Consider the following 288,358-nt stretch of genomic DNA (forward strand, 5'->3'; position numbering starts at 1 on the left):
GACTGACACTATTTCAGAGAGTGTACAATTCAATTGATTGCGTCATATCCACTTTAAAGGTGATTCTGCCTGTCTGTTATATAACTTACGGGACAAACAACATATGAGGAAGGAAAAACAGCCATTTAGCCAGTTAGCAGTTTCTTCTTTCCCCGGTTTGTATTGGTCACTAGTAGTTGATCACGATTATTCATTACCATTTATATGTAACATGAATAAAAGTGTAATATTCGAACCATGAACATGATTTGCATGTCCCATCAGGAAGAGTTTCATCTGCAATTGTGGTAGAAACAACAAGTCCCATGATGCCATGCTGCTTCACAATGCCATCACACTATAAGCCTTTGTTTTGATTGCGGTCGAAGTTACATATTGTACATTTAAATAATTTCTTTGCAGTTTTTAATTCAATTTCACATCAGACGTTAAATTGAATAAATTGAATCCATTGAAATCAATCCCTAATTATTCTATTCTCCTTGGCTTAATTCAGCCAAACTTAATTGAGGTCGTAATTTAATTGGGTTCTGCCAGGAGGGATTAAAAACATACAACAAATCCACTCGCTTCTATAAACGCGTGCAGTCAAGCATCCTGAAAATGGCATTTGATAAGCCCAAAGAGGGAGTCAGCTAAAAAAACAAATCACTCATCAGTGTAAAGTACATAATGATAAATGAATCAATCACTGGTTCTTTGACTCTTCAGTTTAGACACTCTGAAGTGGCACTGTAATAACTCTGGCTTTAATTGTTCTCTAGAGGGGTGACCAGGGCAGCGAATAATGGCCGCTGCTTTCCTCCCTGTGTGTCCGACAAAGATTTCAATCAGCCGTGCCCTGCTCATGCCAGCAGCCGTACACACTGTGTCCCCCAAGCTCTGTTTTACTTGCTTCTTTTCTTACTTAGTGGTTTGCTGCCAAGCCATGCTGTAGTACAGTCACTACAAAACAGATTCAGTGAAACTTAGCTGTTATTTTGCCAGGCAACAGATTTGACTTTTTCCTACCACAGATCGCACAGCATTGCTGCAATGCTGCTTTTAGACATTCTCCGAAGTCTGGACATTATTCTGAAATTTTCTGGAGGGGCTGTCTGTGAAAACGTTAATGACCAAGTCAGTTGCTCACAGACATTTGCTTTGTCAGAGTGAGCTCGTGTAAGAAGGCCAATTGGAGGGATGAGGATAAAAGAGTGGTGCCATACACACATATATTGACAATGTTGATGAAAATGTCAACTTAAGATAGTGAGATTGAAGAGATCCCCCCTCGCCTGAATGTTCAGGAACGTCTGAATCGCACAATCTCCTGCTGCGATCTTCATATGTGAAAAGGCAAACTCCAGAAAAGGCCCGGAAAACTCTGCCCCATTGTAGTTTATTTATATAAGTGAGAAGCTTTGTGCGTATTTGAGCAAGTGTGTGTGTGTGTGATTGTGTTCAAACCTATCCTGGTCTATCTGTGGAGTATGACTCTTATTGCAGTGGGTCATCCTCCTCTCCGAGGGCCAGACAGAGCTAATTACCAGTCAGGAAATGAGTCAAGTCCTCTCTGTAGTGAGGATGATGTTTAGAGGAAATGACCACAGATGACCAACTGAAGAAGAGAAATGACTGAACCTGGGAGTGTGTGTGTGTGAGTGTGTACGTGTTTGTGATCCATGCTTGGCAAAATGGAAACTGTGGAGCCTGCAACCCCCACCCCCCTCTTAGAAATGTGATACTGCTGTCATGACTGAGTCTAAACTTCAAGTCTGAAGTGAGTCAGAGAAATATGTGATGCCCACATGAACAAACAGGGCAACTGAGAAAAGTTGAGTGAGTTGAGTGGCTGTGAGGGACGGCAGACCTCAGCTGCAATTTGTACTGTACTGCACCACTGGGACTTTAAGAAAAGACGTCTACTGTTGACCTTTTTCGACTCTTGAACCAGTTCAGCAGCCAAAACTTCAAAATCAATGCTCAAGTGTTAAACTATTGCATGCTCTACTTTACTTTCACTGGAAATCTAATATTGATGTCATACAGTGACACAGCTTACTAAGATGTTTCGTGAATAAGGGTTACGCATATATTCTAATATTTGTCTTTCAATTATGACACTGACATTGTTATTCAGAGAGTGCACTAAAGACTTTTGTATGACATACAAACGTCCTGTTCTCTTTACCTTTGAGCTGCACCTATCTTATCTTGTTATTGATTGGTTTATAGACATCAGCATTTTGTCAATTCAGCAGATAGTGAAATTAATGAACCGGCCACTGTGATATCATTATGGTATTACTATCAGTATCGCCAAACTATGGTTCAGTTTGAGCTGGACAGAAACAACCTTTTTTTTGACTGAAATTGGTCCATTTGTCCTCATCATGGTCCGAGGGACCTTTCACCTTTCACTTCAGTTACTTCGGGTTGAACTAACCTGAAAAGTTCAAAGTGGAAAACCCTCAGATTATGTTTTATTTAATCCAAAATCACTTGCAAATCAGTTCCACTACACAAGCCACACAGTTGTTTTGCTCCTGTTGTTTTCCAGCTTTCTCAGGGCATTGTGCAGCAGGTTTGCAGCATTAGAGCTGAAGGAGCAGTGCTGATCAGATGAGATATAGTCGGACCTTGCAAGCATCAGTATGTGAGCATGTGTGTGTTATTCCTAATGTGAGGCCCATCATCTGGTCTGCTGCTTTAAAACAAAGGGGCTTTGGTCCCGTTCACTCCCATGGGGAGGCTACCTTTGGCCAGGAGAGAAGGAGGCGAGGGAGAATGAAACCACGCAGCTTGTTGTGCTCTCCGCAGTCACTCCTCCACTACTTTATGGGGAGGGTCAAGGTAGTTAACTAGTGGCAGGCGTTCAGATGGGTTCTGCTCCGACTTCAAACGGGGGAACATTATGGCCGTGCGCGCTCACAGGATATTGCAATGTAAGGCCACTGAGCACGGCTGGGTTAGAGAGGGGAGGCTTTGTGTGGAGGCCATTAGAGCCCTAAACCGGTCCTAATGAAGCCGTTTCCTGTACAAACGGAGCTGCTCAGGGGAAACTGGCTCCAGCTTTTAATAAGGCCCTCTCCCAATACCAGTTAAGATGTTGGTCCCTTTTTTATCTGGGTACTGAGTGGGTTTACCGCTGCCGGTTCCAAGCCCCGAACCTCCCCTTTGGAAAAGTTAATTACGCATGATTAATGGAGAGTTTTCCTTCCAATGATATCTGTGACAGCACAAAGCTGTCGTAAGGCTTGTCAGGCCCAATTCGAGCTGAATAAGTATTTATGTGATCGCATGTGATGGGCCTCCTCTCACCAGCACCAGCCCTCATCAATCAAGCCCTGCTGCTCGCAGTAGTGGGAAATTGGTCTATCAGCGCGGCACACACACACACACCCCACACACCCCACACCCCACACTGCTGCCACCACCGCCGCCGCCGCCGCCACATCCCTCCCTCCCCATTCAATCAGGCCCGGGGCTACAATGCTTCTTTAGCTCTTACTTCTGACCAACGCAGGGGTCATGTGGGGGAAAGTGGGAGCCCGAGCCGAGCCCATCCATTACGGCTCTTGTTTCTCTCGGTGGCAGCCGGACGACGGGATTCTATTAAGAGCTCCGTCTATTCAGCACTGAGATTACACCAGGGCCCTCTCTCTCTCTCCGGAGCACACCTCGCCACCAACCCCCCCCCAAAACCTCAACCCAAAACCCTGTACCCACCCTGGGGGCCTTACAGTCCCCCCCCCCGAACCACCTCCGCCACCGCTGCAGCCACCGACAGCACCAATGCAGCTCAGTCATGCGTCCCCCCCTCCCCTCCTCCCCCCCCCCCCCCCCCCCGTTTTTTACACTTCCCAGTAGTAGTGCTGTTGTTGTTGTTTTTTTCGAGCAGCCAGAATGACAATAATCAGGGAGAGAGAAAGACAGAAAGAGAGAGTGAGACAGAAAGACAGAACAAGACGCTCGGACAAGAATGAAAGCAGACACTCTAACCTGAACCTGTTCCTGGTTGGGATGGGGACACACACACACACACACACACACACACACACACACACACACACACACACACACACACACACACACACACACACACACACACACACACAAACACTGTTCACCTGCCTGGGCAGCATTTGACTTGTGAGCGCTGCCACACTTACACACAGGCCTGCTTCAAAACGAAAACACACACACACTCACACACACTCACACACACACACACACACACACACACACACACACACACACACACACACACACACACACTCACCAAACCCATATGCTCCCTCTCAAACCGAGGACATGGAGCTTCGGCACCTGGCTAAGAGACTTGGAGCCATCTCCACCACAGTATAAACACACTTAGATGGGTAACATCACAAACACGACTCCGCCGTCCTTCCGTTGTAACCCCCCCCCGCCGACACCAGATCAAAGCGCCACCACCCCCCCCCCCCCCCCCAAAAGTTTAAGAAGCTCGTTTGTCTCCTGCCAGCATGAAGAGACTCATCATTTACTCGATATGTGTTAGCACTTGAGAGAGAGAGGGAGAGGGGAGTGCTGCTGGGGTCACGCCCCCTGCCGGGATGGATGGGGGTCTTCCTGTCAAGGAGAAGGAAAGAGACAGCGCTCCTGTCAAACAAACAGAAACTGAATACGTTGCCTTCTATCAGGACGTCCGCAGTGTGTACATACTCGATTGGGCTTGATTATGAATAACCCGCTCTGTGGTATAAACAAGTGGAGTGAAGGCATTCATCAGGGAGAGAGAGGTAAGGGTGTGAAGACGGTGGAATGTTCTCTCCTCCGTTGAGAGGCTGAGGAGAGGAGAGGAGACGAGGAAGGATGTAAAAGAGGAATCTAGGAAGCCTAGAGTGTGATTAAAGAATAGAAAGCCACTAAGACAAGCGACAAAGCAATAACTCTCACTTTCTCACATTGCAGTTTTGACCACTTCTAAATTTTGGCTAAGAAATACACATTAGTCCCATTTGTCATGTTTCACTATGTTTTATTGCCGCCGGTACAACAACATGAGCCTTTCTTTTCTTTTCTTTGCAAAGGGAAAAAACCCAATACTAGCAAGTATATGAAACGTTCTGTGTATCCATGAATTTTTCTCCAACTGCCATGCCTTTAAGAAATATATATTTTTCACTAAATGTACTTATCTCTTCGTACAAAAATATTAACAGGTTTTCAGTTGTAAACACTAATAGAGGCGTTGTATGAGAAATCTTGAGAGACTGAGGAGAGGAGAGGAGACGAGGAAGGATGTAAAAGAGGATCTAGGAAGCCTAGAGTGTGATTAAAGAATAGAAAGCCACTAAGACAAAAGACAAAGCAATAACTCTCACTTTCTCACATTGCAGTTTTGACCACTTCTAAATTTTGGCTAAGAAATATTCATTAGTCCCATTTGTCATGTTTCACTATGTTTTATTGCTGCCGTACAACAACATGAGCCTTTCTATTCTTTGCAAAGGGAAAAAACCCAATACTACCAAGTATATGAAACGTTCTGTGTATCCATAATTTTTGTACTTTCTTTTTAACTACCATGCCTTTAAGAAATATATATTTTTCACTAAATGTAATAAAAATATGAACAGGTTTTCAGTTGTAAACACTAAAAGAGGCGAAGAGGAGAGGAGACGAGGAAGGATGTAAAAGAGGAATCTAGGAAGCCTAGAGTGTGATTAAAGAATAGAAAGCCAATAAGACAAGAGACAAAGCAATAACAGAAAGCAGAGGAAACGAAGAGAGGGTCCTTTGGCAGGGAGAGGGCACTGAGGGTGGGGCAGAGAGAGGTTGACTCTCGCAGCACTTCGCTCCATGGCCTGGAGTTGGCAGCCGGCGTGCGGGGTTCACAGGATCGGAATGCTTCTACAGGGGCAGCACAATCAGCACCAACTTCCTCCGATTCACAAACCGTGGGCCTTGTTCTCCGCCTCCTTTGTTTTGGGCCGGGCTCCGCTGACAGCACGGAGGAAGCAGCCGTCTGACGGTCAGGGGAGATGTTGAATGCGTGTAAACACCGTATCCACGGAGGCAGAGAAAGAAACTGACAAACTTCGGTGTGGCTAAAGCGCCGACGGGCCGCCCGTGCCATCTGCGCGCATAGATGCACACACTTGTTTGTGTGTCTTGGCTGTGTGTTTTTTTTTTACACCCACATTGCCGGCCTCTCCCAGTGAAAAGCACGCGAGACGTTGTGTGAGGGATACTCGGCTCATAAGCGCCATACTCCGTCAGGCCAGTCATCTCCAGCTGTCCCCCCTGCATGAGACTTTTGTCTTTGTTAAATGTTGTGTGACAATGAGATTTTCCAAAGTGCCATCTAGATAAAGAAGTGGTTTGAGGGGAAGAGAGGGGGGGCGGCGACTCCGATAAGAGCCGAGATGGTCTGGTCATAGTCCAGCAGCCCTTCATCACCGCTGCAGCCCCAGATATATCTCCCCTCTGTCTGTGAAGCACTCACATGCACACCTTCATCACTTTGTCTCTCCCGCTCTCGCCTTCATCAACTAACACACACACGCGCACAAACACACCTCGATTCCATCACTGCAGCTCTAGATCCTCAATCGATCCTCGCGTGCACCCACGGCCCCCAGCAGCAGACACCTGCAGGTGATTGATCCCCAAATCAGTCCCTCACAACCCCAGTGCAGTAAAAACCATAACAACCCATCATAAAAGCTGATTTATCTTCACCTAGCCCTGGGCCCCACTGTTAGAATATTAACCCAAAAGTGTATGACACCAGAATGATTGGTTTGGAATTGAATAAACCTGGGGAGTATTGACGTACATGTCTGATGGTTCATATCAAGTCTGAGTGCTGAAATGTGCCAAGTGAGATTGCATTATCTCAGAACACTGGTGCAGACACACACACCCACGCATCAGAGAACTTTAGTTGTTTGCATCTGGTCTTGGATGTACAACGCTGCGTCGAGAGGGCTGTAGGATTCAATGTTGTCTTTGAAATACGTGTTGCTAGATTCGTGATTGCTGCATGTACAAGCTATTATTAAAAGTATACATATTGGATTAGTGTTTAAGTCACACAGGGATTTTTGTCTAACAGCATCCTGCATTTTGAATTTTGAACATTGTATGTGATTCTTTTATATCTTTGCAATGTTGCGAAACAGTATCCTTAAATATATTTTATGACAATAGCAAGATAAGATAAGATAAGATAAGATAATTCATCCCATGTCAGGTATATGTTGACATTACAGAAGTAGATAGTCAGAATGAGGTAGAGAAGAGAACATATAAAAGTCTGAAAATAGAATAAATAGGGCAATAAAATAGAAAATATGATTAATAAATGTACATAATCCTTTCACTACTGATGAAAATATTCGGAGGGATATGCACTTGAGAAAAGTGCAGCGAAACAAGATGATCGCAAGAAGATGTATAGTGTATTTTAATTGTTTTGTTTATGCCTTGATCAATCATGCACAGCAAGTATGAGATATACATATATTAAACATATATTCAATATACATCAATAATTATAACTAAGAGTTTGAAATATTACGCCGCTCCTGTCGAGTCGTTAAAGTTCTGTTTGAAATCAAACCAAAAATACCATATGTCAATTTTTGAATTTTGTTTTCAGGGTGTTTATATGTTTGCATGTGTCGGTGCATTACTCCCTGTGTGTGTTCCTGTAGGAAAAACGGTGCCCGAGCCACATTTTAATGAGAGCTGGATGCCAGAGGCCCGGTGCACTGGCAGCGGCGGCAGCGTGTGCCCTGTACTCAGCGGTGCAACAAGCTTGCAGGTTAAATATAATCCCAGCCTAACTCAGGGGCCTCTTTGATGCTACTGGAAGCCAGTGAAGCCTTTAATGGGAGCCACTCTGTGTCCTTGTGTGTTATGAGCAGGCCGCCTCGGCTTTCCTTCACTTCAGGTTTGCAGCAACTGATTTGTTGTTTTTCGAGTTAATTCTGACTTTAATCATGGCGACATACACCGAGCTGAGCAGGGTAACAAGTGTGTGTGTGTGAGTGTGTGTGTGTGTGTGTGTGTGTGTGTGTGTGCGTGTGTGTGTGTGTGTGTGTGTGCGTGTGTGTGTGGGACACGCTCTCACAAATTGCTTAAGCTTTCACTTACTCCAGAACATTTTCTCACTTTCTCACATTGCAGTTTTGACCACTTGTAAATTTTGGCTAAGAAATACCCATTAGTCCCATTTGTCATGTTTCACTATGTTTTTCTGCCGCAGTACAACAACATGAGCCTTTCTTTTCTTTTCTTTGCAAAGGGAAAAAACCCAATACTAGCAAGTATATGAAACGGTGTGTGTATCCATGAATTTTTCTCCAACTGCCATGCCTTTAAGAACAGTATATTTTTCACCAAATTTACTAATCTCTCTCAAAAATATTGACAGGCTTTCAGTTGTAAACACTAATAAAGAGGCGTTGTATGAGAGATCTCCATTTCATTAGCTTCATTTAATCATTTTTATCTTATTTCTAAAGTCAGCTTACACCCTACATTTCTCCACTGCCCCCTGACTCCCTTTTCTTTTTCATCTCGTATGACATGTTGTAAGTACCAGCACTTCACTTAATCTCCCCGGACAGGTCAGAACAAGACAAGATAACACGGCCTGTCTTGCAACCGTACACCACTTCCTCTCGTCACCGAACCCGACTACAAGTATAGCCTATCGTCCGATATCCGCCAACATTAAAATATTAGCCTTGCAATTAGACACGGGCGTATGAAAAGCAGATCGTCGCGGGCGCTGCAGCGAGAGCACCCGACTTTAAAAACGTGAGACGAGAGCTCAATAAACGTAATGAATGTGTGACACTTGAACGTCTGAAGTGCTCAGTGTTCAGTTCCACACGGCTTTTTACCTCGGGTACATAAAAAGCCTCTTTTAAAGATGATATCTATGAGCGTTTTAGAGCCAATTTGTTCACCCTGCGGCGACCGGCAGCATACTCTAATTACCTCCACCCACCAACCCGCTCACCCACCCACCCCCCCTTTTCCTCTTTTACTTCACTGGACTGGAGTGGGGGGGGGCGGTGGGGGTTGTTTAAGTTTCCAGCCTGTCTCGTGCGCATAAGAGCCGTGCGCCCGCTGAATTTATGCTGGGAAAACGTGACCTCTGACCCCCCGGGCGGCTTTATCGCACCCCGTAGCCTCATGCATACAGTGTGGCCCTGTGTGCACGAGGCTAGGCGAAGGAAGTGTCTGTGATTACCACCGCCTGTGCTACTTTCTATACATCCACCCCCCCACAATTTTTGAAGACCCCCAACTGCAGCCACATTCCAGGTACCGCTCCTCGAGAATGAACACATCGTTTGGTTGCCAATCCTCGTTAAATGAAAATTTGAAATTTTGCATTTCCCCACAAGCTTCATCTTTGCATCCACGCCTTCCACCGGGCGACGCTCAAAGCATTTTTTTTTTAACAGTAGCTTTGCTTTGCTTTGCTTTGCTGCTCTTCATAATTGACTGAGCATGTCCTGTTGCAGTGCCTGGTCACGTCCCGACATTCCTGCTGTCAGTGTTGATTTTAGCCCGAGCAACGACATATCTCATTCCCATCGCGGGACCGCTAAACATCACATTTATTCTGGTAAAACATCCATGATACAGAGATGAGTGTATGTGCACCATTTAATCCAGCACTTCTGCATCTGCACTTCAGATTAGAACCCCGACTGGGTGGATATTTTTTTTTTTTCGGTGGATTTTTTTCATGGAATGGATATAATTCTAAATCCTTTCTCTATTTTCTCTTTCTCTTTATTGATCTGCAGCTTTGGCTCCACAAGCGCATCTTATAATGGAAAAAGAGCCGTTTCCCTGTGTAAAAGGCCCCTGTCACTCCTGCTCTGAAGCTGCTAAATGAGATTAGATAGTTTATGTCTTCTCATAAATCTTCTCGAGCGAGCATCATGTCCTGTGATGTTCCGCCTTGTTCCAATATTGACACTTGTCTTCATAAACTTGATGGTAGAAATACAAATGGCCCTCGTGGATACAAATGGGCTCCTTCACACCACGAGAAGAAAGCCTCCTATTGATAAGACAAGAAGTGTAATCTTTTAGGGTATTACATGAAATAAATGATATATGGAAATCTCTACGCGATGCTCTGGTTGAGCTGTCACTGTAGATGTGGAGAACAGACAAAACAGAACAAGCTGCAGCTCGGGGGGCTTGTTGCTCCTCAGGCCACAGAATTTGTCAAGAAATCATCCCTCTCTCTTTTTTTCTCTTTCTCCCTCTCTGTCGGAATGCCTGGCTGACCCCCGGCAAATGAAAATAATCCAAAGTAATTAGAAGTGAGCTGGTCTAGGTCCTGAGAGCCCCCTGACGGCCGGGTAAACATGGCGGAGGAGGAGGAGGGCCGGTAGGGGGGGGCGCCCCGGCCCAGCAACTAGAGGCAGGAGGGAAGGAGGGAGGTGGTGGTGGGCTTGAGGGGAGAGGGGGGGGGGGGTGTCTGACCTTGTCCACATAAAGCAGTGATTTATGAAGTGCAGGGCACAGCAGCAGGGCTTCTGTCTTCTCCCGCAAAACCAAATTACTGAGGTGGAGATTAACACGCCGCGCTCACAACGGGTCTACTTCCAGAGCCGAGGAAATTTTGTATTTACATTTTTCCCCCTTTTCATTTCCTCTGGTTCTGTTTTAATGGTAATTGGGCTGTATGTGGACACACCATGCCTGTCCCCTGGATATATATATATATGTGGAACTCCGGGCCACACACTTATTGTATTGTATCGCGTCTAATCTTGGCTGAGGGGTTGTGGTAATTGAAGGTGAAGCAGAAGAGAAAAAATGTTGTTCAAAAAACTGTAGGTTAACTGTTCTGTTTGAGCTGCAAATGAGCTTTTTACCACTTGATTGAATCGGCCCACATTTAAAGCAGAAAAATGAAATGTACAAGCAGCAAGGGGGGGGGGGCGCGTGTACACAGAGGCCTGATGGAGACTTAATGCAGCTTTGCGCCTGTGTCAATGGGAGGTCTCGGCCGTCAATGGTGGAACTATTTCATGTGGATTTGGCTGCGATATTTTTCTTTCTCTCCTCTCTTTTTTTTGGGGGGGGTTCTTTTTTCTCTTTTTCTTTCCGCTCTCCTGGAGGATGTGCTGGAATGCACCAGCAGCACACAGGCCTGTTTCCATGTGGCCTCCTCTCAGAGCTCTGCAGCGGGCACACGGCTCTGCAGCAGCTCGGTGCATGGATGGAGTCAGTTTGCAACCCACTCGGGGATCACCCCCTCTCCTTCTTCTTCTTCTTCTTTTTCTTCTCCTCCTCCGGCTTGCATGGGTCCATCTGACATTACATGCATGGCAATGAAGAAAATCGTATTTTTTATACCAGAAATATTGCTGCAAAGTTATTCAAAGCTGGACCTCAGAACAAATGAGAAGCTATCGATCATAAAAAAAAAAATATTTGTGTATGAATCGTTTTGTGTGTGTATGTGTGTGTGTGTGTGTGTGTGTGTGTGTGTGTGTGTGTGTGTGTGTGTGTGTGTGTGTGACTGATCTCCTTAAAAAAAACAAAAAAGCCTGCAAGCAAAATAAGCCACGGGCCCATTATAAGCAATTGAACCTCCTTTTAAAAAAATTTCACAGCACTTTAAAGCCTCGGCACTAAACATTATCTGGATGCTGTACGTTTTAAGAGCCACTTAAATAAGTATGAAATGCTGTGTGGTATATGATACAGTCGGAACTAACATACCCTGCAGCCTGCATGTGTTTGTCTTTGTAATTTGTTGATAAACAGCTTTTTCTCTCCAGCAGCAGCATGTCAAAATCATTATGATAAAGGCGTGGTATAATTCACATTAAATAGATCTGTTTCATCTCACAACATCAGAACAGTGTTTATGGCAGATTGCTGGAATAAATAATAATAATAAAAGGAGCTATGCCTCCTCGAACATCATTCATTTATTAGCAAATGAACAAAGTGTTTTAAATTCCCCTCCATCCAGCTTTTATAGCCGCTCACCTCAGGTGATTATATATTCAAAGCTCCCTCTCCCCCCCCCCCCTGCAGCTGAATCCTTCATGGCGACGTCCAGCAAACCTGACACATTAATGTAGATGTTTGGTGCTGCAATTCACAGAGAAATTACCGAAGTCAGAAAGCTGAACAAGTCAGATTCACAGCTCAAAAGCGAACCACTTAGAAAGTTTGATATTTTTTTTAGCTTATGGCTGCCAATTTTCTTAAATCTGAAACCTACGACCCTTAAAACAAACCTGCTTGTGGGGATGACAAATAGTGCAACTGCTTATTATAGTGTCATAAATAGACATATTCAAATAATATTTCTTTGATGCACAAAGTTTTTCTGAAATGCACAGATTCTGTTTAGAGGAGTTCACTTCATGTCAAAAGCAAAAGCAATCGAATAGTCATGATTAACTGTGGTTTTGGGCAATTTATATGTTCAACTATAAATTTTCTAATTCTTTAGTTTAAAAAAAGTTTCATTCCAGTTGAGCCCGCCCTCTCCTGGCAGGGGAAATAACTGCAGGCATGTCTTCATAGAAGTGGGCCATGCAGGCTCAGGGGGTCCCGCCACAGTTACCCCCAATTTACCCCCACGTGAAGCCACAAAACCCCCTGCGTACTTATCCTCTTTTTTCAGACATTTTCTCCGTATTTAGAAGAGAGAGGAAAAAAAAAAAAGAAAGCAAGAAAAAGAGCTGGAACCCCTCTCTCCTCTCTCCTTCTCTCTCTATCAGGGCCAGAGAAGCCATGGAGCAATCACTTTCCCAGATTACTTGTATTTAATACACAATGCATCATAAAACAAATCCCTCATCCTGACAGGAAGAAAATAGAACAGCTCATTCGACTTGAGCTTTCCCAATTTATGGCTAAATTAAAAAGGCTTCCAACAATGGACAAGTCGAGGGGAGGCAGGAAATCAATGACCGGGGCGGACCGGGGTCCCTGCTCGGTTCTCAAGGAGCTGAGCGAGACGATGGGAGTCGGTGGCGGAGTCCCTAGCATATTTACACGTGATTTTTTTTTTTCCCTGTCCTTCCTTCACATTTGCGCCGCGATTTTTACCCTAAAACAATGGGCATTATCTGGGATGGAAGGTCAATGTCACTTGAGCGAGGCGCGTTATCCATCATCATCTGCTCCCATCAGCCAAAGTCCTGTCCCCTCTCTGAGGCTTTATGAGCTGACATAATAAAGTCCTTCTGTGCGTTTCTTTCTTATCCTACATCCCAGAATAACCCAGGTTTAATCCGTGTTTCTTCACAGTTTCAGGCTCAGCTTTTAGCCGAGAAATGGGATTTAAAATGCACCAGATTCTGCTTTTCCTTTGGGCCGCTGCAGGTGCACGATCACGGGCCAGACCTGAGAGGAGAGTAACGATTTAAAAAAATCAAGACTGATGCAAACACCAACAAATTCAACATTTCCGTTAATATTAATTTATTTGTATTTTTACGATCACTTGGAAAAAAAATTAAACCATAGTTCGCTCATTGTTTATTAAGGGGAGGGTTGGGGGGGGGGGGGGGTGCACGGATATCATTTACCTATTTAACAACCTGCAGCATTTGTTGTGCGCGGCAGAGATAAGCAGGTGATTAGGTCAGTGTTTCCAAAAGTGTGGCGGAGGGACTTCTGAACGGTCCTGGTGGAGTTTCCTCGGGGTCTGTGGGAAACTCCCCAGTGCAGTAGTTACATATGACACAAACACAATTAGAGGAGACTGAGAATTTTCTATTATTATTGTTAGATTTATTCATCGTCTTATTCTGTTCCTAAAATGCATCTCAGCATGTGCATCATTGGATTCTGATATTAAATACAAGTAACACGTTTTTATTTTTTCCACTTGGGATGTTCAGGTTAATAATGTCATTAAACGGTCCATGAACCTGCGCAGGCATGTTGTGTAAAAAAGTTTTGGGAACACGTGGATAACGATTTGCCTTTGATGCTTGTGTCGGTTCATTAAAACGTGCCGCCTGTCTTTGTGCGTGTGTGAGTGTGTGTGTGGGTGTGTGTGTGTGTGTGGGTTCATCCCTTCAGTAGCCCCCCACCCCGACTCCTGCCTGACCCCGCTCACCCTCTCCAACCCCGGACCCCTGTCACTTTAAAACATACTGCGGAGAGGAGTCGCTTCCGACCCGGGGGAGGACAGGGGAGCAAGGGACGGTCCCCGGTGCTCCTCTCTCCGGGCTGCAGGAGCGACGAACGTGCTTAATTATTATTATTGTTATTATTACTATTATTATTATTATTATTATTATTATTATTATTATTATTATTTATTATTTCTTTATATTATATATTATTCCAAAACGTGACAAACCTGGCACAATCTGTCCGGGACGCGCAAAGTAGAGTAGGGGGGCCATACTTGAAATCTCCCCTCCCTCCCCTCCCTCCCTGTCCTCCCCCTGTCCGCTATCATCCGAGGAAGGGGGGGTGGGGGGGAGGAAGAGAGGAAGAGAAAAGTTGAATGGCTACCAGAGGACACCTGGGTGCGTCAGGACAGGAGGGGTGACACGAGAGGAGCAGGACGAGCGGAGGAGCGAGGAGCAGCCACAGTGAGAGGAGTTGCGAGCCGGGTGTCGAGGCACCGGAGGGGATTCAGCTGCGTGACAGTGAGAGGGGGGGGAGATCTGCCGAGACTGCGGTGTCTCCGAGACAATACAGCGAGAGAGAGTGTCCGTGAGAGAGAGAGAGAGAGAGAGAGAGAGACAGAGAGAGAGAGAGGGAGAGAGAGAGAGAGAGAGAGGGGGGATCTACTTTTACGCACGGCGCGGTGTCCGAGGGACGGTGAAGCGTGCGCGCACCGGCGAGGAGTCGACTCGTCCCGCGGAGTGGAGACGAGGAGAGACACCGAAACCAAAACACAGACACACACGCTGCCTCCTTGTTCTTTTTTTTTTAAACTTTTTTAAAAAACCCGGAGAAGAAGAAGGAGCAACAGAAGAGACGATTTTTCTAGTTTTTATTTTTTATCCTCCGCGTTTTTTTTAATCACTTTTCCTCTCGGTGAACGACGCGCTTCTCATCCCAGGAGGTTTTTAAGTGTGACACGGTAAGAGGAAACCACACGAAGAGGCTCCGCTTGTTTTATGAAGCGATTCTGCACCGAGAGCAAATAACCAAACAAGGAAAGCGGCTGTTCTGTGTTCATGTGTTTGTAAACTTAACTTAATTTCCTGAGAAGACCTGCAGCTCGTTAAATTTGTATAGATCCAGTGTTCCTCTGCACAAAGGACTTTCTACAAGCCAAATATTTACTCAGTGCCAGGTTATAGATGACACACAGTGGTGATTCGGTTTTTCTGCTTCTCAACACCATCGGCTGTGTCTCGCGTCTATTTTCTTATCACTCGCGGTTTCCTGCAGTTGATTTGTTTCCCTGTAAAGTTTACAGCCGCTGTGTGATGAATATGAACATGTTAGAAAAAAAAACGTCAAGCTGTTTACGATCCATCCGGAGAAATGTCGCGTAAATATTTCGTAAAATCCACTGACCTCACGATTTGCATAATAATTCACTTCATTGTGTTTATTGTTGTTTTGCTCTTGACGTGTTTTCAATTGTGTTTTGGATCGAAGCAATGCAACAGACTCATTCCTTTATTATTATTGTCATTGTTATTATTTATAGCATTGATTGTTATTGATGCTATTATTGTTGTTGTTATTATTATCATTCTTATTTTAATTAGTTTGAGTATTATTATTATTATTATTATTATTGTTAAGATCCTTCTAATTTGATTATCCCTTAGGCTCATAACAGCAGATATTATAAGTAGTATTGAGAATTTATTCGTTAAATCAGCATTTTCAAAAACGAATAAAAACAAGCAAATATAAAATCTCTTAGCTGCACCTTTTTCTTAACTTTTTCGTTTTATTTCGTTTATTAGTTTGATAATACAATAATTATTAACCAGAGCTGGAAGTGAACTTAAATTTGCTTTTATTTGTTGCATTCCATATATTTATTTCCAAACATATAAACACATCTGCTTTACAGGGGTTTTACCTTCTGGTTTTGGTGCTGATTTATTATTGTCACTATGAATCATGAAAAATACAACACAATTCACATAGTTTTATTGCTGTAATGGAAATGACACAATTCATTGAAAGTTTATTCAGGTTTTTTTTTTTTTTTTTTAAGTAAAAGATGCCCACATATTTATTGCACATTTTATTTAGTTTTCTTATATTTATTGTAATTATTTTGTGGTTTTAAGAGCTACAATAAATTTCCTTTATAAATTAATAATAATAAAATACATATATCTATATAGGCCTATACTGTAGATCATTTTTGCCAACAGTCTCTAATACACATGATTATTTTATATTTTATATAGCAATTACCATGCTTTTTTCCCTCTACCCAAACCTGTGTGTGTGTGTGTGTGTGTGTGTGTGTGTGTGAATGTGTGTGCGTGCGTGTGTGTGTGTGTGTGTGTGTGTGTGTGAATGTGTGTGCGTGTGGGTGCGTGTGTGTGTGTGTGTGTGTGTGTGTGTGTGTGTGCATGTGTGTGCGTGTGGGTGCATGCCACAGACCAACTCCTAACATTTGAGTCTTATTTCTCAGTGGGAGGTATGTGGTTAGTCAGTGTTTGGACACAGTAACCTGGACTGATACTGATCAAAGTCTGATCTCTCTCTCCCTCCCTCCTTCCATCTCTCTTCCTCCCTCTCTCCCTCCCTCTCTCTCCCTCCCTCTCTCTCTCTCTCTGCAGATCTTGGATGGGTCAGGCCATGTGAAATTCTGTGTGGATGCCAGCAAGCCAGATATCGGGAGCTGGCTGAAGCACATCCAGTTCGCCCCAGTGGCCACGCAGCACAACCTGACAGCGTGCCAGATAGATGATCAGGTACGTGGAGACACTTGCCTGGCAGACCAACAACTTCTGCAAAGCACACACGAGTCGAACACGATCTGAAGACACACATGTGGACACGACCTGATGTCCCTCATGGTGCCGTGTCCTCCTCTGGATCCGAGAGAGTCACTCAGATATTTGGAAGCCACACGCTGCTTCTATTCAAACCCAGCTCCGGTGCCAGAAGGCTTCCCTGTGTTTTCCAGGACGGCTGTCCCTGTCTGTGCAGGGCTGCTGTGTTAAAAGGTGTTATTGTGATCTGAATCAGATTGTCCCATGAGCGGCTGGCCCACCCGGCCTTCACTTCACACACACACACACACACACACACACACACACACACACACACACACACACACACACACACACACACACACACACACACACACACACACACACACACACACAGCTCTCTCTCTCCGCGCTGCACCACCAGAGACTCCTCACTATCTGTGCGCCTGTTTTCCTTCTGTAATTGTGCGCTGGCTTCTGCCGTGCAAGGACCACAGGGCAGGATCAGAGGAGGATCGCTCCACAACACTTCCCCAGTACTTCCCCAGTACACCAGCTTGCGATATAAACTCTCAGGTATGCCAGGAATGTCGCAGCGCCTTGCTCACCTGGCTGTGCAGGGGAGGTGTGTGCTGCTGAACGTGTACGTGTGGGCCCAGTGAGCCCCAGTAATCCCAGCACCCAACAGTGGCTAAACTTTATTTGACACGTGTGTTCGAGCTTGACCCGAATGAAGAACCATAATCTGGGTTTTGTCGTCACTTCTCACCGGTGGTCTGCTTGAGTGTCACCCGATGAAATAAAAGCAGAACAAAGTACACGTTTATTACAATAATCCAAATGCAGTGGTGGCCTTATAACAATGTAATTACACTTTAAAAGTCAACTTTATTGTCAATTCTGCCACATACCCAGTGTGAATATATAAGTACACAAGCTACATATAAGTACACAGCATATAAGTGAGTAGGCTAAAAGGCACAGGGTAGATTGGATATTTCCCAGATGATGATTTTGGTTTTGTTGGTCATGAAATACTTTTTACCCAACAACTAAAAGTGAACAAATCTCCTTCACACATCTCCGTTCCTCTACCTTTCCCTGTGCTCTCTGTAAAGCACTGAAGAGAACACACAGCCCACAATGGGAGGGAAGAAGAAAAGATGCTTCCCAGAAGTACTTACCCACTCTCGTTTTAAAAAGAGAGACAATCAGGCAGGGAGAGCTTTCCCCCGAGCTGCCCTCTCCTCGAGGTGTGACTCGCTGTCAACACGGCGGTTCTGCTCGGGTGCCCGTGTAAGGCTCAGACAGGTCACGGACATGGCTATGATGAGGTGATTGTTAAGTATTACACACTGTCACAACACGGCACAATGTGGTGTCTTTAAGCCTTCCGGGCCGACATTGGTGTTTTTGAAAACACACTGTAGCGTCTCACAATGGCTGTCTGTAGGTGCAACATGAATAGACCAAGTGGGGGTGGTCCTGTAAACCTGCTGTCAGTTTGCAGGGCGTCTGTGTGTGTGTGTGTGTGTGTGTGTGTGTGTGTGTGTGTGTGTGTGTGTGTGTGTGTGCTTGTGTGCCTGTGTACATGTGTATGTGCTCGGACTTGTTAGTGTGGGAAGTGTTTCATTATGTATTTGAAGTGTGTGTACACACCTGTAAGTGCCTGTGTTTCTACATGTATGCATGTGTGAACTCTTGCATTTGTGTGTGTGTGTGTGTGTCTGTGTGTGTGTTGTGTGTGTGTGTGTGTGTGTGTGTGTGTGTGTGTGTGTGTCTGTGTTAGCTTTTATTTTAGATGGTTAAGGCTAGGGTAAGAAGTTAGGGAATGAATTATGTCAATAAGTGTGCTCACTAAGATGGAAGTACAAACGTGTTTTTATTGTGTGTGTGTGTACACATGCTGTAGGACTGTGTGTTTTTAGTTCACTGTGGCTCAGATGACTCCCCGTGTTTCTCTGGAAATGTTTAAACACACAGTACCTGATTCCAACAGGTTTTTACTGCCACCGAGAAATTCTGAGTCGCAACCACACATTACACACTGGCCACACATGCGTGCACCGTCACCCGATTTCCACTGAGGGGCCTGACGGAGCAACCTCAAGCGATCTGCTAAATCTTCCCTCAGAACCAATTCTAAATGTCCTCGCATAGTGTCATTCGGCCCAGATGATTTGTTGTGTGATTTATTACGAGAGGGCGTCGCACCACGGCCGCAATTTCCAGGTGTGCTGGTCATTATTTAGTCCTCGTTCCCTCTCAAGCACCAATTTTAGGCCTGCCAGCGTGAGAGAGTAAAACTGGCCTCTGTCCTCTTATTTCTGACCCTGTTCTGTTTATCATAAAACTTTATGAGCAATCTCTGGTAGGTGAGGGGGGGGGGGAGGGAGAGAGAGGAATGAATGAGTGAGGGGAGAGGGAGGGAAAAAAGGCCTGTTTTGTCTTGACTGGAGGAAATGTTGTGGATAAGACTTTGCCTTTCTCCTCTGGTTCTCCCTCTCCGTTTATTTTCTTCTGTCAGATTGACTAGATTGCGTAGCGTACTATAAAAGATCTATGTTTTGAAACCACCTGCAGAAATATGGAAAAAAATAATAGATTATATTTGTTTCTCCGTGAGGCCGACTTTCCCTGTAAATTCAGTATATTTAAGTGCATTTAAATTGGTTGGCTTGAGTTGAATGCCTTTTCTGTTTTATTGCTTTATATATTGGACATTGCGGAGTGGACAGAAACAGGAAAGACTGGAGAGGAAGGAGATGGCAGGTGCTGCAGTTAGTGAAATCTGTAGTTAATTCACCGCGCTACAAATCCGGTTTAATCCCTTCTTTTACAAATAGAAAACAGCTCTCTGAAGAGAATGGGATATTTTGCTTGTTTGGGATTTAATTAGAAACTTACATTTCTCAAACATGCAGGAAATAACAAGGAAACCTGGACAAGTTCATTTGTAACAGTAACATCTTTCATCTGTGGCCTGCAACCTACAGAGCCCCCCCTCTCTCCTGATATTCTCATGTGATTAGATACACTACAGCCTGAGCATTGCTTTACATAGATTCCCTCCCCTTGATCCCCTGTGCTTCTGTCGTTAAGATAATTAGAGCAATTAGTGGTTTAAAAACCCTTTACTGCGCCTTGGACTCTACTGATTCAGTTGAAAGAATAATGGATTAAAAGTGTAATTACCATCATCCAACGAGGCCCTGAAGAGCCTCTCATAAGACAGTGCAGAGGGATATGAGCGTTAATCTCATCCGCTCTATTGATTCTCACTCACTCTGTTGAGTGGAATGAAGTGACAGAGGGGCAAATTAGCAAACCCCCCCCCCCCCTGACGGTCATTCGCTATGTAAACACACTTGAAGGTGGAAGCGTGAAGTGAACCTGACTCACGGAGCTTATTCAGGTTCGGGGAAAAAAATCAGGAATTCATGGTTTTGGAAGAAAAGAGGTGGCTTGTATATCGATTGACACAAACTACATTTTCATATTTTTGCGCTTGGAACAGTAAACATTGATGATTCCTCCTTTACGAGATACCAGAAACGTTTCTGCTTCTTCGAGAGGTCACTTTCCCACAGCTCAGTCCAACACGAGCAGAACGGCGTTGGCTTCTTCACGCGTTCGTCCAGTTTGCTGGAACCAGCTGCGCCATGTGTGCTGCGACTCTTTACTGCTATCGAGGATTCGTGTAGATGCCAAAGTGATGGGAACTGCCAAACACACTGTAGCACGGCCCTGTCAGCAGCAGGGAGGTCACGACACATGTGGACATGCAACATCATGTAAACTGTGTTATTGGATTACTCGTACGAGCCTTTTTGAAGAATATTGTTGCATCTAGGGTTGCAAAGGGGTGGAAAGTTTCCGGTAAATTTCCGGAAATTTTCCGGAAACTTTCCATGGGAAGTTTAGCTCGGGAATTTTGGGAATTTTGAAAAAAAAATAAATACGCAAATTAAACGCTGAGCATAAAAACATCATTCAAAACTCTATTTTAAAGATGTATGGAATGCAGCACACGCTGCACGTTGAGTTTCAACCCTCCACTGTGCATTCTTCCATCACATGGACAGATAACTCCCAGCATCCTTCACACTACAGCAGGGCTGTTGAGGCCTGCTGTAGTGTGCAGGACTAGTCAGGTACGTTTCGATGATATCACTGGGGAAAATATATTAGCATGCTGATTGAGGATTGTTCATCTGTTCATCTAGCCTATTTTCATACGTTTATCCATCAATTGTAAAATATGTTTACAGATGATTCCAATTGTTTGGCCAATTATTTATATCTCTGGCATTGCATTAGTGTTTTTTTACAAACTTTTTTCTCATCTTATTCTACAGAACAATGCCATGTGCACTATCTCATGTGTGGAGGCATTTCACCTCATCCAATGTAGAAGGAAAGGCTGTGTACATTTGCAAATACTGTGCAAAGACCTATGTTAAGTGCCCAAAGTTTCCTCAGGGCTCAAATCAGCCTATGACAAAACAAAATGTTTATATTTATGTCTGTATATGAAAAGGTAAATACAGTTAGTATAAATTACCCACAACATTTCCAGTTTATTCCCGTTTATTCCCGTTAATTCCCGTTAATTCCCGTATATTCCCGTTAATTCCCATGGAAAGTTTCCAACTTTGAATATTCCCGGAATTTTGCAACCCTAGTGCATCTAAAGCTTTTATATGCTCGAAATGTGAAGCTATACTTTACCTTCTTTTACAAGACACCGAGTTTTTGCTCCAAGGGCAGTGCCCAGATCCGAGAGTTCATCTTGGCAGGGCAGCGTCAGTGAATGGCATACCTGTCCAATGAGCTCTGTGTGAGCGAGGAGTCGGCCAACAGGGTGCGACCGGGGGAAAATGAGACTGTGTTTACTTTGCTAATGACTAATGGTGTCAAGGTAACAAAGCAGTACGATTGTGGCCTCTGATCCTCTCGTGGTCATAACCTTTGACAGAGTGTGTGTCTGTGTGTGAGTGTGAGTGAGTGAGGGAGATAAGTGGTCAAAACGTGAAGTTATATGAAGTGAAATAATATTTTTGATGTTGCTTTTGGTAGCAGTGAGAATAAGTAATGACCTTTACGTTGTGGCAGCTGCCATCCACAGCTGGAGCCAAGACGACCGGTTTACAGAGTAACCTGCTATTTTAAGCCACTGTGTGTGTGTGTGTTTGTGTGTGTGTGTGTGTGTGTGTGTGTGTGTGTGTGTGTGTGTGTGTGTGTGTGTGTGTGTGTGTGTGTTTAGTTGTTGTTGGCATATCCGTGACCTGCTTTAAGGAGCACCTCTTTATGATCAAGCAGAGTATGACTCGCTGCGTGTTTGTTTATCTATGTATGTGTGTGTGTGTTTTCACTGTTTATCCATAGCGACCCCTCGTGGGAAGGGGTAGAGCTTTTTTTTTTGGGTAATTCCCGTCATATTTATAATCACCCTCCCGTTTCTGGTCAGTCGCTAACTCTCTGCCAAAATACATCTCCTCATGTAGACAGAGAAACGGAGCTATACAGAGCTACAGATGTGTGTTGATCACTTAAAGAGAGCAGTCAAAGGTCAAACTCAGGTTCTCGCTGATGCTCTTCTCCACTACATCGTTTCTTAATTACCCCCTTCACGTTATTTCTGAAACGTACAGAAATTATAGACTCATGGTTGCGTTCTACCTTGAACTCCTGCTCTTGTGTTTATGAACAAAGTGGTTTTGACAGCGTCCATTAAGTTTTATGTTTCGAGGCCTCAGTCCACGCCCTGGTAGCTTTCCAAAGAGCCTCCCTCCTCCGGCCTCGGTGTCAGTCTCTCCGAGCGGAATCCCTGCAGACGCTCGTGTCTGTTTGAGCCGCTGCCTGATTGTCTCTGAATCACAATATTTTCGTGGCCTTACAGAGGTGACAGACACAGGAAAGAGAATGTGTCTGTTTGCATATGTGTGCTTCGTGAATGTTTGCTCATTTGTGTGTCTGCGGTGGAGACAGACGCAGGAGTTGGGTATGTCAGTGACTAAAGCTGCTGTTGAGAACGTCATTGCTCAGTTCTCTTTAAATTTATAATTATGCGATTAACCCTTCTGTATCAGAACAATAAAACAGCGAAGAGTTCAAGGACTGCAAACCTTCTGTTGGTCCAAAGGCAGATTAAAAAGAAGAATATTCTTTAGGATTTAGACAATCAGTGGTTAATAATTTACATGCAACATGCCTCTCCATGTTTAGATACGTTTTTGCTTCCATCAAATTAGTTACAGTGCATCCATTCATCCTCCGTTATTGCTATCCAAGCGATCTGCCTTGGCCAGACTCTGCGCACTATTGACTTCTGCTCCCTTTACCCCAGTGACCCTCAAGTCTATGAAACTTCCTGTGCCTCAGTGAGTCACAAAAAAATGATATGTATAATATATCATTTGCCAGAAGCTAGAACAATGTCACAGACATTTATAGAATAGTCGACAGAATACATCACGATCTTTTATTGTGACCGAGATATTTATCAAAACCCTCTGCGGAGCCGCAGTGGCTCTAGTGGTCTAGCTGTGCTACGGCCAGGAATTCCCTTAACGAGCGGTGTACCTGCAACCCATGCCTTCCCAGAAGCCCCCAGGAAGGGGGGGGTCCCTTCCTATTGCATTTCTAATGAATTCCTCTGTCATCATTGTAACGACTATGTGGCAGAGGAAACTAATATGTTAAACTTCCAAAAGCATGCCAAAAATAACGCCATGTCTGATTGTTTCACAGAGAAAGGCTATTGTGTGTCCATGGGAAGCGACGCAATCCCAGGCTCTTTCAGCTGAGTCTTTAAAATGACTGACACTCTCTGCATGCACCCAAATACTTAGCAGCAGCGGGATTCCATAATCTGTATGTACTGTCGATGACGTGAAATCTATTTTGGTTTTCTAATTTGGGCTTTTTATGTAGAAATGCAGACTTTTTAAAGTAGGAGCCTTCCCTGGATTTGTGCTGTATTTAATGAGCACCTAGAAGTTCTTAAAATGATCTCACTGTGAGTTTCATCCATCATTGAAATACTCACTTAACACACGGTGCATTTTTTTCAACTGCTTGTTTATTTTTCCAGTTTATCACCATTCTCACTCTCCACACATTTCTTGGCGGCTTCCTGACAACTACATGCATTATGGGAGAGTCCAGTTGGCGTACGTGTGTGCTTGTGTGTGTGTGTGTGTATTCTATTTATAAGACGGTATATTTATTCTGCAGTATGGCTGTTCGCGCTTCCACTTTGTTTCCGTGTAGATGGATGTTTAACGTGATGATGAATTGCAAGTTAATGAGCGTGGGGATTTTCATGTGTATGTTTTCTGTGCGCATGTGTGTATGTGTGTATGTGTGTGTGTGTGTGTGTGTGTGTGTGTGTGTGTGTGTGTGTGTGTGTGTGTGTGTGTGTGTGTGTGTGTGTGTGTGTGTGTAGTTGTAGTGGTGCAAGTATAACAATTCTACCCGACACAACTGTATAGTCAATTTGCATGTGTGTGTGTATTTTAATGGTACCAAGAGCTACCCAAAGTGACCTCCGCTCGTTTAAAGATTTGATTGCTAAGCTCACATTGCAAAAGAGGAAAAAAACTACAACATCTCTACAACATCAATTTTACAAAATGTAAAATTCTGCACATGTGTTTGATCTTTAACTTTAAATCATAACCCCTGTGTGTGTTACAGATCTTCTACAAAGTCACCAGAGAGATTTTCCCCGGTGAGGAGCTGCTACTTTTCATGAAGGCTGAAGAGTATCCATGTGATATCATGGCTCCTGATATTCACGGTACGCACCACACAAATACATAGACAATACATGGTCAAATCTAAAGCAACACATACTTCATTACACAGCTATTTATTTTCCCCTCCCTGTCACCTTGCAGAGGAGAGGCAGTACCGCTGTGAGGACTGTGACCAGCTCTTTGAGTCCCGGAACCAGCTGCTGGACCACCAGAAGCAGCCGTGTGGGATGCCCCCCTCCTCCTTCCTTAACCCAGGTTTGACTTCTTGTGTTTTTGAATAGAGGGACTATTTTCATGTCATTGTAAACAGTGGGTTTAGTGAAGAGTGACAAGAAGGATGTTTAGAATCTGGCTGGGAGAACATGACACTAATTATGTAAGCCTCTGAAAAAGAGATCACAGTAATACACTGTGGAAAGAAGAGTAAAAAAAAACTGGCATTTAGTTTGAAGTAAGTAAAGAAAACTTGTGAAAAACGTTAAAAAACAAAATATTGGTAAATAATTAAATTGAAACCATTAAGACCACTGTTCAACACAGGTAATGCAGTGATGTAAAACTCTGCATGTTATTGCTGTTGGATTCACACCCACAGAAAGAGTGTGAATCATATTTCCCTATATCATCTATGTAATGATATAGACAAATATTAAAGAAAGCAAACATGCACCCAACTATCTCATTCTTTTATTTTTTACACTTTTAAGTTAACTTGCACCACCTGCAGGCTGCATGAATTTAGAATTACATCTGATACATAAGCTTAATCCTAAGAAAGATCAACATTTATTCTTCTGTATAGGGTATATATACGTTTAAAGAGTGGTCATACTTGGATTAATTTTTTGCTGATAAATCTAGGAGGGGACAGTGACGTGAATGCAGACGAACCTGAAGACTTGCGACCGCTCCACCTGTCCAACGGTCTGCACGAGTGTAAGGAGTGTGACCAGGTCTTCCCTGATGCTCAGAGGTGAGTGAGCAGCTGACACGCTCCAGTAGTTTATTTATTGCCGGAGAAATTTTGCAACTCTCATGTCCAGATGCATGCAGAGAGCTGATCGGAAAGAAACTTCTCCGTGCACTGATAAATCCTCTATGTTGTTTTCTCTCTGTCCTTTGCAGCCTTGAGGGCCACATTCTGTCCCACTCTGACGAGAGGGAGTACAAGTGTGACCAGTGCCCCAAGGCCTTCAACTGGAAATCCAACCTGATCCGACATCAGATGTCACATGACAGTGGCAAGCACTACGAATGTGAAAACTGCTCAAAGGTAAAGTGATGACTTTTGATGGGGCTACGTTTTTGTGTATTTGTCTACAGGTCTGTTTTGTTTGCAGAGTAGGTGTGAAGTATTTCTTAATGCTTTAAGAAGCAGATAATAACTCGGCCCGATGTCTGTGTGGTTCCTTCCCTCAGCAGGTGTTCACAGACCCCAGTAACCTGCAGAGGCACATCCGCTCGCAGCACGTCGGGGCTCGGGCCCACGCCTGCTCGGACTGTGGCAAGACGTTCGCTACGTCTTCGGGCCTCAAGCAGCATAAGCACATCCACAGCAGTGTCAAGCCCTTCATGTGTAAGTCACTAAGACCCTACCTATGTAAGTCTCCTCAGTACGTTATAACAATTATAATAACAATGACTGCTTGTGACTTGCCTTTAATGGAACACAATGTTTTTGCAAAACTATATTGTCTGACGTGTTGGTCATGTAATGCTCTGCAGGTCGCTAGAGTAGCTTGTGTTCAGAGTGGCAGAACCATTTCTTTAAAGTCAAGAGTCACCCAGTTACATCTGAATCAGCACTCTCACACACTGCTGCTATGGGGATGGCAACATTTAAACATTTGAATCAATCCCATTTGGTTTAACCTCACAGTGACCCAGCCTGGCCGACTGTTAATGCTGCAGCTAACACACACACACACACACACACACACACACACACACGCAATCCTCAGCCAACTCAGCTAAGACCCAAACACATTTTGACCTTTCACACTTTCAACACCTCAGACCACCGATCTCATCTCCTTCCCCTAAAGCATTATGACCTTCACCCTTTGCCCCTTTCGTTCTCTCCTTCCCAGACACTGCACACCTGCACACACACATGCAAGCTCACACACAAAATACACGCACTCTCCAAACACACACGTACACACACACACACATGTGTATGCATAGGTCGTAGTGACTGCATCTCCACTGCAGACCTCTGACTCTCCTCTCCCGTTCCGCCACATCCACCATTCCTCACAAATAGCAACCACATGTACGGCCCTCTTCCCTGTGCTCCCTCTGAATAGGAGTCCATTTGCTGTAATCAGCAGAAAATATGCAGGTTCGAAAACAGCTAATGTGCTGTGTAAAAAAATAGCGACTACGACATGTCGGCTGCCTGGGAGAAACCATGTGTGTGTCTGAGATGTTTGTTTGTGCGAACGTGTGTACGTATGTTTTGAGACAGTTATACACTGTATGCATGCATCATTCTGTTTGCATGTTAGTTTGCACGGTGTGTTTGATTTGTGTGTGTGTGTGTGTGTATCTCAGATCTTTCCCCATTATTGAGGAGCTCCTGCTGGGTTATTAATTCAGACACTCAGCTAGCCGCTACTTAGCCAACGTTCCACTCCCAGGAATGTGTTTATAATATTTTCTTACAGTTTATTAACAGCTGATGAATGCACATGTGTCGTGAGTCAGGTCTCACACTCAGTGTGTCATGCAGTTGCGTTGTTGGTCTGTAAATGTCACAAGAACATGATTTATGGTGCACAGCCTTTTTTTGTGCAGTTTTTCCCCTTCCCATTTGGCTGTTCTCGTAAATACACACACATACACAGAGAGAGAGATAGAGAGAGAGACAGAGAGAGAGATAGAGAGAGAGACAGAGAGAGAGATAGAGAGAGAGACAGAGAGAGAGAGAAGAGAGAGAAACAGCTACACCCTGCAACACACACTTTTAATAATGATTTTTATTCCGTTAGAATCTTTATTTGTGCTGCGAAACTGTGATACAGTTTTTCAAAGTTGCTTTAATACGTTTAAAAATATTCATAGAATGTCTTCATCTGCCTTGCAAGACAGATACTTCATGAGAAGAAAATCAAAAGAATCCACCAAAAAAGAAAAGAGTTAAGATGACATGTACTCCTGGCCCAAACTATCCTGTGTAGCTGTCCTCTGGGGTGTTTTATGTAAATCTGTTTCCACAATACTTTTTTCCTGCTCTTCCTGTCGATCTCCTTAAATTGCCTCTTGTGCACCTTGAGATTGGAAGGCATCCAAAGTATGCAGAAGTGTAATCAAAGTGTGAGCCTAACCACTTCCTTATCCTCATATTGAAGATCTAATAACATTGTGAAGAAAAATCAATCATCCAGAGCGGCTTCTTGCTGCTTTATGAAATAGTAGGTTTACGTCTATTTGAAAGGTCTCATGAGGAGTTTCTGATCTGTAAAATATCCTATATTATAGAAGGGGTGCAAACAAAGACCTGTTGCCTTTTTCATTAACTATATTCTTGGCTTTTACAAGAGAAGCAATAGGAAAGGGCCTGTGAAAACAATACTCGTGCAGATACCAGTGCTTCGCTATCACCCCTCTTTGTAAATTCAAACAAACCCTCATTTGGTTGTATATCATTTTGACAGATTAATAATGGCGACAGATAATTTGAGACCGGGTATTGTCACTGTACGTCTTCCAGGGTCAGACTGACATAGTGCCGGTTACAGGGGTGGACTGTGGGAAGGTCACTTAGCTCAGGACGACAGGGACCCAGCTATGGGGACAAAGTGAGGCGACTGAGGGGGTGACAGGAGTGGTCCGGAGGGGGAAGAGGGAAGAGGGGCAGTAGAGGACGTGAGACCTGTCCCTGGGAACCGGACTGCAGGATAGGATTCATTCAACTCCGCTTCCTTCACAAACTTAAAATAGAGCCATTGTACTTCATGCGGCAGAGAATGTGTGTGAGTGTGTGTGTGTCTGTTTGTCTGCATGCCTCTGTGTGTGTGATTCAGTTTCTCTGTGTTATGTGAATATTTTGCGAATGTGCCTGCTTATGTGTGTGATTGTTTACTGACTCCCTGGGAGCGTCCCTGCGAGGACAATGGGCCTGGAGATGCCTGGGAATTCAGTTTGATGTGCAGGTGATGAGTGGCAGCAACTGACTCACACCATCAACCAAACAGATTCACTTACAATGCCAGGATCTGGACACACCTCTCCTCCTTATTGTGCTGGAAATCCATTGTCAGAGTATTGATGGGAACACAGGAATATCAGTCAGACTCTATTTCCTCTGCCTCAGCTTCAACCAGGCTGAATCATGTTAGCGAGAGATGTCATATCATGTGATGTTATTGTGTTTTTGTGTCTGTTTTTTGTTGCATACCAATACGTGCTGTGTCTGTCTCTGTGTCCATGCAGGCGAGGTATGCCACAAGTCCTACACCCAGTTCTCTAACCTGTGCCGCCACAAACGCATGCATGCGGACTGTCGCACACAAATCAAGTGCAAGGACTGTGGGCAGATGTTCAGCACCACATCCTCCCTCAACAAGCACCGGCGCTTCTGTGAAGGAAAGAACCATTTCACTGCAGGGGGATTGTTTGCCCAGGGTATGTCACTCCCTGGCGCCCCTGGCTTGGACAAATCAGCCCTGGCGATGGGCCACGGCGTTGCTGGATTGGCTGATTACTTCGGGGCCAGTCGTCACCACGGAGGTCTTACCTTCCCTGCTGCCCCGGCATTTCCTTTTAGCTTCCCCGGTCTCTTCCCCTCTGGACTCTACCACCGGCCACAGCTCATCCCTGCCACCAGCTCTTCTATCAGGCAACCAACACATGCATCTATTGTCGGGCCTGGTGTCGAGCTAAGTAAGAGTCCGCTGCTGCCTCCCAGCCCTGGCTGTCAGGAGTCCCGAGAGCTCCTCAAAGCTCTCCGTAAGGATGGCGGTTCACCTGGCAGTCAGATGGCCGCCTCAGAGCTCCATACTCAGAGCTCATCCTCCACGAAGCAGCGAATCAAACAGAGTGACCAGTCCGAGAGCAGCGACCTGGACGATGTCAGCACGCCCAGCGGAAGTGATCTGGAGAGCACGTCAGGCTCCGAGCTGGAGAGTGACATGGACAGTGAGAGGGAGAGGGGGGCTGCTCGAGAAAATGGAAAAGGCCCCAAGAGGAAGGCCAGTGAGGGAGGCCCCCAGAGCCCCAGCCTGACAGGCAGCAGTGCTGCCAAAGACTTTGCAGGCCCTTCCCTCATCCCACCCTCGCTGGACGAGCACACAGCTGTAACTGGGGCTGTGAATGACTCTATTAAGGCCATTGCCTCAATTGCTGAGAAGTACTTTGGCTCCACAGGGCTGGTTGGCCTGCAGGACAAGAAGGTTGGGCCTCTGCCCTACCCCTCCATGTTCCCTCTGCCTTTCTTCCCAGCTTTCTCTCCTCCAGTTTACCCTTTCCCAGACAGGGACCTCAGACCTCCAGGCCTAAAGGTCGAGCCCCAGTCTCCGCCAGATGATGGCAAGAAGGCCCAGAGCAAATCTTCATCCGAGTCGCCATTCGACCTTACTACCAAGAGAAAGGAGGAAAAGCCAGCTCCATTCGCTCCCTCCAAACCGGAGGCCTCCAACTCTCGTGGTCAGGATCAGCCACTGGACCTGAGTCTGGGAAGCAGGGGCCGCGGACGGAATCCAAGAGAGCAGGAGACAAAGAAGAACCCCGGTTATGAAGAAGAAAAGGTAGCGATGGAGATCCCGAAGGCAGACAACTCCTTACAGCATGCCAGGCCCACCCCATTCTTCATGGACCCCATCTACAGGTATTGTTATTCCCAGTAGCTCAAAGTGAACTCCACCACAAACTACCGTTAACCATTGCGTTATAAAAAAAGCATGAAAAAGATTACATACTTTAAATGGTATAATTTACTATTATATAATTGCCAACTGTAATATTTTGCTGCTGTGCTTGCGATAAGAACTGATAGAAATCTACTATTAGCAGGGTTGAGAAGAGGAGGATGAGCGATCCGTTTGAGACTCTGAAAGACAAGTACATGCGGCCAGCACCCGGCTTCCTCTTCCATCCACAGGTACGTTCTGATTGTAACATTAAACCTACAGCAACAGACCTTTTTCAATGGGTATTTCTTGGTAAGTCGTGCCCATTGGAGTTCACAGTGGCTGTAAATGGATGATTTGTGTCATCTTACCTTGGCGACATCACTGTTATGACTGTTAGCTTTCTAGAGCTGCAGACGTAACAACAGCCTGACAGTAAATCAGTCAATATATATTATCATTCTGTGGGTTTTATGGTCGTCCCAGACTGACCAAACTGGATTAATGAGTATTAGTATGTGGCTCCAGCCGTATCCAAGCTACTGCCTGCTAAGCCCATTGTTGGCTATCTGAAACAGATGTGGCAGAAAGAAAGGGCACCCTGTGACACGTCTTCCCGTAACGTGTCTTTGATTACAATATGAAAAACGATATGCTCTTAAAGCAATGATTTCTGCCCCTGGGTTCTCTGTGCCAGTGTTTCCAGTGCGCGACTCCATAAATATATATATGTATATGTGCGTGCGTGCGTGTGGATACGTGTGTCCATGACATGTTGCGTTGACATTCATTTGTTCAATCTTCCCCTGCGGGTGAGAACGGTCCATCGGAAAGTGAAAACACCACTTTCTCAGGCGTATGATTTTTTTTTTCCTCTTTTCTGGACGTTTCAGGTCTGGTTTTTACAGGCTGTTTCATTTGTCTGATTTATGTCCCCTGTCCAGACTGCTGCATGGGCCCAGGCTGCAGCAGCCACATCGCCGTCCAACACGCCTTAATGAGGTGTCCTATCAGTAGAAACACTAACAGAGTGCTTAAGCCATCTTTATGACTTTATGATGTCTGGACACACAAATCATTCCCAGTAACACCAGACCTGGGTAAGAGGCCTAAACCAGACCAGGCGTGGGGCCCTTCTGTATACTTTTGAGGGGGTTTGTTTTCAGTCACCTGACTCACGTTTGAGCCATATATCAAATAAAAGAGGTTGCAAAGCTGTGGGGACTGGAACTTTTTTCAACCTTTGGTGATTCAGCTTTTTTATTTCCTGGCAGGGAATTTTACTGCTAACCAGTTCTGGCTTAGATTACATACTGGAATTGTATTTGTAGCTGGCTATAATGAGCTTATTGAACACCAGGAAGTGTTGGGAACTGTTAAAGCCTCCTTAAATTCCAGCGCCATAACTTTACAGATAGGCCAATCATTTCTCTTCCAAAGTGAATCGCTGTGAGATCCATCATCCCCTCTATGCCCACATGTGTCCAATCAAAACCTGTTGATTCATGCGCCACTTCCTGGTTTTGACTGTTGTCTCTCTTCCTTCTGCTCCGCCTCCCTCAGTTCCGTTTGCCAGATCAGAGAACTTGGGTAAGTTCCTCCGCAACGTACAGTAGTGCTATGTGTCTGTGCCTCTGCCCAACAGACCAAATCCCCTGATTAATGCATGGGCTGCATAGCAGTTTACAACTGACATCACCCAGCAATGCATGGCTTCAGCCAATCACCACCAAGCACTGGCTAGACTTGTGTCTGTTTCTGTGTCGCTTTTAGGAAATTTTCCCAAGTATTTGTGCGTTGCTTTTTGATCTGTTTACATCTCACATCTACATCTAGATGTGTCTGCTCTCTGATTCACATGAAAGGGTTGAAGAGGGGATTTCCATTCAACTCGTCTGAATATGTGTTTGGGGACTAGTGGGCTCTCGCAAATGGGCATGGAGCTGGATGAGTGGATGAGTGGTGGGGTGGAGGGTGGTGTTCAGGGGGGGGGCTGCTTTACATCAGTGCAAGGGTAACAGTCTCTGTGGGACACATTTGTGTCGGGGGGGGGGGCTGGTTCCTCCCTCCAAACATCTGGTTCCCGATTAACATCAACAATTGAGAGCTGAGAATGCATCTCGCTAATTAAGGCCCTCACAGCATCACTGACATCTGAAGATAGCCAATCAACTGCTGGTCCCAGAGCGACGCTACAGCAACAAGCAAGTTCACAGAGGCTCACACACTGCCTTGGGGGGGGGGGGGGTCTGGAGTGGAGGTGTGTGTATATGGATGTGTGTGTGTGTGAGGTATGGGGCGGTCCTTTTTTACAAAGTAGTGGGGGGGGGGATGTACGAAAACCTTTGAAAAATCACGTTTTTCAAGCACCTAAATGTGCAGCTGTTTATCCTCCTGTCGTTTAATTCCAACATTTCACACACATGGCCTCGTCAGACAGAGGCCTAATGACACTGACTCACCATCCATAAAACCCGAGCAGTGGCAGAAGGGTCCTTTTTGAAGTGTGATCTGCGGCAGACTGTTACTTTATGTTCAATCACTAATACAGCTAATCCGTGGGATTGGACACGTGAACCATTTGCCGCTCCACATCAAACACAGCGTTTGAGGGGTTTAGAGAAACTTCCCAAATACTTTGGATCGTTTTTGGAAAATGTGACGTATAATAAAACATTGCAGAAAAAGTTAAAAGCATTTTTTGGTTTACATAAACATATTCTGACAATATAGCAGTGGGTTCAAACATATTTCCAAACAGGAAAAATATGAATATATCACAATATATTTTGTCAAGTACAAATCCTTTGTTCTTCACCTAAAATTAACAATATAATAATAACAACTAGAGGGCCACATACCTTATGAAACCACATTTAAATACACTAGATCCACAATTTAATTCTGCACAAAATTGCATACACATATACATGTCATGTCTGATTTTCAAAATCCATGAATCATTCGCTGAAATAATCAATTTTTGACTTACTTGAAAAAAAATCTGGAACCGACCCCTGATACAGGTCTGCACCAAAGTGTAATGTTTTTGCCCGATACCTCAACGGAAACATGGAACAACTTGGAAATTGGTTTAGTGGTTTTTGCTAAGAAAGAAACGAACCCAGAATTAAAAATGACATCCTTGGTGGAGGTATTTGCCAAAACCCTGTTACCATGTTAAGTTACAGTAATAATAATAATAACTCTATTTATACTGCACCTTTTAAAACATCCATAAAGAGGACAATTAAAAATCATGAATACAAATATCAAAGACAATAAGCAGATTAATATAATTTTGTTCAAATCAAAGACAGCAAATTAGATTATACAAAATGAAAAACATGAGATAAAATAATACAACATCATCTAAAAGTAACGGCAAAAGAAAAGGACAAAACATAGGATAGACTGACAACGCATTCCATTACAAAAAGACATAAGAATATCTCTAAATGTAAATGCTACAGAGGTAAATGTTGACCAGAGGTGTGAGTTTAAACTCTTAATAGAGTGCAGCAGCAGCACCAGTGAGATGAACTGGGATCAGAAATCCCCCAGTGGAGGGAACAGAGTCGTCTGAGCTCTAAAAAAGTGTCTTATCAGACGGGCTCGATACTGTCGACAGCTTTAGGAACCTTAATGTTCCCAAGAGTTATGGCTTCTCATTGACTGAGGCAGACAAACTAAGCATTCACTCCGGTGCCTGAAAAAGAGCCCAATGAAACACACAGAGCACATTCAAAAGAAATATGAAAGAAGTTCACCTCCCTTTCTCCCTGCAAGCCCCTCTCGCCTATCTTTCAATCCAATCCCCTCCGTCTCTCTCTCTCCCTCTCTCTCTCTCTCTCCCTCACTCTGTTCTCCCTCCTCTCGCCCTTTGATTCATGGCGTGCAGCATTGGCATATTCATAATCAAACGGACCTGACACTCCACATCCTCCCTCAGTGGGAACGTCGACGGCTGCGGCAGGAACTTTACACTCGGCCGTCACTCCTAATCAGCCACTCCCAACGCCAGGGCCCGCCGCCATCCATCAACCCTCCTCTCCTCTCCCCAGACTCTCTTCCTTTCTTTCTTTCTCTCTCTCATTCTTTCTTTCTTTCCTCCACTCCCCTATCGTCTAGTCCTTCATCACTCTTCTTCTCTGATTCTCGTCCTCCTCTCTGGGCTTTTCCCCTCGGTGCGCTCCGTCTTGGCGTGCAGCCCCAGAGTGACAGGGGGTGAGAGCAGGAGATGGAATGTCAGAGTCGGAGCAGGGCTCTGGTGGAGGACCCGAATCACCATTGATTTGCTGCCTTATTGAAATAAGAATAAGAAACAGGCTGAAAATTCAATACACGCAAAATAATGCAAATCTGTGTTTGGCCCCTTAAGAAAACGAAGAGGGGGGAAACTCCTCCGTGTGTGTGTGTGTGCGTGTGTGTGTGTGCGTGTGTGTGTGTGTGTGTGTGTGTGTGTGTGTGTGTGTGTGTGCGTGTGTGTGTGTGTGTGGGACCCCCCTCGCCCCCGCCCCTCCCTCCAGTTCTCCCTTCAATCCCCCCCCACCCCTCCAGCCCCCCGCTCCTCCCCCATCCCGCCCCTCTCAGCACAGCGATATCATTATTACCCATGTCTGGCCCTTGATCAGTAATGTCAACATCTTTCATATTGACGAATGTGCTGTCTGCCCACATTGTGCACAGAATGGTTTACAGCCCAGCAGTGGACATGAATCACTCCTCTATCCCACACACACACACACACACACGCGCAGAAACACAGACATGTATCTGACAACACACACACACAGATACAAACTAAGCACGTACAAGCACACACAAAATTCCCGTGCCTGCACACACTACACACACATGCATTACGAATACATTCTTCTCTTTCACACATATATTTTCTCTTTCACATACATCGATGGTAATTAATCAGCGGCCACCATGCGGCACATAGTTTCTCATTCATATGCTCACACACACACACACACATACGTGCACAGACCGACTGACAAGTATACATATCTCCTCAGAGAGTATCGTGATGAAAGCAAACGTTCAGCTTCATTAGTAGATTGGCTGCGGTCCTTAATCCTATATGTGTGTGTTTATGGGCCCACTGTACGTGGATACATTAGAGACAAGAGTTGGATGAAGTGCACAAAAAAAGTTTTACACCTGCTTTCTAGAGAACAGATGAATAGTGTGTTTTTTTTGGTTTTATATCAAAGTTATGAATCGGTGTCATGTCACGTACACCAGGGATTCGACCTTGTGACGGATGAATCATTGATGAAAGTCACCGATTTCACATCATCTCACCTGGTAGCGTGCCTGTAAACAAGGCTCCTCTTTCAAACCAAAATGTGTATCAAAGGTTTTAATTATATCTTCGATTTAACAGTCAATCACAATCAAATGATAAGATAGCCACAGCAAATGTAAAATATATGGATGTTGTAATCTTACTAGTGTTTGAAACATCCATCTCTAATGATGTATTTAACTGCATCCTGCAAACAGAAACTAAAGCAAGTTAACATTGATATCCTCCAACATTACTGCATGGTACTGATACAACTCTATTCCAACATCAGCCTCTTTGCTTCGCTTTGCATGACGGACTTTGCCATGAGCTCTGAGTGTGTTTTCAGCCACAGCACTAACCCGTCCCTCTCCTGTTGTCTCCTCAGATGTCGGCCATCGAGAACATGGCGGAGAAGCTGGAGACGTTTGGCTCGTTGAAGCCGGAGTCAGGTGACCTGCTGCGCTCCGTCCCCTCCATGTTTGATTTCAGAGCCCCGCCCTCTGCACTCCCAGAAACGCTGCTGCGCAAGGGCAAGGAGCGCTACACCTGCAGGTAACTACAGCAAAGGATTTGGTATATTTTGTAAAAAAAATTATTTTCCCTATTGTAGAAATATTCATTTCATTTTCAGCAAAGTGCTTTCATATGAATCCTCATAGAGGGTTTTTGCGGCTTTTTGTTTTGTATGTTGACATTTGTTACTGAGGACAAGTCATTGTCAGAATGTAATATAGTTTTTATATTACTATAGTAACACAGGTTAACCCTACTTACAATTTCAGATATTGCGGGAAAATATTCCCGCGCTCTGCCAACCTGACCCGCCACCTCAGGACTCACACAGGAGAGCAACCATATAGGTAAGATCATTACTACACACACACACACACACACACACACTTGGGGCAGTGTTTTATGTTGAATTGGTGTGTTGGTATTTAGTTTTGGTGCCGGTGTCACTGAGCTGTTACAAGGAAGAAGACAGTCCAACGTAAACATGAAGCTGAGTATCATTCTCCTCTCATGCTTCTCTCCAGCGTCATGCAAAAGATCCTCCTCACTTCCAGGAAAAGAAAAACACAACACAATACCATATAGGCACATTATCATATAGTCAAGTATCAGATTTGCACAATAGCACAATAACTCCCTCCGTGAAGAACCGCTTCTCTCTCCCCACAAATATGAAGCGTATGCAGCAAAACGCGCTTTTTACAAAACAAACTCTGGAGCAGACAGAGAGACACATTGAGGTTTTCCCAGAGAACACTTGTCTACAGTCAGAGAGGAGTTTAATAGCGTTTTGTCTATGCAGTCGAAAGCTTGGAATAATTATCCCACCGCCAAATAATTTTCCTGATGAAAGATGGTGTCCGTTGTCTGGAGGACAGGACGAAGGGAGGAGGGGGCGGGGGAGGTTGGAAGCTGGGCAGATGAGAAGGGAAGTGAGGAGGTTCAGAGAAAAATTGGGGAGACGATGGAGCGCCGGCAAACGTCCAGGCCCGGCAGCTCAGGTCATTTCTCTTGCGTGTAAAAGGCCAGACTCATCTGTGAGCCCACTGGCTATTTCCTGCTCAAAGTGAGGCTTTCAGTCCAAATAAAAAAGATCACAAGCTTAAGCTCTTCAGAATTCACCAATAATAACAGTAATCATAATAATTTAAAATATTTTTTTGTCAAGGGAAACTTTGCTGTCTTCCCCCTCCGACGCTGCAGAGCTTTTGAGGTGCTGCCGAGGCAGAAGGAACAATGCAGCAGCACTTCAGTGTACATGTAAAAATTAATCTAGCACATTTACTACATTCGGATAATGAGTAAGCCCTGGCCGGCGCTGCTCTGCTTTGTAGTTACTAAGGTGGAGGAATGTTGGCCCAGAGCTGGGAGGAGGCCTGCTGACCACAGGGGAGAGAGAAACGCAGACGCAGGCCTCTGCTGCCCCGGCCTGATAGCCTGCACTCGGCACGCTGGCACGCCATTAAAGATCACCGCTGTTTATTGTAATTCAGTTTTTTTTTTTGGAAGATAACCGGGGGGTTCCTGAGGGACAGCCAATCGAGCGAGCTAATTCCACAAGAAGAAAAGATGTAATCTTCTCGTATAATTTTGCATGAAGAAACTTGGCAAGGTCCTCTAATTTTGCAGGGTTAGGACCAAATCTGTTGCATGCTTATTTTGTGAGAGAAGAATGCAATTTTATTGCGCTGGCTGGAGATAAGAGACGGAGCTGTTTCACCTTAAACAAGCTCCTCCATCATGTCGGGGGCTGTGGGACTGCTGGGACTGTCTGTGTGTGTGTGTGTGTGTGTGTGTGTGTGTCCGACATAAATGTATCTCATTATGTTTCCCACAGAACAAACCAGCGTTTCCCTGGTTCATTGGGTAGCACAGCTGTACTTTCCCTGTTGCCGCTTGTGTACCTTTTTTCAGTTTTTTGTCATTTGTTGGTTGTTTAAGTGAAATGTGTCCACTTTGTCCTGCAGGTGTAAATACTGTGACCGCTCCTTCAGCATCTCCTCCAACCTGCAGCGTCACATCCGCAACATCCACAACAAGGAGAAGCCCTTCAAGTGCCACCTGTGTGACCGCTGCTTCGGCCAGCAGACCAACCTGGACCGTCACCTCAAGAAGCACGAGAACGGCAACCTGTCAGGTGAGAAGAAAAACCTTTGTATATAATAGAATAGAATATAATAATAGATGATCAACTTTAAGTTTTCTCTGCTGTTTCAATTTTTCTTTGAAATTTTTTTCTTATATTCATTGTATAATCATAATCAACAGTTGATAACAGTCCACTTAACCAAATAGGTTAAAGTACAAATATGATACAGGGAAATAAAGGGAAATAAAAGACACATGTGTAAATTAGATAGAAAAGAAACATAATTAGAGGAACTCAGGGCTTTATCGTTGCTTCTGCTACTGGTGTCCATCTTTAACTAATCAACTAAAATTGATACCTTTTACATATTTCTAGAAATCCAATTTTTTAGTAAATCCCAGAATAAATGAGTAAAATATCCCATTATCACAAAGTCCTTTTTCATATTTTATCGGAGAAAAAAGCTGCTTTTCTACTTTTTGAGATTTACAAACACTTGGCTGATTAATATATATCATAATCAACTTTAGAATCACTCTTGAAAGCATGAAACTGCAGGATTTTTTTTTTTTAATGAGCAGCCGAGCTCATGGGATTGATAAGTGGCATCAGCCCGACTCTGAATCAGCAGAATCAGCGGTGACACTTGGCCAGTTGCCGACGGCAACAGTGCAACAGCACATCTGAGTGTAGATAGAGTCTGAAGAGACTTACAAGACAACAGACTGAAAGTATTAGCAGGAGACGCTTTCTTCCCACAGTTAAAATAATAGCAGCGTAGCCTCTTGAACTTGAACAACACTTTGGCAGGTCCGTCATTACCAATGCATTTTTTGAGGCCAAATCTTAAACCCTTTAAATTGTTGTCAAAGATCTCAAAGTCTCCAAAGACACTATTTCCATGAAAGACAATATTTCACGGAGAATTCAGAGGAAATGTGTTTAACTTGATTCATGGCTCGGTTATTCCCACTGATGTCATGGCTCCAGCATTACATCAGTGGGAAGAAATTGGATTCAAACTTTTCTATCACTTCATTAAAGTGTTGTAAACAGCAGACGCAGACAATGCACCAGCACACAGTGTGAAGAGAGCGTGTTTCTATTTAAATATACAGACCGAGAAAAATGGTTTAACCTCATAGTTTCATTTGAGACGATGACCGACTCATTTACAAATGTTTTACAGCAGCGAAATTCAATATCCAAACACACCTTTAGAGATGAAACTGTAATACCTTGTTTCTTCCTGCAGGCACTGCGATGTCGTCTCCTCGGTCTGAACTGGACAGCAGCAGCGCCATACTGGACGACAAGGAAGACTCGTATTTCAACGAAATAAGAAATTTTATCAGCAACACTGGGCAGAACCAGGCGTCCCCGGACCCCTCAGAGGAAGGGTGAGCACATTGTTTGTTTCTGAGGACGACAAAGATGATTATAGATCAATATTAGTGAACCAGGGTCAGATCCAGGGGTCTGACCCATGGGCAGGATCAGGGGGGTTACAGGCCCCAGTTGAAATCAGATTGGCCCTTGAAGTGCCCTTGTGTGGCCTTTTTTTTTTTTTTTTTTTTTTTTTTAAGGAACTAGTCACTTATAGACCATTCTTGTTTTCTTAAGTACACAATGTGCTTGGACAAGGAATTTTTTTCGGGAATTTCATGTTCAATGATTTGTGCCACAGAAAACAAGGAATTACTTAAATGTGCACCTTGCTGAATCGGGATTGGTGCATAGATGTTGGACATAATTTTCCCCTCTGAGTAAATTGGGGCCAATTTATCACCCTTGATTTAGAAAAATGCTAGATCCGCCCCTGTAGCTCCCATTTCTTATATCATTGCCTCTATAAGCACCTCACTACTCTTCACAGCAGGTACAAATGGAACCAGATACACCATAACTTTTATTTCTCTGAAACTGTGCAGGACCTGATAGTCTGACCTACGTTAGTGCAGACTGAACTCTCGCAGTAATTGTGGCTTCATTACCGCTGTTGGACTCCAAAGGCTTGAATAAGAATGAATAATGGGTCAGCTGCTATCAGCCCATTTTAGACGTGCGTTTTTTTATACCACCCAGCCAGCTATCGTTCATAATCACATCATGTTTCAGGGGTCTGGAGTGGAGAGCAATCATCTGCGATGACATTTAACATAATCACCGGTTTTGGAAACGTGCAGGAGCTCTTTATATCAATTGCCTGTTTGGCCACACGTACGAACAGATATCTGCGCGCACGCAACTCCGCCTGCAGCGATATGCAAATAAATTCTTGGAGCCGCGATCGGGGGGCGGATAGCGGCTGAGAGGTCCGCTCAGGTCTCGGAGAGTTTGTTTTCACGTGCCTGGCGTTGGTGTGATCACAGGGGCAGATTGCAGGGGCCAGATACGGATCTCCCAGTCGCAGTGTGCGATCGTGCAGGAGGCCTGTGAGAGCCGGGCCCGGGCGGGAAGAGTGTCAGAGGGCCAGGGGGAGGGGCCGGAGGAGGGAGGAGGGGGGGTGCAGCACATCTGGAACCAACATGTCTGCCTACAGGAAGAGGGTAGAGGGGGTGGGGTCACAGGGTCGGCCCGTGTTTCCTTTCAAAGTGCTTCTCTCCTGACTGCTTCTGATAGATACTTTATCCTCGGCAAATTACCACGTTTGAAAGCGTAATTAGCGAATCTGTTTTCTTAATCACAGAGCTCTCTCTCACTCTCGCTCTAGTAGAGCCTGGTCCCTCTTCTCAGCGCTGAGAGCTCTGTCGAAAGCACAATGTCATCAGCTGCCAATAAAGTCGAAAGGATGATGTCGATCCTAAAATCTGCAAAAACTCCCCCGTTCTACAGTCTCTCGAATGCATCCCTTTCAAACCCAGTGCAGGTATCCTGTTTATAAGCACCCTGTAATTATGTGGTGATGTACTTTTTTTTTCTATCTGTCTACTTCTCCTCTCGGTTCTCATCCCCCGACTCCTTTGTGAGAGAAATGGCATTTTTGGGAGATGACGAAAGACGTCCCAGAGTGTAATTAGTGAATCAGTCTTAATGTGGTTCCAGATGATTTACCAAATGGTGGTTTCCTGTGGTGCTGAGACAGAGGGACAGATTACGACCCGGGCAGTTTGGATAGCTGGCTCTCGCTCCCTCCACGAGGGAAAGAGGAATGGGCCGGGTTGGCATCGCTCTCATAACTCTCTCACCAAATGGGGCTGTCAGCTAAATATTTTGCCTATTAGATGAATCCGAGATAGCAGAGAAAATAAACAGGGAGAGGGGCAGAGCACTCCAGTTAAGTACTGCAACGATCAGCCCGGTGCTGCCGTGGCCGAAGGGGCCCCCGAGTCCCGATGACAAACGGGATCCTGGCTCTGCTCCGTCCCAGCTGCCATGTCTCGCTTCAGATTCATCTCCTTCTGCTGGTTATTCAATGCACGCCATTGTTTTTGAACTAAATATAGAGACAACCCATTTGTTTAAGAAGCACCAGATTTCAATTCTTCATTTGTTATAAAAATGTTGAGTATTTATAAAAAGGTAGCAGTTGTAGTTAGACAACATTGCCCGCCCCACTCATTCGCTCAGAGATACACAGTGACATCAGAGCTAGTTCCTGTGAAGCAGCCGGTCAGTGACAAACAAGACACAGTGTTCAAAAAACAAATTGAAAAGAAAGTAGGATGAAGCCTGTCTTGGGTTCACAGTGAATGAAGGAGGACATGAGGCGAGACCAGTGTTTATTTTAGGTCTGAAAACTCTGGCAGCTGACAGTATGAGACCCAACAAATTAAGAAGACACTTAGAAACATTACGACCCAGTCACATGCATGTTATTTTTGGTTGAGCTTTATCATTGTTGTAACAAAGTGATTATAATTTAATTTTAAAACAGACTGATGGAAGAATGTAGTGATAAATGTCACCAAACGTACTTCAATTAAGTTGAATTTAAGCAAAGTTGAAACAGATGAACAGAAATAAATGCTGCATGTTTTAATATATCTGTTTCCTACCATCATTCTTAATAATTATTATGAGGTATAATTAACATTGACGTAATCAGACAGTCTCTTCACATATATTATTATTAATATTAAAAGGTGATCTGTGCAACTTTGCTATTCAGGAAGTTTGTATCAAACAAGTAGCCCTTCGTACTGCTCAGTACCTTCCAAGTAGCTCTCGGTTTCAAAAAGGTTGGTGACCCCTGATCTAATCAATGTCTCTGTTCCGCAGGTTAAATGGCGGCCAGTTTGAAGAGGAGAAGCCACTGATGGCCAGCCATGGGTCACGTGACCTGGAAGACGAGGAAGCAGAGGAGCTCGGCGCTGATGAAGAAGAAGGAGACGAGCCGAGCAACGCCTCTGGGAAACCGGAAGGGGAGGTGCTCCCGAGCAACCTCAGTGATGATGTCACACAAGAGGAAATGGACTTCACTGGGCCCAACGACTTGAACCTCAACTGCAAAACCTCTCCCAGGGGGTAAGTTTCACACAGAGGCACACGATTAGAACTTTATGTTGTAAAACGGGAATGATGATGTGCTGTCAAAAAGCATCTTGAAAATGTTTAATTTGAGTTTTCTGCTTGCCCACCAGGTATGAGGATGAGGAGGAGCAGAGCAGTTACTCAGCCCTGGATCATATTCGCCACTTTTCAGACATGCGCAAGCTGGAGGAGAGTGAAGTGAGCGATGGTGACGGAGATGAGGACGATGAATCATTCGGCTCTCCTTCTCTGACCGAGGCCGTCAAACAGCCACTCTTTAGAAAATCGAAGTCTCAGGTGAGAGAGACACTGACAGTTCATGTTCATGACTTCATAGGCTGTAAATAAAGATTGACAACTACACTAAAAACCCATGGACATTCTACAGTAACAACAGCTCAGGCACTTAGATCTGTTTTTGTTTGCCAGCTCCTGTAATATATATATTTTTTTATCTGTTTTATTTTGAAAGGCTGCCATTTGTCGGACAGTAGATTACCCAGCATATAACCTGGAGTATGTCCAGTTTGAATTTTCTTTTCTTTTTATAGGACCAAGTGTAGTCGAAGCCTGGGTGTTTATACAATTGCTCTAAACCATGTGAAGGATGACCGCTAACTGGAAGAAACTGGAATGTTGACTAGTTTTTTCAGAGCAAGCCAAATCTATTAAAAACTTGTCGATGATCAATAAATTACAGGTTAAAAATTAAATGAGGCTTTACAGAGAAAATACCATGTTTGCTAAACATAATGATCTAAATCTTTGCCTTTACAGTTTGTCTTAGTTGTACAGTTAATAACTGAAAACGGCTTAGTTAGTTTCACAGCTGAAAGTGTCCTTCCTCCAACATATCCAAAAATGAAGCCAAAATACAAACATCACCATCCTGCACAGAGTCTGCACTTGGCTTCACTTTTGTGGAGCTGTCATGTTGTCCATCTTTATAAACGGTGTATCCATGGTTCACCTCTAGGGTTGCAAAATTCCGGGAATATTCAAAGTTGGAAACTTTCCATGGGAATTAATGGGAATATACGGGAATATACGGGAATATACGGGAATTAACGGGAATAATCTGAAAATGTTGTGGGTAATTTATACTAACTGTATTTACATTGTCATATACAGACATAAATACAAACATTTAGTTTTTGGTCATAGGCTGATTTGAGCCCTGAGAAACTTTGGGCACTTGACTATATGCTTCTGCATCGTTGTGTCATTCTTTACATAGGTCTTTGCACAGTATTTGCAAATGTACACAGCCTCTCCATCTACATTGGATGGGCTGAAATGTCTCCACATTGCTCAGCGTTTTATTTGCGTATTTATTTTTTCTCAAAATTCCCGCGCTTAACTTCCCATGGAAAGTTTCCGGAAAGTTTCTGGAAATTTACCGGAAACTTTCCGCCCCTTTTCAACCCTATTCACCTCCACATTATACATAAAAATTTGAATTAACATGATGACCCGATAATTAAATCTTATCCCTCTCACCCTCTCTCTCAGGCGTACGCCATGATGCTGTCTCTGGCTGAAAAGGACTCTCTCCACCCAGCCACCCACACCCCCGCCACCATGTGGCACAGTCTGGCCCGGGCCGCCGCCGAGTCCAGCGCCATCCAGTCCCTCAGCCACGTATGATGACACCCCCTCTGCGCTTTTCCCTTCACCCCTCGACCCCTCAAAACCTGACCGATGGCACTGGGAGCCCGTTACAGTGGGGCTATCTGCGGGGGGGGGCTGCCCCCCATGATCATCCACAGAGTGACTGCTGAGCAGAACCACAGCCCATCTGACTGCTGAGCCGAGCGCCTCACCCGACGCAGGGCTACTGTGCATGCAGAACCCAGCCCCCCCGCCCGCCCCGGCCCAAGAAAGACCTCCAACAGATAGAGATCAAAAAATTTGTCCCCCTGAGACCCTAAAAAATTGATTTCTTTGCATTAACACCAAACTGGATGTGGTGAAAATAATAATGCTAAAATAATAATAGCTGTATTTATTCTGCTGAATTTCTATGTTTTGCACAGCAAAGGCAGCTGGTGGACATGGAAGATGGATGTGCTGATGTGTCATTGCTTAGACTCCATTGCATTGGCCAGCACATACAGAGCGAGGAGAACATTTCACGCTGAGAGGGGGGGGGGGGTGGTTGTGTCTCTAAGACGGACGGCCCCAGCTACACTGTGCGTAAAAGAATAGGACCCCTCTAATCTGAATAAAATGTATATCACAAGAAATCCCTCTAAACCCGAGACATCCACAGTTGTTTCCCATAAAATCCATGTACTTGATGTTCAAAATCAAAGGTTGTGATTCCAGCGACCTCAGTGCAGATGGAATCCGCTCCATGTAAGGACAGCGCTGACATGGCTTTGATATCACTGAAGAGATGAAAAAAAAAAGGAATTGTTAAACTGAAATCAGGCCAGTTTCCCATCTGCGTTTCCATGGCTGCGTGTGTCCGTACAATCACAGCACTGTGTCTTCCACCTGTTCTCCACTGCACTCCATCCCGCCCGCCTGCGCTATCTGTGAAAGGATTTAAATAGATTGTCTTTTTAGTGGAAGAGAAGAAAAACAACTTTTTGTTTTGTTTTTACTGAGATAAGTAGCCAGTGCTGAAGTTAATTGTTGTTCTGTAAAAGGGCATATGTCTGTTTTACTTTGAAAAAAAAAAATCCCTTGAATCCATCCTAGTTCAGTCAACAATACCACTAAATAGCCTGAATGCTAGTCGTTAGCTACTCCATGCTTGTGTGTCTTTCATTTTTAGACAATCATGACTTCTGTTCTGTTTTGGGGTTTTTGTTTTGTTTCCTTGTTTTTATTTTGGGTGTCGTTGTTGTTATTTGCTGTTGTATGTTGAGAATTGTATTTATTTCTTGGCAAACTGTAGTTTGTTTACTGAATAGCACTGCTCTTAGCCCACAGGTGACGAGGACCTTTCCTCGTCGGGCTATCCCAGAGTTCCAAGGGGTTTGTAGATTACATTCGAGTGCCGGATAGTATTAAACATACGATTCACTCCTTATTCTTCTAATGAAACCGGTCGATGAATAGATATTACTTAGGTTTTTTTTTTATTCAATGACAATTTAATGATTCAGTTGTAAAAAATGGAAAAAAACATAAAGAATGAATAAAAAAAAAAAAAATGAAGCCAGGTATAATTTCTTCATAAGCGCATGATTGGTCTTGGTAAGATCTGTATCTGACATTTTCTACGGTTGTCTGCAAGCTTGTGTGACGTTCGGTTCATGTTAATCCCTTGTGCCAAACTTATGATAAATAACAGATTACTTTTCATTTATTCTCCCGTTTTGAGGGACCAGTTTTTTTTGTTTGTTCGTTTGTTTTTGTCGTTGTTTTGTTTATAATCGATTTTAAAAAGTAATCAAGCAAGTTGAGGTACTTTGTTTTAATGCTTTCTACAATGTAACTGTTATGCATTTCAATTCAATACTGTGGGAGGAACAACTAAGAAAAATAAAGGACTACAATGTGGACTGACATGTCTTCCCGTTGTTTCTCATTAAACATCTTTTTACTCACTTCTTTGTCTCCCTTTATGCTCACACCCTCACCCTCCATAAAGGCCTTCTGGCTGCCCATCACTTGGGCCCGAACAGAGATTTATACTGAGAGACATGAGTCAGAAAACCACCTGGTGCTTTTTTCTGGCGCTCTCATGGCCTCCGAGAGAGAGGCAGAGCTTGAACTCTGCTCCGCTCCTTTTTTTTCCTCGGGGCTTTGGCTCACAGAGAGCGAGGGAAGCATAGAAAAGGCTGCCGAGCGCCTGAATGTGGTAGTGGGAGCGGAGGCAGGAATGTGTCCTCTTTATTTGTGTCCGTTTGTGGGGCATGATGGATGAGGTGGGTAGATGTGATGACCTGGCTCATCGCTCAAACGCTCAATAAGAGTCCCATCCTGCAGCAGGCCTCCCCGTCCCGCGCCCCCCCTCTGTCACATGCTGCCAGCCGACGTGGGCGGACATTGTGGCTGCGAGGGTTGGAGGTTCAGCGACTCCATTGTCCGGCGAGTGGGGGGTTGCAGAATTGGGCATGACAGTGAAGATGGCTGGCGCTGACACTCCACATTTACAGTGCTCTTGGCACCCTAATGGATGGGGTGTTTTCTTAGGGCCTGTTGTCGGCCCTCGGGGCTCGGTGGGGCGTCCAGCTTTGATGAGGTCACCGGGGGTCACGCAGTGCTGATGAGGTCAGCGTGGGTCGTCCAGCTTTGATGAGGTCAGTTGCAATGATGGTAGCGTTGGCGCAGGCCAGGACCATAATGGAGTGGCAGTGATAATGGCCCTTTGTATGAGTTTGGCCACCTGTATTATTTTTGGACTAATTCAAGCCTTTATGATTATGTGAATTTGTGCAACAGCCTCATCCGTTCTTTAAGATTTGTAACAATCTCTTTTAATATCTGCTCATTACAGTTTTTGAACGTGCATGTGGTGAGCATGCATATTTACAAGTCCAACATATTCAGAACAACATTCGAGTTAATTTCTCTTCTTCCGTATATGATTTGGCAAGTGGACTTCACTCTCTTAAGTAGCTTTGATTTTGGTCTTCATTAACTCCTGTTGGAAAAACCTGACTCTCTTTCAGCCAAATGTTGCCAAATACAGTTTGTCTGTAGCTTGTTGTCGAGCAACTATTGAAAGTGGGTTGTCAATGCTTTACTGATAAAACCAGCTGCCTGCTACAGCCAAAAATGACGCTGTGAGAGTAGTGAGAGAGAACCAAAACATTACAATTGAAGGCCGCTGTCATGAATCTGCCACATGAATTCTTGTGGACAACATTTTAGATCGTGGACCTTGTTTTCCTTGTGTTTGGAATTGGGTGCTTTACACTCTGAGTTATCTGATTTCTTCCTGTTTTATTTTGAAACTTCATTCCTCATATGTCTCTTTTGCTTAACTTCCTGTCTTTGTCCTGTTTCCGGCCATGGGATCGCCTGCACCTGTCTGATGCGTTTCACCTGTGTTCAATCATCCCTTGTGTAGATAGTCTCTGTGTTTCCCTTTGTCTTTGTCAGTTCGTCTGTTGACTCATTAATTTCCTCATGTTTCAGTTTTATTTTAATTTAAGAATTTATCCGTTGTTTTTTTGTATTGATTGTCTGTTTTGTTTAGTTCTATTGAAATTAAACTATAGTTCATCAACCAAGCTGTGGTGCCTGGCTCCTCTCAGGCAAACCTTGACAGCCACAAAAAAACACTTGAAAGACTAGAAAACTAGCTGAGTTGTGTGCAAATTTCCTTTTGTTTTGTTTTGTTTTGCATCTCCTAATGCACACAGTCATTTGATAATTGTTTTAACCAATATTTGCTTTTAGATTTTTTATGTCATTCATATAAATGGACAACAGGATTGACATTGTTTCAATCAAAAGAGAAGGATCATGACATTATTTTTTATAATAAAATAATGTGAGAAATAAAATGTTTAATGAAATAAAATATTAACTGAAAAAACATAAAATTCCCAAAGATGAAAAAATAACAATTAACAAACAGAAAAATGTAGCAGTTTGGAAACAATTTTGCAACACAAGGTAGGTTTAAAGTGGCTCCAATAAAAGTTTCCACACATTTGAAAATACTATAGACTGGTATTACTAGTGAATGTCAGTGTTTCATGATATTGAATTAATGTATACTTGCCTGATATTCATTTGTAATTTAGCCAGGTATTGCGTGAGAAAGAGCACTAAAGTAACCATGGTTCAACTGTAAGTTAAATTATCTGTAACTGGAAGAAATAACGAGAACATTTTAATCACCTTGCGTTGGTGCAGAGCGATTATCCAGAGAAAGATTATGCATCATTCTGCAGTTGTAATAAAACTGTCCAAAATTCCAACTGTTCAACGAGGTTTTAACAAACAGGGATTATACCTCGACTGCATCTGGGAACCAACTTGGCGGCGGGACTTTTGCCACTACCCCTCGCTGACCACTGCACCCCCACTGCAGTTCAAATTGCCCATGTAATTACATCACCTACATAAAGAACTTCCCCCAGACAAAAAAGTCCAAAGGCACTGGCTCTGGAAAGAACACCAAAATATTATGAATAGACAGCAGTGTGTATAATGCCATTGTGTGTGGGCAGTGAAGTGGTGCGGGGGGGGGGGACCCGAGTGAGTTTGGCAGCTTGGCGCTTTTACTGCTGTGCCTGCGTCGGTTTGATCAGCGTTGATTAGCGCATGCCAATGTCACCCATGTATCCTCTCACACTTAATCAACACGTTGGGACGAGTTATTGCCGTCATTAACCCACAGCGTCTCATAAAGGGCCTCAGTGTGGATTGAAGTGTGGCTGGCACGGCCTCGGGTGTGAGGAGGTGCTGGATTCCCAAGCTGCCGTGTCCCCACTGTGTGTGTGTGTGTGTGTGTGTGTGTGTGTGTGTGTGTGTGTGTGTGTACGTGGTCGGGTGGGCACACCGTGGGCAGCACTCGGTGGGCCATGGAGCCACTCAGCTAATGGTGCAGCTGGCACAGCCTCAGAATCCATCAGGCCTCATTACAGCTCCTGTTCAGCCACTGTCCGTTTTTCCTTTTTTTTCCTTCCTTCCTCCCCTCCTTCTCTTCTCTCTGTCCTCACCACAACCCTCCCTTCCTTTCCTCTGCCACTCGTCCACGCAGCCGGCCCTGTGTGGCATGTTACTGCCCAGCTCCCCTCGCTCGAAACATACATCAAGCCCCCCGGAGAGGGGGGAGCTATCACAGCTGGCAGCTCTCACGCAGATTGACTTGGCACCCGTGCTGACTCAGACGCCAGGGGAAACATCTTTCGGAGAGGGAGGCATGGATGGGTGTGGGAGTGTATGGCTTTCAAGGAGGGATGGGGAGGTGGAGGGGGGGGTGGTATGGAGGGGTACTTGCAAACAGCTGGCTCAAGTGGGAAGTGTGTTGCTCTGTGTGTGCGAGTGTGGGGATATTCCACAAATCATAACATCAAGTTTTTGTTGTGTTTACAATAATGGTAGCACCTCCTCTGTCAGTGTGTGTGTGTGTGTGTGTGTGTGTGTGTGTGTGTGTGTGTGTGTGTGTGTGTGTGCACCCTCATTTTTATTACCTCTTCCAGCATAATCATTGAATTGTCAGGACCAGTGGACCTCATGGGGACCAAAGCCTTGGCTGTCTACAATGGCAGTCGATGCCCATAATAAGTCCCAATAATGGATAGCAAAGGTATTACGTATTACTCACATTATGGGGATTTGTCATTTTTATGGTGACCAAAAAGCTAATTTTCCTAATATAAATCAAAGAAAAGGTGAAGACATGGTTTAAGGTTGGGTTGGGTTTGGTTTAGGTTAGGGTTTGGGTTAGGGTTAGGGTTAGGTTTGCGTCTAGCTGTGGTACCCCAATGAGTGCTCTGAAGGGCTTGGGCACAGGGGACTGAATGTGTTTAAGAAACTTTAAATGTTCCTGATTCAGGCCATAGTCTGTTAATTAAGATCCCACCACAGCGGGATGGGTCAGTGGTTATTATAATTGCTCAAAGCCTCCATGATCTCTTTCCAGAGTCAATAGAGTCAAATGAAATTGAGGAATGTAGATATAAACATTTATGAGTCATAGTTTTAAAAATATATATATATATATCTAACAAAATAATTATTACAATTTAAGGGGAAGAAACGTTCCAACGTAAGGGTCAGGTTCAGGGTTAGGGTTGTCTCTAGAAATTCAATGTAAGTTGATGTAATGTCCTCTGAAGTTATGGAGATACGTGTTTGTGTGTGTGTGCGTGTGTGCGTGTGTGTGTGTGTGTGTGTGTGTGTGTGTGTGTGTGTGTGTGTGTGTGTGCGCGCGCGCATGCAAGCCATTCCAACTCTCTCTTCCTCTTCTCTTTCTTCTTCCTCTGGTCTTTCCTCCACGCCTGCCTTCTCTCCTAGAAAGCACCAGAGCTAGAGGTTTTGCGGTCTCATTACACTGTTTGCTTTTCCCCCTGCAGGCTACAGCTCATTAGAGTTATTGATGGACACTCCAGTCTCAGACCCAGGGAACAGACCGGGACAGAGCCGAGCAGCCGTACACATGGTTTTAATATGACGAGTCTAATCAGGACAGGCGTGGTGGCAGAAACATTTGAAGTCATCTCATTCTTTGCTCATGGAGTATAGATTAGGAAGCAGCTAATCAGGCCTTTAGCTCCATGTTAGAGGGGGTGGGTGTAGCAGTGTCGGGTTGTGACACTGTAACCTATAAATATAGGTCTCATTATCAGACAGTGGGAAATCTGTATCCTTTAACATAAGCCTGTGTAATTATCCTACTGGATCCTCACAGTTTCTCTCTGTTTTCCATTATGAGCACCATCCAGTGGTGGAAACAGCAATGTACACCTACCTACCTACAACTTCACATTTCGATTTTGATAAACACTTGATTTGAATAAACATGGAAATTGTACTTTACTTTATAGAAAAAGTTGCAAGATGTCAATCTGCTCAAAGACACATGAAACTTATTCAAAAAAAGCTGACACGTCTAAAACCAAAGATACCTTCCGATTGCCGGGTGTGGGAGAGTTCAACGATACAAATCTTTTTTTTTTGCAGCCTCGACATTCAACATTTATTTTTCCAGGCAACAGCCAAACAAATGGTGCAGGACGGGTTGAAATGATTTCCCCCCCTCGTTCCTTTATCTGAGCCGACAGCTTCGTCAGCGCGAGTTCAAAACGCTGCGGCCTTCTGGGAGATCTGGTTCAACACAGAGGGGCCGAAATTATCTCTGGGACGTGAAGTGAAGCCACGGCGGTGAAGTGATAGAATCTCCTTTGCAAAGAGTGGTGTATGCATGATTACAGCGGAAAAAGTACCCGTGATGCGATCTTACCTTTTACGGGCTATTTCATCGCCAGTTTCCTGCCCCAGCCCCCCCCCCCCCCCCCCTCTCTCTTACTCACTCCTGATAAGCCGGCGTGCAGACAGGACAACAGTAGGACATTTTCACTGCAAAAACTTGTAAGTACAGACTTTTTTGTGTGCAATTGTAATAAAACAAATGAAGCATAGAGGTCAATTAAATGAACCGATGATGTTTGAATGAGGGTTTTGTTTTTTCAAGAATCTGAGGGCGCGCTCACACCTTCCTTGTTCGGTCTGAACCCTCTGACTCTGCAGTTTAGTCCAAACCAAATTAACACAAGTGAACCATGGTTTGAATCAATGTGCTATAACCAAAAGAGGTGGTCTCAGTCAGAACCAAACTGAACCATGGTTTGTTACATTGCAATGTGGAAACGTTGAAACAATTTAAAATAATAGAAGAAGAAAAAGAAGTGGATACAGCTCAGGGGATTGCTTGCTTTCTTTCAAATCCAACAGTATAATGTTTGAAGAAAGAGGAAGTTCATTTGGCGATACGGGAAACCTTAAAGATATTACACTTCACAGTTCAAGGGACTACAAGGTTGGGGGTTACAACAGCTGTACTGGAGACACATTTGTCCGTCCAACCAATCAAGGTCAAGTATAGATACAGGTAATGATGAGAGAACGTACATATGTCCGGCAAAAGTCTTAAATTAAAATATAAAACCAAAACTAACAAGATCAAACACAAACAATGTAGACGCATGAGCATTGGTTCAGACTTCAAGTGTAAGAAAACTGTGCACCAGTGTTTTAAGAAGTTGAAATAAATATTGATGAATAACATTTACGCCAAATATTTGAGACTTGACATACTGAAACAGTGTATAAATCCCCCAAAAGTTGTGGACCCTTTGTGGCACTGCTCTTTGCTGTGGCACGCTGTGTGTGGAGGGCAGATCCGGCAGTGCAGTGGCCACCCATGAGCGCCGGGGATGAATGGCCTCTCTGGGCCTGTTTGACTGGAAACAGGTGTGTGTCATCCGAAGATGAAGGCCCGGCCGATAAACATTATTGGAGAACATCTGCTGCCTGTCACAACACGGGGCGAGCCGGAGCGGTCCCCCATCCATCAGCCACACCGGTGAGTGGGTGGTGGTGGCGGTGGTGGTGGAGGGCTCCATCTCCATCCTTTTGCTGTCGGACCCGCTCACCCATCACTCACCTCGCTGGATGCTGGAGACCGGGTGCATGTTTGGTCCAGGCACCTGCCTGCCGCTGCCGGACCACGGCCGCTTCTGGCCGATGGAAGACAAACTGCTCCAGCGCACATGAAAAATGTCTGAGGAATAGCTCTCTCTTCCTCTGACACGACACACACACACACACACAACACACACACACACACACACACACACACACACACACACACACACCTTACACCACTTTTGTACATCAGGTGCCTCTCCCCCCCACCCTCTTTAGACTTCTGTCAGGGAGGGATGGCCTTAATGCTTGACCCTTCTCGGGCTGATGAGCGATGCCTTGTAGTACCAGCCCACCCCTCCCGACACATCCACTCACACAGGATCACATAGGTCTCTGTGACAGCTGGACCTTCTCTCCCCCTCTTTCTACCCCCCCACCTCACTGTGCCCTCTCAACCCACGACAGGATCACACAAATCAGCAGCATGTGAGGCGTAGTCACAGCTCACTGGTCCAACGACAATAAAAACAGAAACATTTTGCAGTATGTTTTTTGGTATTTATTTGGTTCATGGCTCTTTGTAAAGATCATGGAAGAAAACAAAAGGACAACAGGATAAAACAGTAAAAAACGTAATTCATTAACTCAACCAAAACGGATCAATGTAGCACCACACACCATCAGAAAAATAAGCACATCGGGTTATCTCTGATAAATGACCTGAGATATTATACACACAGTCTTTGTACAAGTTCAACCCTCAAATAAAACACACATAATTGTTGATCACAATAGTGATATTGGACATAAAAATAAAATGTCCACGACTGCAGCAAAACGTTCACATATCAACTCTCAGACTTTTCTACAAAACTCCAAAACTCTGTATCGGCTGCTGATTCAGCAGACATGTGCAACTCCATGCAGGATTTGCCAGCAGTATATTTCGCGACCAGCACACTGCACAACACTGAGAAACTCTACAATCAATGGCATAAATGAAGTGTTCTTAATGCAGGTAAATGATGCATGATTATGTCATGAACAGAATCAAGGAATTAAATGTATAATGATGATATTTTTGCAGACATCTGTAGGTAAGTGTACAAACAATTAAATAAGCTAAAATGAGAGATCATCCATTATATTAAAACTGTTAAACTTGGGGGTAGAATTAATCTCTTTAGAATAATCTGTAAACCAAGAAGCCAAAGCTAAGACCTTTTTTTAGGAAATGATGCAGTTTGACAAAGATCACTAGGGGAATGTCTAAAAATCCAGATATTTGTATCAAGGAACACAAAAAGACACTTTTTTGCGAATCACAATGATGAACGCAAAAAAAAATTCTTCTGTGCTCACCTTTCAGTCTGACTTTAAGACATGAAGGTACAATCTGGTCAGGGCTGGGTGATACAATTATTTCAATAATTATCGCAATATTATTTCCATGAAAAGCAATACAACAGAAGTTCACATTAAATCAATATATAGTTTGTGCATTGTGGAAAAACTGGGACGAGGTATAACACTTCAGATTTGTAAAATGTTTTGCTGTTTATGACGTTTTTGTGATTCTCTGCTCATGAAGTTTAAAATCACAACCTCCAATCAGGAGAAAAATTTGTCTTCAAAGTTAAAAGAAATAATAAAGGGACATTTATTATTTTAAAATTATTTTTTTGGGCCATATTGCCCAGGCCTGCTCAGAATTATCAGCTAATCATGCTCCAATATGCAACATACAGAAGTGTGATATGGAAACTGCAGAACAAATATACTGAGAATGGACATTTCAGTAAAAAAGGAAATAACTTCTGTGTGTAGTTAAACTTTTGAAATGAAGCATCTTTGCACACATATAGATTCGGGGATTGTGGAGAAGGCACAGTTGTACTTTTAATATACGTAACCAGGATACTGAACTCTACTGTAGAAAAAAATATATCAGACATAAATTATTACTCAAACACTTTTATACATCTTAAAATACGTATGGAGCTAATTTCAACCATAAACCAAAATCCTCTGCTTGAACATTCATTGGACCACATGTTCGGAGCTCACATGCCTGCACTCCCTGTATGTGCGGATCCTGGTGTTTTACTCTTCAGAATAAGTATATACATGACCCATATATTTCTAAATCCGTTTTAGCTGCTGTTAATCTTCACCCAAAATATGCTCGGCATTCTGCGATACTAACCACCACGTTTTTTTTATGAGCAGAGTTGTAGGGGATGTAAAGTCTCTCTGGTTACAAGAAAGTCTCCGATTCGGTCACGTGTCTCGTCCGAACGGCCCGAAGAAAAGAAACTGAACTCTTAACAACTCATTAAACGTCAAACTGGAGAAGGTAACTTAAACGCTTTCCTTCAGCAGATGTGATGCAGGTATTAGTGTGTATTGCTAAGGAGTCTGTGTAACCCTGAACTATAATCTTACACAGTCTGGGGTCAGTGTGGAGTTCCTGGTCCTCCGAGGGCCCTTCACATGTCAGGTTCACCGGTGGATTGGCTTGAGCGGCGTGCTCGGTGATGAGTGCGGTGCGGCGTGAGTATGATGTAGCGCTTCTTTCTGACAGCTGTTCCACAAAAAAAACATCACCTTTACAGAGACAGGCTCCTTAAAACGCCTCGCACAAGCCAAGTCCTGTCTGTGATTGTCCAGTCAGGACTTTGCACCTTCTGCTATGGGTTATGTGATTCTGCTGCCCGCTCTTCTCCTTCTTTGGGACATGGAGACGTTCAGCAGTCCTGAGGTTTGGTGCTGCAGTGCTGAAAGACAGGGGAAGAAAAAAAGGCAAGAAGACATCAGCACTATTTGGAAAATCAAAAGCAAATGTTCTGGGGTTTGTGGAGGAGAAGTAACTGGTGCGGAGTCTCCCCGTGTGCTCGGCTTTGAGGAGGTGAAACGAAGACAGCCTTGAGCCGGGCGCCACGCTGGGCGCAGATTAAAATAACTGTCAGGAGACAGGAGCGCCGATTGAGGGAGACAGGGTGACACAAAAGGTGATGGGCCTCAGCCTCTCGCACTTCATGACATAGTATTTCACTAAAGCTGGTTCAGCTTTACAGCCTGTGACCCTGCGTGTGTGTGTGTGTGCGTGTAGTGTGTGTGTGTGTGTGTGAATGGCAACAGGAGCCGAGCAGTACCTTCACTACATGTGGGGCCCAGCCAGGTGAGCGGACACAGACATCGGCCAGTCAGCCCATCACAGCGGGCCCTGTGGGAGCACTTGCACGGCAGAAAGCAGTTGGGGCCAAAATGATCCCCATCACAGTCTGAGAGAGCGCAGAGGAGGGAGAGATTAAATAAACACAACTGACTCACACAGTTAAAGTGTATTAAAGTGCATTTTCTAAATGTCTGATAGTTCTTTAATAACTCTACCATCTACTTGTTGAAAGAAGTGCTCCCTTATGGCAACGCCTACCTTTTTCACATCTCCCTCCTGTCCTTCCTGGGGGACAGAGACACCGTCCTGTCGCTGGGTCACATGGGGCCTCACCAGCACAGTTGCATGACTCGGCACAACTCAGTCCAAAGCTGCCAGCTTCACAGCCTAAAGAAGAGAAACGCCAGGGTTGCCAGATGTACGGTACTTATCATATTTGTACGATAATTCTTCCCTCTGTACATTGTAAGATCAATAATGCTAGTATTATCAGTTGTAATCTGGATAGTAAAATATGGATCCTGTCTGTATTCAAGCATCTCTTCTCACGTGACGTCTTTCCAGTCAATCATGCTTGAGCAGCCTAAGCTCATCTTGCGCTCACACTTCTTCTGTATTGGCCAAATGTCTGCTCTCAGATTTCTTTCCTGCTCCTGCTCCTAAAATTGACAACTACCAACTGTAACTAGCTGTTTTCTATAATCCTGAGTGATCTCATTGTTTTGTAGAAGGATTCATTAACCAACTGGAAAAAACGTCTTTTTTCCAAGAAAGTTACATTTAGACCTTTAAAATGTGATGAGCAACAATAAACCATGACTTTTCAATCCTTATTGACAATTAGAGGTGAAAATACAAGACCACACACATATGACTGCACAATCACATAAAAAGTAATATACGAGCAAAAGCAGACACACGTAAAAAAACAGATTTCCTCACATTCGTAAGAGCATTGAGTGATAAAATAAAAGGTGCATTCACATTTCCTCAGACAGACACACACACAGAGTCAGCTCTGTCTCTGGCTGCTTTACAGCTGCTCTGTAATGCTCAGTCATATCTCCTGCTGGGCCTGAAGTGGCCATTTAGGCGCTCACACTGCGGCTGGGAGCCCAGCGAGCAGGCGGGGGGGCACAGGGATGTAACAGGAACGCATTAAGCAGGAAACACCTGTCTCTCATCAAATAACCAGCCTGCCTGCCCACCTACCTACCAACCTGTCTGTCTGTCTGCCAGAACACACACGCACATCTACTATTCATTCATGCTCATATCTGCACATAACTGCAGGATCCAAAGAGCTGCTGGTTAATGAATGCCGGACTGTGATTGTGAGCATGACAGGGTTTCTGCTTTCATGAAGTTGCTGGAGTGTAAGTATCTCAAAAACATAAAATATTTGCAATCTGATATATAAGTGTCTTTATCAGGTTTTCTGCAGGGTCTTAACAAGTTTACATTTCAATCATCTGAATTTCAGGCCTTTAAAAAGTCTAAAACACATATTGTGTACTTAACTATACTTTAAATACTCTAAGGTAGTTCTTAAGTTGTGGCTGCATGCATAGCTTGTAATGTCTGTGTGTTCTGTAGTCATAGACCACATTTGAAAAGGTTTTAGTTCTTTCTTAATATTAGCAGATATAAGTTATTCTGGGACACTGACCTAGTTCTTGAATTTCCCTCATTATGGCATCTTTTATTTCAAAGTAACTGTTTCATAAAATCTAATTCATCCTTTTAAAAATTTCACATTTAATCCTCTGCCTATTGCACATGCTAAAATGTAATGTTGTGTTTTTCTGGTTGTTCATATGTACTCACGTCTTTGGCATTGCGACCCATAGTAGCCGGGTGGACATGCACATTGGCCTGTTACGTGGTCACATGACTGACCCACTTTACAGTCACACGTTTGGGCACAGTTCACTCCGAAAAACCCTGAAGGGCATTCTGGGAGAAACAGAAAAACAGTTCAAGGTTAAAAATGGCCAGAAAATCATGTTGTATTTCATTTATAGACTATCAAATGTTTCACAAAGACAGAAAAATCATATCTATTTTAAATTGTATGTGAGGCCAGAAGATGAATTGTTAGTTGAGGTTTACATACTGTGTTGACAGGAGTGGCCGTAGTATCCGGCTGTACAGCTACAGGTGCCAGTAACACAATCACACGTCCCATTGTTGGAACATGAACAGTCCTGTGCACAGTCAGGACCATATTTTCCCTGTGAACAGGCTGAACACACACACACACACACACACACACACACACACACACACACACACACACACACACACACACACACACACAAGACACACACACACACGATCTGGGCTGCATTAGAGGCACTAATGAAGAAACAGTGATCATAGAAAACATGATTGGTCATAAATGGCAACATTTGTTAATACCACTAAAATCAAAGGTGGTTGTAAAGATAATGGCAATTATTTGTATTTATTAGCTATAAAATAAGGGTCTGTTGATCTGTTTGCATAATTTAAAACATTTAAACACAAAATATGGTAAAACAAAGGCAGGACTGGCCCATAGTAACAGGAACAATATTGCAAAACAAGATTTTCAATGGGCATAAGAGAAAAATCGAGAAAATGACCCAGGTTTATTGTCTGTTTTGATTTTTTCGATTTTCCCATGAGCAAAATAGGATTGTGTTTCATTCTGATGTGTTCTGTTGTACCTGTGTCACAGCGCGGTCCAGTCCAGCCCAGTCCGCACCTGCAGGACCCAGCCACAGGGTCACACAGACCCCCGTTCTGACAGCTGCATGTGTTCCTGCACTGTGAGCCATAGCGCCCTCTGGGACATGCTGAAGAAACAGTCAGGAAACACCCCAAAACTTCAGTGCCTTTTGCATGTTCTTCTTTCACACACACACACAGAAATTGCACTAACCACATGATGTTTATTTAAGCAATAGTTCATTAAAGAGATGGCAAAGTAGTCTCATTTGGCGCTGATATAAAAGAATAATCATCTTTCTCTGGGTAATTTAGATCAGGAACACAATAAGCAGGCCGTCTTTGATTTCCCTGTTTATTTATTTGCTTCCTTGCCAGATCCATCGACACGGAAGACAGAGAACAAGCTACTTATAGGTTTCTGTAAACATTCAACAAGAGCAACTTAAGAGGTGGTATGTCCGAGTGAAAGCAGGAGGAGAAAGAAGAGAACATTTAGTGACAAGCGGCGCTGGAAAGCCCCTCTCGCAATCCAGCTGAGTTGCTGATAGAGGGAGAGATAAAGAGAAACTCTGCCTCTGTTTCCCGCGAAAAAGAATCCCTGTGATCATCGGAGGCCTCGCACTGAGGAAATGGAGAATTTATTATGTAAATATACAGCGAGAGAGATGTTGAAAAATACGCCCGAATTTGTGCGGCGGATTCTCGGATTCTAGTGAGGTCGTCTATTTCTGAAGAACTCATTAGGGCCAATGGTTCTCACTGATGCACGTCAGCGGCACTGGTGAGTCTTTTTATGCTCATGAGAATGGTAAGAAAAAATAAAACTAAAGTTCGACATCCATCTCAAAGCCAAACTTTTTGTTTACTGCATGATAGTCTTTAAATCTATGATAAAAAAGTAATATACTTAATACCTCTCTTTTACACATTGGCTAATCCTTATCTTTTCTGCAAAAACATTGCCTCTGTAATTCTTCTCTAGTGAGATTGTATTAAAATAATTCACAGGGGAATAATACACATGAAGTTAACTTATTATCATATACATAAGGACTATTATTCCCATTGAAAAGTTTAAAGTCACCTTGTTGGCAGGTCTGTCCCATCCGGCCCGGGGCACAGATGCACCTCCCTGTTGCCGTGTGGCACTGCCCTCCTTCCCCACAGGAGCACGGCTTGGCACAGTCCTTCCCATAGTACCCACTTACACAACCTGCAGAGAAAATCACACTTTAATTCATGCAAAACTACAAATCAGCAAGGTAAGGAGATGTCATAGGCCTTGGGGTTCACTTCGGCCGTAGTTGACCAGAATTCTCCAGTGCGGTGAAGATACCGTGATGATGATCGTCCCTAAAACACCAACTCCAAGCACGAATCATAAAGCTGGTGCAGTGCAGATCCAACAGGTGTCAGGATTTCTAACTTACCCGAGCTGCAGTCGGCTCCGATGAAGCCCGGAGGACAGTAGCAGGTTCCCGTCCTGAAGTCACAGCGACCGCCGTTGACGCAGCTGCATCTGGATTTACAGTTCGGCCCAAAAGTTCCAGCTCGACATCCTGAACACGAACCGTGATGACAAGAGGGAGAAAGATGAAGGAAGGAATCTGTTGTGTCGTTTTGTATCTGATCCAGCTTTACTGTTTACTGTTTTGGATGGACTTCAGATGTAAAAATATCTAAACATTTTAATGGGTTAAAACTGTAACATCTTAAAACAATTGCAGATGAACAAAGGAATTACATGTAAATATTTAATTCAATGGCAAATCTACAAATTGGGTCAATGCGCCCACAATTTCCTCCAGACTTCCCGTTTAATTAAAGAAAAAAAACTCCATGTTAGTGGATTTGACATGGACCAAACTAAAAAGTCAAAGTATCATTTATTTTATCCTCAAAAAGAAGGAAGTGTCAATGTGTCGTCCATCATTCTATACAGTTGATGATAAGCCAAATCCCAATACCAGTCGGTATACTTACGTAGCCCACAGTTTGCCCCGTAGTACCCCGGTAAGCAGCTACATGTTCCCGTCACAGGATGGCACTGCTCCCGGTCACCTGAACACTGGCACAGCTGGCTGCACATCTGGCCGAACATGCCAGCAGGACACGCTGAGAGAACACAGTCAGAAACATATCACAAACTCTAGGTGTTACGTAGAAGGATCCAAAATTCGAATAATGCACATCATTGCATTACAGCTTGTTTTAATTATGACAGTTGACAGGACTTTCAGTAGTTAGTGGGAACAAATACAAATTCCACTTCACTTTCCTTCTTCAGATTCCTGTGTGAACACACTGGGACCTTCAAATACAGACTGGTAACAAAACAAAACAAACACTTTCCCTGGTGCCCGGACCCAGATGGACGCACAGGGACATTCTTTCACACACTTTTTTTTCTCCATACATGCGTATATATACGCTCATCACAATAATGAATGGGGTCCGCAGACACTCGGTCATAGCGAACAAGATGAATCTGTGAACCGAACATGTTTTGGGGTGAGACCGCAGCACTCGGCTCCTCAATCAGACAGCGGCAGGCAGCGCGGGGGACAGATAAGAAAGGACTCCAGACTAAAGAGGCAATTACGGCGCTGTCATTATGCATGTCTGCCTTCCAAAAGCCCTTATCCGCTGCGGAGGAGACAAAAACAATGCCTTCTGTTTTACTTGGCAACCGGTGTGTAACATTTATCAGATGTCTGTGGAGTGTGTGAGGAGAGGAAGGGAGCTGAGGCGGAGGGGAGGTGGCGGTGCAGACGGAGTGGTGAGGGGCTGAGTGTAGTGAAGGCGCTCGTATACAGTTCTAAAGGGTATAGTCTAAATAATGAAACATTAGCATAAAGTCCTGTGACAGTGAGGCTTTAGTGCTGTGTGTAGAATACATTTCCTGGAATGCAATAAATGGTAATTTTCCCCTTGAGGACACGGTGGAAAAAAGGAAATTTTAATTAGTATTAACAGAAGGATTCTTGGTGATCGCTTCCATCCCATGACGCCTTTTCTTCCTAATGGAAGTGGTGCATTGTGTGTGTGTGTGTGTGGGGGGGGGTGTTTCTCTCAAAAGGGAACGGATGTCGGCCAAATGGTTTTATATGCATGACAGTGATATTAGCCATGTGTCAGGGCTTTCTCTATGAACACTCACACATAAAAGACACAACACACATAATGTTCATTCAGAGTATTTAAGATGCCTTCGAGAAGCTGCTTCTCACCTTACCATTAAAATACAAACTAAACCAGAGGAAATAAAGCTTATATTTGTGTAACTCTCTCAGAGAGCTCAGACCTAAAGGCCTCATTTAAATTCACGAGAGATGGAATTGGATCTGCACCATAATGCTCCAATTTATAAATACCAGTCCCTTAAACGCGCCTGTTTTTTATTCCTATCTCACCTATCTAGTAAAAGCAAAAAAATAAAATCACCATTGCGGCTAAAATTGTTTGGGTTCTTTCCTGACCCACACCGCATCCTTCCACAAAGTTTCATGATAACCCGTCCAGTAGTTTTCTTGCATAATCGTGTTAGACAAATGCAGAACCTTGCTGGAGGTATTCAAGTTTTGTTTTACGATGGGTGTATTATTCTTACTTTTCTCACAGCCGGTCCCTGTGAGTCCAGCCGGGCAGCCACAGCTCCCAGTCTCATGGTGACAGGACGACCCAGCCGGGCACTGACACCGCCGGGCACAGGAAGCACCGTAGGACCCCGGCAGGCAGGCTGAGGGGGGTCACACAAACGCGGGGTACACACAGTCAGTTCCCCCCTTGTTTAAAGCTGCTCCATTGTAAAGCTTCATTCAATTGCAATTTCCTCAGTCCCACACACACACTCACGTTTGTCACACCTGGCTCCCCTCCAGCCTGGCGAGCACTCACAACGGCCGGTCACATGGTGGCAACCCGCACCGTGGACGCAGTCGCACCGCTGCTCGCAGGCCTCTCCGAAGAATCCCTCTGAACAGGCTTCAGAGGAAACACACCAGCAGTGACGTACAGCAGGAAACATTAGAACCAGAAAACAAAGGTTTTCAACATGGCAGAATAGAGGGTTTGTGCTCATTAGGACTAAATGCACAAAAAGTTTTGACACAACAAGTTTAATAAATTCAGGAGTAAGTAAACTTTCTCTTAGGTTTGGTTGTTGCTGCACAGAAATACAACAAAGGTGTAAGGAGAGAGGAAGGTTACACTTCTTCAAGGTTATATAGACACAAGGTGGAATCTGTTGGATGGCATTTAATATATATATATATATATATATATATAAATCTTAATGGGATAGGCAAAAAACTGATTCGATAATACTATATACTAATACTATACTGATAGATTCAGTCGATATAAATATAAACTCAGATTCCTATGAGGTCACAATTGACCTTTGACCCTTGATCAACCAAATCCAATCATTTAATCTGTATGTCTAGAGTGAACATGTGTGCCAAATTGGAAAGGATTCACCTGCAGTGTACTACGGTGAACCTTTGACCTTCAAATTCCAATCACATCGTCCCTGAGTCAAGTAAATGTTTATGCCAGATGTAATAAAATATGTGTGTTCCTTGTGTATTACGATCACAAGGATGTGACCTTCGAAAACAAAAGTCAATTGCTTTCATCTTTGAGTTCAAGTGAATGTTTGAACCAGATTTGAAGTCATTCTTGAGATATCGTGTTCACAATGGAAATGGAATGGACCCGAAAACATAATGCCTCCAGCCTCTGGCTCCCACCAGCACGGAGGCATAAAACTGAGAAATGAAAACGGTTATGCTGTTATATGACAGTGCTGATGTAAAGCTGGGGAAGTCACCTGACTGACACAGCTCTCCTGTCCAACCGGGCTGACACACACACTTTCCAGTGATCTTGTCACACCTCCCTCCGCTCGCACAACCACAGACCAGGATGCAGTTCGCTCCATAACGTCCTTCCTCACACTCTAGGAGAGAAGAGAAGGAACCCTCAGACGGAAGTAACACTCAAGAAAGGATGTATTGCACAAACTCAAAACGCTTTTTAGCAATGTCAGTTTGTAATTGGCAGCATGGTGGTGAAGGGTCCACCAGTTCAAACCTATGGGCTGTCTGGGACATTTTTCTCTGCAGGGAATTAGACATTTCTCCTCATGTCCACTAGGGTTTCCTCCTGTTTTTTTAGTTATGTGGATGTGAGTCTGAATAGTTGTCTGGCGTAAAGCTCCTTTCACCTAAAGTCCGCTGTGATTGGCTCTGTCTTTCCCCATGACCCTGAAAGTTTAGCTAAAGGACAAATTGGAAGAAGGACTCACCTAACTCACAAGCGTCTCCTGTCCAGCCGGGGGGGCAGGAGCAGCGGCCTGTCACGCTGTCACATGGGCCCCCGTTCTGACACAGACACTGGCCAGAGCAGTGGTCCCCATATTGTCCGGCAGGACAGGCTGAAACACACACACACACACACACACACACACACACACACACACACACACACACACACACACACACACACACACACACACACACACACACACACAGTACAGACAGATAAAAGAATGCACATTTTGAGAAGAGAAATGTATACACCAAAAACAATTGATGATTCTAGCAAATATTGGTAATGAGAATAATATGCTATACATGTCAATATCTTAGATTCCAAGGCCCATGTTTTATATGAGGATCAGGATCAGCTTTATGGGCCATGTATGGAAACACATACAAGGAATTTGACTCAGTTTTTTCCGTTGCTCTCAACGTACATACACAGAAATAGACAAATAAACAAAAAAGGACAACATTTGTTTGCTGTCATTATTTGTAGCGGATCCCAACTGTGAATGAAGCATACAGGAAATATTCAAATTGTCTCATGAAGAAGAGCAGATCTCAACAGAGGAGGTGGATTTTTTAACCTGTCATTGTGTGTTTAGCTGTTCTACAGAAAGGTGCCTACACTGGATATTAAAGTTGACATGAGAAGAAGCAGCCCTGCAATTAAAACATGTTTTCAAATGAGGGAGGTGGATTCACATGGATTCACATGGACCAGCTGACTTCTGAACTTGTGATGAGGTAGTGAGTTTAAGGAGTACATAGTGGTGTATGCAATAACATCTGTTTTTACATTTTCAAGTTGCAATTCTTTGAGTTGAGGTTCGAATTTAGCTTTTTTTCAGATGCTTTTTGATTTGCAGCTGTTTTCTTTCAATCATGTACTTTTGAACAGTATGAAAATCAATTATTTTGTTAGAATCCATGACATTTTATCGAGAGGTGCAGAATAACCAAAAGAAAAACCCATTAAATGTTGGTGCAGATCAAGAATATATATTTATTTACACTTACATTACTAGAGAGGCAATTGTCTGACCTGGAAATAATTCATGTATCCCAATGACAACAAAGCAGGTAACTTATATCCCTCAATGTGTGAGATTTGATGCAGCTTGACTGAATTGAAGGCAACTGTTGGGTCTTGGTGGAGGTGCTGTGCTCTACTGAGTCTAGCTTGAACAGTGTCAGTGATGCATTTAAAAAAAAAGGTTGTTGTAAAGAGTCAAAACTGCATCACCTCTTCACAATAATGTCACAGAAAACTGATACAGACCTAATGTTCACTATCATTTGCCAAAAAACGTCAAGAATGTTAAATATAACATATAAATGAATGAAACCAAAAGGTAAATGTTGATTTAAAATGACTAAGTAAAACCATCTTAAATTTTAAATATTAAATATATTTGACAGTTTCTTTCATCATCATTGTGTAGGTAAGTCATATATGTATGTGATATATCATTCTGTGAGACTGAGCGATGAGCTACTCACACAGTTGGCAGCTCCCGCCGGTCCACCCGGCCGTGCAGCTGCATCGCCCGGTGACGTGGTCACACCTGGCTCCGTTCTGACACTCACAGGTCTGACTGCACTGCTCTCCAAAGTGACCCCCCGGGCATTCTACCCACACACACACACACACACACACACACACACACACACACACACACACACACACACATGAATACCTTCAAATGAGCTGCAGCTACATGCACTGAAAACGTACAAGGGGCGTGAGGGTTTTCAGCACCCATATTGTAAACGTGCTGATGATCAAAGACCACAGTGACATTTGGAATCTAAGGAAGAGGAAAATACGCTAATGACAGAGATGCATCATTAAGTCATGCTCTCAGCTTTGTGCTGACTCTGGCTCTGGTCTAGTCAGGACCACAAAATGACTGTGGCGAGAGGAAAAGTCTTGAATAAGACTGCAGAATGACAGGCTAAGAAGTTTAGTGGGCATTTCACTGAATTCATTAAAACAACGGCTTGAAATCCTCAGGAAACTTCAGTATGAGGACGACGATTGGTTCGCCGCTAAAAGTCGTGTTCTTCCTCTACTATAATGTTGATCACTATAAACACGTGGGTGCATTTATCCAGAATAGACCTCAATTAAACCTCGTATGCCGGAGGGCACCCTGGTCCTCCCTCCTTTCTCCTCTCTCCGCCCTTACCCATCCCTAAAAAAAGTAATCGGCAATGTCTCATTATAGAGATAATTGTTCACAAACACATCTTAGTCGTGTTTAAGGAGAGGATGTCGTGATGGTCTGCAGCGAGGGCCTCCCTCACACCCCGTTTTAATGATGTGGCTTCCATTACCCAGAATGCAGTGTGGTCCTGCCCAGCCGGCGGTGCATAGGCAGGCTCCTGTGATGTGGTGGCAGCGGGCACCGTTCCTGCACTCGCACATCTGGCCACAGTCAAGACCGTAAAAGCCGTCCGGGCACACTGTGGGCCGAGATAAAACATCCGACTGGTTAGAACTGGCAGCTTCACACAAAAAAAACACAAAAAAAGGGGGAGGAAAAGGTTTAGATGCCAACTTTTTTCTTCTCTTATTTAGTTCCTTCTCTTCCCTCCGCCATCTCTGACTCTCTTCTCCTCCCGGTACTTTCCCTCTCTGTCGTACCACCTACTGAAAATACCGATATCAAATGGCAGCACCACGCTGCGGCTGTTCATTTGCAGAGCGTCTGCGTTCGTTAAGTGAGCTCATGTCCCACATATGCGGTGGATCTGAGCCACATCAAAGTCGGCGGCGGCTCGGAGGCCGTTCCCCTTTCGGGGGGTGGATGGGGCACAGAGAGCCGGTAATAAGAGCACCTGCTGAGTCCACAGGCCCCACCGATACACTGCAAAACAAAGCCAGGTTACCGTTCCCTGCTAACACACACACACACACACACACACACTGTTACGGTATCGCCGCCGATGCAAAGAGATGCCAGTGTGAGAATCTGTTTCCCATTCTCCTGGAGAGATTGTTTAAGTGTGTGTAGAGTCAATTGACACTCGAGAGTTTGGTAAACACAGTGCCTCCTATCCACCAGAACCTGGCCAGAGGCTGAGGGATGAACGGGCCGCTCCACCGCTCACATGTAAATATTGTCTGTGAGCACGACTCTGCCAGAGCAGGAAAGAATGACTCTGTTTATTTCACAGTGTTTTTTTGACAGCTCAATTTGTCGCCCAGGAGATCACGGCCTAACTCGAGAATTATACTTGTGTTTTGCAATGATGGGATGTAACAGTGTAAATTAATGTTGTTACTGTTCTTAAGTACATTTTTCATTTATTTGTTATTTATTTAAAGGGTCAGTGTTTAGAATTTACTGACATCTAGTGGAGAAGTTGCATGTTGCAGCTGAATACCCCTCATCTCACCCACCCCTTCCAAACATGACAGAGAACCTGTAGAAGCCTTCAGTTGTCATAATAAACTCAAAAGGTTTAATTTGTCCAGTTTGGACGACAGTGAAAAACATGGCGGACATCGTAGAGAGGACCTGCTCCCGTCGTAAATATTAAGTATTTAAATATAAAGGGCCCATTCTAGGGTCAAGGAAACAACAATTTGTCAAATTTAGATGAAACAGACTATTGATAAAATCACCACGATTATTTTATATTCAGTTTCTACCAAGAGATCCCATTCACTTGAATCTCACACACCGATTTTCAGGTACATTTCACTTTTACTCCAATACGTATACAAGCAAATATCTGTAATGCTTACTCCTACATTTCTACAATGCATTGCTTGGCATGTAGATGTAGTTTTCAATAAATCAATACACAAGGGGAATTGGTTCAATGACCCGATCAGAGAGGTCAGGTAATATTAGACCCCGCCTCCAGCAGCAGCATTAGGGCACGGTAACACGTGTGTATATATCAGTGGCGAACCTTCTCCTCCCGTTCACTACCTATCTGTGCGAGCTAGGAAGCAAATACAACTTTCACTTCCTGCATTGGGGCAAATTGCTGCGTTACATGGGGTTTAGCTTTGTTGAACCTTGACCTGCGATATTGACTTTGCGTTCACTAATGTGTGACCAGGCCCTCACTGGCAAAGAAACACCCAATATGGATGCAGTGTTTTCATCACCTGCAGCATTTTTTATATGTATGACAGCATCTGCAGTATTCTTATATTAAGCAAAATATACAGTGGGCACAGTTAATGATGTGATAGACCGTTAGGGAACAGGTTACACTCTACAAGTACTTTTACTTTAAGTTTGTGTAAAAGAAAGTACATACTTTTTTACTCAAGTAGTAAAGGTAATGTGGTACTTTTACTTGAGTCCATGTTTGTCTATTTGTTTGTACTTTTACTTAGATAGAATATAAGCCTGATGATGGTTTCCCAATTATCTCAGTGTTTTTGTTTTTTTTAATTGACCACCTCTTCTATCTGTTTAAGAAAAGCAGTGTCACTATGTCAAAAGATGAGAACCCAAATTGGGAGTGCTACAGAGGCGGAGCCAGTGGGGAGGGAAGGCGGGCACTGGCTCCCACTGAAATCTGATTGGGCCCTGAAGTGCTCCTGTTTTTTCAACGGTCTTAAATAAACATTTGTCAAAACTAACAATAAATGTGACTTTTTAAAATATATTAAATGATGTGTGGCTTTGCTCAAAGCAATAGAGCAGACAGTTACTTAAATGACTTCTGCATCTCATTGAATCAGGAACAGTGTCTGGACGTATAATTGGCCCCTCTGTGAAAACTGTGACCTCTTCACAGCCCCTGATTTAGACAAATCCTCGGTCATCTGTACAGAAATGTGCTTTTAATGTGCTCTCAATGCCACAGCGCTGCACTCAGGGTGTTTCCCTCTTTACAATCTATACATCATAGCTTCCTTCTCCTGCTCCAATTGATGATGCTGTCCCCACTTTCTTTCTGCCTCAAGGCCTCAAACTGGGAAAAGAAAACGTATCTTTCCTCGCTCAGCAGTTCCTGGCATGGCCATCGTCTTGTTCCCACGCTGACAGCATGACGTCTTCGCCTGCCTCTGTAGTGGTTAAGCTGCGACGTTATTAAAACTAGCCCACCGAGGATGCTGTCATCTTAGCCCAGCTGTACATTAGATCTGTAGTAACGCTTAGGCCCCAAAAAAAGAAAACATGGGTTTATTGTCTGTTGTTTATTATTAGGATAGCAGTTGCTGACACCATGGCAACAAGCTGTCTCTCTGATAAATCATGTGTTTAGCGATGAAACAGAGGCTCAACACGTCTCTGATGTTCGAATATAAACATGAAACATCTCACAGGAGTGATGTTCCCTTTAATGGCGACTTTACACCAAGCCAACTAATCAAATCAACATGTTAAAGCAATTTCCGTCTTTTTTTGGTTCTGCGGCAAACATTCCCTACGCTAGATCTTCAGGGACGATCCAGACACATCCGAATTGCAAAGTTTATTATTTGTTTATGCCAGCAGGGGGCGAAGGGTTTCCATATTAACCACAGTGCATCAATCTGTCATCTGATATTAGCACCGTGTCTGCTAGTGTTTGTAAATGTGGACTCTTCCCTCCAAACTTTGTTTATAGGTAGGCACAGATGAGACGTTCCAACACACACAGATGTTCAAACACAGACACACACACTCACACACACACACACACACTGTGCCATCGCTGAAAGACTCTCCAGACTAAATGAGGTCTTTAAGACAGGAGGATTATTTCCAGATCTCTGGTTGTGTAAGAGCCACTGCTGTCAGCCCATAAAGCGAGTCCAGGGACCACACAGCCGGAGAGCGCAGACCACAGAAACACAGCGGATAGAGAGAACACAGAATAGAACACATCCTGGTGCTATTCAGGGCCTGCAATGAAAGAGGTCAACACAACAACAACAACAAAACAATAAGCCGGCTTCCTCGTCAATAACGCAGCTGTTGGATTGCCGGTCGAACCCGGGTTTTTGTTTGTTTTACTGCTGTTTTGCTGCAAACATCAAAGTGGTGGATCAGAACTGCAGCAGCAATCCAACGCTATTTGAACAAGAGGTCTGGTGTGCACGGACGCATTTCAGCACAACAACGACTCGACTGAAATGTTCAGAATCAGCCGCAGCGAAACAAGGCTTTTTGTTGCACCGTAGCAACGAGCTCTGCGAGTCCTGCAGCGGCCGGTGATTTTCATGAGCGATGAGATAGAAGCCAGAGTGGGGATGAAAATTGCCCGCGCAGGAGCAAACATTGAAAAGTCATTTGAATTCTGCGAAACAGATGAAGTGGAGAGATCTGGTCCTTCTCACGGCGCAGGCCTCTTCCTGACTTCTCCTGAAGGAAGAGGCCCCAGCAGAAGACTGAGAAACGGGACACCTCTGTTTGAGGGGAAAAGGCCTTCGGCAAAAGAGAATCTGGTCGGACCGATAGCCAGAACTTCCACAGCAATGACCAATCAGAGTGACGTCTGCGTCTGAGGCCATAAGAGTGTTATGACTAGGGATGTGAAGCCCTGTTCTAGAGTGACACGGCCGTGATTAACGATGCCCCACCGATTCGGAGGTGGTAGGACTTTTCTGGGCCTGGTCGTACAATTCCAGTAAATCTTACACTTTGTAATAACAGGAGGCCACTCTGAGTCAAAAGACTATAATCAAGAACAAATCTATTATACTGTTGAGACTCTCTCACTGTTGCAGTGTCTCACTGCTCAGGACAAATATCGTAATGATGAGAGGAATATTGGTGACATGAAGGGGTTTGCTATGTAATGGCACATGAAAAGACTTCCTGTGGAATACTGTTCATCTGTCCCAAAACAATTTATATCTGGGGATATGTGTTTACTTTAAATGTTTTTTTGCTCATGACGTTACACAGACGATGAGATGATTCATAGAATCTGTGTGAGGGATTCAATCAAACTTGGGCAGAGGTGAAGACAATCAGAAAAGCATCCTGCAGTGCTCTCTAGTGTATCAAAAAGATATTGTCACACTGTAATGGAGAGCAGCAGTGTTGCCTTGACAGGGAATGTGGTTAAATAAGTTAAGTTAAGTTCAGTACGGATAACTTAAAAAAAACATTTACTTAATAAACAGTTTTTCATATTTTGTTACATCCAATGACATAATACCCTAAAACAATTAGTTCACTACCTGCAGCAATTCCTCCAAACTGACAAGCTCGAATGTTCAATATTGTTACTTTAAAAATGGCACTTAAGAACCGACTGATTATCAGAACACTTGCTGATAGTAAAAGATAGAACGTATATTAGCTCCGACAAAATGCATATACGGCATACTGTAAAGAAAAAATGCTGGTTTTCTTATTTAAAAAGTTGAATGGGGAGCAGTTGTGAGCAGGTTTCTTCAAGTGATCTGAAGAATCATAAATGTTCATGTGAGGTTTCTCTCCAGAAATCCAAACTATCAAAATGCACCACTTCACTCCCTGAATAACACAACTGGAAGTTCTGCTCCTAAAATGAAATGTTTACAAATGGACAGACAGACAGACTGAGCCACTGTATCCCTCTGCATTATATGACATATCTATCCATTAATTCATCCATCCATACTGCTTATCGCAGGAGGGCTGGAGCCAATCCCAGCTTATATTAGGTGTGACGGTGGGAACCCTGGACCAGTCGCCAGTGTATCGCAGGGCCAACATTGGAGACAAACAACCATTCACCAACGATTCTCACATTCACACCTTCGATCCAGTTAACTAGCCTCTCAATGACTTTGGACTGTGGGAGGAAGCTAGGGTACCTGGAGAAAACCAACGCAGACACAGGGAGAACATGTAAACTCTAAACAGAAAGACTCTGTCCTGGACCTGGATTCAAACCAGAAACCTTTTTGCCGTACAGAAAATGTAAAATTAAATAGAAAATGCAGACTCCTTGCATTACATGAACAGCTTCTAATCATTTTGGTATATCGTGCAGATTTCATGTGAACTGCAGCTGTGGATTATTGAGAAATCCTATGATCTGTGCTAATGATAACAAGTAAATCCGTTAATTTCCCACCCTGTAAACACAACTGTGTGGTGTCTTTCTGCTGCTTACTGGTGTAAAGTTCTGAGTTATGGGGCCATTTCTCTGTTTGCCACTGACTGACAGAAACACAAATATGTCTTGTAATCTAAAATATCAGAGGGCACCAATTCGCTATCAGGTGAAGTTCCATACACAGAATACTATATCCCCCTCACTTTATATACTGGATGGATTATTAGCAAAACCATACTTCCTAAATTTGAGGTTTTATACTTACAAATAAATAATGGATGGCTTCACTTTTCTAAGCAGGAAAGCCAATAACTCAAACAAAGGAAATCTTACTTTTTTCACACGACGTGCCGGCGTATCCAGGAGAACATGTGCAGGCTCCACTCACATGGTCACAGTGGGCTCCATTGTGACACTGACACTGCTGAGCACAGCCCTGCCCATAACTGCCATTCACACACTCTGTGGATGACAGTGATGTGAACATTATAAAACAGAAAACTTATGATGGACGGTTATCAAGATTATATTGTGTAAGAATGATTTTTAGTCTTACATTTTTTAACCAAAGTGCAGTCTGTTAGAAACCATATATACAGTCTGATGTGTTAAGCTGTGGTGCTACATATCATGTTGCTCATCCCACTTACAAAATTCATCACAGTCCCAGGATCAACTGCAATATTAAACATAATACAATAAAATTAAAGATTCAGGGATTCTATATACCTGCACCCATGGGGGCAGCATTCATCAAAATATATTGAAGAGGTCAACTTACTCTCTTCACAGTGGTCTCCGGTGAAGCCCGTCTCACACACACACTGACCGGTGACCGGGTCACAGCCCACAGATCTGTCCTGGCACTGACATCTAGTGGTGCACCCTTGGCCCCAGTAGCCAGACTCACAGGCTGTGAAAGTCCAAAAGTGTTGCAGTGAAATGTATACACATATACAGATTTTTACCCAGAGACTCTATAAGACTGCAATTTCCTAAAATATAATACAAAATAAAAAAATAAACAATCAAAAGGAGGTTCAGTATATTCTAAGGGTAAGTGCAGTTCTCACATGTTGCACAGTCGTGGCCTGTTTTGCCAAGAGGGCAGACGCAGTGTCCAGTGTGTGGGTCACAGCCGGCGTCAGGGTGGCATGAACAGTGCATGAAGCAGCCGGCTCCATGGTAACCTGGAGGACACTCTGGACACAACAGACATCCACAGGACACACACTTTAGTAACAAAGTGAAAGTAAAAAATATCTTTACAAAGCGGACACGAAAAATGTACATCTGGATCCATTCACTTATTCAAATAAATCTTTGCTTGAAGCACACAGATGTGAATAATTCGTTCAAACTATAGACAATATATAAAGAGCGATAACATGTTTCAACTTCCTCCCACTATCCAGAAATTAAGCAAAAATATCCCGGATACAAACAGTACACTTTTATTCGGAGCCCGAGTCTGTGTTGCAATGTGGGGACGGAGCCGTATTAGCCAGGACCCCTCAATACACATGCTCGACCAAGTCTCAACTGTCAATCAAGATGTTTCACCTCGGTTTTATAGTATCAAATAACAATTGAAGAAACATCTGTGTGATAAGAACTAGCTAAAGAGACAGAAACCATCTTTGAGAAAGTCTCATGTGATGTGATCTTAATGATTGGTCCCTTTCCCATCCAAAAAGTAGGAGAAGGCGGGACTTATGATCTATATTTTAGCCAGCCACCAGGTGTCAATCCAGACGCTTTGGCTTCACTTTTGGGGAGCAGTCATGTTGTTCATCTTAACAAACAGTCTATGGTTAAAACTAAACCTAAAATGACAACAGGAATCCCATGCTTTTTGTCTCAAACCTCAGTAGAAACTCACTGTTGTGACAGAGGTCTCCTGTGAAGCCCGGCGTGCAGTCACAGCCTCCAGTCAGCTTGTTGCAGGAGCCTCCGTTCTGACAGCCAGGACAAGACGACTGGCATTTCAACCCCCAGAATCCATCAGGGCAGTCTGCGGAGCATCAAGTGTCTTTTAGATTAACTGAGCAGTAATCCACTTATGTTAGTAACGTCGCTGTAAAGCCCTAAAGCTTCTTATACCTAAATCATTTGGGAGAGGAATGTTTTATGTGACACTGGGCAAGTGAGCTTTTAAACAAAGGACAACTTTCTGATTGGTTTGGTTAAGAGGACAAGGGACACAAACACAATGGTGTCTTTGTGGCTGGAGATAATACTCCAAGCTGGTAGCATGTCAGTGAGTTCAAATTGTCCCTCAACACATTTTCTTCCTCCTATAATCTGCAACACGATCAGGTTAAAATGTCCAAAAGCTCTGGAGACATATTATGATTTTATAGTTATTCCCTTTGAGGCACATGGAGTTTTTTTTATGTAAAAGGTCTCCAAGGTAAGCACAAAGTCAAAAGTAGGGCTGTCAGTTTTTATTTGAATAGTTAACATTTGAACTGTATGGACCTGTTTGACCATCTGTGGTAGTTTGCTTTGTGATTCAGCAGAGGGCGCTCACTGTCACCTCCACCTATTACACGCCTGTTGGACCAGTAAAGTAAGCCAGTAATGTTAAGTTGTTACTGGTAAGAGGAGGCACCATAGACTAGCAGAGCAATTTCAAATGTTCAACTTCTCGACTGCGTGCACGTGGGGTGGGGGGGTTTCAGGTATGCGGTATATAGCAATTATCATTATAAACAAATTTAAACAAGATAGGCCTAGTCTGTTAAACATTTCTCCTGAAACTCCTGAAATGCCAATACCTTGAGTTTCATGATGTCATGTCCTACCCATTTGCATACCTAGCGGATATTCTGAGACACCCCCTAACAAAGTTAGGTAAATCCAGATTGGAGGCCAATTTTTTCTACGTGCGCTTGAACTGGTTGACCAATCACAACAGAGTGGCCAATAAGAGCAGACTGGGCTTTTTCAGGAGGGGGGGCAGGCTTAAAGAGAGTTTCAGACAGAGGCTGAAAAGAGGAGCTGCAGCATTTGACAGTGTGAGGAAAGTGATGTGTTAACTTAACATTAAAGCATTAGAACCTTTTCAAGTAATAAACCAAACTGAAATCGTGATACTGAATATAAGCAGAATATTTTTCCTTTGAAGGACAATGAACTAAGCATACCTTCCTGACAGGAGGGTCCTGTCTTCCCAGGGGGACAGATGCACTCTCCGGTTATGGGATCACAGAGTGTTCCTCCACAGTCACAGGTCAGATGACAGTTTTGTCCATAGCTCCCAGCTTTGCAAGCTTTAACAATAAACAAAAAAACATGAATTAAAAAAAGTGGAAAACACAACCGTCCATTGTAAAACCAGAAAAACCACAAGAAAGGGTTACACAATATTGCACAATGGGCTAAGGGAGAAAACTACAGTCGAGAAATTCTCACTCATTTTCTGTTTATTTATTCAGCCTCTGCAGTAGTAACTCAAGTAAATCACCCCTGTCATGACCTGGCCACCAACTTAAGATCAGTAAAAGTCAGAAACTTTGGAAGACTCCTGTTTTATATTTGGCATCGGCAAACTCTGCAAGCCCGGGCCTGGGCCGTGCATTAGCGCTGACACACTGTAACTCAGTCATGTTGTCTTAATCCACTCCACAGAGACACAAGGTCACATTTTATACCAGAGGCTCCCGAACAATATTCAGTATCACTTTAGATCAAAACACAGAGGGTTGAACTTTCCTTCAACCAGCAGAGCAAACAGCCGGAGGACGCCCTGCTGCTGAGGAACAACTCGTACTAACAGGAGCACCTGCATTGACCAGGTGAACTTTTTTTATTTCAAGTACTAAATCCACTCAATCCATCAAAGGTAACAGAGAGTGAATAGAAGGAGAAAATAAAGGAGGATTTATTGGCCATACGCTAAAAAAAGAAAAAGATTGTGACACATGGGAAGAAATTGCAGGACCTCATCAATAACAATTTCTGTTGTCAGTTTATCAAAAACATTTACACAAGCATGAAGTATGCAAACAAATACCAGACATGCAGACACCTGCATGCACCAGTGTGCAGGGTTATAGAGTATGTATTCACAGTGGTGCTCTACTATATAACCACAAGAGAGCGCTGTGGAGTCAAGGTTGATGGAGGACAGTAAGAACTGTCCATCAACACTGTTTCGGAAACATTTGAAAAGAAAAATATGACTTATGGATGAACGCCAGATGTAAGAAAAATTTAAACATAAATTAGACCTAAAATAAGTTGACTCGGCACTTCCCCTACACAGCACTTGTATAGTTTAAAGCACACAATGTTATTTAAACTGCATTGCAGCAGCTTTTCGCTCACCGAGCTGACATCTATCTCCATGAAGTCCCGCAGGACATCGCTGGCTGCACTCTCCGCTCCTGGGGTCACATGGTCCCCCACCTGGACAGTCACATGGCCGCTCACAGTCTGCACCGAAGAAGCCAGGATCACATTCTACAATAAGGGAACAGAAAAACACAAACAGAGAGCAAAAGAAGATTAATACAACAGAGAACCTCAAACCAAACGTTTTGCAAAACCTTGGAGAGTAGACAAGCACTTGTGTTGTTCAAACCAGGGAGGATTCTGAAATCTCTGTGGATGATCTCAAGCTGATTCTCTATATATTAAATAGAGACCTATAGACCTTTATAGACCTATAAAGTTTATTTTCCACAAGCCAAGGAGATTAACCAGAATCTTAATAAAGTTTGAAGCTGTGAAATGGTCATTACAGCAATATGTCTACATCAGTTCTGGGCTGAAAAGTGCACGTTAGGCAGTTGACCTGAAATTGTTTTCTCTATTTAAGTAGACTCAAATCTTAACCATTTCATTCCTGAGGCCTTGGATACAGATGAACACGTTGGTGTCCCGGTGAAGTGTTCCTACCTTTCTCACACTGGGGGCCGTGGTGTGCAGCTTTACAGAAACAGCTCCCCGTTTTGGGGTCACAGCCAGAGGAATGTTCTTGAACACAGTCGCATTCCTTGGAACAGCCTGCGCCGTGCGTCCACCTGGGACAAGCTGAGGGCCGGATGGGATGGATCGGTTGAAAAACGGAACAAAGGAAAGGCACAGTTAGGTCGCTGTACAGTGGCGAATGGTGTAAATAGGCTCTCACATAAATGCTGATCAAACTGCACGACTGACAGAAAAAAACGACTTCATAAACGTTTCTTTCGAGTTAGGCAAGTGAGTTCATTAAGAAAAAATGTTGAAATATCGCATTACATTTATTAAAACAAACACACCCGACCATCGTGTTATCATAGCGCCAGACCTCTGCTAGTCCAAGTCATGTGACCGCAGACTCCTGTTTCTCTTGAACATCATGCAAAATGATGGTGCATCATTCATCCCTACTATATCGTTATAATCACAGATCTAACTTCAGTGCAGGCCGGCTGCTTGTGCAAATGCTTTCCTGCAAAGTTTGAGCTGTAAAAATCGTGATGGTGGCAACTTGGTGGCCCCTGTTATTGGAGATTTTCTGCAACTACATCACATAAACTGACACGTTGAACAAACATACGTAGAGTGTAACGTAAGACAGTGTAAACTCAAACACGGCCATGTCCTCATTAAGTGCTTAAAACAATCACATTTTGCCAGGACTGTCTCTGCTCAGCAACAAAAAGCTGAACTCCACTCCACCCTGTCCCTCTCCACATTGGCTTTATGTTAGGTGCAGCTGCAGGCTCTGGTTACACCCTCTCCACCCTCTGTACGTCCCGCTGCAGGATGGAGCAGACAGCTGTGAGAATCTGATAATATTCCTCGTGCACATTCCTCCGTCATTCGGTTTTTGGTGTTAGAAGGGTGAGCAGCCTCCACACTGAGACGGTCGGGAGCAAATCAAAAATCAAGATGTCCATCCGGAGGCTCAGGAGCAGCCCTAAAATGCTGGGAGATGTCAATACGGTGACAGAGGAGCTGAAGAATCTTTATTACAAGAGGCTGCTGCCGATAGAGAAACATTGCGCCTTCCATCACTTCCACACGCCGAGCTATGAGGACGCAGACTTTGACAGCAAGCCAATGGTGCTGGTGATGGGCCAGTACTCCACAGGAAAGACAACTTTCATCAGGTAAGATTGTGGTCTCCCATTCTTCAGCCATTAAAAAATATGCAGATTCCTTGCATTTTGTGCATGTGATTAACCCTGTGTTGGAACAAAGGATGATGACGGTGGTGCTCCACGTTGTTTGTGTCTTCAGGTATCTCATAGAGGAAGATTTTCCTGGTAGCAGAGTTGGGCCAGAGCCGACCACTGACTGCTTCAGCGCCGTCATGTACGGAGACGTGGAGGGAATCATCCCTGGGAATGCCCTCACGGTGGATCCGAAGAAACCCTTCCGCAACCTTGGCCCTTTTGGAAATACTTTCCTCAACAGGTGACTCAATAAGACACAGAAGCAGAAAATGGAAAAGGGGGAGAATAAGAGGAGTTCTATCTTATGTCTTCCAAAAGTCACCGATTACACTTTTGACTTAGTTTTTTTCCCTTTCTGTTGTTCACAAGTGTTTTTTGGATGCAGGTTTCAGTGTGTTCAGATGCCAAATCAAGTGCTTGAAAGCATCAGCATTATCGACACACCGGGGATATTAACTGCAGCTAAGAGAAAGCTGAGTAGAGGTGAGATACTTTGCTAATTTCCTTTTCAGTGGCAGAAGCTATAAAGGGGCCTGATGTCCACGTATTCAAGTTTTAGACAGAGTTGGAAAGCATCATTGTTGTCAGGGGGATTTAAATTCCTGAAAAGAGGAGTCATCGTAGATGCAATAAAATAACAGGATCTTAGTCCAACCGATGAAGTCAGAAGAACAACAGACAAAGGTAATGTGACATTATAGTTGGGAGGAGACGAGGAGTAAGTTAAGGAGCTGCCATTGCTTTGTGTAATGGATGTGTTAATCTATGGGTGTAACTGAAATGGCTCAAAACCTCTTGAGGCCTCCCAACAGTCATTGTTGATGAAAACCCTGAATTTTCTTACTCCATCCCCAGGCTACGACTACCCGGCAGTGCTACGCTGGTTTGCAGAGCGTGTGGATCGAATCATCCTGCTCTTCGACGCACACAAACTGGATTTCTCCGACGAGCTGACCCGGGCCTTTGGGTCTCTGTGCGGCTACGAGGACAAGCTGCGTGTGGTGCTCAACAAGGCCGACAGGGTGGACTCGCAGCAGCTCATGAGAGTGTACGGCGCCCTCATGTGGTCACTGGGGAAAGTGTTTCGGACCCCAGAGATCCTGCGGGTATACATCGGGTCGTTCTGGTCCGAGCCCAGGCAGATGTGCGACCACTACCAGCTGATAGAGCTGGAGGAGGAGGATCTTCTGACCGACATACGGAACCTGCCGCGGAATGCTGCAGTACGGAAGCTGAATGACCTGGTGAAAAGGGCACGCTTAGTACGGGTAAGAGATTGTGTCCATTGCATATAGCCAAAAAAGTTTTGGCCCACATACCACGTAGAATGATGGTACTTGGACAGTCCGCTCCTCTTTGTCAGATCTGGGCCACAAGTAAGCCATAGCCATTCCGCATCACAACCTAGGAAGGCCCGAATTTGATTTGTGCTATTTGGGCCATATTCACCATTTAAAACTCTTCACAACCAGATTACAACTCGCCTAGAGCAGCACATGATTGCCAAAAAAGGACAACATGTGTTTTGGGCTATTTTGTTCTATTTTACAAGCTGACTTCTTTAGGCCCAAATCCATTTTGTAGAGGCCACAAGAGGATCAGTAGTGCTGTATCATTGCCTGAAGTGGCCCACATCTGTATTCTATCTGGGATAAATATTTTTAAAAATACAGCTGATTGATGATCTTGTGTCTCATTGCAGTTTTGCTCCCTTCCCAGGCTCATGCACATATTATCAGCTATCTAAAGCAAGAGATGCCGACCATTTTCTGCAAAGAAAGCAAGAAGCACAACTTGATTTATCAGCTTCCTGTGATTTTCAAAAAGATCCAGCAACAGCATCGAGTTCCAGCTGGTGACTTCCCCGACTGCACCAAGATGCAGGTCAAACACTACGTTTCAATTGCTGTATTAAGAACATATATGTTTTAACCTCCCTAAATATGTTCTGTGTGTCTTACATGTAACTGCGTTCATTTACAGGAGAAACTTATGGGTCACGATTTCTCAAAGTTCAAGACCCTGAAACCAAGTCTGATGGCCTCCCTGGATAAACTCCTGACCACCGACATAGCGAACCTGGTGCCTTTACTTCAACAGCAAGAAATAAAGAAGAAGAAATCCCTCCCCGGCATGTTGGACGGTGACTTCTTGGGAACGTTCAGGCGAGAGCATTACAGGAGAGATCCTTTCAAGGAGCTCCCCAGAGACGATGATGGCAGCGAGGCCGATTTCGACGAGTGGATCGTGGAGAAGTACAAGCCCAAGTACGATGAGATTTTCTACAACCTCAGTCCGAACGCGGGCAAACTGAGTGGCAGCAAAGTCAAACAGTGGATGACGACCACGCTTCTGCCGAGCTCGGTGCTCGCTCACGTCTGGAGGCTGTCCGATGTGGATGGAGACGGCATGTTGGACAATGAGGAGTTCGCGTTGGCAGTCCACCTTATTGAGGGGAAGCTGGAAGGCCACTGGCTGCCCAGAGAGCTGCCCTCTCACCTGGTGCCACCGTCAAAGCGCCTGAGTACAGCCAGCGAAGAAGAGTGAACGTGACATCGAGAGGTGGTGGATGACTGAGGACATGTCCCCATTATATGTAAAATATGTAAATCATTTTCTATATATAATCTAATCAGAGGATAAGTAAATCAGCATGACACCAAAACATTAAGTTCATGTTTGATGGTTCTGATCACTGAAAACTTTTTTTAATCTCACATTTCACTTCAGAATTTTGCACAACAACAATACAGCCGTAACTCTAACCTTCAACTGGGTGGAGTTTTCATTTAGGATATATATATATATAATTACTCTTACAAAATAATAATGTATCTATTTTTAATTGCCATTAAACTTATAAAGATGATTAGCCAGCATTTATATTTATTGTTTGTGATATCATCATCATCATCATCATCATCATCATCATCATCATCATCATCATCATCATCATCATCATCATCATCATCATCATCATCATCATCATCATCATCATCATCATCATCATCATCATCATCATCATCATCATCCTCATCATGGTACTCACGCAGGTGGCAGAAACGACCATATAACCCTGGAGAACACAGACAGGCTCCATCCAGACGATGACAGTGTCCGTTGTTTGGGCAGTTACACTTTCTGGTACAGTGCCCCCCGAAATAACCTCTTGGGCAACCTGTGAACATGAATAATGACAGGAAACATAGTCATAGTTCTGGTAGAATTCCTGCTTCAGTAAAACAAGCTCCACTGGAAGAAAAGCAGAGGATGATGGTTTAAAAAGGTTAGGCAAGATATAATAAATCTTAGATATACTTTTCAAAAAGGTTTCACAAATATTTAATCTTTTGGCACATCAGCGCCATATAATGTCTCAGTGTCCTGATTGTCTGTTTCTGAAGAAAGAACCACACGCTTAGAAGAAGTTGCGTCTATAGCCTTTATGTTTGGTAGCGGCTGATTGTTGCATCTACGTGCTATTCAAAGGGGTTTCGTAGTTGAGAAACATTGAGATAGGTAATCAAGATGGAGTGGGACTTCAGTGAGTACCTCTTCTCTTTCCTAAAAATACATATAGTTTTCTTTTAAAGTATTTCTTTTTGTAATATTAGGCCAATTCTGTTTTTTTCTCATTAAATTGTGACTTCATATTCATAATATTCTTACTCTTAAAATGAAAAAAACGTAAATTCGAAGTGTTTGTGTTTATGTCTGCTTAAAGTGTGAGTCTATAGAGGAAAGAGTGTACGAACCATCCTCGCAGAGCAGGCCCTGTACCCCTGGGGGACACAAACACTTCCCAGTCACAGGGTCACACACGCCTCCATTCTGACAACGGCACAGACTGTTGCAGGCCTGGCCGTAGGTCCCCTGTGGACAAGCTGCAGAGAGCAAGAGGAGGTGGGATTATATGAGGAAGAAAAGCACTGGCATATCAGAATCAATTATTGGATCAAACTGTGGGAAATTCAAGGTCTAAGCACTGGTGGTAAGAAGTCAGTCAACACTTCCTCCTTATCCTGTCTCTCTCCATGTGTGTGCTCTCCTCACACTCCTAATCCCTGTGGCCTTGTTAGACATTATAACATGAACCATCTGGCTGTTGAAGACGTGTTACAATCCCTCACATTAATGTGTTCTTAAATTCCATGTCACATAGCAGCTTTATGTCACTCCCTGGAAAGATAAGCCAGCTGTAATAATTTGTGGGGTAACTGCATCATGCAACCACATGTAGACAGAAATTGAAAATAAGGATGACTACGGAAATTAACAAGCAGAAAGGGTTAGTTGAACAAGAATGAACTAGTCAAGTCAACTATGGGAAAGCATTAAATCAATCCTAACCATATTTTTATTAACCATGTTGCCATGTTAATGCAGATGCATCACAACAATAAGAAAGCTGATGATCAGACTGTATATAAAGATGGACAAGGCATCTTCACTGCTCTCCACTATCCAGAAAATGAAGCCGAAATATCCTGCATGCGAACGCCACCATGTTACGCAATTGGACCCACAGATTGGACAATAGCAATTGAGGGATTGAGCCGTTACAAGCGATAGACCAATCAATCTTGACGTTTCACTGCTGATTTCTAGCATCAAAACACTAATTAAATCCAAACCTAACAGAATGTTTGGTCCTTGGACCTACATCAGTGTGATGAGAACTACCTAAAATGGAAAGTTACTTTGCATCTATTTTGACTTTTCAGTTTGGTCAACGTCTCCTCCACTAACATGGAGAAGGTGGGGCTTATGACCTGCACTGTAGCCAGACATCAGGGGGTGGTCGAGACGCTTTGGCCTCCCTTTTATAAAGAAGTTACAGAAATCTTTTTTAAGAGATTAATTTTGAAGCAGATTGTAGAAAGAGAGGCTAAAACTTAACTTGCTGTATTCCCAGTTCATGAACCTTCAGTGTAAACTAATTTATTGTGTTCCTTGTGGCTATAACTTCATAAAATAAGGTGGAGATGTGACATCAGTCAAATCGTATGAGACAAAGAGGTAGAATATTTTATTTCATTTTTAATGGTCATTGAAGGTCCGAAGCTGTCACCATGTTTTGAGCAGTTCATAGTTCTTTATAGATCCCTATGTGATTACTTTACAGTGGCAATTCCCATATCTGTGCTTCAGGCAGTAAAATTGGACATCTACTCTACCCCACCTGAAAATGCTGCCCATGTCCAGACACTTCCCCTTCAGGGTGTGCATCTGAATACCACCACCTGAGGTGCGTGTTTCTAAAAGTGACAGATTGCTTCTAACGGGACCTCATCCCAAGTGGCTCTCCTCACATGATTACGAGCCTGACTCCTGTTCGGAGCAAAGACAGACATTAATCATGGAGCCTGATGGGAACAATGGAGCTTTGCTTTAGTAGTGGACATCCTTGGCCTCAGGCATGTGCTCTCGCTGTGGGCCCGGCTCGGCCTCGCTCCAGTAGCAGACAGATTGATTCACCCGGTGCTCTTGTGTTCAGGAGCCCGTAAACAAGCCAGCCTCCCACGCAGAGGAGCCGACAGGTTTTGATACATGGCCATGGATCGATGCACAGGGGGAGCGCTCACATCTCCACAGCTTCACCACATCATAGCTCAAATAGACCTATAGAAGAGGCTATATTCTGTGGGGAAAACCAGCAATACTGTGTGTGTGTGTGTGTGTGTGTGTGTGTGTGTGGATACTGTCCTGTAATATTATCTACATTTCAAGTGTATGATCTGGACCTAAATTATTTATTTTGGTCTACTATCCATGCATAAGTCTTAGCCAGTCACTTATTTTATATGTTCTACAAAATGAAATTTTGTTATAAACTTTTACAGATATAGTTTAGTAGGACCATTAAAATAACTTTTCTGGCTTAAGGTTTGAGACCCATTCTTATTAAATATGAAGCTATTCAGTTGGCTTAGCTTAGTATAGCATAGGAAAGGCCCTAATCTTCGTCAGTGCAAACATAGCAAAATTAAAACTCAACATTATTTGTAATAATGAATAATAATAAGTGCAAAAATAGCAAGTTTCTTGTCATTACCAGGTTACAAGCAAGTGTAAAAACCACAAATTGTTGTTCACGTCTAACCATTTGAGAGAATGTAAAAAAATGTATTTCTCCCTTAATGTCGAACTATAAAAATGGTGCAGTCAGCTTATTATGACCTGTACTTGTGTTTTATTGTACAGCAACATCTAGTGGTCATGTGAGACAGCATCAGTCTTCTGTACAAATGCCCCAAAACGATATTTTTATATTCAAGTGGTAAAGCTTTCAATCGGCTGCAGTTATTATGAGGTGGGTATTGTAACTGAGTCCATGTAAGGAGGAGGCCAGAGTGGAGGACTGGAGTTAAACATGGGAGAGACTGCTGCTCATTACAAATCCAAACAAACAACCAGCATTTTTTAATCTTAAATACATGTTTTTTATATTAAACCAAGACAATGAACATCCTCTTTCTGACAACAAACCCAAACTATGACATTTCCCTGAACCTGACCACATTGTTTTTGTGCCTAAACCTGACCAACCTTCACCTGAGTAATCCATTTTTCAACAATGATTTTTAAGAGTTTATATGTAGCATATCTCCTGCTGCCAGGCCCTTATTCAAGTTACACTCCTGTGCTTCCAATCTGAGGTTAGCGACAAATTCACAGGAATGTAGAACGTCTTTGTATAAACTGGACTTACTCATGTTGCAGATGGTCCCAGTCCATCCAGGTGAACACTGACACCTGTCTCTGGTTTCACTGCACTCTCCGTTCACACAGTCTTCACAGCTCGCACTGCAGTCATCCCCAAATGAGCCGTCTAGACACACTGAAAAAACATATGAATTTATAATATGAAAACAATCAAATAACGTCCATCTGATTTCTCATCTTATTTTCATCACTTGCATGTTTTACTGCACCTATGTGGCTGTCCAGCCTGAGTTCTCCCCTGCGATCTCTCTGCATCTGGGATCCTTTTTCATTGTCTCCAGCATCACTGCCATCATCATCATCACTGGGATAACGGGAGTGTAAGGCTGCTGTGTACTGCAGGAGCTGAGGAGCGTTGCGGAAGAGCAGATCTGGTAATCTGTGGACCTCCAGCTGCTCTTCGTCATCTTCCTCCTCGTCCTCCTCTTCTTCCAGTTCTCTGCCATACAGAGCTGAAGACACAGATTGATTGATGACAGGTTAAGATATGGCTTTTCTATCCAGGAATAACTAGAGTCCAAACGTTACTCACAGATACAGGAGTGCTGATCTTGCTCCAGGCGGAAGCCGAGTCGACAAAAGCATTCATATGTTCCCAGAGTGTTGACGCAGTAGTGTTCGCAGCCTGAAGTATCTGCCAGGCACTCATCAATGTCTGTCAGAGTAATTCACAAACATCATACCGCTGAAGAAACGACAGAGTAATAATAGCTCAGCTCAATTGTAATTGTGTTTAAGTTTATCCAGGTTTCACACAACTGTTGAGCAGAGCTGCGTTCAGCCTAGAAAAAATGCAGTCAAACGTTTATTTAACAGTTCTTTGTGATCATAGACTGTATATAAAGTGGATGAAATGACAACTACCAAAAATGAAGCCAAAGCATCTTCATTGCCACCTGGTGGCTGACTGCAGTAAAGGTTATAAACCCTGCCTCCTCCATGGTAGTTTTTGAGACATGGACCAAGGTTATTTCTCCTGTAAGTTTGGTTTTAATCAGTTATTTGATAATCTACAAACATGGTGAAACCTCAACCTTCCTTTTTATTTATTGTGAGGGAGTGGAAACGTGTCATCCATCTTAATATACAGTCTAGGGTTGTGAAACACAAGCAACCCTAGCAGCTGAGACGACCATTTTTTGTCTCAAAGGGATTCAAAATGGATTTAATACTTCAAAATATGCTCATTGTAACAGTTTTTAGTTTAGGCTGCTTTTAACAACTTCAATGTTGCGACAGTAAATAGCTGCTGTCACATGATAGAGGACATTGGTAATCCATTGTGTGCCCTGCCTTTTTTATTACAGCAGGGTTTTTATATATGTCGCTGATGCTTGGGCAACACCTCGGACACACCCACCAAACAAGAGAAAACATATCGAAATCGGTTGCACACCGTTTTTTGAGCAAACATGTCTTTCAAAATGTTTTGAGATTGAACGCACCCTGTTCAAGCTCAGGTCGGGCCTTGTCATTTTTCTCCACCCAGATGAAGATTTGACAGTTTCACTTCAGAGCATTTTTTTTAATCTAAATTCTTCCAAATGCAGATTATGTTTTTTGTTGCATTACTAATCTGCCAGTTGCTCTCGATTGTGCAAAATCTGCTCTTCAGTAAACAAATGTGTTTCTAATTTTCTGCTCTGAGACGGCTTGAAAAGGCTCAATATCGGAGTAATTAGTTTGTATATGCGCTTTGGGACTTTGTGTCCTGCGCAGCTGTGTCACAACATAGTAAACACTTAGAAAATCACCAGACCAGGCAATCTGCTAACAATCCAACGGTGTCTTACCATCGCAGCCGCAGCCGTCTGGGTTGAGTCTGTGGCCGGCTCTGCAGCTGCACTCGTAGCCGCCTGGGTAGTTTCTGCAGACGTGACTACAGCACGACTCCCCACTGGCACACTCATCACTATCTGAGGACGGCACACAGTGGTACAGGGTTTCAGGAGACAGACGGACAAATAAAGAAACCAAAAGAAAGTGAATATCGAAGAAGAGTGAAAGAACAAACAATACAACGACGATGGAGAACAAGTCCGAGAGGAATAAGAAGAAGCCACAGACAGAAAGGAGAAATTCTTACCCACACACGTCTTCCTGTCTCGGTCCAGCTGGTAACCGTGGTTGCAGGAACAGAGCGGGCCATTGGTGGTGTGCTCGCAGCGATGAGAGCAACCTCCATTGTTCTTCTCACAACTGTTGACGATCTCCATCTCAATGCCTGGAGGACACACGACCACAACCATGACTACAGTGCGGACACATGAGGACAATGTGGGGGGCATTTCAAGGACTATTTTGTCTTTTAACTGCTGGGTAAAGATGATAAGAGATTGAACTAAACTTAAACTTTCTAATTGCCTGGCAATGTAAATCATATATGTGCTGAATAAATATATACAGTTTATAAGCTTTCCTTTTGGGGGGGATTCTCTGCCAAACACGACTGTCATGAAATCTGAATTTCAGAATCAATATTCTGTGTTTTATCAGGTGTGTTTTAAGGAGGTCTGTATGTTAAGAAATGCTAATTGAGTTACTGCTTCATATCCATTAGGCATTGTATGTATGTATTTATGTTTTTGTTGTATTCAGAAGATTAATAATGTTTTGGAAAAAATGGTGGGGTTGAGAAAGGACATGGTCATTTGCCATTGGAATTTGTGGATTTGAATTTGCACTTACGGTAGCACTGTTTGCCATCAGCACCGAGTTCAAAACCTGGGTGACACACACAGCTGAAAGAGCCCAACATGTTGACACACCCATGGGAACACTTGGCACGGCCGGAGCTGCACTCATCCATGTCTATAGGAGAGAATTAACACAATACATGAATGCACATATTTACATTCAGAGAGAATAGGACCTGGGTTATGATTCATACAGCCAAAGAAACATGTACATTGACATTTCTGCCACACACACACACAAACACTCTCTCTCTCTCTCTCTCTCTCTCTCTCTCTCTCTCTCTCTCTCTCTCTCTCTCTCTATATCACACACACACACACATACACACACAGACAGACTACACACTTTTTAAACAATTTATTGGATATTCATTTCTCGTTCACGGATAGTTTGATTGTAAACCAAATGTACCGCATGAGAATAAATAACAGAGACACATTAAGACTTCTTAATTCTAAGCAGATTCAATTATGTTCCTTCTCCATATTTTCCTCATTTCATTTTCTCCTTCCTCCTTCTCCTCTCTAACTCAAGTTGCAATAAAAATCTGGCAATCCTCACTGAGTTTGTAATTGTGTTCTTTGTGTGTGTGTGTGTGTGTGTGTATGTGCATTTATCCCCATTATGATGAATAAACTGATGGGAATGTGTGTGTGTGTGTTTGATGTGCAATTCCTCACCTTCACAATTCTTGGCATCTCTAGCCAGTGTAAAACCGTGTCGGCAGCTGCAGTGAACCCGGCCGTCCTCAGAAAGACACAGCTGGGCGCAGCCTCCATTCCTCTCCTCACAGGGGTCCACCACTGACACAAACACAAACACACAATTAAGATTAAAGACAGGTCAACCCAGCAGGTGATACCATGACCCTACTGGTTACTTCCTAAGATTTTTGACACTAGACTGACGGTCTGAATTTTCCACATGCATTGTTTTACAGGTTTTTCCACACTTTGTGAATGGGTGAGAACTGGGGTTGTGATATGTGATCTGAAGATCCATTGCAGGAGGACAAATCTGAATTCCTTTTCTTGACTCTTTCCAAAGCTGCTTGTTACATTCTTTCTTTTTCCTGCCTTACACACTTTCAGTAACCACGTGCGCTGTATTGTGGTCCAATCTAAAACAAGCAGAAGCCCCTAAAGAGTCATCTGCTGTCCTGCAGCTCCATTCTTGTTTGATATATTCATGCATCTGTTGGTAAAATGACTTACCTTCACAGTGTCTCCCATCCCTCTTCAGCTGGTAGTCCTTCCGACACTCACACTTGTAATGATTACTACCCATGTCCACACACTTGTGCTCACATCCGCCGTTCAACACTGAGCAAGAAGTCACAGCTTAAAGGCAAAACACACACACAGAGAAAGTGTAAATAAAGACAAGCTATACAGCTTTTGAACTCAGATATAACTGACATTGTTGGCAGCCTAAAACAGCTTTGCAACTCCAACTCTGCCGCTGTGTAATTATTGAAAATCCCAGGGTAAGACTGGAATGTGTCAAATGATTTTCATGCTGGGTCCAGTGGGTACTGCTGGTTACTTCCTAATGATCTTTCCATCCCATTTCTCCTGTGATTTAATGAAGTGCCAAATATGAATATCAGCCGTGTGCCTTGTGGGTGCTCTAAACATAGACACAATGACACAGACGGGCTGTAAAAGGGAGAGAGCGAGTGGTTTTAAACCCTGATGACTTCTGCAGACACAATTAACTATCCCTTTAACTCCACTGCTATCCCTCCATCTCTACCTCCTTTACATCAAGTATTCAGACATTAAACCAAACGGTAACCAGGGCGAATAGATTATCAGCAAATAACAATTTTCTTCAGTACTTACTTATTTACTGGTCCTAAATATTTAGATCCATCTTAATGAAATAAATCAGAAATGTCCCACTTGACACTGCAACTCATTTGAGTTTTACCGTGCTAATCCACATGTGGTGATATTCATTAAGTATGTTCCCTCACAAAAAACACAAGGTGTGAGTCAAGTCTCCTGAGGGCAAGCAGGGACCAGATGTTCACTCCAGATGTGAGCAGGTCATTAGCAAATCTCAAATGCTCACGATCAAAGTTGGGAGTTGTGAAAATACACAAATAGCCTGGAATCTCGAAGGAATGTAGACTTGAAAAAAGTGGAAATAGTGGATGTCCAATTTGTGAGTTGTATGCAGTGTTTAGTTAAAGCAATAAAATACACAATAATAAACATAAATATGTCTGATTTGATTATTGGCTATATTGAACAAATAGTTGAAGGAAACCAGAAGAGACTTCATGTTGATCATGAACATGAATGTTATGTCGAATTATGTTTCACAGTCGAGATGTGTTTCCCCAATTTTTTATCCCATCCCACAATCTCTCAGTGGTTAGCGCTAGGACAAGGTTGGCTTCAGGTTAAAGTAAAGGGAAACAGAATTCAACACAACAAAGAACATATCTCAAAATGTAACTAAACTTATTCCTCTATGTAACTGAGGGAATTTTGGAAATATATATATGAGATATAATTGGAATATAAACTTACGGATGCAGGTCCGACCATCAGAATGCATGCGGAATCCTTCGCTGCACTCACAGTGGTGAGAGCCCGGTGTGTTGACACACATCTGCTGGCATCCTCCATTGAGCACCTCACACTCATTTACATCTGCACAAACAGATATGTACAGTTTATTAAGACCAAAAAAATGGTTTGTTAATATGTCTGTCATGAGTGTGGCCTAATTAAAAATCCATATAAAATGTGTCTTGCCCTTTTTGTGTTAAAAATTGGAGCATTGCTTCGGTCAATTCTGGGCCAAATATGCAATTCTTGGCCAAATATGCTTATATCAATAGAAGGTTTAAATGAGACGGAGTTTAGAAATGTGTCACATCCTTTATAAAACAGTGTATTCATTTTTGAGTCAGTCTGATCAAAGATTCCCTCAAATAAAAGAAAATGAAAAACAGAATTTTAGTATTACAGATTTAAAGAGCTGTAACTGATTGATTACATTTGCTATCCTTGAGTGTGTGAGATTTGGTGCATGTCCATGTTCAAGCCTAACTATCACCCCCTCCCACTATTTAATAGTTAAGGACAAAAGAAAATGCTTATATCGAAAAGTGTCTATACATTCTATCCATTTCGTCTTCTGGCAGCCAATGTGTCAAAGTGCCTCTGAATCCCCACTCTTCACTGAAACACAACATTGACCCTTTGCTCTGCAGACTTCTCTTGGGAAAAATACACATGAGTATGATGAATGGCTTATCTCCCTCTCGTACTATGCATAATATTTTATTTTACACAGGGGAGAGTTCCTCCGCAGAGGTATGTCTGTGGGTGTGTCAGACTGAAGCTCATGTTCCCGCAGAGACAGAGGCTAGTTGAGGAGACACGCTACCTGGGGCAGCTAATTCAAGGATAATCAGACTTTACTACACATCTGGACAACACATCACACGTCCTCCGGAAGCTTCTTCTCTCACAGGTGATGAGAGAAAGGCTGCGTGAGAGGGCCAAATGATGCAGTTTCTTTTTTTTATTTTTAGAACATGTGGTTCGGTTTATTTCTGCATGAAGCGCTACCATCGTTTAGGTCAAAGCTCTTCCCACGTAAAGTGCATATACTAGAAATAATTTTCTGATAGTTTAGGCATGTGTATGTGTGTATGTGTGTGTGTGTGTGTGTGTGTGTGTGTGTGTGTGTGTGTGTGTGTGTGTGTGTGTGTGTGTGTGTGTGTGTGTGTGTGTGTGTGTGTGTGTGTGTGTGTGTGTGTGTGTGTGTGTATTCTTTCCCTGAACTAAAAAGTCTCTTTGGCAGACCTATGGGAACAGGCATCTTCAAAACGATCTCAAGACTATTTTTAATTCGTTTGTGTAGGAACTGAAGGGAGGGGAGGGACAAAGCTGAGGCCTTTCACCATAAAAATAATCCTTTTCATATACTTCACATAGATTAGTATGATCAGATTAAAGGTATTTACCTTATCAGACTGAAACAGACATTCCGGTGTGTTTTTGGAAAGCTATGAACTTGGGTCCAAAGATTGCGTCGGCTGCTTAACAGACCTCTTAAATAGCCGAAATGCAATGTATGAAAAATTACACCAGTTGAGTAAATCACTCACAATTATAAATATACCACACACATTATGAGTAATAAAGCAAATTCAGTTTCATTTAATGAAAATCACTGACTATGAAATCTTCTTTGCAGATAAACCAGGAAGGATGAACACATGGATTTTAAAAGCACTGCACACAACATCCAGCACACAAACAATAAAAAGGGACAGTATAATTGTAGAACAGTTGGAGGAGGACTCACTAATGACAAGGCATAATTCTGAAGTAGCTCCAGAGCACTAACACGGGTTAAGCAAACATTCATGAGCGATCGTGTCATTATAGGCTATTCACACATTGGCAGCTGCGGTAGAGGCACCCTGGTATACAAAACAACAGACGCAAGGGGAGGTTTGTCAAGGTTAATATACTTATTGGGCTCCTTGTGTGAAAGGATTTCAGTGGGAGACACACAATGGCTGCTTTTTACCACAGGGTGAAGTGGTGTGTGTGGCAGTGGGGGTAGGAGGGGCGGCGGCGGTGTCGGAGGTCGAGGGCCATGAGCTCTGAATGGTATCGTGTGACACCGCCTGGCCCGGAGCGGAGCTGCTGAGCGAGCATCCCACAAGACAAAGCAGCAGATGAAACGTACGGGAGCGCAGCTTTGGTGGCGGAACAAAACAAACAGGTGGTCTTCCAAAGAAACGCAACAGGGGCTGAATTTACGCAAAAACCAAAGGAGGATCTGAGGCACTGGAGCTGGCGTGACAGCAATTGTTTAAATGAGTGTCAAAAGCACCATTGTGGCTGTCGAGTGGTCTCACTCATCTTTCAGTTTCCAGGATATAATAATGGTTTTAAAAGTTCCTAACACACCTTCTAAAAAGATCTCTTCCACAGGTGTTTTCTGCCACAGTTCAAACCCACACTTCACCGTCTTTCCCCATAAATATGACCACACACACTATTCATACAAGACATTGTTAAGTAGGAAGTTCACAGCTGTCGTTTGGCTTCCGTCGAGGTGACAACTCAGACTTAAATTATCACAGAGTGACAGTTTCGTGTCTTAAAGGCTAAAAGTTGAGGGAAGAGCATTTACACCTGTATCTTTAAGTAACAAATGGTGCTAAGTTTTCAACACTGACTCTGCATATTCACGTCAGATTAGACGGACGGAGTGAGAAAGCATGGGGTCTGAGAAGGTTATTAAAAACCTGTGAGCCGCATGTGTGTGGTGGTGGGGGGGTTCAGCAATTTACAGCCTGGAGTCTAGACAGTTAAGTCGGCCCTCAGTAGGTCAACCTTGGTTTTTTGGTCTAAATCGAATGACCTTAATGTTCATGGATTCAGAATCAGGGTTTATTGGCAAAAATGTTTACACATACAATTAATTTGTTTTGGTGTGTTTGTTCAAGTATGAATATAAAATATATAAAAATAGGAATTTTCTTGCAGGCAAAATAAATGTGTGCTTTACATTTAGTAAATTAACTAAATGTAATTCTTTACTCATTAAACATTAGCAAAGACTTTTTAAGGTAATCCGGATTGATAACATCCACTATAGCTTGAAATATTGTTATTGCCTTTGTTGGCATATTAGTCTGATGTTCTTACCTAGACCAATCAGCCAATGAAAGCAACTAGTAATAGCCAATCTTTGCCCAGCTTGTGTGGGTAGAGCATTGATTGTTTATAAACATGCACGACATGATAGCTCCCCAAAAGTGAGGCCAAAGTGTCTAGATTGCCACCTGGTGGCTGGCTGAAGTATGGAACATAAAATCGGCCTTCTCCGTGTTCTTGAGGAGATGCACGTTATTTTAGGAAGTTCTTAGCACACTGATGTTTAACATCCTGATTAACAGCAGAGAGCAATGGGAGCTTGCTACCTCGACTCCATACACAGTTGCTATGTGCAGATTCTGGCTCTAAATATGCACCATGGCAGCATTCTTAGCTGGGGGTTTTTGTATTCATTTCTGGATAGTGGAAGGAAGTGGAGACACGCCGTCCATATTTATACAAGGTCTATAGGGTAAACAATAATAACGCAAAAAAATACCAGAAAGTGCCCGCTAGGCATGTTATAGTATGCATTACATTTGGTGTTTTGTGCTGGTTTGGAAAAACAACAGGTATCTTTAACATCAAATAAATTCATTCACATTTTTGACTGAAAAATGATTGTCCATTCATAAAACAGTACAGGAAGCCCTGGCCGGGCAGAGCCTGCTACCATCTGTCTGTACACTAGCTACATCCAGATGTCAGTCTTACCGTGACATGTCTTCCCATCTGGCTCCAGTCTGCTGCCTTCGGGACACTTACAGTAGTAGCTGCCGATAGTGTTGCAGCAGTAACCCTCACAGCCGCCTTCATCCACTTCACATTCGTTAACATCTGAAAGGAACAGGATAAAAAGGGCAGTTTTACTTACATAAAGCAATGCACCATATTCACAACACTGCTGCTGGATCGATTGTGTGGACAGACAGGTTTTTGGCCCTTTCAGCTAAACTTTCTTCTTCTCTCTTTGCGGGTTTCGTTCAGTTCTTTCCCTTATCATCAGAAACAAAAGTAATGGAACTTGAACAGTTTGTTTTCCGTGTAGATCATGAACCTCCTGACTTTTGAATTACTTTGATGTTGCTAAACTAGCAGGCAGTTGATAGTGAGTCTGTTGCCAATCTTTTAGGACCGGTGCGCTCTTGGAGGCACGTAAATGAATCAGCAGATTCTTATAATGTTTTCTTTCTCCTTTGGAACTTTCACCTGATTCAATTTATTAAACTGCTGCTATTGGCCCTGTGGTTCTGGTCCATGGGGCAGAGTCACAGCCGAACCTTTCGCAGATGATACAGTGTTGTATGTTTGGAAAAATGAGCGGTGAAAGATAAATGCATTGCACTCCCTGGGAAGAAAGAAGGAAGGAAGAAGGCAACAGAGGAGAAAGGAAAAGTTATTTAGTGTTTTGTCCCCATCTGGTACAATATTTAATGGAAGCACTGAGCCGTTATAGTTTGTTTGCCTTTGAATAACAGGAAATTTCAGAAGCACAACTGGAAAGACTGGAAAGACAGAAAGAGACAGCTGGCAGAAGGAGATGGGGTTAAGTTTGTCAGCTTGTTTGTGTAGATTGAGAGCACATGACAACTCAAGGTCTGCCTTTAGAATCACAGTGTATCAAATGCAATCGCATGCCTATGGCTCTTGTGCAATAAACAAGGAAGTGCATCTGATCATTACCAAGACTCTAATTAAAGTTTTTACAATTTTGTTCAGGGTTTGTTGACACGATATGTCTTTTTCCTTTAATCCCCTGGTGTTTAGGTATGCAAATGTTAATCTAAAGCATACACAGGTAAATGTAATGCCAATAATGAATAGCAAGTATAGATGCACATGCACCCAAAGACCCCTCTGGTAAAAAACCTGAAAACAATTTCTGGTTTAGATTTTAACATGCTAAATGAGCAGACTCAGAGCATTACAATCCCCCTGTCGGACTATTAATTTACTTTTCATGTAACGTCTACTCTGTATTTTAAAGGTTTCTTATCAGATCTGTAGGAAACAGACAAATAAGTGTTGCTAAAAAACATTTAATAATGTCTCTGTGTATATATGTGCACATGAATAAACCATGATGAACCATACTATGTGATTATCTACATACGTGAACGATATTGCTTGATAATTGTAGCAAACCCTGGCATTTAGTCAATAAGGACAAAATTGTCCCCCACTGACTGTGTGAGAGGGATTACTAATTATCTACTCAGATCATTTTAATAGACGAGAAGCAAAGTACAGTAGTTTAGAACAGTGATGCTATAGTTATTACAACCATATGAATTCCCCACATATATTTTCCATGAAGACAGAGAGATACAGATGTATTTTTCTTATAGAGGATGAACAAATGAAGAAAAGCAACTGAAGTAGCAGGACACACGTTTCTCTCCCACAGTGGCAATTAAAGGGAAACAATACTATGTTTCCAGATCTATTGGCAGTGATTAGAAGAAATATGGTGGTTTGGCTTCTGCAGAATTCTACAGGACCTCAGAAACTAAGGATGGGTCGCCATATTTATTTGTTTCAGGCCACACCCACACTTGGTTTCTAAGGGCAGGCAGAGTTATCTGGGTCATCACACTTTGTTTCAGGGATTTTGCTTCAGGTTTAGCTTCTGCTCTTTCTCTTTCTTTGATTTATTTGATAAGCGTAATTGACAGTTTAGGATTGTGTCCATTCCTCCTAATGCTTTTTGTTTACTTCACCAGAGGATAAATAACTGGCAGAGTAGTCTCCAGGTCTGCGTTGCCCTGATGTCTGGACGTTTACAAGCCATTACTAAAGCAGACTTTCAGCATTCAGCACATTCTCTTTCACTAGGGGGGGATCTAAGAAACTATCACACACACACACACACACACAGTTACACACAGATAAACAATCCTGTTCTGCATTTTTCATTAACTCATAGGGAGGTGAAACGGGCCCTTAACCTCAGGGCCCTGCCCCCTTACACATCCCCACTTTGATCCCACAGCTCCTGAGAGACCTAATGAGCTCTCCATGTCAGCTCAGGGTCATTTGCTATCACTGCCAAATGCCAACTAGACAGACAAAACAAATTTGAAGAAACACTCAGTTCAGAACGTCTGGATAACATCATGCTTAAAAAGGCAGAAAGTCAAATGTTACTCACAGAAAGACATATTTGTTATCATGTCTTTTTATTTCAGACCAACCTTAAGTTATGACCTGAACCTAAACTGTAACCTCAAATAAAACTGTTATCTCAATGAAACCTAGAGTACACACAGAAATCCATTAACAGATTTCTCATTTTGTGGTTTGGCCTTGCCTGAAAGTCATCGGTCACGCTCTGTGTTTCTGGTCTAACCAGACCATCATCAAGTGAACATCGTGCTAAACAAAGAAGAATGGAAAGCGCGGACTTGTTAGTACAAAGACTTGTGCCAAACCTTCACCAAAAGGATATAAGATATATAATCATTTTAGATACTCCAGGGCTTGTGCTATGAAGATACAAGGAAATATAAGGAGATTTATGCATTAAAAATTGCCATTGTGGTTCGTCAGCAATCAGTGTGAGGGAGGTGAAGAGCAGAGATTATAAAACTGATTTATACAACAGCAATCATCACATACATCCATCTGGTAGATTTTAAAAGATCATATCAGTAAAATATGCTGAACTACGGAGCTTTACACTGCTGAATGAGTTTAGCTCGAAAGATTTGCTTTGAAGAGAAAGCTTGGAAGACTCCACGTGGTAACTGCACACTTTTTGAGGACATGCAATGACATTTTCAGACCAAGGAAAAAATACGTCCTTGACAAAGGGATGAAGAACGATTTCCAATTGTTTCCTGTTGCTTAATTAACCACTTTCTTCTAAGTTCTGTTAGCGTATCAACTAGGGCAAAGTAAGACTTAAACACAAAGATATAACATTAGAGGAGATATGTATACTTGATTTTTTGGGGTGTTACATTTGAAAAAGATGGTGGCAGGGGCTAAAACCTTATTTTAAGAAACCCTTAAGTGAAGTCACCAACACTCAAACTGTTTTCTTTTTCTACCAGCAATGCTCTCTACTTTTTTATCCTGAGCTTTGGACTACTTCTCTCACTGTTGTTCATGAACAACCTTTTCTAGAGTAGAAAAGTAATCATAAATACCTCCAGATGGGGCACGGTGTTAAAGCTTCTCTGAATGCATAACAGCACCTCTCAGATGCTCACGGTGTACCATGACCTGGAGTGGTTAATTGCTTTGGTAACACAGCACATCTCAACGCATGAATGAATACTCACATTCATGCATGCATTTATATCTAAACGATCCCATTGACCTCACCAATGTCTTTCATCTTTCAAGATAAAAAGGCCTCAATAGTCAAAATATGGCAGTTTCAAAACAAGTCAGGTTTTTTTTCTCTCTCTAACAGCTTGACACACTCTAAGCTGCCTTCAGCGATACAATAGAGTCCGGAGGGGCTGTATGTGAGAAGGTTAAATTCCAAATCAGTTGATCCAGACATTTTCTAGAACTTCTCCTGTCCGCAAAATGTCTGAGTGAGCCAATGTGAGAATACAGCAGGACAAATGCTCGAAAATTTCCCAGCGAGTGAATGGTGTTGATGATGCTTTGAAGAGAAAACAAATATGTCAGGATGAAGAAGAGGAACCATACACGTAGATGATGCAGACAAAGATGTCAAGCAGGAAGGACAACAAGATTCTGGAACTTTTTTTTGATAGGGAACAACGTCGGTGTCAATGTGTTGTAAACAAAACAGCAAAATGTATGCATCTCCTGAGTGCTAGGCACCACCTCTCATCTGAAACATTTTCCAGACATTTTCCTGTTTTTGTGAATGCACCTCCTGCTGACCCAATTTTCTGGAGTTCATGTCTTAAAACACGTCATGTGTCTTACACACTAAACACTCATCCTTATAGGTATTTGGGGGGGAAATTTCCCATTATTCTGTTAACTATATATGTTCCATACATGATGACAACATAGAAACCTGACATGCTGTCAACCAGCATTGTTGAGGTATGCAAGCACATAGTTTATCAAGATGTAATATCGTGCTGTGACTCTCCCCTTTAGCTCCAAAGCCCCTGATACCAAAACACCTGCAGCCTTTTGCTTGATGTTTTCCATGTGCACCAGCTCTGACTCCCTCATGTGGCCTTTGAGTCTCATACCTACAAATCTGCATCATCAATCTTCATTTCCCTGATGGACTGACACGATGGACCAAATGTAACCCTTACCTCAACGCAGAGTCATTCTTTAATAAATCTGGAACACCAGAATCCTCCTCGTATATTGGACATTGTCTTTATCCATAACTTTTTGACCCATTTATCCCACTTTATTTGTATTGTCTTATAATGTCTTACCTGCCAATCTTGAAAACTATCATATGTTTTAAATGAATTACATGAGATCATTGATAGCTCAGGAATGGAAAGTGATGGTCTCCTCTTGGTTTATGAATAGGGGTGATAATGGTTTCCCATCAGTAGAGAGAGGACAGCTGCTTGAGTGCTCTGGTGTTCTCAGACATCAGCCTACGAGATCCAGTACCTGTTAATCTCATTAGGTGTTATTAACATTACTTGTCCTCTACAGAACAGTATTGCCCCTTTCCAGTCTCTCCAAGGACCAATGCTCTTCCTCTCTAAAAGAAAAAAGATGGAAGTACAAGGACATTACATAAATCAACAAATGTCCAACTAAGTGTCCAATCCGCTGATGTTAAAGATATTAGACAAAGAAAAGTCAAGATCAATAACTGAATCCGCAGACCTCAGTTGCATGGTGTATTTCTCAACTCGGTTCAATAGACGTGGAGGCTTTGGATCTCCGACCTCAGTGGTTGTAAGTGATACTCAGAGCTCGAGGGATTCACTGTTTCTTCCTCACTAGGTGGAATTTGAATCTCTTGAATTTCCTACATTCTCCAAGTCCCCGTTCCCACATTTCTACTGTAACAAAACAACACAGAAAAGGAACGCAGCTTACCAAACTAACATTAATTTGTCTATTTCTATTATCGCAGCCTTCAACCCTCATAAAACTTGTAAAGACTTAACCAAAACCAATCATCTTTCAATTGTTTTTCATTTAACCGAAAATGACACATGACCAAAAGTGGAAAACACATTTGATATTTCAACATGAGGTCCACAAAGTTGGACAAAATAAAACTGTCAGGAACAGGAAACGTTCTTTCCTTGATTCTTCTGAACATCAGAGGGATTGTTGCAGGAGAGCCAGATAATAAATCTGTAAAAACACAGCTGCAATAATTCAACGCAAAGATGTTACACCTGATGATTTGATTGGTTCACTCCCATCCAGAGATACATTCATTAATCTGATTTGGAAGATGTAATGTGAGGCGATATCATAAGGCGGTTATGAAATACTATGTATAATGCGGCAACTGCATTGCTTCTGTGATCTGCCTAGTTACTATTTTGTGCACAAGGCTCAATGTCACGTGTGATTGGTTTGGATCTAATACATTTTAGAGACATTCGGTATCACCAGAGGATGAATCTAACTGAATTTGGTGATCTCCTGACTTCCCCTCTTGGGGATTATCAGTTCATATCAACCATGCTCATTCCTATATCTATTATTTAAACCAGTAACAACCGCTGCATATATTTGTACTGCATTTGTCTTGGGACAGTAAGTAACTGCCGATCACTTTATGAGCTGAAGCTGAAGGAACCTGTCACACAGAGGAAAGAGAGCTGCAACAATAAGCTCAGTAGGAAATAGAGAGGAGACAAAAGTGGGACTGTTTTGAAAATGTTGCACTGAATGAAATGGACAGAAAGAGACACAATCAATCATGGCTTTTCAACCTGGAGAAAGAATGGAAGTCGTCATTCGGTCATCAATCAAGTACACAAAAAACGTTTTGGATAATATGGTTGCATGCTTTTACCAGCTCCCTCACTCCAGCAGCTCACATGTTTCCCATTTGTCCTCGCAACACAGAAATTATACTCTAACATTCTAAGGATTTTCAGAGACTGCCTTCAGCTCACTGTAAACATATCTTTATCCTCCTTTTTGTTTTGGTGTAGCATGAATAAAGTTCACCTAATCTGGTATTCTGAAACACAAGTTATTCAAAAATAAAACACAAGTTAATTACAATATCTTCTTCATCTGGAGTAAAATAGCTGGAACAGCTGACCTGAATGTCCTGTTTGAACTCTCTCTCCTATGTCTCCATTATAGCGTCTGTCAAACTTGGTCCCTGTACATCTGGAAAAGCCATCCCTGTTTAGATCCCCAACAGATAGGACAGAAAATGTCTTGCACAGACAGGATGAAGCGTGGCTGTGAATTTGTATTCCTCGCGTTCAACTTGGCATCGCAAAGTAAAAGAAAAAAACTTAACAAATCAAGATTAGGTTTGATTTCATAGACATGAATTCACCAGGATTTTTGTCTATAATGATTGTTCTGTAAAAATGTCCCAGGAAAATGTATTTTATCTTATAGGCTTAATCCATGTCTGCAACATGAAATAACATTTAAGTAAACCCTGAGTCTCTCTTGTTTCTGAGAAACAACATGTACCACACACACTAGTTCAACAGCTGTAACAGTTACATCTTCTTGTTGAAAAAAGAAAAAAAATGAATCTTCAACCAAATGTTTGTCTCAAACAGGTAAGAACATACACTGTACATAGAGATGGACGACATGTCGATATATCATAATTCTCGTCTCCTCCATTTTAGTGGATGGGACGTGGACCAAACTAAAATCCTATAAAACAGGGTCGGGACCTCGCTATGTGATCATAATTGTTGATCTGGCTCAACGTGTGCAAGATGGTGGTGTTTGTATCCAGGATATTTTGGCTTATTTTCTGGATCGTGGACGAAAGTGGAGACTAGAAAGTTAGCTAGGTCACATGATTAGCTAGTTCAGCTATGATAGTTTTTTTAAAACAACAGAAGGATGACAATAAAACTACAAAGAGCTCATACAAAAATGTACTGTTGATGAATGTCTCTATTATCTTTAGTTAAGTAAAGAAGCTTCCACTATGCCCATTAAAGGATCCCAACAGTGACCTCTTGTTCCCAAACCTATTTACCCAAATCTAATGCTAACACTATAGCCGGAGTTCAAAGAGGATGAACTGAGAATGCTCTGCTGCTACTGTAGGAATCTCACAGTGAGTCTTGGGAACACGTGGTCAATCACACAGACCATTAGCTCCGACCCAGTCAGCATTAACCTGGTAAACAATGGTGCCTTAATGCATTTGGGGAGACCAAGGTCTGTTTGTTTAGTGTGTGAGAACTTCCCTGCCATATGGCAGCCATTAGGGCTCTAATGAGCTTCTTCCTCTGATAGCGATGCTTAGCATGTAGCTCCGCTGCTTGTGTCCTCCTGTCAGCAGGCCAAGTCTGTCTTGGCATCAGGATTCCAACATCCGAACCCATAATGACAGACTTGAGGAATGAAAACAGGAAGAGGAGTTACACGGGGTAAACGACAATAAAATAGTGCCATCTCAGTCTCATTGCTTTTTAGAGCGACCTTTGTTCCTCTATGGGGAGACTCACACCAAATGTCTACCATTCATATGCTTTGTTTTTATCCTTATACATCCTGTCCTTTTGCACTTAGGATGTCTTCATCCTGACCGCGTGATGGATTCACTATTCGTCACGAGACTTCCATGTCGGTTATAAAACAATAACCTTGTAGGTGGAACAGCTGTGGCTGATGTTGCATGTGGACAAAATATGTTATTGCAATTCATCGCAGCCACCTGGCCTTTCAAATCCTCACGGAGGAACGGTATGATGTTATCTATGCAATTTCCAGTATGAATGATGCTTATTCAAATCTGGTGAGAGGAAAGATTTGACTAACTTTCGTTGCTTTCAGTTTTCTCCTTCGAAGTAACTTTGGATGCTCGGGGTGTCTCAATCAAAACAATAGGAAAATACCTATTTTGATGATGTTGTGAATCACCTTGGGACTATGGGAGCTATTGTCTTCAACTCCATTGTGGATAAAAAATCTTCCTTAAAATCATTTATTAGTTCATTTATTATATATATATCTAAATATCAAGTTTTATTCATGTTACGCGGAAAATGGCAATGAATCATCCTGATCCATTACGAGTGACCAAAACAAGCCAGAGAGCCAAAGCCCCCGTGGCTGATACAACACAATAAAAGGTGATGAAAGAAACCTTAAATAAAAATTTGTTTGAACATTGTTGAAAAACATTTTGGATGATGTAAGTAAACAAGTCAAAAAAATATATAACATAGGTCTTGTCGATTTAGATGTATTCATTTAGCTTCAACAGCTTGACATTGACAAAAGAAATTAGTTTAAAAAACAGCTTAAAAAAGGACTTTACTTGGTAAAGTTATAAATTGTGTTATTACTGTATGACTTATCAAATTTCTCTTGAACAAACTTAATTATTTGTGTTTCAGTTTTTAGGTCAGCTTTTAATAGCTGATCATACTGCATATGAGTATTCACACTAATAAGTTATCATATACAGGAATATCTTCGAAATACATTTATCCTAATGTTTTCACTCAAGGAATAAAAATACAGACGACTGGTGATTAAGTTCATATTATGCCAGAATAGAAAACCTTAAAGGGATCTGTTCAGGTCTGCAGGCTTACACTGTAAATCGAGTTTTCAGTGAACCTTTTCACTCACCTCAGATTCAAAAGAGCACGAGAGCAGCTGTAGCCAAAGCAAAGAGAGAGCTGTCAAAGGTAATCATGAGGTCTGCTCTGCAGCTCTTACTGAAAACAAAGAATGGCATGACACACGCACCTCCAAACACTCAGCACCTTAGTGTCTAGCAACTAAACTTTGGTTGAATAAATCTTTGAAACTTGACCAAGACAAACAGTAGAAGCCTTGCCTTCATTACAACCACATGGTTCCCATCATATGTTAACTCTGCTGCACACTTACATGGTTCAAGCCCTTTAATCTGTAAACTGGACATTTACATTGTAGGGTGCAGTATCCTGTATCACCAAGTGAAACCATGAGAGTGCGGTGCATGAATGAGATTATGTCTTCACCTCGTTTGTTGACTAAGACATAGCCTGGAAATAAAGCAGCACTAAAAATGTGTCTTTTTCTCTCGTAGCCAAAGAAATATGAGGGGAAATAGAGGTTCAGGTGGTTCGTGTTTCTCAGGAGCCAAAACAAAATGCTTTATAATTCACGTGGAGTTTTACAGTGGACCTAAGTGCATGGTCAGACTGGGAGAGGATAAACTCAGAGTATGGTATGTTAGTTAGCAGAAGGGGGGAGGATTCACTCCAAACCTGTAAAAGACATCACTGTTCCCTGAGAAAAACCACAACAGCTAGCAGGACATGATTTTTTTTACATCTCGTTTTTCATAAAGGAATCCGGCTTTACACCACCATTTTTTACCAAATTAAATCTAGCTCTAGATTTATTTACTTTCCTTCAGCTATATTTTTGTTGTTACTACACCTTGAAAATTTGACTCAACAGCATCTTTGAGCCTAATTACTTCCAGAAATCTGTAAGAATATAGTTTCTTTCCATTTTAAAAGACAAATTCTTTCACCGGCTCTCAGGACCAGCCATGCTAGTAAAATCCTTTTTTTCTATCCAACAGAAAGTCACAGGGTTGTATAAAATTACTGCCAAAGACATGTGGAAGAGAGGAGATCAAATCTCAGGCTAAGGAAATCGGATCTATAATATAAAAGACCAAGTGAGGACATATCGCCATCATTTTTACAAGAGTTTTCCCAAAATGCGATTGTTTCTGATCCAAATAAAAACCACATGCATGGTGTCTTCAAATGGAATTCAGATAATCGAATGGAGAAGTTGTAGCAGAAAAGGATAGTGCACAATGTGTAAAATCCCAATAGAGAAATCACAGGGTAACGAGCTGAGCCCACGTAGTATAAATAACAAGAACACCTTTCTGATATGAACACTGTTCTGTTTCAGTGACAAAAATGAAGATATAACACAAGAGACTGTGAGGAAGAAAGCTTGGTGGTTTTAAATCTGAAGCACTGAGTCAGCATTTCTATTTATTCAACTCCTTCCCTCTGAATATCAACAACCCTGTGGAAAGAAGCCACATGTGGCTCTGACTCCTCACTGAATTTTAGTATACTATAGTCTACTACGGACTTCAATACAGTCAGAGTTAGCTGCTGTTGTAATACAACTATTACGTATGGTGAGACAATAATTAATGGCCCTTCACTGAGGACTAATTTCAATAATTAACCAAACAATACCAATCATACAGCAGTAATATGTGAACAGGAGATGTAATATTTATTGCTATAATGACACAAAATCTGTAATCATGTCTTGGCCTCCATAGTCACCTCTCCTCTTTCTATTGTTGTACTCCATGGGAGAGGTATGTGACATTTCGGCTGCTCAATTTTATTCAAAGTTATAGGTTAATATACTCACACATTTCAGTAATTTGTGTAATTGTGGCTCCACTTTTGTACAAAACTGACCAGACAATTTTTTTGTAGTTTGGCTCGTTTTGTCAGGTATGTTTCAATTTCATGTCGGCCCCCTTTCTATTGTTGTACTATATGTGAGGGGCTATACATTTGCACAAAACGGATACATTAAACATACTCAAATTCAAGCTGAGAATTGGCACTTCAATGTTACATCTATTATTTTATGTCAGATTGAAGGTGCTGATGACAAAACATGTTTTTTTAAAACTGTCAAAATACGCTATGGAGTGTATATGCTAGGGAGTGGTTTACATGAAAAATACACAGAGAACATTTGTTTAATTTAGTAGAGAGTTGGACCCGTCTTGTCCAGACATGAGTGTTTGAGGAGAGAACTGAGACTATGGGAGACAGGCCATGGTCTTTAGGAATTGAACTCGATTGTCATATGAAAAAAGACAATTACCATATGAGACATCAGGATTTACTTGCAGAGGAACTGACTGATAACAGTCCACAGCCCATTTACTGGTAAAATAATTTCTAAAAGGAGATGTAGGGCACATCCACGTATTTTTTATTATAAAGCAGATTTAGGTGTTATATAAATATTGTGAAAGTAAGCTTTTAAAAAAATTAGCTGTCAAGGTGTTTGTATTTTGTGAGATGTCAAAGCTATACAGTCACTACCCTGAATCATTCCCCTAACATGGCCCACCCAGACCAAGCGGGTATTGTCATTGGTTTTAACTTAATTATCAACACAACACTAAGAGGTCATCCTGTTGCCGAGTTCACAAGCTGCAAGAAAAATGTCAACAGAAATGTTGCAAAGGTGTTAAATGTCAAGAGGCCAATAAATCATTGGAACACCTTCCCAAGAATAATACTATGATGAACTGATGCCTAAAGGTTGTTTTTTTTCAAACTGGAGAATTTTATTCATATTTAACTGTTGGTTCCGCTTTCCAGCACTGACTGACATTCACAATTCAGATTTACCAAACTACAGTAAATGCTGAACTCTGAATGGAGGTTGAATGCACTGATTGTAAGTCGCTTTAGAGCAGACATGGGCAAAGTACGGCCCGCGGGCCGTATATGGCCCGTTGGGCTTTTTAATCCGGCCCGCCATACTTGTCCAAGTAAAAAAAAAAAAATTTAAAATTAAATTTAAAAAAATATTTTTTTTTAATTTTTTTTTGGGAAACTAACAATTTTGTAGCACTTAAATGGCACGTACTTATAGAACTTTGTAGTTTTGCTTTATTTTTGAAGAAATCGTACTTTCTTGATTCTTGTTGTTCTGGGTTTGAACCCTCGGGGTTGAATGCACTTATTGTAAGTTGCTTTGGATAAAAGCGTCAGCTAAATTAAATTTGCCAGGGAGTGTGGTGTATAGGGCTCGAAAGGGCACATGATCTCCCTTCACTTTTTCCCTTTGCCCTGTGAGCCCTTCTGTAAAATGAGAGGATCAAGGAAACAAAAAGTGGACAATGAGTGCCGAGTGTTTAACACGGAGTCGACAACAAAATACTTTTTCACTGAAGTCCAATCGAAGGCTGTATGGCTGATATGCCGAGAAACTGTCGCAGTTTACAGAGAGTACAACATCAGCCATCACTTTGCTACGAAGTCAGTCAACGCAAGAACGGGTTGCTGCAGCTCAGAGGTTGGCGACTTATTTACAGACTCAGCAACATTTTTTTTCACAGACAAACTGCGATTAAAGAGTATTCTACCAAGGCATGTTTTTTGGGGGGCATTCGAAATAGCAAACGCTAGCAAGCCTTTCTCTGAAGGCGGGTTTTTGTTAAATGGCCTTGCAAATAAGTGCTATGCTACTTGGTAAAGGCAAAATCCTTTCATGTAATGATTTTTAAATGTCATTTATATTAGTTCACAAAAACACTCCATCCATCTGTTCCTGGCCCGGCCCCTCTGTCAAATTTTGGAACCCATTGTGGCCAGCGAATCAAAAAGTTTGCCCACCTCTGCTTTAGAGAGAAGCATCAGCTAAATGACATGTAAATTAATGTTATGGAAATGCTTCCCTCAGACAACAGCCAACCAATCAGAAGAGAGGCTCAGAGATGAGTTAGCTCTCCAGAGAGAAGTGACAAAGAGGATATGTAAAATTATGTGATGGTTATTGGAACATGAAACCACAAATTTATCATATTTCTTTGAAGATCAAAACCTCAAACAAACTATCAGAAAATTGTAAAACACGGGCCCTTTAAACTAAATAAACTCTTGTCAATGCATGAGCGTGTTCACTATTGGAACTTCCTCCTTTTTTCTTAAACGCGAGAAAATTCCTATTAACCGCTGACGTCATTAGCTGTCTTATTTCATTGCTACAACCTCCAGTAGAACAGGATCCAGTCTCAGGCAGTGTCCATAATCACTCTGCTATAATGTGCTTTGAAAACAACCAGGCTTCTTTAGTGAGGACCAGATGGTTTCTGTCCTCACACTGTTGTGTGCCTGCAAACTCTTAATTTCAAGCAGACCCGTGCACCAATTTAGCCAAAGCAAAGCCTAATCTGAGGCTTAATAGAGTGAGACAGAGTGGCATTCACAAGCAGGGGTAAATGTTACTATTACAGAGCAGGCTCCAGTGTCGAGGCGCATGCTTGGGATGTGTTCAGGCTGTTAATTACCTCAAAGTGTCAACACCAGAGCCTTAGTGTCAGTGGCTGAAACACATTTCCATGGATGGTGCCTTATGTCTCATATCAGAGATTGGAAGCAGGTGGCCGGTCTACCACCGATCTACCACCGCAACTTGGCAGAAACACCAATGAGAGTAAAGTAAAAAAAAGCCAGTTGCCGAGGAGTGCTGAAAGGGGGTAGTATTATGGGCAGGGAGTCCTGCTTGAACTATTACCAGACCCGGATTGTTCTTTAAAGATCCCCCGTCCGATGGAAATTCCGTTTTCAACCCTGTTAACATGTCCATATGGTGTTTTTAATATGGTGCAAAACATGAGCAGTAAACGCCATGGCTGAGTATTTCCATCTTGGCACTGCAGTGACCCATTGACAGTGTCAAATGGATAACACCAAGAAATAGGTTTTTGCACTTTTGGATTCCAAAAGGTGATGGGTTTTCTGAATGGATAAAAACACAAGCTCAAAATGTTTTCACTATTTATTCTATGACATGAAATAAATCAATACCCTGCTCAAAGATGTAATGTCTCTTAAAAGAGGTGGTTGCCAAATAGTGGCTAAATGGGACTGCTGAGGTTGTCAGAGACAATAAAGGCCACCATGCCAAGGACAAAAACAAATGAACCAACTGGTCTGCCTTCGACACTTTGTGTTCATACTCATGTTCTTCCAAACTATCATTATGAGGCTTCTCTAGAAGAGGTTAGTACACCCACAAACTCATTTAATGTCTCCACTCAGTTCAGATCAAGCCTATTTTACCTTCTATAGAAAGGTAGGTATTTGTTAAGTAGTTGCACTAGGGAGCAGATAGGCCTTGTTCACACCTGGAATTAACATGTGTCCTGGCGGATCCAATCACACACGGGCAAGTTGTAGTGAGTTGGTAACTTAACATGTGCCTCCAGTTAAAGTGCACCTCCACATGTGTCTCAACAATAAACAGATTTGGAGCAAAAAACTAATTCACTGTTGAATGCTTTCACACTACAATACAAGAGACATTATATGGTAAAGGATGGGAACATACAGGAAACATGTAATAAATCTGAAAATATCTTCATGACCAAACCGCAAAAGTGAAGTTGCTTTAACATATTACTCCAAGATAAATCTACAGAGGTCAATTCCTGCTTCTCTGTTGTTTCTGCTCCTTTTCCATCATACATGGAACACGACCAGGTTAGTGATAAATCTGTCATTGTGGAATGTAAAAGCTCACAACATAAATTCAATAGTGTACAGTGTTCCCTGGTGACATCCTGGTGGCTCAGTGTGCAAATACAGTTATCCAGGTTTGTAGGTCTCTCTTGGTAATCGTGTCAAGCTGGAATGTGCCACACATGCCTCTTGTGCGGAACAAACAGTTTCCTGACCTTGTTGATCACTCTGTCTATCAAGGAATAGATGAAGGTTTAGGGTCATTGCTTAGTTTACGGGTCAGGAGATGAAGCAAATTTATGTAACGTGGGTGTCTGACTGATATAGTCACAGTTTAAATGTAGAGCCATTCAAAAGACTTCGAAGTCATTAAAAGTCTGTGATTACCTCTGATATTCAGCGAGTACACTTTAAATATATCAAGAATACTGAACAGAGTTCGGTGTATTTGATAACAGGCTTTGTTTTTACATGTAAACCACTTAATCGCTCGGACATGGAGCCCAACAGAATTAATCAACCACTAGTGTCTGCAGAGGGCGCTGTTGCTAAGAGTTACACAGCGTTGCTTTAATATTGTGGCTGATTCGTGCATATCCATGATCGCCTGTTTTGAAAGCCTCAGAAAATTGTTCAGAAAATTCTCTCACAACCATCTTCACTGATAAGTCTCACTTTGTCACCTTTGCTCATGGTATATAGTTCACGATACAAATATCAGCATATTAATTCTCATATTTATTTAGAGTTTTGCAAGTAACTTGGCTTTCAGTGTCATTATAGATATGTACTGCCTATCTTAAGAGCAGCCACTAGTTCTTATGTTCTCACGTTTGTTCTCACCAGGGATACTACCAGGGAGGATTTTCACATCAGTGCTCCCTTTGTTTAAAGTCAAGATTTTTTGAATGCTCCTAGTATTCCTTTAGCAGTTGGAGAACATATTTCCACAGTAGTGCAGACAGGGAAGCTTTCTTGTTACTACTACACTTTGTGGTACACTTAAGTCTTACTGTGAAAAGTATGCAGTATTATGTGTAATTGTAGGCAAATTTCCTTTAAAGGTTTCTGGTTTGACTTACAATTTTAGGGTAAATCAGTTTGAATTGAAGAAATATAGGGGGGGGGGAGTAAGCTTTTATAGTTCATATAACTTAGGTTGCAAGATTTTGCAAGGATTGTGGATATTTATCTTTTCAAATTAGTGTAGCTGTCAAAATATCCTTGATACGTGCTAAAACCTTCGCAACAGAGAATTATAAGTGCATATTATCAATGCCTATATTTGCCTCTGCATTTATCAAAGGTGCAGTTTTAGGAACCTGGCTGAAAGCGGGAGGTTGGCTGTTTCCTCGTATAATGACTCTGGCAGAAGAGTGAGGATAAATCTGTCTAGGGAGAAGAGCGAGGGAAAAACGTTTTGCAAAAAGTGCAAACTCTGAGTTCTCTGCGCTATGGTGGAGCCAAGTACAGAATGTAAAAGAGTGAAAGCAAAAACCTGTAACTCCGATCAGTTCTAAAAAACGTATCCGCTCTCAATCTGTCACTGCGAGGTGTGAAAGCCAAAGAGGCCGTGTCAAAACAAACGGATAGCAGCGCTGCCTCTGACAAACCATGACGCGTTCCTGTGAAAAGTCTTATTGAGAGCGAGGACTGTTTACAACCTGTAGTCGACAGGTCCTTCCTCCTGGGAAAGTCTGTGTGTTTGTGTGTGTGTGTGTTTGTGTGTGTGTGTGTGTGTGTGTTTGTGTGCGTGTGTGTGTGTGTGTGTGTGTGTGTGTGTGTGTGTTTGTGTGCGTGTGTGTGTGTGTGTGTGTGTGTGTGTGTGTGTGTGTGTGTGTGTGTGTGTGTGTGTGTGTGTGTGTGTGTGTGTGTGTGTGTGTGTGTGTTTGTATGTATGTTAGCAAGCAAGTGGGGGGGTAGGAACCAAATAGTCTCAGTTCACCATTTTATCTCTTCCAAAACACTAACCACTGTCTTCCTGTTTGCGGGTTGAGGTAGACTGCAGGGTTTGGAACTCTAGAATCCTGAAGCATCAGCAATGTGATATAAAACTTATTTCGGAGTGCAAAAGCAAAGCGCATATTGTGGGTCAAAGTTCACCAAAGTTGAACTCAATGCAACGCCAGGCTTTGATATGTCTCAGCACAGGAAGGAAAGGTGAAATTCACCTCCTTGCTCGAACAGATGACGAAGGTTAGCCGCTCAAACATTTGCGAATTTGTGAGTGTAAAATAAATACAAAGAGCAGCCACAATAAAACCTACTAATGTTGTGGCTGGATAGTGTATAAATAGGTCTATTATTATTATTATTAGTGACTAGGAATCTGTTATTTTTCTCTCTGTACCAAATGAAAGCCAAACTGCAGATATACCCTTATTAACATGCAGTTTTTACAGAGTGAAGGCTCAGCTGGGTTAGCCACAGCACTCCAGGCTGTAGCCTTCAAAGCAAACCAATCCTCCCGGGTCCTCTGAGCACTTCTTCTGCCTTTAACTAGCCAGAGACCCCCGCAGAGCAGCCTCGTCCAATCAGAGCGGCACTACAGGCTCATTCTTGCTTTAACAAACTGAAAGCAGAAGGCCTAAACCGGGCCTATTAAAGCTTTAGAGGACGTGTGTCAGACTAATAATGCTTAGCTCAACTCTCGCTCCATATCGTACATGAACGCCTGTAAAGTGAAGGGAGCATGCAGGTTTGGTGGAGGGGAATTACAACTCACCGTACTGGCATCTTGTCCCTTTGAATCCCAGTGAACACTGACATATCTGGTCTTCAGTCTGTGAGCATCGGCCTCCGTTGAAACACGTGTTGGCAGCACACACCCCTGCAGACACCACATATCATACTGTGCATACCATAACGCTGCTGATGATATAAAAATGTATGAAGCCTGTGTGTTTGTGTGTCCATCCAGTCAGTGGCTTGGCTTCTTTCCTGCCAAATGAAACTGACAATCTTACAGTTCAATCATTATCCTAAATATCTTATTGATATATATAAATAAGCTGCAATGCAACATCAGAACTAGGCCTATGTGATCTATGTGTGTAAAATACTCACTATGCAGACAGCCTATCTCTTCACCCCTCTGAGTCCAACCTGGGCAGCACTTGTAGACTGTGTGGACGTCCATGCTGTACCTCTGCCTGTATGTTGTGTAGTATGCTGTCCTGAGGAGGAGAGGTGATATTGTTATGGTCACATAATATCATTACCTGGCAGTGTCACTATCTAGCGAATCACAAAAGAAAGATATGTTTTTAAGATAATGCATTGTCAGTGGTATGTAACTATACATTTTATATCAGTGGTTTTAGCTTTATGACTAAAAGGTTATGATCTCTGATTTCAGTGAGCAGATAAATAAAATAGGGAGGTTCTCTTCCTTGATCCAACTGTCATTCACAAAGAGATTGAGCTCCATTCATTCCAGTGGAGCTTATTAATGTCAAGGTCAAATGCATTTGAACAAGGGAGACTCACAGTTGGAGCTACATCCATATGTGTAATATGTGTAATATCCATCACCATTCACTGTACTGTTGCTCATGGATGATGATCAATTATAAACTGTTGGAATACTTTTGCTCTTACCTCCTCTCGTATCCCATACACCATCTGTGGTTGGTGCAGCCCTGTTTCCACACCTTCACCATGCGGGTAAAAGCCTGGACACATGGCTGAGGGGCCCCCAGCATGGACATCTCCTGATCCGCACAAACATTTGGCCTGTGCATGAAGAAATATAAAGAGAAAGAACGAGGGACAGTGATGGGCAGAGGAATTAAAAAATATTATTTAAAAAATAAAAAATCAGCAACAAAATTGAGAAAAAATAAACAACTTTGTTCACTGTTTTGATGACTTTCAATACAAGCGTGTCAGTACTTAATTTGTCTTTACTATAAATAATATGTTGACGCACATAGTCGACTGAGTTTCCAAATGTTCTACACATGTTCAGTTGTATGAACATCACCTCATCAAACACTGTGTTTGTCAGATAATTACACAGCTTCCTGTTTGGGCTAATGTGCTTGATTAAGATGCTGGGGGGAAAAAACAGTCCAAGTTTTTTGGACGCTGCCCACAGCACCCAATAAACAACCAAATAAATCCTGTGGGAAATTAAGTCTGTGTTCTCCAGAACTGTTTGCATGTTCATGTGCATGTTCATTAAAGAGCCAAGAGGTTTGTCATGCAGGTACATGAGTCAGTTATAAGTAGTCTGTGTCCATCTGTGTTGTGAGTGCAGGTAAACTGTCCAGAAGTGTGTCCTCCTCCACAAAACCATCTGGATTCAATACACAGCAGCCTGAAGTTAATTAGAGGAAGTATTCAGCTCCTCCGCTGATGAAAACGACTTCTTCCATCCTGTCCAACACGCTCTATTTATATGTGGAAACCTCTGCTAGAGTAATAGAATATTCATAAAAAAAAATTACATTCCATTGGAAGCTATTAGGCAGAAGCTTGTTATATCAGTGCTGTAAAATACACATTCAACCTAATGGGGGGCCTGAAAAAGCGACTCCTAGTGGGCGTTGGACAGAATAAAATGTAAAGTAGCTTAAAGCAACAAAAAAGTTGAATCAATAGTTCAACTTGAGCTTTATGTGAATATTTGTTATTTTGAGTGCAGACTATGACAGGTTGTTTTTGTCTTATTTCAAAGAATGCAAAAGTAAGAAACTAAAACATTCTCATTCACCACCTCAATACAATATTTTAAAGTGCAAATAAAAGCGGTGGAAACCAAATTAAGACACATTACTTACATGTCCGGTTGCAGCTGCAGAGATGATGCGACGTGCACGGTGCTGAGTGATATCACGCACAGGATGACGGTATGTGGGAGCATGATTTCAGCCTGTTAGAGACGCGGGGAGAAGAGAAGTGCTCGGTCACAGTCGGTGCAGCCTCTGAGTCCAGCATCAGATGAAGTGCAGCATCCTGACGTTTAAGTTCCTCCTGCGACAGGACGAAGTTCAGACTCCACGGTTGTGTTTGGATGTTTCCAGAGATCCGGGCGTGATTTCCCTGAGCACCGGTGGGAGCAGACTTGTCTCATGTCACTCGCAGCCTTTGAATGGCTCCGTCTGAGACGCACCACCCACTATCACTGCGGGGGCCAGCTCCTCAAACCCCCGGCCGCAGCAACCTGTGCTCGCTCACAGATTAACACAGATAGCAAGGCTATCTCCTGAATAAACATGACGTGTGATAACATGTAAAATAGTAGGAGCCTGTTTTAAAATGGTTTTCCTGTAAATATGTGGTATTGAAGAATTTAAAAAAACGAAAGGAAACCGAAATACATTTGCAATTTGTATAACCGAAGTAACGGCAGAACTATGATTTTGTTGCATATATTTTATTGTCAATGATTATTAAAGCATGTCTATCTTTATAGCTTTATATCTATCTTTGTATCTATCTATCTATCTATCTATCTATCTATCTATCTATCTATCTATCTATCTATCTATCTATCTATCTATCTATCTATCTATCTATCTATCTATCTATCTATCTATCTATCTATCTATCTATCTATCTATCTATCTATCTATCTATCTATCTATCTATCTATCTATCTATCTATCTATCTATCTATCTATCTATCTATCTATCTATCTATCTATCTATCTATCTATCTATCTATCTATCTATCTATCTATCTATCTATCTATCTATCTATCTATCTATCTATCTATCTATCTATCTATCTATCTATCTATCTATCTATCTATCTATCTATCTAGCTCCTAAATGGTGGAATGAGCTCCCACTCGACATCCGTACATCTGAAAGTTTACACATCTTCCGCCGAAAACTAAAAACACACCTCTTCCGACTGTACCTTGAATAAAAAAAATAAATAAATAAAAATAAAAAAAAAACGAACCACTTTTGAAACTAACACTTTGGTAGCACTAAAATGGCACTTACTTATAGCACTTTGTAGTTTTGCTTTATTTCGAAGAAATTGTACTGTCTTGATTCTTGTTGTTCTTGGTTTGTACCCTCGGGGTTGAATGCACTTATTGTAAGTCGCTTTGGATAAAAGCGTCAGCTAAAAGAAATGTAATGTAATGTAATGTAATGTAATCTATCTATCTATCTATCTATCTATCTATCTATCTATCTATCTATCTATCTATCTATCTATCTATCTATCTATCTATCTATCTATCTATCTATCTATCTATCTATCTATCTATCTATCTATCTATCTATCTATCTATCTATCTATCTATCTATCTATCTATCTATCTATCTATCTATCTATCTATCTATCTATCTATCCATCTATCTATCTATCTATCTATCCATCCAACCATCCATCCAACCATCCATCTATCCATCCATCCATCAAGCAATGTCTCTTTTTCAAATTCAGTATTAGCTTATTTCAACTTTTTGTTGTAAAACAAATAGAACACGTTATTATACATATATAATGTAAGAATTCTTGTCAAATACATAAAATAAAAGTGAAACACATATATGATATACACTAAACAAATGAAAAACCATAAACATGAAGAAACATCCACATAGTATTATTATTAGTACCTTGTATACAGATAAATTAGGTATAACATTTGAAGCACATCTAAAGCATTGTAAGTCACATATAGTAGAGTAGTGACATACAGAGGAGATGTACAGAAATAAAGTGAAGAAAAAAGTGCTGATGCTTGAATCGCACCTAACACCTAAGACATCATAGGAATCATTCCTGGCTAAACACACTGGAAAAAAGAAAGCTTCAGATTGAGAGCAGTTTACGCACACAGTAATTGAAAATCTCTCCTTCTCCACTCTCGCTCTAAATGTGCGAGAGACCTTGACTCCCATTCATTCCCCCAGGGCCGGCCCTGGCAATATAATTAATTAATTACACCAACGATAGATAAATAGATGACATTTCTGCTTTTAATTTCAGCGCTTGGTGCCAGTGACGTCACTTCCTCCCAAGCTTTGCTGCTTCCTGTTTGGAGTCCGGGCAGAGGAAGAAGAAGAAGAAGGAAGAGAGGAGCCTCCTCTCTGTCATCAACACGAAGTGATGCTCGACAGATTCCTCACCTGCCACACTCACACTTAACCCCCCCCCCCCCTAACGGAGTCTTCACACTGATCGTCGGTCTCTCAAGGGACCGATACACACACTGTCCCTCGGAGAGGTCGCTGTCCTCAGCAACAAGGTAAGAAACCGAAGCTAACGCGTTAGCTTGAAATGGCGCTAATGTGATGCGAAACCAAAAGCAACCAGAGATTTGGGGTTTTGTCAGATAACCCGACAGTCGTTTAAACCACGGAGATGGTCAACAGTAGTTTATGAATACGTATAACAATAACGACATTGGTTAATGTGGCGTCACAGTCTAAATTAACCTTAACATCAGTCGATATAAATGTCCTCTGGTACGAGCACCAGGCTCAGGTCTGCTCTCACCCAGGCTGAAGATGAACCGGTTCCTGTAGCCTCCTTTTGCTTTCATCTATCACAAGACACTACATTGGTGTCACATGATGTGTTCTCCTTGTCTCCCTCCTCACTGAAGCTCATCAGCTACATCAGTAATAACCATATCCTGACTAGATCCTTGTTTTTGTGTGTCAGGAGATTCTCACAGCATTGTACTAAAATGGGTCAGCAGATATGCAGCACAGAGCATCAGAATGAAACTATTAGAACACCTATTGTGATCATTTCCCCGACAAAAGTTAAACTCTGAGTTGCTGTGATAATTCCTCAGATCGAAATGAACGGAGCAGCATTCCCTTCCCCCACGTCAGAGATGGCGGAGATGAACCGTATCCAGTACGAGCTGGACTACACCGAGGGGATCAGCCAGAGGATGCGCATCCCTGAGATGCTCAAGATGTCCAACGACGACCCCAACTTTGGATCCCAAGAGGTCCCCCGCAGCGTCTTAATGCAAGTCCCAGAGAGAATCGTGATTTCAGGTCGGTTTGCTATCAAATGATGTGTGGTTCAAAGTCCTTTATTGCAAACAACTCATTGGTGACGGTCCGCTGGCTTTGATCCAGCTGTTATTTGGCTTAGTCCCAGCCACTGGCAGATAACCCAGTGGCTCAGGACTTTGTCCATCCCGCTCCTAGAGGCACATGACACGCATAAGTATTATGAATCATACTTAAGACTTGACATTACACAAAGACGGTCTAAAGGCTGCTTTCCAATCCGCTGTATCATTCTGTCAACTCGCACAAAAGCACCTTCTGACATATGGCCTTATAACAGCAAAAAAACGGATCCTACTTAACTGGAAGAAGAGAGAGGTCCCTTCATTTAAGCATTGGTTGACTGATTTGACAGAGACCTTACATTTGGAGAGAATTCGATTTATTCTGAAAGACAAGTTGAGGGACTTTGATAAAATCTGGCAACCTTTGGTCTCTCATCTCGAAAGAGAATCTGATTGGGTCCCTAGTTGGATGCACTCCTTAGGGGGGGTGGGGGGTGGTACACACTTTTGTCTTTTTTCTTTTCTTTTTTGTCCTGTCCTTTTTGTTTCATCTGTTTTGTTGATGCAGGGCATTGCTTGTTTACTTGCTATTCTTTTTTGTCATTAGTCTTTTTTGTCAGGGATTACTTTTTCACCTTCTGTAAAAAACATAGGAAACATAACTGTCAACTGTTAATTTCTCTGTTATGTGATTGGTTTCCCAATAAACATATTTGAAACATTCTGTCAACTCCACTTTACTCTTTTACTTCTACTTCCACCAGGAGACAGTGGTGATTCCCAGTACTCCAGACCTAGAGATCTCGACCTTATCCAGTCTACACCACTTGAAGCCCTTTCCCTGAAGACCCCACCCAGAGTCCTCACCCTCAATGAGCGACCCCTGGACTTCATGGAAGAGGAGCAGCGGGGAGCTCCGGACAATGAGGAGGTGGTAGGTGATAAATCAAATATAATCTCTCTATTACAAAGAAACATAGCCTGAATAAACCAGTTGTCAATTTTGCATCTAGCTGCGGCCACAAGGACGAGTGCGACGGGAACGCTCGGCCAGTGAGAACACACCCGTCCGTCAGATCAGTCAGACGATGAAAAATGATTCAGCGTGAGTATTGGCGTGGACATGGCACCATTACACCTGCGCTAGCTCCCTCTTATCTCCTTCATGCATGCGCCAGCACGCTGCTTCTTTCTTTTGGTTTTGTGCTCTGTCCCTTTTGTCTGTGTCACACAGCTGTTTGTTTGTTGTCACTAGTGTTGTAAGCTGCTTTGTTTTTCAGCTATTTTTCAGCTTTGAGTGTCAATGCAGCTTTTTTCGTCAATGACACTATTCCATTAACTCACAATTTAAAAGTAGTCTCCTCACTTTTCATTTCCTAGTATTCCCATTTGTAATTGTTGTAAATAACTTAAATTTTCGGGCAAAAAGGGTCAATTTAGCTATTTAATGTATAAACACATAAGACCACACTTCCGTCTTTGAAAAACTGGAGAACATGAAAAGAAGCATTTTCAAGACAGAAGCTGTTCAGTTGTCAATCCAACCAAGAATACTTTTTGTTTAATTTAATTTTGTCCTACTCGTAGTCCTAGCTTTGTTGTTTAGGTTGATATTTTAAAGATATTAGAGTGGGTCTTGGTTTTTGTCCTAATTAAGAATTAGATAATTCTGCTTTCCTTCAAACTTGAAATTTTTTGCTGCAGATTTCAAATTTGTTTGTCGCTGCCTTTAGCTCGTGTCCCCTCTTCCATTTCTGTTGTGTGTCCGCATTGTATTTTATGTTAGTAAAGCTCTGTCAGTTGTGGGCAGGTTTGATCTCTTGCTGATGTTGCAACATTGATTTGAGTTCATTTCCCTCAGTTGAGATGTTTACAAGTCAGTAAACAGTTTCTTAGGAAAGTTTCTTTTCCTTATTTCTCTTTCCCCCCCTTCTTCCCTCCCCTCTTTCCTCTATTATTCTTCTTTTTCTTCCCTGTTTCCTCTGATTGGCTGCCCTTAATGGTGGTCACTGAGCAGTGCGACCCTGCCCCCCCCAGCCACTATCCACACTTGTCTCCCTCTCACCGTGACCGAGGACGAGCACAACCTGTACAGCGCTAGCGGCGTATTATCTTTCCTCCAGTCCACCACACGTCGGGCCTACCAGCAGGTCCTGGAGGTCTTGGATGAGAACCCTCGCAGGTGACCCCCCAATAACCCGGTCATATTTTCCTTTAAAGGGGGGGTGGAATGGTCTTACCAGATATTAGAGTACAGTGCAGACTTTTATAATACAGACTCTTGAGCTCCCGATGTTTAGAGGGTTTCACGTCGTGTTTCTGTTATGTAGCTTGGCACTTAATCCTTTTACAAGTTTGGGAGTGTTTGTGTAAAAACCTCAGGCATAATATGATCACTTTCCACAATTTTCTAACTCGCCGTAACAATATTGATACAGTGTCTATTTTAGAGTAATCTGTAGATGTTTCCTCATCACCAGCTTGTTTCAGTTTTGCCTGGATCTTTCGAACTCTTAAATTTAGATTCGTCATCAGAAATACCAAACAAAAAACTGGTCCATTTAACGCGAAATGGCGCAGCCAACCTTTGCTTGAAGCTTTTAAAGTGCTCATGGGTCAGGATAAGCCAAAATAAATAAAACAGTGGAAAATAAACTAAGACAGACTGCAGAACATGGGAGTTAATTTCCAAGCAAAGAGAACCTCAAAATGCTCACATGCACATTCCTCTGAGTTTTGCAGCTCAATGAACTTTTGACTGTTTGCCCTCCTGAGGACTGGAGAAGGTGAAAGCAGAAAGAAAACTGGAAAGTGCTTTTAGAATTTTTTTGTAACCTTGAAAAGGATTACAAAACAAAAATTAGTCTGTTGATTTCCAGGATAACACAACGTTTGCATGTACGCAAAAGACGAGGCAGGTCGTGTCTTTGTGTGTGCAGCACTGTACCATGTGTGCTTCTCTACCTCTCTTATTTTTCCCTCTCCCAATCCTGTCTTTCCCGACCTTTTCAGCAAACCATCTCTGCGAGGGGGGGCAGCTTCAGGCTCCAACCCCCTGCATGAAACCAGGTAACCTCACCTGGCATCTTCAATCTGTTCCCCTCTCATCTGCCTCATCTCACACTCTCATTTCAAGATATCAGATCAAACCCTAGTAGAAAAGCAGCCTATACAAAGTGTGTTGCATGTGTAAATGTGCTTTTTAAGAAATACACTCTGCTGCGAATGGTTGAAACATGTTCATTCTTTCCCCAAGGCTTGCACTGTCATCTTACGAAGCATCACTGGATGCCGGGCCTGATGATATGACTGTGGTTGATGCAACAACGCTTCGACGTCAGGTAAGTTCATTCGAAATTCCTTATCTCTGTGTGTAGGAGCTAAACACCAAACCCATGTGAATGATTGTTTTTGTTCCTTAGCTCATCAAGTTAAACCGGAGACTCCAACATCTGGAGGAGGAGAACAAGGAGCGAGCGAGGCGAGAGATGATCGTGTACTCGGTCTCCGTGGCCTTCTGGCTCGTCAACACTTGGGTGTGGCTGCGGCGTTAGAGCCGTTGTGTGTTTCTGCAATCACCTGGACAAGAGAACGTACATATCCTTATTCTATGTGTCAAACTTTAGCTGCCCGCTGCACTCCGGCCCTGTGCGTTGAAGACCTTGATTCAAGGCCTTGTTGGGCACAGGGCTGATCTTTTTGATTTTTGTTTATTTAATACATGTACAGTTTTATTTTTTTACTCTTGGCTTGTTCTTGTCTTTTCTGTTTTCATGTGCTTTGTTTTGTATTAGAGATCTTACTTCTCAATGCTAAGCATGACTTGTTGTAAATAGTTGTTCATGTCACTCAGAGCTTGGAGAGGAGTGATCCAGAGCTACGGCGTAGTTTACCAAAATAAAGAAGTGGGGGTGTTAAGTGTTGAATATATTTAATGCGAGTGAGAGTCGTATGTGACTTGAACCTTAAATAAAGCCATATACATGATGTGCCGTCCTGTACTTTTATTGAAGCATGTGATGTACATAATTATGATTTTGCAACTTTGTGTCTCTCCGATTCGCAGGTTGTTATCTAAAGTGTAACCTCCTCCTTAATGTTTTTTTTGTTGAGTCTGATCAATGCATCGATTGGACGGTAATATCGGCTGATATGAGCCTTTCACAGGCTTATTGACATCTGCTTTTTGAAAACCTCTTTTGAACCAGAAAGGCACTTGGGCATACTTCAGCCACCACATTTATATTCACTTGCTCCGGCTTTTTATTTGGATGTGCGCTAAATTCTACACATTCAGAAACATGCACGATTTCTTTTCTGCGCAGAAGCGGACTGCGCCGGATTAATTTAATTTAATGAAATATTTTTGGGCCCCAGCACTGACAGACAGTGAGGCCCTATTGAAATAGTAAGGATTATTATTATTATTATATATTATAAAGGATTCTTACCAACATGTAAGGGAACATGTTCACATTGACCGATCTTCACTAAAATCAATACACATGTGAATCATGACCAGACAAACAAAAAAGTATATAGGTGCAATTTGAAAGTATAGGTGCAACAGGAAGCCTGCTTTTTTGCATTTAGTGGCCATTTTGGCCATATTCCACATTTTTACTTTGAGGTACTTGTACCAGGGCTTACATCAGATCAACTTCAAATTGAGATGAGTGTCATCACAACAAGATGGAGATACAAACTAACTGAAAGAACGATTCTTCGCCACACGGTGTGACCGTGGCATGGCGTCAAAGTTTGATTACACGCCATTAAAACACAATGTTCGCGGACATACATAGACCATGAATCCTTTGATGCTGAGCAGCATCAAAGGATTCAAACAACTCCACTCCTGCATTAAGAGCGAGCGAAAACCAAGGTGAAATGTTTAATCAAAGGGTCTAATTCAATAATTTCTAGATTTGTGAAGGTAGCTTGCAATAAAATGTTCGACTACTACTCAATACACTTTACCTTCTGTGACAGTAAACCCACTAGCACCACTTATGTATGCCTCAAGCGTTCACACTAGTTTTATTTGCTTTTACTTAAAATATCTTACCTTCTAAATATTTGGTTTAATTTGTATGCAGTTGTTAATAAGTTTATGGTTAAATTACAAATATTTGATAAATCGCTTTTCTTTAGATGCACTGACTCCTGACAGGAAGTTATTTAAGCTATTGTGTATATATATGTTCGTTCACAATCTAGTTATTTATTAACGTTTGTGTTGCCTTACTAAGCTATAATTTGCCCCTCGAAAGTAAAACACAAGACCACTGACCAGATTAAGTACATTTTATTCTCTTGTCACACAGTTTTACTGTGAGATTGTTTCATTTCAAACTTTAAAGTATCAGTCGAGCTCCTCAATCAGGCAGCGTGGTGGAAAGAAATCTTGGATTGTCTCCGACTTCCCCACCGGCTCAAATATCAGTGGCTCGGTCGTATCTTCATCCCCCGGATACCACAGTGAGGAAGAATCTTCAGAGATTTCAGTGAAAGTTGGACTTGCGTCTGGACTTATGTTGGTGATGCTCTCGCTCTGGTTTCCGCTCGGCTCATCCTCATCACTGCTTCCTGATATGACCTCTATCATGGGTTTGAACAGCTGCTGTGAGGAGAACGTTGCAGTGAAGTCTGCATCGTCCACGTCCTCCAGATCGGGCAGGTCGTCCAAGTGTAGTGAGCGATGCAGTGGGAGGAGGATGGTTTCAAGCTCCTCTTCATCCTGAAGCTCTGTAACCAGCGGACCTGGACCATGTGCTGGTGCTACCTCCTCTGCTTCAGGAGGAGCTGCCCTGACAAGAGGAGGCTGCTCCTTCTCTCCGTTCTCTCTCATGTTTGTCTGCTGGATTGCATGTGACTGATTTAGTTGCTGTTTGTGATCATCTGCTTTCTCTGTCTCCAGCACAATCTCTGCAGCACCGTCTTGCTCTTGCTCTTCTTTCTCCTCTCTCAGCGGCTGATTCATGTTTGATTTGTTCTGATCACCTTTCTCTAGTTGCTCCCTTTCCAACCCTTCACTTGCCTGATCTGCCTCTACTTGCTCACTTTCTGGTTTTTGTGTGTGTGTTGCCTGACCCTGCAAGAACGCCTCATGTGCATCCAGGCTGCTCTGCACAAAGGCCTCGATCTTCACTTGAGATGAAGTCCAAATCTTGGGGTTGTTTTCCTCAGAAGGAGAATTGGAAACCTCAGTCTCCCCTGAAATGAAACAAGACAGACACTTTTAATCATCTTAATCCACATTCACACAATATCTGGACAATTTGAGATGATTGTTCACCTTTCTCCTGCAGCTTTCGCAGACGCTGCCTCTCCTGAGCTTTCTCCCGAAGCATTGCTATGCCATCCAAGCTGTCCTGAATCTTCCTCCTCTCTCGAGTTTCCCATAGCTCCCTCTCTTTGCGCTCCCCATCCAGCCCTCCCGCCAACCATGCCACTGCACATGCCCTGTCCTTAGGAAAAACTGGCCGATCATCAAGGAAGGTGAGCTGCTTGAGGCGCACAATCACCATCTTCCTGTAGTTTGGGATTTTCCTGACCACCTCGTTCCCCATCAGATTCAACACTCGAAGCACGGGCATGGCCTCGAGCACGTGGAGGATCTCTGGGTCATTCAACAGGTTGTGAGACAGATCCAAAACACTGATCCCCAAACACTGACTCAGGTGCTCCACGTCCAAAACGGTCTCCAGCTTGTTGTGGGCGATCTGCAGTGTGGTGAGGCCTTGGAGGCCGGAGATGTTCTCTATTTTCTGGATGTAGTTGTTGGAGACGTTCAAGGTGCAGAGTTTCTTCAGGTTCTCAAGGTTCTCCAGCTTCGATAAGAGGTTCTGCTGGAGAAACAGGCAGCGCAGATCAGTCTGGGCGTCCAGGTTCTTGATGTGCCGGAGGCCGTTGCTCTCCAGCCAGAGACACTTGAGTCCTGTGTACTCCTCCAGGTTCTCGATGGCCGAGAAGCCTTTGAAATGCAGATACAGTGTGTCATTGAGGTGAGGCGTAGAGTAAAGTTTGTTCTGCTTGCAGTGATCCTTCAGGAACTTCTTAGTCATTTGCGGCCAGGAATGTTTAGGTTCATTTTCCTTGTTCTCTTGACCTCCATCCTCCATCATGGCATCAGCTCCTTTATTAGCAAAAGTTGGTTCAGGAATTCCTCCCTCCATTTGAGCTGCATCTTTATCTCCCGTCATTGTTTTTTAATTCAGCAAAAAAACTGAAGTGATCCCTACTTTGTATTAATGTCAGTTTGTAAGTTGTCTATAAGATAAACTCCACCGATCATCCGCTCGCGTAGCTTAAGTTTGTGTTTGTTTCCATGGTGACGCTAGGACCGATGCGTCTGACAGGCCGGATGTTGTTCCTCGTTGCCCATCGGACACTTTTCGCCGTTGCACTCCGCTTTCAGTCAGCCGACCCATATATATCTATGAGCCGACCATGCAGCCGACATGGTGTCAGGTGCGCTGACATTAGGGACCCGCTGTCAGCGTGTTTGCAGAAACGTGTCGTTGACACGTTTTCTTGTCGAGTCTGACCGATATATCGATCTGACGATAATATTGGCTGATATGAGCCTTTTAATGCAGTTATTCATAATAAGGTTATGGTTAATTAAATGTCTTTATTATAAAGATTTGATAACAATATTTGTTTTTTTAGATGCACTGACAACTGACAGGAATTAATGTTAGCTATTTTATATGTGTCAGTTCACAATCTAGTTATTAACATTCATGTTGCTTTACTGTGAGGGTATAAAGCTATAATTTGCCAATCAGAAGTAAAACACAAGAACACTCACCAGATTAAGAACATTTTATTCTCTTGTCACACAGTTTTACAGTGGCATTGTTTCATTTCAAACTTTAAAGTATCAGTCGACCTCCTCAATCCGGCAGCGTCGACAGAAGAAGTCTTGGTTTGTCTCTGACTTCGCCACCAACTCCAATATCAGTGGCTCGGGGGCATCTTCATCCCCCGGATACCACAGTGACGAAGATACTTCAGAGACTTCAGGGAAAGTTGGACTTGCGTCCGGACTTATGGTGGTGATGCTCTCGCTCTGGTTTCCGCTCGGCTCCTCCTCATCGCTGCTTCCTGATATGACCTCTATCATGGGTTTGAACAGCTGCTGTGAGGAGAACGTTGCAGTGAAGTCTGCATCGTCCACGTCCTCCAGATCGGGCAGGTCGTCGACGTGTAGTGAGCGATGCAGTGGGAGGACGGTGGTTTCTAGCTGGTCTTCATCCTGAAGCTCTGTAACCAGCGGACCTGGACCATGTGCTGGTGCTACCTCCTCTGCTTCAGGAGGAGCTGCCCTGACCAGAGGAGGCTGCTCCTTCTCTCCGTTCTCTCTCATGTTTGTCTGCTGGATTGCATGTGACTGATTTTGTTGCTGTTTGTGATCATCTGCTTTCTCTGTCTCCAGCACAATCTCTGCAGCACCGTCTTGCTCTTGCTCTTCTTTCTCCTCTCTCAGCGGCTGATTCATGTTTGATTTGTTCTGATCACCTTTCTCTAGTTGCTCCCTTTCCAACCCTTCACTTGTCTGATCTGCCTCTACTTGCTCACTTTCTGGTTTTTGTGTGTGTGTTGCCTGACCTTGCAAGAACGCCTCATGTGCATCCAGGCTGCTCTGCACTTTGGCCCTGATCTCCATTTGAGAAGTACTAATCTTGGGGTTGTTTACCTCAGAAGAAGAAGTGGAAACCTCAGTCGCCCCTGAAATGAAACAAGACAGACACTTTTAATCATCTTAATCCACATTCACACAATATCTGAAAAATCTGAGATGATTGTTCACCTTTCTCCTGCAGCTTTCGCAGCCGCTGCCTCTCCTGAGCTTTCTCCCGAATCATCGCTATGCCATCCAAGCTGTCCTGAATCTTCCTCCTCTCTCTTGTTTCCCATAGCTCCCTCTCTTTGCGCTCCCCATCCAGCCCTCCCGCCACCCATGCCTGTGTACAAGCCCTGTCCTTAGGAAACACTGGCCGATCATCAAGGAAGGTGAGCTGCTTGAGGCGGATGATCATAATCTTCCTGTAGTTTGGGATTTTCCTGACCACCTCGTTCCCCATCAGATTCAACACTCGAAGCTCGGGCATGGCCTCGAGCACGTGGAGGATCTCTGGGTCATTCAACAGGTTGTGAGACAGATCCAAAACACTGATCGCCAAACACTGACTCAGGTGCTCCACGTCCAACACAGTCTCCAGCTTGTTGTGGGCGATCTGCAGAGTGGTGAGGCCTTGGAGGCCGGAGATGTTCTCTATTTTCTTGATGTAGTTGTTTGAGACGTTCAAGGTGCAGAGTTTCTTCAGGTTCTCAAGGTTCTCCAGCTTCGATAAGAGGTTCTGCTGGAGAAACAGGCAGCGCAGATCAGTCTGGGCGTCCAGGTTCTTGATGCGCTGGAGGCCGTTGCTCTCCAGCCAGAGACACTTGAGTCCTGTGTACTCCTCCAGGTTCTCGATGGCCGAGAAGCCTTTGAAATGCAGATACAGTGTGTCATTGAGGCGAGGCGTAGAGTAAAGTTTGTTCTGCTTGCAGTGATCCTTCAGGAACATCTTCGTCATCCGCGGCCACGAATGTTTAGGTTCACTTTCTTTGTTCTCTTGACCTCCATCCTCATTCATGGTGTCAGCTCCTTTATTAGTAAAAGTTGGTTCAGGATTTCCCCCGTCCATTTGATTTGCCTCTTTCAGTAAGAGCAAGCTCAAATCGTTGCAGCAGAAGCTTGTAGAGGCACTTCCGTTGTCAACAGAAACCGCCACTGATATGTAAAGAAAGTTGCAACACTGTTTGTGGCAGTTGCCTTTGTTGCCTTTGTTACTGTTTAGAGGCTGCTGCCTTTGATGTCACGCTGATTAAAGGCCGCTGCCTTTGATCAACCCCATTTCGCGGCCCCTTTGATTTTGAATCGCACACCAAACCCGCGGACCACTTTCTGAATCAGTCACGTGGTTTGGCCGGCTCGGGAGGCTTCGAACGTCATCACATACGTCATCAACACAAGCCTCGATACGCGCTTTACAAAAATCATCCTGGATTACTCGACACATGCTTCGAAGACTCGAGGTTTATAACATTTGTCAGCAGAAGTAAAGCAAGTCGCCATCTTCCGTATTCGGTCTCCGCTGCGTTCTCGGAGAAGTTAGTTGGCTAAAGGGTTCGAATGGAAATGTCAACAATCCAGAGTTTAAGACAGTTTATCAACGAGAGGTTACACACTGCTGCTGAAGACATATTTGGATATTTTGAAGCGACTGTCGCAAAGTACGAGGATGAGATCGCTCGTCAGTGCAGACTGCTGGATGTAACTTTGAAACCTGTAATAGAGCTGCAGAGAATAGGTCTGTATCACCTGAGTTAGACACCACGCTTATAATCCCTGCTAGTCTAAACACATGGGCTCTTTTTTCATGACTTCTGTCCATTGTCTCCTCCAGAGCTCCCACAGCAACATGTCTGTATCAAGGAAGAGTTTCCTGCTGACCTGCTGGAGAGGAACCCCAGTCCAGACCAAGAGGAGCCAGAACCTCCACAGATTAAAGAGCAGCAGGAGAAGCACTGCATCGGTCTGTCTCCTTCTGAAACCACATTTAAATTCACTCGATCTGGATTTTTGCTTGGATCTGCACCAAATTGCAGAACTCATAACTATCATTGGTCTATCATTTACCTACATCTGTCTATTGTCTCCTCTAGAGCTCCCAGAGCAACCTTGTCTTAATGAGGAAGAGTTTCCATCTGACCAGCAGCTCTGGAACCTTGAGAGGAACCCCAGTCTGGACCAAGAGGAGCCAGAACCTCCACAGATTGAGGAGGAGGAGCACTGCATCGGTCTGGAAGTAGAGAAGCTTGTACTGAAGCAGGATGATCAAGATAACCTTTTGTTGAATCCTACTTTCAAGGAAAGTGATCACAGTGAACCAGAGACAAGTGACCACCAGCTCCTCTCCCACAGCTCAGCTCAGAGCCAAGATCTCAGAGGAGACAAGCATGGAAACTCAACATCAGTAAGAAATGCAGAGCAGGCATCAGAAAAGGGACATCATGTCATCACAAGAGTAAAAGAAAGCACAATTTCCAGTAACCCTGCATGTAGCACTACCATGTCAAAGATTGTGCCGAATATCAGCAAGAGTAAAACGGGTTTCCAGTGTGACACTTGTGGAAAAGCCTTTAAGTGGAAGTCAGGATTAAATGAACATCTGACGGTGCACACAGGTGAGAAACCATATCTTTGCAAAACCTGTGGAAAGAGATTTGGTTACAAGTCATCACTAGAAACACATGTGAAAGTCCACACAGGGGAGAAACAGCATTCTTGCAAAATGTGTAGAAAAAGTTTCACAACTAGCACAGATTTGGAGATCCACGAGAGAACACACACGGACAAGAAAACTTTTTCTTGCAAAACTTGTCTGCGAAGTTTTAGCTGGAGAAATACCCTGAAGAGACACGAGAGAACACACACGGGCGACAAACCTTTCACCTGCAAAACTTGTGGGAAAAGTTTTAGCTTGAGATATATCCTGAAGAGACACGAGGGATCACACACGGTCGAGAAACCTTTTATCTGCAAAACTTGTGGGGAAAGTTTTCCGCGTGTATTTCACCTGCATGTCCACGAGAGAACACACACGGACAAGAAAACTTTTTCTTGCAAAACTTGTCGGCGAAGTTTTAGCTTGAGAAATACCCTGAAGAGACACGAGAGAACACACACGGGCGAGAAACCTTTTACCTGCAAAACTTGTGGGAGAAGTTTTAGCTTGAGAAATACCCTGAAGAGACACGAGGGATCACACACGGGCGAGAAACCTTTTATCTGCAAAACTTGTGGGAGAAGTTTTAGCTTGAGAAATACCCTGAAGAGACACGAGGGATCACACACGGGCGAGAAACATTTTATCTGCAAAACTTGTGGGAAAAGTTTTACGCGTGTACTTCACCTGCATGTCCACGAGAGAACACACAAGGACAAGAAAACTTTTTCTTGCAAAACTTGTTGGCGAAGTTTTAGCTTGAGAAATACCCTGAAGAGACACGAGAGAACACACACGGGCGAGAAACCTTTCACCTGCAAAACTTGTGGGAGAAGTTTTAGCTTGAGAAATACCCTGAAGAGACACGAGGGATCACACACGGGCGAGAAACCTTTTATCTGCAAAACTTGTGGGAGAAGTTTTAGCTTGAGAAATACCCTGAAGAGACACGAGGGATCACACACGGGCGAGAAACATTTTATCTGCAAAACTTGTGGGAAAAGTTTTACGCGTGTACTTCACCTGCATGTCCACGAGAGAACACACAAGGACAAGAAAACTTTTTCTTGCAAAACTTGTTGGCGAAGTTTTAGCTTGAGAAATACCCTGAAGAGACACGAGAGAACACACACGGGCGAGAAACCTTTCACCTGCAAAACTTGTGGGAGAAGTTTTAGCTTGAGAAATACCCTGAAGAGACACGAGGGATCCCACACGGGCGAGAAACATTTTATCTGCAAAACTTGTGGGAAAAGTTTTACGCGTGTATTTCACCTGCATGTCCACGAGAGAACGCACACGGGCGAGAAACCTTTTTCTTGCAAAACTTGTGGGAGAAGTTTTAGCTTTAGAGCTTACCTGCTGGTCCACGAGAGAATACACACGGAAGAGAAGCCTTTCTCTTGCCAAACTTGTGGGAAAAGTTTTAGCCAGGGAACTACCCTGAAGAGACACGAGAGAACACACACGGGCTAGAAATCTTTTATTTGCAAAACTTGTGGGAGAAATTTTAGCATGAGAAATACCCTGAAGAGACACGAGAGATCGCACACGGGCGAGAAACATTTTTCTTGCAAAACTTGTGGGAAGAGTTTTAAACCTGGATGTAGGTTGAAAGTCCACATGAGAAGCAATAAAGGGGAGGAGTCATATCCATGTACAACTTGTGGGGAAAGATTTGTGAGCAAATCCCTTCTAACACAACATTTGATCACCCACACATTGCAAAACTGATATTTTTGTAAAATGTTGGAGAGATCTCTGACTTGCCAGTTTATACAAAGTCCACAGGAGAAATCCTCCAGTTGAGAAGCCAAACCATGGCAACACGAGAGGGATTAGATTTGCTAAAGCGTTGTCAAATAAGTTGTTCCTTATTAATTGATTAATTAATTAGTGATACAACAGTTTTCAACAGCGAAAACGACACTGGAAATGTTTTCAAGGGACCAAAAAAGTGATGAACCTTGTTGTAGTTTAATGTTTTATGAAGTTCCATCACCACTGATGATTTTCAGACTTCAATAACTTCACAAAGCATTGAACTACGGCCAGGTTCATCACTTACATCTTCACGAGAGATTGTGTACATTTGCATTAGCTGCATCTCTGCAACTGAATGTGGAAAATATCCCATTGAGGAGACATCACAATATCTTTGATTATCAACATTTGCTAGTGTGCCCTCGTTTCTGTTTTTCATGTGACTGTCATTGATATTTATATCTGCAAAGGAAGTGATGTTTTCAACCATGTCTCTTTGTTTATTCATTTGTCAGCAAATTATACCAAATGGAGCAGGAAGGGGACGGGGGTGAGAGACATTGATTGGGTTAAAGTGACAGATCCAGGATATGTTATTATTACTGAATGTTGAGAGATGTTGTCAATGTGTGAGGAAAGACTTTGGATCAAAATGTTAAAATCTGACATTTGTTATACAGAGATTTATAATAACACAGTTTGTGGTGCAGATTATCAGATGACTTCCCCTTTTCTTTTCTCTTTCTTTTACAAAGAAGAAAATATGTTGTTAATGTGTACACAGTCCTAAATGACTGTCACTGTAAATGGTTATTATTTTGTACTACGTGTATTCAATACTTCAGTGCATTTGCAGTTCATTAAAGTTTCTTGAATTAAGATGAGTGTTTTTTGTGTCAGTCACACGTTGAATCTGTGTTTGTCTGTGTGGAGAAAAATTCCCCTGACTAGGTGTCTCACTGCTATGACCTTGATAAACAGGATTGAACCCTTATTTGGTGAATGTTTTTCTTCCAACTGGTACCGCGGACGGACAGACACAGCAGATAACACACAGAGGAGGATCTCATATGTTCTTCTTTCTCATATCATGTCAGTTCTTTGTAGAAGTTCTGGCTTTTGTGAACTTGCGGCCAGTTGTTCCATTTTGAGCACACTTGCTTGTTGTATGAACTCTGCAGAGCTTATTATTGTAAAGACTCAAAAGCAACTCCAGTCTGAGAGTTTCATTATTTCAAATCTCTAAATGAATTTCCAGCAGATCTGTTAGTCAGCAAAAATATGCTCAAACTCCTGGACATCACCATGAAACTGATAGGATGTGGTAAGGGTCAGAATATAACTGATTACACTTTGGTGCAGATACAGGAATTCTTCCACTTTTATTGGTACATAACTGTTTGTATATCTCTAATAGATGCCGGAGTTACAAGGAGAATTTAATGTTTTAGTCCTGAATCTGTTTTGAGACACACTCCATCCAGAGGGTGGCAGTAATGCACCCGGAAGCTGTTTGCCAACCGTCATTATTAGGAGAAGAAGAATAAATGTTGTTAGCCTGCCATGCTAACATCCAACAGAACTTGATGCTACTTGGCTAAATGCTTTCGAATCAACTCTTCTACTACACACGTAGTTTTGTTGCGTTTATAACAATTGTCGCCAGAAGTAAAGCAAGTCGCCATCTTCCGTATTCGGTCTCCGCTGCGTTCTCGGAGAAGTTAGTTGGCTAAAGCGTTCGAATAGAAATGTCAACAATCCAGAGTTTGAGACAGTTTATCAACGAGAGGTTACACACTGCTGCTGAAGACATATTTGGATGTTTTGAAGCGACTTTCGCAAAGTACGAGGATGAGATCGCTCGTCAGCGCAGACTGCCGGATGTAACTTTGAAACCTGTAGTGGAGCTGCAGAGAATAGGTCTGTATCACCTGAGTTAGAGAACTATACACCACACTTATAATCCCTGCTAGTCTAGACACATGGGCTTTTTTATCATGACTTCTGTCCATTGTCTCCTCCAGAGCTCCCACAGCGACATGTCTGTATCAAGGAAGAGTTTCCTGCTGACCTGCTGGAGAGGAACCCCAGTCCAGACCAAGAGGAGCCAGAACTTCCACAGATTAAGGAGCAGCAGGAGGAGCTCTGCATCGGTGAGTCTCCTTTTCAAACCACATTTAAATTCACTCGATCTGTATTTTTGCTTGGATCTGCACCAAATTGCACACACTCATAACTATCATTAATCTATCATTTACATACTTCTGTCTATTGTCTCCTCTAGAGCTCCCAGAGCAACATTTTCTTAATGAGGAAGAGTTTCCATCTGACCAGCAGCTCTGGAACCTTGAGAGGAACCCCAGTCTGGACCAAGAGGAGCCAGAACCTCCACAGATCAAAGAGGAGGAGGAGCACTGCATCGGTCTGGAAGTAGAGCAGCTTGTACTGAAGCAGGAGGATCAAGATAACATTTTGTTGAATCCTTCTCTCAAGGAAAGTGACCACAGTGAACCAGAGACAAGTGACCACCAGCTCCTCTCCCACAGCTCAGCTCAGAGCCAAGATCTCAAAGGAGGCCAGCATGGAAACTCAAAATCAGTAAGAAATGCAGAGCAGGCATCTGATAAGGGACATCATGTCATCACAAGAACAAGTCCCAGTAACCTTGCATGTAGCACTACCATGTCAAAGATTGTGCCGAATATCTGCAAGAGTAAAAAGGTTTTCCAGTGTGACACTTGTGGAAAAGTCTTTAAGTGGAAGTCCAGACTCAGTGGACATCTGAAGGTGCACACAGGGGAGAAACAGCATTCTTGCGAAAGGTGTGAAAAAAGTTTCACAAGTAGCACAAATTTGAAGAGACACGAGAGAACACACACGGGCGAGAGACCTTTTACTTGCAAAACTTGTGGGAGAAGTTTTTCAACTAGAATGCATCTGCAGAACCACGAGAGAACACACGCGGGTGAGAAACCTTTTTCTTGCAAAACTTGTGGGAGAAGTTTTGCAACTACAAATGTCCTAAAGAGACACGAGAGAACGCACATGAGCGAGAAACCTTTTTCTTGCAAAACTTGTGGGAGAAGTTTTACAACTAGAAGTAACCTGCAGGTCCACGAGAGAGCGCACACGGGCGAGAAACCTTTTTCTTGCAAAACTTGTGGGAGAAGTTTTAGCGAGAATAATACCCTGAAGATACACGAGAGAACGCACACGGGCGAGAAACCTTTTACTTGCAAGACTTGTGAGAGAAGTTTTACAACTAGAAGGAACATGCAGGTCCACGAGAGAGCGCACACTAGCAAGAAAGATTTTCCTTGCAAGACTTGTGGGAGAAAATTTAGCCAGAGAAATTCCCTGAAGAGACACGAGAAAACTCACCCTGGCGAGCTTTATTTAAAATCTCATGAATTCCCATCACACTAGCTAGCAGTTAACTTGTTTTCACGTGTTTCTAAACCAAAAAAAAAGTCTCAGCAACTTTGTTCTGCTTCAACAAAAAGAGATAAACATGATACTTAGGGAGAAATGGTTTCCAATGTAGAGAGGAGAAACAGTGGCATATTTAATTAATTCTGGGTGGAATAACCAGAAGGGGGCAGTATAATACACAGGTGTCTGCTGAACATGGACAACCTTCCTTGTTGATCAAGCTCCTCGTCAGAGATGGTTCAAGTTTGTCGTGGACCTACATTCTACAGTGGAGCAACAAAGATTTCAATTCATAGGGAAATGGAGAAAGTGTTGTTTCAAATCTTCTCACAGAAGAAATAAGGGAATAATGTCACAGTGAAAATAAGATTAAAAACAGACGGAAACATACGTTTCATAGAAATACAATTTCTTTATCCGATAAAAAATGTGTTACATTGAGTCACTTGATTTCTCTGATTTGTGGAAATATGTTTGTATAGAATTGAAACTGTTGAGGCAGCATTGTGGGTTTTTTTTATTGTCATGATCAGTGTGAAATAAAAGTGATTTTCAAAGCAGTTGACAAAAATATTTTAAAATAAGTTTCCTTTCATAAGATTTAAGAGTTTTTTTCTGGTGAAAGTATAAAAATAAAAGTAACAATTTATGTTTTTTAAAAGGTTTAAACCATGGGAATTATATCTCACACTTAAATTAAAATGTATAACCTGTCTGCTCAGTTTTTCTGTCGTAGTTCTGACATATTTGATATGAAGAATCACCGTTGAATATATCACCTTATTCATTTCAGTTTTTTTACTGTAATATTAATCAATTTAACTAATAACTGACGGGTACATGCTCTTACTGTCATACTTAATTGTTTAGGTATTTCACCTACAGATGGCGCCACAGCTGCGTGATAAATGAACTATAACTCAGGGTGATGAGTCTGTAAAAAATATATTTTCTGAGGCACCTTTCTTTCTATGATTTAATGTGTTTTGAGAAAGACTTAAATGATTTGGTTGTAAATATTAATATAAACATAACATTCGGACGAATGTGGGACCTCAACTGATTCTTCTCTGTTCCCATAGCAACAGGGAGACACAGAGACAGGAACGTCTGTCACTTCACATTTGTGCGTGTGGTGTTTTGCAAATTCCTGTTTATTTAACAACTTTCTTTCTGAGGACTCTCCTCTGCAGTGGTCGTGTGTGTGCGTCGGAAAGAAAAGAGAAACGAGTTGGAAGCCGACAGCAATTCAGGGGCAGGAAAGATGTCAAATGGAGGAGGAGGGAAATTAGTGAGAAGTTCTCTGATGAAGTGATGAAGACTGGAAACAAAGTGGAGCATCCTTCTAATTCTGACAAGGAAGAGGAAATAAATCAAATGGAAAATATAGGAATCCAGGCCCACACGGATATGAGGACAAGAGGACCGACCTCAGTGAGACGGACGAGTTGTTGAACCAAAAATCAAGACCAGAAATCTTCCTCCAGCGAATCAGAGCAGAGGAATGAATCCAAACACACTCAATAAAAACACGCTCTCATCATTTGGATCTGGCTGCATGCAGCATTTATTTGTTCATGTTTCATACGTGGAAACAGTCAGCCTAACTCCGGAGGAGCTGGCTCTCAGCAGTAAGCTCCTGCTGACAGAGGAACTTTTATTTATTTGTAATCTTGTGCTAAAGACTTCCCTACAATTTTACAATTTTATTTAATTTCTGTTTACGAAAAGTCTCATCATTGTCCGGCCTGGACTTCCTTTCATTCCAGCTGTGGCTCTGGAGAGTGGTTTCCAGGACAACATCAAAAAAATCGAACTTCAGAACGACACCGGCACAACGGCTCCACTGCTGAATACACTGGTGGGTGCACAGTTTATCAGCTGATATCAGCTGTTCCTGTTACAGCAGATTGCGATTGTGTTTCTTCACTTTTCTGATAATATTCTGATTGCTTCTTTTCTCTGTTGTTATGTGTTGTATAATAAATTGTGTTGTGGGTGATGTTTCTCCTCCAGGTCCCAAACTGTTCAAGGAGCCCAGCACCAAGTCCAACAAGAAGATCATCCACAACGCCATCTCTCACTGCTGCCTGGCCGGCAAAGTCAGCGAGCCCCAGAGGAACCAGATCTAGAGGTACAGACTCACATATGTGTATTTCATGTAATGTAGGGGGAAACTTAGTTGCTTGATCGGTGAGTCTATCAACAAAATTATTAATTAACCATTTACTAACTCCTTGTTTACCAGGAGCTGGAGAAGTGCGAGTCCAACCACCTGATGATCCTGTTTCGTGACGCCGGCTGTCAGTTCGGAGCACTCTACAAGTACCACCCCGACACCGAGGCGAGCCAGAAGCTGACCGGCACCGGACCCAAGAGCATCAGCAAGAGTATGATTCAACAGGAAGCAGTTCACCGTCCTTCCTGCCAAGACTGTGTCAGTGAGCGTGGACGCCCTGACCATCCACAACCACCTGTGGCAGGTCAAGAGGAGTGTATAGCAGGAGGTTGTGTTAGAAGCACCAGACACAGTAGATGGCGGCGCTGCACCTTGACCTTGGCTGCAAAGAAGAAGAAGAAGCACGATGTCCCCTTGGGAATATCATAAACCAGCAGAGCCCCTTGTCTCCGCCCCTCCGAGCCACTGCTTGTGACCTACGTGTGCGGAAATCATGGAGCCGCCCTTAGGCATGCACCGCCAGTTTGTTAAACGCGGAAAATCATGAGAACCCAACTCTATTAAGACTGCCAACATTATAATTCAAATTATACAAATACATATTTACACATTTATTAAGTCAAAACAGCCATATGCCTGCTCCAAACAACCAAAAAGTGAAAACATATTTTTTTGCTAAATAATATTGTTCCCATAACCCCCCCCCCCCCCCATAATGTGCTAAATTCATTAGTTGCCAAGCATAAACTCGAATGACCTTTTTAAATTATTAAATTATTAAATGTGCGTACTACTTAATGTGAGATGCTCCAAAAATATATTACGTGTCAGGTATCCAACTCATGTATACAAGTGCGTATGTAACTGCAACCTAAAAACACTTAAAATAACTGTATGCTGCTTACTATTTAAAATTAACAATTAATACTATTGTTTAGTAAAACTGTGGTAGCACCTTTAGGAATATTGATACAAGTTATTATAGTCATAATATTTATTTTGTAAAAACTAGGGCTTGGCAAGTGATGAGTTAACTCGATTGTTTATCCGCCAATTATTTTTTCTTTTTTCCTGTTCTGCAGCAGTCAGCAACAGACTTTCACAAAATAAAAGCCTGACTTTCACAATAAAACAATAAATAATAAAACCTGAGTTAATGGGAGATAAAATAATTAATCGAGTTAACTCATCACTTGAGTTAACTCGATTAAACGAGTTAACTTGCCCAGCCCTAGTAAAAACTTATTTGAAACTGTTCCAAGGTGCTTTAGAAGTTATTGACGAAAAATTAAAGGCAAACAATTGGAATCAGTTCAAAAGCAAACAAAAAGAACAATCAAAAGCAGTTTGAAGATCACACAGCAGTAGCAACAGCACAGACACAGAAATTACATAAATGCTATAGATGAGAAACAAGTAAAAGTACAAGTACCCCAGAGTAAAAATGTGGAATATGGCCAAAATGGCCACTAAATGCAATGGCCGCTAAAAAAAAAGTGCAAAAAGAAGAATGAATTATAATAAAAGATTGAAAATTACTCCAGAATACGTAAATTGTCATTACTTTCTAATTTTCTGCAAATTTTGGTAAGAATTTGAGCTTGTTAAAGCCTCAAAAAGCCAATTCATTTGCTTGAATAATAATAATAACCAGTCAGGATATGTCTGAGTCTCCTCCCTTCACAGGTGTGTCAGTGGAAGAACCAGTGAACAACAAGCTGTAAACTGTGGGAGATGAGTCACTGCAGGGAGTGAACGAGAGACGGAGGAGCAGAGATCTGTATCTGTTCAGAGGAAGTGAAACTATTCTAAAGTCACTGGCAGCAGCTGAAATGGCGCAGCAAGAAAATCAACTGGACAGAGAAAGATTCTCCTGTCCAATCTGTCTGGATCCACTGAAGGATCCGGTGACTACTGTCTGTGGACACAGCTAATGTAAGAGCTGTATTAACACCCACTGGGACAAAGGGGAGGAGAGAGGAAGCTACAGCTGCCCTCAGTGTAGACAGCCCTTCACACCGAGGCCTGTCCTGGAGAAAAGCACCATATTAGCTGATTTAGTGGAGGAGCTGAAGAAGACTGGACTCCAAGCGGCTCCTGCTGATCACTGCTATGCTGGACCTGAAGATGTGGCCTGTGATGTCTGCACTGGGAGAAAACTGAAAGCTCTCAAGTCCTGTTTGGTTTGTTTGGCCTCTTATTGTGAAAAACACCTCCAGCCTCATCTTCAGTCAGCTCCATTGAAGAAGCACAAGCTGGTGGAGCCCTCAGAGAAGCTCCAGGAGAACATCTGCTCTCGTCACGACGAGGTGATGAAGATTTTCTGCCGCACTGATCAGCAGTGTATCTGTTATCTCTGCTCTATGGATGAACATAAAGACCACGACACAGTGTCTGCTGCAGCAGAAAGGACTGAGAGGCAGAGAGAGCTCGGGCGGAGGAGACAAACAATCCAGCAGAGAGTCCAGGACACAGAGAAAGACGTGAAGCTGCTTCAACAGGAGGAGGAGGCCGTCAATGGCTCTGCTGATAAAGCAGTGGAGGACAGTGAGCAGATCTTCACTGAGCTGATCCGTCTGCTGAAGAAAAGAAGCTCTAATGTGAAGCAGCAGATCAGATCCCAGCAGGAAACTGAAGTGAGACGAGTCAGAGAGCTTACGGAGAGACTGGAGCAGGAGATCACTGAGCTGAAGAGGAAAGACCATGAACTGAAGCAGCTCTCAGACACAGAGGATCACAACCAGTTTCTACACAACTACCCCTCACTGTCACCACTCAGTGAATCTACACACTCATCCAGCATCAGGATCCGTCCTCTGAGGAACTTTGAGGACGTGACAGCAGCTGTGTCACAGGTCAGAGGTCGACTACAGGACATTCTGAGTGAGACAGAGACAGAGATTTTACAGATTGTGTCTCAAGTGGATGTTTTACTGCCACAACCAGAGCCAGAGATCAGAGCTGACTTCTTAAAATATTCACAGGAAATCACACTGGATCCAAACACAGCAAACATATGTCTGGTATTATCTGAGGGAAACAGAAAAGTAACATGGAATGGTAATGGACAGTCTTATTCCAATCACCCAGACAGATTCACTTATCACCCTCAGGTCCTGAGTAGAGAGAGTCTGACTGGACGTTGTTACTGGGAGGTGGAGGTGGGGGTGGGAGCAGGAGTTTTTGTAGCAGTCACATACAAGAATATCAGCAGAGCAGTGAAATCAGATGAATGTGTATTTGGATACAATGATAAATCTTGGTCGTTATATTCTAATGGAAACAGTTATAGCTTTTATTACAACAGGATCTACACTCCACTGTCAGGTCATATGTCCTCCAGTAGGTACACAGTAGGAGTGTACCTGGATCACAGTGCAGGTGTTCTGTCCTTCTACAAAGTCTCTGACACCATGACTCTCCTCCACAGAGTCCAGACCACATTCACTCAGCCTCTCTATGCTGGAGTTTGGGTTTATAATAAATCCACAGCTGAGTTCTGTAAACTCAAATAGACTTGAGTCATTAAAAGCAGTGATTAAGATTCTGTCTGTAAATCTTTAACTTCTTTTGTCTCCATGTTTGTTGATCAAAGTTCGTCGTGGTGATGTTTCTGCTCCGCACAGAGATCAGCTGTCAATCAAACACTGACCTTCCTTTATCACACATATTTAGTTCTCACTTTGTGAAGACAGAAATCTATAATAACACTGACATGAATGTGTTTGAAAGAACTAATGTTGCTGTTGTTTTCTAAATCATAGTAGAAATCAGGTTGTGTGATGTGTTAGAACCTTTGTTGATCCTGATCATCATCAATGAGCTGATTATTTGTTCTTTTCTTTTCCACATGTGAGATGAAGGTGACACAAACTGACTGTGTGTCCATGAAATCACTGAACAGACTTTACTGATGAAATGATCAATGACCTCAGAGCGTCAACATGTCCAACAGATCAACTACACGCTGGTTGGATTTACAGAGCATCAGTGTTATGGGATGTTTGACCTCATTGTATTTACATATTTAGTGAACGGGCATATTCATCTGCCAGTGCGTAGGTTTCTGTTCTTTTAGATTTTCCTGATCTGAACTAGCAGTTCCATTGGAGAGTGTCCTGATCGAGTCCCTCTGAGGGTTTGTTCTGCAGATCTCATCACATGTGTTTCTTATACATGTGATTATACATTAAAATCTCTCATATATGTATAAAGCTATAAAAATCTAATAAGTGAAGAGGCTGAAAGTTGAAATAAAGAATAAATCCAGTCTGTTATTTTGTCTTCATTCCAGGATCTCATTCAAAGCTGATGGAGACAAAGTGAAATTATTATTAGCCTGCCATGCTAACATCCAACAGAACTTGATGCTACTCGGCTAAATGCTTTCGGATCAACTCTTCTACTACACACGTGGTTTTGTTGCGTTTATTACAATATTGATCCAGTCTGGCTTATCCTGTTAAAATAAAGTGCAATGTACTGATATTGAATCAAACTGTTATTTATACTTTCCTGGCTAACCAGTAATTCCAAGTACAACTTGATAAACAAATATAATGTTTTGCTTTTGATGAAAATGTTTAAATGATCGCCTTTATTTTGTTATGTTTGACTCTATTGTACAAATGGAGATCAAAGTAACTAAATTAAAGTACTAAATTATAGCATTGTCTATTTTAATGACATTGTGTCAGTGATGGTAAATGTTAATAATGGCACCTTATGGCTACAGAGCTGCAACAACATACACAAACAGCAGGTTTTACATGTGTCACTGATAGCAAGTGTATTGTAGTAAGGACCGGGTTAAAGTGACTATTACTACTACTACTATATTAAAAAATCTTTGAAGTTGACAAGGCACGGACATTATTTGGCTAATGATATATTAATAACAGCTTCTCACCATCATCATTTCAGACAGAGCAGTAGGCCTAAAGTCACAGCAAATTTGAGTCGTTTATGTAACTCATTGAAAAGAAAGCAGTGCTCCAGTTTCAGTAATTAAGCCTTGTGTTCCACCAAACAAGACTACATAAATATACATATGGAAATACCAGTACAGATGCTAAAGCAGTGAAGTGTTCACATGTCACATGTTGCACATTGTTACAGTGCAAATTAATAATGGTGTCCCTCAAAAGTTTTTGACATGTAATTTAGCCTACAAGCATCCAACAGTAATATTACTCAATTTTTAAATGCAATTCAAAAAACACAAACACTAATCAATATAGGACACACACAATACTTAAGAGGAAAAAAATAACATATTTTCCTTGTTCTTTTTAATCTTCAGGGATACCTAGTGTGGGTTGCCAAAGCGGTTATCTATATGATTTGCTGACTAGTCAACTTCTTTTTCCATGGAGACTGGATTTCTTGTTATTTGTTTCCTGTGTCACTGTGAGGTGTCTGAAGTGTGACACAGGCTGTACATCTTATAAATGATCAGTAGACAAAAATAAAATAATTAACATGGCATGGATCCATAAAATGCTTAATACGTTTAATTATACAATTTTTTTCTGAAGAAAACCAATATATCTTGATATTAAGTACAGAAAATACCTATTTGTGAATTCGGCTGTATTAAAATACAATACACACGAGCACAAAAGTAGAAAAGAATAAAACAGATGTGAAGGGATGATACCATAACTGTACGCAGCGTCTCAACCGTCCGTGGCCCGGATTAATAACAAGTAAGTAAACGTTCACAAACTAGTCCAGATCTTCCTGACCAGTCACAAACAGCTGGGGCAACTGCCTTTACAAATTTGTGGCAGTTTCTAATGCCACCGGAAGTGGCTGCCGCTGCCACGATTTGAGTTTGCTGTCTCTCGGATTTCCTCCCTCCGTTTGAGCTGAGTCTTTATCTCCCGTCGTTGTTTTTAAATTCTTCAGAGGAAACTGAAGTTATCAGTACTTTGTATTAATTTCAGTTTTAAACTTCACCGATCCTCCGCTCGTGTAGCTACAGTTTATTTCAGTTTCCATGGTGACGCTAGGACCGGTACATTCTGGCAGGCCGGATGTTGTTCCTCGTTGCCCATCGGACCGTTTGAGCCGTTGCACTCCGACGTCAGGGAACAGACATGGCGTCGGGGTTCATTCTGAGTCGCGGTGCGCTGACACTAGGGACTCACTGTCAGCGTGTGTGCAGAAACGTGTCGTTGACACAGGTCCGGGAGAAGAAGCGATGGATGAAGGCCTACACGTATCTCATGGCGAGGAAGCTGAAGCTGGAGGGGCCGCCGCCGCCGAAGCCACGGTAACAAGAACCCGAGGGTTCACCAGAGAGCGTTTCAAGGCCATTCGTGGATTTGACATGTGTCCGGGAGTGTTTGTTTACAGGATCGATCTGCACAGCATTATAGTTGCATTACACACGTTGTTCTCTGCAGACTTGTTCAGCAGCACGTCAGTTATTACTACGTCCGCTGCTTTTATAGTGAAGCCAGGGGCGTAGTTAGCAATCATGGCGCCTTCACTCATGGGGAGGAAAAAACCTGGGTCCCCCATCTATCCCTACATTTTTTTATTGAAGTGCATTGATAACATTTCAGTCATAAATTTGTTTGTTTTCCTTATTTCTTAAAATTTATATAAAACATTGAGTCTGTTGACTAATAAAAATGGCCTGTATAATCCGGGTCCCCCTTCTAGCCTGCAATTTGTCTTGATATTTTTGAGTTGATAATTCCTCGAAACACTTATTTTGTTTTTGTTTCTTTATTTGCTTATTTATATATTTACGTTTCGCCCCAACCAACTTATTGATTGGCTGATAGAATTGGCTTATATTAGCATTTCATAAGGATATAACTGTATTAATGTAATGTAATGTAATGTAAAAATACGAAATCATGTACTAAAGAGATAAGTTCTTTTGGGTTGTATTTGTTTTTTTTTAGTTTTTATCATAAAATTAAACTGTAAAATATCAAACCTTCTTTGTAAGGGTTTGATGATGGCGTCATATAGGAAACATTAAACCAACGTTTTAAATATTTACATATTGGCCATTTTTCAAAAGTATGTTATATCCAGTTAAGACACTTTATGCAGAAAGAGACCATTTACTCCATGTCTGATTTTCTTTCAGCTCCCAGCAGCCTCTGTGGGACTACCATGCCGAGGTTCAGGCTTTCAGCACCCGCCTCCATGAGAACTTCTCCCAGGAGCTACTGAAGACGGCATTCGTCAACCCATGTTACTTGCAGGCAGAGCAACAGAGGAGACAGGGGTTGGGTGTGGACTCAGAGACCATTGCTTTGGTTCTGAAAGACAACTTTCAGCTGAGTGCAAAGGGGGTGAGCTTCACCCAGAGCCTTCTGACAGACTGGTGCAGGGCCAGCTTCCCGAGCCTGCCATGCGAGGGGGTGGAGAGCATCGTCGGGCACCTCACCAGTTCAACGGTTGTGACCTATGTCGCTAGAAATCTCGGCATTGAAGAGTTAACCATGAGCGCAGAATTCCCTGTTCCCGATGACGTGCTCCATTCGACGTTCATGGCCGTGATCGGTGCCTTACAGGAGAGCAGTGGGGCCGAGCGAGCAGGATTCTTCCTCAGAGTAAGAAGCTTGGTGTACAGGATCAGAAACACTCCACCGTGAAAAGATTTGTCTTCTTGAACTCGCTCACCTTTTACTTTCTGTCCACTCTGTAGGATTTCATGGTGACTCAGCTGATAGGAAAGGACCTGTTTGATATGTGGAAGGTGGTTGACCCGATGGGACTATTGGTGGAGGAGCTTACAAAGAGGAATGTAGCTTTGCCAGAGCCTCGCCTCATCAGGTCTGCTGGAGCCAGCACTGTCCTGCCACTGTACTTTGTCGGCTTGTACAGGTATGTATGCTGCTGTAGAGGCCGTTACCCAAAGTATATCAGGAAATACAGTTTTTAAATAGAACATGTTGGTAGTTAGCGCTGCCGTGTTTTAAAAATCAACTTGCATTACAAGTTGCGCTTTTGAGGTTTATTATCTGTTGATGTTGCTGATTTTGTTTGTTTCTGCTCACCTGTGTATTTCAGCGATAAGAAGCTTCTGGCTCAGGGTCCAGGAGAGACGCTTGTAGCAGCAGAAGAGGAAGCAGCTCGAGTGGCCCTCCGAAAACTCTACGGCTACAGCGAGAACCGCAGACCCTTCGACTTCTCGCCGCAGCAGCAGCATCAGCAGCCGTTAATTGAGTCAGTCAGCAGCAATTGATAAAGTAACAACTGTTTCGGGAAATCATTTAAAAGGATAAAGTCAAGCAGAAGAGGGTGGCTTGAATCTACTTCAGAAATCATTTGAGATGCAGTACGTCTTGTTGAGGAATCCAAACCTTTTGTGGATTCTGAGGAAGAAACAAAGGAAACTAGGTTGGCATGTAACTTGGTGAACATCAGTCCAACGGTACACCGCAATGATTCTGTTGGATATTTAAATGTCAGTTTCTCCAGACAGAAAAACAAATGTCCAAAAAGGTGTGACTATGCTGTATGATCCAAATGAACTGCACAGTAATCAGAGCATTCTTGAATACATTGTACAACATAATCAAAACTTTACTCCACCGCCCTGGTTAGTAATCTATTGGTTCAGCTGTCCATCACATAAAGTCCTGATATCTGCTTGCCCTTGTAAATAATACAATTGCCATGGGTTTATTTGGTATTCTGTTATAATATGTTGCTCAATAAAAAAAAATCAAAAAAAATCAAAACCAATTGTATGTGTTTGGATTATAATTATGTTTCTATACATTATTATAAATTGTGTTATGTTTTTTTCAAATCATAGTTCTGCTCTTACAGGGAAGTGAATGTGTGAACATACTGAATATATCTACATGTGTTCTAAGCAGAAGTCATCTGTTTAAATTTCCACTTACCTTGAAACTTGTTACATTTGAGATATTACTAAATTAAAATGCTACTTCACACTAAACCCCAGAGCACCCCACCCATCCCAATGACAGTGACAATCCGCACGGTGGCGCTGGTGAGCTAAAGACGAGTGGTGGACTGTCAGAACAACCAAAGAGGATTCCTCTTTTTGGAAAAGATGGTTCACGCCCCTTTCTTCTCTTTTACACACGACTCCACGTACAGAAAGCCTCACGCGGTCTCTGTTCACAGACACGTTTTCCATATACTGCAGTAATCGATCATTACAGTTCAACTAACGTACGAAATGAGCAATTGCATGAATATAGATAAAAATCCGCTGTCGGCATCTATTAAAATGCCCAGGATGAAATACATTTACGGAATTTGACCCACGTAATTTTCGGCCACTAAACTGTAATAATAATTGTTGTAATGCATGGTTAACACAACATATTAATATTATAGTGTGTTTGCTGTAAACATCCGGGGGCGGGGGGTATTTAATGCAAAATATCATTTCTGGCTCTCGCCCAAAAAGAAGCGGCGAAGTCTGCATAACGGGATTTGAAACGAAGGCGGAAGTAGGGGGCGGTAACCATCTAGTTCCGTTAGCGGCCGTTGATCATCCAACGCCTCCTTGTTCGAGGAGACTCGAGGCCGCCGCTAGCACGGAGCGACTCGCCCGACCCCCGGTCCCCCAGTCTGCAGCAACCCGACCCGGCCACCGGCAGCAGCCCCACCCGGCCCCCGGCAGCCAGCTCGGCCCTCTGTGGTAGTCGGAGCTCCCCCGCTGTCTCCCCTCGGCTTCCATTCAACCGTGTCCTGCTTGTAGAGTCCTCACCATGGCGGCGAGCGCGAAGAGAAAGCAGGAGGAGAAACACCTGAAGATGCTGCGGGAGATGACGAGCTTGCCCCCCAACAGGAAGTGCTTCGACTGCGACCAGCGCGGCCCGACCTACGCCAACATGACGGTGGGCTCCTTCGTGTGCACCTCCTGCTCCGGCATCCTGTGAGTACCGAGCCGCCGGGTGACCTCAGCTCAGACATGGCGCACACAGGGGTTTAAACGATGCAGCGGCCACGCAGGGGGACGATGGGAACCAGTTAGCCCGAGCGGCGCAAGCTACACGGGGAGACGCTGGTTCCCAGTGTCAGTGGGAGCGGAGCCGCCGTGACATTGTCTCACTGGGGCTGTGGTGTTGGGCGGGGTGCGCCCCAGTGCCAGGGCTCTGGTCCCCGGCATGCTAGCAAAGCAGCCGGGGTGCTAGCTGACTCCAGCTTCTCATGCTAACCAGGGGGGACACCAGTAGCTGCTGGTAACGTTTGCAAGTAACAAGTAGTAACCTGGTTAACTGACAACTGGTTCTGGTTAATAGGGCTGGCTGCCACATGTGACCAGATATCTAAAATACCATACCAGTCGAGATGGATTCTTATCAAGATGAATGACAACGTGTCAAGGTGGAGTCCTGCTCCTGACTGAAGATTGTGCTTTTAAACTGTCTTGAACAGAGATTCAAGATTTTTTATTGTCAAATGAACAGAGATAACATGAAGCAGTCACTGTCAATGAAATACTTGGGTCACAGGCTCTCTTTAAGCAATGCTCAGTAATTTCAACCCAAAAAAAAATAAAAATAGAAATAGTATAAAATAGGATAAAAAAAGAATAAAATAGAATATCAAAAATTTAATATAGAAAATAAAATATATATATCTAAATATATATCTTTACAGATGAATGTTCAATTTGTGCAGAGAAGGACAAACACTTGATAAACTGCAAAACATTTTACTAACTTGATGTAGATCCATTATGTGAAGCACTTCTTCACTGGGCCTGCACAATGAATCAATTCATATTGTCCCTTAGTTATGTGGCTTTTGATGAAAATTATACTTTAATAACTATTTATATCGTTGAAGCGCCCAGCCCTCCTTCTAAATCATTTATTCTCTCATTTAACGAGACATGGCTTCAATTTGTTTAGTCTTCCTCCAGACCTTTTCTGGAATCGATCAGATCCATCAGCCAACACATAAAGCTGATGTCCTCTTAAAAATAAGAACACTTCAAATAAGAAAAATAAACATTCTTCATATTTATTGTTAGTAAGTGACTTTTGTATGTTAATTGACAGGTCAGAGGCACTTCATTGGCCAGATCAAATTTCAAACTGGCCCGGCCCCTAGATCTGCCCCTGGTTGTGTTTAATATTATATTCTGTTTAATATATAAGTTATTAGATCTAATAGAACCTTAAGAAATCTATTTGGTTTCAATAACAATCTTTTTTTTGCAAAATATTACAAGATGGTTCTTAGTCTTGTGAACGCCGCATCATTGTGAGATTGGACTGATGAAAGCATTATCTGTTTTCATGCCATCATCAGTTGCATTTAGCCCAGTCATCTCCTGTAAGTGTTGCACTTAAAAGAATACCAGAATGACTTTCTCTCTTTTCTCTACAGATTCTCTCATATTGGTAGTTTACCTCCCACAGCGACTCAAACCGAAAACCTACCCACTTCATTGATGTTTCCAGTGTAGCTTGGGGTTTGACTTTAGATCGGGTTTGCCTGACTTAAATCTTTGCTCTGCAGTTGTGTAACCAAGCATCTGTAGCTTGGGATTTGGGATTAGTGAAGCATTCCGTTTGTTCTTAATAAGTATACTGCCTCAATTTCAGCCGTCAAATGTGGCACTTTAAAAAAGGTCACTGTGGATATATGTGAGTTTAGCCCAAATGTAGAGATATCCAGCCTGTTGTAATACATAAATGACATTATACACATCTAAAATAAATTTCAGATCAAATTCTTCCCTGACCGACTGACATGGAGGAAATGCTTGCGTTATATTATCCATATTGCATAACTACTTTCCCCCTAAATACATTTTAGAATTATTCTGCTTTGACATATTGTCTCAACTGTTTGTTCATCAGTTTTGAGAAAATGACCTTTAATGCATTTGCTTGTATTCCTAGATCACGGTTACAGACATGGCATCATTGGTGTGGTTAGGGCTGCTCGATTATGGAAAAAATCATAATCACGATTATTTTGGACAAAAACGAAATCACGATTATTCAAACGATTATTAATTTGTGCCCTTATTTTTTTTAAATGACTAACCGGAAGTACCAGTCACTTCCGGTTCCGGTAAACACCTATTACGGCTGCGTGTCTTATTTCTCCGTGAAACCATGCAGGATATCGGTGCCTGGTTATTCAAACCCTTAATGATGGCAACCCTTACACTCTCCATAAAAACACTTTGTAACTGAGAACTTTGAAATTTCCTCTCAATATATAAAATGCAAAATAATCGTTTCAACTCGATTATAGTAGTTTGGAGATCGTTTGATCCAATAATCGTAATCACGATTATATTTCGATTAATTGAGCAGCCCTAGGTGTGGTGTTTTAAAAATAACTTAGAATAAAATAAAAATTGTTTATCTTGTTTGTACAAACATATACAAATATCTTTGCTTATCACAAGCCTTTGTAATTGAAAACCCTCAAGTGGTGGTTGGCTATTAGCAGGTAACTTGATAAGCTGGTCATCTGCCCATCCTGTCCTGGTCATCCTGCCAGTAGCCTGCACTGGTGTTTCTTAATGCTTTATGGAAATCACCCTGCCATTCTCCGTTTGAGAAATTCTAATTCTAATGATTTTGCACAGGAAAAGGAAAGTGTTGTTTTCAGTCAGCAATTCCCTATAGATGACTTTAGGCTCATAAGTCGACAGAGAAACAATGTCTGCTTTGACACATATGAAAACCCCCTTTCCCTCAGACTTTACCCAACTTCCAGACCTTGTTTGACTTGGGCTTGAGACCTAATCTGTGCAAACAGTTGTAGCTCTTTCATCTTTGAAGGTTTCTTACTATAGAGCAGAAAAGAACGAGATTAGTTGGGTGCTTGCTGATGGGCAGAGCTTGCCCTCCATTTCACTTCACCAGTGGGTCTGTAGGGGGTCCACTGTGAATTTCCCATCTGCTCACCCTGTGGTGTTGAATTCTGTAATGTGAGTTAATTGACTTCTTTTATAGCTCAAGATCACGATTCCTCCTCTGTTCTCGTCTTCCGTAGATCTCACACACTTTTTTTATTTAGACAAATCGTGTTTGGGGCAGGGGGTTGTTAGTAAAACAATATTCCGAGCAGAAGAGTGTGGGCTGGACAGGATTGGTGTCTGTGAGATGCATGCAGGAAGCCTTAGTTTGTAGGCTCAGGAAGTGGTATGTCATTGCTGTGCTGCTACATCAGCAGCATGTGATTTTTTTTTTTGTTTTAATATGTGCAACAGGAAGTGGCAGAGAGTTCATTGCCTGCCGCTCACTTTCCTTTCATTTCTCGAGAAGCATAGATGACGGCACTGTGAGAGAGCTCAGGTGAAGATTCATGCTCAGACATGATGAATACTTCTGACTGTTTTAGGAACAAGGCAGTGTTGATTTAATTTTGTAATTTACAACGAAAGCCCCTTAACACTGATATCCATCCTTGTTAACATTTCATATGTCATGACATTATTTATTAGTGATTCAAACAATGTCTTTAGAAACTTACAAGTATTTTTATTTATTTATAGAATTTGCATTTGGTGCAGTAACATTGTTTGTGGGTGACAAGCAGGGGCACAATCATGTCACAAACATATCCTCAGAACACACTTTTGACCCTATATGGTCGCTGAAAGGGTGGAGTTGGAATCTGCTATGTAAACACATTCCTTATGAAGGTGGAGACCTTCCCAGGAGGTATACCACTTACAATGTCTGTTTTCTGGAGAACTGCCCATGGCAGGAAGTAACCCCACTTGGCCTATCTGCTCCTGAGTAAGCAGGGCGGCAACAGAGGCTGAAGGCCATGGCAGAGATCATGACTGACACCAAATGCTCACAGCAATAATAATCAATGGCAAGTTAGCAGACATGACTTGATCTGTGTATTTGACGTCTTAAAAGGGTGTCGTCAGTTTAACATTTTATGGGTGGCAAATTGCGGATGCTGTTACTAGGTGTAAATGCTGACTAGATAGTGAACCATGAAAAATTATGAATAGAAAAGGTGTAAAATATCTTTTTTGTAGTAACTAAGAGCAGCAATGTGAAACCTGGTATGTAGCCTCTCTTTTCGTTTGAGGTTTGTCATTGCCAGTTTCTCTCGCCCTGGAGCTTATCTGGTCTGATATACACTAGTGAGTAGGTCATAATTATTTTATTGTGCAATATGTGAATATATTCTTTGATGCACTATGCTATCTAGTAGACAGGATATAGAAGTTGACTTAGCTAAGTTAAGCAATGGTTTGATTAAATTGCTAATCTCTTGCGTTCAATATTTTTTACGTAAGAAGTAATTTAAATTTATTTATACCAAATAATAATAAAATACTCCCCAAAAATATTGATACTTGGGGAGAAGCTGTATACCACTTTGCCAGTATGCAATATGTATGAAAATGAGAAGTTATCACACCATGCACATTTGCACATTGCTACTATCTGGGAAAAACTGCAATCGCACAGAGAACCTCACCTGCAGATCTCCTTTCCTCGACTACCTGTCCCCACACACACACACACACACACACAGACACACAGACACACAGACACACAGACACACAGACAGAGTTAAGATGGACAGATATCACTTGTCACCAACCTCCAAAAAAGACGCAAAAAAACAGCGGCATGAGATTACTGTGGTTCCCCCCAAAACCAGTGTGAGTCCTTGAGAATGGATGTAAATTTTGCAATAAATTTGGATATTAACTGGCTGCCAAAGGAAGAGTGTAGGCCGAGTTTATAACTTGTATCCAATGATAAATACGGAACATTTGAAAGTTGATCATAAAATAGACCATTAAAAAAATATCACACCCCGGCTCCTGGGTGTCGGCGTCGCCCTTCTGTTTGTAACGTCTGACTTACAGTGACCTCAAGCTGACAACTTCAATAACCACACAGCCTGACTACTGCTGAATACTATCACTCTGTATATCTACTTTGTCCAGCCGAAATAAGTGTGGGTCTGTAGGGCAATAACATTGTGTTGCTAGGCTCATTACCAGACTGGAATCTAGAAAATGTGAATGGCCGGACAGTTATATTGTGTGTCACAGTCACTGGATATAAAAGGAGCTAGAATATATCATGGCTCCTTCTTTTGCAAGTTTGTGGATGAGTTGAGAAAGACTTTGAACTAAACTAGACAGGAAGACATTGTGTATTTGATGCACAGTAGAGTAAACAACAGTAGCTGTCTACAGTAATTGGACAACTGGTTAGAGATACTACCATCATATTTTAGGCCTTAGGGGCCATGGGACTTTCACCATGTCTGACCTAGTTTCATCTTTATGAGACTAGGATCTGATCTGCCTTCCTCAGGGCACAGAACAACACATTAAACCACTAATACACTCAGACTTACTCGCACATTTGTCTTCTGATTTTAGGTAAAGGTTTTATCCTACTGTGACATGAGTTTGCCTCTTGGGTTTTGAGTTAATTAATAGTAACTTAAACTGCTATTTTATTTGTCTAGATTGATTTGGCAATGAAACCACTTCAAATTCCATTTCAGGGTCAGTTGAAACGAGTTTCATTAAGAGGGTTTCTTTTGGTTTGTGTAATTTCTTTGACCTCATCTGTCCTCTCAAACTGACACCACCATGACATAACCGTGGCCACAACATCATAAAGTCATTACCCCAGAAATAGCCCCAGTAGATCCCATGGAGCAACTCCATATTAAGGTGGAGACGTATAGACAGTTTTTTCAGTAGACACATGATCTTTGGGTGTTAATTGACATAGATACCTGAATGTTAACATCCAGGTATCTATGCTCCTGTCGGAGCTAATTATTAAAAGTAGAGTTTGTACAGTCGGCTGATGAGTGGATGTGTAAAGAATGGGTGGAGAGATAAGAACAGGTTTGTGTAAGGGGTGACCGCTGTGAATAATTTAGCAGTGTTGGCTAGTATTTCCGTTTAGGCTCCTCCTATGTGTATAACATTGTGTTTGTAATTGTGACACTGTCGATCTAATTCCCCGGAGAACTGCAATGACCCCCTTACAAAAATGAGCAACTAAATATTGAATGGTATCAGCTGTAAGCAAATATTTCTTTATAAATTCAACTTTATCTTTGTTAATACAGCATTTAGTTTATTTGTGTTTACATAATTTGTCCACCAAATACTGTAGACTCAAATAATGTAACATATCCCCAAATGATAAGTTATGCTAGGCAGAGTAAGTACCTAACCCCAGTTAGTATTCCCATTAAATGAATCTTTGTAAGTTCTGTGTTCTGTCTGTTTGTAGACGAGTAACATTTTAAGTAAGACTGATTTATGTTTTAAATAGTTTCATTGGTGGTCTCTGTAAAGGCCGAGACCAGAATAACCATTCAGATAACACAATGGAGCAACTGTACTGTGGACCAGTTATCTTTCGGGGATCAGTGAAGTAGTTCTGATTTCTGAAAATAAGATTGGTAGTTTGACTTTGACTGCATCCAGCTATCAGTTTGAGGCCTCAGAAATCCTAATGAGAACACATTTAGTTTTTGAGGAAATGTGTTACCTTTTAACAAATTCAGGACCAAAGCCCACTCAAGCCTCAGGAAAATGCAAGTGAGACGTAACAGGGTGTGTGAGAAAAACAGGCATTTAAGAGTAGGGAAAGAGCAGCTGCTGCTCAGACATCTTGGCTAAAAAAGTTGAATAGCTTTTTTAAAAAGTTTTCTAAAAGAGAAAAGTTTGGAGAAATAGTGGATTTCTTGATTTCCAGCTGGCTGTCCTTTTTCCACAAGAGAACAGTTATTGAGATGGAATGTTTCATTGGACTATGAGTGCTCCTCAAATGCTCCTCGGTACAATTCAATACTGTGGATAAAAATAAGAATGAATTAATTTCATTTAGTTATCCACTCTGCTTGTTGGTCAGATTCTCATGAACATTTCCTGATAGTATGTGAGACGTTCGCACATCCACTATTGTCCAAGTCTGTCTGTCATCTATATTGAATGAGAGCTTTCCATTTCATTAATGGTTTCCTTATTCAAAGAACAATACTCTCAGTCACTGATGTACTGCTCAGTTGGGATGGCGGCTGCCTACTTCAAATTACCATTTTACAGCCCTATAGTGTTTTTCCACAGGTTGAAAATTTACTTGTGGAAGTGGCTGGTGTGCTGTGTGACCAATTTACACGTAGAGACCAGTAGCCTTTTACCCTAAGGCTACTGTTGGACTCTATTATCTAGCTGCTGTGCACTAGTGTTAATTTTCGTGGTCCACTTAAATGTAATACATTTTATGTTGTGATTTAATTCAAGAGTTTGACCTCCCTTTTTGTATGTGGATGAAAGAATAATCTCCATTCAAAAATGAAAGTGCTTGTTTAATAATGAAAAATGTAACTTTTGATTGGTGCCATGTATATGACGTTCCATACATAATCTTGTTCAAAAATCGGAATCTTCGATAATGTAAGTAGTAAAACCAAATATCACATTATTTTATGTAAATCCAAGGAACTGCTGTATAATGCCGTAACATACATACCGCATTTTCACATGTGTACAACAAATCAGGTTTCTGGTACAGAGTGGACAGTTTCTTCCTCCTCGCCATGACCTCTTCCTGTTAAAATTTTCCACCAGTGTAGAGTTTGATATCACTGTTACTGTCACATGCCACTGTCAGATAAACATACCCACAATGACCAAAAGAAATAAGAGTTAATAAAGTAAACATCCAGAATACCAAATATCATTCTTGTTTTAAACTGTATGGCAATAAGTCGTCTTTTTATCATTCGATTGGCTGCAGTGCTCAGCCGTTACACTCAGGTAGCTGTTAAAGCAGCGTGCTTGCATTCTAAATGCTGATTGGTCACCCTAGGAGGCAATAGGTGGCGACCTTGAAGCCAGGACAACATTAGTTTTCACTTTGCTGGTAGGTCCAGGAAAAATACTTAGGCCTGGAGCTTAATATAACAGCCTAATGATGGCTCTTTTCAACTACTACAGCTGGGAGGTATTTTTAATTTGAGCTGCTGCGGCATGAGCTGTGACCTGCTCAGGAAAATGAGCAGAGCTTCTGTGAGCTAATGGGTGTTACTCCATAATGGAAGTTTCTATATTAAGGGAGATCGCTCTGTCTTTTACTGCGCTGACAACTTCAGTTCTATCATTGGCAGTTAGGAGAAGGTTTCACCCAATTCCTTTGTTCTGCTCAATTTTTTCACCAACATTTCTCTCTGTCACTATTTGTCTCTTTCATTTCCTTCTGCGATGCTGTCTTCCCTCACCAGCAACTCTCCCCAGCAAGTCAGATTGTTGCTAATTAAATGGCCCCATCCTGAGAGGGGACCATTTAATTCTATGTCTATGTCTAGATGAGGTTTTATGTAGAGTGTCTTCAGATTAAATGACCCCTGTTTTCATGTCTTCACCTACAGACGAGGACTGAATCCACCCCACAGAGTCAAGTCCATCTCCATGACAACCTTCACGCAACAGGAAATCGAGTTCCTACAGAAACATGGGAATGAGGTAACAACTTTCTGCCCTGTCACAGTTGTTAATTAAGTTTGGGGTCAACTTCCCTTCTGCTTTGACAGGTGTTCTTTACAGACTGTCAACTTTAGCCTTCCATTTTATCTTCAATGTTTTATCATACATTTACATTTTCTTTTTGAACTATATGAAAATCCTACTTCCTTTATATCTGGACATACAGATTTACAGTAGAGTGCGCTTAACTGTACAGTTTGCCATTCACCCATTCGTACAGCCAGTTGTTTTTAAATGTCCGACGCAATGTTATCTGTTTGTGTGTAAGGTTCGTAGAAAACTTTTTTGTTCTCTTGTGTAATTATATGGACGTCTTGGGATGCAAGACAAATTTCAGAAGAGATTCAGACAATAAAATCTAATCTAGTGCATTTATGTGCAGCATCTTTTGTATCATTCATCACCCATACGATGTCTGCACAGCCATCAGGGGAAATTTGGGTTCAGTATCTTGTGTTAGCATTTAATTCAAGGCTGTTTATTAATTGCACTGCCCATCACAAAACACAAAACACAAAAGCCCGGCTAGTGAAGAACGCTGAACTAGTCCCAGCGCTCAAGAGTTGGTGTAAAACAAATCAGCCCTGAAAGCCCATTTAGTTTTGTGGCCAGATAGAAAACATCACTGGGATGATTACATATTTCTGTGTCTATTGAATGTGGAGATTCAGTGGAGTCGTGAGTCTGCGGGTACAGTGACCCAATTACACCTTGACACAGGTATTTTATGAACTGTATTGAAACTTGTCTAGAAAAGTACCTCCCTGTCTTTTAAATTATATAGCTCTCACTTATCCATCAAAACCACACAGAGTAGGAGCATGTATTTGTTGCACAGTGCATCATCATTCAAAAGCCATTTCTGGTTAAGGAGGTATGAAATAGAGCAATGCCACCTGGGAAGCACAGTCTATTAAAAGCTGTAGCAAAGTGGCAGTGCAGGCAGACATGCAGGAGACTCAAGGTTGGAGCTGATGAATACATCCTCAAGGTTGCTTGACTGTTGAGGAATTTTTGAGAATAGTGCTTGTCTAATTCCACACATACTCCCTTCTCTCTCCAAACAGTACCCAAGGTCAGGTTGTAGATAAAGGGCCAACCAACAGTAAATTGTAGTGTCTACACTTAGGGACTTTCATATCTAACCCAGATGCGCCAGACAGAGGCACCAACTTGCACTCTTTTGCATATTTCACCAGTGGCAAGATGTAAGGCCAAAATGTGATTTAGGTAGGCATACTTTAGCCTTAACTATCCAATAGGATGTGAACACCTACATGTAACATAGAGAGTGACAGCAATTCTAGCCATTCATGGATGTGCGATTGAAAAGCTTGACGCGAGTAGAGGGAGATATATGGGGATGCTTTGGGAGACATCTTCAGAATTGGTGCTGAAAATTGCTCATGTTACTCTGTTAGCGTTTTTGTATATCGTTTAACCTTCTGGTCTCCTTGATGCATCAAGTCTACATTTAAATATTCTGCATAAGACATCAGCTGCTGCCTGAGTTCTCCTTTCACCAGCTTCCAGAAAATATCCATAACAAATACTACTGTTTTCTCTCGAGTCTCGACTGAGGACACTCAATTCTAGTGAGCATAACATCTAGTAACAGTGAGCTTGAAAGTAGCCTGTGAGTATGTTAATGTGAACCAAAGCCATCTGAGAATAATCAGCAGCAGAAGCATATGAACAATAAAAGAGTCATGCTGGCTCTTGCAGCACAATCAATTCATCTACCAAGCGTCACCCTATACTGAGTGCACACGTGCATGAAACATGTAAAGCTCTCTTTACTGGATTAGGCAAATACTTAAGGAATGCTATCCAAAACCTAAGGCCAAGGTGAGACAGATTTGTTTACACTGAGCCAGTGTAACATGAAAGTCAGGCACCATTTAAAATATGGCAAAACACTAAATCAATCAATCATTCACATTTTATTTGTGTATGACTTTTCGTACTAAGCATGCAACACAACGTGCTTGGCAGAATAAAGGCAATTTAAGAAAGTGAAAATGATAAAATAATAACATACTAAGGGAGATCAGGATAAGATAAAGATAAATACAAGAAGTTAGTAAGTAAAGCCAAAGAAAAAGTAATATATTAAAGTAAAAACTGTTCACAGAAAGTAAATAAGTAAGTTACTAATCAAAAAGATACATAAAATTGAAAAGAAGGATATATCTGTGAAAAAGTTTAATATGTTAAAGTAATCCGAGAGATAAATCGGTCTGCACATAGACCTACACAGTCACATGTTCTGTTGCTCTGTGTGTTCCAGGTATGTAAACAAATCTGGCTCGGCCTTTTTGATGACAGAATCTCCTCAGTACCAGACTTCAGAGAACCACCGAAAGTCAAGGAGTTCCTTCAAGACAAATACGAGAAGAAGCGATGGTAAGTGTCTGTTTTACAAGATGGCAATGAAGAGACACATAGAATCCCCCAACAATGTGCACTGTGGAGACATGTAGGTTTTCTTTGTGTTTGTCTTCTCCGAGCCTTGGAATGTCTCTCAAGCAGCTCAGAGCAGTTTCCCTCAAGCAAGCCACCAGATACCCTTCTTTAAATGCACCCAATGTAGGTCAACACAGTCGAGCTGGTGTATGTACAAGATGTAGTTGCTCCATGAAGTTATAGGTTTAATTTGATTCAGATGAGGTTTAGCATAGTTCCAAGTGGTGTAGTAACTGTCAAGTGCCATAGCTAACCAGAGCAGTTATTTTAAACAAATAGAAGTAATGAAAGACTGAACCGACAAGTGCCTGTCAAGTTATAGTTGGTCATTAACAGTCAATATTGATTTAGTTAGACTATTGGTTTATGCAGTTTCACTGTTTCCACAAAAGACTGAGACGTATCGCAGAAGATGTTCTTTTTCTGGGTATTCAGGTAATCGTTCAGGCTATGTACCATATAGTTAATCATTAGGTTAATCCACCTATTAGTTAAGGTAGCAGTGCTTTTTCATCTTAGTGGTTTGCCTCTTAGTTCTGTCTAAAACGAGAGCAATGAGCAGTGCATGTCTCAACATGTCTCCATTGACTGCAGACAGGCATTCTCACTCACAAAGGCCTCTCTTCTCTCACACAAAAACACACAAATACACACACTAGTCATTTTTCTGCACCATGTGATAACTGTTAGTTTCAAGGACTCATGCCTCCTCCTCAGGATATGAATCGCGTTTGCACTCAAAAAAACTTTTCCTGTTTGAATTTGCATAACGACTTATTAAAATGGGAATTATGTGGCATTATTTTGAAAACTTATGATTATGTCAGTTTATCCTGAATATTATCTCATTAAGCAAAATTATATGTAATGAGAAATGAAATCTTATCTTACTATTTTGATGGTGTATTTCATGTAAGGTTTGATGTCATGATAAATGTTTTCCAGGTACGTATCTGCTGAACAAGCCAAAGTAGTGGCATCAGTCCATGCTTCCATCTCTGGCTCGTCAAACAGCAGCACCAGCAGCACCCCGGAGGTTAGACCACTCAAGTCCCTGCTTGGGGAGTCTGCCCCCTCCCTACACCTCAACAAGAACACCCCACCAAATCAGGTGAGATTTATGTTGTGTGCACACACACACACATGCACACGCGCTGAATCTGTAATTATCCCCTAGACATTTTTGCTCATCCTGCAAGGGCTACTAGGGTTCAACATATTACTTTGGAAATATTTAAAGGTACTAAATTAGAATGTGCTTGTTGAACGTTTTATGCGAGCCGTAGAAGAAAACTAAAACATCAGCAATATATAATTTGCAAGATATATAACAAGCTCTATCTCAGCACAAAATTTCCGTTCATAGCTTAAATGCTATAACAAGAAAAATCGGTTCCACTTTGTTTTATTGCTTCACACCAATGTTGGTTGGTAGCTCAATGTTTAGATGTTCCCACTTTGGGTAGTGAACTCAGCAGACGGCTAAATTACTGCCTCACACTCGGAAAGTGCACAGTGACTGAATTGTCTGCTGAATAAATACATCCCTTGTCTTTGATACTTGCAACAAGAAAGAAGCTGAGATGCAGTGATTCGCGGAATTGTGTTTTCTGTATTGGTTCAATTGACCCTCCATCATATTTTATACTGCACACACGTATACCATTCCATGTTATCATTGTGTAAATAGTAATTTAAACATGGTGACAGATCATTAGTGTGATTATATTTATTATATTTGTGTCATATTTTGACACACTGAAAAAATAATGATGGTAGCCTTCTAAACCCATGAGCACAATGCATGCTTCCTCATGTTGTTATTATTACTCTGTCAGCTACTCTTCCTTCCTCCTCTTCTACCATTTGCATTTTAGTGTGAGACTACAACACTAGCAGTTTTATTATGCTCTCCTCACCAATCCTGGAAGTATCAAATCTTTATCCATGGTACTGTCGAGGGAACATAAGACGTTTGGTATCAAACTGACATTGGGTTTTCTTAATCCCTAGTAAGGGTTTATGCCAGACGTTAAATCTAGAATATTTTATAATCTGTCAGTTAGTGCACATTTAGGTATGAATCGCGCAGTGGGATTCTCTACAAACCAATGTCCAAACCAGTGATAGATTGCAGCTTTTCTTATAAATGCTTACTATAGACCGCCAGACACATATTACCTGTTGGTCTCCTTTTCAAAAGTCCTCTGTCTTGTCTTGTTTAGTTTTCAGGTAACCGCTGTTCATTAGCATTCTCACCAACACATACCTGCACTCTCATCTCAAACCTGTCTCTTGTCTCCACCAGTCTCCAGTGGTGAGCCGTGGACAAATCCATCAGCAGCAGTTCCATGAAAAGAAGTTTGACCTCCTCAGTGACTTGGGTGGAGACATCTTCGCTGCCCCGCCTAACATGAACGCAGGAGCCAGCTCCAGTTTTGCTAACTTTGCACATTTCAACAGCCACACAAGTAAGGAACAGACCAACTGCTTGACTGTACCACAAAACAAAGAGTCATTATATGTCAATCAGAAGGCAATGAAGCATTGAAACAGGGTCTACAAGGACCAAAACCGAAAGGGCGATCCCGCAAAATCAATCAATTTGATCTGAATCATAATAAAATGTTTATTTGTTCGTAGGCATTTGGAGAACATTAGCAGATAATGTGACTGCTAAACCTCTACCATTACTGTTGCAGCCATTTAAAATATCTCAGGTGCTTAAAGAGACGGTCACATCCTAAATGATGCTGTGTTATACCCCCCCCCCCTAACTTTTTGTTAGTGGAATGTACATATTTGGTAGATATTTTCCTGCTATACCATGGCCACAAAATAGTTCCCAAGAACTTGTTTAGGCAACCTTTGGTGTGGTACGAAGTGGTTTATCAGTCTCAACCAAGAGTTTTACAGTCCTGGCAAAGTGGGAAAGATGAATTTAATTGATTGCTATCAATCTCAAGAACAGAGAGCAGTGACGCGATCTGCTACATGACATTATTGAATCTGTCTGTGGAGATAACGGTAGAGTGCTCTGTCTTTTCCCTTTCACTGTCACTAACACACCCACTCACTGCACCCTCACGGTCTCTCTCATTCCCTACCTGTGAGAAATGGAGCTTGTACATTGGAATACCAATTTCACTGTCTTCTTTTCTCTCAGATTTCTATGCAAATATGATGCACATTTAAAATTACATTGAAATGGTTGTAAATGAGAAGCCTATTTCCCTTCATAGGTTCTTGTACAGTAATACCTCAAACTGAAGCTGAGCTGTGGCGGTCTCTACGTACAGTTATATATTGGCGCATCAATTTAGAATCGCAAATAAACTCTGTCTTCATTGCCCTCGCATACAATCTGGTTACTGAAAGTTTATCCATACTTCCAGCCACTCAGACTCTAGAATCTTCCGTGGCCATGGTATAAGGAAGCACATCAGAGGTGCTATGGACAGACACATCTCCATGGTTACTAATGTCTTTAACATAGGGCTGTTAGTGTTTTCTTTCCATGGAGAAAAATGTCATTACCCCCTCAAAGAGCCATCAACTTAATGTAGCTAAGTGGCATGCACACATCTCCACATTGCAAACATTAGCACAGACGAGTGATTTGCGTATATTGCGTGTGCTCAACAAGGAGTCCAGGCAGCATCAAATGGGAGAGGATGAATGTCGGACCATCCTGCCTGTGTTTAAAGCTGTGATGCATATTATTGTTAAGTTAAACCACTCCATGATTACATGTCTCACATTAAGCACCTAATCCATCGTATTTCCTTTAGCAATCTGTCATCCATGTCATGTCATTTTTATGTATTCATTCTCTTGTCTCATCCATTGTTTTCCTCTCATTGTCTTTTGTTGCTCTTGTCTGAACCTCATCCCGACACCACCTCCAGCAGCACAAAATGCCAACGCAAATGCCGACTTTGCAAATTTTGATGCATTTGGGAGCACTTCTGCAACTTCAGGTGGTTTCCCCTCCGCACCCCAAGCCCCATTCCAACCCTCAAATACAGGTAGTTCTCCGCACTGGACAAGCAAACACATCCAAATCAGTCTTGCATATGTATTACATTTGTATGCACAGGCATTGAGAACATTTACATCCTCTGTCAATACAGCACATTGTCAGTATAAAGTTTTTTGTCAAGTCATCGATGTTTTGTGTGTTTTAAATGCTGTAGGTATTTTCTCTGCTTTACACACATTCAATATCCATTCTTTCAATGTATAATATAAAAGGCCTATCTGCACCAGTTTTACAACCAGTGGTGCAAGTTTACTCCATAGATTTTCCTGCGGCAAAGGTAGAGCCGTTGACTGAAACGGAACAAATGACAATATGTTTACATTGCATGTGCCTGAGGCATAGAGCATAACAATGTGCTAGAGTTCCTCTTATCGTATCATATCTCTCTTTTGACCTACTTTAAAAGTCTACTTTGTCTCTGATAGGTTGACACAAGTAACCCACTTGTATGAATAATCAACAACAAACTCATCCTTGAAACGAAAGGGATGGTTGCACACTAGAACAGTGGACACTGACCACACTAAAGCATTCAGACTGTTATCTCTTGAAAATGATATTTATTGGATACAAGTGACAAGAGTATATAACGGTCAATATGCAGCTATTAGGAAGACAGTTATATATATATATTTAGTTAGTTCAATAGTAGACATTAGGGTCTACACATATATCATCAAGGAGTAATGTTGTACTTATCATCATGCTGTTATACTACACACATCATGAGTATTTCCTCACCAGTACCAGTTTGTCCTGCCCTTAACGAAGCACCTTTCCTTCTCATGGGCGGCACAGTGGTGCAGTGTTTGGTGCAGACCTCTCAGCCGAACCCAAGTGGAGGTGTGGCTTTTTTCTTGCTACTCTCTCTTTGCCTCGTCCTACAGTCCAAAGACTATGTTGGACTGTAGGACCCTCAAATAATAAGCACTATCTGTAATGGAGGGATGGACTTTCACCTTCTTTATTCTCACACAAAAACAGTGACTCATATCAAACACCTACTAGTCTCTGGTAAATGCTGTGTACTACTGCGCCCTCTGCTGGAGGACTATATAGGTAGCCTTCTCATTGTGGATCTCCACAGTGATCTCTTCAGCATGCCCACTGCCTGGTAGATAAATCTCCCCTCTCTATTGTGGCTTGGTCAGATAATCCCCTTCTCGCAGACACTGACTAATTATCTGGCCTCAGCTGTTCATTCTGTCTCATGTGCGATTTCCTCCTTTGCTTCTGCACCACTGGATTTGCTTTGGCTTTCATGCTTTACATTTTTTTTTCTCTCCTATGGTTTGTCTGATGTCTTTTCTTTGTTTCTCCGCCCTGTCTCACGTTGCTCATGGCCCCATTTCTCCATCCCACCCTCCCCTTTTTGATTTTCGGCTGCCAGCATTCACTGTGCTCTCCTCCAGCCGCAGTATGGGTGAGTTTGCCACTGCTCTACCTCTCCAGGGTGCACACAGTAAGTCTCTCTCTGGGCTTGTTCCCCTAGCAGCTTCCCCGCTTTCCACCACCTCTAGTACATCTTCCGATGCTCTTCTTTACATGTGATGTGTGTCGCAGCATGCTAGTCTTTATGTGTCTGCATCACAGTCGACAATCTCGCTGGTTAATAACAGGAATTATACGCTCTAATGGTTGCCGCTATACATTTTGAAAACGATCAGTTACTGTGATGTTTCTGATTTTTGATTAATGTGTGATATTTTTGTTTGCCCAGTTACAAACATGGGTCTGGTTAAAAGTAATGTGTACTCATTACAGAGTTCAGTTAATCTCACAGGGTGACAGACTAACAATCTTTTTTGTTTGGTTTTGTCTGTGACTGCCTTGATCCACAGTTTGGTGCCGGACTGAGCCGGTGCTGCTCTGTACATCAACTGACTCTTACACAAATAAATGATAATTTCATACATTTCTCAGGTTCATAGGCTCATGGAGAGCCAGCATAGCACAGCGTGGAATAAGTCATTTAGAAGTTTGTTGCTATCTATCCAATAGATAATGAAAGTATCTCAGCCTGAGCCTGACTCCCCCCCCAACTTAACCCTCCATGCAGCTTCCTCTGTCCTTTTCCACCAAGTTAATGCTGTTACTCAAAACCAACAATCAAGGTCCCCCTTATGACTCTTCAATCTCTCTCTTTCATACAGGTAGTGCCTCAGGGGGACTAGCAAATGCCAATTTTGCTAAATTTGACAACTTCCACAATTCGTGTAGTGCTGACTTTGGAGCCTTCAGTTCCTCTTCCCAGAGTAACTCAACAGGAGCTGGCAAAGATGCTGTACAGAGTACTAGCATCCCTGCTGATAGATACGCTGTCCTGGCTGACCTGGATAACGTGTTTAGCTCTGCCAAAACAGAGCAAGGTAAACTTCTCCTGCCTAGCCTGTTTCATAGATCTCATTTGTAGCTGTAGAAGTTGACTAAAAACTGAAGTTGACAAAACTAAAAGTAGTATGTAATCAAGTGTATATAGATTTAAATCCCTCTCAGTCATCTTGTACAGGCAAAGTCTCCCCAAAACCAGGGCTGATTTACATTTTCTAGCAAAAATCTTATTCTGTGTCACCTAAGGTCTGGCTTGGACAAGGCTTGGTTGTATTTTGGGATGGCCAAACCATTTAGTATTTTTATAAATGTATCTCATGGCCTCAGTGTTATGCAACCAACCTGTTTGAAAGGACATGCACACGGTGGAGCTAGCTTCTTGTTCGAGGAATGACTGACAGTTTTTATGCCACTTGTTCAGAATTGTGGCTCTCAAGCGCCTGTGAATTGTTCTGGGCTGGTACTAGTTTATTTTGTTTCTGGTGTAGAAAATGCGGATTTTCTGATGATTGAACATTTATTCCCCATTGTTTTTTTTAATAGGTTGAAAATGGAAGCTATCCCTGGGCCTTTTTGTTTGTGTTTTTTTGTTTTAATTGGAATTTTCTTCCTGGATTAGTTGAGCTAGAATGAACCAATCTCTGCTATTTGTTTGCTTGGTTTGCAGGGGGTATTCCAGCAGTGGCAAGCTCAGCCACAGCAGCTGGAGTGGGTGGTTTTCCTCAGAAGCAGCCAGCGGTGCCAACAGGGGGGGATCGCTATGCTGCTCTCGCTGAGCTTGATACCGTCTTCGGTTGCCCAGCCCCTACCACCAGTGTTTACAACACCACCACTGCACATGGGTGAGAGTATGCAAAGTACACACACACACCTCAGCACAAAATTCCAGTAATTAATGTATGAATTAAAAGTTGATGCGTCTTATTCAAACACGATAATTAGTTTAGATTATTTTGGAGAGCAGTATCTCTTTGAGACCCGATTGTTAAAACATATACATCTTTTATTTTGCATGCAGGATCATCATTATCTGTGTGAAAGTGGAGACTCAGGGTTCATCTTATCCCCAATGTCACAGACAAGATGGCAACTCCTAACACTGGAAAGACATCCAGAAAACACTACCTTCTGTGAAACAACACTTTATTCAGACATGATCAAAATCACAACATCCCTGACACATACAGTCACAGCGGCATTTCTGGCAAAGTTACCTTTATCAAAGGCACCATGCCATGCAGACGTACAGTGCAAACATTATCTGTCATATAGCATTATGGAGGTTCTATGATCTTCTCTTCTTGCTGGCTTCTCTGATGTCTCCATGTGTTGATGTTGTTTCACTGCAGGAGTGTGTTTGGCTCAGAGACTGGGGTGTCAACAGCACAAGCACAGCAGGCTCTGCCTGGCATGGCTCACGGTTTCGGCGGTGAGTGAACCTTCAGGCTCTTTTCTCATGTTTTCTTATTTTGCTCCCTAACTGAATTCAGTAATGATGCAGAACTTTTAAGTGGTGAGGTACAGTGAGTCATAGGTAATTCCAGCTGGATTTGGCTTTAGGGATTTTTGCAGTTTCCAGCTTAGGAACATCCTGGTTGAGATATCAAGACTAGTTTGCAGATGTGATCAGAGATGGGGGTTTGGATCATCAAGCTGTGGCAGCAAGTTCTCATCAAGTCATACATTGATAGGCTTTACTTCCTTTTAGATTATGAGATTATGTTTCGTTTTTTAGTCAATCTACCGCACACATTATTACAGTTGTTTCTAGGCGTTATGGCATATTTTCTGATTCAGTGTTTTGGGTTTTACTATCCAGAGCTCATGGTGTTAACTGATCTGTTTCATATTCTGTACTCATGTTTGGTGACTCAATGCCTCTCTCCAGGACCTCCCTCAACTAATCCGTTCGTGGCTCCTGGAGTGGCCCCTGCTGGACCACCCTCCAATCCGTTCCAGAGCAACGGCAGAGTGGCTCATGTGGCAGCAGCAGCAGGTGTGTATGCTTATGTTAATGTGTCACCAATGTGAACACCCAATCAAATAAGTTAGTTCAAGAGTGCAGATTATTATTGTTTAATTTTAAAAGAAACTGCGGGTATGGTACATTATCAAACAATATGTGTTTTATTTCTTTTCACACCAAAACTGGCAACTGGGTTGCTTTGATTCTGAATCTTCCTGAGACAGCAGTGTCACAAGAAGAAGAGGACAATTATTAAATCTGGATATTTCAGAAAAGCTCTAACACACTGCTGTGCACAAGAAGGATCAAATAAGTAGACAAGTGTAGAAATTAAGATTCCGTTGTGTTTGATTGCTCTTGCCATGCTGGACAGGCTTGATGAGGGTTCTTCATGGGCAGGGTTACCCCCCCACCTTTGGTAGGTTCCCTTGTGCTCTCTGTCACTTTGCTCTCCTTCACATCACTCTGGAAGTGCCTTTCTTTTTACAGGAAAATGTTGGGAGAGAATGGGTTATGTTGAGCCTAAGTTTAAAATACAAAGTATGAGGAAATCCTCTTAGCACCTTGTAGGCCTGAGTCTGTAGAACAGTTTAAGCAGTTTATTTAATCAGACTCCACCTATTAAGACAAATACTTAATATACAATATTTATGTTACGCCCCCTGGTGGCTCGTAGCTGGACATAACATAAATGCAACAGGTCTGAATAAGTGAGGGTGCAATCACACAAAACACAAGACCAGATATAAGATAAAGACAGTATTTATTTAGACAAAGCAACACAGGGATCAACAAGGACTAACAGTGGCACCAAAGAAAAAGAACACAAAGAAATCCCCCCCCCCCCTTTACAGGTGCTTAGCACCCAAAAGTACAGCGGGTGGTGCTCACTCTAACCTGAGGTATTAACAAACAGTAAACCTACGTGAGTGTGATATGTAAACCCCGGAGTATCTTACCTATCCTTGTAGTCCCTGTGCGCACAACAAACAAAGTAAACAAAGACAAAAGACAAAACAAAAGTAGGCTGCTACAACTTAAACTACTGGTAAAAACTAAAGACACCAGCAAACATCAGGACCAAACAAAACAATCAGCGCTCTGACACAGCTCACCACAAAAGCCTCCTCTCGCCAACAAAACAGACACAGGACTATTTAAAGGGGAAGGGTTGACGAGAGATCTGTCACAGGTGGGGTGATTGGAAGATTGGATGCAGGTGAGATGAGCGGCCATGATGCTTCTTCTTCTGGCCACTTCACTGGCACGTCCTGCCCGAGAGCTCCCCCTTCCAGTCACTGGAGGCAACACCAGTCTATAAGGATGTGGGAACAAAACAACAACACAAGACAGAACACAACACATGTATACATACAGGACATACAGAACACTGTCCGTAACAATGTTACTCCCCTTGAAGGATTTATAATAGTCAAAGACAAAGTGTACACGAAGACATGAATTCACCTTTGGTTTGAGCACTATGCTCTGCTTTCTTAAAAAGTAAATCAAAGTATTTATTGCTCATCTTAAATCTCTGTGACTATGGCTTCCTCAACATTTTCCTCTTAGCAGTTGGCACCAAAAATCTTGTCTCCCTCTTTGGAGACTATTGAAACTTACTTTGCTTTCAAATGTACATAAATTATTGTAGTTATTCGGTAGGATGTCTGTCAGCCACTGGTGCTAAACTACACGTGTGGTAGCTTTGTGTCGGACGTTTGATCACACAACCCCTCTGTTTCCCTAAAGCTTCTCTGCAGACAACCAAAATAAAAAGTTGCATGTGTTTAAACTGTACAAATGTTTTTTTTATGATGGTATCGTACTATGCATGAAAGAGTCACATGTGCAGTGGATGAACCCACTGAAAATCATAATTAGTATATTTCTGTTCCCTAGTTTGCTGTAGCAGCTTTATGTTTTTCTGTATTGATGACTGCACTGTAATCCCCAGTTCATCATCTCACTCATTTCAGCTTACAACCATACAGCAGTATATTGCTTTCTAACAAACTGCGGATATCAGTAGCGTCTCAGTATTTAAATAAGTTTCTTTTACTTCTGATATGTGCCAGCTCCTGTATAATCTAACATATTTCAAGTGTGTGTGTGTGCTATATTTTGTGTTATAAAACTTCTACACCACTTTTAACGTTGTGGATTGAGAGTCTTTTGTCATCATCATTCACTTTATTTCTTGCTGTGTTACAGCATCATTCGGCACAGGCTCCATGAGTATGCCTTCTGGATTTGGGAATAATGCTGGCTTCAACCTTCCAACCAGCTTTAGTGGAACTTTCCAGCAACAATTTCCTGGGCAGGCTCCCTTCCCTCAGCCTCCTGCATATCCCCAACAACCCAACGGTGTGTATACCCCAGGGGAGAACATATAATTTAGACTTATCAGCATCAGTAAGGAAACTGCATCTGACTTAGTAGTTGTTGCACTTAAATGTCTTTAAAAGAAGGCCTACTTGTGTTGTTGGTGTTGTACATTAATTGATTTTCAGGTTGCGTGTTTTATTTTACGTTCTAAATGACGATGTACGTGTCTCTCAGGTGGAGGATATCCAGCCTATGGCCAGGCCAAGCCTGTGGTGACTCCTTTCGGCCAGGCAATGGCTGGACCTATGCTCTCGAGCAACCCTTTCCTGGTTAGTAAGGAGCTTCAGGGCATGAGATCCTGTATGAGATTCAAATTAATGTTTGATAGAGATAATGTCCTCAACCTATTCCTCTTTTATACCACTGACTACATTGCAACAGATTCAGTTTCAAAAGTTTTTGCTTGTCACGTTTCATCAATGTAAACTGGATTTATTCTGACCTCAACACTTTTCCTCTGACGGTTTGTTTGTATATCCCTGTTTCCTTCCAGGGTGCGGCTCCACCTGCACGGTATCCAACAGGAGGCTCCTCTACAAATCCCTTCTTATAGCGATCCATTCAATCAGCTGCACTACAGGGTCAACAACTGGCGCGCTTGCACCTATTGCACTGTTTTGTTTCACAAGTAGCTTTAAAAACACAATGTTTGTAAGGATTTGTATTTTCTATCGCAGTTTGTCCCTGATGGAATGAAACGACAGACAGTAGTGCCGCCGCCGTCTGCGGCTACAACACAAAGTGATGGTGTGTGCAGAGGGAGAGGTTGATCCCCTCGTCTCTATTTAACCTGTGAACTGGCCTGGCCTCCACTGAGCCACAATGTATAATCAAACTGGCTGAAAAACTAAGTTATTGCATTCAATATATTCCATTTGTTATGCTGCATTTCTGTACATATTGTTTTCTTTTAAGAAATTAGCTCTTTTTGCATATCAGTATTTGTATCTAACTTGTGAAGACGGAGCTGTTGCTTGGAAAGGCTGATGGGTACTGCCGGTTACTGCCGGTTACCGTCATTTGTAAAGAGCCTGTCTATTTGGGCAGGATCCTTTTTAAGGTAAACTGTTCTCACTTAAGAAAAAAAGAATGCATATTCTGTTGTTGAGATAAGGGGGGAAGAAAGACTGAATGTTGCATCATGGATGAGTAGGGGACTTATTTCTCTGCCATCGCCTGCCCTGCTGACCCAGGTCCTAATACTGTTGTGAACCACATCCATGTGTGAGTAATGAACTGAAAACCACTTACGTTGGGTATGAGCGGATTTTAAGTTAATATGTAAATATATACAGTATATATATATTAAAATGAATTTTAAGTAAGAAGAAACGACCAAACCATTCATTTATATGGATGTATGGAAATCTTGTATATTTGTTTTGTATAAAGAAAAGATCTATATTCCCGGTGTTGCAGTCAGTAATTTGAAGCCTTTTTTTATTTTCTTATTGTTTTCAACTGACATGTGGTCACAGTGGGGACCGGAAGAGATTATCACAGCCTGCAGTTAAACCTCCTGCGTTCAGAGCCTGTGTTCGAGAGAGTCTGGAGGTTCGTTTTCGTTTGGAGGCATCGTCTCTGTTTGGTTTTTCTTTGCTCTCCAAACGGTAAACAGTCCACGAAGTGAAAAAACAACAGCGATGAGGGAGAAGTAGCTGGCGTATATGGTGAACTGCAAAAGACAACATGATTTAAAAGTAATACGTAGACGTGTAAACTACAAAAGCATATTGCCATCACTTGAGAAAACAATTCTGGACCATTTTCAGAATTATAATTTTTTTCCCTTTAGAAATAGAAAATAATCTTGTCAATTCCGAAAAACAGAGCAGTACTTTTTTCCTCAGGTGAAATCAATACATCAGACCACTCACCTGTGGAATGATGGCCAGGCCCAGCCCTCCACTGTCCACCACCACAGCAGTGAGGATGGTCTGCAGAGCCAGTGATCCAAAGTTGTTCATCCCAAACACCAGCGCATATCTTTCCATCGTCAGGTCCACTGCTATCTGGTACCTGAGGGACATATTGTGCTTGTTTTCTGTTTTCTTCAGCCATGGGGGTAAAATATAAAAAAACAAAATTCTTTCTTACATGGCTATTGTTATCAGCAGCATGTACATGCACTTGAAAATGACGTAACCCACGTAGCAGACCCATATGTTGCCGATGAAGGTCATGAGAAAAAGTGCAGCTGCCCCGAGTCCAGAGAATCCGCCCAGTGTGAGCTCTCCCCACTTCTCCCATCGCACCTCAGTGAAGCCAACACTGTAGGCTGCTGATGCACCTGCAGAACACATTGGTTTTGGATTATTGTTGAAGAAATTACTGAAATAGACGCAGGGAGCATGTATGTGACATCTCCCCAAAAGTAACTTCCCTTTTGCAAACAAATATAATATATTTCTGATATGGCTTAATAGAAGCTAAAATCATAAAGTTCTCTGCTCTGGAACTGTCGTAAATGTTTCTTACTCAGCAGGCTGGACACGGCCTCCACTCCTCCATTGTAGATGCTGAAGTTCTGAGAAGGCTGCACATGATCCCACAGCACCTAGGGGGTACAATGTGGATGTGCTGTGTGTCAGGCGGGGGATTTCCTGCATTTGAACATTTACAGCACTGGAATTTCCTTTGCTAAATCTACAATTCAAACAGGGAGGATTGGCACAATTTAATCTGCTGCAGCCTGACTTTGTGATTGGTACATTGGTTGTATGACACATTTCCATGATGGTACGGCCCTTTCATTTCACTGTCTCTCGTTTATGTCGGCTCCTTGACTGACCTGTACATAGTTGGTAGTCAGGTTATAACCACAGGTGGCCATCGCCCACCACACAGACCAGTAGAGCAGCTGTCTGGAGGAGTAGCATTGCTTGAAATCCCTCCACAGATGGAGGAGAACTTGGCCGCAGCTCTGTGAACCTACTGACTCCTTCAAGTCCTCATCTTTAGGCCCTTCTTCTTCCTTAGCCCTGGTAGTATTTTCCACCGATTCTATGCTCTTGTCCATATTTTCCTCTTTAATTCCCTCCAGGGATTTCATTGATGTACTTGCAACTGTTGTTCCATCTCCATTGCTCTTTGTGTTCTGTCCGCGGTGAAAGAACATGCTCTGCCGTGGCATAGGCAGGAGGCAGGACACAAGGAGAGCGACGGTGGTGAGCACCAGGGTCAACACCATGATGTTGTCGTTGGACATTAGGTGGAAGCTGACGAGCAGCTGACCCAGGACAGAGCCCACCGTGTAGCCCAGCAGCTGCACGCTGCGGCAGTAAGAGGTGGCTTTCAGGTATCTCTTCTGATCCACCACACTGAAACAAACCACATTTAACATATCAGGTCTACACCAACACTCCAACATTGACTTGCCTTATTCACCCTTCAGTACACAACCTGTAGATGTAGGCGAAATAGGCCACGTCACAGGCTGTCACCAAACTGTAGGAGAACTGCATGGCCTGCATTGCGGGAACACTTCGAGTCCACAGCAGCAGAGCTGTGGTGACGAAGAGCATCACACACTGGAACACCACCACAGGCTTGTACCGCAACCAGTCGGTCAGCAGGAACACCGGCACCAGCACAGCCAGGTAGGAGTACGTCCACACCGGTAAAATCTGATTATTCACCTGACAGAGAAACAACAGGGTGAGAGTGATACATGTAAAAGTATGTTGTATGCAAGATGGGAACTTAATTGCTTCATAGCTAGGTTTTATAATCATGACTGGATTTTAACCACCGCTTATTAACTGGTACTAACATTATATTACTCCCTTAACTCTGACTTTTGTAGCACTAGTACATATAAACATATTTGCGAGTATGAGATATTTGGCATTGCAGGGTTTTCATACCTCCTCTGTTGTCAGGTTCTTGTCGGGCCCTGTCATGTATAAGATGAGGAAAGGTTCCATCGGTTTCACTGTGCTGAAGAACCCATAGATGCACAGCAGAGTGGTGGGATACCTCCAGTCTGACCTCCACCTCTTCACTGCCTCCATCCTCGGCCTGTTTTCCTTCTGTTTCAGGTGAGGTGCTGTGATCCTCGAGTGCAACTCTCTCCGTCTTTGCCTCCTTGTAGGAAGCGCCTGACGTTGTCTTGAGTGTTGAGCTTAGTTTGTCAATCAACAACCAAAGAGTCAAAGAGCAACACAACCTTGGTGACGGTCCAGCTCCAGCCAAGATACATGTGTCGCAAAGAGGTAAACCTTATCAGGGCATTATCTTCAAATAACTAATAATGATTTCAGCTTTACTGTGCTTTATGACCTCCTTTATAGAGATAATATGAAAAAGTAGTTCAACACTAGACTTTTTTTATGGTGATATTTTTGAGGTGATATAGTCTTGCACACTTTAGAGAATACTGATGAAAAACTGCAGAAATCCTCAATGATTTTATTTCAGCCATGCCAAGGATCCATATACAGTACATCGTATATATGCCCTATGATACAAATTGTGATTTGTGAATATGGGCTATACAAATCAAATTTGATTGATTGATTTATCTATCTACCTGCAACTGTTGTTGGTGACCACAAGGTGGCACTCTGTCCTCACATTTTAGTGTTCATCATCCAGTGGGAAATTGAAGCTGTATACATTCATAATTAATTAATTATTCAGCATGAGTTCATCTCGCTGTCAAATATCTACGCTTTTACCAAGCAGAATAGAAGTAAGACATCCATAGTAGTGTACAAACAGTGTTCGGCCACAGAGCAGCATCATCAACAACAGTGATGGTTTGCAGTGAGAGGGCTGCAAAACATGAGGTCAGATATAATCTAAAACTTAAAGGGACTCTTACCTTTGTTGCATTTTTACACTTTTTTTGGATAAGGTTAAATTGGTATTAATAAGGTAATGACACTCTAAAATGCAAGACAGACCCACCAGGAGTAAAAACAAACAATTATTTCACTCTCATAATATTTAGTGAAAACTTCAACCAATAAAATTCTTCGGACCGAAGGACCTTATTGGCCGACAGACCTGTCTGTTTGCTGCATGGACATGCAGGTTTTCGTCTGCTTCTTGTGGCGCATTCGGGCCCGCGTCATCAATGTATATAACTTACCGGTGCTTCTGAATCCGAATCCATTGCTTTGGTAAACAAAAACTCACGTGCGTGCGCGGAGGCAGTAGGTTGAAAGTCTGCTTGTAAATAAAGTTTCTTCAAAAAAACACCGCGGAAGGGAACGAGGGGGTGGGGCATTGGAGGAAGGCGGGATGATTTGAATGTGCTGTAATTCTCAAATGCAACAAGAGTCCCTTTAAAGGACAAAGCGGTATGAGAGTTTACAATATGACTTGTCAATGACTGACAGATAATAAAGATAAAACCAAAATAAAGAGTTGAAATATTCTTTTGATTAGTCAATTGGTAAGAAAATAATAAAGTTGTATAATAATGCCAAATTTTTGCTGTTAACAGCCTCTTCAATACATATTTTCTAGTTTTTCCCTGTTTGGAATGAGCAATGCATGTGTCACTTTCCGAAATTTCCCTATGTTGTATGGACAACCTGATTGATTAAGTAATGTGAAGATTAAAGGGAAAATACTGGAAGATTATATGTTGTTTCAACTCTAAAACCAAGTTTTTGTATGAAGAATCTCCTTTTTGGGGGGTTGCTTTTATTAACATAGGACAATGTAAGCCTGAAATATGGAGACAGAGTGGAGACATGCAGCAAAGGGCCGGGTCGGACATTAATCCAGTTTCCATAAACCCACAAGCTCACCTTGTAGAGAGATGTATTTCAGTCTCTTCATCTTCAGAGAGGAGCTCGTCAAGAAATCTCGAGTCAAACTGCAGATTCATAATTTGGTTTGACGGAATACTACAATGAATTAAGGATGAAATGGCAATGAGAAGTATATAGCAGGATTTTAACATGATATAACCAGCATAGCATGCACAGACCCAGCTGGTGAGCGCCATCAGAAAGACAGCCCCTGCCCCTTCAGCTGAGCACATCGACCCAGGTCACCTTCATGCGGGCCCAAGACAGCAGCTGCAGCATCTGGCTCAGTCGAAAAGAAAAGTGAAGTGATTAATCATTAGTCATTCCAGTGGACATCATCCCTGCCTGTGTTTTCTTGTTGTGATTCATTAATTCGTTAATCATAAAGACAACATTTCTTTCCTTGACGCTGGTATAAAGGGAGAAATAACCTCTAAACAAAACCATTTTCTAGAGGTTATACCGTAATACAGCCGCATGCCTGTGCTGGCCTCCACATCAGCCATTTATGATGAACCACTTTCCCCCAACTCCTGGAATCTGCAATAATCAGAAGACCCATTACCTTCTGACTCTATCTCCGTAATTGAAGCAATTACTCTTCTTCTTGCTGAGCTTTGCTAAATGTAAGCCAACAGGAAAATGGTGCCGCTACTCCTCTTCAAAATCGATACACATTTTCCAGTTAAGCAGGTATCCCATATCACCCAGAATGATATGGTTGTTTTTTTTAATGGAAGTTTTTATAGGTCTGTGTCTTCCTCTTTCTGTGAATCCTGTTTCAAGGTCTCCTTGTGGTGAACGCCAGGGATCTCCTGGTTCTATCAGACCTGCTGTTCTTCTGTGACATTAGTGTTCAAAAGCTACTTCAATAAATGTGCTTTCATTATTCACCTTATTTATTTTTTTACTTCAACATTGTGTGTATTCTGCGTTAATGCTAATAATTTGGTTGTTAATATTATTGTAAATACATGGTGATACTGAATCAGACTAAAACAGTCTAGGACCAGTGAACAACCAGTCTTATTCATATAAGAGCTTGCAGTGGTCTTGCCTCTGTTGTAGAGGGTTGGACATCTTCCCACTTCAGCTGGATGAAGTTGAGGTTTTGTATATATCCAGCCAAAACCCAATTCACTGATATATTGGTATATGCCTGCATGGTCATAGTGAAAAAGATTATGATTGTATAGGAATATAGTATGAAATAAAAAAACCTGATAATTCTCTCATTTGTTTATTTGCTACAGTAACATGCCTTGAAGCATCGTACATGACAAAATATACTAAATGTGTTTTCAGATCTATAGTCCAAGTGTCACCTAAATCAGTAAAATGAAAAATACCCGGAAGAGAGTGAATCTCTGAGGAGACGGCTCCCAGTGGCCACAGCTCCCCTGATGTGAAGGCCAGGGCTGCTGCTCTGCTCCATTTTCTTTTTCCCTGAGCCAGCTCCTTCCTCAGACCAGTGTACTCCCGGCGGACCTCCTGCTGGGACTGAGAGTGCACAGCTGCACAGCAGAAGCCTTCCTCCCCTTGAAGATCATGCTCCTCCAGGGCTTGGACATCCAGGAGGAGACGAGAAGCCAGGCTCACAATCCCCAGAGTGAAATAGCACTGATGTAGGAGTAGTTCACTCCTGTTGATTAGAGATCACACATTGTCAGCTCTTATTAGCATTTTTACTTGTTATCCAGCCAAGAGAAATTCACTGGGGAAATAAAAGGCAAAATATGCATCTAATATTTCCTATATTATGTAATGTTCACACTTGGATGCCCTAGTTCTGCAAGGGGGACAAGCACCTGGCCGTTGTCGGCTCCAAATGTACAGTACCTTATATCGAGCCAGCAGGGCACTGCTTGTATCAAGTGGTGACTGTAGGGAAATTAGACCAACTCTGTGGAGGTCTCTACTGTAAAGTTTGACCTGTTGATGGGACAAAACTGTTTGAGAGAGATAACAGAATATGATAAAGTCCACCTGTACCAGTAATGTATAGAATAATACTATCTTTAAAAGTTCTGCTTGTGTAATATGAAACAGTGCAGCAGCATTGTGAATTTGAACAGCAGGATTGAAGTCTTTTGCATTTCATAAAATACCTTTGTGGTTTTTAATTAGCTTGGAGCAACACGTGCATTTCTGAGTAATGAGTCCTGCAGCTTTGACTGCTCTGACTCAAACTTAATGTGGCATCAGAAACACTGTTTCTATTTGTTTCAATAAGATTGGTCAGAGTTTCAGGAGGAAAAGCCCCTGTATCATAATGAGGGGCTGTCACCTCTGTTGTTTTCAGACATGAAGTTTGGGAAATGTTTGGAAAATTGGTTCCCGACATTTCAGTCAGTCTGGAGGAAGATGAGGATAAGGATTCCCAAGTAGAAGTAGATCCTTACAGAGAATGTTTCCCACAGGGGAAAACAAGCATAAAGACAGAGTGTGAATCTACAGTAGTTTCTGTCTGGTGTCCATGGCGTCCATATCATCGTCAATCACACTTATCAGATAAGAACACGCTAGGAAAGATCATTGATGAATACAGGCTGTAGTCTGGAAGTAGATGGAAGTCAGGATGTGTGTCTGTCATCCTGACCTAGAGGGATGTTCCTGTGTTGTTCAATTGCATATGGTTAGAGGAAGAGCTCTGTGGTTAGTACAAAATCCAGAGTGACAGGTCAACAGGGAGATGATGAGCCAGACGTCTTCAGTTTGGACGTCTTTGCTCTTTTAATTTCCCACAGCACAGCCTCAGCCCAGTTTGAATACCTGGATTATCCCCTTTGTGCATTGAGCTGTCATGAAGCTTTCAGTACTAATCAGTAGCTGGAATTTGCAGACACAATCTTTATAATCTGCACGTGTCTGAGTCTCAGTTTATGAGCCGCAGACTTTGACCTGGTATAGGAAACATAGGGCATAAATGGGATGAAATCAGACTATTTCCTGCATTGGCTATCAGCACAAGACTTTGTTCTGTGATCGATGGAATCCGACAGGACACAAAGACAATTTAACAGAGAGAAATTAAGCCTTCTGTTGCTTGGCAGGAATATTCGAGTTCAGCCTGAGAATAAAGACATGAGTATGTAGTGTGAAATGAAACAATGATATAGAGCTGTAACAGATGCAAAGCAGTGATGCAACATTTATTGTTTAATTCTAAAACATCCGAGAGTTTTATAGAGAAAAATGCTGTTTCTCAGTCACAAAGTAAAAATAACTCACTATAGCTACTAGAAAAAACATTAAAGCTTGGAGCATAAAAATACATCACCTTGTGTAATGTCCACAAGAAAAGTACTATGTAAATAATTTTATTTATGGTTATTGAACAATTTCCCATTAAACAAACAATAAGGATCAATACTAAAGGGCATGTGCAGCCATATAGATAAATGAGTGGGAGAGACAACACAGACAATTAAACTATCTTAAGATGTAAGACAGTAAGAAATTATTCCTAAAAAATGGCCACTAAATGCAAAAAAGCAGGCTTCCTGTTGCGTTTTTCAAATTGCACCAATATACTTTTTTGTTGGTCTGGTCATGATACACATGTGTATTGATTTTTGTGAAGATCAGTCAATGTGAACATGTTCCCTTACATGTTGGTAAGAATCATTTATAATATATAATGATAATAATAATCCTTACAATTTCAAAAGGGCCTCACTGTCTGTTAGTTCCTGTCAGTGCTCGAGCCCTAACAAGTTAAAAGGGTTAGGACTTAGGACACATGACTCTGTGTGCTCTGATGAAAAGAGAAATTCAACATATAATTTAATTCTTTGTAATTGTCCCTGACGAGTCCTCACATCATAATGTTCTTTAGGCAGAAGTTATAAAATGTTGGAGTCTATGGGTGAAACCGTTCATGATTCACTGCGCATGCGTGGTGGGTGCATGCGGGTGAGCGCACCGGCTGTGTCGCCATGGCAACTCACTGTTGATGAAGGTGAAGCAGCTTCAACACAGAAGACAAAATGAAGCTCAAGCGGTTTCTCCTGCGTTACTTCCCTCCAGGTAACGAACACACGCCTGGACGTTACTTTGTCCTGTTTGTTAGGTAGTTAGTTGTTGTTCCAAATATAATGAGGAACGTTTATAACTTTAGCTTTAGCATAACGTTAGCTTCTCTCATGTAGGTTATAGGACTCGTTAGCATCGTTTACCTCTGTTACAGCTGCTTCTATCCGCATAGAGCAGTCATGACCTGGACACACTCAACTCACTGTGTCTAGTGATGGTAAAGGTTTATATTTATGAAAGTTAAACTTATCGCATTTGTGGCTGAGGAAGTGTTTGGAGTTTTATCAGGCTTCACATTCAGACTACTAGCAAAACGATCATTTCACATGTGTGTATGTGCACAGTCACATGTCTAATATTCTTGTCATATTAACTATCATATACTATATCCTTGTTAATTATTAATGTAATAATAACATGATTTGCTGATGGGTTATATATAAAAATGAAGAAATTATCTTATGGCTTATTTATTTACCAGTGTAAATATGTTGAATATGTTGATTTAAGGTAACACTACAGCTCATTAAAGGTTTCCATAGTATTCCACCAGCAGCCTTTAACTCTGCTTCTCTCCATGATCAGGTATAATCCTTGAATATGAGAAGGGAGGAGATTTGAGGACTAAATCAATCGACCTGCTGGATTTGACTCCGGAGTACGTGAGTTGTATATGATAACAACACTGTGGCTAATGTAACCCTCTCGAAAACAGCTGGCATTTTATTACTGAAATAGTTTGACATATTTTTAAAAACTTGTATGTGATCCATCCAATATTCTGATATGAAACACTGAAATCAGCTGACGCCCTTGACAACCTGCTGCATGGGTGAAGGTATACTGTAAGTTGTACTAGTTGGAATTCATATGTACAGTAGTCCCTTGACTCGCTGATGTGATACTTTTATTTCAAGCTTTATTCTGCTTTAGTCCCTCACCTTTAGAAGAAAAGAAACATTTCTAGATTTGAGACTTTCTAAAACCAACATTTGTATGTTTATGATTATGCATGTATTTTTCCTGATTAGCAGCCCATAGCAGCCCATAGAAGTGGAATAATATGTAATGCTTGCATTTCCCCACCACTCAGGACAAACCCGGATGAGCTGGTGGAAGAGATCCGGCGATCAGAGGCTCTGATCACAGAGTCCCGGGCGGATCAGGTCAAAGAGCTGATCCTTCGACTGCAGCAGAAACAGAGTCAGCAGGGCCACCACAGGTTCTGCTTCTTCAAGGTCAGACACTGGACTCCTCACTGTCCTATGAACAAATCCACACACTGACCTGTCATCTAGACTCAGTTTTCAGGTTTTGCCTTTAATTTGTCACCTGTCTGCTGTTTACTGAGTAAAGGAAAATGCCCCATCCATTGAGTGCAATGGGTTCCTGAATGTTTTTAGCACATCTATATTTCATATCATTGATTGTCTGCATTTTAGACTCTAAAATGAATGCGGTTTACATGTCGAATCAGTTCCACATAGGAATTTGAATTATTTTTGCATGATGACATCTTAATCATTATCAGCTTATCCCAGCAGTATATAAGCTTCCTGATTTTTGCTCTTTATACCTGCTTGTTTTATCTGTTGATATTTAGTTGTTTGAGTTATGGAATCAGCCGTCACTTCTCCAAAGACACACTAGAGAGCAGCAGTGGTTAGGTTACTGAGTCTAACAGTTGGCAACAAGCAGGATGCTGAAGACATGTGTGTTTTAGTGCATTATGGAATAAATAAAACACAACTGCTTGTGAGAGCGGTCCTCACATTAATACATTGATTTCAGATTAATAACATGTATGCATGGATATTATATGTTTGAATCAGGAATTTAAAAATGCTTCCTTGGAGGTTATATTTCAAATCTTTCCGTGGTTTCTTTTTTGCAGGAACTTAAGGCTCACATCCTGCCACTGACAAATGTAGCCTTTGACAAATCAGGATCAAGGTATGTTAATCAAACACACAAAGTCCTAACACAGTGCACTTATTCAAGATTCAAGCCTCTGTGTCACTATGCAGGTTTATCACTGGGAGCTATGACAGGACGTGCAGGGTTTGGGACACGGCCTCAGGCACAGAGCTGCTCACACTCCAGGGCCACAGAAACGTGGTGTACGCAATTGCTTTCAACAACCCCTATGGGTAATGAACAGTTTCTGCAAAACCTTCATAGCATCTGCATTTCTCTCTGTTGATGTATTTGTACATTCAGAAAACGTGCGGTTGTGACATCTTTTAATTTGCAGCTTCTTTCCTCTATATTGAATTTAGAGACAAGATCGCCACTGGCTCCTTTGATAAGACCTGCAAACTGTGGTGTTCTGAGACGGGCAAATGTTTTCACACCTTCCGCGGACACATGGCTGAGATAGTACGTATATAACAGTCTGCTATGTTAGAAAATTATTATCATTATTATTTATAGTCAGTTATGACTCCTGCACACAGACTCTAAGGGACCGAGCGTCTCCAGTTGAGCCTGCAGCGCCAACTGAGCATTTAAACTGCATCGATAAACATTTGTATGTAGCGTTTAGCACTTGGATAATGTATGGGCTCTGCCAAATAGTGTTTGGGTTTGGAGCAGGATCCAACACTATTAAGAATAAAAGCGAGTTTTGTGTTGTGTAGGTGTGCCTGGCATTCAACCCCCAGAGTACACTGGTGGCCACAGGCAGCATGGATGCCACTGCCAAGCTGTGGGACGTGGAGACTGGGGAGGAGGTGGCCACTCTGACTGTGAGTTGTTCTTTTTTCACTTACTATATCCAAACGCTGCTCTCCCTCTCTTCTCTGCTATCAACGCTCACATCTATTAATTAATAATGCGCTTATTAAATTTTCATCATCGTCTTAGGGTAATTATTGCTGAAGAGAGTGTTGCAGCTCCTGCTGATGGCCAGCATCTTTTACTCCCTAAGGCCCTAAGAACCCACTCCGAGGGGAGAAGGGATTCTTCTTCATGTGCAGACTGCACGTGGGTCCGTGGTGTGACTGGTTGGGTGGCGGGACCTGTTTCTCTCTCTTTGCAGCTCCGTCTTTTAGCACTTCACACCATGAACAATCCATCATACTGACAGCAGTCAATGGCGCTCAGAATCCTATTTATTGATTCCTAGTCCTGATAAACTCTGTATAATGAAGAGTCTGTGGCGAAGACAGCAGAGAGGGAACTAGTAGTATGGTAGTTTGATTCCCTGGCTCCTCCACTCTACAAGTGTCCTTGGGTTACACACTGAATCCATACTGCCCCTCATAGCCCCTTAATGATGTGTGATAGAAAAGGTGCTGCATACACAAACGCTGCATGAATGTGTGCGTGACTTGTACTGTAAAGCGCTTTGAATGGTCAAAAGGACTGGAAAAGTTAATTAACCATATACTGATTTATATGTTCATCCATTTGTCTGCCCGTCTGTAATAATTCGATTTTCAGAGCACAAATCTAAAACAACAATTTTAAAACTGAACATTTAGTGATCTTGGTGATCTGCTCCTCTATGGCTGTTGGGGAGATATGTCCTGTCCTGATGATGCTTCTTTTTTTAATAAACACATTTACCTTTCCTTGTTGCGAATTTCACACGAAATTGGTGACGGATGAAGAGAGGAAGTGAGACGATGAGGAATGACGCTCTTTCTTTGGTTCCATCCAGGGTCACACTGCAGAGGTCCTCTCTTTGTGCTTCGACACGGTGGGAAATCAACTCGTCACCGGCTCCTTTGACCACACAGTCGCCATATGGGACGTGTCTTCAGGAAGGTGAGGCGTCATCACTGTGCATCTGTGTGTGGCCTGATCGCACATGTCACATTTTACACCGTACAACACATGCATGAGTGCACAACTGACTTGATGCCGCTCTCTGTTCTCTGTCAGACGTGTCCACACATTGATTGGTCACAGTGGAGAAATCAGCAATGTTCAGTTTAACTGGGACTGTTCCCTCATAGTGACAGGCTCCATGGACAAAACCTGCAAGGTCAGCAATTTCTTTCATCTGTTCTTTTATGTGGTAGAGACAATGCTCATTAATCTACAAATGAAATACTGTGAATGAGCCAGAGTTAGCTGTATAAGCACACTTCCCTTTTATGTCCCTACAGCAAGTTTCTTTAAAAGGCAAACCTGAAATAAAATACATTTACATTTCTTACATAATTTAAAATATCTATGGATAATTCATGTGTATTATATATATATACCATTCAAACTAACTGTACAACAAGCCCCTGATTAAACACTACAACTACAAATAAATAGCCCATTATTCAAAATCAGACAATACAAAGCCAAAACTAAAAACCTGCACCTGTGTGTGTTTTTTTGGCTCATTTAATATATGATAAAAGCTCTTTACAGCCCAAAAAACACATTTATTTCCCACTGGAATGGTCTCATAGTAATGTTCATATAATTAGCATTTTAAACTACTGCCATAGATTAGTGTTTGATGTGGCTGAGTCTTCTTCTCATTCATATTCACTCTTCTCCACTCCACTTCCCATCTCTCGCAGCCTCCCGTCTCTGAGGCCTCCATCATTTAAAGGGGAAAAATGCAATCCTAATTCCTTAATTATGCTAAGATGAGTCATGCTCACAAGAAAGAATTATCCACCTCGCTGCATTCCTCCCGGGGAGATGGTTTAAAATAAAGCCACCCGAGATAACTTACAGCTACACGCCAGCATATGTCACAAGACTATCGATGTGCATGTTCACATGTCTCTGTGTGTGTTTGTGTGTTACAGTTTTGTGGTAATGTGTTATATGGATAATATGAATATGTGCTTGCAGTTGTGGGAAGCAGGCAGTGGCAAGTGTGTGGCCACCCTGGTTGGACATAAAGAAGAGGTGCTGGACGTGTGTTTTGATTTGAGGGGTCACCTCATCGCTACTGCCTCTGCTGATGGTGAGATGGAACAATTGGTTAAAATTTTAAAACCCTTTACTCTCTCTGTGTTTTGATCACATGCCTGAGGTCTATTTTCAAAACCCTGCAGATGACAATATGCCGTTTCCCTGTGTTAAAACCAACATTTTAAGATGTTAAAGTACAGTGTATATACTATAAACTACCCTGTCTGTCCCGGTCTCTGTCAGGTACAGCGCGGGTGTTTAGTGCGACCACACATCAGTGTCTCGTGACTCTAGAGGGCCATGACGGAGAGATCTCCAAGGTAAACCACTGCCTCCAGAATAGCTATTTATCCACATCCGGTGAAAATATTATTTCACCAAACATACCAGCACCAAATGTTGCATCCATTCAAACAATTTTAATCACACATCCACAAAAAGCTGTTTTAACGCAGAGTGACAAGCAAAGGCAACTTTATTTGTACAGCACTTGATCGCACACAGAGGTCCTTCAATGGGCTTTAAAGAGATAAAGGATATTTGAAAATATTTAAGAATATTTTAAGGACATTCTGAAAATATAGAAACACTTTAGAAGCATAAATTATACAACTAAATTGCAGGATTTAGTGTAAAGTGAAAATACAGTAATGTTTTCCTTTTATTATCCATTGGGAGCTGGTTCTAGCAGCGGGCATCATAGCAGCTAAACCTCACCCTGTTTGGTTTGAATCGATCCAATCTGACCAGCTCCTCCTGATCCGAGAGACTCTTAGGTCCATAAACTTAAAACATTTCAGAAATATAGTATGGAGTACTATGAGTAATATGCTGTTTTCGGAGTTTTAGTTAGTTCTATAGCAGCAGCTTCCTGAATCAGTCGTCGCTGGATGTGTGTGTTTGTCCAGAAGTTAGACAAACACACACTTTGGCATCAGTGATGTCAGAATGGGAGAGATTTGACCCTCCTGCTGTTTGCCAGGTTGCTTTGTCTGCCTGAGTGTGTGCTTCCTGAAAGGTTGTGGCTCCTGAGGTGTTGAGGAGCTACCTCTGTGTCCTCGACCACACACACACAGGCCGGCAGTAAGCAATTACCTGGATGGAGGATGATTCCAGAAGACAGCCCTCCTTCTCCCCTCCAGGCTTCTTAACTATTATGTTTTTTTGTCTTTTATTTTTAATTGGTCCTCCTTCTCTTTTAGCGTCTTGCCCTTTAACTGCCCTGTTTTTTCATTACGTCTCAGTCGCTCCTCTTCTTCCTTCACCTCGTGGCCTCATCCTGTTTTAAATTCTGGAAATATAATTGCTGAATTTTTCAAGGAATGGCTGATTCTTAAGACTCAAATGCACGACTTTGTGGATTTTGGTATTTGGTGACAGGAATTCACCAGACCTTTTGTTTTTAAATGCTTTATCCCTGCAAGTGACAGGAATCCTTCCAATGTTAATGCTCCATCAGCATGATTAACACATTTCATGAGCACATTTACATTTAGTTTTTGTATAAAAATTGTTGCCAATATAACAAACCATCCCTGTTGGATAGACAGATTTCAATCTTTTATCTGATCACAAAACTGGGATAAATATCTTGCCATATTCTTGAACTTAATTTAAAAAGGTTTTGCGAACTTTGAGGTCTTGAATAATGTTACAAAGGCTTCAAACATTATTTCGTATCTGATTTTTCCTTCCTCAAAACCGTAGTGGTCTTTTGACAGTGTTTCTCCAAAACCTTTAAAGAGTTCATCTTGTGAAAGTGTTTGAGCTGCAGCGTTGCCCTGCAGCTCTGATCTGACACTCAGAAGCTGATGGTCTGAAGAAGTGCAGTCCAATCACATGTTGTGTACTGGCTTATTTGGAATTGACGTATTATGGTTATTTGGGATGAATCGTTTTTTTAGATTTCAACTTTCAAACACAGTTTCAACCTTTCAAAGGCTTTTCCGTCAGTGTCGGAATATGGCATGCTATTTATGTCAGATGAAAGTAGAAACTCTCTTCTCTACAACTGCTTGTTGTTGCTCTCAGTGTTCATCAACAACACATTCAAAAACCAGCCAGTTTGAACATGTCTGCAGGCAACTTTGAGGAAGCATCACTTGGTAATTTTAGAAGTGTGGAAACCCACTTTTAGGAAATTAGTTTGGACATGTAGTGAAATGAAATTAGGGTCCAGTGTTAATATTGTTTGTTTGAATCTTTTTCACGATGCTTTTCTCCTCCAACCATTTATTTTTCTCTCCCTTTCTCTCAGCTTCCACTCATAGTCCCTCTCCGCTCTTCCATCTTTTTCAGCTTCTGACCCAGTCAGATTTCACTTGCCTGGGGGAGTCGCTCCTTGGTGCTTGGTTGGCAGTTATGATAAAAACATACTTTACTTTCATGGACATCGAGAGCCGGCGCCATTTAATCATCCCTTCCTTCAGCTCACACTGTGGGGATATGAGACCATTGAGGGGGACAATAAGCCCTGGCTCTAACACAATCAGCTCCGGGCAGGATTTTCATAACACTCTTCTGGAAAAAAAACTTCTTACTATGCAGTGCTGCTGCTTCCTTAATCCTCCGTAAGCATTTAAAGTTGAATGACCTCGGTGGAGTCATGCTGCTGACGTGATGAAAAAAGTGATGAACCTCCCCCCTACCTTTGTCATTTAAAACATTTCTGGCACAATCTTGTACTCAGCACCCTGTCATGCTCGCTCCTTCGCTTGTGTAGCACACTTCAGAATAAAACCGTCTCTCCTGACTGTGACTCCGTCTTGGCAGATCTGGTTCAGCCCGCAGGGAAGCAGGGTCCTAACTGCCAGCTCCGACAAGACAGCTCGTCTGTGGGACGTTCAGTCTGGAGTCTGCCTGCAAGTCCTGGAGGGGCACACCGACGAGATCTTTTCCTGTGTCTTCAACTACGAGGGCGACACCATCATTACAGGTATACACTCTCATCACACACACACACACACATGCACCCGCTTTATGACAGTCCCACATCCTCATCTGACATCTACACTGAAGCCACAAGCAGTGAATACACCTCTCACCAGCCCTCCTCCTTGTTTTTATACTTATTTTTGACATTTTGTTATATTTCTCCCTCTACTCCCAAATTAACTTAATCCTAATGTCTTTTTTCTGTGAAGTCAAATTCAGATTCAGATATTTGATTGTGTCCTTGTGTGCAACCACCTGTTTGTGTCTGTGTCGTTCTGCAGGCAGTAAGGATAACACATGCCGGATCTGGTACTGATCTGTACCTTCACCCACCAGAGGCTCAGAGGGACGTATCCACTAACACAGCCTGAGCTCGTCCTAAACTGCGTGACCCACTGTGAATTCATTTTTAATTGTGCATTAGCAACTGAAACATCTGCAGCCATAAGGAGGTACAATAACAGCCTTGTTTACAGCATCTGTGTAAGGTGAAAAATGTTATTTCAAATCACATAATTGTCTCGCTAATGTTGCTGCTGCACTGAGTCTGTATGTGTGATGCTTCACTGGTTCCCTGACTGTACTAATATGCGAATATGCAGAATCTGTGGGCGAGGGACAGGATTTTGGGGCTGAGAGTTGTCTGGTTTTAGTTTCTAGTTTGACCAATCATGTGTGAGCAGGCTTTGGTTGCCCGCAGGTAAACAGTCCCTGCAGCGCAAAAGAGGCCAAAACACATTGACAGAAATGCATCGGCTATTGGCTTTTTAATTTATCTGCACTCATACTGTATGCAGATCGCTGTTAAAAGAGATTGTCTGGACCTAAAAAAACTACCAAAAGTAAGAGTAATTGTATTTTGTGTGGTAAAAATTCCACTTGCGGGATAACTGTAAACACAGCTAACAGAGTCTTGGCCCAAATATCAGATGTACACCATAACCCCCCAAATATTGGTCATTGACCCCAGAGTCAATAGGTGCCAGGATTGGCTGCTTTTCATTGACTGTGGCTTTACCAGTAGGGTATATTCACTCAAGAAATATCATATCAAGAACATTGAATCCTTTAATATCTTTTGAACAGGGTTTGGAATCCAGCTCTGTGGAGAATCTATGCAAGGTTGATCCAGACTCAGTTGTCTGAAATATAATTACTGTTCAATACAACATGTTTCATCATGCGAAGTTTTAAATTTCACTGTAGTAATAAATGGGCACTAAGGTATATGTTTTGTATATGTTTCACCTTTATGAACTCATTCTCAGCAAATAGAAGTGATCTGATATTTTGTTCCCACTGCCTTGTATTTCTCTGTGACTTGTACTAAGCAGTAATTTCAGGAAGCACAACACAATGATTAATGTTCTCAGTAGCTTCTTAGTTGGATTTCAACTGAAACCCCCAAAACAGTCGAGCACAAACTTCCTCCCAGGCCCAGCATCAACAAATTACACACACTGATAAATATCAGTTCCTGAAATGTGAAAGAGTTTTTTCATCAAGATCCATTAAATAGTCTCTGGGTAGTCTGTTTTTTTTTCAGTCGCACTGCAAATGTGAGAACTTGGTGATACAAGGTGATCCTGATACTGACCAGTGTTCATTTCCTTTCTGCTGAATGTTTAGTGAGAATCGAGGCGGCTTGTATTTCACATCACAGAAATTTATTGATGTCAAAAGATAAATACATTCAGTTCTACCGTGACAGAGTTTACAGCTGAATCATGTGCTTCTTTTTTGTTCCTGTTGCTGATGTAACACTAGAGTACCACTAAGTAGAGAAAGAAACAGACTAAGTTCACATACAAATTAGACATTACAAACCTCACTCTGTCTGTCGGACATAGTGAAAGCTGAAGAGAGCAGTCCACCACTCCAAGGTGCAGCAGTTCCAAATCTACAATATGTACAGTGCAGCTATCCAAAATAATCAGTTCTCAAGTAACGTGAACAAGATAACACACTCAGAACTGAACTCCAAGATCACAACAGAGGATGTTGGCCGATGAACACAACAAAGACATGAAGATTTTGCTCATGTAAAGCACATGTGTTATCAGAGGAAAATGGGCTTATTACAGCCTCTTTTACATTTTGAAATAAAAAGGTTCGGGCATGTGGAGCTGTGGGGAGAACTGAACCTGATTTTCCTATTTTCTATTGGTACTCTGCTTCACTTGTGTTCATCCAGAATAAATAAATAAACACTTAATTTGGTCGTTAGAATCTGTAAATATATTTTATATATATATATAGAATCTCGAGCAGTTAAAACCTGCCGACTATAATCTCTTGAAGGACACTTCATTCCCCAGAGGAACCACCAACCCGTTGTTTACCTATCGTAAAGGGAGACTGGTCCATTCACGGCTGCGGACAAACAGAAAAATAAAAAAAATTCATGGAAAGAGTGAGCAGTGTGAAATTCTTCAGAGGCAGGCGACGCGTACGGGTGTGTTGACACAGGGTCGGGCGACAGACAGGAAGTGTGAGTGTGTATTTGTGAGTTTTTTGTGCAGTAACGGGTGAAGCTCGTCTGGTCTACACGGTCTCCAGGAGCCAATCAAAAAGGCTGGACAGAGACCTGCCCTCCTCTTCCTCTTTCTCGTGCAGTTGACAGAAGCGAACCACGGCACTGAACAGGTCTGCCACCCGCCACGCCTTCTGACACATGAGGTGGACCACCCTCTGGAACTGAGAGAACACACGAGGAATAATCAGTTCAATATTTTCCAATGAAATAAAAAATATATGAGTGTTAAAATTGAACCCATAAGGCAGTGATCAAATTATATATAATTTAAAGTGAATTGAAAATGGAATAGTCTGTTACACAACAGGTTATATAGTGTAACAATTAATTTGGAGCTATACTGTATCAAAGAATATCAACAAGATGGGAGGTTAAGGAAATGGCCAGAAACAGAGGATAATAATTAGAGCCCAACTTTTCTGGGGGTTCGTCCCGATACTGATATCAGTATCAGGAATCAGTCTCAGTTCGATTGATCAGTATCCATCCATCTGTGTGTGTGTTAATAGAATTGTGAGTGATTCAGTCAGCTGTTATCAAACTCAAAATGTAAATTAAGTTTAATGTTTAAATTTTAAACATAAACTTTATTATGAATAAATATAAATAAAAAAGAAAACAACATTTGTTTTTCCCACATCATAAATAAGCATCTCTAAAACCTGTAAATTGAAAGTCTTCATATCGGCAAACATGAATATACCGATGATACAGATATATTTGTGAATAGTCATATGGGCCAGGTTTTTATTAGCCGACCGATCACTCATTCAGGCTGTAATAACCAAGTGATGCGAATAACTACAAGTCCAAGTGTATTTTTTTAATTTGACCTGCTCTGTTTACCTTTGCGACTCTCTTCTCTTTGGACTTGATGAAGTAGAGCGCAGGAAGGCCGAGCTCCGAGGCAGCGATCCACTGCAGGGCCACCCTCAGCTCCGAGTCCAGGCCCTCCTGCTCGAGGTCACAGTTAATCACCAACATCTCCCTGAGGTTCCCACCGCCGCCGGCCCCCTTCACTGATCCGCCCTCTGTAAGATCACAGGTGACAAGCTGTAGTAGGAGGGTAATCCTGCACATCACACCCTGAACTTTAACCACGTCGTTCTCCCCATCACAAGTCTACCTGCCGAGCGCAGCATCTACTGCTTCATGAATATCCTGAGCTCGGTGCTGCTTTGAGATCATCGTCGGCGTGTAAGTCATGAAACAAAGATGGAGTGTGTGCTGAGACACTCTACGAACTTTGGGCCCTTTTCAATTATTGACGAACTTCCTCAACTCGGAGAGAAGAATCGACTGTTTTTCGAGCGTATACGTTTGATGGATAATCGCACGGGCTCAGCACAAGCTCGTACCTCCAGTCACTCTAGAGTTTTTGATTTGTAGAGACGTTACAGCAGAGATGATAAATAAATAACAAGCTGAAAACATTGAGATGACATGAGAATCCATCACTCACCAAATACATTCTCCCTGGTTCCTGCCGCACGGCCTTTCTCCGTCTCCTCGCTGTGGAGAAAAAACTGAAAGTTATAATACAACAAAATCTAACTTTTGGAATTCAACATTGTTAGACATACACTAATTCCCTGGTTGGTCGAGAGTTACTGTGGATAAGGAATTTGATACAGGCTTTCCACAGGGTCTTAAAAACTCAAATGTAGGTTTATTTTTTGTTAGTTTGGTACCTGTCCCATCCACTAACATGACGGAAATAGGGTTTATACTACTAGAAATAAATCCTGGATCTGCCCCTTTGTTTTTGTCCGTCAGAAAATGTTTACAAGTTCTTCCTTGGCCTAATTTCTCAAAATCAGTTCAGTAGGTTCACGTATTCCTGCTAACAAACAGACTACGCCTTGGCGGAGGTTATTATCCATAAACTAATGTCATGTGCATGTGTTGTTCCAGCAGCCTCTCATATTCACGTCACCTGATTGCTTCGTCTGGGAGATTACGTGAGAACAAGCAATATACTTTGTCGTATTAAATAATATATAGTTTATTGGGGGGGTGACACATTAGTGAAGCTGTTCAAGCTCACGGCTGTGACAGTTACCTGATCACTGTGCTCTGAGAGGCCACATCAGAAAAAGTATCCAGGTCTGCCAGGCCTAGGCTGGACGCGCTGCTGGTCCCGGTCCTGCAAACCGAATAAAAAAAGAAATAAAAAACAAACAAGGGATGGCGTCATCATGTTCTCTCATGACACCCGACACAATCGCTGAGTTGTGAAGAGAACAATAATCAGGTGCAGCGATGCAGGTCATGTTGTTCGTTAGCTGGCAATTTACATTTAAATAGCAGCTGCAGCAGAATCGGAGGCTCGAGGAAGGAGAGCTGATGATTTTTCTTTTGTCTGAATATGGCGATGAGCAGAGCTGGAGGCAGTTTGTGGGGGGGGTGGGGGGGGGGACGGGCGAGCAGCCAGACCCTCGTTTGTGTCACAACATGGATCTGGGATGAGGTGGAGTTTCAGTAAGCAGGTAGATGGAGAGTTTGCGAGGAGCAGCAAGTGTTATAATGGAGGTGCAGACGGAAAACTTCACAGCTGATTAAGCAACAAGTATTTTATATCATTGCAACACTGAACACATGGAAGCCTCCAGCCTCTGCGTTCCTCTTAAATCTAAACCTTATTTACTATTAGTAATAATATTTGGTCCATTCAGACTGTATATAAAGATGTCTCCACTTCCTTCTACTATCAAGAAATGAAGCCAAAATGTGAAGTTATTTGAAGTCTTTGCAGTATCGAGTCCCACGTGATTGATCAATCGTGAGACTGTCTCAGCTGTCTCATTTTTATAGCATCAAATAACAAATTAAAACCAAATTTACTGGGGGAAAATATGATCATTTGAACAAACATCAGCTTGATAAGAACGACCTAAAATAACAGAAAACGCGTTTTAGGAAGATTCAATTTTTTAACTTGTATTTCGTTTTTTTTTTTTTTGGTCCATGTCCAATCCACCAACATGAAGAAGAAAGGTTGTATAACCTATACTGCAGCCAGACACCAGGGGTCGGTCATCACTATTAATAAGCCGTCATGTCATCTTCCTTTGCACACACTCAATACGTCCGTTACCATGGTACCTGTTTTTTAAGGGAACAGGAAAGCAGGGCGTCCTCTACGATTTACTTCAAATAGTGAACACAAAGCAGTGACTCCACACTATTTGGGAAAGGTTGCTTGAAACAATGAGAATCAGATGAAGCAGAAAATGGTGGCAGCAATCTAGAGGGTATTTGATGTGAGCGATCATGGCCCCTTTCCACTGCAGCCCACTAGAGCAGGTAGTGGTGCATGGAGCACGGGCAGAGTGTGGCCCTGGATGGGAGCTATGGAGAGAGGGACCTGCGGAGTGACATCTCTGCCCGAGCAGGCGTGGATATTTGCAGCAGCTGGGAGTAAATTGGCACAAAAGAGCACAAGTCTCAGCAATGAGAGCGGGGTGAGGGTGGGGTGGTGGCAGCGTTTGGAGCAGTATCAAGGAGCAACGGTTACTGACCCCTCGCTCAGCTGGATAAAACTACTGGTCTCCTCGGGGGGGTCATCCTCTGGGGTTATATGGGACCAGCTCCCCATGCTCTCTTCACTGCTAGCACTCATTGAACGCTTGTCCCGCTTCACTAGTGCAGACACCGCCGCAGCCGGCCTGTCCCTCTCACTGCTGGGGAGAGCAAACCGCAAGATGGTGGGAGTGACCCATCGACCAGATGTGCACAACATCTGCTGATATGTGTAGTTCACATTGGATGTGTTTTCTTTCCATGTTTTCAATTTGAGTTAAAGCTAAAATACAGTATGAAAGTTTTAAAGTATAGTGACAGTTGGTGATCTAACAATGACACAAAGGAAAAGCATTTGAAATTTTAAATAACTGCACTACATAAAAAAGAAAGCAATTTTCATTTCAATATTTGTTATGCATCAGTAAAACTCCATTCCCCAGAGGCACTGCTGGATTTTCTTTTTCTTCAGGAAACTGATTAATCAATCAGATGATTGAAGGCTGCCATCCTCGACAATTCCAGAGGGAAATCAGGTTTTATTGACTCATGAGTGATTGAGTTCCACTCTTACACAAGGGACAAACAGATGCACACCTCTTGTTTCAGGATTAAATGTCCCTGTCTCTCTTAAACGTAAATTTGGTTTGAATGTCACATGTTAACCTGACTTTGTCTAATAATGCAATACCAGAAGGAGGAAACACAAGAAATTAATCAATTTGAAATAAACTGGTAAACAGCTCAAAGCGAACACTAATACAACACCCATAGTCCTTGTCTTGGTAGTGTCAGCACAATCTAGAAAGAAATACGTGTCTGTTGGTGTGAGTGTGTTAGCCAAGGGTGATTGCAACTTGTAGTGATCAAGGAGAGCTCAACAGCCCCACAGTGGATAAAACATCGAGCCACTAAAAGCTTTCTACACACAGTACATCACCCAGACAGACAGTGTGAGTCACAGCCGAGCCAAGTTTCTCAAGCCTCACACACTGCGAAAATAGATACGTTTTCTCCAAGAATAGATCTGTGTACCTGCCACTCTCTGATCTACCCTTAAAATAGCTCGGACAGTTGTAGGACCAGGAATTTATTTGTTTAGTGGTGACTTTCTTTTAAGTTTCATGATTTATCCTAAAATAACTGTGTGATTCTTCATTTCTTGTCATAATCATTTATACTTTCTCTGATGAATCAGAATGATCTACAGGATGATAATTCTACTGCTCGCCAATACAAATTCTTTGACTTTGGTCTGACTCTGACACAGGACTGTGAGCAGTGTAATACCTGCCGCTGATGGCTGCAGCTCTCTCCGTGTGCCTGGCAGTAGACTGGTCTGGGGGGGTTTCCTGACGTCGAAGCCTTTCAGGGTTTGAAAGAGCCTCCTCTTCCCTATGATCTCCCTCAATGTGGATCAGTGGCACATCTCTGGGGCCCCTCATGCGGGTCGCGCTGATGTCACTAGCCCCGGATCCTACTCCAGTACCAGCTGGGTCCTGGCTGGACCTACTCCGACTACAAGTGAGATGAGATTGTTTGAACCCCCTTCTTCTTTCACCAACAGGCATATATGGCTGTGGGTGCGACCCAGACGTGCTCCCAGCTGCCTCTTGCTGGCCTACGAGTGCAGACTTGCCAATATCCACTATGTCAGCTGCCAGGCGATTGGCAAACTCCTGCACGTGGGGCTGGGAGTCAACTGAAGCCTCCAGCTCGATACTGTCTTCGGGATCAGCAATGATCTTGTTCTTTCTCATCAAGGACTCAATCGAGCTCGACCAGGTCTCATGAATCAGCATATCATTAATCTGGTCAGCCTTACCCCTTTGATAGAGGCAGGAGTCCGACTTGCACAGTCCCATGGCTGACACAGAGTTGGCGGGGTAGATATTCAGCGTGTCTCCATGCATGTTGCGGGCAAATCCATCAAAAGAGTTTGCTTTAATGGGTGAGTTGACAGTCAGCCGTGAGTCTGAGGAGCGCCGGTCTGGGACAGATGATTGTCGTATGCAGAACGGTGTCCTTACAGAAGGGGGAAACAGGCTGTTGCTCCATTCTTTAGTCTTGGCAATGCCATACTCTCTGTTCTCCTTATCCATGTCCCGAAGCATAAACCTGTAGAACTCCTCTGTGATGCTCTCTGTGCTCGACTGTTTGGACAGACAGGATGAGGCCCTGATATTAAGGTGACCATTTTTCTTTGATGCAGCCTGTTGCACAGCTGCCGACAGAATGCTGCTGGCATTTTTCCCTGCGTAGTAGTCCAACAGAAGGTCAAAGCCCCTGCCCTCAGTCTCCATTTGGTTTACCATGAACCGTGAGAACTCATCTGTGATACTCTCACAGCTGGACTGCTTGGAGATTGAGCTACCACGACTCAAGTTCTGACCTAAACGACTGCCAGGCCCCAGTCTGTTGGGTGTGCCTGAGGGATCTGAGTCTTCTTCTGGTATACTCTCATAACTAGATGCCTTCCCACGGCTCCACCTTTCACACTGCAGCCTGCTGCGTGGCTGGCCTGATTTGGAAGTATCTACAACATTAAGCTCAGGGCAATTCATGATCCTAGCTGTGACTTCTGAGGCAAAGAGGGCAAATGGGTCCTGTGGTTCATCGAGGTTGACTGACTCGTCCACCACTCGGTTCACAAGCCGCTCCATTAGTTCCGGCTGCTCCTCTGTTTTTCTTTTGATCTCACTGAGGCGTGGTGCCCGGTGTTTCTTGGAAGCGGCATTGCTGCTCTGACCCTCTTTCCTCCTGAGCACCGTGCGACAAGCAGGAATCAAGTAGGCTTCTGGCCCTTCAGGAGACGACCCGTTTAACGCACAGAACCAGGGTTGTTTGCCAGTAGAGTTCTCCAGGCAGATAGCTGCTAGTTCTGTGGCCATAGACACCACTGTAGCAGCCAAATCATCAGCATAGCAGGTAATAGGTGTCCTGGATTCCGAGTCCATTCTGAAGGACAGCAGAGAACTGCAAGAGTTGAGGGAGGACTGCGGGGTGAGGGAGGACTGCGGGGTGAGGGAGGTCTGTCTGCTATCCCTTCCTGTGACCAGTCGTCCCCTCCTCTCTGGGTTGTAAACTGGGATTTCGCTCAAAGGTTCTCTTATGGCACCGCTGCCCGGCTGGTAGTCATGGGCAGGCAAGGAGGTGGATTTAAACAGACTTTGTCTGCACAATGACTGTTGCTCTTTGTTGTTTGTTGCGGAGGACAATGCATCAGTTTCCTCAGACAAATATTTTTCCTTTAGCCCAGAAACCATGGTAAGCTTGTCTGTGCAGTGCAGTGTGCCACTGTGGTCGCTATTAGTAAATTGGTTATGGTGAGCTAAGCACTGCAATTGACCTAACACATCCCTGTTATCCTTTGTAGTTGTAGGCTCCCTAACACATGTATCCCACTCTTGTGTCTCAAATGATCCTTGGTTGCTTTCAGAGATGTGACTGATTTTCTTCTGCGTCAGGCAAAGGATATCAAACAGCAAGTTGTTGACACTGTCCTGCAGACAAACCTGGAGGCTTGGGGCATCTTTTCCAGTCCCCTCCAGCTCCTTCTTTTTCTTTGCTTTCTCTATTGCGTGCTTAAATAGGCTGTCTGCAACTTCATTTATCAAGTCATCCACCTCCCTTTCATCCATGCAGGATTTTTGTGGACAAGTAATGCCGTCTACTATCTTGTTATGTGTAGCCTCCAGCAAGTGAGCTACACTTTTGTATCCTTGGGGCTGAGTCAGCACTTCCGCAGCTTCTCTGTGCAGGACCTCAGCAATATTAGCGCGAAATGCTTCAACACTGGTACCCCCTGCCACACTGCAGTGCAATGTGAAGGCTGCAGTGGCCTCGGCGACAGACATCAAACCCCGGGAGGCTGTGAAGATTTCAGTGGAATCTGCATCAGAATCGCAGCCCTCCCCTGACTCCTCTGCTATCTCCACAGCTGCTACAGCGCCAGCTACCTGAGCCATGCCACACATGGCTGAGGGGACAGAGTAGTCACCTTTCTTCCCTGGGTCCTGCAGCGCCTCCTCTGTGGTTCCATCCGAAGCAGAGTGCATGGCGAGCTGTTCTGTCAACTGTGGGGTAGTAATGGTGCCAATGACACTGGCAGCACAGGCCAAAGCCAGCTCGACATGTTTGGAGGCGTGTCCTCCATTGTGTTGTGGTGGTATATGAACCTGTGTCGCATTTTCTGTCGTCTCTCTGGCTGTAGCTGTGATATCCTGGTTGGGCGCATGGGACACCTGTGTCTCTGGCCATTCTGCAGACCCATCAGAATTGTCTGGGCTTTGAACTATAACTATCTTGGGGAGTTCAAAAGAGCAGGTGCGTTGTTGGGAAGGCTCTTTCGCCTTTGAAGGAACAGTGAAGTTGGCCGGTTGACTTGCAAGAGACACACTGACAGCAGCCTCAGAGACAAAGGAGGTTTCATCCTGAGAGAGGCGTATGAAGGCATCTTGCAATACTGACTCGGCCAGATTGGTGGCGTAGTGACCAGCTGATTCCTTGGCATGGAGACAAGCTGCAAGTTGATGCACTTCCCTTTTCCCCTCAGTATCCTCCTTGCCCTGGTGACGGGCCAGCTGTCCCCTCTGACATGCAAGTCTCACACAGTGTTTCTGTGCGACCTCCACCAAGCTCTCTGCCAGATCACCACTCTCAGGCTCTGTGAAAAGTAAAGCGGGAAACAGAAAGAGACAGGGAGTGAAAAATGTCTGCTCTGATTAGAAAGAAGCTCCATTAGTTTCCGGTGTGTCACAGCCGGAGCAGGATATTAACCTGGTTTACTCTTCACTGAGCTGGGTTCTGTCTCTTTTGTCGGATTCAATTTCCACTTGGACAAAATTTCAGATTATTATTTTCATCTGGCACATTTCCTCACGGGGGTAAAAACAATGGCAATAGATGCAGTATATGCTGCACTTTTCTCATGTTAAACAGCTGAGAAATAAACCACAGGATGACAAAATAGGATTATTTGTTTATAAAACTTGATGTTTCCTCAATAAAATCCTATCCACATGGGTGGAGGCACTGGTTGGAATTGGACAAGCTTTTAACATTGACTTAAAAAGCATAATTTAAACTTATTATGGTTTCCCTTGTCATTTAGTTGCTGTAGAAAGATGCCATCCATCAAAATAAATGATGGTGCAGTCGCTTCACGCTGCACAGTATGTGCTCAAACTTGAATCTAAGATTTTGAATGGAAAGGATGCTGACTTAAGCTGTCAGTTATGCAAAAGTATCTCCTACCATAAATCTCAGCATTTTTCTTTGGAATAATCACACTTCACAATATTCATACAGATTAAATTACATTACTTTTTGTAAATAAGAATACATGTCTGGATCTTAAAAATTCTGCTACAAAACAGAAAGAATCATGTGTCACATCTGTAAAGATCTCTGCAGTGGAGGTAATGAGGCTCACCGTTTCTGAAGCCATCATCCTCGCTGTCATCTCCCAGGTGTTCTGAAGCTGTTGTGAAGTCTTCCTCTATGGACGAGATGGAGCGATTGGTGTCGTCTTCAACCCGCTGCCTGGCCGCTCGGCCGTGCTGGTGCTGCCGCTCTTTTCCCCACTGCAAACCGATCAGGAACTTGTTGATCTCGAAGATGATGCCTCCGGGTTTGGTGCATCGTCTCTGCCCCGAACACTGGACCAGGCACACGCCCGTGCTTCTCTGCTGCCGGCCCTGAATAAGACACAGAGACTTATATTTCTTGCATGCACACACCAAGAGACATATATACAAACACACATCATATTTATACAATGTTCTTCCTTCACACATGAACACCTTTAGTTTGGTTATGCAGCTCAGATTCTATATATATATATATTAATATATGATTGACTCACTGGACTTGCTCATGCAAGTTTAATTGTCTGTGCAGGCTCCTCAGGCTGTGTATTGATTTTAACAGTTGTTTTACACTGAGCTGTTTTTACTGACCTTCAAGTGAGAGGGTAAGTGGCTGGAATGTAAAGATAAGTTCCAATAAATTTACAAAGGCATATTAGTTAGCTGTATTAATAACAAGCGGTAGTTCTTGTTCATGCAAATGTTGGTTTTCTGTGTAACATGAGGTTCTATGCTACCGAATCAGAGATGTTTTAATGGAGTGAAAATGGAGAGAATGAGTATAGATCAAATAAATGCACATTCGTCTGTGCTAAGCACAAAAGATTCAGATCTAATCACACAAGATTTCTGCACAAGAGTGAGGAACAGCTTGCACACTGCACTGCGGGACAGTTGATTTAAAAGGCTGAAAACTGGTTGGAAGGATCCAAAGACGTCACTGAGGACTCACCTGAGAGGGGGGGTGTGGGTGTGTTTGGCAGGCGTCTGAAGCTTCTAGGCCGCCGAACAGCAGAATCTCATTTTCCTTCGGCTGGTGGACGGTAAGTAATTCAATGAGCTTTGGCAGATCTGGGGACACGGATGCCAGTTTCTGTAGGAGACATGACGAGCACAGAGACAATGCAAGAGTGAAACCATAAAAGAAGATCCTCAAAACTGAGCATAATGTTCTCTGTGCTTCCAACTCAAAGAGAGACGCCTTCCTGCGAGAACTCTTGAACTGTGTGGAATTATAATTGATCGCACACTGCTGCCACCAGCAGCTGCATAAACTGGGCTGCGAAATCTGCATATTATCTAAAACTAATCAACCCTCTAATTCTGGGTAATGATCCCGAATCCATGGCAACTGAGCCAATGTTTAGATGTGAAATACGATCAACTCCTAGGAGATGAAAAGAGGGCGGGAACGCTGGAGGGGGAAAAAATAAATGTGCGTGGATGAGGAATTAGCTCACCTTCATGTTTTTGTCATCGCGGCAGTCTGTTTTCTGAGGGTCGAGATTTACAAAACAGATCTGAGAGAGAAAGAGAAAAACTGCGTTATTGTGATGGGCAGATCATACCACACAAGCTGAGGGGGAGTAGAATGAAAAGTGCCACTTCTTTCTCACAAATCCTACAAACCAGACCGAGTGGTAGCTCTCCTCCACATGACAGCAGCTGTCTGTCGCTTCTCAATAACCACTGTAAGTCAATGTCTCTCATTTCGCAGAACAATTTCCTGTTTGTCAGCGGCTGCCAACAGCAGGTGTAAACCAGCAATGAGTTTTCTTTCCATCTACTTCTCTTTTTCAACCTTTATTTCCCCTTTTCTCTCTCTGCCCCTGTCACACTCTGCGTGCCCCTGCTCCTGCATGCTGGTCTAATGGTCTGTGATGGAGCCTTTGTGTCAGTGCTGGGAGGTCTGGGACTATCCGACGGCTGCAGTTGGATTCCGCAGCACACATCCTCTGATCTGAGTTGGCGTTGCCAGAGAGAGGCCTGCATGGCTAAAAGGATAAAACGCGGCACCGACAGCGATTGAGGGGGAGGGGCTTAGTCCCAGCCCGAGCCGCCATAATCAGCATGTGGGGTGCGTGCGGATGTTCTGTGGATGTGCTTTGGTGTGACGTGACATTTTTGTGTCTCAGTCACGAAGATACACTTTTCTATATTTAAATCTATATAGGTCTAACATCTAAATGCGTCCATGCTTGTCATCGCTAATCAAACCTCATTGTAATGTGAGTCACTGAGGCAGACAACTGTCTTCAATGCAAAACATGCACAAGCATCCTGCCGTCTCTCTGTCTCTTTTACCTCTTGACATCTCCATATTCGCTCTCCCCGGTGCTATCATCCCCCCTTTCTCTGCTCTGCAAAAATATATATATAGTTTCAAATAATCGCATCATGACACATATCACCATTAGAGATAATTTCCCTCAAACCACCTGAGCTGCACTCGGTTCTTCCTGCCAGGCTTATTTCTACACAGCCTCAGAGGTTATGTGAGATAGCATGTTTTTCATCTTTCTCCCCCCCCCCCCCTATATTTGTTGTATTCAACGAGGTCTATTCCCAGAAATTCATGTTGAGGTATGCACGCCACAATAGATCCAGCGACAAGGTCTATGCATATTCTTTACTCTACATATTCCCCCTTTTAAAATAACGTCATGTCTGTTTTCAGCAGCCGCTGCAGATTGGAAAGTGAAGCAAACTGCTGCAATATATATATAGGTCGATTCACTCATGAGTTTCTGTAGTTCTGCAGTACTTTGCATACACCAATACCCTTCAAAATACAGTCTTGGGTTTTCTTCATCAAAATAAAAGCTAAGATTAAAAGAGAACAATAGCGGGGGAAAACAAGAACCGCCTGCAAAGCTTGATGAGCCGAAATGTCCTTCTTTCGAGGCAGTAATGCGGCACTGTCAAAAACAAACCAATTTGCCCCCCCCACATCTAATCTGGTATCCTCCAGTCAAAAAACATTTTCCAAGCTATCACATTTAATGCGATGAAAATTGCTGCTTGAAATTGGAGCCATACTAATAATAAAAATGTGAAGTCAATGTCAGCCGACGATGACAGAATGTTTGAAAAGGTTTCCTGTGTCACCAGGATCAAACCAAGCGTGTGCCTGTGTGTGCGTGAGTGTGAGAATGCATTCATGCGTGTGTGTTTTTCCTCCCCTGCCCTTCATTGACTGCATATGTCACCTGTAACATCTGAATACAAAGAAGCTTCATCCTTTGTTGTCTCTCCCTCAGAATAACAGCTCGAGGACAACACAAACACTTTGCTCATTTGCTTGTCTGTTGTTCAGATCAGTTTAGTGAATGTGTCACGAGGGGTTTGTCAGAAAAGCTGTTAAATGTCAATGACACACACGTGGGACCATTAACTGAAAACAAACACAATGGCCTGGCCATTTTTTTTTTTATCTACTGCTATTTATTTCACGTGAGCGTACATGGAAAGGAGTCTTATGTTCCAGAGTCTGTGCAGTAGATATCTGTGACTGACCGAAGGATCATGGTCCTTCCATTACATGCGCTCGGCCAATCAAGAGTCAGTCTCAGCTGTCAATCATGACGTTTCACTCTGTAAATAAGCACTTGAACATCAGTGTGATATGAACTACACAAAATGAAAGAAACCATAATTGATTTTATTTAACATTTACTTTGACTTTTTACTTTGGTCCTTGTCCCATGCACTAATATGGAGGAGGCAGGGTTTATTAGGTATACTGTAGCCAGCCACAAGGGGGCAATTGAGACAATATGGCTTCACTTTTGGGGAACAGTCATGATTTACATCTTTATATTCAGTCTGGGATGTCCAGTGGACATCCCGGGCTCTTTCAAATCTGTCTATACCTTTGCTTAAAAGAACCTCAGCGGTATCCACCAAACTCTAAATCATTCCAACAAAGTGGCCAGATGATCGTCCTTCTGCCAACTCCTCGCTTTCAGATAACGACGAGTTTGAGAAAAAAGCGAGGTGAGTGACGCATGAATTTGACCTTGAGAGGGGTAGAAGCAATTTAACCCCATCAGACGGCGAGAGCCGAGAGGCAGTGGTTCTAAATTTGGGACACAGACGATCATTTAGTCATCTCTGTGTCCATGTGTCAGATTAGCCCGAGGTAACACTCTGAGTATATCACTTTTTCACAGACACACAAGATGACAAAAGAATGTGTCGGCCTGTCTCTGAAGGACTGACCACGTACAAACATCTGCGGAGGCATAAAAAGAGAGCGGGAGGAAAAGACAGAAAGGGTGAAAGTAGTAGCTTGACGTGGGGGTAAATTGATATTGAGAAAACAAAGTGATACACTCAGGGGCTTGGGAAGTGCTCCAGATGACAGAGACGGGCAGTCATAACACTTCTAGGAGAACAAGGGATGACTGTAAGTTTAAGGGCAACAAAAACTTGATGGTTCAATCTCCACTAACTGAGATTTCTGGCCACTAAAACATTTCGTAAACACAATACTGACCAACTTACATATTATAATGGTTTAATTTGATCAAGCAAACCATTATTTTGTACATATTCAGACGATACACAGCATAAGAGCATTCACTTGAAGTTGTGTATCTGACCATTTTAATAATCAAATCTCAAATCTGTATTTCCCATTATATTATATTGTGTCCAAACCACAGCTGTGGCAGATGTTTTGGTGTCTTTCCGAGCGTCCTCGCACCACTAGGTGCTCACTTCCTGTAATTCCACGGCTGCGCTCAGTGTCGGCCCAGCCAGAAGCTCAGGGTGTCCACCTGTGCTGATGGAGCGCAACGACCAAACTGGACAGCAGAGATGGTGATCGGAGGACAGCCTCGGAGCCGGCTGATGGCATGAGAGGCACGTTTGAGTTTCACCTTCAGACAAATGGGAACGCTTGTAACATAACGGTTATCTTAGTATTTCTTTTTCAAAAGGAAAACCATGTATGTCACTCTTAGGGCTCTATCTTCCTCCCAAAGAAATGCGGCACCAGGCCAGAGGTGGGAAGTAACAAAGTACAAATACTTCGTTACTGTACTTACGTAGATCTTTCAGGTATCAGTACTTTACTTGAGTATCCCGACGACTTTTACTCCCTACATTTGAACACAAATATCTGTACTTTCTTCTCCTTACGTTCCCAGAACGGGCTCGTAACTTGTTTCAACCTCCACTGATGACAACACAACGGAAGAGACTTAAGGCCAATTTATGCTTGTGCGTATTTTGTAAAACGGATAGATAAGACCGCCCTATCCGTCGTGGAACGCCCTCTCCGAGCGCCTCGGAGAGCTTTTCGTACACCTCTGATTTTTCTAACTATCCGTGTTTATGTCGGAGAGCCCACGGACAGCTCTTGGTTGTGATTGGTTGTGATTAATTCCACTTCTATCATGACACTGTTTCTATAATACCATCAGGTTAGAAGCAAACACTGGGTAGTAGTTAGTGCCGGGAGTCCTGCTGACTGTGTGTGGAAGCTGGGGGGGAGCTAGCTCCGTGTAGCTTCTAGCTACATGTAGCCTCAAGCAGATTCAAGCTGTGGAATCAGCAACACAGTTTGGAAACAAGACCGGAGAACCGCTGCGCTAAGAAACGATAACATCAGCATTTTGACCCGCTGGGTGTCACTTTATTTAGTTCTGTTAGTTGCAATGGTTCAGTGTGTGGGGACGAGCCACAGAGATAAACAGACACACGTGGACTTCTTCTTCCCAAAATTGGGGTAGGCTTCTCTGAGCTCATCTTCCGTTGCGCCACCTATGGGTTTGGCGGTGAATTTTTTTCGACGTACAGTGGTCGGAGAAGCAAAAATCAAAAAGACTCTTCGAACTCCGTGGAGCCCTCTCCGAGAAACGGATACATAGAAGTATATAAGAGCCTTTAACAACACAGAGAGGGAAAGTCAACCGCGGAGATAAGGCGTCGGGTGAGTGTACAGTTTGTGATACAGTGAGAGAAATACCATCACAGAAGACACAATTCAATTGTGTCATATTCCCGTCCACTGCACACACTTTCTAAACAGCAAATGCACTGAGCCCCCCCGTGGATGTGTTGGTCTTAAAATGAAGTGTGGTTAGGTGCATTGTTGAATCTCTGCTAAATTTACTCTGCTAGCTGACAGTGAAAAGCAGATCTACGATTAACCCACAAATATATGGTCTTAAGTAAGTGTCAGTATTTCATTCCAGTCAGTATTACAATTGTTATTTTAAGTAGTAGTGATATGCACCGACATACAACTGCTGTGCAGTTTCCTCTGCAGAGAAACGTTCTCTCCTCCCTGTAAATCTCTCACTGTAACAGCAACTCACCAAGATGCAATCACACCTGTCTTTGTGAGGGAATGGGAGACGACACTCTCATTAAGTACAACCCTTCTGAATCATGCACCTCAGCAAAAAAATCTTTTTTTCCCCCACAGTTAAATTAGCAAAAGTGGATTTGGACCAGTGGCTTTCTAAATCAGGGGCCATAATCTGCACAGAGCGACTAACTCGATGTCCTACATCCATTCCTGATTCAGTAAGGGGCACATTTAAGTCATTTGTTGTTTACAAAGCCAAACGTTGAATATATTTTGAAAGTATGCAAGACCGCCAAAGGGAACAGAACAGAGTGGGCATCAATGACAACAGAAATGACAGTGAATAAATCAAACACAGTATGAAAAAAGGGTGAAGGTGGGGTGGAGGTGGGTTGCAAAGGCTAGAAGAGGAAGCAGCAGGGTGGGCAGGCGGAGGCAGCTTGAATAAGGTGCCATGTTTGAGCTCTGCCAATGAATGCATGGAAGGGAGTCATGTTGAACCATCAGCTGATATGGGCTGGACTTGGTGGCCAGTCTGAACTAACGCCATCAATTCCTCGACCTTGATAACAACTTAAATCATAATTCAAGATCCCTTTACTAACTTCAGCCGTCTACTTTAACCAGTGTACATGGTTTGCCCTGTGAATATTAAAATCCAGTGGTTCTGCTGCCACATACCAGCTCAGTAGCGGTTTCTTTCTGAAACGGACAGATTCAGCTACAGTGTGTTATTACTAGAGGTACAGTGTGTGTGTGTGTGTCTAACAATGCAGACTCACACTAACACACAGTCTCTCTCACACTCTCTCCCCCTCTCTCTCTCATACACACACACACACAGGGTTCAATTGTCCCGATTTATTTATGCATTAAATCGTATTTGGCCGTGGACATAAAAAAACTGTCAGCCAAGCATTTCTCTTTCTTTCCTCCACACACACAAAGACACACACAGACACACAGACACTCACACACCATACAAAACACAGCTTAAACAGATACTTATCCACAATTTCAATACAATACTATGTGCAAAGACGTGGTCAGCATAAGAGACAGCCTTACAAACATTCAGTGTCTTTGTCCATCAAAGCTTCACTCCTCCTCAGGACGTGGTCCCTCTCTCTCTCACTATGATCCTCCCACACACAGCTGCTGCTCTCACTCCGTCTGTCTCCCTTTTTTCCTTAACTCCGGCTTTTTTTGCTGTTGCTCTTTGTCATGATTCGAAGGAGAGAACTCTTTAATATTTACTCCCTTGGTTCATTGTTCACTCAGTTTGTGTTTCTTGACATAAGCAATAATAAGTGTGGATTGCTTTGGTTTTTGCTGCAAGATGAAAGACCTCAGAGGAGGACACAGACAGTGTTCAGGCTTCTACTGATCATACAATCAGAGTTAATTCCTTTGCCCCCGCATTAGCACCGTCATTGTCTGTGAGTGTCCTAAATGAACAAATCCGATAAGTTGCCGTTTCCCACAACCCTGTGAAGCTGGGGCTGCATGAACAATGTCTCTGCCACAATCCCTGAACTCGACATAACTCTCTGAGTTTTGACTCATCTCAGCAGCTGACAACTTTAATTACACCCCGTTTTAAGTTTGAATCTGATTCACATGAAGTTTAGGAGGGAAGCAAGAGTCGGGCTCAGTGACTCTGCCATGTTCGACCCACAAGATCCAAAGTTCTGGTGCAGGGATCAGACAGGCACGCTCACACACTGGTGGCTATAAACGGCCGTATTACGTGTTCATAAATTTAAGTGCGTGCAGATAAAATGCGTAACACGATGAAACCCCACATGCTGCACATTCAGGCTGACAGAGCTGCTTTTTTTATCGGCCATTTGGCTTCAAGTATTTTAGTAGTAAAAGAAAGATATGGTTGAACGTACCATCCCTGAATACAGATGTGAAAGCGCTGTGCACTTAATCAACTGTGCCTTTTTACAGCTTAAAGAAATAGGCAGTATTGAGTGAGTGCAGAATATCAAATGCACACACACTTTTACTCACATTTAACGGTTTGGCTGAGAGTTGCTGAGCTCTCAGCCTCGGGCTAAGACGTACATCAATAAGCTTGATGCTGTCCTGGTTCTTCTCAAGACATGAAAAGTATGGATATGTAATGGAAACTCTTGAAAACAGCGGATGTGTAATGTCTCTGGGGAGTGTCACATTCACCAGAGAATCATACTTGTACATGTACAACAATCATACAAGAGAACAGAAACATTTAAAAGTAATGTGATGAAACCGCTAATGGCAGGTTGCGAGTGGAGGCTCAGTGGATGCTGAGATGCTTTTGTCGTCTTTGAAATGAATACATTTGAATGTGTTGTTATCCCATTTGGTGAGGGGCTAAGTTGGGTTTTCATCCCAAAACATTTCACAGGGTTTTATAAGTGTCACAATAGGAATAATCTTCAGGTTTTTCCAGAAAAAGAGAGCAAATGAGACAAGATGTTTTTGTTTGGAAATTAACTAAACTCTAATTCGACTTTGAGTAAGTAAATGATGAGCACCGTCACTGTATTTAGAAATCTACTGATGCAGGTACCAGTCTATAGTGTTCAGTAAAGCCTTTCATTATTTATACCACTTCTCCTTTCGAGGGTCATGACGGAGGGGCTAGAGCCTAACCTATACTGACTATTGAGCGAGAGGCGGAGTCTACTTCAAATAGGGCTCCAGTGTATTGCAGGAGCAACACAAGGCATTTTCAGGCATGAATTCTGGGCGCATTCACAACAACACAGACATCGTTTAGGTTAGGTCACATGGTTTTGTTTACACACATCAACATTGGCATTGGCCCTTATCACCAAAAGATCTCCTGAAGCCTCTGTTGGTGTCTTCTATGTGAGTGGATCCGCTGTTGCATCCTGAAGAAATTGTATTATTTTTGTTTTTGTTTTGCTTTTCATCTTTGTATCCGTCACATGTTAGAAAAGTCATCAATACATCCATTTGCTCGCGTTGAATCCTACAGACAATCTACTGTTTTCTCAGTTGGGCTCCCTAAGACATTATCCAGAGATTTTAAGAAGGGGGGCTGGCAGGAGAAACTCCGGAGAATGTTGAAACAAAACACCCACAATCACAACTAGTTCAATTTAGAGTCTTTAATTAACTTAACCCCAATCTGCATTTCTTTTGACTGTGGTAAAAAGTTGGAAAGAAAACCCACAAAAACATGGGGTGAAAATGCAAACTCAAAACTGGGATTGCAAATTTTGTCAAGAGGCTTTTGATGATAGATAGTCAGCCTCAACTTTTAAGAAAAGCAAACACAGCAGCAACGACTGCTCATTCTCATTATGTCAGGTGGAGAAGTAACGGGGTCAGAGGAGAGGTTTACTTTTTGGGGAGAGGAGAGGATTTGTCTTCCTGCTGTAAGTCAGCGCTCCTGTCATGGCTGATGACATATTTATTCTGTTTCCCCTCCTTCTGTGAAGTGTTTGAATCCGGTGATGAATGGATCGCTGTCCTCCAGGGACTGATGGTTCAATGCAGGATGGCAGAAAGCAGAGAGGAATAGAAGGGACACTGGAGGCTGACTAATCCTTCACGGAAAAGGTCGGGTAAAAAAAAGAAAGAAAAACATTTCCTGCAGTTGAAATATATGGGTTTATTTTCTGGCAAAAATAACTAAGATAATTTTTTTATTCGGACCCATAGGCTGTATATGAAGATGAACAACCAGGGGCGTGCCAGGGGGGCACTGGCCCCAGCTGGAATCTGATTGGCCCCTGTGAAGTGCCCCTGTCCCGTCAGTATTCTTTTTTGATAAAGGAAAAATGAAAGGAACATTTTGATAATTTAAATGTTCTAAGTTTTCCAGGAACCCAATGTGCTCAAACGAGGGACAATTTCCGAGCTATATTCATTGATTTGTGGCTTTGCTCAAAGCTATAGAGCTCACAATAAACAAGTTATGACTTGACATATTGCAAATTTGGAGCCAGAGTCTGCACAGTAGCGATTAAGAGATAGTGAAGATCGCCAATACAAGTGCTCATGACAATTCACTGCATTTGTACACTTTCAAATAAGCAAATGAGCCCTTAAACAAACTTCAGTGTGGTAAGAACAACATAAAATGACAAAAAACATTTTTGAGTAAAAAGTTCTATAACTTTTCAGTTTGGTTGATGTACATGCAGTAGGTCCTGCCGCTATACATTCTTAACCAATCGTGAGTCAGTCTCAGCTGTCAATCCTGATGTTTCACCTTGTTTTCATAACATCAAATAACTATTTAAAACCTACAGGCAATAATAATACTGATAAGAGCTATTTAAAATAATGGAGACCGTCTTTGAGGGTTTTAGTCCATGTCCCATCCACGAACATGGAGGAGGAGGGACTTGTGACTCATACTCAAGACACTTTGGCTTCACTTTTGGGGAGCTGTCATGTCGTCCATAATTATTCACAGTTCTGGACACCTCATAATGGACCTCTGCTCAACCATATTTTATTTCACATTCATGTATTAGTTTTCCTTCTTTTCTGTTCTTTATTCTTCATTTTTTATGCACAAAAGATAAGTGAAAAAAATAAATGAAAATCAGATGCGGAGATTAGGTAACTATTTATTTACCTTGAAAAAAATTCAAAGGTGCCATCCCACTGGGGGAAAACGCTCACCCTATGAAATCTCTCAAGGGTGTGATGAAATTCAGTCTGACTGTCACCGCGACATGACACTTCCCTGTGACCTCATACATTAAAACATGAGTGAGTGATCAAAGGGGACAACACGGTGCAGCCAGAGGTGGAGGATGGAGCGAGACGCAGTAAAACCAACCACTTTTATATCTTTTTAGCTTTTGGCCTTCATGCAGTGAGTATTTGGGACAATCCAATGTGCTTATTTGGTTCATTTGCATGAAAGAAAATGTATAAATAAATTAATAATAATAATAAAAGTGTTTCTTGTGAAATCAGCAGTTTTTAACTTTTTGCCAAACCCTAGTAATTTGATTCAATTCTACAACTGCTTTGATTGTTTCAACAAATTGAAAATATCATATTGCTTTCTTCATGAGCGAGTAACCACTGTTTCCTGAGTGATTTTCTGATCGTCTTCTCATTCTCTATGGGTCAGCTTTCATTTTAACTGCTTTTATTGCCTTATCTTATTTTCCTCTCTCCTCTCGTCTTTTCGCCTGCCCGAACAGTTCAGACCAGGACAGAAGAAATAAATTCAGCGATTGATTCGCTGTGTAAAGCACGGAAAAGCCGAGCGGAGAAGAGCAATTTGTCACGTCCAAGTCCACGAGCGATGCTGCGGGAGGACGGGCTGTGTGAGCTGGCACCGACATTAAATGTGATTCATAGAGAACAGGCCAAAATGGTCAAACAAAAATTATGAAAAAGTTTTTTATTTTAAATGCCTCATCCCAGAATCAGACAGGAGCTTGGGACATGAACGGCACAGGGGATGTCTTTGTTTTCAAGTCAGTACTTGTCAGAAACAGAATTTCCAGTGAGGAAGGAAGAAATGTAAAATCTTTGAAGGTATAATGCATAAATCTAGTGTATGGGAGTCTGTGATTGGTCAGTAGGCAGCTGGGCTGATGTACAGACTGTTTGCCCTCCAGAAACCCACTAGACTTTAAAGACTGAGAACTGTACTTGAACAAAAAAACATGAGGAGCTGTATCAAAAAAGGAAATCTCTTAAAATCTCCTTTAGAGAAGTCACACACAGTTGTTGTAGCCCTGTGTATTTCATGTCCAAGATACTACAGCTGGTGTCTGGGGGTTTCAGGAACATTTAATTCAGCATGTGGCTGCTCACACTTATGAAGTGCGAGTTGAGCGTGTGAGATTTGATGCTCTTTGCTAAAACATCAATGCTGTTGCCTTGGTAATGATAATCAATGATAATTTAGGCATGTTTTAGGGTCAAGGAAGGAGGGGGAAAAAATCTCTTTGTGTTTTGTGTAATAAATCACTAAGTATCATTACTGCTCCCTTCATCTCTCTCAGACGTTTTAGTTTGGACAAATCCTTTACACATTGACGTTCCTCGCCATTTATGTAAGACGCTGTCTTTTCTCATTAAATTTTGTAAATGTTAACTTGTGCTCTGCTACACACAACACATATTGCACTTGTGTCCGTCCTGAGAGAGGGATCCTCACATGTGGCTCCCTCTGAGTTTGTCCTCACTCTTGTAGAGAGTTAAGGGCAGACGATGACGTACCTTGTTAAGCCCTATTAGGTAAAATGTGATTTGTGAGCACAGTATATATAAATAAAATGTGTTCTGCTCGATTAAGGTTGTCCTGCTATTAAATCAGTGCTATGACCCGGAGGAACTATTAGAAGCATTAAATCAAGACTCTAAAGTCTGAAGACTATTTCACACTAAACGGTTTTTATCCTGATTCCAGTCATTAACATTTTTGGGTAGTTGGTGACAACAGTCAATCGCAGTGTGTGAACTCCTCATATACATGATTTGAGAGTTTGCACCCAGATTTATGCATATTGCTTTAATGCGCTGCAATAAAGAAATTTATTTATTGTTAGGCTCGGCCTGAGTATAAAGACATGTGGTGATGCTCAATTGGTTTGTTGACCTTTCTTGTCCTCTGGTTTTTTAGCCTGACGTTGTCCTACTCAATTCTAGTCAGAATATTAGTCTGAGACCGCTCCATTGGGCTGTGATTATGGGGCGTGTTTCAACCGAACGTAAGTTATGACCATAACTATGGATCTATGAGACCGACCGATGACCGTCACCACGGTCTTAACACGAATGATGTCCTCATCTCCCTATCCTCGAGACCAAATATCAACAATGTCACGTGAGTGACCTTAAGGGGGCTGGGCTCACCGCCCATAAAGCTCCCCGGTGAGCGCGGCCGCCTCCTCCTTGTCTGAACGCCTCAGCCCGTTCTGAGTGACAAAAGAGGGTGACGGTCATCGGTCGGTCTCATAGATCCATAGTTATGGTCATAACTTACGATCTATTTCGACCTCCCTCAGACCGTCACCACGGTCTTAACACGGATGACTAGTATCATCAGGGTCGCGAAGAACGGAGGACTCTACCGCCTCACATCCTCGCCCAGCAGCTGAGAGCAGCACTGCGGAAGCCATTGGTGTGGGGGAAGCCACATTGACCCTGTAGAATCTAGAGAATGTGCAGGGAGCACTCCATGTTGCTGCTGCACATATTTCTGAAAGAGGGACCCCCTTTAAAGCAGCCCAGGAAGTGGCCATACCCCTGGTGGAATGAGCTACCAAGGAATCTGGGACTGGTATGTTCTGTCCAGAATAGGCCTCAGCGATAGTATTAACGATCCAATGGGACAAACACTGTTTAGACACAGGGTGGCCGACTTTCTTACCCCCAAAACAGACAAATAACTGAGAGTATGAGCCCCTCAGAGACTTTGTGCGTGCAATATAAGCCTTCAGTGCCCTTACTGGGCACAACATAGGCAGGCCGGCTTCCTCCTGTAGTAGAGCCGGATCAGGTTGAAAAGTGCTGATCTCGATCACCTGATTTACCGTCTGATGGTTTATGACCTTAGGCAAAAACGAGGGGTTTGGCCACAGAGACACACCTGAGTCACCTGCCCTCCATCTTAGACAATCGTCACTTATTGACAGAGCATGCAATTCACTCACCCTTTTGGCAGAGCATATAGCCAGGAGGAAAGCTGTTTTGTAAGATAGAGACTTAAGGCTGGATTGCCCTATGGGTTCAAAGGGAGACTGCATCAGGGACCGTAATACCAAGGGGAGTTGCCACGATGGAGCCCTGGGAGCCCTGCTTGGTCGCAGGCGGTGTGCTCCCTTAATGAACTGAGACCCTAGAGGGTGTCTACCAACTGTAACATCTCCCACTGTCTCATGGAAGAAAGAGATTGCGGCAGTGTATACCTTAATGGTGCTAGGTGCCCTGTTAGAGTCCAAAAGTGACTGAAGGAAACGGAGAATCAGCTCAATAGGACAAGCGGCTGGATTTTCCTGTCTGTTGCGACACCATGTAGAAAACACACTCCATTTATGGCCATAGTTAGCCCGAGTGGAGGGAGCCCGGGCATTGTCTATGGTCCTCAGGACAGCCTCATCTAACCTTTGAGAGAGGTACTGAGAAGGGGCCAAGCCCAAAGCTGCAGGATGTCTGATCTGGGGTGCCATATCTGAGCTTCTGCCTGTGAGAGGAGGTCTGCCCTGACTGGCAGGGCCCATGGTTGACCGTGAACCAGGCGAAGGAGCGTTGGGAACCAATGCCTCCCTGGCCACCTGGGGGCTATTAACAGCACCTCGTAGTGGCCCGAGGCAACCCGGTTGAGTACCTGGGGAATCAGAGGGAATGGAGGAAAAGCGTACAACAACCCTTCCGGCCATTCTTGAGATAGTGCATCTAGGCCTAGGGGACCTCCCTGGTTTTCCAGAGAGAACCACATCCTGCAGTGGGTTGTCTCTGCTGATGCGAATAGATCGGCCTGAGCCGTGCCAAACCGACTCCATAGGAGGGATACAACCTCTGGATGAAGTCTCCATTCTCCTGGGAGAGGACCAGTCCTGGACAAGAGGTCTGCTGCTCGATTTACAATCCCTGGGATAAAGATTGCTTTGAGTGAAGCCAGATGCTGAAAAGCCCAAAACAGAAGTTTCTGTGCCACCTGGAGGCAACGCAGGGACCTTGTGCCTCCCTGGTGATTTATATGATACACAGTTGAAGTGCTGTCTGTCCTTATCAAGACATGCCTGCCCTGGATGGAGGAAAGGAGAGCCTTCAGAGCAAGGTGAACCGCTCTCAACTCCAGAACATTGATGTGTTCGCCACCCCAAGGGGGTATCCACGGGCCACGCACCATTCTGCCTTCCCAGACTGCTCCCCAACCTGTGAGGGAAGCATCTGTCGTCACCACTGTCCTCCTCGAGGGAATGTTCCCAAGGGGGACTCCTTGGAGCAAGAGCACCCGGTCTGCCCATGGGCGTAAGGCTTGGAGACATGTGCGTGTCACACGAAGTTTCACGTGTCTGTCCAGCTTCGGGTTGAGCTTGAAGGCATTCAGCCACCTCTGAATTGGCCTGGCCCTGAGGAGGCCCAGAGGAACAACAGCTGCTGCGGCTGAAATCATCCCCAGCATCCTCTGTAAGCTGATAAATTGTAGCTGCCTGCCGAGACGGAATCGTTTCCGGAAGACTAGAATCTTCCCCACCCTCTGAGATGTGAGGGATGCAGACATTGTAAGGGAATTCAAGCAAAGTCCCAGAAAAATCACCTGCTGCCTTGGCTCGAGGTTGCTTTTCGTCACATTTACCTTGAAACCCAAGGACCGTACATGCGACAACACCCTCTGGGTATCCTCTACAACTTGGCCAAGAGATGGAGCACAAATCAGCCAGTCGTCCAGGTAGGGAAGGATTTTTACTCCTGACAACTGGAGAGGAGACAAGGCCGCCCCAACCACTCTGGTGAACACCCTTGGTGAGAGGGAAAGGCCAAATGGCAGGACCTTGAACTGATAGGCTTGCCCCTGGAATGCAAACCGAAGAAAAGGTCTGTGGTTTGGACAGATGGGCACATGGAAGTACGCGTCTTCCAGGTCTATCGAGGTGAACCACTCTCCTCTTTCGATAGATTCTAAGATCTGACCCGTGGTCAGCATCTTGAAAGGAAGTACCTTTATGAAGGCGTTTAATCGCCTTAGGTCCAAGATGGGACGTATTCCGCCATCTTTTTTCGGCACGAGGAAATACGTGGAGTAGAAGCCAGTGAGCTGTTCGTCTGGATCTACTTTCATAATTGCATCCTTCTGCAGAAGGGTTAAAATTTCCTGTGCCAGGATTTGAGCCTGGACTGGGTCCGTGACAATCGTCATGCGGATCCTGGAGTAAGGGGGGGGCCGCCGCCGAAACTGAATTCTGTACCCCTTTGATACTGTAGCAAGCACCCATGGGTCTGACACAGTTTCTTCCCAGCTGTCCAGGCATAGCCGAGAATGAAGTTCGGCGGGTGTCCCCCCACCCCTAGGCTGTACCGCCCCGAGGTCCTTGACCTCTGGGGGGGCGCCTCCTCTGGGGAGCACCTCTAGTCGAAAAACGGGGATAGAACCCACGTCGACTTTGTGAAGGCTGTTTGGAGTCACCAGAGGCTGTGAATCCTGTAGCCTGTCGCCTGTCATTCACCCATGGCTCCTTACGGGCCCAGGATGATGATCGGTGGGGAGGCTGGGAGCCCCTAAGTTTATACCTGGTAGACGCAGCCCCTCTGAAAGTGCGCTGTACTGACTCTCTGGTACGCCGAGACTGTTCAGCCTTATCTAACACACCCTGGGAGTCAGGATGAAAAACATGTGCCGGCACGACTGGCATATTGGTCAGTTCTTTCCTGATATTCTCGGGAAGAGTTGTCTGTGCCAACCAGATCTGCCTCCGAGCTACCATGGCAGATGACATAGCTGCACCAATGTCCCTTGTTAACTGGGAATGAGTGACCAGGGCAGAGTCTATCAGGCTCATGGTGTCCTGGTCCTCTGGGTTGGCTGTTCTCCTAAGAGCTGCCAATAAAATGGCGAGTGCATTGCCCGAGCGGGCTGCTCGTGTGGCTGCATTATAAGTCCGAGACACCAGTCGGTCTGACTTATCACACTCTTTCAGGGGACAGCGTGGATTGGTGGTTACCCGCTCTGGACCCAGAGATGTTAAGGCTGCCATCTCCCGCTCAACTGGAGGCATATCCCCCATACCTGTTTCAGGAGCATACTGATTCTTAGTCAGTCTCCGGCAACCTGCATTGAACTGAGGTGCCCCACTTGGGATGTTCCATGCTTTCCTGAGCATGTGCAAATAGTCACCAGCCACAGGTACAGTAACTGATTGCTGGGTCTGAGTGATGCCGGCCCAAATCCCATCCATTGGAGCAGGAGCCTCAGTTGGAACATTGAGCCCCACAATTTTTGCCGCACTTGAAACCCTTGAGATGACGTCCATGGGTGAAGGCTCACTTTCACCCATGTTGCTGAGGTTGGACGCCCCCTCACATTGTGTGGATTTAGGCTGTTTTAGCCCAGCAGCACCCTCAGACTGCCCATCACTTTCAAAAAGGGAATTTTGAGCATAGAGAGAGAGAATGTCAGGGTGAACCACATTCTCCTCCTGATAGGAGGGTAACCTGTCCGGGGAGGAGTGCCCATGCCTCGATGCCCTAGCTGTTGTGGCCGGGTACTGGGCCTCAACTCTACCCAACCTGTCTGACAGACTACGTATGGCCGCTAGGATTTGCAGCTGAGTGTCATCATGCTGACCAGCTGGGTTCTGTGAAGGTTTTGGAGCCTGTGTCTCGCTTGAGTCCCGCCTGCGAACAGGGGTGTGCTCATGCCCACGTTTTCGGGGGGCTTTCCTTGAGGTGTGTCCCCTTTCATTTAGTTTGGCTGGTAGAGGCTGCACGGCCCCAGCACGAACAGACTGCTCCACCCATCTGGCTCTTTTAACACGCTCCTCCACAGGCAGTTCCACTGCTGCCACACAGGGGTTCTCAATATCATCCATTAAATGTGCCATGCCCAAACAAGTCGGGCATTCACGGTGGCCATCTCGGGGATCCATGATACCCCGGCAATAATGGCACAAATGTGAGGACATTTCTGTGTTACTTTTGTGATTTAAGAATAAATATATAAACAATAGCGCCCAGCAGCTACGGATAGCTGGTAAAGGGGATCTTATAAACAGGCTAATCACAGCTGGCCAATATCACATAAAACGAAGGAAGGGGTGAAATAACTAATTCACCTGAAAATGCCCACTGTATGCCTGCAATGGCAGAAAACAAGGGGGGTGGGGGGGGTGGAGAGAGAACAACATCCCAGCCACTGCGAACAGGGCTTTAAGGGAAACAAAATAGCACCTACAAAGGGTGATAACCAATAACCAACTGTATTTTATACAGGGAACACAGGCAAACAATCCCACCTGCTGCGCACAGAGGCGAAAAGGGGACACTACCTGGCCTCAAACACGGTTTATTTATTCATTTTTGAAAGGCAAATAAACGTGAAAAGGTTGGCTTTAACTCACCTCCACTCATTGTGCGCGAACGCACGAGGGGGAGTTGGAGAAACCCCACTCCCTGCGGACAGCGAGTTACGGGGTGCCTTTTTCAAGGGGGGTGGGGGGGTGGAGAGAGAACAACATCCCAGCCACTGCGAACAGGGCTTTAAGGGAAACAAAATAGCACCTACAAAGGGTGATAACCAATAACCAACTGTATTTTATACAGGGAACACAGGCAAACAATCCCACCTGCTGCGCACAGAGGTGAAAAGGGGACACTACCTGGCCTCAAACACGGTTTATTTATTCATTTTTGAAAGGCAAATAAACGTGAAAAGGTTGGCTTTAACTCACCTCCACTCACTGTGCGCGAACGCACGAGGGGGAGTTGGAGAAACCCCACTCCCTGCGGACAGCGAGTTACCGGGTGAGGAGGGGGGGGGGCACCCCCGATCCAAATCAGTTTTAAGGGATAGATTATTTATTGATTAAGCTTCCCAACTTTTCTACTCACTCCTGTAAGAGAACAAACTCTGTATGGACACAAACAGCACGAGATAAACAATACTTACCCAAAGCTGTGAACATGAGTAGTTAGTGCCAGGTGCAGCTAATTAAGCTGCCTGAAACAAAGAGCAGAGCTTAACACATGCAGTGTAGCCCTCTGCCTCACTTTTAGAGAAGGGGAAAACCACAAACAATCCTCAGGGACACAAGGCGCCTGCACAAAAGTGTCGGATTGATAAAAGTGGAGTCCCAAAATATCTTACTTACCTGTCGGTCTCGGATGAGGCGAGTGAAGAAAAGAGGAGGAGGCGGCCGCGCTCACCGGGGAGCTTTATGGGCGGTGAGCCCAGCCCCCTTAAGGTCACTCACGTGACATTGTTGATATTTGGTCTCGAGGATAGGGAGATGAGGACATCATTCGTGTTAAGACCGTGGTGACGGTCTGAGGGAGGTCGAAATAGATCCAGGAAAAAAAATGCCTCTTCGCTCAATTGGATAGACCTTCAACCAATCAGAGCAACGTAGTATGTGACGTATGTTTAGCGACATTGTGAGTTATTTACTAAGTCAGACAGTCAAGACTTTCTCTTAACATAAAAAAACAACACAGCGTGTTTCCTCATTGAGATCTTTATTACAAGATGAACAACTCTTGTGGCAGTTAAACGGGTGCTGTACTCCTAAGCCCCGCTGAGAGAGCAGCTAGCCGCTGAGAGCTAGCTCGATTTGACGGCTCTCGACCTCTCAGTCCGGTTGTTGTCACGCCCTCACTTTCGGAACTCCTCACCCAGACCCGGGTCTGTCCAGGTTCCCTTCCCCGTGGACTGACGGTCCGTGTGCGGACCATATATACAGTCTATGGTGCGGACATGAAGCCGAGCCGTGGAGTCTAGCTCCGGGCTGCTACCTCAAGCTGCTAATCCTCGGTGTGCTGCGTTCAGGGCAACCTCGTTCAGGGAAACCTCCTTCCACATAGCGAAAATGAAATAGTTTTATCGATGAAAAAATAATGTCCACCTCGTCGTGCACACCGAGTTGCATCGCCATGCCTTGATCGCGTTTCTTTGTTCCTCTTTCAAAATTAATGCGCTATTGATGTCTTCTAAAACAGACTCAATGGCAGCATCTACACATCTCAGCTCTCCAGCGGCAGGCATGTTTGTGGAAAACGTCAACCCAAGCGCTGTTTGATGACGTAGTTGATTACGTAACTGCTGATCATATCTATGGTTGATCATCTGTCCATCATGGTATAAAGCCCGCCCTGACAAACAGAAGCTGTTCGGACCAATCACAGCATAATTTCTCCCCAATGGAGCGACTCCAAGTTTGGATTGAATAAGTTTGAGTAAGAGCCAAACAAAGTAAATACACAAGTCTACATTTTTAAAGTCATTATCAAATATTAAGTAATTTTAGTTTATTTTAGAGGTGATAAAAAATGAATCACATTGTTAATGGTAAAGTTCAGAATAATTGCCATGATTTGCTTTTCCTATCCAACTGTTTCACCTCTCATACGCTGTTATCAGACATGACCTGCTGCAGATAAAGGCAGAAGAATTGAGTCCAGACTTTCTCTGTAGTTTCCCTTTCACACATCCATCTTCCATCGATGTCTTCTACGCTTTTGTCATCCTGAGATATTTGTTCTGCACTTCAGTATCTCTGTGTTGGAACGATTTTCTTAAGGACGCCACGTAGTCTAGAAATGTGGGATTGGTAATCAAAAACCAAAGAAATGGCAAAGAAGAAAGAACAGAGATTTTTTACAGTGAAAGGTGAGAAAACTGACTTTCACCCCCTGAGGAAATGATATTCAGACTTATTATCAGGCCATCACTGAAGTGCGGGTTGAGAAAGTCATTCTTCTTGAGACATGACATTTCAGATGATGCTATTACAGAGAAGCGATTATATATTTCAGACTGGTTCTTTAATGAGGCCAAACAACAACAAGGACTCTGAGCCAAAATGTCATCTTCGATAAACAGAATAAACACAACATGAACCACTCCTGTTGTAAATCTGTCCTCGTACATTCGCCTGTTACTCCTCTTCACAAACAACCAAAACAAGTAAAGCCCCGAAAGCAATTCATGCTTAACTTGCTTTTTAGGATGAACGAGTGATCGAAGGTGACACATCAGAATTGGTGGACAGAGAGGATAAAGCATGTTTGTCCTCTGCAGCTAAAAGCCTCTTTCTCTCTCTCTCTCTTTTCATCTCCCTTTCTCTCTGTTGACATATTTTATAAATTCCCACATCCACAGTGACCAGAGTACCGTCTAAATGTCAAAGTCTATAAAAACGTTTTAGAGAACTACGACTGAGTAATCTGTGTTGACAATAATCACCCTTTTTCTAAACTCCAATGTCACTCTTCATGTTTGTCTGGTTTATTGCGGTGTCATTTGACACGTGTTACCTCAAAATCACCAACCAGTGGCCCCCGATGCCCAGCAAGCCAGCAAGTGAAATTGATGCTGCAGGACTGGATGGAGTTTTGGTGTAATGGTGTAAATGTTCCACAGTTAAAAACTATATATCATAGAGTGACTTAATAGTAAAAGAAACAAGTTTATTGCCCAAAGCTCAATACTTAAATTGTAAAATCGAAGAAGAGTCTGCCTCTCTATGTCAGCTCAAATAACCATTATAGTTTCATCATGATCTATCCCAGCACGCACTGAACAGAAGGTGTGGAGAGTCTGAGAACTGCTCATTAATACCATTACGCACAAGGTTAAACTTAGTGTTATTTTTTTATAGACAATTTATGTTTAATCAGTAGCACACTAAACCTGTTTTAAACTTTGAATGCACAGAGTTCTCATTCCGAACATCCAGACTTAACTTATAAATAGGCCAATCCATAGTACACTGACTAATGTGCACAGGCTGCTGTATAATGATTGATGTGTTTTCAAATGTGTGCTGCTGATTGTGATTTATACGCTCAGTGTTAGTCACCGTGATAATGAAGCAGAGGACGGTGATTACAGTGATTCAAACACTGTATATACAGTTTAAGAGTCAGGTTACAACAAACACTTTTACATTGAGTAATTTGATCAAGGATTGAAGAGCTTTAAATAAGTGAATGTTGAGAGGAAGCACAGCGAGACACACTAGCTCTAGGTACACTACATAACTGTATACTGATAAATGTGATTAAAATATGTCTGTTAAACAATTGAGGACAGTATTGTATCATTCTCGTTGTCAGGCAAACCTAATCTAATGGCATTAACCTTTGATCACCTGAGTTGAGTTGGCATGTCAGGACTGATGTTGTCCTTCTGAGAGTCCAGAGGCAGGTAGAGGATGTTTGTCTAGCAACAGTGAGGTTCTTCTAATCTAAGGAGAAAGTCAAACTATCCTTGATATGCTGTGGTAGAGTAGAGATGGAATATAAAGAACCCTCTGTTACAATCTTTTCATTTTGTAATAAAATGAAGACAACAGATGCATCGATAAAGCAATCCATCTATCTGTCCATATATTATCCAAACTGCTTATACTTTGGAGGGTCGAAGGGGTGGGGGGGTTTGAGCCCAACCATTCACTCTCTCACTCTCACCAACAATTAAAAACCTAAACTCAATCTGTCTTGGGACTGTGGGAGGGGGCAGGGATACCCAGAGAAGTCCAATGCAGATACATACAGGGAGAACATGCAGCTCCACACAGAAAGACCCCAGCCAAACTGGGAACCATTTAGTTGTGAGGCAACAGTTATTACACCCACTGGTCTGCCGTGTTGCCCTATATAGCGCCATCTTCCTAATAATAGTCTAATTACCAAGGTGCTGCTGAGATTTCATTGAGCTTCTTTTCCGCAGATTGTGATTGTGCAATTTACAACATCCGCGCTATGAAAATCTTTTGTAATAAAATGAAGACAACAGATGCATCGATAAAGCAATCCATCTATCTGTCCATATATTATCCAAACTGCTTATACTTTGGAGGGTCGATTGTGATTGTGTAATTTACAACATCCGCGCTAAGAAAATCTTTGGTTGTACATTTGTCATTTGTGAAAAGTCATAATTGTCCCCTTCCAACAGGCGCACAAAGCCCATGAGCAACGCACACACACTCTACATCACTGCAGCAAAACAGGAGGTTAAACTAGCAGGATTATGATTTGCTGTTATGTCGCTCTTTAAATGCAAACAGCCCCGATGGAGCTGTGATGTGGCCATCTGTGATGTTCAGGTGAATTTATGTGTAACAACACCTCTGCTCGCACAAGCTGTTACTGCATATAAGGTGAAATCAATATATTCTTCAAAATGCTATACAAAATATTAGTATAGAAAAACTGCAGAAAAAGTAGAATAAGTACTTCTCCATTTTTAGAGAAGTGGTAGAAGAAAGTAATATAATAGTAATGTGACCGCAGACTTAACATTGGCCTTAATCCAGTCTATTTTACCAACACATTCTCTCAACACAATAAAAGACACATTGGACCTTTTGAGCAAAACATGGCAGCTCAATAGCGGCAAAGAGGCGCCAACAACCTGCTGCAACACAAAACATTATTTACTTCCTGTCAACAAACCACTCAGGTGAAGCCACTGAAGGGCACAGAGTGAAGAGTGTGTGGTTTTCAGACGATACCTCACATCAATGCCGATACCTGACTGTCGCCTGGTGCCACCAACACACCTCCTCTACCTTTAAGACCCGACACTGGAGACGACCATCTCTGTGTCTTTGTTGCTGGAGGTTTGTGCATGTTTCATCACCCGCAGCGTGGCTGTACTCACCATGGTGCAGCCTCCCTCGGCGTCATCGTCGAGCAGGCCCAGTCTACACAGAGTCTTCTCGTTCCTCAGCCAGTAGTCAGACGAGTCCAGCACACTGTTACTGCACAACACCTGCAGCACAAACACACAAACACACACACAGAGATATAAACACAGTTCAGGTGGAGTGGTGCTGAAGTCACACCACACAGAGACACACATGGAGCACACACCAGGACTACACACACACACACACACACACACACACACACACACACACACACACAACACACACATCATCTGAGTCACCTATTCACTTTCATCTGCCTGCAGCCTCTGTGCCTCCCCCTTTAGTTGATGGGATCAATTGACCTTTCTCCAGAACCTTTACTTCTGGATAAGTGTCCGAGACACAAGATCAATAATGTGTCAGCTAACCAGACACGGCACATAATATATATATATACACACACAGACACACACAGTGTATATGAGGAGACAGTTGAAGTCTCCTCCCTGGAGAGATGCTGTAATGGAGCCTTCTGTGTGAAAGCTGCAGCTACAGAGATGCTACTGTCAATGACAAGCAAGTGGGCTTTTTTGGCTTAATTAATTTGTCTCTATTGACTCTTCGACTTTAATAATCCCACAGTTACAAAGCCAAAGTATTTACCAGGATGGATCCAAACATTCCCTTTGATGCGTATCTCATAACAGGATTTGGCCATATGGTTTATTTATTTTTATAAATACACCAGTCATTTGTTTGTGCTGCTGTAGGCTGAATATTAAAAATAGTCCTTGTGTAATTACTTTAAATATGACGGATATAACGTGTGCACTGTCCTCTCTCATCTCACTGTGTATTTTTAGTGACAAATCACTCCCCCCCCACCAGTCTTGCAACCTAAGGCCAGGGCCATCTGCGTGGGCCCTTGTCCAGGTAAAGGTGACGCTGACTCAGCTGAACTCGCCGGGAGCAATCGCAGCAAACAGGACAGAAGAACCTGAGGCTCAATTATAACAGAGTTGTCACCTCGTGCCTCTACAGGACGCTGCCGAGTGGTGGTCGGTTGAGATCACGGGCGGTGGGCTAATTAGGAAGCACACACCAGTGAGTCCAAAAGCACAAACACACACGTACAGTAAAGGACACACACACACACACACACACACAAACAGACTCATCTACTTTAAAAGGAAATTCAATCTAGCCTCCACCTCAGCCCACTGATCTGAACCATTTCCCCTCCTGTCTCTGTGGCACCTGGAGATGATAAATCTACCGGGCTCACCCGAGGGCCGTGGCTTTTTTTTCTTATTGCACAACCCCTGGGTGTCACTGGCACCCAGGGGTTGTGCAATAAGAAGAGGAGGAAATGAAAGTCGCTCGCGTTGCTGGAAACGCAGAGTGATGAGGGGTCGGATATGACGGACAGGTGCACATGCACATACATACAGCACATGCACAGACAGAGGGACACATGAGGGTCGATGCACACACAAGCACCCAGCTCTGTTGTTCTTACCTTCTTGCAGGCGCTGATGGACGAGGCCACTGTGCTGTCGGTGCTGCCTCCCTCCACCTCCACAGACTCAGAGCCGTCAAACATGGCAGACGACTGGAAGTTACTGAAAGGCAGAGAAGGGAACGAAGTCGACTTTGTCAGAGCAAGGTCTTGTCAAATGCTCAACACTTCGTTTTTAAGAAAGTCTCTGATCAGCGAGGATGGGTTGTATCTCCACTCTGACTGCAGCAGCCGTGGTACATGTCACGTTTGTCCTCACTGTACAGCACGTGGCCGTATCAGCATGTGTATTAACAAGACAGTTTTAGTCAGAGAAGGGTAATATTTCAATCATTCAGAGGCAGGACAGTCATTCAGAGGCAGGACAGCTTCTAATAATCCAATTTGAAATGTAACAGTTCATGGCCAAGCAAAGTGATATGTACTTGTATTTATTGAAGAGTTCAAGTGTGGATCTTTGGATGCCAAGATGTTATATCACATTATTATTTATGGGAAGCCATTTATGGGCCATACGTTGCTTCACTGTGAAGCTTTCTCTCTCTGCAGGAAATTACACAAACACGCTCATGAAACCGACTCTCCCTGACATGAAGCCAAAGCTGCATGTTGGCCCCATCAGAGAACTGCAGCTTTTTACAGGAGTGTGACAAAATAAAGTAATTTCACATGAATAATAGCATTAAATTGTCAAAAAAATACAGCACCACCTTGTCAAATCATGCAATTTGACTGTGACAGAAATGGCAGCAGAGGATTAGAGCGCAGGACAAACAGGGACGAAACATGTGACCTTCATTTGGTGCACAGGACAAAATTGCAGCGATGAGATGAGAATGTCTGCGTTGAGCCTAAAAGACAAAGTAGCAAACTGAAACAACCAATGGAAAGCTTCTCTATCCACCATGCATGCTTTCACCGAGATAAGCCAAATCGAAGCTTATCTTCGAATGGCTTTAATGAGGATCAATTTGGAAAATAAAGAGGCTCGCGATGCATATTCAAATAGGAGCAGTTGTGTTTTGTTTTTCTTCTGTTATACACATATTTCAAAGCCAATTAAAGGTAGTCCATGTTGACAGCCCCTGAGGGATCACACTATCTATTTGCAGCTAATAAACATGCCTGATGTAAACAAACCCAGGGGAAGTGAGTTTGCGGTGAAATGCTACTGGAGAGAATTGGATGTGATGCGGTTTAAATGGGGAGCTGCGTGAGGCACACACATCAAAAACACCCATGCAACACACGCACACCGATTCTGCAGCGAATGTTGGAGGCATGCAGAACATTGGAAACCGAACTCTGATAAAAAAAAGAAAAAGAAAAAGGAACACTGTAAAAGATAAATAGACGACCTGGTGTGTTCATGCACATGATGAGAGGTTTTCTATATAAATCTGAAGATAGGTCTTTCACGCACGACCCCTTTTCTTATCCGTGCGCGTATAACGACCTTTGCGTCACGACACAATGACTGACAGGTTGCTGCACTCCCTGCGGGAACAAACCTGACCCGAGGACACAATTAACCCCAGAAACATCTGTATTTCAAGGACGATCGACCGCTGTACATTCACCTTGGACGCTGATGTGGTTGAGGATTTCGCCAAAGGAAACATTTGTGAGCAAAGGGGCAACTTTTGTGCCAGCGCCTTGATAACCGCTTTGGAAACGCTTTCATCGGGCCAAATAATCAGCGTGGAAAGTTTGGGTCTCGAAAGATGCAGAACTTTCATTTGTGAAAAATCAGGACTTGATCCTATTAAATAATGTCCGATCATCTCTATGGGAACTTCTGTCCACTCGTCTCCACAAGTCAGCCCATGCAGGCTGAAATAGACTGTCTCTTGTTTACTGCACGAACACGGACAGTCTAGAATGAGCGCTCTTTTCAACCCTGATCACAAACCGAAACAGTTTGTACAGTCACACAAAAACCACTGTGCTTTGAGTCAATGCAACACAAACGATGCTGTACACTGCCACCGTACACTTAGGCTGCTTCATCACAAAGCTGCTTTAATAAAACATCTCAAATTCTATATGTTAAAGGCTGCAACAAATGTCACATCAGATTGAATAGTGAGCTCGGATAGTGAAGTGACACCACAGATGCAACACAAAACTATAAAGTAGATTTTTAATGCTGGATAAATTCAGAGCCAACAGGGATAATTCTTTAGTTCTGAAATATGCGACAATGCACATCGACATTTTTCTTTCTATACGAGGCAAATAAGCAGTTTCCTACCTCGGTGTTTTCAGAAGGCACTTTGCGCCCGCCATTCTGTCAACAATTAAAAAAAAAGGCAAATTCTCCCCAGCCGGTGCGGTTATTCCCTGTGTGGGGGTGCACTGGCTCAGGTACCAGCCACGCGTAATTGTTCCGGGACACTCTCCGCGGTCCAGATGCGCCTCCCCGAACAAGCGCTGAAGGAATCCCAGTCTGGTCCGCCTCAACCAGTCTGAAGGAGCACTGGTGTGGTGATGGAGAGGAATCAGCAGCAGCAGCAGACCACTGGCTGCCCTGCGCGTCTCTCAGCCAAGTGAGTGCAGGCGCAGGATCGAGCCCGCATGGATCAGACGGAACGAGCTGCACGACGCAGGCGAGGGCATGGGTATGGGCAGTGCGCGCGCATTTTGACGCACACTAGTGTGTACAAACAGTGACACGCGCACAAGTGCGTAGTTGTTTTTTCTATCAATGCGCCTCATAGTCCAACTCCATTTAACCACTCACACTCCAGGGGCCGTTTGACTGAGAGGATAATAAACGTATAGATCACTGGAGAATGCTGAGGCAGCAAAATATAGCTCTGACAGTATAACAGCACCAGTAGTGAAGGGGGGATGAACATAGGCTTAATAATTTAGAAAAATAAAGATGTATAGATTGAGATAACTCCAAGCTTAGATGTGACACACACCTGCAGCCCTGTCTAACTTTCACCTGCATGTGAATTTCACTCCTATTGTTTCCTCTGTTCAGGCAGGTGCTGTACTTCCTTTCACAGGACTGTGTGTCAGTGCAATAAATTATGTGGTTGACCCACCTTTTGCTCCTTTACGCTCAAAGAGCTCACAGAATCATCCATCAACACATCTCAAGCGCTTCTTTACCAGCAAAGCAGAAGCAGACCTGTCCATGTAGTATTGTATTGTGAAGATCAAGTATTAGAGGATTATATTAGACTCTGTCATGGAGCTGTATATCTACTTAGGCTGTGTCCACTTATAATTGACATGATTGGTTTGTTGTTTGAATAGAGTAAATTAATGAAGTGGTTAATTACATTAGTTTCATTCGGAGTTAAACATTGGAAGCAATCCCATGAGTTGCTTCAACATCTTCTTCCTCTATTGTTCAATTCTGTCTCAACTTCCTCTAATCGGTCAGAATGTCAGAATGATTCAAAAAGTGTTTTCACACTACGAACAAACCGCATCGTGTTTCATCCGAATTAAGACCACCACTTTTGGTCTACCTACATTTTGGTCCGTTGGTCCATATCCTAGTCTCTTTTGACCAAGGTAGAGTATGAGGAATACAAAAAACACACACAAACACAACTCCCTCACCCTCTTCCTCACTCCCAATTGCCACTTGAGATAGCCCATCTCCCTCATCTCAAGCAGTAAGTGAACGGATACGGAGAGCAATATCTACAATCTCTGTATCTGATGGTGACAGGAAAGAATTCCCTCCTTGGTCCATTAGGAAAGTCACGAAATACTGAAATAAATTCAAGAAGAAGTCGTGACCTGCAGTTCTCCATCATCCCACCGTCGAGGGGGAGAAGGGAAGTGGTGGGCAGAGAATGAGGAACGTGGTGGATATTCAGGAGAAGAAAGCAGGGGTCCTGATGAGATCTGTTTGTGTGGTCGTGAGCGTGCGCAAGAGACAGACAGATTATGTTTTTGTGCACGGGGGCTAAAGTGGAGCTATCACTTCACTCGGCTAAAAGGATCATTTTTTGCCAAAGGGAATGTTTATTTTCAGTGTGCACTTTATCTCAAACAAAATAGATTTTTACATGCTGTTATCAGCAGCCATGTGATTTCACCCCCTCGAGATGCCATTTGCTTTCAGTCCCTAACAATATCAAAACCCCATGTCTGTGATGGCGATCTCTGTGTAGCATTGCAGCCCTCAGAGGACCCATGGTTAAAAACAAACAAAACACTTGCTAGGGCTCACCACCCTGTTCCGAATTATATATATTTGAGTAAAACATTCACAAGATTCTCATTGAGAGTATTAAACTTCAGCAAGTTTCGACCAAATCCAAATGTTATGCTCCTCTGCTATTTTTCCGGTTGAGTATTTCTCTGAAAACAATTACAATGAGGTGTTAAGAAAGCCTAATTAGGCTGTCTTTCTGCAAATGACTCCAAAGTCACCAGCTAATTATTTTGTATCCAATCACAACCTGACACAGGCGCAGTGACACACTTGTGAGATGTAAATATAAAAAAGCTCCCTCTGTCTGTCAGATCAAAACAGGACATGAAGACAATATTTCAACGAAGGAAGAACCTTTTAAGAGAGAGTTTTATTAATTTGTAGGAAACTACCAACATCCATTCGATCTTTCCTGAGGTATGAATTAGCATTTTAAAATAGAAGATTTGGGCATCATTTCAACCAAACGGATATATATGCATTTTACATTTCCCATGAATGTGGGAATAAAATTCAGTAATCACTGCATTTCCCTTTGTATATTTTGTATTTCTTGCCCACAGTAACACTTATTGGTCAGCATGTAGTATCTGACTCAGGCGACTTAGCATATTTCATTTTGCATATGCAGTGGGCCTCAAAATAACTGCCTGACATCAATTAGCTTGATGTGCTGAGCTGTGACAGGAGGCAAACGTTCTCTCATCAGCATCTTGAGAAGAGGAAAACTTGCATCGTTATAATTTGTAAAATTAATATCTCTCTGCCTGATGATGAGAGACCGTTATCAGCATCTTTGAGAGGTGCCACTTAGGTTAAGAATTGATAGTTAAATTTTTCAAAGAGTTTGGAAAAGCTGATGTGCAAACTAGCTAAAATTAAGCTTACGAGGTAATTTTTCTTGTTTCAGATTGAATCACTTGCTGCATTTACTCTTCATATGTGCGCTCCTTTTTGAACATATGATCTAAGCAATGATGTTGAATCCACTGGCCTCTTATTTACACCTCATGTTAAAAAGCGTTCACTCCCTTTGACTTGTGGACAATTCTCAATGTGTTAATTAGCTACACAGGACATATGGCATGTCACAGGTCAAGGGAAGTGATGTCAAGGTATCTGTGAAGGTCCTAAGTCATCCGGGTCACTGGATCTTCAGGATTGGTACATGGGTTTTCAAAGACCTGCATGTTTGATATAGTGGCTCTCAATATAGGTAAATGGCCACAGAGGTTAAAAACCTGAAACATATTGCTTTGTTAGACTTGGAGAAGCCTCTTGGATAAAATGTCTGCATGTAACAGAAGCAGGTCCATTTGACTCTATGAATACACACTATATACACAAGGATGGGCACCATTCATTTTTAAGTCATTTTTTGTGGAGAAAGAGTCACTTGATGTGGCTAGCCAACTCATTTGAAAGGGGAAGCAGGAAGATATTTCTTTCATATACAAGCTCAGACTGTATACATTTAATTACATTCACCTGAGATCTGAGATTGGCCCAATTCAGGAGGTGCTTTCTACAGGGGACAAAACCGTTACATTCTATATTCTAGCTCACATCACTTTAGCACTTTCGACCGGCTGTGTTGTGTATCCTAAGCATGAGACTGTGATTGCTGTCATTATGATGATACCGCTGGCACCAAGCATCGGACACGCCCACGGTCAAGCGTTTACACAAAACATATGTGTGAGTCCACTGTTATCATTGCATCAATAGCTACGTTGAGCGGATGTATTTACCGCAGCTCAGCCACATCAGAGATCGCTCGTTAGCTTTAATGCTGGAGTACAATGAAACCTGGGATGGGTTTGTCCGAAACAGATCCAATCATTGGATCCTTTGTTGCTCGGGAATTGACAGGTTCATTTTCCAGTCCTATTTAAAAGAGCAGTTGAAAAAAGACAGCAAAGTTGTGCCGTATTGGCGCAATCTGTTTTCAAATGCACGGCTAGGATCACCCGTAAAAAGGATTTGGCAACGTTTTATAAGAACAATAAAAATGTTCTTTTCCAGGTTACATTTAAATTGTGAAAGCCAGTTATAAATGACTATGTTATGTCACCAGACGTGAATGACAGTCATACAAAGGAGTTCCCTCCTTTGTATACGACTTCTTCTTCTTGCCTTTGTTTGTGAGACAAAGTGAACGTCTCCTCACAGCTCTGTATGGTTTTCATGCATGTAGCATTCAGACTCAGCATGCAGGATGCTGATGGTTTTGAAGATTTCAACAGTGAATCATTCCAGATAAAGATCGCAGGGCTTCAAGCTGGTTTGAAACAGTTTTTAGCAGTCGCATAGCAACAGTGGAGGACTTTTGGTGATTTTCAAAGGAGCCAATAGACTGATAATAAACAATCAGTAACAGCAAACCACGAGAACATCACACACTTTGGTACAAGGAGATCTTAGAAACCCCAAAAACCAACAGCAGTCAAACTTCACTGATGTCTAGTCTGACACCCACACACACACACACACAGACACACACATATTATTAAATAGGATGCGCTCTTATCCTCCTTTGACTCCTTTTGTGATTCCCCCTTGAACTCTTCCCTTACTTTCTTTTCCTTATCTTTCCCTTTTCCCGTGTCTTCTCTGCCTCTTTTTCTTTTTCATCATCCTCTCTGTCGCCCTCCACACATCCTAATCCCAAGGCTTTTCTGGAGGGGGGGAGCTGGCGAACTAATCCACTGCACACTTTTAAAAATAAAAGATGGAAGGACAACTAAAGTGGAGATGAAAGCGGAGACTGACTGCTCTCATCAGCAGAGGAGCTGTGAGTGAAAAAAACAAATTAAGAGAGAACAGACTCTCTGTCAAAAACCCAGTGACAGTGGGACTATTTTTAATTTAAGACAGAATCAAGTCACATGACGAGAAGAAGAAAGTGAAGGAGAGGAGAAGATGCAATGTTGAATGTGAGTGGTCGTGATGCGAAAAGGTAGGCCAAAGGGTTCAGGCTTGCACTTGGGGGGGCGTGTGAGTTCACAGCGGAGCTTCAGTCAGTAAATAAGCAAAGGTCTTATCAAAATGAAAATATGTCCGCGAGCTCGGAACCAGCATTTGATTCCACCTGCAGATACTGTGCTCAGTTCATGAAGCCCGGCTTTGATGTCTATCACTGTAGCTCAGATACAGTACTCGTCTCTGAAAATATAAACAGACCTGCTGTATATTTGACCCATGTCTGGCTGTGTTGTGAGTATGTACAGTACTGATAGAAGTGAGACCAATACTTAAATAAGGCTGCGTCTTAAAACTAAACAAACTGTAGAAAATAAAACTCAATTTACTGTTGAACATTAAATATTTAAAGATAATTTTGTTCATACAGTGTTTGGATTTGCCAATGCTCCAAACTCCGACAGTATCCTCTGAAACAAGCCAGACAAGGTCAAATTCTCCAAACTGAGGTTTCAAAGCTTTTCAACAAAGTCTGAAAAGTTTTGTGCTTGAGGATGAAAATGACAGAGTATCAATTTATGACACAATAAAGTCAATCCTGTCTTCTGGCTGGCATTAGCTGAAGGTATTAACAGGGCTGATGATAAGCCACAATTTGTTTCAGTCAGTCAGAAGGAGCAGCCGGGGAAAAAAAGGGAAGTCCCTTAATTACTCCACTCATTTCTATTTAATATGAATGAAATACATTCTATTTCAATTTTCAGTGAATCCAAACTGAGTGATATTAAAAAAAGTAAGACTTGTTATAATATTTAATATTTTAATGAATTCAATGTCAGATTTTTTTTCAGTGTTGCAAATTGACACCGAAGTTCATGGTGGTCTGATTTCCTTGGGAGAAGTTAAGGTTTTATATATCAACTTCAACTGTATGTCCGTCCAAACCTAACCCATGGCTCAACTCCAAGCTTCCCCCAGGTGTCTGAACTCCTGACCCCATCCACCCATCGGAGAAAACTATTTTCAGTCACTTGAATTTGCAATCTCATTCTTTCTGTCACTTCCCAGAGCTCATGGCCAGATAGGTGAGGGTCACAACAAAGATCGATTGGTAAATTGAAAGCTTTGCCGTGTGGCTCAGTCCCCTCTTCACCACAGCGGTACAGAACAACTCCACAATTACTGCAGAAGCCAAACAAACCTGCAAAAATATCTTGTGCTCCATCTTCCCCCACATGTTAACAAGAGATACTTAAACTCTTTCACTTGGGGCAGCAACTAACCCCTAAACGTGAGAGATCCATTCACTATTTTCCATGGCCTTAGACATAGAGGTGCTAATTCTCATCCCAACCACTTCCCACTCTGCTCCAAACCCACTCTGCTCCAACTAAGACTGACCTCCAGTGCACACTGGAGGTCAGTCTTAGTTTTAATCTCTGACCAAATCCCAGGGAGGGTAAAACACAAAAGATGCTTTGCACAGAGAACTGAAAAAACAAGGAAATTAATGAATCCATTTGTTGATTGAGAAGAAAATAATTGGTTTTGATAATCCACACTTTAAATTGATCATTTAAAAAAAATTATTGGAGGATATTGTATGGTACCATCAGCTTGTGGTTATATCCAGGCCTTACCAATGAGCATTTTCACACAAAACAAAAACAAAAAGGGACACATATATGAACTAATGGACGGTAGCTTTGAACATGATGAGCGTTATTTAATGTAATCCGAGCCCCACTCTTATCTCAGTTATTCCAGATTCATTTTTATTAAACCGTTTCATCCATCTTTCTAATCCCCCAGGTACTCTCATCATAGTGGAGACATATGATTACAGGACCTGATCATAATAAATGCATGAAAAGGTTTCAGATGGAGAGACTCCTTTGATTTGAAGTATATATTATACAATTGGTTTGCATGGCACAAACCTTTTTACTTTGTATAATTTGCCAATGAAGTATACAGTTATCCCCCAATACTGCTTGTGTTAATAAAATATAAAACATGTAAATATGCACTTTTTAAAAAAATATAAATATTATATATACACATGATATATTAGGTTATGAGTAAAATTACATATACACAACACTGGCATTAACTGACCGTATTCATATTATATTTTTGTGAGTATTTTTCAACATGATTCGTAGATAATTAAAAGAAGGTTTGGGGGTTTAACAAACCCTTTGTTTAAAAAAATTTAAGAGTGGAGCACAGGGCTTAGTAACAAGAACATAGAATGATCATGACACATTGATGGTTTGAGGATATGGCAGTGGAGCTGGAGAAATAAGGATTGTATAGGAAGGATAAATAAAAGGCTGTTGAAGGATGCAGCATGTCAGGAGAGGTGATGATAGCAGCACCGAGCTGTACTGTACTACAGCAGGAGCTGCTGGTGGTGACAGATTGTGTTCCCTGTCTGCTGCTGGGAGGATGCCTGCAGGTTTAGGCCAGAAGCCGCCAGTGGCCTTAGTCGAGCCAAGTCAGTGAAAAACCTGGTGGGGAACGATGCTATGAGATGTATTTAATGCAGAGAATATCACGTATGTGGAAAAACTCCTTCAGATGACCTTGACGTGGGATTAGTGGAGACATTATCTGAATTCAGTGGTATTGCAAAAGATGACACACTCCTCGTGGTTTTATAACAGGTACTCTGCCTCAAAACCACAGTAGACTCGGTCAAGACTTTACTGTCAGATCACTAAGAAGCAAAAGTCATTGAAAAGCTGAGCAGCAGGTTGAATTGATTTCTTAAAGACTGAGTATAATCTCTCCCTCTCTATCTCGATCTCTCTCCCTCTATAATCCCGGCTCCACTCTTCCTCCTCTTTCACCTATTCTGAATGTAAAGCCCTGTTTCATTCTGTGTCAGTCACATTGGTCCATCTTGGCAGCTGATTATCATCTGTCCATCCTAATCTTCCCCACAAGGCTGGGGAACGGCCTGAGTGACCATTTAATTTAGCAGGAAGAAAAACAAAGAAACGCACACATATAATTAAGACATGATGGTAGACGTGTCCAATGTGTGACATATCGGCCCCAATTTGGCTTAAATATCATCTGCCAGTCGTGTGATTGGAGGTTAATAAGAGTGAGATTCCTATAATCAGGGGCTAATATGCAACGCAAAACACAGTTTAAAACGTTTAAAGTGTCTGAAGATTGTATGATTGATTATAAATTAACTGTTTGATCATAAAAAGACATTACTCTTTGTATTTTTTTCTGACCGAAGTGAATTGGTTGAGTAGAATGGAAATACATAAAGGAGGTAGACAATCTTTAATTATGTAATTTGACCATATTACTAAGCCTTTTTTATTTAAAATTAATTTGGTTCAACTTTGTAGCGGGAACCTCTGTAAAAGATCCATTTCATTTTTGAAGTGCAAAAAGTCTATTTAACCTGCAATGGATGTTAATAAATAAATGTTTCCTAAAAAAAAAAAAATTAAATAATGTAATAATTATTGTATAAGCTTTGAAATTATATGAATAATAGTGTCGATTAGGTATGGCTGTGCTGTTACACTATAGTTGTTTCCTAAAAATCCTCCACAAATGAAGAGTGACATTGTTGCTGATCATTGTATGTTCGACCTTTATCTCCAAAAATCTAGTTCAACCAAAAGAAAAATTGAATCAACATTTTCTCTGTCTCAGTGTAAAAAACTGAAAACAAGTTAGAAAGCCCCTGATTTTTTTTGTCCATTTTTAATCAGTCAGCATCAGGAGGTCAATGAGGGTGTAAACTGGCACCGGTCTTTGTTGGTCAGACTTTGCTGTGAGGCACATGCGTCAGCAGCGGTTGGCTGAACAGATACAAACAAAAGAGGAAACACTGCCAACACTAAAATAAATCTAAATTGAAGTTCTAAACAATCACACTTTACACGAAGAACAATTGGACTACCAGGTGCTTTGACTCTACAATTCGATTATAGCTTCTCACTGACAAGAGACGCGGTGAAGGTCAAGGATGTGGCCGAGCACGATGAGCGAGGAGGATTACTGACAAGCCACAGGGCTCTCTTTAAAAGCTCAACTGTGTCTGCGTTTGTCTAATTAAGAGAGTATTAAACGTCAGCAGCTAAACATTAAATGTGGCACTGATGGAGATAATTACTGTGGAGCAGAAGATCACTGTGAACTAACATTATGAGACGCAAAAGTCGTAGTCTGTGTTACACAGTATCTCATACATCAACAGTTGTGCAGCACACATTTAGGCACTTGTCACAACCCAAATTTGTGGTTGGTGCTAGTCTTAATGCCTTTGCGAATCAACGGCGACGTGGAATTACTGCATGAAATAGATGATTCAGAGGGGAATTTCAATGCACTTGACTCACATCACATGAAAATGCACAATAATAAATACCAAGATACACCCAAGAACTTGAGCTTGGTGAGTTTCACTCTTTGGTTTGGGGGCTTAAACTGTACCACAGTGGCTTCAGGACATATATTTCAGGATGTCAGTCAGTTTGGAGAACTACTGAAAGTATTTTCCCCAGTATTTAATTTGAGAAAGGTCCAGTTGTTAGTAAACAGTTCCAGCTAACATTATGATTTGTTGAAAGGGCAAATGACAGAAGTGAAACCTTGGAAAAACTTACTTGATCCGAAAAATGTAAATTGCAATTTCACAAAGATTCCTTTGCTGAAGTGAAAGCTTGTATTGACTGGATACAAGTTTGAAAAATATATTAAAGAGAAATTAATGCAGACAAAATAAATACTGTATTGTGTGCAAAGGCCTTAGCATTATACCTATTTGAAATCTGCTGGTTATTATTGTAAGAATTTCAGCACGCTGGTGTTAACTAGTGATCAAACCACCACGAGCCCATGCAGAGGTACAGCCTTAACTCATGTTTACACTTTAACTCTCAGATACAAACAGATCACTGTGAATTATTCTCAAGGTGTTTTTATGTCTATCAAACATCTTGACACTTCTCACTGTGTGAAATATAAATAAAATAATCATAATTCTGTTGATTGATGCTGATATCCTTGGCACTGATGATAAATTGCAGTAAAATGTCTCAGTAAAATTGCTCCAGAACGCAATGCTGTTCAGCTGATGACTTGCAAAATTGCAAATATGAAAGACAATAAAAAAAAGTGTCAGGGCAAATTTCACACTTAAGCCAATTCCCTTTGTAAGAGTTTCACGTACCTGGCTAGGAGAGCGAAGACTGAAAACAAAAGCTTTCACTTGTGTTAGTGGAGGTAATTACGTGAAATTAAAAACTCAAACTCTGTGAAAACAGAGGTTGGCGGAATACAAATTTGGTGAGGGAATTAAAAGAAAAATCGGACACAGGACAAAGGATTTGTGGTTAAAGTTAATGTTGTGGCGCAGGTGAGAGCAAGAACCACACAAGGCAACCCATTCACTCTCCCATCTCAAAGGACAATGGCTACTTTTCCACGGACGCACACACACACACACACACACACACACACACACACACACACACACACACACACACACACACACACACACACACACACACACACACACACACACACACACACACACACACACACACACAGACAAACAAAAGCGTCAACATGAGTGTGCACACAGTCAAACGACTGAAATCTGATCAGCCGTTCTCAGGTTAGGAAATTACCTCCAGCAGATCGATATAACAGACTCATACTTCTTTTCTAAAGCCCACTCAATTACCTGGGGTCCGAGAAAAAAATAAAAGGACACAGAAATCCACCTTCAGACGGGACGGTGATCCATTATTCAGTGTAACCTATCAAATCCATGATCAATTAAGACCACAGCGAGTGGGAGCTGCTGGGTTGCTGCAGCCTTTAGTGCGGAACAACTGGCTGTGAGTAAATTATGACTGGTCAGATAGAGGCGTTAGTGGTAAAGATTTCAACACTTTAAAACATTCATGAAGAAATGGGAAAGCTATGAATGGCGCGGGAAGGACACAAACAGAAATCAATTCTTGCTCCTTGTCAGGCTAAATTTAGCCCTGCCTTACTCCCCGCCCCCTTCTTTATCAGTATCATTTATTAAAATCTGTGACAGTGTTGGACATGGCGGCTGCAGGAAAAAAAAAGAAAAAGCCTTTTTGGCTGCTCAGGAAGCATGAAATCACCTGGTGAGAGTGAGGATAACACAGATGAATAAACTCTGAGTGGGAATATTAATCTCGGGGAAACATCTGTCCTTAGACAGGGAGAACGTGAAAACTGCTGCTGACTCATTCTCTCTCTCTCTCTCTCCCCCTCCTCAGTTCTTCATCCCACATCCACCTCAGCTCTATTTGTTTTTGCCCCTTTCTTTTCCCTTTCGTTGCAATCTCATATGGCTTGGTAATGTGTTTTTCTTATTTCAGTAAATACCTGCTGGGTATAAAATATTCTTCATCCCTGCCACAGATGTAGGGGGAGAGAAAATCTCACCCTAAAGGAGACCTTTTTTGTAAATTATTATTATTATTATTATGATTATGATAATACTCCTTCTGCTTTGTTTGTGAAGTCATAACTTGAAAACAAAAGTAGACATCCATCAATATTCGACTGTTTCACACGCCCACAACGATTTATTTCGCAGACCAACAATGTGTCAGATCCTCTGAGGCTAAAAATGGCTGCCTTAAGCAGAGGAGGAAATAACTAGGATGAAAAAGCCTCATCTGACATGGAGTAATTCTGAGTGTCATTATTTTGTCTGTCCTCATATAATTGCCTTAACACACACACACACACACACACACACACACACACACACACACACACACACACACACACACACACACACACACACACACACACACACACACACACACACACACTTGTGTTGTGTGACTTCAGAGGACATTTCATTGACTTACATTGATTACCTTAGTCTACCAAAACCTAACCTTAAAACGTGTGTTCACCTTAAAGTTGAATGATTTTTTTGTGATGGGGATTGGCTTTTTGTTTCCATAACGAAGACACGTCCCTGTTTTATGATTGTGTGACCAGATTGAGGTCCCTACGACATGACTAATATGGACCAGACACACAAACTATTTATAAAATTGTTTTAAGGAATACAGATTGAAAGTTTGAATCTGATTTATGGATTAGTTACTCACTCTTTAACAGATGGACACCATAGGTCACTAACAGGTATACGGCAGTCTGGATCAGGACCCAGAGGCCGATGCCAAATTTGGATAGAGCGTTTCTTTTTTGCCAGTGCAGCTTTTCTAGAATTTATGGCACTGGTTTAGTGGTCAAGACAAATTGCATTTGTTGTAAATCTTCTCAGGCGATGCCACTCCGTCAATCAAGTCTGTGCTTTCAGACGACCATTCAGACCCAGATGAGACCCAGGGAGAATAGACGTGATATTTGAATGAGAAAAAAATATCTTCACATGGCGGAAGAGACAGCAGAAACCAATTATTAACAAAAAGAAAAGGTGAAACTTCAAATACACATTTCTAAAAATCCAGCACTTTAAGATGCATCGTTTTTCTTTTTTATACTTAAAATATGAAAACTATCAATACATATTGTTGGAACATTATTTGATTTGACATGGAAATGTTCCCTATCTGGACCTCTGCTCTTTATGGAATACCCCTGTTATTGGTATTTGAATCTAATGTAAAAGTGAATAAAAGTTGAAGCCTTCTCGACACCCTCATGTTTACTGCTGGTTGCAGTGACATTTTTCAAACTACATTATGGTCCAAACGACCTTCATGTTTATGAACAAGCACCATAAAGGTTCCATACATACATGGATGTCAAATATATTATGCAACCAGAGGATCATGTTGGATGAATAATTCATGTGGACCAAAGCTTGATGGGCCCTGGCAGACATTAGGGATTATAGATAATGTCATGCTGTGTTAAAGGTGCAAGAATTTACAGTATGGCTGCAGCTCTACATTATCATATTTTCAATGATATTTGGTTTGCACCATGCAAAGACATTTTAATAGAATCCAGCCTCACATAATCAATCTTGTCTTCTAAAAATGCATTTATATGCTCAATAGCAGCTGGAGCTACATTTGGAAAACTTTAAAACCACCAATATATGAATATAAATACATTAAAAAATATATATGAGTGAAGTTAAAATATTAAAATCTGAGTTTATTGGATTACTGACAAACCATATAAAATTTGATGGGATCATTTTTCATAATGTGTGAAACAGCCCGTGTTAGCTGAAGAGACACTTTAGTCTCCTGAGTGACTGATGCTCTCTCTATTAGCAGCCTGTGTTGAGCCAAACCCGTCTGTGTTTCAGCCCAGTGGAGGGACTGCAAACATACTGAATGAAAACACTAACAGCCCACACTGTTGTTTAGAAAGGATGACCCTCCTCCAGCTCTCCTCTGCTCTCCCTGCCTCCCTCTCCCCCTCGCCCGGGGCCGCTGAGTGCTCCTAATCAGCAATCATTTGAAAGGTCATGAATGATATGCCTGTGGAAGAGGCTGCTGGCTGTAAGCTAACAGTTTGTCTCCGTCAACTGGTGCACTGAGCTGGCACTTCTTCAGCTATAGTTTAAATAAATTGGCTCGAGACTCCCCTCACTGTACTGGTACTGTACTTCTCCTTGTGAGGTTTTCATGACCGCTTTTGAAACGTTACAAATAAATATTAGGGGGGGAACCATTCGTCTAATTCTTTCATCATAACAGGTCTTCACATCATAATCATTATCCAAGGAATTTAATAGGATCTTTTACTTGAAGACATGCTGACATGTCACAGAGGGAAAAGCAGAGCCGTAAATACTAAAATGAAAGAGGGCTCAATCCCATTTAACTGCCTCTGTTTCAAGGTTCTGGCATCATTCATGCTGCTTCACTGTCACACTGTCATGTCTCACTGGGACATATTAACAGAATGAAGCCACTGGGATTTTCTTATATTATGACAAGTCAACATGTCTGATGGAAAAAAAACAACTAACAAACCTGTGTCTCACATATTGTGAATTTTCAATGGTACTAAACAAGTTGGCCAAACAAGGTCCACATGTTACAGCTTAAAAAGAATGGGATTCTCTTGAAGGACTGGTTGAACAATTCAGGAAACACTTTTCCATGTATCTATGAGTAAAAATAAATGATAGACGACTGCTGCTAAATATAGAAGCTTAGCTCAGCTTAGCAGGAAGAGTTGAAACAAGATGGAAGCAGTTAGCCTGGATCTCTTCAAACCAGAGACTGTATAGCTGTTTTCAGACATGACTTGTGGGTCCGGACTTTACCCACAGTTTGCTTTTCACACATGCATAACACAGCGGGAGGTTTGCTGCACAGACATGTTCTCAACATCAGCAACAAATTCTCCAAATTATTCAGGAGAGAGGGGGAGCAGCCTTTTTCACCCGGAGATATTTTTTTAAGGGCCATAGGTCATAAACCCTCCATTTTGCTGAATGAGACATGGAAACAAACAAAATCAATAATCAATTGTAAATGTCAAATGTCAAATTTCCAAATGCACAAGATAGCAGCGTTCATATCCATATTATTTTGGCTTCATTTCTGGACAGTGGGAGGTAGTCAAGACACGTTGTCAATCTTTTTATACAATGTATGGTTTGTTATATCTTATTATTATTTCTATAAAAATTAAAATAACTGCTGCTTCACTGTCACATTATATTCATGTCTGCCTGACACAGACCGGAGAGTATATCAATCTTCTTGTCTAACTGCTCCATTTGTTGGATCCCTCTCAAACCTTTACACAATTATCAGGCTTTGCTGACGCTGCATTTTTCAGACGCTCCACACTTGTATAATCAAACCTCCATGATAAGTGCTGAATGGCCTCAGAGCCAGCCTGTGCAGGGAGATGCTGGACAGATGGCTGAAGGCAGATTAACTCAGGCGTCGCACTGTCTACAACCAAAATCTCTGTCTCCTCTGGTAACGATACAGTGTCCATCTGTCCCTACAACCCCACAGCATCTGCTGGAGCATTATGGGACGTGTGAGCTTTTTTGTGGGGTCATTCCCATTCACCTTAATTGAAAAAAATTGTCTCTCTTGATTTTGGACACAACTGCATATGCTATATATGTTTACGTGGTGAATCCCCAGGTGAGCTTTCATTCAGAGTTTGAGCTTGTACATATATGTGCATGTATTCTTGCCTGCTCTCCTTGTCAAAAGCCTCATGCTATCACTAGTGGTGCCTAACATGCAGATACATTTTACCCCAAATGCCATCTCTAGTCATTGACAGCAAACATATTTTTTCTATACTATTAAAAAACAACAACACAATAATATATTCTGCTCATCCCCAAACACAGCATCCCATTCCCCTCTCATACACGTTGTGTACAAGCTGCCAGTAGTTTGTAAGAAAAATACTGGCAGTCACCAATGTTACACACACTCTGCCTCTAATGACCCTCAGTCTTCTCATCGTATAAGCTTCTCATTATCCCTGCTCTTCCAAGTGGGAAGCCTGGTCTGCAGCTCATCACACAGTCCTTTATGTGCTACGGTGACGCAGGTTTTCCCATATATAGGGTCACTGTACAAATGGTATAGATCTCTATTCATAATTTCATTCTCCTTTCATCATGTGGGCCTATGAGGCAAACACATTGCAGAAATGGGGAATCCAAATCTTGCCACCACTTGCTTGACCAATCCACAGAGTCTAAGCAGTATCTCTTTCTGAGGTGTACGATTAGGGAGATTAACAACTAATCCTACATCAAAGAAGAAGGTATGTAAGCCTGCATTCATTGGCCAACTGGAGGACTTTGCATTGGATTGTGGGGAAAGTTCAGTCAGGTTAAACTTCTTTTGTAAGACATCCCTGGATCACCCTACACTGGCAAACCAAGATGAATTCAATCTGATCATAGCCAGAGTGCAGTCTCACATTTCTGTCAAACAAAAGCTAAATATATTGATATTAAGGTATAACATCCTTTGCCATAAAAAGGATCATGCAGCAGTGTCTATAATGCACTATTTCTGATTTCCCACTTACAGAGACTGGTAAATGTAGAAATGCTTACCCTCGTCACATAAACTGTTATTAGTTATATCAATATGATGACGAAGAGACCCTTTCACGGGTGTTTGTGCCAGTCAATTAGACGGTTTGCCCAGCCCAGATTAGCTGATCTCAGGCTTTTGCTTTTACAATTTCACTCTAGTGACCAAGTGCCCAAAGGCAATTTGTGATAGTGTACTGCAAGGGAGGACTCTGACATGAGGGCAGTTGTCACCGCCACTCCATTGACCTGACAAGACCCTTGGTAATACAAAATGAAACACAATCTCAAAATAACTTCCTTCACCCATCCTGTGAAAATGTTGCAAACTCCTGTTTTGTGGCCTGCAAGACTCTGCATCATGTCATTTCTACAGACAACAAATCACAATCTGCATCTGATCAGCTGCTCCCGTTCCAAAACAGTTTCCTTGACCTTGATGGCTGCGGAGAGGTGTGATGTTGGCACAACACTCATAACTGAGCCTTTCTCACCTCCAACCATTGGCTTGAAAAGTCAGAGCAACTCTTTTGGCCTGTCTCCTAAAAATCTGTTATTTTCCATCAAAGAAGAAAAACATTATAGAGTAGGGATAGCAGGTGTACAGCTTGTAAAAGTAAGAATCAAAAGAAAAACCAACATTGACACACACTATCAACATCTATCTTCCACTGATCCTTTATCTGGCATCCGAATGTGGCAATACTGCTGAAGATCTGAAGAGTGCATCCTTTCATACTCTGAGTAAAGTGTGAGAGTCAACAGTGGAGATAGAACATTGAAGGAGAGCAACAAAGAAGCCAGAACAAGCCAGAGCCATCAAAGCCATTATGGTTGGAAGGCACAGGGATATTATGATTGTTCTGCTTAAAAGGTGAGCTTATCCAGCCAGAAAGAGAAAGAGAGAAGGGCTGGGAAAAGAGGCGGGGAGAAAATCGCTGCAAATTTACACCCAATGTTACAGACCCCATCTTCTCTCTGATTAGTGTAGTTTAGAAGAAACCCTCTGAGCACTGATTATATGTTGACAACATCTGCGCACCAAGCAACAACCATAGCCCAGCCAACCATACATGCATATACTTGATTGGAGGCTATTTTGTGTTTCTGCCAAGGTAAAGCAAGCACACTGCTTTTAATACAGGTAGCCAAGTCGTACTGATCCAAGAACACCAACCAAGTGTGTCATGCGATATTGGATAGTTGTGGAGCGCAACTTTATTTTTGTTCACCTTGAAGCTTCAGTGTGTGATATGAATATGCTCGAAGATTGTCTGGCAAATGATGAACTCAGGATTTCAAAGGGCATGGATGCAAAAAAGAGTTTAGAGCGTTATCTATAATGTCTTGTTATATCTGAATGACCAGTGACAACTGAACCTTATTCAAGCAGCTGCTCACTTGTACATATCAGAGTTGTTCTTCTCTCAGAGTACATGTTAACCTACAATTATTTGCTGCCCTACTTCAATCTGTCTCAGGTCGTTCAACCAGATAATCTCAGAGAATCCTAAAGGGATAGGATAGTGAAACACTTTACCCAACCCTCCAATGGCATAGTGGTGAGTTTAGCGAACTATCCCTTTAAGCAGGTGTTTCTGATGCCCTTTGCAGCACACTGAAGTGTGATTCCAACATCTGCATGATGCTGCTTCATGCTGACATTTGCTCATATTTCCAAGGGAATTACAAGTCAAGTTTATCTCAAGATTGACATAGGAGCAATTTGAGTAATCTGTCTTTCTGACAGTGGGTTCATGTGTAAGCTGTTAATCCCAATGCTCAGTGACAAACCTTATATTCCTCTCTTCTTTACCAGACTTGCACACATTATAATCCTTTGTAACTTTTTCCTTTGCTGGCTCAAATGAATGACACAAAAACCTGAAAAAATGGACATTGCTATTTCCCATGAAAGTGAAAACAAATTATCAGCAGCAGCACAACCAACAGCCCGTAATTTCAACCTCAGCTGCTGCCAATGTTAAGCAACAAACAACAAAACATTCCTTGCTGTTTCCTCGCCTTCCCTCTAATATAACATAAAACACACAATTCTACCACCCATTTCAGCATCTGTCGCATTTACTTTTCGGTGTGACTCGGGTTCTGTGGCACCTGTTATGTAGCCTGTTCTGCTGATGATGAGGTGTCTCTCAGAGGCCTGTGCTGTCTCAGGAGCATGGCATCCATTAGTGCTTTATGACCAGCTCACTGCCCGAGCAGTCCCAGGGCATGCACAAGTGCTTGGCTTTTCATTTATCTCACTTTCTTTACCCAACCTGAGTCCCTGGAGGACAGAAGCTCACACCCTGATGATAAATTAAGCATTGTAATCACCCCCAGATTGGAGACAGATGTTAATTTGCTGGAGAAATATAGAGGGCCTCCATGTGGAGGGGATGGAAAGTACTGTAGTAAAACAGAGGGGTGCTATCTTAAAATGAGTAGCTAAGGGCTGGGGAGCCTCCAATATCCAGGCTGTACAGCACGGAAATCGAATCCAGCTCATTAGACATTTGATACAAAAGAAGCAACTCAGCAGTATAAAAAAAGTATAATGACAGCAATTGTTTTCTGGGATAAATACAATAAAATAGCAAAGTTAGTAAACAAACATCCTCTTCAATGTGAACACTTTAGGCTGTATGCCTATCAGGCCCTGTCATGCTTACTGACACAATTAAAACCATCCAACAAGCAGGTTTCATGAGTGGGATCATATGAGGGAGGAATTTTTGTCTGTGAAAGCTTTGCATGAAACTAGCAAAGAGAATATTTTCATCATCATCAATACCATCTGACATCAGATGTTTCATCAGAGCAGGGCAGCCATTCAATTAGAGGTCAGGGTGAAATATGTGTTCAATAATTAGGCATATGGCTTGAAATGAATATGAAGAAAAGAATGTCGAATCAAATCCATTCCACAATCTGGGTTGACCAAGACTGTTGCTGGATTTCGCTATGGTCAATCTTTTGGTTTAATTGTTTGCTCCTCCAAGCAAAATGACTACGGTATAAGGTATTTTTTTAATCAAGAAGAAGAAAGTAAGTAATAACTGGCAGTAATCAGTTTACTTTGGCTAAGTCCCTTGTAATGACCCAGGGCTCTCAGATTTGACAGATAAAAGCCCGGCTGCTGGTCCCTGTATAAACTAGGTCACAAAATTGTTTGCAGTTGCCATGAAAGCACAATTGATTCCAGTCACTCAAGAAAATCCACTCGCCTTTCCTGGTCAGTCAACTCTCCAGGCTTGTTAAATCTGAAGTAGCTAGCATAAGTATTTATTTACATTTTCTGTGTTTACTTCTTTCCTTTTTAACATTCAGTGTGACATGTAATGAATATAAAGCATATAAAGTGCTAAATAAATCATTATCACTCCACCACCTCTCTTGACAACAGAGCAAAGAGTGAGATGGAGGAAGGGGCAGAAAGCAGCGACAGCAAGTGATGACAGTGATAAATTGTGATGCAGAACATCTTCTCAGAGCAGCAGTGTGGAAATCGAATGGGAAACATTTCAGTCAAAGTCCAGCGTATGGCTGATATAAACAGGGGAGCAGCATCTATTTGAAAGTGTGTTAACCTAATGTTATACCATTCGCAAGGGAACTCACTTTCACGTTGTGAATCTACACCTTCAAGTCTAACTGCTTTTTATTTCAAAAGCAGTTAGACTTGACTTTTTAGGGAGCAACTTTTGGAAATCGTCCAATCCATTGTTATAATTTGGATTATCTGACTTGTAAGCTACATAACTCCAAAGAAGGAGTGCATCCATATGCCATCGCAGCAAAACAAACATGGAAGCATGAAGAGATGTCCACTCAAGTTTTAATAACAATGAGAGGTTTGTTAGTTAGGTTGTTGGTTGGTAGGTTTGATATCAGCAGCATTACATAGACAGAACAGAGTGGATTTCCACGAAAATTGGCAGAAGAATGAGACAATTCACTACATTTAGATGCCGATCTGAACAAAGGGCAGACAATCAATGTTTTTCTCCACTTTCCTTAACATTCCAAGGTAAGGCGTATTAAGTGTGTGCTATTTGGTGCAGCTTGATTGAATTTAAGGGGATTGTTGGGGCCTTGGCAGAGGTACTATGTGAGTGCCAGTTAGAGCTGGACTCGCAAAAAGTGAGATGAGATGAGTGACACATTTTGTAGCTCTTTCCCAATCTGGAATGATAACACAATCTTTTGCGGAAGCTCCATGAGTAAACTTGGTCAATATATAGACAACAGAAAAAAGTATTAGTCTTACAGCTCAGTGAAGGTCTGCAGCGCAGTGACCAGGGACGACAGCATCTTCAGTCTAATTCTCTGTCCTAATTTATCTGCCCAGGTTTTTCTACCTGAAACACATAAAGACAGGTGAGTGGTTAAAACACACACAAACACACAAACCCACAATAAACTCCAGCTCTGATGCAGAGTAATTCAAATATGACTCCAGGGTGAACATGCAGCGATATGACGATGCATTGAACATCTGGCCGTTGCCGCATAAATAGCCAACCATGTTTCTGTGCTTATTGTCTTTTACTTCATTGGAACAATGTGCAACAGTTCACTTTTTTTTCTTCGTATAGTCCAAAATACTTCCGACGCCTTGGTTTCCAATGCAATCCTGACGTCAAACATGACACACCCTCTACCGGCAATGGGAAAGGAGTGAGTGGTGTTATTTTAGCAGTTTAAAAAATAACACTGTAAATTTAGGTGTAGAAAATGTATAATGTTCCTTCTGTCTATAACTTGTTTATGTACTTTAGTTCCTGTAGAGTTGTTGCTCCTCACCACACTGGAAAATAAAAATATGTATTTTTTTTTGTTTCCTGACACTTTCAATGATGCTCCATATCGTTGTTGTATTGATTACCTGAAATATTCAGTCATAGACGTTCTAAGCACATTCAATATTTAACTTAAAACTGCACTCAATCTCTCTGAAGCACTTCTCCTACAACTACATGTAGAAGAATATACTTTATATCACCATCTATTTTGTTGAATGTTTTTTTATACAGAATATATCAGCATGAACCATAGCCCATATATCTACTGTAGTTTTTGCTGCATGAAATGTGACAGAAATACTTTTAATGTGAGAAATAAAGTGATGATTCTTCTGGTTTTAGTCTTGACCTGTCACAGTGGGTTTATTTGTACTGTAAGTTTATGCCATTGAAATGAATAGTAAAAGGTTTTGAACATATACGAGTCACAATCTGCATAAAAAGTGAATATGGTTAACATTTTCATTCACTACTGCACGTACTTGTTTAATTTATTCTGGCCTGGAGTTGATGATGTAAAACCCCTTTGGCAATGTTGCCAAGTCTGTGTGTAAAGCAAAGGGACTCGTAGACATTATAGAAACTGCTCAAAATCAGCAATCCCACTAAAACCTCTAATGCATTAAATACACCTATAATACAAGCTATAGCATAATACCTTACAGTCAACAATGAATGCAGACATGTGGCATATTTAAACTCCTATAATAACAGTAGTTTGAAGTTTAAGTTGAAAGTAAACTACACCCAACTATAGATGAATAGATAAACTTCTTTCACACACTTTGTTAGTGTGTTTGCAGAGGGTATAGGTGAACAGATCGGTTGTCACCGTGCTATGATGAGGTCATGGAGAATTGTCATGAGGTTGCCGCACACACTAATTACATTATTTGGACATTTTAATGAGGTCAGAGCCCACAATGATGAAGTCTTTTCACTTGTGTTGATGCTTAAGTTAATTTCATATACACATGCACCTTAATTGCTTCCTGTAACACAATAAGGACACATCCTCTTGATGATTGCTGGAGATGGATGCAAACTGAATTAATTCTCATGAATGGTTCTTATGCAATGCAAAGTGTATTAGCATAGAACACACATCAGGGTTTCAATAGAGTCAGAAAACATTTGTTCAGTCAATTAAAATGAGTGCAGAGGAAGAAGAGGTTTAGACAAACAGTCATTAGTTAGTGCTCCACTGTTTCTATGTACCTATGAGACAAGGGGCTGAGGCAGGATTAGCAGTTATTGAGGAAGCTTCAGGTTCATCTTCTGAGTATCAAAGCTGGTTGCCTTCTGCACGGGATAAATCACCATGGTAACCTACGCTGCACCCCTAATCTGCTCTGGAGAAAGTTAATTTACTGATAACAGATCACAGCCCAACTATTGACCAGTCAGATTACTAGAAAACTAGAGTCATCGATCAACAAGATTCCGACAAGGACAATCTTTGTCACTTCCTTATAAACCCTTTGAAAGGTTCAGTGTGTAAGATTAAGGTGAAAGTGGTCTATTGGCAGAAATTTAAAATTAAATAATCCTAGCGATGTTGAGACTGGTGTGTTTCTTTACCCTAGAATTGAAAGAACGTTTACATGTTTGAAAAGGAAGGGTGAGGATGATCATTCTCTAATCTTCTAGCTAGTGGTAATTATTGATGATGAATCAATCAAATTTTATTTGTACAGCTCATATTGACAAATCACAATGTGCCTAATAGGGCTTAATAAGGTGTGAAATCCCCCTTAAGCCTAAACTATGAGCCCCCTAAACCTTAAAAGAGGAAAAATGTAAAGCAAGATAATGTTTTTCTGGCATAACTATTTATTTATCTCCAACCATCATCATTAGCATTGACTGTGTATATACGCCCTTTGGGGTTTACCAGTACTTTGGCACAGACAAATTATGATGTCCTGTTAATTGGGGAAATAGACCAGAACACAGCATGTTGTGTCTAAAGTCCTGGGGAGCCTTTAGAAAAGAGTACATCTGACTGCATATGTTGTGGTTTCATTTAAAGGTTACAGTATATGTTGAATTTATTGTCTTAGGTTATATAATCTCATCGTCATCTTTCCACCTCACTGGTGTAGAAAGTGAAATACACAGAGCAGTATGTGCATTACATGAAACCCGGCTGAACACAACAAAGTCAGTCCTAGCAGTTGAAAAGTGCATATTGTAGGATGCGGTTTATTTTGGATTAAATGTACCTTGTGACTCCCCTCAAATGTCTAAATAAGATTATAAACCGTGCAAAACATGCACATCCCTAGGGCACTCCAAGGGCACAGCTCTTGGTTTATTCACTGTCCACTGAACTGTGCCAGTTTAATTGAATGTTTCTTGGTAGGTTATAAATAAACATCACTAAAGCACTATATCAACTGATGATTAAATCCTGTTTTAAAAAATAATTATTTTTCATTCTTAGAGATGAGTTTTAACGTTGTATATTTGTGACATGATCAGCTTCCATGAACGTACACAATAATTCATAAAAACAATACTAAATGTAGAGAAAAAGCTTAACGAGACACTTCAAAGCTTTAGAAACATTCAGAAACATACAGTAATAATAATAAGTGTCCACTATTGAAAACTTAGTGCTTTCTTTCATCTTGTTTCTTTAAAGGTTGCTTGCAACTTGACAACACTGGGTGATGCCTTGACAACTCATCTATACGCTCTCAGCAGCCTCCAACAACAGGTCCTGATTGGCCTCTTCAGCCGTTCTCTTCCAGCAGATCTGCAGCCCAGTTCAAAGACAGTAGTCATTGCTATTCCCATGCACAGCAACAAAGAAAGTAATTGTTTACCTGTGTCTAGTCTGTTGATCGCTGGGGGACATTTTTCATATTAAAGAGTCTTGCACTTCAGAACAATGAGGCCCCTACTGAATGTGGCCCCAGGGTGATTTTCACTGAGTCGCCTACATCAGTGAAAAATGTTTATTAAATGTTATGCACGCCGATGTTGATACAGTAGCATTGTGATACCTCTTTATAATCTACTCACTCTGACCTCCATCTTGATCAACAAATAAAGAATAAGAAACAGACAGAAATATGAAGCAGTTTGATCCTGATGACTTATTGATTTGAAAGATTAAATCTCATAAACTCTCATCCTGACATCACCTGGTTGACTGCAGCCCTTCTTCTTCTATCGATGGAAATAAAGAGACAGGCTCCAAACAAACTATGAAAGATTCAAAGCTGTAGCGCAGACACACACACACACACACACACCTACGCAGAGCAAGAGAGAGAGGGACTCTGAGGGATGTACGAGGTCCCAAGGCACAGGGTTTGGGGTAATTTGTAATGCTTCTTGTAAGGGTGGTGATAAACATCGGGGGAAAGTAGACTCGCTTTGATGGATCCACTTTGATCTTAACCAGCGTCCACAAGCACTTAATAGGTTTGTGGAGAAAGATAGCGGAACGTTCAAAAGCGAAAAAAACACATTTCAAGATAATCTCATTACCCTCGCCCTCTCTCTTCCTTTCCCTCCCCATCAATTTGATCCATCATATCAGATCCACGCCAGAAGGTCATTTCACTTTGAGACAGGCTGATTAAACAAGCAGCCCGACAGATACAGTGAGGGACAGTGAGTCGTCTCTCTGAAGGCATCGTTAGAGGAAGAAAGGCCGGCATGGTTGAAAAAAAACAACAATGAGCAAATGGAGAAATGTTCACACCTTCCAGTTATTATGTGATCTGTGCATAATGTTTTTGTTATTTCTTGTGTCTCTTTATTTAAATATGCACTTAAAAGCCTAGGGAACAACATTCTTAACTAAAGGAAACAAATCAGTGGTATCTTATTGAGCAGAGCGTGTTGGACAAATTCCTTGCTGAAGAGGTCTGCAGTATACCTTCATGGAGCTATAGATTCTTACGAAAACTAGTTTTTAGTGGTGTTCTGTATTTGCAGACCATGCTGTGTTTGCAAGTTAGTTTGTAAAACATTAATCCACAACAAACCACTTCAAACTGAAGCCATCTCCAATAATATTGATGAATGTTCTTTTTCACGTTGGGTTTTCACACATCACAGCTGTGACAGGCTCAATGTGTGGCAGGTGTTATATTGCAGTGGCGCAACAGGATATCTGCAACCGCACTGAGAAAAAGAAAATGTGAATAACACTTAACATTTGCTTTACATGCTTGAAGAACTAAATGGACAGGTTAATGCAAAGTTCATAGTAAATGTTCATTATTATTTAATGATTTGCTGTTGATCAGTTATTATTACTGTTGATATTTAGGAGGTGAATAGAACAGTACTAAAAAACTAGGTGACGCTTCTGTCAGGCCTGCGGAGTAAGAAGCGCAGGGGTTTAGGTTTTCATTAAGTGCAATAAAATCAGGATGGCAGCTCAGAGTTACTGAATCAGCCACTCAGCCCTTCTGGCAGTGTGTGTGCTAGTTGGACTTCAGTATGGCACCGGGTCTCTCTTCATTACCTGTCAGCAAACTTCTCTAACTGACGGTAACAAGGGGAGACAGGGGAAGAGGAGAAAATGGGAAATGTTCCGGCATGTGTTTGTTCAAGTACCTGATACTGACAGTATGAAGATGATGCTCCCCTTCTCTCTGTGTAATCTCTGTTGATCAAATTCTCCATATTGATCAGGTTTGATCGCCTTCATCCTCCCTCCTTTCTTTCTCCCTCTCTCCCCCTTGCTGACATATTCCATATGCAGCTCCATCTGGGGGCTGACTCACTTGTTTGTGTTTCATTTCACATTCACGGGTTGCTGCTTTCCTTTTTGTGGTTTGTACTCAGAACGCAACTGTGCATCTCTACACTCAGACAGATCCGCTGTTTGAATATCTCTAATCAAATCACAGCACCACTTTTTTTCTGGCTGATTAATACTGATGCCTCTTTCATCTCAGCATGTGAACACCCTTACCCTTAACATCCTTACCTTAACCATGACGCTAACCCCCTGGACCTAACACTGCACACCTAACCCCTTTACCTCTGTCAGTCCATCAGTTGATTTGTTTCCTTCGTCAGCAGGATAATGCTAAGACTACAGAACAGATTGAGCCAAGACATGGGCCAAGAAAGAACCCATTACATTTTTGGCCTGGTTCTAGATCAAGGGGCAGACTGAGTTTAAGAGGACTGCTGGGATTAATGTGCTCAACTGTCTGCTATTATATTTAATTACTGTGCTTTAATCATTGGAGCCCTCAACTGCTATTTAACAAAAAACTACTGATTCTTAGTTGTATTCATTTTTCGCAGAAAAGAAAATAACCTGTAATTCTGTTCATTTACATTTTCATTTCACATTAGCAATAAAGCTTAAATTAAAAAGTGATGCATAACTTGTCCCATTGTTTTACCTTTACCCAAAACTGATGCAAATACAATTGAGGTTGGTACAAAGCTCATACTCTCATTTACTCACAAATAACCTCGTTTTGATCCCTTATGGGGTCACCAAAATGTATCTTCTGAAAAAGCAAAAGGCCATTTAAGATGCACAGAAGCAGTGAAACCACCCTTATTGATCCTAAAAAAAATAATTCTTAGATCTTTGAATATGATGTCTCGTCATATTCTCTTATTTTTCCTTGACTTCTTTCTCTTTTTATTTGTTGTCATCGCTGTATTCTTCCTACACGTCCCGTCTCTAGCACAATGTCTCGCCTTAAGCTCCCCCCTAACCCTTACCCTCAAAAGGATATGCAACATAGCTAACAGATTCTTGGATGAATGGACGGATGGATGGATGGATGGATAGATGGATGGATGGATGGATGGATGGATGGATGGATGGATGGATGGATGGATGGATGGATGGATGGATGGATGGATGGATGGACGGACGGACTGATGGACGGACGGACGGACGGCCTGTAGGAATTTGATCTCAGTGCGTTAATGCAAATTTTCTCTGAATAAACAATAAATTATAAATAACCTATAATTCATGCTCAGGTCAGGTCATGCTTCGAGCTGTCTGCAACTAACCTGCTCAGCAGGATTATCTGTGGGGCACAAGCTAAAATCAGCTCGGCTTTTTCTCAGTTTGTCAGTAAGTGACAAAGCTCCGGGATGGAGGGACGGAGCGAGGAGGGGAGGTGAGGTGGTGACAAGCAAATGACTCATCTAGAGGAATAACCTGCACAGGGAGCCTTGGAGCCTGTCGGTTTGAAAGAAAATATCAGCGTGTGTGACTCGTCATAGTTCAGTGTGCATCAGCGTGAGTGACAGTGCAGCAGAGAGAGAGAGATGTTAGCTCTGCACAAAGCTGCTTGTTGTTGCCCGGGAGTACTGAGCATGGTTTCGCCCTTATGTTTAGATAATGGCTCATTATTTGCTCGAAGGTGCAGAGCTACTGTTGGGAGTCTCATTGGTGAAAGTCACTGCCTGCTGACAGACTGGATCCACTTTGCTGCTGCTGAACTCAAACACAGAATGCAAACTAGGAGAGAGACTACCGGCTTCCCACCAGTAGACAACAAACAGAAAGTATTCTTCAGCCTCACAAATTGCTTCTATAGCTATAGTTCAGTCACACAACTCATGTTCCAACATTTAGCAGTAGAACATGTTTAGTGTTTGGCATCTAGGCTCCAACTTAATCACTCCCCCATATGATTTCACAGGAATGATTAGAGTGATGAGCAAATACTTGTAACACCCCAGTCGGAGCCTACAGGTGGATGATGGGAATTTCCTAAAAATATGTATAATAACATAAACATGAGTAAAAATCTGATTATGCAGTGGAAAAAACAAAATAAGGCAGAAATCGAACATGAAAAGTTAGCTCTGGTCTGTGAATCCATCTTTGTTCTTAGCAAACGGCTACAGTAAGCCTCCAAAAGCTGAAAGAAGAGGATGACGAAAAATTGTACTGGAGGGATGGAAAGGTAGAGGGCAGGGACAGAGGCACTGACATTTCCCACCGATTACCATGGTCCACAGAGTGCATGCTGGCTCTGCCCACAGACGCTGCTGCTCCTGGCTGGCGTGTGCATCGATGTGGAATATGGACAGGCTGCAAATTGGCACATGTTTCCAGAAAAACTTAAGGCAACAAGACCTAGACCAAGTTTTGAAGAAATGCATGCACATATTTGCGTAATCACTTTGTGCTGCCTTAATATAGCAATGTGTCAACACTTTGCATGACCACATCTCATTTAAAGACAAACCAGCCCAGATGGGCTCAAGTGTATTTGCTATTTGAACAATGTGGGCACTGAATGGCTAAATGAAAACTGCATTAGGCCAGAATTAATCAGTCATGGCCAAAAATCTGTGTGATAATAACTACCTTAAATGATCATCTTTGAAAAAATTGTATTTGACACATACTTTTACTTTTTAGTTGGGTCCTTATCCCATCCACTAACAAGGAGGCAGGGATTAGGGAGTCATTACGCTTTATACAGTCAAAACAACACAGGTTTAATACAGGTTCTTACAGCACCAATATAAAGTTAGCGTTTGGAGGATAATACAAGTGAAACACAGTTAGAATCACAGAACTGATTCTTGTTTTGATAGTCGCTTTCTTTGTTGAATTTTCTCTCAAACCGAAATTGGTCCTTACCTCTGCTTATCATTTCTACCCCCCCTCTCTCTTTCCTTCTTCATCCAATCCCTCTTCTTTCTCCCCCCTGCTGTGTTTACTGCATATTTGATAACCATGGTGTGTTTGATTTCACATGCCCAGCCTGCCTGTCTGGTACTTAATTAAATATAGAGATTTCTAAAACGGGCCACTGATATTGTGTCTGCCTTGAAGGATTTATCTGTTTAGTTTCAGCTTTAATGAGTAAAAAATACTCCAAGAATGTTTTTTAGTTTCTTTTCGCCTTTTTGTTTTATATAGTAACACTGTGTGCATTTTTCACTCCCAATAGCAGCTTGTTTGAATGTGGATCATGTTAGTTTTGAAGAGAAAATTTGAGAGAATGAAAAGAGAGAATATGTTTTAGACACAATGTAGACTAGCTAATTATAACTGGAATTCATTTTAATCATCAGTTTGTCAGTTGCATAACAAATAGATCAATAAACAAGTGCCGGTTTCATTTCGTGCAAGGGCAAAAGCAGTTAAATGGCTGATCGCTTGCTGGAGGGCAATGCAAGTGCACATTTGTTTTTGAATACCAAACAACGTAAATGCTGTAATTTGACACTGAGGACAAATTCATTGTTTCTGTAACAACTGAATTAACTCAGGCCTCATCTCATTCTCATTTATGGTCCAATTTTTGCAGTATATGATCCTCTGATACCACTGAACACAAGTGTAAAAACCCTCTGAGCCAAGTTTGTAGGGAAAAGTGACTTTTATTCCTCTGCTTCTTTTCTATTATATCACCACTGCATGTCCCTTACACTTTCCAGATTGTGTGTTTGAACACGTTCAGCCATGAGGATCCCTCTGGCACATTATCACATCACCCAGGGTCCACTACTCCACAAAAGACTGAGACCCACTGTTTTAAAGAACGACCAAAAGCAGCCACCGAACTCCTGCATCATCTATTCAGACTGCTGGTTCTACCTGGTGTCTGACACAGTTATGTCGTCCTCTGTATCGGGGGCAAATGCTAACTGAATGACAAATGATGCCTTCAGCACTCAGACAAAGGACCAAACACAGGGTTTGTGTGAGAAGGTTTTTTTCTGTGCTCCTCTGCTTCTTCTTCTCCCACTCGTGTTTCGCTCCCGGCCCACTCTCTCGGTGGGGAGGAGGGAAAAACGCTGCTTAGCTAACGCTCCTGCTGGCTCGGCGTTAGCGTTAGTGTCAATTCTTACTTGTGACTGCAAGTCAACTAACAAACAGTTGTTATGAAAGAGGCAAGCAGATCTCAGCACATCACCAGCTCGCAGTGGGATGACTGGAGGACTCCACACAGCGTAACTCAACAGCCGGTCTGGAGAAGACGCTGATGCTTCAGGATTTGAAGTGACTACTTTACTCTTAGGCACAGAGCCACATGTGACCAGTAAGTTTCTTTGGAGATGATGTGTATAAATCAGGGAGGAGAGATTGCTTTCCTCTTTGTTATGTTTCCTCGCCCCAGTTCCTGCATCTTGATACAACTCAAATGTGTCTGACACAAGCTTAAGAAAAACCGCAACTAATAATAACTTTGTCAATAAGAAGAGGAACAGTTAACAAAAACTGTCTTGTTTACATACCACTTTAACACACTGGCTTGTGCATATATTTAGGATTTAGCTATGAAAACATTTTCCTATCTCATGAAACATTTGCTTATACTTGTTGGCCTTGGGGTGCTTTATTCCTTATTTTCACATTACCCACAAGAAGTGTCGATATATGTAATATATATAGATTTGACCCACTCTTTTGTGATTGGTCAACCGCTTCCAGCGTGTGTAGAAAATGCTCTCGCTTTACCGGGCTTTGTCAGGGGTTTTTGCAAGATTAGCCACTAGTCATGCATTATGCAAATGTCGGGCATTGTCACATGTCATCACACTGATGCAGAAAATCGGCTGGATTTCTGATGAGAGATTCCAGGAGCTTCAGGAGCAGTGTTTTCTGTGGGTGAGAGGAGCTCCCTGTATCAAGGATTTATGTTTACAAAAAACACACAAGAGGAAAGGGAAAAACTGAAAAAGCATAAATGTCTTCTTTACATAACAGAAATAATCAAAAACGATTTTTCCAATACAATTTTCTTGTATTACTTTGTGAAGGAATAATAGATGTGAAAAATGGTCATTGTTCCCCCAAAAGTAAAAATTAACTTCTAGTTTTTTTACATTTCATTATTGCATGTGCTCTTTGAGGAGAAAGGTGAGTGAACAAATGTGACAGTGACAATAGAACTGTGTGAAATGGGAGGATGTTTGTCTGTGTAAGAAAGGGACAATACCAACACATAAAATAAGAATATGTGAGAGACCCAGAATAGAGTATGCCCTGTAAGGCTCATAAATGGCTGAACATTGTGCAAAAATCCCCATCCCTTTTTTAATGCTAGTAGCCTAATGTGCCGGGAGGTCTAAATATGATTCTAAAGGTCAGAGCCTTACTGAGTAGGTAAATGCACATGTTAGGCATTAAAGGACACACTGGTGTGAAGGGTGCCAGTCTCAGAGGAGATAGGGAAGGTGATTGACAGTCACCTTTCAGCAGTAGAAGTGACTCAGATAACTTATTTGTACAGATACATGGTGTAAAGGGAAATGTTTAAGTTTAAATAAAGAAACTAATCACACACAGAACCTGCAATGTGAATATTTTTGACTGATAAATATACTGTTAAAGTATTACAATACTCACTGCCAAGTTAGGGCTGTGTAACGTGTCCTTTTGGTAAGGATTGTAAACTTAAGGAGGTACATAATAAAATTAGATACATTTTGGCATAAGTCTGTAACATAAACAAATGTGCAAACAGCGAAATGGTCTGTCTACCTTCTGAATGAACTGTATACAAAATATGTAAAGTATGTACAAAACTGCACAGGGAGTTCTGTGAATACATGTTTAAGTAGAATAATATATCAGGACCAGCACAGCCCCTCATAGTCACTTATATTATTCATAATACACTTGAAATGAGACAATACAGCCGTTGCCCGATGGTTCCACATATTAAGGTGTTTTTAACCCTATTTTTCACCACAAAATTTCAACTAGAATCAGTCAAGAACATACTTTATCTTCACCAAGGCCCAACATTCAATCAGGCTGCACACTCATATTTTTTCAGTTCTTTAAATATGCTATTTTCATCAAGAACCATGAATTATTCTCATCAACTCATCAAGTAACTCATCAAGTATTCTTGCGTAATATTTCTACGTTAACAAACAAACTATGCAGATGTAAACATAACCACCTCGGCAGATGTTATAAGAGAGTGTTGTACATGGCTGTTACTGATCTGTGCAAAGCAGAGTTGAAATGACACTTAACACTGAACACTTCACGTTGGCTAAGTGACTGATGACAGATCTGTTCATTGAGCCACAGTTTGACTGAGATGATCCCACTGACAGACAGAGATGTGAACGGCTCATCACTGAAACAAAAACTGATCTGTTTTTCTCACTTGAAGTGTGGACACCAATCCGATTATCGAGGGGGGAGTGCGGGTGTGGGGGGGGGGGGGGGGCAACTTGCCATCTAGCTTGTTTGTTCTAGACCTTTGGACTTTTTTTTTGTATAGTCTCAACCAAAATAGCAGGTGTGAGAGATGCCTCTGTCTGCACCAACAGACCCAAATTTATTCCGACAAGAAGTGGTGGCCTTGATCCGCATCTAGTTGCAACCAAATTGACGAAATGAACCTGTACTTTAATAGTCTCCATTCAAATGGAAAGATTATGACCAACCACAATGACATCACACTGACCTTTTGACTTAATCCTGTGTTTTCTTAAATATTCTAAATCCACCCTAACTCTGGAAACTCAGTTGACCCTGTCAGAGAGCATTTACGTCTGTGTCAATCTTTCTGAGTCACCTCATTTCACAAGACACTTGTATGCAAGCACACGTGCGTTGGCTAAATCACACACACACTTCCTTTTTTTAGAAGATATGGTCTAATGGTTTTATGGTTCTGTGTGTGTGCGTGTGTGTGTGTGTGTGTGTATGTGTGTGCGTGTGTGTGCGTGTTATTGTCCCTCTGTCTGATGTGGGCTGTCAGGTGCGACCATGCAGTGCCCAGTGGGAGAGGATTGAGGTGACTCAGGAGGACACAGTAGACTTGTTTCTATGGAAGGGTGTGGATGTGGGAGAGCGTGAGAGACAAATGATGGAAATGGTACGTGTGTGTGTGTGTTTATGTAGGACCGGTGGGCCGCCACCCCCAAACTCAAATAGTTCCTCCAGTCATGGAGCTGCTGCATCCACACTAATGCAAAGTAACTGACACTGTTTGAATCTACTGACAGAAGTACAGGTACCGTTTGACCGTCTGTGTTTCAGCCTCTGAATGGTTAAACTGTAATGACTGCGTTTGGCACCAGCTATCAAGAAGCTTTGTCGTTGTGTGAAACTGTACGTGTGTGTGTTTCTTTGTTTTGCAAAGCAGCAGTGGGTCTATTTTTAGCCCAACCTGATGATGTATTTATGTGCCTGTCACGGGGCTGGAGGCATACAGGTCTGTCAGGCACTTAGTGATAAACAAAGCCTCAGCACAATGAACCAATCAGAGGAGAAATCAACAAAACGAAACGATTGAGGGGCATTTCTCTACGTCGATGCGTCAGCAGGTTAATGGTTGTTTTTCAGCTTTCTGTTCCGTGTACGTCTGACAGAACACACACACTCTTACGTTAATCAGTGTGACCAGACACAATAGATAGATCTAACAAATGCATCCCTCTATACCAGTTATATGACAGAGGAGAGGAGAGGAGAGTTCTCTTATCTTTTTACAAAAATGAACGTTGTATTTTATTATTTTTGTTATGGATGCCTCATATCCAGATCATCTCACACAACTATCAGTAAAGTAACCTTCCTAAGAGTGACACCACAATGACCATAAACAACAAGTGACAAGCAGAAGTCAACGATGACGGAAACAGTTCTGCAACTTCAGTATCGTTCAGTATCTTTCAAGTAAAAACTCTCATTTGATACGAATGTTTTTTTTAGCCACAGCTTGTTCCTCAGAAAAATCGTGCTTGGACCAATGTACCATTTTGAACCTGGCGCGGCCATCTTTGAAACTCACCGCAAAATGATCGACCTGAAGTCACAGAGTGATCAAATGCTGCCTTGTTGAATAATGGATAATGAGCATAAATCGTTTATGCATATCGAATTTGGACAGATAGATAAAAAGAAAAAAGAAAGCAATGAGATGGATTTTTTGGATATAACCACTGTTCCCTGAGGGAAGGACACCTATGGTTTGCCCTTTTCCAGCCTGTCTTGTTCTCAGTGAACAGCAGCTGTTTAAAAGAGCCCCAGCAGGTCTGAGCCTCCAAACCTGCCACGAGTCATCAGTGTTTCATCCATGACAGAAATTATCTGGATAATGAGTCAGGGAACTGAGTGTATAACCTTTTTCTTGTCTTTTAGTAATTGTTCGGTAAACGTTTTAAAACATTTCTCTTAATTTGAGGCTTTATCGAGATTTTTTCACTTGCTCGCCCTCACTTTCTTTTTTTTCCGTTTTTTTATCCAATTCTTTTTCAAAATTTTTTTTTTTTCTTTACTTTTCTTTTAAATGTTATTTGTTTGAATTTTCTTAACTTAAGCAGCATTTCTTGTATGAAAGGTGCTTTAGAAATAAAAGTGTATTATCATATAATTATCTTGTATTGCAATATAAAAAAAATTGATTTGATCGCTTTTTCAATTATGCGAACAAAATCTTAAAGATCATTAGAAGCAGCTTTAATTCATTTATTCAGTGTGATTTGTTATACAGCGAGTCATCTTATTAAACAGCGACAAATGCTAATCTACTCACACGAACATTTCCTCCCAAGTTTTTTTTCAGTCATTCACACCTGTCACCATCCATCCTGTCGATCTCCCCTCCTCCCTCCCTCCTTTTTGTTTTAGCCTCCCAATGGCCTCGCTGCATTATTTACATCACAGGGCTATTTTCAGTCACCCTGAATTACGTACATACAGTTTCTAAATGAGCCTGTCGAGCGGCCGTGTTTGGTTGCTTTACTGATCCCTTGCATGTGTGTTTGAGGTTCCCTCGGCACGGGAATAAAAAGTGATGGAGAGGAAGTGGATTTAAGACGACTCTTTATGTACACTATGTAAATATCTGTAAGTGCGTGTGTGTGTGTGTGTGTGTGTGTGTGTGTGTGTGTGTGTGTGTGTGTGTGTGTGAGAGAGTGTGTGTGTGTGTGTATTTAGCCCAATGCCATGTGTTCCAGTAATACAGTAGAGATCAATTGTCTCAGTGTCCATTAGTGAAGCGTTCTGACCCTGTGGGAAAAGCATGGAACCGGATGCCTGCACTACAGCAGCCTGGCATAACGTGCGCTCTCATCCATTTAATCCCTGTCTGCCCTTTTGTCTCTCTGCCTCTCTCCCACTGTTTCAGCCTCTCCTCACCATTTTACAATCTACATCACAATACATCCTCTTCCAAGATTAGCTTCCCTCAGTCACACTAATGAAATGACTCCACATCTTCAAACTCATACATGAATACAGTACAATGCACAATGGATGAGCAGAGTATAAGGTCTTGGCAGTATTCACAAAGCATGACCCACATCACTGGTTGATCTGCTGCAGCAGTGAGGCTGACAAACTGACACTGTGACACTGTGAAGCTGAAGTGAGCTTTTTTTCAAACATCACAGGACAAATGTATCTTGGATCAAGCTTGTTGTTGTTGTTTAGTATCGTCAGTGAACAAAGAAATGAGAAAAATCTTAATCCTTTTAATTATTATTAGTCTCCAAATTTCGGCCGGACCAAAACTGTCCATGACTTTGAGTGATGAAGTTACAGCATAGGTCTGCAGGCTGAGAGTTTACCCATTTGCGAATTCTCTATAGGAAGGAATTGGCGAGAATAGCTTCATAAGTTGTCTTCAGGCTTGTTTATACATTTTTGGAATCTGGGCATGAAGGGGAAAAGTTTGAATCATAACTCACAAAAAACTTCCAAGTATACACAGCACTTTACTCTCAACATTCTTTAATGATGAAGTCAATTGTGTAATTTCCATCTGTATCATTCACAAATTTTAGATTGAAAAGTTATTTTGGAATTTTGACACAGACTGCAATCAACTTGTGCTGCATTTGCCACCACCTGGACATTTCAAGACTCTCCAGCTTAAATGAGGTGAACACGACGACCACTTCACATATAATCATGGTGAATTAAATTGGGTGAGTGATAAAGAGGAGAGACTTCCTGTAAGAATGTGTCTCAATAACGACTGACTGTAGCTAAGAGAGACGCAAAGAGACAGGAAACAACAGATGGCGTTCTTTGTTTGTGTGCAAAAAGCAGCTCACAGCTGAATAACAGGTCAAACGGATCCACACTAATGTATAATATAACATCACGTAAAAACCCTGGTGAGGAAAGAGGAGAATAGAAATGATTAGATTTGTCTCCATCTAATCATTTGTATTCTCTCCTGTGACTGGAGCTGGTCCAACTCAACTGCTTCAGCTGTCCCTCCACCAAACACTAAATAATGCCACTGTACTAAATGCTGTATATTTTGATCGCACATGATGTTGACCTGCTATCATAGGTGACACAGCAGACACATGTTACTAAACGTGAATGCTGTCCTCGTTACGAACAGTCACATTCTGAAGAAGAAGCCAACATTTATTTTTTTTTACCTCTGTTCGGCTGCCAGAGGAAAAATAAACAAGATGGCTCCAACTCGACGTCACGAAAAAAACAAACTAAATAAAAAAACAAACCTCCTCGATGTAATTTCAAAAGGCTCGACTCCCTTCTTCTGTGTCCTCCTCAAAGAGATTAATTGATTACATACTTTAGATTTGGCTCATTAGCGGACGACTGGCCCACACATGAGGTTTAATGAGCTTGGCGGCGGGGGGGAGCGCTGCCAAGAGCTCGTTACAGTTTGTCGAGGCCTGTGTTAATTGCTTCATCACGCTGTTTGTCCAGTTTCTGAGGTGACGGGCTGATTCATTGACTCTGCCAGGTATCACACCACCTCTGTGGTTTAGCCCCCTCTCACTCTCTCTCGCTCTCTCTCACTCTCTCGCTCTCTATCCGTATTCATGAGCGACACATATGGGCCCACATATACATTTATGAATACATCTGCATATATGGGTGTTATGACACACATTGATGCATTCTCAGAGCCATAAATGTTTTTATTGTATTTTTTTGCAGTTAACCATGGAGCTGCAAATTCAAAAGGAGGGATTGTAGAAGAAAATATCAACTGGGTAGAAAAACTGTAAAAAAGTCAAGTTAAATAATATTCAAGACAAAACAGACGTAACTATGTTACATGCAAATATCTACCAATGCATAACAAGTAAATATGTAATGTGTGGTAAACCCAACTTGTGGGTGTGTTAATGCTGAACACAGTGAATATAGAGCCGTTAAGCAGACCTGACTAAAAAATAGATGAGAAAAACAATTATCCAGTGGCAGAGAGCCCCGGCTTGGCTCACCATCAACATATAATCAATAGGAATTTTGAAGCAATGGGGATCTATCTATCAAATCTCAGCAGGGGTTGTTGGGAGGTCTTAAGTTTTAAAGAAGATTCATATTTTGAGCAACTGATTATTTTGTTGAAAAACAGCTGTGGTTACAACCCATTGAACCCATCCACTTTCCTGGGCGTCTTTCTGTCTTCCCCCCGCTCTGTCTCCATGTTTCAAACTAACTGGTCTGACAGTGAAGGTGAAATGCAAAACAAGAAAAACATTTGGAGTTTGAGGCGTTTGTGTTGGCAAAGGTAGGTTGGCTCTCGAGGCAACCTTGTAGTTATTCTTCTCATGGCAATTTAGAACTGAATGTCAAATTTCCTTGAAATAAATTATATTTGATAAAAAGCATGTACCCAATGTTTTTTGACATTTTCAGATGTGGTCATGCCATGAAAACTATAGTAAAACGTGGCAGTTATGTAATGTTGCTGGTATAATGTCGATATGACTCAACTGCTGTTTTCAGTGGCTATTTTTGCTGAAAAACATGTCACAGATGTGCATGTCACACAGGCTGTGTGGCTGCTCATAGCTTTTAATTAGGGCGCTACAATGAAAAGCAAGAGGTTCAGCGGCCGTCATGCACAGGTCACGTAAGCGGTGTGGCACAGGCCCGAGGCCGCAGCTCTGTTTTGACTTTTATGAAAGTCACAGGTAATATAATAACATTAACACTGACTCTGTTCCAACAAGTCGGACATAGAAGCAGCTAAATGGATCAACACCTGTGTTTTTCTGCTATCATGTCAAAATGTCTGCTGTAAAATGTGAAACCTGAGGTAACAAGAGGTTCATCCAAAAGGTTTTCATGTTTTGTGATAAACTAAAAAGGTTTTAACTGTCATTCAAAGCTGTGGAGAACATGGGATTTAAGACACTGATGCACATGCCCATTCTAAAAAAAAAACAGGCATCTTGTGTTTTAAATGGGGCAAAGAGATACATTCAAGTTAATGTTGTCGACGGAACATTTTAATATTGCAGCGAAAATGCAGAATTTAAATTGTGGGTTGTGATTGTCTGTTAAAACGATTAAAATGTGATTTTAAGTGGCCAGATCGTCCACCCTATGTTAGTGGAGATTTGAATTAAGGACTCTGTTTGATTGGATCTGTTGACCTTGTTAAGAATCAATAAATTCAATTTTTTCTTTACTTTAACATATCCTTAATAACTGCATAAGCCTTTATATTAGTTCCTGATAAGCTTGGCTTTCACTGCACACGTCTGTGCAACATCAGGCACAACATTTTGCAGAAAAAATTACCTCTTGATTTATGTCACATCACCACTGAAAGAGGAAAGTGCTTCTGATGTGGCCTGCAGCAATCAGTATCTTTTACCAGATAGCGAGAGTAGCGAAAACTGCAATTCTACCTGGAAACACTAGGGGGGGAAAGACAATTCCGCCGTGTAACACAGTGCTGTAGGGATGCAGGATTAATCACATTAAAACTGTGACTTTTATTCGTTCCTCTCTGCAGTCTCATTTGTAAATAGCTCCCACATTTGCATTAGCAGAGAGATCTGATTAATCAAAGCAAGAGCAGCTAATTTGTGCCCAAAGCTGCATCAACAACTGACAAAATCCCACATGAGGAAATGAGAACCGGCAGGACTAACACTGTGAGAGAAGCTGCTTTGGACAAACAACAATGTTTTTCAACCTTTCTTTAATCTGTAACTATGCAGCTTGCTGTTACGCCACACTGCGAGATCACAAACTAGGCCTTAATATACTACATCCCTCTGGAAATTGTTGTGAAGGAGTACAAATTAGGGGGAAATTAAATCATGAAAGTGTAAATACTACCCAAAATAAAGCTTATGGGAGTGGAAGAGTGTGTGTGTGTGTGTGTGTGTGTCTGTGTGTGGGTGTGTCTGTGTGTGTTTGTTTGCGCTGCAGGAGGAAAAGAGAAAACACTGGGGAGAAAGAGAGTGGAATTAAGGCTTCACAAATGTAACATCCCTTATTTCATACATATCAGTGGGACACAACCACACAAGGGCAAGCATGCATGCATGCACGCACCCACCCACCGACGCACCCACACACACACACAGACACACACACACACACACACACACACACACAGTCACAGCGATAAACAGTCTTAAATCTATAGCAAAGTTATTTTTATACCTAAAAACCAAAACAGAGATAGCAGATGTCTCGTTGGTTGGCCTTGAGGCTGGGTTTGCTTCGGCAGTGAGGCAGGCCAGCAAACACTAGGAGCTCAAACAACTGAAATCATGATAAGTTTGTTGAATGTGGTTCACCCATAGGTTATCATGAAAAAACGAGTCAGACTGAATTATCAGTAAGATGATAAATATTGGCTATTCACAGACAAATTGTGACTAAAAGCCTTTATGTTTGCAGTTATGAAAGCTTAACATTTCATGGCACATCAACTCTGAATAAATGTACTCATTGAAATGTGATGTAACACTGGAGTGATGACAAGATCAGCCATAACTCACATAGGGCATATTTCACAAATCCTAGCTTTTATACATCAGTTACTTTTGTAACTTGCATTGAGCAAGCTCCAAAGATACAATACTGACAGTGAGAATACATGTTCTGTCTTGAACTAACTGAAAATATAAAAGACATACAATAAGGCATATGTAAATATTTTGCATGTAATGTCTCCTAGCATAAAACCATACAAGCTACACACACAAACATACATACACACACACACACACACACACACACACACACACACACACACACACACACACACACAAACAGAGTGGAGCATACCGTTTTTTGACTGACAATGAAATACATTGGTCTTGTGTAAGGTCCTTCTCCTTGAACCTTCTCCTAATTTACCAAATTCTTGACAGTGTGTCAGGCAGAACATATTTGTTCAGCCTGATGATGCCATTGTTAACAAAAATTTGAGACAACATTTTTTTATTTAATTTGTCCTCCAGTCATAAAGCGTCTTGGCATTGGCACCGCAGAGAAGGTCAGAGCACAGAGCATGTCGGCTGCACTCTGAAAATTGGTGTGATCCTCTTATAACCAGCTTCTCGCTACACAAGCCCCCTGCACCTAATTATATTTTGGACATAGCTTTGGTAATGTGCGTTGGATAGTGCACAGCACACTGCACCTCGGTCTCGCTGCTAAGGCTATAAATTGATTTAGCACGCTCACGATCACCCTAAATTGTCACTTAACAGCCTCCTGGCTCAAAGCTTTTGATCTGCCACTTGATCAATTTTCTGCCCTGTCAAAACCCATTAGCCAGTCACAGTCTCTTATGATGGTGTCAGGAAGCAGAGAGGAACACTGACAGTTTCACTGAACACAGATCACACGCCAGTGTAAACACGTGGACGAGAAAGACGTGGCATGACCAACATTCTGTCACAGGAGAGAGCAGCACAGGGAGGAATCTTTCTTCCCCTTTGATATTTAACTAAATATCGCAGAGTCCAATTATTACCTTATTTCTCTGACCTAGTTTCGGCTCATTTTGGCTACAGTTGTTACTGCTTTTTGTGTACAATACACTTGTTTAGAAATAACGCTGCTTCTGTCATAAGATTTTGTGACAGTAAACTATAGGTGGAAGAAATCGCATTTACCAGAAAGCTTTAAAGCTCATTAATGCTGCCTCTGCCTATGAAATAGCGACATGTCTGTTTCAGACAAATTATCTATCACTGTCCACATACCTGTACATTCATGTGTCCTTTAAGTTGGCAAGGTTGATAAGCAATATACTGTATACACTGGAGGGAAGTGCAAAGTAAAGAGTTTCTGTCAACAACAAACATGTTGATGGTGGAGGTTAGGAAAGAGGTAGAAGTGGCTGTTTGTCCCTGTTGTCATGACGAAGTCCTTTGGTTGTCCGGCTTGAACTATTGGCTACACCGCCCCCCCTCAGACTTCCGATGGTACTGCTCCATTTCCTTTGTTTCGCTGGGAAGACGTGCACAAATATGAATCAAGTGAACGCAGTGTGAACCGAAGGCTCCTTATGTTTTAGTGAACGTATCTAAGCTCTGTTCCCCAAAAAACAATACAGTTGAGCTCCGGGCAGCTCTGCTAACCCTAAACCTAAAACCAAATTATCTCACTCTGTAGGTTGTAAGCTCAAAATGGTCCTCACAAAGATATCTGTACAAGTAAACGCACACACACACACTTCCCAGTTTCTCTACTTGTGTACAATATGACACGTCAAGCGTGTGATACAGGTGTCCATTAATGTACATATGCAACAACATTGTGGCTGCCAGGAAAAAGAAGTCTTGGGAAATGGAGGGAAATTCCTCATGTTCCTCATCTGGCCGAGTCGTCCCGTATGGTCCAGCGGTAGGATTCCCGAGGTGACCCCTGTTTGACTCCCTGTTATGGGAGCTCTTGATTTAGTGATCTCATTAACCAATCTTAGGATGTGACTATGATGCCTTTCACAGAATGTCTGCAAGATGGCATGCAGCGCCATCCAGCCGGCAACCTGCTTATAAACTCATGGATCAATTCACGTCCAACAATCCTCTGCAAATATGTGCAATAAGGGACATTAATCCTATAAAGTTTACACTTGTCACTTTGGTTTTACACTTGTCCTCACATATAGTTTTAAAGTAGTGTATTTGACTTTTTTATATCAGGCTTAATTACTTTGTTTTATTTAAATTCAATACTGGCTCTAATTGCACGACTGAGCTGACATGTCCTTCTTATCTAACACTTTTCATTGTACTGATCTTGGGTCTGGTTCCAACACAATAAAGAGAATGCCTGTCGGGTTCGGGCCGGTCTAGATTTCTCTCTGGCTCGGTTGAGTTTGGACAGAAAATTGCAGCCCGAGTCACAGTCTAATGCCTCTAGCCCGAGACACAGCACTTACATGACTTGTGCTTAACGGTCACTGAACCTCTTGATTTTCATATCAGTGCCCAGGCTGTGACGTGCCTGCAACGTCCATGATTTGTTTCTAGCTATAGACTTTTGCCTGTGTCATTCTCCTCGTCTTGCGCCCTTGTTTCCTGGCCGAGCTATATTTCACAAAGATGAAGTTGAGTTATGCTGATCTGAAGTGTGAGATCAATTCAACATTTTGAAGGGAAAATGTGTTCAAATAAAGCAAACATTGAAATTCCATTAAGTCCCACTGCCATTACCAAACTGAAATAGTTTTAGTTTTACGTCACTTTTATTTATTTTCCTTTTACAGCAGATTAGTCTAAATCCTTTTTAGTGGAAGGAAGATAGACAGTGCACCTAATGACGTACCTATTCAGAGTAATGAGCTGAGATCACTTAAGCCCTATATGGCAGTTTAATTGCCCGGTCGACCTTAAAGAGACATGATGGAGTAACTTGATGAGGGATGAAGACGTACTGGAGCGTTAAGGGGAATCACCAATAACAAGGTTAGAGAGGTAAAGTGGAAGACGTGTCATCCTTTGCTTCATGACACAAACTACAGAATTAAATGTAGATTTACGCTGCAATGAATCTAATTGAATCCAAGTTTTCTGGTTTGGTTTCTCAGACGCTTCTGTCTGATCCGCTGTGTAGCGAGAATTGAATTCCGGGCAACAGACGTCATGTCAGTAAAATGTTAGGAGGCCTTTTCACTTTTTAATCTATTCAAATGTTGATGAGTTTCCTCTTTCTCCCTCACAGATAATACATGAAGAGCCAGCAGCAGCTTCATTATACATTAATCACATATTTCAGTCTGACTCAAGGCACAATGTGTCTTTTAAGTGAAAGGTCAGACTTTCTAATCAGTTACTTTAGGAATCTTAACACTCATGTTTGATGTCACCAATGTTCAGCTTTTTGTTGAATTTCATTATTGGTCAGTCTTTTGTAATTGATTGGGGAACTGAGGGTAGAGACTCAATTCATGAATAGTTAAAATGAGCAGAATAGTCTATTGCCTGAAATAACCTAGTGCACCAATTAATTTACATGGGGCTTCACACGAGGAAACAGAAGGTGTTAAAACTTTGGGTAACACTGTGGTATTGTAGGAAAACTTCATTTTTCACAGCCAATGCAAACAGTTGAACCACACAAGGAATCGGTTGGTCTGTTGAAAGCAAGATTAGGCTGCACAAAATCTACCGGACATTGCATTGAGAGCGACAGATTTTCCTACTTTCTTTGTAATCTTTGTATAACTGAACATTTAGATTTTTCAGCAATCAAGTTATTTGGGTTTGGCAACGTCTGATGTGCATTCTATTTGAAATGTTCTTTTTAAGTTTCATAATTTGAAATGAGCTGCAGCCATAAATGTTTAACACTTTTTTTCTCAGTTTATAATTTAAACCTGTTTACATCAGTCATGAGTTTAGGAGCCTCTGAACAGATCTGGAATTAATAGAGATGTGTTTTTACCTAGGAATTCATTTACTTATTCATAATGATGCAGAATTTCTGTTGTAAACATACAGCTGAACCTCTATGGCATCTTGTGAGGACAGTCTTGTATCTTATTTCATGAAAAGAATACAACCCATCTGATATTTGTTCTATAAACGTCTTGGCGGCAGTCTGGTGTATATGAATCTGCATTCATTGTTTGTGCATATGTGTGTTAAATCAGATGGGAGCCAGTCAGAGACATACAATAGCATTACCCACAAATCAATAGGCGCCTGTGTCTCGTGTTGCGAAACGATTGAAGTCCTGATACATTATTACTGATAGCGGAGTCTCCCCTGAAAAGTGACCCCTGTGGCACACACCTGTGGTTTTTATGAGAAGACTACACACGCAGACAAACAATGTGCGTGTGTGTGTGTGTGTGTTTTGTACCTGCACATCTTGTCATTTGAGTGCATGTCAGGCAGTCTTATGGGGCTTGTGGTGTATATTTTGTATGCAGCGATGTTACAAAGGGAGCTTCTCTCTCTCATTATTGGCTGATGGTATCTGAACTGATGCTGCAGCCTCACGCGTTTCCTTTCGGATCCTGTTCCCATGTTTACAGAAGAAAATCATGTCAGCCTGCATCACGCGTGACTGCGATCACCTACAGGTACATTTGCACTCCAGCTGCATTATGCACTATATATGTTGAGTGTCTGCTCAAAGCGCTGAGTGCAATGTCACGTTCATACGTTTAATTGCACGACCAAACAGATGGGTCTCTATAGTAGAAACACACTACAGCAGCCAGCACAGAAAGCAGGTTTTCCCCTTGGTCTTCCGAGACAAGTAATGCGAGGTCAATGCAGATCAAATCTATTTGGTCTCTCTCTGGAAATACTGTGTAATTAACTACCAAAATTAGGGATGGCACAGATGACAGGTTGTTAGCTTAAAGGGAAGAGGGGCAATGTGGGCGTGAGGAGAGAAAGAGCCACTGAGAGAAGAAGCATATAGAGAAGAGAGTGAGTGTAAGGAAGGAAGACAGAAAACAGAAATGTGAATAGAAGCAAGATTTGGTGAGCCAGTCATGCATCATTTATGCTGCTTTAGTCTAAAAGCTCTAGACGTAAAATGTAACCGAGGCTCTTGACCCCAGAATGTTCCTGAAAAACAATAGTGACCATCCTGAAGTAAATGTAGACTACTCCAATGTAAAAAATATGATTATTTACTTTGTTATTATCCTCTACAGTCATAAGGGTTATCATAAACAACCATTAAAATAAGAATAAATAAATATTATTTTTGTACTGTTAATATTACTCTGATTTACAATGAAACAGAAAATGTATCAGTAACGATTAGAGATGCTGCTTTCAGCAAACATTCACATTTCTGATCACGACTGTGCTCAAGACAAGCCCCGGCCTTGAAGTCCTGCCTTGCTGCTGCAGAGCAAAACGCTTGTTTATTCGAGGTTTATCAAACCAAACATGTTTAGTCTCCCAGTTATTGACCAACAACACTTTCTTAAGGTCCCCAGCATTACAGCCATTTTAATAGGATGTACGGTTCAGGAGACACACACACACACACAGACAAACACATTTATACGTCTTGCTTTATAGTCATTAGTTTGATTGAACTGATTAGATAAGATTGCTTAGTGTATCCTGCTTGCTGTGGTTCCCAATGATTAACAAGTATTTGTAGCCTGTTGTTTGCTTTGTCGTGACTCAGTAATTAGCCTGTCCACTGCAGAGCTGTCCTCTCCACTGTTCCCTTGCTCAAATGTTAGAGAATGTAATTCATATTGTGTCCACAGTGACCCTGAGAACTTAAGGCACCACAATTAAGAATTAAGAAAACAATTCCATCATGTGCTGCAACATATACAACACAACCAAATACACTGCAAGATGGGAACACAAATATTTACAAAATGGATGACCCCGTCTGGTTTGTCCACATTTCAGCTCATTTACCAACATTCAGCTTGAACAACATTTAACTTTAACACAGACAGATTCAAATTGACGCATCTTCCCCTCTCCCTGTGTGTGTGTGTGTGTGTGTGTGTGTGTGTGTGTGTGTGTGTCTTTCTCTCTCTCCCCCCAGCCGTTATTTGATACCACAAGTCCCATCAATAAAAGATAGGTGATGTGGGAAAGGTGACCCTAATGGAAAATCAAAATGCTGCCACTTAATCTAATTAGTTCTATCTGGCCCTGATGATTGATGGCTAGAGTGATGTGTGTTTCTTTTTTCACCCTGATAATTTTATTACAATAACTGAGTGATGCAGAGAGGAGAAAAAACTAGAAGCAGAACTAGAAAAACTTTTAGAAGAGCTTTTACCTCCCTTTCTAAAGATGATGTCATCATCATCACAGCCATTATGCTCACAGTGCCATGCTTTACTGTGCATTTGTTTTCTATAACAGCCCAATAAACTCAGCTCAGATATGATCAGTTTCATTAAATTTGCATGGTTGCATCAAACTCATGCAAAGAAACAGTATGTGCTGTGATGGAGCTCTGTGATATAAGACAACCTATTTTCTCTACCTCAGTTTATCTTCTACAGGACTTTGCATTTGATAAAGAGGTAAAGCAAAGGCAGAAATTATGCAAACTAGATGCTGATCAAGGTTCTGGAAATGTGTTATTTTGTGTTCATGAAATTTATTGCAATCTAAAATTAACATACACATAATAATTCATTCATATTAAGTTGTTCAGTTATACAGATGTGTTGATTGAAAGGCATAGTTGTTAAGAAATAAATCCTCTGGAGGGCAACGCACAGTTGAGTTTCTAACAACAAGTAAGATGGCGATGGTGGAGGAGATTGTGATTATAGACTGTATTATAAGATAGACGACAAGACAGAACCCGAAAGTGAAGCCAAAGCCTTTCAATCGCCAAGTGGTGACTTGCTGCAGAATAGGTTATACATTCCACCTCCATGTTAGTGGGTGGGAGTCGGGAGATGGATCAAACTAAAAAGTTAAAGGAGACTAAATGTGTTTTTTTTCTCATTTTAGGTAGTTCTCATCATACTGATGTTTATCTACGTGTTAATTGCAATTGTACATTTGGGTTTAATTGGTCAATTGATACTATAAATAAAGGATGAAACGTCATGACAGCTGAAGTATACAGATCAATAGACGCCCGTGGTTTCTCACCTACTCTCCTTTGTGGTATGCTTTTCTAATGTTGAGCATTGATGAGCCATGAGGCAGCAAGTCATTGATATTTCAAGTATTGATTCTTCAATGATTAATATCTTAATCAAACTTCAGTTTCAGAAAAACAAATCCTTTCTTTAATGCAGTGCAGTGAAATAGAGCTCCCACTGGTTAAAGTTCACTATCAGATATTTTTTGTATAGCTACAGGGCCCTAGACATTAGCATGTAAAGACTACAGTCATTGGTTTTCTCTCTATCCAGTCTCTCCATCTGCAGCATGCAATAGCATTACATCAAAGTTAAATTACACTGTGTTTACAGCTGAGAACTGTAGAGGCCTGATTACAGAATGAAGCTATATCACATAAGTTGTCTTGATTAAAACCTCTATACTATGAAATGTACATTAGGTTAGGTAAAGCCTCCTCATTCTCACTTGTGATGACAGTGGCAAATTCTGTGTATCACTTGCAACGTGCACAGCATGTATCCAAGATTCGTGACACAAAGACAGAAGAAAAAAGGACATGAAAAATGCCCTATTTCTGTATCTTGGCTGACTCATCAACTGTGGGAGGCTTTAGCTGGGGAGAGGAAACTGTCAGAGACATGGGGGAAGGGGACGAGGGGGAGGGCTGGGTTCTGTGTGATGGTTTCTTGAAACGATGCGATCACACTCGGTGTCTGATCTGCAAACCTGACTTTTTGTGTCAATGCTGACACACACAAGCACGAATGAAGAATAAAGCTTAGCTGCATAAATGAGGCAGGTTGAGTGTGCCAACATTTGCGTGTAAGCATGTCTCCTTTTATAGGTTCTACTAAAATGCTCCAGGGCAGTTTCACATCAGAGGAACAGATCAAAACATGCCAATAGCCCAACCTGACCAATCAGATCAGTCGTCATTCTACAGGATCCTAATAGGGACAAAAGAGTCTCCAGTAATGAGACAAATAATCAACAGAAATATATATTTTTATAGATCAGTCAATCCATTTTACTGCTCTAAACTTTTAAAATCAAGAGAAGGTTTATCAAAATAAAGAAAGCTACAAAATAAATTGTGTATCTTGATTTTGTTTAAACAAAGATTCTTTAAAAGTGTTGATGTTTTTATTCTCTGATTCTATCACTGCAGCTCAGAGTAAACATGGCCCTTTATAAGAATAACTAGAAATTAAAGCTGAACCCTCTGATGTCTTATCAGAGATATCATTCAAACTATAAATATTTCAATCAATTCTGGGGAGTACAGTTAGACTTTTGCTTCTAGGCGAGAGTGAGAGGATTGATACCTCTCTCATATTTGTCTGGTAAATATAAAGCCACTGTTAGCAGTCGTTTAGCTTAGCTTAGAATGAAGTCTTGAAACAGATACAGGTGTCCTGCATTTAAGCCACTGTTACACAAAGAAGATATAGTAAAGTGATCAATAGGTTCTGTATGGAGCTCGAAGCAGGGCCGCAGCTGATGATTATTTTCTTTAAAGATTAATCTGCAAAGTGGATTAATTTTTTATTTGTATTCAATGCCTTGTTTTTGTTTAGTTCAAAACCCAAAATATATTCAGTTCACAAAGATATAAATACAAGCAAATAGGACATTGTCTCAGTTAAAAGGTTTTAATTCATAATAATAACCAATTATTAAAATAGTTGACTTTTTTTTATTGGGGCTATCCCGATCTTTTCTTGACCAAGCGCTTAGATTCACTAAAACATAGCAAACAAACTGAGATGATTGTATGTTGAAGGTGTGGAGCATTGTGGAGATAAGATATAAGTGTTAACTATTTGAATTGGCAGTGAACAGTTATATGGATATGATCAATATGAATGTTTCCTCGTTACATTGTTTTTCTAAAAAGGAACTTAATCAGTGTGGCATTTTGTTTCCCTCAAAACATTAGTTGTTTAAGTACATGACCTTAAGATGGGGTCGCTGTGTGAGCAGGATCAGTGTTTCGCATACTAATAGAATGACACAGGGAGACAGGATGGCTTCTCTCATAACCACAGTCTGGACTGCCTGCTATTAATTTGACTTGTTCCAATTAATATTAATAGAGTGGCAACATTCATGCATACAGCAATGAGCTATTGCTCTGGAACAAAGGCCCCAATGCATCAGATAACTTAATACAGAGAACAACACAATTCAAATCTTAATCTCACAGTCTGGCAAAAGATCTACTTCACAGACTTGATAATCACCACTGGTTCCAGCGCAGTCTATGATCTGCTCCATTTGTTATCGTCATGCTGTAAAGAACGCTTGGCTTAACAAGACGTAGAAAGCAGGGAGTGAGACGGGCAGAGAGAAAGACACGAGGGGATCGCAGTGAGCAGTTATCGGCAGATGCAGAAGGAAAAAGAGCGACCGAGAGCATCTGTCTACTTTGCTCCCGGCGGAAGAATGTTTGTCACCGCAAGCTGCTCAATATGAATCTAGGAGCCAATTACAGTTAATGCTAAAATGATGCATATGCATGGACTACATTGCTGTTGAACTTCTCTCTAAAAAAGTGGCTGGAGTGGAAATGAATTATTTTACGGTCGGTCTGACCCATGCATCCACATGTGGCCCTTAAACTTACAGCAAGGGTCACTTGGTACACTTGGTATTTTGGGCTTAAAAACTTTTCAATACATTGAACCAGGAAGCTTAATAATAACGTATATCTTTGCCTACAGGTAGAAGAACATTGACTGGATTTATTTAACTTTTCAACAGCTGAAAATTATTCAGTATTCAATTTGTTAAAGTCATATTTTCGGTTGGTAAAATAAAGCTTCATTGTGGTGTGGCTGGGAGTACCAGACAATAACTTTCATTAGATCGATAGACTGCATAAAGACACCTACCACTAAGGAATCCATTCACAAAGCGGTCATTCCCCATCTGATACAAACACTAGAAAGCAAAACAATACCTCAGGACAAACAGTCAAAAAACAACACAAAGTGAAACCTGCAGGGAGTCACTCAAATTAGGAGAGTCAGAGTATTTTATGCATTTTACTGTCACTGTTCAGGCTGTGGGTGGTTGTGACAGAGGGTGGATACAGCTGTGGAGATTTCAGTGAAATCAGGATTTCAGAATCATCTATAAGGCGCATTACATTCAAACGGGGAAAGCTGAGCATCAATAGGTAAAAAGGTTACAAGATTACAAGTACACCGAGTTTTTTCCTTCATTCAACCCATGTACCCCAGGTGACCAGACATCCCAAAAAAATGATTTAAAAAATATTTGTGATTCAGTGAAAATTATAGAATTTGAGTGACTTCACTTCAGTTATAGTCTTTGTAGTCTAAACAGCCCACACTCAATAAGTTGCTTTATGAGAGACACACTACAAGTCACAAAGTCAGGAAACAGCTTTACCTTTATCAACAAGTTTTCCACATTTATTGTCCAATTCATTACAGCCCCCACCACTGGAATATTATATAATTATGCATTGTTGATGCATTACAATCTTGAGGCAGCAGAAAGCGATTGGATTATTGACCAATAATCACCTGTAGTGGAATTAATGGTGCAGTAATTTCATGTTCATTTTATAGCACCTACAGCAGGGGTCTCAAACTCGCGGCCCGCGGGCCAATTGCGGCCCGCGGGACGATATTTTGTGGCCCCCACCTTAATATGAAAGTTTAATGTTAGTGCGGCCCGCACAAACATTGTAGCAGCTCCGCTGTTAGCTGCTGTGTGGGACAATGTTATGATGTTCTGGTTTCCTACTGTGTGCCTGACCAGTGAACGCAGCATGTAAGTGAGTGACATGGGGGGCGGGGTCGTGTGTGTGTGTGTACGTGTGAGAGAGAGTGAGAGAGAGAGCCGGGAGAGAAAAGAGTGGCTTTGGATGTGCGGTGAGCAGGAGGGTGAAATTCATAGTTTTCCGCCCTCTTTCGCGCAGGTCATGATGTATCCAGTGCTTCATTTATAAATCACAAGGTGCCGGAACGCTAAGTACATATCACAGCGCAGGTACGACGAGCACAGGTCCCGGAACGCACATAAAACGCCGCTTAAAACAGCGCACACATGCCACGGTATCAGTCTTTATGTCAGTGATTAATAAAGTGGCGTCTTGAGTAAAGGCGACTTCTGTGTCCAGCGGAACGGAACACACACACATACACACACCCACACACACACACACACAATTTGTTAAATTGAAGGCAAATTCAAGGGACACCACGGCTCCTTTACGCACACGCTGCGCTGTGAGGTTTTGGGAGCTTCTTTACGCAGACAGATTATTCTAAACCGCAGCAGTTTATAACACGTCATTGAGCTAATATCTACATTTTACAGTCTGGGCTGTTTTACATTATTATTTACACCTGATATGTGTGGATGAATTTTAATGATTTAAATTCCCTCATCCTCTGGTGGTGACATTTACGCACCGAGCCACGGACTGTACATGACGATGTGCTAGTTATTTTGGTTCATCTTAGAAGTCTGCATTTGTTATTATTTTATGAAATTGTGATGCTGTTGTTAAGAAAGCTTTATATATAATTTATTAGATTATCTTGTTATTGCGTGGCCACAAATTAGTAATTCATCCACCGATGTCAACAGGGGCTCCGTAATTTTCTAGTGATTACATTATATTGTTATATTTTATTTTAATCATTTCTTAAAAAACTTTTTTTAATGTTCATATTTTTTTCGATACGAGAGGTACCGGATCTGCTCAAATAAGTCCCAGAACGCAGGCAAGCCAACACGCCGGCACAAAGTAAGCACCAACATGTATAGAAAAATGTGAGGCTACAGGAGGAATTTGATCATAGATTTGCAGACTTCAAGACGCACAGAGCGACTTTTACAAAAATTTTGCGGATCCCTTCTCCTTTGATGTGCAAGATGCCCCTCCTGTGCTTCAAATGGAGCTCATTGGCCTGCAGTGCAACTCTGACCTCAAAGCCAAGTTCAGGGAGGTGAGTGGAAAGGAAGACAAGCTGGGGCAATTTTTGTGAGAATTGAACCCCAGCTTCCTTGAGCTTTCCCGAATGTTCAAGCGGACCATGTGCCTTTTTTGGAGCACATATTTGTGTGAAAAGCTCTTCTCCACCTTGAACTTCAATAAGTCCAGGTACAGGTCCAGGCTTACTGATGATCATCTTCAAGCCATACTGAGGGTCTCAACTGCTTCCTCCCTCAAGCCAAATGTGGCTCAGCTATGTGAGAGGAAGCGCTGCCAGGTCTCTGGCAGCAAGAAGTAGGCAAGAGAAGCCATGTTTACAAGAACTGTTCGTGTTCTTCAACATTCTATTCATGTTCAGAAGAACCCATTGAAGTTAAATAACTGTTAGTAATGACATTAGAGAAGTTTGGATTTTTTTAGCAAAGTTTTTTTTTTGTGGAATACCTGATGCGGCCCAGCCTCACCCAGATACTGCCTCCAGCGGCCCCCAGGTAATTTGAGTTTGAGACCCCTGACCTACAGGCAGGTGTGAAGAAAACAGAGGTCTCCTCGTGCAAAAAGTGAGTATCCTCTGCAGAGAAGGGTTTCTCTCTTACTATCGGGCACATCCACCATTATAATACCAGTTCTTACTCCTCATCCACTGACTAATTCAACGTGACTAAACGAGAAAAGCCACCTGTAGTTGTCTCATTGGTGGACCGGCTGACATTGTTTCACAGTGACTCTGATGCCTACTGACAGATTCTCAACACGTCACGCTGTGATTGGCAATGATGAGGCAGCCAATTAATGTGTGAATGAGGTTAAAAGAGTATAAAGAACTATTGCAATCAAGAGAGTGAATCTGATTTTGAAATGGCTGCTGATGAGGGACTGATAGCGAGGCAGGTGTTTGTGAAGGAGACGCTGGCACTGGCTGCTATAATAGCACTGACCTTTAACCCTGTACAAAAGCCTGTGTTTAGTAAGAATACAACTTAAATGAACAAGAATATATCTTAATGATAACAGAGGGTAGTGTGAAGTTAAATTCTTTATCTGCTCTGCTTACATACCATCAAAGTATTATTTTGAAGGCTTCTCGTTCTGAAAAGGAAAAAAAATGAAATGATGTATTTGGTAACATATTTCCCCTGTTGGCTGTGCTGGGCTTACTTTTTGCTCTCTCCCTCTTTCTTGTTCACTCACTCTTAATCACCACTTCTTTATTCTCTTTGAGCTTCCTCTCTTTACGTCTCCTGCCTCATCTACTTTCTCTTCCTTTCTCGCCTGATCTCGCTCTCTTCCTTTCTCTCATCCTTTTCTATTTCCCCCTTTTTGGTTGTTTTGTCACCTAAATGTTACATTCAATGTCTCCAAATGTTCCCTCCTTGGCTTTATTGCATTGATCTTCCAGCCTCTGATTGTATATGTGGGTCAGTTACCAGCCTCTGCTTCAGTGTGTGTGTGTGTGTGTGTGTGTGTGTGTGTGTGTGTGTGTGTGTGCGCCTGTGTTTGTGTGTCTGTGTGTGTAACCCACAACCGTGCTGCGATGAATTCACAATTCACAATTATTCTGCAAGTAAATACTCACTTAACTTGCCGTGCCATCTGTAATCCTCTCAACATTCTTTGCAACATTCTCTCTCTCTCTCTCTCTCTCTCTCTCTCTCTCTCTCTCTCTCTCTCTCTCTCTCTCTCTCTCTCTCTCTCTCTCTCTCTCTCTCTCTCTCTCTCTCTCTCTCTCTCTCTCTCTCTCTCTCTCTCTCTCTCTCTCTCTCTCTCTGAAGTTTTTCCAGTCACTTCCTACAAAAAAATAAAGTCCACAGCTCCAGCTTTAATGCTGGATGCAAGGTGCCAGCCATTCAATTGTTTGTGAATTTGTGCCATCTGCAGCACCTCTATTCCAGCAGTCTTCATGTACATTTGTGTTCACTCTATTGCTGCAGCTTTTCTCAAGTCTGCCCCTCCTCTTAGTTCACCCACATATGACAATTCCATGATTATACTGATCACTTGGCCCATGGAGGTGTGGGTGAAGTGCTTGAGTCCACAACACACTTTTGGAGTTTCAGAGGTAAACAGTGTTGCAGCCAAATCCAATACAACTGAACTTCAGTTAAAAATAAAAAACTTTCGTGGACTCAAACACTTCACTCATCCATCTGCATAGTGGTGAGTAGATAATGAATCCATTTATCTAATGGACAAAGACAAGCTTGAAATACTTCAGAGTTTATTTTCACTTATTCCCCCCCTTAAAAGCTCAGTAGGTGTGAGCAGGGAAGTGTTTAAATCTCTTCTAAAGCTTTTTTAACCATTGATCTAATGCTTTTGATTCCAACACCTTTAACTGTTGGAGCTAATAATAGTGTGGGCCGCATCAGCAGAGGATGGAGGCAAGGCCGTGAAATAAGCAATCTGCAGGGGATCATGGGCCAGGATAGGCTGAAATGATATTATGCTGTTTTATGTATTAGATCGGTTACATGGTTACCAGTGTTTCGCCATTAATAATCTAGACTGTGGCTGCCTACCTTATGCTTATTTGTTGCGCTACACTTTCATAATGAACATTACATTTTTTTTACACTTCTCATAATATCAAGGAATCTCTAACATTTGCTCCATCACTGCTATGTATAGCTGTGATGTATTGCTGTCCACAACATTTTTACCCTCCATGTAGACAGTCAGACCTCACCCACAAGGTGGGAAACACTGGTTTCCAATGTTTAGGTGTATTTGTTGACAAACGACTTAGCATTAAAATGTAAGCATATCACTCTTACGGTAAATTTATGTTCAACGTTAGATTATTCTATTCTGAATAAGACATTAGTACAATTATGATGTTTACATAAATTATTAATAGAACACAGAACATGCATGTGGTGTGTCGAATTCGCACGAGAACCCATTAAAAAAAGCACATTATTATCAAATTAAGACCTAAAACTAAGGTCTGAATACTCCAGGTCTTAATTTGATTATTGGTAATTCGAATTATAAGCATCTCAGTGCTTCTTCGGAAGATTCGGTTTACATGGAAGTGTCTTATTCTCTTAATATCAGAATATTGGTGTTGATGAAAACATCCCACTTTTTATGAATAATACACTTGAAGAAATAATAATAAGCAGCAGGGTTTCCTCACAGTGGATAAATATTACCCATGATATTACCCACATACTGTATCTGTGGCTCCCTGCACCCACATTAGATGATAGTCTCATCAATGGCTCCTGATGCTGCATCATCAGTGTGTGAATGGGTGAATGATACATAAATTGTAAAGCACTCCGAGAGGTCGACGGACTACATAAATGCAGTTCATTTACACAAGTCAATGTCCCCGATCTGCAGGGAGATAGCACCATTACTTCCCTACTGGGTAGAGGGAGGGGAGGAAGGACGGAGGGAGGGAAAGAAACAGGCATTTAATCTCCTTTTAAAGCCTGGTGAGTGTTTGTTGTTTTCTTTACTCCTGAGTGAGATGGAGAATCCACTGGGAGCAAGAAAAGCCTATTCTGACCTTTCACTAAAAAGACATGGCTTTTTGGTTTTCCTTTTTTCCTCTGATGCGCTTACACAGGCAAAATAGACCCACACTCCTCAAGTCAACTTCTGCCTGCTCCTTAGAAAAACAAAATGTTTAATAAAAAACACAAGACAATAAAGAAATAGCGCTTCTTTGCCAGTTGACTGGTGTGACAGGTGGATTTTTTTTCTCTCTTTAGTGCTGCATGCTAATATTAGACACGGGGGGAGAACATGAAAGCAAAAGAGTTGGTGTTAAGGTTTAACAAAAATTAAAAAAAATTTACAGGACAAAAATATCTAGAGTAAAATAGAATATACTTAGGACCTTAATAAATTCTGTCATTTGTGGCTGTCAAGTGACTGAATAATGTTCCATCACAAAGCACTGATTAGTTACGGTGTGTTTACGGCTGTGTGTGTGTCTGTTTGTGTGATGGATTAAGACTACATGAGTTAACCTCTGCTCTTGACCCATGTTGCAGGCAAGAAGGCTTATCTGCAGCATGGAGGAGCAGCTCCAGTGATATACTGCATTGTTTGCTCCCCATATCAATTTAATTAAATGCCATTGATTCCACACACTCACTCTGTCGGGCTCTCTTTTGTGTTCAAGTCCCATATGAGGCAGCCAAGTCCTTTTCAAACTGCATCTAACTCACCACACAATGCAGAAGCTTCTCCTCAGAGTCCTTAAGCCAGGTATCCTCTATAGTTCTGTGCAAATCGAAAAGTCAAAAGTGGGTTGGCTTTTATAAATATATATTTAATTTCGAAATTATTTTTTGAAAAGAGAAAAGTAAAGTTACTACCTCTGCCAAGGTCCAACAGTCCCTTCATGAATTTAAATTTAAATTCCCATGGACACTTAAACTAGTCAGATCTCCACATGGTGTAATGTTGACCAAGAACTTAAGAAACTGCTATTGAGGGAATGGTTTGACGTTTTGGGAAATTAGATAATAGATTAATTGCTTATTGTTAGAGGACTTTTATTGCTCTGATCTGAAATCAGTACAAAGGCTTATCCATCTTTGATGGAGCCAGACTACTGGTTTTCCTAAAAGCATATTCATCCATTCATTAATACTGCTCATCCTTTAAGGGTGTTCCAAGGGTTGCTGGAGCCAATCCCAGCTGCCATTCGTACACCCTGGACAGATCACCAGCATATGGCAAGGTAGCATAAACATGGGAAGTGAGTTAAAGAAGAGAATCAACAGGCCAACTTTTCAAAGAAGATTTAGATTTATCCTCCGAGACAAATCGGACCTATGCTCGCTCTACGTTGTGCAACCGTAAACTTTGTTTCATTCCATATCAGTGTCCAAATCAGCAGTTGCATTTACCAACCGTGTGAGAAATGAAACATGTAGAGCTAATGCTCAGTAGCTCTTGTTCTCGCCTCCATGAACGATGCCAGCGGGGGGGACGATCTCCCCAATCGAAGGGGCTACAGAGATTGAGTACACACTGAAGGGGAAATCATGTATTCATAACATTTTATATTTTCAGCATTGCTGTGTCGATTCTGCTTTTTAACTGGTGGCAAGTCAGCAATAACCCCCTCCCTCCCTCAATCATACCACTTTCTCCCTCCAAATGCAATTCAGACTGAGTCGTGGTTGGAGGGCATTTGAAATGAACTCCTCAGAGGCCCTGCTTAGGAAATGAAATTGCCTTGGCTATGGCCTTTTGTCACATAACTCCTCAGTGCATATTAATGATCAGCGGCACATGGTGTAGTATTGCAGTGCAGGACTTGCACAGCAGCACAAGCACAATCAGGCTCACATTTCACTGTCCCTCTCTGTTACTTGTCAGCTCCATCTCTCGCTTGTTTTCTTATTAACCTGCCGGAGTTCTCTTGCAATGTGACTAATATGAATGTTACATTGGTCTCATTTTAATAAAAGTATGTGAGTGTCACAATTATTAGAAATAAAAGGAAAATTTACATGTTATTGTATTTTACTGACACTTGCCTCCGCAGGGATTCTGTAACTCTGCTCTACTGAGAATAAACAGCTTCAAAATGTACAATGTCTTCAGTAAAAACAGTTAATCACTGGTGGTACATGCCACTGATGGCAAGTTGCAACTTTATAAGCAGAAAATATGACACTCACTGTGAAGGACGTTAATTCACTGCTTACATGGCTTAAAACAGTCCACTTTACTGCAGCAGTCAAAACCCAGCGTTGACTTATACCGACACGACTGGACCAAGGTCTGAACTAAAATTCATGTCATGATATATGTTATATGAAATACCCGCGACCTGTCGTTCCCAGTTACGGGGCTGTGTAATATTCTTGACATTGATTGCTTTTGGACTGAAGTGCGCCTGCGGTTCAATTGTTGTCAGTCTACTGAGTAATAATCTTTCCAGTTGAATGGATAAATTAAAAAAAAATGTTTGTCTTGTCACCACTGTGACATTATGATATATATTTTTAAAAAGCATCACTAAAGCTAAAGAGACACACGAACATTAACATTCATCCCAACCACGTATCTTATAAGTCCTACGTGTCCTGTGAGAGACGTATGAAGATTACTGTGCAAATCAGTCTCTATTAATGTCATTTAAGTTGTTTCTCAGCTAAAACCTATTATCTACCAAATCTACATGGGAAATCAGGGCTAAGAAGAAAAGAGAAGGAGGAGAACACACTCTTCGTGTTACTAACCATCCTTCACTGCTCTCGAAATACAAGGTAATTGTGAATTATAATTTATCTACTTTTAATGTGTGATTATGAGTCGTAATGTAATAAGTCAATTGAGAGAAAATGTATTGGTGGTTTGTGTCAGGCTGAGCCTATTCGTATGGCTGGTGATGAGTTCATAAATAGAGCAAGACCACAGACGTGTCAGTGAAAAAACATATATGGTTCCCTCTGACAGACAGGTGTCTCCCAGGCATAAAGAGCTTCAGTCCAAAGAGACAGGAAAGGTGACAGTGTGAGTGCTTCAGAGAGTCCAGGCTTGATAGACAAGAGTGAGAACAGCATAGAGTTGTGGCGTGAGACACCCCACCCGACAACAATTTGGTGTCAACCCAGAGGCCGTGACTTTTCCTAATGCAATATGTTGAGAAGCAGCCAGCCATGAAAAAAACGACCACACTCCATAGAAAAAGATGAAAAATCCAATTCCACACAGTTGAAAAGTGAGGAACAGAGATTAAGTCCGTGGATGTGAAAGAGGAAGACAAAAGGAAGACTGAGTAGTAGAGAGTAGAGAATAAATTGTTTCATTTATCACCAAGTGATGGGGGAAAAAAGCCCATTCATCTATAATCCATTAATCTAGGACATTTGTGAGAGCCTCAGTCATGTCCCTCTCTCACTGTTTTCTGACAAACAGAGCTAATCACTCAGAGCAGGGAGGAGCTGGTACAAGCAGCTCAGTCCACACTGTAAAAAATACTGTCCTGCTTTGTACTGATATGCAGGAGTACATCACAAATTCCCACAACAAATGTTTCATTGTCCAAAATATGAAGTTACTAAATTGACCGGAAACATTTTTAAAGCCGCAATTTTGCACACTCAGCAAATCTTCTACATTATTTAACGATACTATTCAATTCCCGAGTAGATGTAAAATGTCATTTCTAATGGACTGTCAGGTGCACGAACAAACAGCTAGCAGTTGCAGTAAACATGTCAATACTGACAATGGTGCACCAAGCAAATAAGCATGGCTTGGAGTCTGTTGTCAAAAGACATTGGAACAACATCAATTTTTTGAAATTAGTAAAAATTAGCACCTCACAAGTAATAGGTTAGTGGTTCAAATTCCAGTTCGCCTGGGTCTTTCTGTATGGATTGTGGGTTTTCTCCAGGCACTCAGGCTTCCTTTAACAATCCAATAACATTCAGATTGGATGAAACTCAAGTCATTATGCTGAAAAACATTGAAAAAAAGGCAAAAGACATGAAATATAAAGGCTCATTCATTTATAGCTAACACTCCTTGTGTGTTCCTGTGGAATGACCAAGCCCAGACATTTGTTTTGACTTTAGTTCTGTTGTCTGTCGGAGCAAGTCACACACGCACACACACACACACACACACACACACACACACACACACACACACACACACACACACACACACACACACACAGATATGCTCTTAATATTAGGAAACATTCACCAACACTGTGTAGAGTCCTACAGTGGGAAGACTACAAGGCTTTGGAGCTTACGACAAACATGTGTACATTGGTCTGTAGTACCTTTTCCAGGTCCCATATGGTCTAGCGGTTAGGATTCCTGGTTTTCACCCAGGCGGCCCGGGTTCAACTCCCGGTATGGGAATCAATGTTTTTCTATCTGACTTTATACTGAAAAGACTGTGGGATATGGTCAGAAAATCCATCCTAAATGAATGTGGCTTGATGACCTGTAGTATCATGGTGGATGAACAGATGGGTCAAAAAAGCCATTATGATATTGCATAGATGTCTATTCCCACCGTATGTCAAACTTTCAACGCTTGATTTTCCCTGGGAAAGATTGCAGGTCCTTTTTAAACGTGGTCAGGTTCACTCACCGTCATTCCAATGCTATCTTCCCAAAGCTGCAAGACCATGACAAACAACCTCCTGTTTGTAACAAAATGTGTATTTGGTCTACGGATTTTTGGTTTACTTCAGGCCGAGATGTGACTGTACTATCATGAAAATATAGTACAGTATAGATCTATATTGGGACTTGGTGAAAAGCTTTGATGAAAGTCAGTATGTAGCATATTGTATCGATCTATATGGGTATAAAGGCCTTTAATTATAACTGACACTCCACAGATTACTCATCTATCTCCCAACAAATAACTCGACTCTAAAGACCACAACGTTACAGTGTGCTCCTGTACAATGCAGATGCTTCACACAGAGAATTTCAATCACTTTTATCAGTTATGGCTGTGTAATGTAAAAACCAATGAAGGGATTCAAGTGTAGGGTAATCAGCTGCTGGGTGATGAGCCAGGGGATCCAGGGGCTCCTTGGCCAGCTATGATTAAGTCATCCAACAACATTCACTGCTGCGGTTCAGCTTCATTCATTGGCTGACATCTGAAAAAACCTTTGTTTCTACACAAAGAGAACAAAATCATAATTTTCACAGGAACATTGCCTGAGGCAGAGTCTGACCTACAAGCACACATGTTCAAGCCCCTAACCAAACAAGCATAGGAATTGTGAAATACTGTGACACCACGAAACCATGATATTATCTGACACATTTCTCAGGATGTGAACATTTCAAACCCTTAAAAGCCAATGGGAAAAACTGCTGTTGGCAGCAAAAGATGAAAATATCTATAAAACTGATAGAACATAAGTTTAAAATTAGGTTTACATAATTATAAACTATACTGCAACTAACTCAGAGTTAGTTATCACTCTGGAACGGATTAACAAACGAAGAAATAATTCACTGAATTTTACCTACATGTCCGTCAAAAGAAATTATTTTACATGTTAGCTGTTACCTATCCCCATAACCCGTTTCTCCTCTTGTCATGCCTCCGCTTCTCTCTCCTGCTTCCTCATACACTCTTCTCCTTATCATCGATCTCTTTTATCACCCTCTCTCCCAGACAACCCTTTCCTCCCATGCAGTCCTCTTCACTTATCTCCCCCACACCCCCACCCTTTTTCTCACTCTTACACTCTCGTCAACATATTTCCTGTCACCTCCTGATACCAAGTCCGAGGCGGACGTAGGGACAGGAGCAGTGACCCCTGTTTATGCAACAATAATGCACAACAGAAAGTAGCAAAGCTAGTGTCTGACTACATATGTGCTGGGTGTGACTGGGTCCCTTAAGGATTTGGGATGTAGAAACTTATAAAACAAAAACAAGCATTTCCTCTTCACAGAATTACAAAATATAAACAAGAAAAGGTCTTGAGGCACTAACAGTTTATGATTAAAGTAACCTCAACTGCCCAATAACTTCTGGTACCTAAGATGTGTTCTTGCTCAAGACATATCAGGTAACCAGTAATAACGGGGGCAGATAGTATCAGCAAATCAAGTCAATTTCGAATCGATGGGTCCTTGATTGCTAGAGTGAGTTTTGCATTAGCGTTTGATGTTTTAAATCAGAGGTCTTCAACAGGGGGTCCGCGACCCCTAGGGGACAATTTTTTTAGTTTTTTATAATTTATTTTTTTTCCACGAATTTAAATGTCTTTGAATACACATTAACATGCATCCAACATATTGTGAGGCTGATTTTACCCTCTGCCTGACAACCTCCATCAATCCAAGATTAGATAAGTTGTGTGCTACCCATCAGGGTCGGACATCTTACTAATGTGGGAGTATGTGTGCCATCCACAGATAGCTTGAGGATTCACTGTCTCTTCTACATATGTTTAAAATAAACACATGAATCTGTGAATTACTTTAATAGCTCAGTGTTGTATGCAAGATGTTCATGGGTACAGAAAGTATTCTGACCCCTTTAAATATTTCACTCTTTGTTTCATTGCAGCAATTTGCAAAAAATCAAAAAAGTACATTTTATTTCTCATTAATGTACACTCAGCACTCCATCTTGACAGAAAAAAAACAGATTTAACAAATGTATTAAAAAAGAAAAACTGAAATATGACATGGTCATAAGTATTCAGACCCTTTGCTGCGACACTCATATTTAACTCACATGCTGTCCATTTCTTCTGATCCTCCTTGAGATGGTTCTACTCCTTCATTGGAGTCCAGCTGTGTTTAATTAAACTGATTGGACTTGATTAGGAAAGGCACACACCTGTCTATATAAGACCTTACAGCTCACAGTGCATGTCAGAGCAAATGAGAATCATGAGGTCGAAGGAACTGCCCAAAGAGCTCAGAGACAGAAATGTGGCAAGGCACAGATCTGGCCAAGGTTACAAAAGAATTTCTGCAGCACTCAAGGTTTCTAAGAGCACAGTGGCCTCCATAATCCTTAAATGGAAGAAGTTTGGGACGACCAGAACTCTTCCTAGACCTGGCCGTCCAGCCAAACTGAGCAATCGTGGGAGAAGAGCCTTGGTGAGAGAGGTAAAGAAGAACACAAAGATCACTGTGGCTGAGCTCCAGAGATGCAGTAGGGAGATGGGAGAAAGTTCCACAACGTCAACTATCACTGCAGCCCTCCACCAATCGGGGCTTTATGGCAGAGTTGCCTGATGCAAGCCTCTCCTCAGTGCAAGACATATGAAAGCCCGCATAGAGTTTGCCAAAAAACACATGAAGGACTCCCAGACTATGAGAAATAAGATTCTCTGGTCTGATGAGACCAAGATTGAACTTGTTGGTGTTAATTCTAGGCGGTATGTGTGGAGAAAACCAGGCACTGCTCATCAGCTGCCCAATACAATCCCAACAGTGAAACATGGCGGTGGCAGCATCATGCTATGGGGGGGGTTTTCAGCCACAGGGACAGGACGACTGGTTGCAATTGAAGGAAAGATGAATGCTGCCAAGTACAGAGATATCCTGGAAAAAAACCTCTTCCAGAGGGCTCTGGACCTCAGACTGGGCCGAAGGTTCACCTTCCAACAAGGCAATAACCCTAAGCAGACAGCTAAAATAACAAAGGAGTGGCTTCGGAACAACTCTGTGACCGTTCTTGACTGGCCCAGCCAGAGCCCTGACCTAAACCCAATTGAGCATCTCTGGAGAGACCTGAAAATGGCTGTCCACCAACGTTCACCATCCAACCTGACGGAACTGGAGAGGATCTGCAAGGAAGAATGGCAGAGGATCCCCAAATCCAGGTGTGAAAAACTTGTTGCATTATTCCCAAGAAGAGTCATGCCTGTACTGGCTCAAAAGGGTGCTTCTACTCAATACTGGGCAAAGGGTCTGAATACTTATGACCATGTGATATTTCAGTTTTTTCTTTTTTAATAAATTTGCAAAAAATTTCTACATTAGTTTTTTTTCTGTCAATATTGGGTGCTGAGTGTACATTGATGAGAAATAAAATGAACTTATTTGATTTTAGCAAATGGCTGCAATGAAACAGAGTGCAAAATGTAAAGGGGTCTGAATACTTTCCGTACCCACTGTATGTTTATAAATGGCAGTGGCATGGCCACCCTGTACCTTGCACATGTTTAAATTAAAAACTTGAATAAATGAACCAGGGTAATATTTGAATAGCTTAGTATTGAATGGACAATATCAGGGTAGTTATGTTTATACATGGCACTAGGCCCAGTTTCATATAAAACACAATTTTATACAATATATATAGTAGGGGGTCCCTGCTCCATCTCTCCACCTGTTTGGGGGTCCTTGGCCTGAAAAACGTTGAAGACCCCTGTTTTAAATGATTAAATGTTTCAAGGTGACTCATATAAAACAGGTCGTCCACTTGACGATAAACTACATAATATAAGTTAAAGAATATAGTTAAGGCTAAAATGTACCAGGTAAAAATTAAGCACCCTCTCCAGTTGATGAAATAGTAGTATTAGTTATTTTAGCGTAAAACATAAGAATGAGACCCAACTTTAGGGCTACAAGGGCTGTTTGACTGCTTAGTATACAAAGGCTACTTAAATAAAGGATGCTGCAGTGTGTTCATCATCATCAATATCATGCATGGTTCCTTTTAGAGCCCACAGAAAAACTTATATTTTTCCTTGAACAAAATTGGAGTTTTCATGTCAACAAATTGATTCAATTACATTATTGCATCAATTAAATAGTGTGGATCCGCTTTCAGCAAACACCTCTCATAGTAACACCTATCTTCAGATAGTTACACTGAATTAATGATTCTCAAACGAACAAGTGTTGAACAAAGTGTTAATTACAGGATCAAATCGGTCTAAAATCGTGGCAAGAAATAATTAAGTAAAGGCACATTTCTACTGCATCAATTCCAGTCTGGGTTTAATTTGAAACACTTGCTTTTGTAATATATCATATCATTTCATGTGATCTGATGAAACTCAACATTCTTATTTCAATCAATCCATGAGTTCATAATTATTAACCTCTTATTTGGTATCTTGGTGTTATAACTCTAATGTGCTCACACACACATTAAAACTGCACAATGCCGATCTAAACAGAATTAAGGCCCATGCCTCATTAGCATGCTTTGGCCAGTATCGTGTTTTTCCTGCTCTCCAGTCAACTGCACTCTGGAGAATGTCTGCTGTCAAACTGCTGCTCAAATGGTAGATCCTCATCACCGTCTTGACAGCATCCTGCTCAACCCCACTCCCCTCTGTAGGCTGCGGTGTCCCCCAGGCCGGCACATACACAAATTCACACTGTGACACATACACTGCAAAAAAAACAGAAACATATGGTGCTGACACAAATGTGAAAAGTCAAAAAAACACGCTGTCCGCCTATCTGTAGTTGAACACATGATGGATGGTGCTGTGAGGAACCTTTTCACCTCTAAACACACTTTTATTCTCCAACACTGCCATTCAGACGAGATTGCTGTGTAAAGAAACAAAACAATAGGTGACATATGACATTAATAACAATTTATCAGGCACCAAGGAGATTTTGGTCAATTTCAATGAGCAGAAGTGTCATGGAATCTCATTTTGCTTTGGCAATAGGCGAGTAGATTAACTGATACGTATCAGAACATCGATACAGCACTCCAGGTGTCAGTGGATGGCACATCCAAACCAAATTCAAGAGAGAAATTTGTCACAGAAAATCGATATGGCTGTCAAGAATTCTCTCTGTTGCTCTGGCTCGTTTATTGCTACTGTTGACATCTAAATTTAAGAAGCTTGCATGGAACTGCAAAACATGACATTTCAGCTATCAAGTTATCAAAAAAGCTGGCCTTGGCA

At 42.2% G+C, this 288,358-nt stretch overlaps 13 protein-coding genes, 1 non-coding gene and 1 pseudogene across 21 annotated transcripts; 10 read left to right on the forward strand and 5 right to left on the reverse strand.

Annotated features, from left to right (window-relative positions):
• The first annotated feature begins 24,662 nt into the window (after positions 1-24,662).
• On the forward strand, positions 24,663-44,592 carry mecom (MDS1 and EVI1 complex locus). Of its 4 annotated transcripts, none has more exons than XM_061073289.1 (15): positions 24,663-24,726; positions 24,827-24,940; positions 25,547-25,658; positions 25,811-25,958; positions 26,105-26,261; positions 29,123-30,515; positions 30,701-30,788; positions 32,101-32,127; positions 36,225-36,391; positions 36,622-36,699; positions 38,320-38,489; positions 39,697-39,841; positions 42,663-42,908; positions 43,025-43,211; positions 44,427-44,592. In XM_061073289.1, exons 1-15 carry the CDS (start codon positions 24,678-24,680, stop codon positions 44,559-44,561), a joined length of 3,216 nt encoding a protein of 1,071 aa, XP_060929272.1. In that variant the 5' UTR covers positions 24,663-24,677; the 3' UTR covers positions 44,562-44,592. The 4 variants fall into 4 exon arrangements, with proteins under 4 accessions (XP_060929272.1, XP_060929271.1, XP_060929270.1 ...); XM_061073288.1 differs by having other exon boundaries at positions 26,108-26,261; XM_061073287.1 differs by lacking the exon at positions 32,101-32,127 and having other exon boundaries at positions 26,108-26,261.
• Positions 44,593-55,350: 10,758 nt separating this feature from the next.
• On the reverse strand, positions 55,351-113,838 carry LOC133003486 (multiple epidermal growth factor-like domains protein 6). Its single transcript, XM_061073235.1, has 39 exons — positions 113,753-113,838; positions 113,573-113,664; positions 112,389-112,523; positions 111,855-111,964; positions 111,514-111,618; positions 94,159-94,281; positions 90,346-90,468; positions 89,020-89,145; positions 88,486-88,608; positions 87,797-87,919; positions 87,195-87,332; positions 86,902-87,024; positions 85,641-85,763; positions 85,318-85,560; positions 85,095-85,223; positions 82,138-82,266; positions 81,432-81,560; positions 77,118-77,252; positions 76,545-76,679; positions 75,362-75,487; positions 74,095-74,226; positions 73,286-73,414; positions 72,994-73,125; positions 72,546-72,674; positions 66,540-66,668; positions 65,703-65,831; positions 64,184-64,312; positions 63,707-63,835; positions 62,728-62,856; positions 62,483-62,611; positions 60,856-60,987; positions 60,303-60,431; positions 59,957-60,085; positions 58,869-58,997; positions 58,274-58,402; positions 57,985-58,113; positions 56,416-56,544; positions 56,135-56,263; positions 55,351-55,756 (listed from the first exon to the last, which is right to left on the reverse strand). The coding sequence occupies exons 2-39, from the start codon at positions 113,653-113,655 to the stop codon at positions 55,677-55,679; spliced, it is 4,872 nt and encodes a 1,623-aa protein (XP_060929218.1). The 5' UTR covers positions 113,656-113,664; positions 113,753-113,838; the 3' UTR covers positions 55,351-55,676.
• LOC133003487 (EH domain-containing protein 2-like) lies at positions 78,096-80,929 on the forward strand. The gene is made up of 6 exons (XM_061073236.1): positions 78,096-78,316; positions 78,447-78,623; positions 78,768-78,865; positions 79,238-79,650; positions 80,102-80,266; positions 80,366-80,929. The coding sequence occupies exons 1-6, from the start codon at positions 78,096-78,098 to the stop codon at positions 80,927-80,929; spliced, it is 1,638 nt and encodes a 545-aa protein (XP_060929219.1).
• Positions 113,839-115,785: 1,947 nt separating the features above from the next.
• mffa (mitochondrial fission factor a) lies at positions 115,786-120,781 on the forward strand. Of its 3 annotated transcripts, none has more exons than XM_061073368.1 (8): positions 115,786-116,005; positions 116,561-116,771; positions 117,559-117,728; positions 117,808-117,899; positions 118,812-118,976; positions 119,807-119,863; positions 120,051-120,135; positions 120,217-120,781. In XM_061073368.1, exons 2-8 carry the CDS (start codon positions 116,567-116,569, stop codon positions 120,346-120,348), a joined length of 906 nt encoding a protein of 301 aa, XP_060929351.1. In that variant the 5' UTR covers positions 115,786-116,005; positions 116,561-116,566; the 3' UTR covers positions 120,349-120,781. The 3 variants fall into 3 exon arrangements, with proteins under 3 accessions (XP_060929351.1, XP_060929352.1, XP_060929353.1); XM_061073369.1 differs by having other exon boundaries at positions 117,559-117,725; XM_061073370.1 differs by lacking the exons at positions 118,812-118,976; positions 119,807-119,863 and having other exon boundaries at positions 117,559-117,725.
• Positions 120,782-122,159: 1,378 nt separating this feature from the next.
• Positions 122,160-123,987, reverse strand: LOC133004026 (dynein axonemal assembly factor 1-like). The gene is made up of 2 exons (XM_061073891.1): positions 123,093-123,987; positions 122,160-123,010 (listed from the first exon to the last, which is right to left on the reverse strand). The coding sequence occupies exons 1-2, from the start codon at positions 123,970-123,972 to the stop codon at positions 122,160-122,162; spliced, it is 1,731 nt and encodes a 576-aa protein (XP_060929874.1). The 5' UTR covers positions 123,973-123,987.
• A 695-nt stretch (positions 123,988-124,682) lies between these two features.
• LOC133003706 (dynein axonemal assembly factor 1-like) lies at positions 124,683-126,510 on the reverse strand. Its single transcript, XM_061073495.1, has 2 exons — positions 125,613-126,510; positions 124,683-125,530 (listed from the first exon to the last, which is right to left on the reverse strand). The coding sequence occupies exons 1-2, from the start codon at positions 126,490-126,492 to the stop codon at positions 124,683-124,685; spliced, it is 1,728 nt and encodes a 575-aa protein (XP_060929478.1). The 5' UTR covers positions 126,493-126,510.
• A 1,410-nt stretch (positions 126,511-127,920) lies between these two features.
• On the forward strand, positions 127,921-129,552 carry LOC133003708 (gastrula zinc finger protein XlCGF62.1-like). The gene is made up of 2 exons (XM_061073497.1): positions 127,921-128,025; positions 128,938-129,552. The coding sequence occupies exons 1-2, from the start codon at positions 127,921-127,923 to the stop codon at positions 129,550-129,552; spliced, it is 720 nt and encodes a 239-aa protein (XP_060929480.1).
• Positions 129,553-131,410: 1,858 nt separating this feature from the next.
• On the forward strand, positions 131,411-133,804 carry LOC133003623 (zinc finger protein 567-like). The gene is made up of 3 exons (XM_061073411.1): positions 131,411-131,760; positions 131,865-131,993; positions 132,125-133,804. Exons 1-3 carry the CDS (start codon positions 131,589-131,591, stop codon positions 133,264-133,266), a joined length of 1,443 nt encoding a protein of 480 aa, XP_060929394.1. The 5' UTR covers positions 131,411-131,588; the 3' UTR covers positions 133,267-133,804.
• A 3,479-nt stretch (positions 133,805-137,283) lies between these two features.
• Positions 137,284-138,808, forward strand: LOC133003709 (E3 ubiquitin/ISG15 ligase TRIM25-like; annotated as a pseudogene).
• Positions 138,809-141,537: 2,729 nt separating this feature from the next.
• Positions 141,538-144,143, forward strand: mrpl44 (mitochondrial ribosomal protein L44). Its single transcript, XM_061073066.1, has 4 exons — positions 141,538-141,728; positions 142,563-143,031; positions 143,127-143,305; positions 143,492-144,143. Exons 1-4 carry the CDS (start codon positions 141,553-141,555, stop codon positions 143,664-143,666), a joined length of 999 nt encoding a protein of 332 aa, XP_060929049.1. The 5' UTR covers positions 141,538-141,552; the 3' UTR covers positions 143,667-144,143.
• An 838-nt stretch (positions 144,144-144,981) lies between these two features.
• agfg1a (ArfGAP with FG repeats 1a) lies at positions 144,982-168,535 on the forward strand. Of its 3 annotated transcripts, none has more exons than XM_061073067.1 (13): positions 144,982-145,340; positions 153,824-153,917; positions 156,229-156,344; positions 157,350-157,515; positions 158,713-158,875; positions 160,313-160,432; positions 162,600-162,815; positions 163,445-163,619; positions 164,127-164,206; positions 164,666-164,773; positions 166,958-167,110; positions 167,306-167,400; positions 167,625-168,535. In XM_061073067.1, exons 1-13 carry the CDS (start codon positions 145,174-145,176, stop codon positions 167,682-167,684), a joined length of 1,713 nt encoding a protein of 570 aa, XP_060929050.1. In that variant the 5' UTR covers positions 144,982-145,173; the 3' UTR covers positions 167,685-168,535. The 3 variants fall into 3 exon arrangements, with proteins under 3 accessions (XP_060929050.1, XP_060929051.1, XP_060929052.1); XM_061073068.1 differs by having other exon boundaries at positions 160,316-160,432; XM_061073069.1 differs by lacking the exon at positions 162,600-162,815.
• A 121-nt stretch (positions 168,536-168,656) lies between these two features.
• Positions 168,657-171,144, reverse strand: LOC133003796 (thiamine transporter 2-like). The gene is given in 7 exon segments (XM_061073608.1): positions 168,657-168,816; positions 168,932-169,150; positions 169,229-169,421; positions 169,610-169,688; positions 169,923-170,451; positions 170,534-170,769; positions 170,998-171,144. Coding segments are annotated over 7 exon segments (1,563 nt in total).
• Positions 171,145-176,885: 5,741 nt separating this feature from the next.
• daw1 (dynein assembly factor with WDR repeat domains 1) lies at positions 176,886-185,050 on the forward strand. Its single transcript, XM_061073644.1, has 13 exons — positions 176,886-176,925; positions 177,517-177,589; positions 178,025-178,169; positions 178,826-178,884; positions 178,959-179,081; positions 179,211-179,310; positions 179,571-179,678; positions 180,596-180,702; positions 180,820-180,922; positions 181,738-181,852; positions 182,044-182,120; positions 184,573-184,735; positions 185,016-185,050. Exons 1-13 carry the CDS (start codon positions 176,886-176,888, stop codon positions 185,048-185,050), a joined length of 1,248 nt encoding a protein of 415 aa, XP_060929627.1.
• Positions 185,051-187,034: 1,984 nt separating this feature from the next.
• Positions 187,035-223,603, reverse strand: sphkap (SPHK1 interactor, AKAP domain containing). Its single transcript, XM_061073693.1, has 12 exons — positions 223,569-223,603; positions 221,315-221,417; positions 219,807-219,917; positions 197,622-197,681; positions 197,114-197,254; positions 196,227-196,491; positions 192,083-195,458; positions 190,792-190,953; positions 189,333-189,416; positions 188,733-188,782; positions 188,117-188,301; positions 187,035-187,431 (listed from the first exon to the last, which is right to left on the reverse strand). Exons 1-12 carry the CDS (start codon positions 223,601-223,603, stop codon positions 187,279-187,281), a joined length of 4,725 nt encoding a protein of 1,574 aa, XP_060929676.1. The 3' UTR covers positions 187,035-187,278.
• Positions 223,604-282,770: 59,167 nt separating this feature from the next.
• On the forward strand, positions 282,771-282,842 carry trnae-uuc (transfer RNA glutamic acid (anticodon UUC)). Its single transcript has one exon. It is a non-coding gene; the product is annotated as a tRNA-Glu (tRNA).
• The last annotated feature ends 5,516 nt before the right edge of the window (positions 282,843-288,358 follow it).

This window comes from Limanda limanda, chromosome 6 (genome assembly GCF_963576545.1).
Source record: "Limanda limanda chromosome 6, fLimLim1.1, whole genome shotgun sequence".
Lineage (NCBI taxonomy): Eukaryota > Metazoa > Chordata > Actinopteri > Pleuronectiformes > Pleuronectidae > Limanda > Limanda limanda.

What these genes read in the sequence shown, in the direction of transcription:
- mecom (XM_061073289.1), top strand. Translation starts at nt 24,678, where the DNA reads ATGAAGGCTGAAGAGTATCCATGTGATATCATGGCTCCTGATATTCAC. An exon ending in AATGTGAAAACTGCTCAAAG is followed by an intron (nt 25,959 to 26,104) that starts GTAAAGTGATGA and finishes TCCTTCCCTCAG; the next exon opens with CAGGTGTTCACAGACCCCAG. An exon ending in TGCCAGATCAGAGAACTTGG is followed by an intron (nt 32,128 to 36,224) that starts GTAAGTTCCTCC and finishes TTGTCTCCTCAG; the next exon opens with ATGTCGGCCATCGAGAACAT.
- LOC133003487 (XM_061073236.1), top strand. Translation starts at nt 78,096, where the DNA reads ATGTCCATCCGGAGGCTCAGGAGCAGCCCTAAAATGCTGGGAGATGTC. An exon ending in TAAGAGAAAGCTGAGTAGAG is followed by an intron (nt 78,866 to 79,237) that starts GTGAGATACTTT and finishes CTCCATCCCCAG; the next exon opens with GCTACGACTACCCGGCAGTG. An exon ending in AAAGGGCACGCTTAGTACGG is followed by an intron (nt 79,651 to 80,101) that starts GTAAGAGATTGT and finishes CTCCCTTCCCAG; the next exon opens with GCTCATGCACATATTATCAG.
- LOC133003486 (XM_061073235.1), bottom strand. Translation starts at nt 113,655, where the DNA reads ATGCTCCCACATACCGTCATCCTGTGCGTGATATCACTCAGCACCGTG. An exon ending in AGGACCACACTGCATTCTGG is followed by an intron (nt 65,832 to 66,539) that starts GTAATGGAAGCC and finishes GTGTGTGGGTAG; the next exon opens with AATGCCCGGGGGGTCACTTT. An exon ending in GGGAGCCAGGTGTGACAAAC is followed by an intron (nt 62,612 to 62,727) that starts GTGAGTGTGTGT and finishes GACCCCCCTCAG; the next exon opens with CCTGCCTGCCGGGGTCCTAC.
- mffa (XM_061073368.1), top strand. Translation starts at nt 116,567, where the DNA reads ATGAACGGAGCAGCATTCCCTTCCCCCACGTCAGAGATGGCGGAGATG. An exon ending in TTGGATGAGAACCCTCGCAG is followed by an intron (nt 118,977 to 119,806) that starts GTGACCCCCCAA and finishes CGACCTTTTCAG; the next exon opens with CAAACCATCTCTGCGAGGGG. An exon ending in AACCCCCTGCATGAAACCAG is followed by an intron (nt 119,864 to 120,050) that starts GTAACCTCACCT and finishes TCTTTCCCCAAG; the next exon opens with GCTTGCACTGTCATCTTACG.
- LOC133004026 (XM_061073891.1), bottom strand. Translation starts at nt 123,972, where the DNA reads ATGGAGGGAGGAATTCCTGAACCAACTTTTGCTAATAAAGGAGCTGAT. An exon ending in GCGAAAGCTGCAGGAGAAAG is followed by an intron (nt 123,011 to 123,092) that starts GTGAACAATCAT and finishes GTTTCATTTCAG; the next exon opens with GGGAGACTGAGGTTTCCAAT.
- LOC133003706 (XM_061073495.1), bottom strand. Translation starts at nt 126,492, where the DNA reads ATGGACGGGGGAAATCCTGAACCAACTTTTACTAATAAAGGAGCTGAC. An exon ending in GCGAAAGCTGCAGGAGAAAG is followed by an intron (nt 125,531 to 125,612) that starts GTGAACAATCAT and finishes GTTTCATTTCAG; the next exon opens with GGGCGACTGAGGTTTCCACT.
- LOC133003708 (XM_061073497.1), top strand. Translation starts at nt 127,921, where the DNA reads ATGTCAAAGATTGTGCCGAATATCAGCAAGAGTAAAACGGGTTTCCAG. An exon ending in GATTAAATGAACATCTGACG is followed by an intron (nt 128,026 to 128,937) that starts GTGCACACAGGT and finishes AATACCCTGAAG; the next exon opens with AGACACGAGGGATCACACAC.
- LOC133003623 (XM_061073411.1), top strand. Translation starts at nt 131,589, where the DNA reads ATGTCAACAATCCAGAGTTTGAGACAGTTTATCAACGAGAGGTTACAC. An exon ending in AGTGGAGCTGCAGAGAATAG is followed by an intron (nt 131,761 to 131,864) that starts GTCTGTATCACC and finishes TGTCTCCTCCAG; the next exon opens with AGCTCCCACAGCGACATGTC. An exon ending in GCAGGAGGAGCTCTGCATCG is followed by an intron (nt 131,994 to 132,124) that starts GTGAGTCTCCTT and finishes TGTCTCCTCTAG; the next exon opens with AGCTCCCAGAGCAACATTTT.
- mrpl44 (XM_061073066.1), top strand. Translation starts at nt 141,553, where the DNA reads ATGGCGTCGGGGTTCATTCTGAGTCGCGGTGCGCTGACACTAGGGACT. An exon ending in GAGCAGGATTCTTCCTCAGA is followed by an intron (nt 143,032 to 143,126) that starts GTAAGAAGCTTG and finishes TCCACTCTGTAG; the next exon opens with GATTTCATGGTGACTCAGCT. An exon ending in TACTTTGTCGGCTTGTACAG is followed by an intron (nt 143,306 to 143,491) that starts GTATGTATGCTG and finishes TGTGTATTTCAG; the next exon opens with CGATAAGAAGCTTCTGGCTC.
- agfg1a (XM_061073067.1), top strand. Translation starts at nt 145,174, where the DNA reads ATGGCGGCGAGCGCGAAGAGAAAGCAGGAGGAGAAACACCTGAAGATG. An exon ending in TACAGAAACATGGGAATGAG is followed by an intron (nt 153,918 to 156,228) that starts GTAACAACTTTC and finishes TGTGTGTTCCAG; the next exon opens with GTATGTAAACAAATCTGGCT. An exon ending in CTCTGCCAAAACAGAGCAAG is followed by an intron (nt 162,816 to 163,444) that starts GTAAACTTCTCC and finishes CTTGGTTTGCAG; the next exon opens with GGGGTATTCCAGCAGTGGCA.
- daw1 (XM_061073644.1), top strand. Translation starts at nt 176,886, where the DNA reads ATGAAGCTCAAGCGGTTTCTCCTGCGTTACTTCCCTCCAG. An exon ending in CCATGGACAAAACCTGCAAG is followed by an intron (nt 180,923 to 181,737) that starts GTCAGCAATTTC and finishes ATGTGCTTGCAG; the next exon opens with TTGTGGGAAGCAGGCAGTGG. An exon ending in GGGCGACACCATCATTACAG is followed by an intron (nt 184,736 to 185,015) that starts GTATACACTCTC and finishes GTCGTTCTGCAG; the next exon opens with GCAGTAAGGATAACACATGC.
- sphkap (XM_061073693.1), bottom strand. Translation starts at nt 223,603, where the DNA reads ATGGCGGGCGCAAAGTGCCTTCTGAAAACACCGAG. An exon ending in GCGATGACAAAAACATGAAG is followed by an intron (nt 197,255 to 197,621) that starts GTGAGCTAATTC and finishes TGTCTCCTACAG; the next exon opens with AAACTGGCATCCGTGTCCCC. An exon ending in AACCAGGGAGAATGTATTTG is followed by an intron (nt 188,302 to 188,732) that starts GTGAGTGATGGA and finishes GTGATCTTACAG; the next exon opens with AGGGCGGATCAGTGAAGGGG.